This window comes from Pseudophryne corroboree, unplaced genomic scaffold (genome assembly GCF_028390025.1).
Source record: "Pseudophryne corroboree isolate aPseCor3 unplaced genomic scaffold, aPseCor3.hap2 scaffold_316, whole genome shotgun sequence".
NCBI classification, from domain to species: Eukaryota; Metazoa; Chordata; class Amphibia; order Anura; family Myobatrachidae; genus Pseudophryne; species Pseudophryne corroboree.
Window position 1 is genome coordinate 470213 of NW_026969839.1, and position 259359 is coordinate 729571.

At 45.3% G+C, this 259359-nt stretch overlaps 148 non-coding genes and 13 pseudogenes across 148 annotated transcripts; 62 read left to right on the forward strand and 99 right to left on the reverse strand.

The window, feature by feature from the left end:
- Positions 1–21587: 21587 nt before the first annotated feature.
- Positions 21588–21766, reverse strand: LOC135017554 (U1 spliceosomal RNA; annotated as a pseudogene).
- A 9283-nt stretch (positions 21767–31049) lies between these two features.
- On the forward strand, positions 31050–31123 carry TRNAN-AUU (transfer RNA asparagine (anticodon AUU)). The gene has a single exon. It is a non-coding gene; the product is annotated as a tRNA-Asn (tRNA).
- Positions 31124–36486: 5363 nt separating this feature from the next.
- Positions 36487–36602, reverse strand: LOC135017591 (U5 spliceosomal RNA). The gene has a single exon (XR_010215388.1). It is a non-coding gene; the product is annotated as a U5 spliceosomal RNA (small nuclear RNA).
- A 275-nt stretch (positions 36603–36877) lies between these two features.
- On the reverse strand, positions 36878–36993 carry LOC135017559 (U5 spliceosomal RNA). The gene has a single exon (XR_010215357.1). It is a non-coding gene; the product is annotated as a U5 spliceosomal RNA (small nuclear RNA).
- Positions 36994–37267: 274 nt separating this feature from the next.
- Positions 37268–37383, reverse strand: LOC135017577 (U5 spliceosomal RNA). Its single transcript, XR_010215375.1, has one exon. It is a non-coding gene; the product is annotated as a U5 spliceosomal RNA (small nuclear RNA).
- A 286-nt stretch (positions 37384–37669) lies between these two features.
- Positions 37670–37785, reverse strand: LOC135017565 (U5 spliceosomal RNA). Its single transcript, XR_010215363.1, has one exon. It is a non-coding gene; the product is annotated as a U5 spliceosomal RNA (small nuclear RNA).
- A 270-nt stretch (positions 37786–38055) lies between these two features.
- LOC135017561 (U5 spliceosomal RNA) lies at positions 38056–38171 on the reverse strand. The gene has a single exon (XR_010215359.1). It is a non-coding gene; the product is annotated as a U5 spliceosomal RNA (small nuclear RNA).
- A 144-nt stretch (positions 38172–38315) lies between these two features.
- On the forward strand, positions 38316–38478 carry LOC135017475 (U1 spliceosomal RNA). The gene has a single exon (XR_010215295.1). It is a non-coding gene; the product is annotated as a U1 spliceosomal RNA (small nuclear RNA).
- A 2919-nt stretch (positions 38479–41397) lies between these two features.
- On the forward strand, positions 41398–41560 carry LOC135017516 (U1 spliceosomal RNA). The gene has a single exon (XR_010215328.1). It is a non-coding gene; the product is annotated as a U1 spliceosomal RNA (small nuclear RNA).
- Positions 41561–42231: 671 nt separating this feature from the next.
- Positions 42232–42395, forward strand: LOC135017553 (U1 spliceosomal RNA). The gene has a single exon (XR_010215353.1). It is a non-coding gene; the product is annotated as a U1 spliceosomal RNA (small nuclear RNA).
- A 152-nt stretch (positions 42396–42547) lies between these two features.
- On the forward strand, positions 42548–42710 carry LOC135017509 (U1 spliceosomal RNA). The gene has a single exon (XR_010215322.1). It is a non-coding gene; the product is annotated as a U1 spliceosomal RNA (small nuclear RNA).
- A 671-nt stretch (positions 42711–43381) lies between these two features.
- On the forward strand, positions 43382–43545 carry LOC135017357 (U1 spliceosomal RNA). The gene has a single exon (XR_010215185.1). It is a non-coding gene; the product is annotated as a U1 spliceosomal RNA (small nuclear RNA).
- A 152-nt stretch (positions 43546–43697) lies between these two features.
- Positions 43698–43860, forward strand: LOC135017512 (U1 spliceosomal RNA). The gene has a single exon (XR_010215324.1). It is a non-coding gene; the product is annotated as a U1 spliceosomal RNA (small nuclear RNA).
- Positions 43861–44530: 670 nt separating this feature from the next.
- Positions 44531–44694, forward strand: LOC135017358 (U1 spliceosomal RNA). Its single transcript, XR_010215186.1, has one exon. It is a non-coding gene; the product is annotated as a U1 spliceosomal RNA (small nuclear RNA).
- A 152-nt stretch (positions 44695–44846) lies between these two features.
- On the forward strand, positions 44847–45009 carry LOC135017480 (U1 spliceosomal RNA). The gene has a single exon (XR_010215300.1). It is a non-coding gene; the product is annotated as a U1 spliceosomal RNA (small nuclear RNA).
- Positions 45010–45623: 614 nt separating this feature from the next.
- Positions 45624–45787, forward strand: LOC135017564 (U1 spliceosomal RNA). Its single transcript, XR_010215362.1, has one exon. It is a non-coding gene; the product is annotated as a U1 spliceosomal RNA (small nuclear RNA).
- A 152-nt stretch (positions 45788–45939) lies between these two features.
- On the forward strand, positions 45940–46102 carry LOC135017510 (U1 spliceosomal RNA). The gene has a single exon (XR_010215323.1). It is a non-coding gene; the product is annotated as a U1 spliceosomal RNA (small nuclear RNA).
- A 671-nt stretch (positions 46103–46773) lies between these two features.
- On the forward strand, positions 46774–46937 carry LOC135017360 (U1 spliceosomal RNA). Its single transcript, XR_010215188.1, has one exon. It is a non-coding gene; the product is annotated as a U1 spliceosomal RNA (small nuclear RNA).
- A 152-nt stretch (positions 46938–47089) lies between these two features.
- LOC135017477 (U1 spliceosomal RNA) lies at positions 47090–47252 on the forward strand. The gene has a single exon (XR_010215297.1). It is a non-coding gene; the product is annotated as a U1 spliceosomal RNA (small nuclear RNA).
- A 670-nt stretch (positions 47253–47922) lies between these two features.
- On the forward strand, positions 47923–48086 carry LOC135017361 (U1 spliceosomal RNA). The gene has a single exon (XR_010215189.1). It is a non-coding gene; the product is annotated as a U1 spliceosomal RNA (small nuclear RNA).
- Positions 48087–48238: 152 nt separating this feature from the next.
- On the forward strand, positions 48239–48401 carry LOC135017481 (U1 spliceosomal RNA). The gene has a single exon (XR_010215301.1). It is a non-coding gene; the product is annotated as a U1 spliceosomal RNA (small nuclear RNA).
- A 614-nt stretch (positions 48402–49015) lies between these two features.
- LOC135017518 (U1 spliceosomal RNA) lies at positions 49016–49179 on the forward strand. The gene has a single exon (XR_010215329.1). It is a non-coding gene; the product is annotated as a U1 spliceosomal RNA (small nuclear RNA).
- A 152-nt stretch (positions 49180–49331) lies between these two features.
- Positions 49332–49473, forward strand: LOC135017496 (U1 spliceosomal RNA; annotated as a pseudogene).
- Positions 49474–50164: 691 nt separating this feature from the next.
- Positions 50165–50328, forward strand: LOC135017314 (U1 spliceosomal RNA). The gene has a single exon (XR_010215143.1). It is a non-coding gene; the product is annotated as a U1 spliceosomal RNA (small nuclear RNA).
- A 2719-nt stretch (positions 50329–53047) lies between these two features.
- Positions 53048–53211, forward strand: LOC135017405 (U1 spliceosomal RNA). Its single transcript, XR_010215230.1, has one exon. It is a non-coding gene; the product is annotated as a U1 spliceosomal RNA (small nuclear RNA).
- Positions 53212–53363: 152 nt separating this feature from the next.
- On the forward strand, positions 53364–53505 carry LOC135017439 (U1 spliceosomal RNA; annotated as a pseudogene).
- Positions 53506–54200: 695 nt separating this feature from the next.
- Positions 54201–54364, forward strand: LOC135017608 (U1 spliceosomal RNA). Its single transcript, XR_010215405.1, has one exon. It is a non-coding gene; the product is annotated as a U1 spliceosomal RNA (small nuclear RNA).
- Positions 54365–54516: 152 nt separating this feature from the next.
- Positions 54517–54679, forward strand: LOC135017400 (U1 spliceosomal RNA). The gene has a single exon (XR_010215225.1). It is a non-coding gene; the product is annotated as a U1 spliceosomal RNA (small nuclear RNA).
- A 674-nt stretch (positions 54680–55353) lies between these two features.
- On the forward strand, positions 55354–55517 carry LOC135017368 (U1 spliceosomal RNA). The gene has a single exon (XR_010215196.1). It is a non-coding gene; the product is annotated as a U1 spliceosomal RNA (small nuclear RNA).
- Positions 55518–55669: 152 nt separating this feature from the next.
- On the forward strand, positions 55670–55821 carry LOC135017543 (U1 spliceosomal RNA; annotated as a pseudogene).
- A 685-nt stretch (positions 55822–56506) lies between these two features.
- Positions 56507–56670, forward strand: LOC135017287 (U1 spliceosomal RNA). The gene has a single exon (XR_010215117.1). It is a non-coding gene; the product is annotated as a U1 spliceosomal RNA (small nuclear RNA).
- A 152-nt stretch (positions 56671–56822) lies between these two features.
- On the forward strand, positions 56823–56985 carry LOC135017417 (U1 spliceosomal RNA). The gene has a single exon (XR_010215242.1). It is a non-coding gene; the product is annotated as a U1 spliceosomal RNA (small nuclear RNA).
- A 674-nt stretch (positions 56986–57659) lies between these two features.
- On the forward strand, positions 57660–57823 carry LOC135017364 (U1 spliceosomal RNA). Its single transcript, XR_010215192.1, has one exon. It is a non-coding gene; the product is annotated as a U1 spliceosomal RNA (small nuclear RNA).
- Positions 57824–57975: 152 nt separating this feature from the next.
- LOC135017401 (U1 spliceosomal RNA) lies at positions 57976–58138 on the forward strand. Its single transcript, XR_010215226.1, has one exon. It is a non-coding gene; the product is annotated as a U1 spliceosomal RNA (small nuclear RNA).
- An 828-nt stretch (positions 58139–58966) lies between these two features.
- On the reverse strand, positions 58967–59129 carry LOC135017463 (U1 spliceosomal RNA). The gene has a single exon (XR_010215284.1). It is a non-coding gene; the product is annotated as a U1 spliceosomal RNA (small nuclear RNA).
- Positions 59130–59281: 152 nt separating this feature from the next.
- On the reverse strand, positions 59282–59445 carry LOC135017340 (U1 spliceosomal RNA). The gene has a single exon (XR_010215168.1). It is a non-coding gene; the product is annotated as a U1 spliceosomal RNA (small nuclear RNA).
- A 674-nt stretch (positions 59446–60119) lies between these two features.
- LOC135017444 (U1 spliceosomal RNA) lies at positions 60120–60282 on the reverse strand. Its single transcript, XR_010215267.1, has one exon. It is a non-coding gene; the product is annotated as a U1 spliceosomal RNA (small nuclear RNA).
- Positions 60283–60435: 153 nt separating this feature from the next.
- Positions 60436–60599, reverse strand: LOC135017352 (U1 spliceosomal RNA). The gene has a single exon (XR_010215180.1). It is a non-coding gene; the product is annotated as a U1 spliceosomal RNA (small nuclear RNA).
- A 695-nt stretch (positions 60600–61294) lies between these two features.
- LOC135017494 (U1 spliceosomal RNA) lies at positions 61295–61436 on the reverse strand (annotated as a pseudogene).
- A 152-nt stretch (positions 61437–61588) lies between these two features.
- Positions 61589–61752, reverse strand: LOC135017332 (U1 spliceosomal RNA). The gene has a single exon (XR_010215161.1). It is a non-coding gene; the product is annotated as a U1 spliceosomal RNA (small nuclear RNA).
- A 674-nt stretch (positions 61753–62426) lies between these two features.
- On the reverse strand, positions 62427–62589 carry LOC135017464 (U1 spliceosomal RNA). Its single transcript, XR_010215285.1, has one exon. It is a non-coding gene; the product is annotated as a U1 spliceosomal RNA (small nuclear RNA).
- Positions 62590–62741: 152 nt separating this feature from the next.
- On the reverse strand, positions 62742–62905 carry LOC135017333 (U1 spliceosomal RNA). The gene has a single exon (XR_010215162.1). It is a non-coding gene; the product is annotated as a U1 spliceosomal RNA (small nuclear RNA).
- A 674-nt stretch (positions 62906–63579) lies between these two features.
- On the reverse strand, positions 63580–63742 carry LOC135017513 (U1 spliceosomal RNA). Its single transcript, XR_010215325.1, has one exon. It is a non-coding gene; the product is annotated as a U1 spliceosomal RNA (small nuclear RNA).
- A 152-nt stretch (positions 63743–63894) lies between these two features.
- On the reverse strand, positions 63895–64058 carry LOC135017335 (U1 spliceosomal RNA). Its single transcript, XR_010215163.1, has one exon. It is a non-coding gene; the product is annotated as a U1 spliceosomal RNA (small nuclear RNA).
- Positions 64059–64732: 674 nt separating this feature from the next.
- LOC135017402 (U1 spliceosomal RNA) lies at positions 64733–64895 on the reverse strand. The gene has a single exon (XR_010215227.1). It is a non-coding gene; the product is annotated as a U1 spliceosomal RNA (small nuclear RNA).
- A 674-nt stretch (positions 64896–65569) lies between these two features.
- Positions 65570–65732, reverse strand: LOC135017411 (U1 spliceosomal RNA). The gene has a single exon (XR_010215236.1). It is a non-coding gene; the product is annotated as a U1 spliceosomal RNA (small nuclear RNA).
- A 152-nt stretch (positions 65733–65884) lies between these two features.
- On the reverse strand, positions 65885–66049 carry LOC135017429 (U1 spliceosomal RNA). Its single transcript, XR_010215254.1, has one exon. It is a non-coding gene; the product is annotated as a U1 spliceosomal RNA (small nuclear RNA).
- A 671-nt stretch (positions 66050–66720) lies between these two features.
- On the reverse strand, positions 66721–66883 carry LOC135017490 (U1 spliceosomal RNA). Its single transcript, XR_010215310.1, has one exon. It is a non-coding gene; the product is annotated as a U1 spliceosomal RNA (small nuclear RNA).
- Positions 66884–67035: 152 nt separating this feature from the next.
- Positions 67036–67199, reverse strand: LOC135017598 (U1 spliceosomal RNA). Its single transcript, XR_010215395.1, has one exon. It is a non-coding gene; the product is annotated as a U1 spliceosomal RNA (small nuclear RNA).
- A 972-nt stretch (positions 67200–68171) lies between these two features.
- Positions 68172–68335, reverse strand: LOC135017603 (U1 spliceosomal RNA). Its single transcript, XR_010215400.1, has one exon. It is a non-coding gene; the product is annotated as a U1 spliceosomal RNA (small nuclear RNA).
- A 674-nt stretch (positions 68336–69009) lies between these two features.
- LOC135017534 (U1 spliceosomal RNA) lies at positions 69010–69172 on the reverse strand. The gene has a single exon (XR_010215342.1). It is a non-coding gene; the product is annotated as a U1 spliceosomal RNA (small nuclear RNA).
- A 152-nt stretch (positions 69173–69324) lies between these two features.
- Positions 69325–69488, reverse strand: LOC135017317 (U1 spliceosomal RNA). The gene has a single exon (XR_010215146.1). It is a non-coding gene; the product is annotated as a U1 spliceosomal RNA (small nuclear RNA).
- A 692-nt stretch (positions 69489–70180) lies between these two features.
- LOC135017383 (U1 spliceosomal RNA) lies at positions 70181–70322 on the reverse strand (annotated as a pseudogene).
- A 152-nt stretch (positions 70323–70474) lies between these two features.
- On the reverse strand, positions 70475–70638 carry LOC135017325 (U1 spliceosomal RNA). The gene has a single exon (XR_010215154.1). It is a non-coding gene; the product is annotated as a U1 spliceosomal RNA (small nuclear RNA).
- Positions 70639–96816: 26178 nt separating this feature from the next.
- LOC135017264 (U1 spliceosomal RNA) lies at positions 96817–96980 on the forward strand. The gene has a single exon (XR_010215095.1). It is a non-coding gene; the product is annotated as a U1 spliceosomal RNA (small nuclear RNA).
- A 152-nt stretch (positions 96981–97132) lies between these two features.
- On the forward strand, positions 97133–97295 carry LOC135017492 (U1 spliceosomal RNA). Its single transcript, XR_010215312.1, has one exon. It is a non-coding gene; the product is annotated as a U1 spliceosomal RNA (small nuclear RNA).
- Positions 97296–97969: 674 nt separating this feature from the next.
- LOC135017299 (U1 spliceosomal RNA) lies at positions 97970–98133 on the forward strand. The gene has a single exon (XR_010215129.1). It is a non-coding gene; the product is annotated as a U1 spliceosomal RNA (small nuclear RNA).
- Positions 98134–98283: 150 nt separating this feature from the next.
- On the forward strand, positions 98284–98447 carry LOC135017387 (U1 spliceosomal RNA). The gene has a single exon (XR_010215212.1). It is a non-coding gene; the product is annotated as a U1 spliceosomal RNA (small nuclear RNA).
- Positions 98448–109436: 10989 nt separating this feature from the next.
- Positions 109437–109600, forward strand: LOC135017265 (U1 spliceosomal RNA). The gene has a single exon (XR_010215096.1). It is a non-coding gene; the product is annotated as a U1 spliceosomal RNA (small nuclear RNA).
- Positions 109601–109752: 152 nt separating this feature from the next.
- On the forward strand, positions 109753–109915 carry LOC135017493 (U1 spliceosomal RNA). The gene has a single exon (XR_010215313.1). It is a non-coding gene; the product is annotated as a U1 spliceosomal RNA (small nuclear RNA).
- A 674-nt stretch (positions 109916–110589) lies between these two features.
- LOC135017296 (U1 spliceosomal RNA) lies at positions 110590–110753 on the forward strand. The gene has a single exon (XR_010215126.1). It is a non-coding gene; the product is annotated as a U1 spliceosomal RNA (small nuclear RNA).
- A 151-nt stretch (positions 110754–110904) lies between these two features.
- On the forward strand, positions 110905–111068 carry LOC135017433 (U1 spliceosomal RNA). Its single transcript, XR_010215258.1, has one exon. It is a non-coding gene; the product is annotated as a U1 spliceosomal RNA (small nuclear RNA).
- A 17403-nt stretch (positions 111069–128471) lies between these two features.
- Positions 128472–128635, forward strand: LOC135017298 (U1 spliceosomal RNA). The gene has a single exon (XR_010215128.1). It is a non-coding gene; the product is annotated as a U1 spliceosomal RNA (small nuclear RNA).
- Positions 128636–128787: 152 nt separating this feature from the next.
- LOC135017536 (U1 spliceosomal RNA) lies at positions 128788–128950 on the forward strand. Its single transcript, XR_010215344.1, has one exon. It is a non-coding gene; the product is annotated as a U1 spliceosomal RNA (small nuclear RNA).
- A 674-nt stretch (positions 128951–129624) lies between these two features.
- Positions 129625–129788, forward strand: LOC135017297 (U1 spliceosomal RNA). The gene has a single exon (XR_010215127.1). It is a non-coding gene; the product is annotated as a U1 spliceosomal RNA (small nuclear RNA).
- A 151-nt stretch (positions 129789–129939) lies between these two features.
- LOC135017388 (U1 spliceosomal RNA) lies at positions 129940–130103 on the forward strand. The gene has a single exon (XR_010215213.1). It is a non-coding gene; the product is annotated as a U1 spliceosomal RNA (small nuclear RNA).
- Positions 130104–140923: 10820 nt separating this feature from the next.
- Positions 140924–141086, reverse strand: LOC135017527 (U1 spliceosomal RNA). Its single transcript, XR_010215338.1, has one exon. It is a non-coding gene; the product is annotated as a U1 spliceosomal RNA (small nuclear RNA).
- Positions 141087–141238: 152 nt separating this feature from the next.
- LOC135017353 (U1 spliceosomal RNA) lies at positions 141239–141402 on the reverse strand. Its single transcript, XR_010215181.1, has one exon. It is a non-coding gene; the product is annotated as a U1 spliceosomal RNA (small nuclear RNA).
- A 674-nt stretch (positions 141403–142076) lies between these two features.
- On the reverse strand, positions 142077–142239 carry LOC135017390 (U1 spliceosomal RNA). The gene has a single exon (XR_010215215.1). It is a non-coding gene; the product is annotated as a U1 spliceosomal RNA (small nuclear RNA).
- A 152-nt stretch (positions 142240–142391) lies between these two features.
- LOC135017313 (U1 spliceosomal RNA) lies at positions 142392–142555 on the reverse strand. The gene has a single exon (XR_010215142.1). It is a non-coding gene; the product is annotated as a U1 spliceosomal RNA (small nuclear RNA).
- Positions 142556–143229: 674 nt separating this feature from the next.
- Positions 143230–143392, reverse strand: LOC135017499 (U1 spliceosomal RNA). Its single transcript, XR_010215316.1, has one exon. It is a non-coding gene; the product is annotated as a U1 spliceosomal RNA (small nuclear RNA).
- A 152-nt stretch (positions 143393–143544) lies between these two features.
- On the reverse strand, positions 143545–143708 carry LOC135017315 (U1 spliceosomal RNA). The gene has a single exon (XR_010215144.1). It is a non-coding gene; the product is annotated as a U1 spliceosomal RNA (small nuclear RNA).
- A 674-nt stretch (positions 143709–144382) lies between these two features.
- LOC135017412 (U1 spliceosomal RNA) lies at positions 144383–144545 on the reverse strand. Its single transcript, XR_010215237.1, has one exon. It is a non-coding gene; the product is annotated as a U1 spliceosomal RNA (small nuclear RNA).
- Positions 144546–144694: 149 nt separating this feature from the next.
- LOC135017486 (U1 spliceosomal RNA) lies at positions 144695–144859 on the reverse strand. The gene has a single exon (XR_010215306.1). It is a non-coding gene; the product is annotated as a U1 spliceosomal RNA (small nuclear RNA).
- Positions 144860–145529: 670 nt separating this feature from the next.
- LOC135017371 (U1 spliceosomal RNA) lies at positions 145530–145692 on the reverse strand. The gene has a single exon (XR_010215199.1). It is a non-coding gene; the product is annotated as a U1 spliceosomal RNA (small nuclear RNA).
- A 152-nt stretch (positions 145693–145844) lies between these two features.
- Positions 145845–146008, reverse strand: LOC135017310 (U1 spliceosomal RNA). Its single transcript, XR_010215139.1, has one exon. It is a non-coding gene; the product is annotated as a U1 spliceosomal RNA (small nuclear RNA).
- Positions 146009–146980: 972 nt separating this feature from the next.
- On the reverse strand, positions 146981–147144 carry LOC135017337 (U1 spliceosomal RNA). Its single transcript, XR_010215165.1, has one exon. It is a non-coding gene; the product is annotated as a U1 spliceosomal RNA (small nuclear RNA).
- Positions 147145–147818: 674 nt separating this feature from the next.
- LOC135017548 (U1 spliceosomal RNA) lies at positions 147819–147981 on the reverse strand. Its single transcript, XR_010215350.1, has one exon. It is a non-coding gene; the product is annotated as a U1 spliceosomal RNA (small nuclear RNA).
- A 152-nt stretch (positions 147982–148133) lies between these two features.
- LOC135017277 (U1 spliceosomal RNA) lies at positions 148134–148297 on the reverse strand. The gene has a single exon (XR_010215107.1). It is a non-coding gene; the product is annotated as a U1 spliceosomal RNA (small nuclear RNA).
- Positions 148298–148967: 670 nt separating this feature from the next.
- On the reverse strand, positions 148968–149130 carry LOC135017375 (U1 spliceosomal RNA). The gene has a single exon (XR_010215204.1). It is a non-coding gene; the product is annotated as a U1 spliceosomal RNA (small nuclear RNA).
- A 152-nt stretch (positions 149131–149282) lies between these two features.
- LOC135017348 (U1 spliceosomal RNA) lies at positions 149283–149446 on the reverse strand. The gene has a single exon (XR_010215176.1). It is a non-coding gene; the product is annotated as a U1 spliceosomal RNA (small nuclear RNA).
- A 674-nt stretch (positions 149447–150120) lies between these two features.
- On the reverse strand, positions 150121–150283 carry LOC135017522 (U1 spliceosomal RNA). Its single transcript, XR_010215333.1, has one exon. It is a non-coding gene; the product is annotated as a U1 spliceosomal RNA (small nuclear RNA).
- Positions 150284–150435: 152 nt separating this feature from the next.
- On the reverse strand, positions 150436–150599 carry LOC135017278 (U1 spliceosomal RNA). Its single transcript, XR_010215108.1, has one exon. It is a non-coding gene; the product is annotated as a U1 spliceosomal RNA (small nuclear RNA).
- A 144-nt stretch (positions 150600–150743) lies between these two features.
- LOC135017581 (U5 spliceosomal RNA) lies at positions 150744–150859 on the forward strand. Its single transcript, XR_010215378.1, has one exon. It is a non-coding gene; the product is annotated as a U5 spliceosomal RNA (small nuclear RNA).
- A 270-nt stretch (positions 150860–151129) lies between these two features.
- LOC135017593 (U5 spliceosomal RNA) lies at positions 151130–151246 on the forward strand. The gene has a single exon (XR_010215390.1). It is a non-coding gene; the product is annotated as a U5 spliceosomal RNA (small nuclear RNA).
- Positions 151247–151532: 286 nt separating this feature from the next.
- Positions 151533–151645, forward strand: LOC135017596 (U5 spliceosomal RNA). Its single transcript, XR_010215393.1, has one exon. It is a non-coding gene; the product is annotated as a U5 spliceosomal RNA (small nuclear RNA).
- A 4811-nt stretch (positions 151646–156456) lies between these two features.
- LOC135017438 (U1 spliceosomal RNA) lies at positions 156457–156619 on the reverse strand. Its single transcript, XR_010215263.1, has one exon. It is a non-coding gene; the product is annotated as a U1 spliceosomal RNA (small nuclear RNA).
- A 144-nt stretch (positions 156620–156763) lies between these two features.
- LOC135017579 (U5 spliceosomal RNA) lies at positions 156764–156879 on the forward strand. The gene has a single exon (XR_010215377.1). It is a non-coding gene; the product is annotated as a U5 spliceosomal RNA (small nuclear RNA).
- Positions 156880–157149: 270 nt separating this feature from the next.
- Positions 157150–157265, forward strand: LOC135017586 (U5 spliceosomal RNA). The gene has a single exon (XR_010215383.1). It is a non-coding gene; the product is annotated as a U5 spliceosomal RNA (small nuclear RNA).
- A 286-nt stretch (positions 157266–157551) lies between these two features.
- On the forward strand, positions 157552–157667 carry LOC135017569 (U5 spliceosomal RNA). The gene has a single exon (XR_010215367.1). It is a non-coding gene; the product is annotated as a U5 spliceosomal RNA (small nuclear RNA).
- Positions 157668–157942: 275 nt separating this feature from the next.
- Positions 157943–158058, forward strand: LOC135017594 (U5 spliceosomal RNA). The gene has a single exon (XR_010215391.1). It is a non-coding gene; the product is annotated as a U5 spliceosomal RNA (small nuclear RNA).
- A 6632-nt stretch (positions 158059–164690) lies between these two features.
- Positions 164691–164854, reverse strand: LOC135017376 (U1 spliceosomal RNA). The gene has a single exon (XR_010215205.1). It is a non-coding gene; the product is annotated as a U1 spliceosomal RNA (small nuclear RNA).
- A 671-nt stretch (positions 164855–165525) lies between these two features.
- LOC135017551 (U1 spliceosomal RNA) lies at positions 165526–165688 on the reverse strand. The gene has a single exon (XR_010215352.1). It is a non-coding gene; the product is annotated as a U1 spliceosomal RNA (small nuclear RNA).
- A 152-nt stretch (positions 165689–165840) lies between these two features.
- On the reverse strand, positions 165841–166004 carry LOC135017322 (U1 spliceosomal RNA). Its single transcript, XR_010215151.1, has one exon. It is a non-coding gene; the product is annotated as a U1 spliceosomal RNA (small nuclear RNA).
- A 668-nt stretch (positions 166005–166672) lies between these two features.
- On the reverse strand, positions 166673–166836 carry LOC135017505 (U1 spliceosomal RNA). Its single transcript, XR_010215319.1, has one exon. It is a non-coding gene; the product is annotated as a U1 spliceosomal RNA (small nuclear RNA).
- A 152-nt stretch (positions 166837–166988) lies between these two features.
- LOC135017615 (U1 spliceosomal RNA) lies at positions 166989–167152 on the reverse strand. The gene has a single exon (XR_010215412.1). It is a non-coding gene; the product is annotated as a U1 spliceosomal RNA (small nuclear RNA).
- Positions 167153–167822: 670 nt separating this feature from the next.
- On the reverse strand, positions 167823–167985 carry LOC135017514 (U1 spliceosomal RNA). The gene has a single exon (XR_010215326.1). It is a non-coding gene; the product is annotated as a U1 spliceosomal RNA (small nuclear RNA).
- Positions 167986–168137: 152 nt separating this feature from the next.
- Positions 168138–168301, reverse strand: LOC135017613 (U1 spliceosomal RNA). The gene has a single exon (XR_010215410.1). It is a non-coding gene; the product is annotated as a U1 spliceosomal RNA (small nuclear RNA).
- Positions 168302–169003: 702 nt separating this feature from the next.
- Positions 169004–169138, reverse strand: LOC135017530 (U1 spliceosomal RNA; annotated as a pseudogene).
- A 152-nt stretch (positions 169139–169290) lies between these two features.
- On the reverse strand, positions 169291–169454 carry LOC135017301 (U1 spliceosomal RNA). The gene has a single exon (XR_010215131.1). It is a non-coding gene; the product is annotated as a U1 spliceosomal RNA (small nuclear RNA).
- Positions 169455–172479: 3025 nt separating this feature from the next.
- On the forward strand, positions 172480–172643 carry LOC135017424 (U1 spliceosomal RNA). The gene has a single exon (XR_010215249.1). It is a non-coding gene; the product is annotated as a U1 spliceosomal RNA (small nuclear RNA).
- A 152-nt stretch (positions 172644–172795) lies between these two features.
- On the forward strand, positions 172796–172958 carry LOC135017525 (U1 spliceosomal RNA). Its single transcript, XR_010215336.1, has one exon. It is a non-coding gene; the product is annotated as a U1 spliceosomal RNA (small nuclear RNA).
- A 3304-nt stretch (positions 172959–176262) lies between these two features.
- LOC135017272 (U1 spliceosomal RNA) lies at positions 176263–176426 on the reverse strand. Its single transcript, XR_010215102.1, has one exon. It is a non-coding gene; the product is annotated as a U1 spliceosomal RNA (small nuclear RNA).
- A 692-nt stretch (positions 176427–177118) lies between these two features.
- LOC135017446 (U1 spliceosomal RNA) lies at positions 177119–177260 on the reverse strand (annotated as a pseudogene).
- A 152-nt stretch (positions 177261–177412) lies between these two features.
- On the reverse strand, positions 177413–177576 carry LOC135017268 (U1 spliceosomal RNA). The gene has a single exon (XR_010215098.1). It is a non-coding gene; the product is annotated as a U1 spliceosomal RNA (small nuclear RNA).
- A 674-nt stretch (positions 177577–178250) lies between these two features.
- LOC135017470 (U1 spliceosomal RNA) lies at positions 178251–178413 on the reverse strand. The gene has a single exon (XR_010215291.1). It is a non-coding gene; the product is annotated as a U1 spliceosomal RNA (small nuclear RNA).
- A 152-nt stretch (positions 178414–178565) lies between these two features.
- On the reverse strand, positions 178566–178729 carry LOC135017346 (U1 spliceosomal RNA). Its single transcript, XR_010215174.1, has one exon. It is a non-coding gene; the product is annotated as a U1 spliceosomal RNA (small nuclear RNA).
- A 659-nt stretch (positions 178730–179388) lies between these two features.
- Positions 179389–179551, reverse strand: LOC135017418 (U1 spliceosomal RNA). The gene has a single exon (XR_010215243.1). It is a non-coding gene; the product is annotated as a U1 spliceosomal RNA (small nuclear RNA).
- Positions 179552–179703: 152 nt separating this feature from the next.
- Positions 179704–179867, reverse strand: LOC135017288 (U1 spliceosomal RNA). Its single transcript, XR_010215118.1, has one exon. It is a non-coding gene; the product is annotated as a U1 spliceosomal RNA (small nuclear RNA).
- Positions 179868–180538: 671 nt separating this feature from the next.
- Positions 180539–180701, reverse strand: LOC135017468 (U1 spliceosomal RNA). The gene has a single exon (XR_010215289.1). It is a non-coding gene; the product is annotated as a U1 spliceosomal RNA (small nuclear RNA).
- Positions 180702–180853: 152 nt separating this feature from the next.
- LOC135017292 (U1 spliceosomal RNA) lies at positions 180854–181017 on the reverse strand. The gene has a single exon (XR_010215122.1). It is a non-coding gene; the product is annotated as a U1 spliceosomal RNA (small nuclear RNA).
- A 659-nt stretch (positions 181018–181676) lies between these two features.
- On the reverse strand, positions 181677–181839 carry LOC135017419 (U1 spliceosomal RNA). Its single transcript, XR_010215244.1, has one exon. It is a non-coding gene; the product is annotated as a U1 spliceosomal RNA (small nuclear RNA).
- Positions 181840–181991: 152 nt separating this feature from the next.
- LOC135017289 (U1 spliceosomal RNA) lies at positions 181992–182155 on the reverse strand. Its single transcript, XR_010215119.1, has one exon. It is a non-coding gene; the product is annotated as a U1 spliceosomal RNA (small nuclear RNA).
- A 671-nt stretch (positions 182156–182826) lies between these two features.
- On the reverse strand, positions 182827–182989 carry LOC135017469 (U1 spliceosomal RNA). Its single transcript, XR_010215290.1, has one exon. It is a non-coding gene; the product is annotated as a U1 spliceosomal RNA (small nuclear RNA).
- A 152-nt stretch (positions 182990–183141) lies between these two features.
- On the reverse strand, positions 183142–183305 carry LOC135017293 (U1 spliceosomal RNA). Its single transcript, XR_010215123.1, has one exon. It is a non-coding gene; the product is annotated as a U1 spliceosomal RNA (small nuclear RNA).
- A 659-nt stretch (positions 183306–183964) lies between these two features.
- On the reverse strand, positions 183965–184127 carry LOC135017420 (U1 spliceosomal RNA). The gene has a single exon (XR_010215245.1). It is a non-coding gene; the product is annotated as a U1 spliceosomal RNA (small nuclear RNA).
- Positions 184128–184279: 152 nt separating this feature from the next.
- LOC135017290 (U1 spliceosomal RNA) lies at positions 184280–184443 on the reverse strand. Its single transcript, XR_010215120.1, has one exon. It is a non-coding gene; the product is annotated as a U1 spliceosomal RNA (small nuclear RNA).
- Positions 184444–185114: 671 nt separating this feature from the next.
- On the reverse strand, positions 185115–185277 carry LOC135017550 (U1 spliceosomal RNA). Its single transcript, XR_010215351.1, has one exon. It is a non-coding gene; the product is annotated as a U1 spliceosomal RNA (small nuclear RNA).
- Positions 185278–185429: 152 nt separating this feature from the next.
- LOC135017266 (U1 spliceosomal RNA) lies at positions 185430–185593 on the reverse strand. The gene has a single exon (XR_010215097.1). It is a non-coding gene; the product is annotated as a U1 spliceosomal RNA (small nuclear RNA).
- A 7566-nt stretch (positions 185594–193159) lies between these two features.
- On the forward strand, positions 193160–193323 carry LOC135017495 (U1 spliceosomal RNA). Its single transcript, XR_010215314.1, has one exon. It is a non-coding gene; the product is annotated as a U1 spliceosomal RNA (small nuclear RNA).
- A 152-nt stretch (positions 193324–193475) lies between these two features.
- On the forward strand, positions 193476–193638 carry LOC135017421 (U1 spliceosomal RNA). The gene has a single exon (XR_010215246.1). It is a non-coding gene; the product is annotated as a U1 spliceosomal RNA (small nuclear RNA).
- Positions 193639–194309: 671 nt separating this feature from the next.
- Positions 194310–194473, forward strand: LOC135017300 (U1 spliceosomal RNA). Its single transcript, XR_010215130.1, has one exon. It is a non-coding gene; the product is annotated as a U1 spliceosomal RNA (small nuclear RNA).
- A 152-nt stretch (positions 194474–194625) lies between these two features.
- Positions 194626–194789, forward strand: LOC135017363 (U1 spliceosomal RNA). The gene has a single exon (XR_010215191.1). It is a non-coding gene; the product is annotated as a U1 spliceosomal RNA (small nuclear RNA).
- Positions 194790–195444: 655 nt separating this feature from the next.
- Positions 195445–195608, forward strand: LOC135017318 (U1 spliceosomal RNA). The gene has a single exon (XR_010215147.1). It is a non-coding gene; the product is annotated as a U1 spliceosomal RNA (small nuclear RNA).
- A 152-nt stretch (positions 195609–195760) lies between these two features.
- LOC135017503 (U1 spliceosomal RNA) lies at positions 195761–195923 on the forward strand. The gene has a single exon (XR_010215317.1). It is a non-coding gene; the product is annotated as a U1 spliceosomal RNA (small nuclear RNA).
- Positions 195924–196596: 673 nt separating this feature from the next.
- Positions 196597–196759, forward strand: LOC135017319 (U1 spliceosomal RNA). The gene has a single exon (XR_010215148.1). It is a non-coding gene; the product is annotated as a U1 spliceosomal RNA (small nuclear RNA).
- Positions 196760–205802: 9043 nt separating this feature from the next.
- LOC135017403 (U1 spliceosomal RNA) lies at positions 205803–205965 on the reverse strand. The gene has a single exon (XR_010215228.1). It is a non-coding gene; the product is annotated as a U1 spliceosomal RNA (small nuclear RNA).
- A 152-nt stretch (positions 205966–206117) lies between these two features.
- Positions 206118–206281, reverse strand: LOC135017609 (U1 spliceosomal RNA). Its single transcript, XR_010215406.1, has one exon. It is a non-coding gene; the product is annotated as a U1 spliceosomal RNA (small nuclear RNA).
- A 696-nt stretch (positions 206282–206977) lies between these two features.
- Positions 206978–207119, reverse strand: LOC135017440 (U1 spliceosomal RNA; annotated as a pseudogene).
- A 152-nt stretch (positions 207120–207271) lies between these two features.
- Positions 207272–207435, reverse strand: LOC135017307 (U1 spliceosomal RNA). The gene has a single exon (XR_010215136.1). It is a non-coding gene; the product is annotated as a U1 spliceosomal RNA (small nuclear RNA).
- Positions 207436–208130: 695 nt separating this feature from the next.
- On the reverse strand, positions 208131–208272 carry LOC135017507 (U1 spliceosomal RNA; annotated as a pseudogene).
- Positions 208273–208424: 152 nt separating this feature from the next.
- On the reverse strand, positions 208425–208588 carry LOC135017304 (U1 spliceosomal RNA). The gene has a single exon (XR_010215133.1). It is a non-coding gene; the product is annotated as a U1 spliceosomal RNA (small nuclear RNA).
- A 674-nt stretch (positions 208589–209262) lies between these two features.
- LOC135017448 (U1 spliceosomal RNA) lies at positions 209263–209425 on the reverse strand. Its single transcript, XR_010215269.1, has one exon. It is a non-coding gene; the product is annotated as a U1 spliceosomal RNA (small nuclear RNA).
- Positions 209426–209576: 151 nt separating this feature from the next.
- Positions 209577–209740, reverse strand: LOC135017283 (U1 spliceosomal RNA). Its single transcript, XR_010215113.1, has one exon. It is a non-coding gene; the product is annotated as a U1 spliceosomal RNA (small nuclear RNA).
- A 674-nt stretch (positions 209741–210414) lies between these two features.
- On the reverse strand, positions 210415–210577 carry LOC135017422 (U1 spliceosomal RNA). The gene has a single exon (XR_010215247.1). It is a non-coding gene; the product is annotated as a U1 spliceosomal RNA (small nuclear RNA).
- A 152-nt stretch (positions 210578–210729) lies between these two features.
- Positions 210730–210893, reverse strand: LOC135017282 (U1 spliceosomal RNA). The gene has a single exon (XR_010215112.1). It is a non-coding gene; the product is annotated as a U1 spliceosomal RNA (small nuclear RNA).
- A 674-nt stretch (positions 210894–211567) lies between these two features.
- LOC135017521 (U1 spliceosomal RNA) lies at positions 211568–211730 on the reverse strand. The gene has a single exon (XR_010215332.1). It is a non-coding gene; the product is annotated as a U1 spliceosomal RNA (small nuclear RNA).
- Positions 211731–211882: 152 nt separating this feature from the next.
- On the reverse strand, positions 211883–212046 carry LOC135017354 (U1 spliceosomal RNA). The gene has a single exon (XR_010215182.1). It is a non-coding gene; the product is annotated as a U1 spliceosomal RNA (small nuclear RNA).
- Positions 212047–212720: 674 nt separating this feature from the next.
- On the reverse strand, positions 212721–212883 carry LOC135017404 (U1 spliceosomal RNA). Its single transcript, XR_010215229.1, has one exon. It is a non-coding gene; the product is annotated as a U1 spliceosomal RNA (small nuclear RNA).
- Positions 212884–213035: 152 nt separating this feature from the next.
- LOC135017341 (U1 spliceosomal RNA) lies at positions 213036–213199 on the reverse strand. The gene has a single exon (XR_010215169.1). It is a non-coding gene; the product is annotated as a U1 spliceosomal RNA (small nuclear RNA).
- Positions 213200–213873: 674 nt separating this feature from the next.
- Positions 213874–214036, reverse strand: LOC135017465 (U1 spliceosomal RNA). Its single transcript, XR_010215286.1, has one exon. It is a non-coding gene; the product is annotated as a U1 spliceosomal RNA (small nuclear RNA).
- A 152-nt stretch (positions 214037–214188) lies between these two features.
- LOC135017305 (U1 spliceosomal RNA) lies at positions 214189–214353 on the reverse strand. Its single transcript, XR_010215134.1, has one exon. It is a non-coding gene; the product is annotated as a U1 spliceosomal RNA (small nuclear RNA).
- Positions 214354–215024: 671 nt separating this feature from the next.
- LOC135017467 (U1 spliceosomal RNA) lies at positions 215025–215188 on the reverse strand. Its single transcript, XR_010215288.1, has one exon. It is a non-coding gene; the product is annotated as a U1 spliceosomal RNA (small nuclear RNA).
- A 152-nt stretch (positions 215189–215340) lies between these two features.
- LOC135017359 (U1 spliceosomal RNA) lies at positions 215341–215504 on the reverse strand. The gene has a single exon (XR_010215187.1). It is a non-coding gene; the product is annotated as a U1 spliceosomal RNA (small nuclear RNA).
- A 694-nt stretch (positions 215505–216198) lies between these two features.
- Positions 216199–216340, reverse strand: LOC135017502 (U1 spliceosomal RNA; annotated as a pseudogene).
- A 152-nt stretch (positions 216341–216492) lies between these two features.
- Positions 216493–216656, reverse strand: LOC135017427 (U1 spliceosomal RNA). Its single transcript, XR_010215252.1, has one exon. It is a non-coding gene; the product is annotated as a U1 spliceosomal RNA (small nuclear RNA).
- Positions 216657–217354: 698 nt separating this feature from the next.
- On the reverse strand, positions 217355–217490 carry LOC135017501 (U1 spliceosomal RNA; annotated as a pseudogene).
- A 152-nt stretch (positions 217491–217642) lies between these two features.
- Positions 217643–217806, reverse strand: LOC135017529 (U1 spliceosomal RNA). Its single transcript, XR_010215339.1, has one exon. It is a non-coding gene; the product is annotated as a U1 spliceosomal RNA (small nuclear RNA).
- A 615-nt stretch (positions 217807–218421) lies between these two features.
- On the reverse strand, positions 218422–218584 carry LOC135017478 (U1 spliceosomal RNA). The gene has a single exon (XR_010215298.1). It is a non-coding gene; the product is annotated as a U1 spliceosomal RNA (small nuclear RNA).
- A 152-nt stretch (positions 218585–218736) lies between these two features.
- LOC135017379 (U1 spliceosomal RNA) lies at positions 218737–218900 on the reverse strand. The gene has a single exon (XR_010215208.1). It is a non-coding gene; the product is annotated as a U1 spliceosomal RNA (small nuclear RNA).
- A 671-nt stretch (positions 218901–219571) lies between these two features.
- LOC135017466 (U1 spliceosomal RNA) lies at positions 219572–219734 on the reverse strand. Its single transcript, XR_010215287.1, has one exon. It is a non-coding gene; the product is annotated as a U1 spliceosomal RNA (small nuclear RNA).
- A 152-nt stretch (positions 219735–219886) lies between these two features.
- LOC135017279 (U1 spliceosomal RNA) lies at positions 219887–220050 on the reverse strand. Its single transcript, XR_010215109.1, has one exon. It is a non-coding gene; the product is annotated as a U1 spliceosomal RNA (small nuclear RNA).
- Positions 220051–220721: 671 nt separating this feature from the next.
- On the reverse strand, positions 220722–220884 carry LOC135017520 (U1 spliceosomal RNA). Its single transcript, XR_010215331.1, has one exon. It is a non-coding gene; the product is annotated as a U1 spliceosomal RNA (small nuclear RNA).
- Positions 220885–221028: 144 nt separating this feature from the next.
- LOC135017567 (U5 spliceosomal RNA) lies at positions 221029–221144 on the forward strand. Its single transcript, XR_010215365.1, has one exon. It is a non-coding gene; the product is annotated as a U5 spliceosomal RNA (small nuclear RNA).
- A 270-nt stretch (positions 221145–221414) lies between these two features.
- On the forward strand, positions 221415–221530 carry LOC135017571 (U5 spliceosomal RNA). The gene has a single exon (XR_010215369.1). It is a non-coding gene; the product is annotated as a U5 spliceosomal RNA (small nuclear RNA).
- Positions 221531–221816: 286 nt separating this feature from the next.
- LOC135017562 (U5 spliceosomal RNA) lies at positions 221817–221932 on the forward strand. The gene has a single exon (XR_010215360.1). It is a non-coding gene; the product is annotated as a U5 spliceosomal RNA (small nuclear RNA).
- A 274-nt stretch (positions 221933–222206) lies between these two features.
- Positions 222207–222322, forward strand: LOC135017572 (U5 spliceosomal RNA). The gene has a single exon (XR_010215370.1). It is a non-coding gene; the product is annotated as a U5 spliceosomal RNA (small nuclear RNA).
- A 261-nt stretch (positions 222323–222583) lies between these two features.
- On the forward strand, positions 222584–222699 carry LOC135017592 (U5 spliceosomal RNA). Its single transcript, XR_010215389.1, has one exon. It is a non-coding gene; the product is annotated as a U5 spliceosomal RNA (small nuclear RNA).
- A 5358-nt stretch (positions 222700–228057) lies between these two features.
- TRNAN-AUU (transfer RNA asparagine (anticodon AUU)) lies at positions 228058–228131 on the reverse strand. The gene has a single exon. It is a non-coding gene; the product is annotated as a tRNA-Asn (tRNA).
- A 24298-nt stretch (positions 228132–252429) lies between these two features.
- Positions 252430–252608, forward strand: LOC135017545 (U1 spliceosomal RNA; annotated as a pseudogene).
- Positions 252609–255859: 3251 nt separating this feature from the next.
- Positions 255860–256022, reverse strand: LOC135017423 (U1 spliceosomal RNA). The gene has a single exon (XR_010215248.1). It is a non-coding gene; the product is annotated as a U1 spliceosomal RNA (small nuclear RNA).
- Between the last annotated feature and the right edge of the window lie 3337 nt (positions 256023–259359).

Consider the following 259359-nt stretch of genomic DNA (forward strand, 5'->3'; position numbering starts at 1 on the left):
TTTGCCAAAGAGAGATATCGGCAAGGAAAAGCTGTATTGTACCTTTGCATTTTTCTCCCAAACGAAAGACACTAGAATGAAAATTTTAAAGCCTCCTGTTAGTGCTTCATCTACACGTTATAGCCCTGAATTTTCCAATGCCTATCTCTTTGCAAAAGAGAGATATCGGCAAGGAAAAGCTGTATTGTACCTTTGCATTTTTCTCCCAAACGAAGGACACTAGAATGAAAATTTAAAAGCCTCCTGTTAGTGCTTCATCTACACGGTATAGCCCTGAATTTTCCAATGCCTAGCTCTTTGCAAAAGAGAGATATTGGCAAGGAAAAGCTGTATTGTACCTTTGCATTTTTCTCCCAAACGAAGGACACTAGAATGAAAATTTTAAAGCCCCCTGTTAGTGCTTCATCTACACGTTATAGCCCTGAATTTTCCAATGCCTAGCTCTTTGCAAAAGAGAGATATCGGCAAGGAAAAGCTGTATTGTACCTTTGCATTTTTCTCCCAAACGAAAGACACTAGAATGAAAATTTTAAAGCCTACTGTTAGTGCTTCATCTACACGTTATAGCTCTGAATTTTCCAATGCCTAGCTCTTTGCAAAAGAGAGATATCGGCAAGGAAAAGCTGTATTGTACCTTTGCATTTTTCTCCCAAACGAAAGACACTAGAATGAAAATTTTAAAGCCTCCTGTTAGTGCTTCATCTACACGTTATAGCCCTGAATTTTCCAATGCCTATCTCTTTGCAAAAGAGAGATATCGGCAAGGAAAAGCTGTATTGTACCTTTGCATTTTTCTCCCAAACGAAGGACACTAGAATGAAAATTTTAAAGCCTCCTATTAGTGCTTCATCTACACGTTATAGCCCTGAATTTTCCAATGCCTATCTCTTTGCAAAAGAGAGATATCGGCAAGGAAATGCTGTATTGTACCTTTGCATTTTTCTCCCAAACGAAAGACACTAGAATGAAAATTTTAAAGCCTCCTGTTAGTGCTTCATCTACACGTTATAGCCCTGCATTTTCCAATGCCTATCTCTTTGCAAAAGAGAGATATCGGCAAGGAAAAGCTGCATTGTACTTTTGCATTTTTCTCCCAAACGAAAGACACTAGAATGAAAATTTTAAAGCCTCCTGTTAGTGCTTCATCTACACGTTATAGCCCTGAATTTTCCAATGCCTATCTCTTTGCAAAAGAGAGATATCGGCAAGGAAAAGCTGTATTGTACCTTTGCCTTTTTCTCCCAAACGAAGGACACTAGAATGAAAATTTTAAAGCCTCCTATTAGTGATTCATCTACACGTTATAGCCCTGAATTTTCCAATGCCTATCTCTTTGCAAAAGAGAGATATCGGCAAGGAAAAGCTGTATTGTACCTTTGCATTTTTCTCCCAAACGAAGGACACTAGAATGAAAATTTTAAAGCCTCCTGTTAGTGCTTAATCTACACGTTATAGCCCTGAATTTTCCAATGCCTATCTCTTTGCAAAAGAGAGATATCGGCAAGGAAATGCTGTATTGTACCTTTGCATTTTTCTCCCAAACGAAAGACACTAGAATGAAAATTTTAAAGCCTCCTGTTAGTGCTTCATCTACACGTTATAGCCCTGCATTTTCCAATGCCTATCTCTTTGCAAAAGAGAGATATCGGCAAGGAAAAGCTGCATTGTACTTTTGCATTTTTCTCCCAAACGAAAGACACTAGAATGAAAATTTTAAAGCCTCCTGTTAGTGCTTCATCTACACGTTATAGCCCTGCATTTTCCAATGCCTATCTCTTTGCAAAAGAGAGATATCGGCAAGGAAAAGCTGCATTGTACTTTTGCATTTTTCTCCCAAACGAAAGACACTAGAATGAAAATTTTAAAGCCTCCTGTTAGTGCTTCATCTACACGTTATAGCCCTGAATTATCCAATGCCTATCTCTTTGCAAAAGAGAGATATCGGCAAGGAAAAGCTGTATTGTACCTTTGCATTTTTCTCCCAAACGAAGGACACTAGAATAAAAATGTTAAAGCCTCCTGTTAGTGCTTCATCTACACGTTATAGCCCTGAATTTTCCAATGCCTATCTCTTTGCAAAAGAGAGATATCGGCAAGGAAATGCTGTATTGTACCTTTGCATTTTTCTCCCAAACGAAAGACACTAGAATGAAAATTTTAAAGCCTCCTGTTAGTGCTTCATCTACACGTTATAGCCCTGCATTTTCCAATGCCTACCTCTTTGCAAAAGAGAGATATCGGCAAGGAAAAGCTGCATTGTACTTTTGCATTTTTCTCCCAAACGAAAGACACTAGAATGAAAATTTTAAAGCCTCCTGTTAGTGCTTCATCTACACGTTATAGCCCTGAATTTTCCAATGCCTATCTCTTTGCAAAAGAGAGATATCGGCAAGGAAAAGCTGTATTGTACCTTTGCATTTTTCTCCCAAACGAAGGACACTAGAATAAAAATGTTAAAGCCTCCTGTTAGTGCTTCATCTACACGTTATAGCCCTGAATTTTCCAATGCCTATCTCTTTGCAAAAGAGAGATATCGGCAAGGAAATGCTGTATTGTACCTTTGCATTTTTCTCCCAAACGAAAGACACTAGAATGAAAATTTTAAAGCCTCCTGTTAGTGCTTCATCTACACGTTATAGCCCTGCATTTTCCAATGCCTACCTCTTTGCAAAAGAGAGATATCGGCAAGGAAAAGCTGCATTGTACTTTTGCATTTTTCTCCCAAACGAAAGACACTAGAATGAAAATTTTAAAGCCTCCTGTTAGTGCTTCATCTACACGTTATAGCCCTGAATTTTCCAATGCCTATCTCTTTGCAAAAGAGAGATATCGGCAAGGAAAAGCTGTATTGTACCTTTGCATTTTTCTCCCAAACGAAGGACACTAGAATGAAAATTTAAAAGCCTCCTGTTAGTGCTTCATCTACACGGTATAGCCCTGAATTTTCCAATGCCTAGCTCTTTGCAAAAGAGAGATATTGGCAAGGAAAAGCTGTATTGTACCTTTGCATTTTTCTCCCAAACGAAGGACACTAGAATGAAAATTTTAAAGCCTCCTGTTAGTGCTTCATCTACACGTTATAGCCCTGAATTTTCCAATGCCTAGCTCTTTGCAAAAGAGAGATATCGGCAAGGAAAAGCTGTATTGTACCTTTGCATTTTTCTCCCAAACGAAAGACACTAGAATGAAAATTTTAAAGCCTCCTGTTAGTGCTTCATCTACACGTTATAGCCCTGCATTTTCCAATGCCTATCTCTTTGCAAAAGAGAGATATTGGCAAGGAAAAGCTGTATTGTACCTTTGCATTTTTCTCCCAAACGAAAGACACTAGAATGAAAATTTTAAAGCCTACTGTTAGTGCTTCATCTACACGTTATAGCTCTGAATTTTCCAATGCCTAGCTCTTTGCAAAAGAGAGATATCGGCAAGGAAAAGCTGTATTGTACCTTTGCATTTTTCTCCCAAACGAAAGACACTAGAATGAAAATTTTAAAGCCTCCTGTTAGTGCTTCATCTACACGTTATAGCCCTGAATTTTCCAATGCCTATCTCTTTGCAAAAGAGAGATATCGGCAAGGAAAAGCTGTATTGTACCTTTGCATTTTTCTACCAAACGAAGGACACTAGAATGAAAATTTTAAAGCCTCCTATTAGTGCTTCATCTACACGTTATAGCCCTGAATTTTCCAATGCCTATCTCTTTGCAAAAGAGAGATATCGGCAAGGAAAAGCTGTATTGTACCTTTGCATTTTTCTCCCAAACGAAAGACACTAGAATGAAAATTTTAAAGCCTCCTGTTAGTGCTTCATCTACATGTTATAGCCCTGCATTTTCAAATGCCTATCTCTTTGCAAAAGAGAGATATCGGCAAGGAAAAGCTGCATTGTACTTTTGCATTTTTCTCCCAAACGAAAGACACTAGAATGAAAATTTTAAAGCCTCCTGTTAGTGCTTCATCTACACGTTATAGCCCTGAATTTCCAATTCCTAGCTCTTTGCAAAAGAGAGATATTGGCAAGGAAAAGCTGTATTGTACCTTTGCATTTTTCTCCCAAACGAAAGACACTAGAATGAAAATTTTAAAGCCTCCTGTTAGTGCTTCATCTACAGGTTATAGCCCTGAATTTTCCAATGCCTATCTCTTTGCAAAAGAGAGATATCGGCAAGGAAAAGCTGTATTGTACCTTTGCATTTTTCTCCCAAACGAAGGACACTAGAATGAAAATTTAAAAGCCTCCTGTTAGTGCTTCATCTACACCGTATAGCCCTGAATTTTCCAATGCCTAGCTCTTTGCAAAAGAGAGATATTGGCAAGGAAAAGCTGTATTGTACCTTTGCATTTTTCTCCCAAACGAAGGACACTAGAATGAAAATTTTAAAGCCTCCTGTTAGTGCTTCATCTACACGTTATAGCCCTGAATTTTCCAATGCCTATCTCTTTGCAAAAGAGAGATATCGGCAAGGAAAAACTGTATTGTACCTTTGCATTTTTCTCCCAAACGAAAGACACTAGAATGAAAATTTTAAAGCCTACTGTTAGTGCTTCATCTACACGTTATAGCCCTGAATTTTCCAATGCCTAGCTCTTTGCAAAAGAGAGATATCGGCAAGGAAAAGCTGTATTGTACCTTTGCATTTTTCTCCCAAACGAAAGACACTAGAATGAAAATTGTAAAGCCTCCTGTTAGTGCTTCATCTACACGTTATAGCCCTGAATTTTCCAATGCCTATCTCTTTGCAAAAGAGAGATATCGGCAAGGAAAAGCTGTATTGTACCTTTGCATTTTTCTCCCAAACGAAGGACACTAGAATGAAAATTTAAAAGCCTCCTGTTAGTGCTTCATCTACACGGTATAGCCCTGAATTTTCCAATGCCTAGCTCTTTGCAAAAGAGAGATATTGGCAAGGAAAAGCTGTATTGTACCTTTGCATTTTTCTCCCAAACGAAGGACACTAGAATGAAAATTTTAAAGCCTCCTGTTAGTGCTTCATCTACACGTTATAGCCCTGAATTTTCCAATGCCTAGCTCTTTGCAAAAGAGAGATATCGGCAAGGAAAAGCTGTATTGTACCTTTGCATTTTTCTCCCAAACGAAAGACACTAGAATGAAAATTTTAAAGCCTCCTGTTAGTGCTTCATCTACACGTTATAGCCCTGCATTTTCCAATGCCTATCTCTTTGCAAAAGAGAGATATTGGCAAGGAAAAGCTGTATTGTACCTTTGCATTTTTCTCCCAAACGAAAGACACTAGAATGAAAATTTTAAAGCCTACTGTTAGTGCTTCATCTACACGTTATAGCTCTGAATTTTCCAATGCCTAGCTCTTTGCAAAAGAGAGATATCGGCAAGGAAAAGCTGTATTGTACCTTTGCATGTTTCTCCCAAACGAAAGACACTAGAATGAAAATTTTAAAGCCTCCTGTTAGTGCTTCATCTACACGTTATAGCCCTGAATTTTCCAATGCCTATCTCTTTGCAAAAGAGAGATATCGGCAAGGAAAATCTGTATTGTACCTTTGCATTTTTCTACCAAACGAAGGACACTAGAATGAAAATTTTAAAGCCTCCTATTAGTGCTTCATCTACACGTTATAGCCCTGAATTTTCCAATGCCTATCTCTTTGCAAAAGAGAGATATCGGCAAGGAAAAGCTGTATTGTACCTTTGCATTTTTCTCCCAAACGAAAGACACTAGAATGAAAATTTTAAAGCCTCCTGTTAGTGCTTCATCTACATGTTATAGCCCTGCATTTTCCAATGCCTATCTCTTTGCAAAAGAGAGATATCGGCAAGGAAAAGCTGTATTGTACCTTTGCATTTTTCTCCCAAACGAAAGACACTAGAATGAAAATTTTAAAGCCTCCTGTTAGTGCTTCATCTACACGTTATAGCCCTGAATTTTCCAATGCCTATCTCTTTGCAAAAGAGAGATATCGGCAAGGAAAAGCTGTATTGTACCTTTGCATTTTTCTCCCAAACGAAGGACACTAGAATGAAAATTTAAAAGCCTCCTGTTAGTGCTTCATCTACACGGTATAGCCCTGAATTTTCCAATGCCTAGCTCTTTGCAAAAGAGAGATATTGGCAAGGAAAAGCTGTATTGTACCTTTGCATTTTTCTCCCAAACGAAGGACACTAGAATGAAAATTTTAAAGCCTCCTGTTAGTGCTTCATCTACACGTTATAGCCCTGAATTTTCCAATGCCTAGCTCTTTGCAAAAGAGAGATATCGGCAAGGAAAAGCTGTATTGTACCTTTGCATTTTTCTCCCAAACGAAAGACACTAGAATAAAAATTTTAAAGCCTCCTGTTAGTGCTTCATCTACACGTTATAGCCCTGCATTTTCCAATGCCTATCTCTTTGCAAAAGAGAGATATTGGCAAGGAAAAGCTGTATTGTACCTTTGCATTTTTCTCCCAAACGAAAGACACTAGAATGAAAATTTTAAAGCCTCCTGTTAGTGCTTCATCTACACGTTATAGCCCTGCATTTTCCAATGCCTATCTCTTTGCAAAAGAGAGATATCGGCAAGGAAAAGCTGCATTGTACTTTTGCATTTTTCTCCCAAACGAAAGACACTAGAATGAAAATTTTAAAGCCTCCTGTTAGTGCTTCATCTACACGTTATAGCTCTGAATTTTCCAATGCCTAGCTCTTTGCAAAAGAGAGATATCGGCAAGGAAAAGCTGTATTGTACCTTTGCATTTTTCTCCCAAACGAAAGACACTAGAATGAAAATTTTAAAGCCTCCTGTTAGTGCTTCATCTACACGTTATAGCCCTGAATTTTCCAATGCCTATCTCTTTGCAAAAGAGAGATATCGGCAAGGAAAAGCTGTATTGTACCTTTGCATTTTTCTACCAAACGAAGGACACTAGAATGAAAATTTTAAAGCCTCCTATTAGTGCTTCATCTACACGTTATAGCCCTGAATTTTCCAATGCCTATCTCTTTGCAAAAGAGAGATATCGGCAAGGAAAAGCTGTATTGTACCTTTGCATTTTTCTCCCAAACGAAAGACACTAGAATGAAAATTTTAAAGCCTCCTGTTAGTGCTTCATCTACACGTTATAGCGCTGCATTTTCCAATGCCTATCTCTTTGCAAAAGAGAGATATCGGCAAGGAAAAGCTGCATTGTACTTTTGCATTTTTCTCCCAAACGAAAGACACTAGAATGAAAATTTTAAAGCCTCCTGTTAGTGCTTCATCTACACGTAATAGCCCTGAATTTTCCAATGCCTAGCTCTTTGCAAAAGAGAGATATCGGCAAGGAAATGCTGTATTGTACCTTTGCATTTTTCTCCCAAACGAAAGACACTAGAATGAACATTTTAAAGCCTCCTGTTAGTGCTTCATCTACACGTTATAGCCCTGCATTTTCCAATGCCTATCTCTTTGCAAAAGAGAGATATCGGCAAGGAAAAGCTGCATTGTACTTTTGCATTTTTCTCCCAAACGAAGGACACTAGAATGAAAATTTTAAAGCCTCCTGTTAGTGCTTAATCTACACGTTATAGCCCTGAATTTTCCAATGCCTATCTCTTTGCAAAAGAGAGATATCGGCAAGGAAATGCTGTATTGTACCTTTGCATTTTTCTCCCAAACGAAAGACACTAGAATGAAAATTTTAAAGCCTCCTGTTAGTGCTTCATCTACACGTTATAGCCCTGCATTTTCCAATGCCTATCTCTTTGCAAAAGAGAGATATCGGCAAGGAAAAGGTGCATTGTACTTTTGCATTTTTCTCCCAAACGAAAGACACTAGAATGAAAATTTTAAAGCCTCCTGTTAGTGCTTCATCTACACGTTATAGCCCTGCATTTTCCAATGCCTATCTCTTTGCAAAAGAGAGATATCGGCAAGGAAAAGCTGCATTGTACTTTTGCATTTTTCTCCCAAACGAAAGACACTAGAATGAACATTTTAAAGCCTCCTGTTAGTGCTTCATCTACACGTTATAGCCCTGAATTTTCCAATGCCTATCTCTTTGCAAAAGAGAGCTATCGGCAAGGAAAAGCTGTATTGTACCTTTGCACTTTTCTCCCAAACGAAGGACACTAGAATAAAAATTGAAAAGCCTCCTGTTAGTGCTTCATCTACACGTTATAGCAATGAATTTTCCAATGCCTATCTCTTTGCAAAAGAGAGATATCGGCAAGGAAAAGCTGTATTGTACCTTTGCATTTTTCTCCCAAACGAAGGACAATAGAATGAAAATTTTAAAGCCTCCTGTTAATGCTTCATCTACACGTTATAGCCCTGAATTTTCCAATGCCTATCTCTTTGCAAAAGAGAGATATCGGCAAGGAAAAGCTGTATTGTACCTTTGCCTTTTTCTCCCAAACGAAGGACACTAGAATGAAAATTTTAAAGCCTCCTATTAGTGCTTCATCTACACGTTATAGCCCTGAATTTTCCAATGCCTATCTCTTTGCAAAAGAGAGATATCGGCAAGGAAAAGCTGTATTGTACCTTTGCATTTTTCTCCCAAACGAAGGACACTAGAATGAAAATTTTAAAGCCTCCTGTTAGTGCTTAATCTACACGTTATAGCCCTGAATTTTCCAATGCCTATCTCTTTGCAAAAGAGAGATATCGGCAAGGAAATGCTGTATTGTACCTTTGCATTTTTCTCCCAAACGAAAGACACTAGAATGAAAATTTTAAAGCCTCCTGTTAGTGCTTCATCTACACGTTATAGCCCTGCATTTTCCAATGCCTATCTCTTTGCAAAAGAGAGATATCGGCAAGGAAAAGCTGCATTGTACTTTTGCATTTTTCTCCCAAACGAAAGACACTAGAATGAAAATTTTAAAGCCTCCTGTTAGTGCTTCATCTACACGTTATAGCCCTGCATTTTCCAATGCCTATCTCTTTGCAAAAGAGAGATATCGGCAAGGAAAAGCTGCATTGTACTTTTGCATTTTTCTCCCAAACGAAAGACACTAGAATGAAAATTTTAAAGCCTCCTGTTAGTGCTTCATCTACACGTTATAGCCCTGAATTTTCCAATGCCTATCTCTTTGCAAAAGAGAGATATCGGCAAGGAAAAGCTGTATTGTACCTTTGTTTTTTTCTCCCAAACGAAGGACACTAGAATGAAAATTGTAAAGCCTCCTGTTAGTGCTTCATCTACACGTTATAGCCCTGAATTTTCCAATGCCTATCTCTTTGTTATCATGCTGTTAACTGGGTTCAGATCACAAGTTGTACGGTGTGATTGGTGTGGCTGGTATGAGTCTTACCCGGGATTCAAAATCCTTCCTTATTGTGTACGCTCGTCCGGGCACAGTATCCTAACTGAGGCTTGGAGGAGGGTCATAGGGGGAGGAGCCAGTGCACACCAGCTAGTCCTAAAGCTTTTACTTTGTGCCCAGTCTCCTGCGGAGCCGCTATTCCCCATGGTCCTTTCGGAGTCCCCAGCATCCACTACGGACTATGAGAAATAGAATTATCGGTAAGTAAATTCTTATTTTCTGGACTGTGTCCAGGATCATCCTTAGGAATAGAAGACGTGTCTTCGGGATCAGCTGCGATTTTGGAATATTAAGAATCCAACCGTGCTGCCGCAACACTACCTGAGATAGTGCTACCCCGACTACCAACTGTTCCCTGGATCTTGCCCTTATCCGGAGATCGTCCAAGTAAGGGATAATTAAAACTCCCTTCCTTCGAAGGAGTATCATCATTTCGGCCATTACTTTGGTAAAGACCCGGGGTGCCGTGGACAAACTAAACGGCAGCGTCTGAAACTGATAGTGACAGTTCTGTACCACAAACCTGAGGTACCCTTGGTGAGAAGGGTAATTTGGGACATGGAGATAAGCATCCTTGATGTCCAGAGACACCATATAATCCCCTTCTTCCCGGTTTGCCATCACCGCTCTGAGTGACTCCATCTTGAATTTGAACCTTTGTATGTAAGTGTTCAAGGATTTCAGATTTAAATTAGGTCTCACCGAGCCGTCCGGCTTCGGTACCACAAACAGCGTGGAATAATACCCCTTTCCCTGTTGTAGGAGGGGTACCTTGATTATCACCTGCTGGGAATACAGCTTGTGAATGGCTTCCCATACCGCCTCCCTGTCGGAGGGAGACGTCGGTAAAGCAGACTTTAGGAAAACGGCGAAGGGGAGACGTCTCGAATTCCAATTTGTACCCCTGAGATACCACCTGAAGGATCCAGGGGTCCACCTGTGAGTGAGCCCACTGCACGCTGAAATTTATGAGACGGGCCCACACCGTTTCTGTTCCTGGGAACTGGCTGTTTGCTGCAGCCTTTTTCCTCTCCCTCTGCCTCGGGGCAGAAATGAGGAGCCTTTTGCCCGCTTGCCCTTATGGGGCCCAAAGGACTGCGCCTGATAATACGGCGTCTTCTTATGTTGAGAGGCTACCTGGGGTAAAAATGTGGATTTCCCAGCTGTTGCCGTGGCCACCAGGTCTGTTAGACCTACCCCAAATAACTCCTCCCTTTTATAAGGCGATACTTCCATATGCCTTTTGGAATCAGCATCACCTGACCACTGTCTTGTCCATAACCCTCTTCTGGCAGAAATGGACAGCGCACTTACTCTTGATGCCAGTCGGCAAATATCCCTCTGTGCATCACGCATATATAGAAAGCATCTTTTAAATGCTCTATAGTCAGTAATATACTGTCCCTATCTAGGGTATCAATATTGTCAGTCAGGGAATCCGACCAAGCCACCCCAGCACTGCACATCCAGGCTGAGGCGATTGCTGGTCGCAGTATCACACCCGTGTGAGTGTATATACATTTTAGGATATTTTACTGCTTTCTGTCAGCAGGTTCCTTAAGGGCGGCCGTATCCGGGGACGGTAGTGCCACCTGTTTAGACAAGCGTGTGAGCGCTTTATTCACCCTAGGGGGTGTTTCCCAATGTGCCCTATCCTCTGGCGGGAAGGGGTATGATGCTAATAACTTTTTAGGAATTAACAGTTTTTATCGGGGGAAACCCACGCATCATCACACACTTCATTTAATTCCTCAGATGCAGGAAAAACTACAGGCAGTTTTTTCTCACCCAACATAATACCCTTTTTAGTGGTACTGGTATTATCAGAAATGTGTAAAAACATTTTCCATAGCCTCAATCATGTAACGTGTGGCCCTACTGGAAGTCACATTCGTCTCTTAATCGTCGACACTGGAATCAGTATCCGTGTCGGCGTCTGTATCTGCCATCTGCGGTAACGGGCGTTTTAGAGCCCCTGATGGCTTTTGAGACACCTGGACAGGCACAGGCTGAGTAGCCGGCTGTCTCATGTCATCAATCTTTTGTAAAGAGCTGACACTGTCACGTAATTCCTTCCATAAGCTCAGCCACTCAGGTGTCGACTCCCTAGGGGGTGACAACTCCATTACAGGCAATTGCTCCGCCTCCACACCATTTTCCTCCTCATACATGTCGACACAATCGTACCGACACACAGCACACACACAGTGAATGCTCTGATAGAGGACAGGACCCCACTAGCCCTTTGGGGAGACAGAGGGAGAGTATGCCAGCACACACCAGAGCGCTAATAATATATATACAGGGATAACCTTATATAAGTGTTTTTCCCCTTATAGCTGCTGTATTGTTATACTACGCCTAATTAGTGCCCCCCTCTCTTTTTTAACCCCTTTCTGTAGTGTAGTAACTGCAGGGGAGAGCCAGGGAGCTTCCCTCCAACGGAGCTGTGAGAGAAAATGGCGCCAGTGTGCTGAGGAGATAGGCTCCGCCCCCTTCTCGGCGGCCTTTTCTCCCGTTTTTCTGTGGAATCTGGCAGGGGTTAAAATTCATCCATATAGCCCTGGGGGCTATATGTGATGTATTTTCGCCAGCCAAGGTGTTTCTATTGCTGCTCAGGGCGCCCCCCCCTAGCGCCCTGCACCCTCAGTGACCGAAGTGTGAAGTGTGTTGAGGAGCAATGGCGCACAGCTGCAGTGCTGTGCGCTACCTTGGTGAAGACAGGATGTCTTCTGCCGCCGATTTTCCGGACCTCTTCTTGCTTCTGGCTCTGTAAGGGGGCCGGCGGCGCGGCTCTGGGACCGAGCTCCGAGGCTGGGCCTGTGTTCGGTCCCTCTGGAGCTAATGGTGTCCAGTAGCCTAAGAAGCCCAATCCACTCTGCACACAGGTGAGTTCGCTTCTTCTCCCCTTAGTCCCTCGATGCAGTGAGCCTGTTGCCAGCAGGTCTCACTGAAAATAAAAAACCTAAAACTAAACTTTCACTAAGAAGCTCAGGAGAGCCCCTAGTGTGCACCCTTCTCGGCCGGGCACAAAAATCTAACTGAGGCTTGGAGGATTGTCATAGGGGGAGGAGCCAGTGCACACCAGGTAGTCCTAAAGCTTTACTTTTGTGCCCAGTCTCCAGCGGAGCCGCTAATCCCCATGGTCCTTACGGAGTTCCCAGCATCCACTAGGACGTCAGAGAAACACTGATAGAGTACATTATATTTATGAATTAATTGCTTCCAGATTCTGCAGCAGCATCATCAGCACCACCAGTGTTACTCACAGTCACTTCACACTGACTGCTGCACAACACATCACTTAATTTCCGGGCCGCCCGCCACCTGGTGAAGAGACATGGGAGATGAAGGACCAGCAGTGCCACGTTGAGCGGAAGTATTGTGAATTAGTTACCCACACACTCCTTGTGACACCTGCTCCCCGTCTGCCCTCCCACCCGCCGCCTGCCGTCCGGAACCCGCACTGACAAGTAAGTCTCAGCAGAATGTGTCTGCCAGCAGCTCCCAGTCCCTCCTAGAGGAACACTGCCAGTGGTGTGGCGGCCGCGGCACACTAGGACTGAGAGACCGCAGCAGGAGGAAAGCACAGGTGGGCGGGAGGAGAGCATGGGCGGACATCACCATGTCACATTGCAAGGTGACGCCAGTCCCCCCAGTGAGGCCGCCAACGAATGCACTCAGCATAGTATTAGCAGCAGGCAGAGGGGGGTGGGAGGTACGGAAATGAGCTGCAGGCTAGGCTCCACCGATCACACACTCAGCGATCACTGTGCTACAGCAAGCGTGGCGTGCAGCGGTGCTGGACATGAGGGAGTGCCTGTGCGCACCTGGCACCCCCTGTACGCACGCCTATGCGCTACCACCACCCATATGCCACACTACATCACTATGCTACAGCCCTCCCATATGCTGCACTTCATAATTACACTATACCCCCCATACAACATACTACATCACCACACTACACTACTCACAATAAAATTAAAACATCCCAGTTCCTCATTCTTAATGAGCTCACGTGAGTTCTCTCCCCAACGGAGCTCCAGACCAAGTAACAATGAAGACACCAGCAGCGTGTAGGGGGCAGGCCTGGTCCACTTGTCAGGAGAGAGCAGTCACAGGAGGGTAAGAAGGGGGCGGGGCCTAGTCCTACAGACGGGAGAGAGCACAGACAGGAGAGAGCAAGGTACAGGGGTAGAAGGGGACGGAGCCTATTCTTACAGGCTTTCAAAATTCGACTTTAAAATTCGACATTTGACAAATTCGACTTTTCTGCAATGGTACAAATGCGGCAATTCGACAAAAGTATATTCAATTGAAGTTTGTAAATTCGACAACAGTGCTTTTAAACAGTAAATTCGTCATTTTCAATCCGCCACACTTTGCTGGCGGAATCTAATAAAAAAAAATTAAAAACATGTTTTTTTTTTTGCAGTTTTTTTTTTTTGGTAATAGCATATCTATTTATATTAGAAGGGATTAGGTACTTGGTTTGTCTTTTTTGGAGGCACAAGTATTATTTATATATTTTTTAAAATATTATTTATTTTTTAAATGGAATGTGAAAAACCCGAAAAAAAAATTGCGTGGGTCCCCCCTCCAAAGCATAACCAGCCTCGGGCTCTTCGAGCCGGTCCTGGTTCTAAAAATCTGGGGGGAAAACGGACAGGGGATCCCCCGTATTTTTAAAACCAGCACCGGGCTCTGCGCCTGGTGCTGGTGCAAAAAATACGGGGAACAAAAAGAGTAGGGGTCCCCCGTATTTTTTACACCAGCATCGGGCTCCACTAGCTGGACAGATAATGCCACAGCCGGGGGTCACTTTTATACAGTGCCCTGCGGCCGTGGCATTAAATATCCAACTAGTCACCCCTGGCCGGGGTACCCTTGGGGAGTGGGGACCCCCAGCCACCCAAGGGCCAGGGGTGAAGCCCGAGGCTGTCCCCCCCATCCAAGGGCTGCGGATGGGAGGCTGATAGCCTTGAGAAAATTTAAATAATATTGTTTTTTCTAGTAGTACTACAAGTCCCAGCAAGCCTCCCCCGCAAGCTGGTACTTGGAGAACCACAAGTACCAGCATGCAGGAGAAAAACGGGCCCGCTGGTACCTGTAGTTCTACTGGGGAAAAAATACCCAAATAAAAACAGGACACAGACACCGTAAAAATATAACTTTATTTCCCACCTGCCGACACACCCATACTTACCTATGTTGACATGAAGCAGTCGGTCCTCTTCTCCAAGTAGAATCCACGGGTACCTGAAAATAAAAGATAATTATACTCTCCTGATCCAGGTTCCAGATTAAATCCACGTACTTGGCAAAACAACAAACCGAACACCCGGACCAGACGGACTGAAAGGGGTCCCATGTTTACACATGGGATCCCTTTCCACGAATGCAGACATCCGAATCTCGCGAGAATCCGACAGCGGGATGATGACGTTCGTGCGCGCTCGGGCTAGCCGAGCAAGGCGGGAAGGTTCGAACCTGCCTCGGACCCGTGTAAAATGGGTGAAGTTCGGGGGGTTCGGATTCCGACGAACCGAACCCACTCATCACTAGTATGTACGTGAGTGTCAGGTGCCGTGCGCGTACATACGTGTCAGTGCCGTGCGTGTACGTACGTGTGTGTCAAGTGTCGTGCGTGTACGTGTGTGTGTGTGTGTGTGTCAGGTGGCGCGTACCTACATGTGTGTATGTCAGGTGCTGTGCATGTGTGTACGTACAGGCGTGTGTCAGGTGCCGCGCGTGTGTGTGTGTGCCAGGAGCCGCGCGTGTACATGCGTGTGGGTGTCAGGAGCCGTGCGTATACGTACATACGTGTAGGTGTCAGGTGCCGTGCGTATACGTACATACGTGTGTGTGTCAGGAGCCGCGCGTGTTCGTACATGTGTGTGTGTGTCAGGAGCCACGCGTGTGTGTGTGTGTGTCAGGAGCCGCGCGTGTTCGTACATGTGTGTCAGGTGCCGCACGTGTATGTGTGTGTGTGTGTGTTAAATTCCGCGTGTGTACGTACGTATGTGTGTGCCTGGAGCCGCGCGTGTACATACATGTGTGTGTGTGTCAGGTGCTGTACGTGTATGTGTGTGTCTCAGGTGCTGCACGTGTATATGTGTGTATCTCAGGTGCTGCATTTGTATGCGTCAGCTGCCACGTGGGTGTCAGGTGTTGAGCGTGTATGTGTTTGTGTCGCATCTGTATGTGTGTGACTGTCAGGTGCTGCACGTGTATGTGTGTGTCAGGTGCTGCATGTATATATGTGTGTGTTAGGTGCTGTTCATGTATGTGGGAGTGGCAGGTGCTACATGTGTATATATGTGTGAGTGGCAGGTGCTGCGTGTGTATACGAGTGTGTGTGAGGTGCTGCGAGTGTATGTGTGTGTTAGGTGCTCTGAGTGTATATGATTGTGTGTCAGGTGCTGTGCGTGTGTGCGTTAAATGCCACATGTATGTATGTATGTGTGTCAGGTGCTGCGTGTGTGTGTGGGTGTGTCAGGTGCTGCATGTCTGTGTGTGTGAGTGTGTCAGGTGCTGCATGTGTGTGTGTGTGTCTGTCAGGTGCTGCATGTGTGTGTCAGGTGCTGCATGTCTGCGTGTGTGTCAGGCGCTGCATGTCTGTGTCAGGTGCTGCGTGTGTGTGTGTCAGGTGCTGTGTGTATGTGTGTGTCAGGTGCTGCGTATGTGTGTGTGTGTCAGGTGCTGCATGTCTGTGTCAGGTGCTGCGTGTCTGCGTGTGTGTGTCAGGTGCTGCGTGTCTGCGTGTGTGTGTCAGGTGCTGCGTGTCTGCGTGTGTGTGTCAGGTGCTGCGTGTGTGTGTGTGTGTGTGTCAGGTGCTGCGTGTCTGCGTGTGTGTGTCAGGCGCTGCATGTCTGTGTGTCAGGTGCTGCGTGTGTGTGTGTCAGGTGCTGTGTGTGTGTGTCAGGTGCTGCGTGCCGTGTGCGTGTGTCAGGTGCGTGAGTGTGCGTGTGTCAGGTGCGTGAGTGTGTGTGTGTCAGGTGCGTGAGTGTGTGTGTGTCAGGTGCGTGAGTGTGTGTGTCAGGTGCGTGAGTGTGTGTGTGTCAGGCGCTGCGTGTCTGTGTGTGTCAGGCGCTGCGTGTCTGTGTGTGTAAGGCGCTGCGTGTGAGTGTGTGCGTGTGTGTCAGGTCCGTGTGAGTGTCAGGTGCTGCGTCTGTGTGTGTGTGTCAGGTGCTGCGTGTGTGCGTGTGTGTCAGGCGCTGCGTGTGCGTGTGTCAGGCGCTGCAGGGAGGGCGGGGGGGACGGACAGCAGGGAGGGCGGGGGGGGGGGGACACACAGCAGGGAGGGCGGGGGGAGAACGGACACACAGCAGAGAGGAGGAGGGGGGGTGGCCGGACACAGCGGGAGGAGGGGGGGTGGCCGGACACAGCGGGAGGAGGGGGGTGGCCGGACACAGCGGGAGGAGGGGGGGTGGCCGGACACAGCGGGAGGAGGGGGGGTGGCCGGACACAGCGGGAGGGGGGGGTGGCCGGACACAGCGGGAGGGGGGGGTGGACGGACACAGCGGGAGGGGGGGGGGCGGACACAGCGGGAGGAGGGGAGGGTGGCCGGACACAGCGGGAGGAGGGGAGGGTGACCGGACACAGCGGGAGGAGGGGAGGGTGGCCGGACACACAGCAGGGAGGGCGCGGGGGGTAACACACTGCAGGGAGGAGGGGGGGGGACACACAGCAGGGAGGGCAAGGGGGGGGGGCGACGGACACACAGCAGGGGGGGGGAGGGAGACGGACACACAGCAGGGAGGGCGAGAGGGGGAGGGGGGGGTGACTGGTGACCATAGAGACCTTGATAAATACCGCATACTGCAGGGAGGGAGGGCCGGACACAGCGGGAGGAGGAGGAGGGAGGAGTGGCCGGACACAGCTGCCCGAGGCGCCTCCTACTGCCAGCCGCACCACAGACGCGGGGAGGAGACGCAGGCAGCCACCAGGGAAGGTCCGGCGGGCGGCCGGGCACACAGCGGGCGAGCGGGCGGGCGAGCGAGCGGGCGGGCGGGTGGGAGGGGAGGGTGGCCGGGCGGGCGGGAGGGGAGGGTGGCCGGACACGCGGGGGAGAAGTGGAAGCTGGGCACACAGCGGTGGGCTGCCTGACAGAACTCACCCAGTGCTACGATCTCCTCCCGCTTCATGGACCTCAATGAACTCACACGCCGGGAACCGCTGGCTGTCCTCCTGCAGCTCCACGTGACTCCTTCCCGCTCTGTCTCCTCGTGCCCAACTGCCAGAGCTACTCTCTGTACACCCCCTGCTGGCGGTCACTGCGCAGGCGCAACAAATTGAAATGCCCTATCTCTATAATGGGGCATATTTCTCTTAATTAAAAAAACCCTATAACTTTCTGAAAAACCACAACCCCAAAAGGCACTACACTGGGGCATACTCTATCTAGTAAAACAAACCCCAAGTCTTAATTCGTCCTCTATCCTGAGTTATGCCTTCCCAAAAAAATCTTCATTCACTCTATGGGAAAACGTTGTCAAAAAGCCACAGAGGGAGTGGCAGAAAAAAACTGACAGTTGGAACTTTAGCTTACTCCCAATTCCTCATTTTTTATTATTTTGCCCTGAAATTTGTCCTGCAGCAGCGGGTGACGATTCTACGCGTCCATGCCAAATTTCAGCTCAGTACGTCCAATCAGTTTTGAGGTGTAGCCCCTCAAACACCATGCCCCCATCTCAGAAGTTCCCTATGGGAGAATTCCGTTTGTTCGATTCAGCCTTAATATAAGGGCACGACCGTGCCCTTATAATTGACAGTATTGTTTTCTTTCAAAAATCCACTTAATTTTCTTTACCCGATTATTAAAATGGTAATTGACAAAAACAAACTACATTGTCACCAGAAGAGCAATACAAAATGTACAAGTGATATATTAAAATCATCTTTCCAGCTTGAATTTCAATGATGCATTGGGGCAACGATTTTGTGAGAAACATCTTCACCCTTAAATAAAGAATTTTCTTAATTCCTTACCTGTGTGCTAATTAGATATCACCTTGTTTTCACATTAAACAGACTTCCACATGAGAAAACAGCAAAGATGCAGTGGCGTTAATGTTTCCTGGTGTCAACCTGTATTATTTCCGTAGATACTGAAATGAGGATGCATCTTGCTGCCTTTCCAATGAAGCAAGTTTAATTTAGTAATAGGTGAAAAACCATCCCTACAAAGATGTTAATCAGATACTTGGCTTTGTGGACACTTTTCAGAGAACAAATTTGTTATCATAAAAATAAAGCCAGAAAATGAAGAGCTGTTTAATCACTCAATTGGATTTTTCTGCCAGCATTTTTCTTTTTCTCTGCAACCCACTGCTAAATTGTGCTTCCTAGCTGTTTTTTTATAAAATCACTTAATCAAATCTAACTCTGATTACATCAGAGAAGGCCAGGTACCCTACACCATAAGAGGGGGTTTGCAATTTTGACTTGTCTACTTAAATATCACCAAAATCTGATCACAAGGTCAATTACGTCCCTGGGTGGGATTAAACCACCAACCTTTTGATTAATAGCTGAACACACTAACCGATTGCGCCACAGAGACACTTTGCAAAAAGTACATACTGACAAAGACTAATAAGCATTCATCTAGAACGTTTCCTAGAAAAACTTTAAAAAGTCAATAATCTGGAGAGTTTTTGTAAGATGTTTCTTCCAGCAACCAATGAAGAAACACATTGGTACTTTCGCATGATGAGTGAGTGCTTCAGGATCTCTTGCACTTACATGTGTAGCAGAGTACTGCACTGGAAGCATGCTGGGCCCATAACCCAGAGGTAGGCAGATTGAAACTATCCTTTGCTATATGCATTTTTTTTTGTTCATTAAAGTAATCCAAAACTGGGATTGATATTTTAGCTTTTAGTTTTACTTAAAGTACAATAACTTTTACCATTTTAATTTGTTTTAATAGTATATTGACAGTATTGTTTTCTTTCAAAAATCCAATTAATTTTCTTTACCCGATTATTAAAATGGTAATTGACAAAAACAAACTACATTGTCACCAGAAGAGCAATACAAAATGTACAAGTGATATATTAAAATCATCTTTCCAGCTTGAATTTCAATGACGCATTGGGGCAACGATTTTGTGAGAAACATCTTCACCCTTAAATAAAGATTTTCTTAATTCCTTACCTGTGTGCTAATTAGATATCACCTTGTTTTCACATTAAACAGACTTCCATATGAGAAAACAGCAAAGATGCAGTGGCTTGGATTTTTGAAAGAAAACAATACTGTCAATATACTATTAAAACAAATTAAAATGGTAAAAGTTATTGTACTTTAAGTAAAAATAAAAGCTAAAATATCAATCCCAGTTTTGGATTACTTTAATGAACAAAAAAATAATGCATATAGCAAAGGATAGTTTCAATCTGCCTACCTCTGGGTTATGGGCCCAGCATGCTTCCATTGCAGTACTCTGCTGCACATGTAAGTGCAAGAGATCCTGAAGCACTCACTCATCATGCGAAAGTACCAATGTGTTTCTTCATTGGTTGCTGGAAGAAACATCTTACAAAAACTCTCCAGATTATTGACTTTTTAAAGTTTTTCTAGGAAACGTTCTAGATGAATGCTTATTAGTCTTTGTCAGTATGTACTTTTTGCAAAGTGTCTCTGTGGCGCAATTGGTTAGTGTGTTCAGCTATTTATCAAAAGGTTGGTGGTTCAATCCCACCCAGGGATGTAATTGACCTTGTGATCAGATTTTGGTGATATTTAAGTAGACAAGTCAAAATTGCAAACCCCCTCTTATGGTGTAGGGTACCTGGCCTTCTCTGATGTAATCAGAGTTAGATCTGATTAAGTGATTTTATAAAAAAAAACAGCTAGGAAGCACAATTTAGCAGTGGGTTGCAGAGAAAAAGAAAAATGCTGGCAGAAAAATCCAATTGAGTGATTAAACAGCTCTTCATTTTCTTGCTTTATTTTTATGATAACAAATTTGTTCTCAGAAAAGTGTCCACAAAGCCAAGTATCTGATTAACATCTTTGTAGGGATGGTTTTTCACCTATTACTAAATTAAACTTGCTTCATTGGAAAGGCAGCAAGATGCATCCTCATTTCAATATCTACGGAAATAATACAGGTTGACACCAGGAAACATTAACGCCACTGCATCTTTGCTGTTTTCTCATGTGGAAGTCTGTTTAATGTGAAAACAAGGTGATATCTAATTAGCACACAGGTAAGGAATTAAGAAAATCTTTATTTAAGGGTGAAGATGTTTCTCACAAAATCGTTGCCCCAATGCATCATTGAAATTCAAGCTGGAAAGATGATTTTAATATATCACTTGTACATTTTGTATTGCTCTTCTGGTGACAATGTAGTTTGTTTTTGTCAATTACCATTTTAATAATCGGGTAAAGAAAATTAATTGGATTTTTGAAAGAAAACAATACTGTCAATATACTATTAAAACAAATTAAAATGGTAAAAGTTATTGTACTTTAAGTAAAAATAAAAGAGCAAAAATATCAATCCCAGTTTTGGATTACTTTAATTAACAAAAAAAAATGCATATAGCAGAGGATAGTTTCAATCTGCCTACCTCTGGGTTATGGACCCAGCATGCTTCCATTACAGTACTCTGCTGCACATGTAAGTGCAAGAGATCCTGAAGCACTCACTCATCATGGGAAAGTACCAATGTGTTTCTTCATTGGTTGATGGAAGAAACATCTTACAAAAACTCTCCACATTATTGACTTTTTAAAATGTTTCTAGGAATCGTTCTAGATGAATGCTTATTAGCCTTTGTCAGTATGGACTTTTGCAAAGTGTTGCTGTGGCGCAATCAGTTAGTGTGTAAGGCTATTAACCAAAAGGTTGGTGGTTCTATCCCACCCAGGGACTTAATTGACCTTGTTATCAGATTTTGGTGATCTTTAAGTAGACAAGTCAAAATTTCAAACCCCCTGTTATGGTGTAGGGTACCTGGCCTTCTCTGATGTAATCAGAGTTAGATTTGATTCAGTGAATTTATAAAAACAGCTAGGAAGCACAATTTAGCAGTGGGTTGCAGAGAAAAAGAAATATGCTGGCAGAAAAATCCAATTGAGTGATTAAACAGCTCTTCATTTTCTGGCTTTATTTTATGCTAACAAATTTGTGCTCTGAAAAGTGTCCACAAAGCCAAGTATCTGATTAACACCTTTGTAGGGATGGTTTTTCACCTATTATTAAATTAAACTTGCTTCATTGGAAAGGCAGCAAGTGATGTCATCCAAGCAGTGGGTCAAAGTTGGCTTCAAACCTCGTCTGCTTATGAAAAGAGAAAAGGGGTATGCAGGGCATGGCGGCCTTTTGCGGTGCTTGGATGACCCCTAGTTCGCATTAAATAATGCAGTCGAGTTTCCCACATTTGGGGAAATCACAGGGGTCAGCATACCAAGAATGCAATGAATGAAACGCTCCCTGGGAGAACAGTCTTCATGACCATGGTATCTCCTATGCAAAATAAGTATGATTTGGGATAGGGCTGGGGAGGGCCTCTGCTCAGGCACATCTCTGTCAAGTAAAGGAGATTCAACTGAGGCAGCACAAGGGAACTCTCATCTGGGGACAACAACTGCAGGGAGAACACATATTCTCAGATGAACATGGGAGGGCAGAAGGCTGCCTAATACTGAAGCACCCCCAAACAACAAACCAAATGCAACAACTAGTGCAAGCATTCCTGGGGGAAGGCCTGCAGCAGATGGATTTGCATATGGCGATGTCATCCAAGCAGTGGGTCAAAGTTGGCTTCAACCCTCGTCTGCATATGAAAAGAGAAAAGGGGCGTGCAGGGCATGGCGGCCTTTTGCGGCACTTGGATGACCCCTAGTTCACATTTCTTGCAGCAGCTGGGCACTGTAACAGCTCCAGAGCTGCTCTGTAAGGCAAGTAAAAGGGTGTGGGCCCTGCAGCACTACCTGTAGTTCGCATTGTGCGAGACCCCTAGTTCGCATTAAACACCCCCACCCTCCTTCGGTGTGGGGCTCATGTTGGCCATGCCCCAGCCCCTGAAGCATTCACGCTGATTTCTTGCAGCAGCTGGGCACTGTAACAGCTCAAGAGCTGCTCTGTAAGGCAAGTAAAAGGGTGTGGGCCCTGCAGCACTACCTGTAGTTTGCATTGTGCTTTGGAAGGCACAAAGTAAGCAGAGGGGAGGAGAAGTCAGGATAGTGCACAAGGGTATAGACGGGAGGGGCTCAAGAAAAAAGAAGTGGAAACAGACAGCAAACTAGGCTTCCAATGCACAATGCAAACTACAGGTAGTGCTGCAGGGCCCACACCCTTTTACTTGCCTTACAGAGCAGCTCTGGAGCTGTTTAATCACTCAATTGGATTTTTCTGCCAGCATAATTTTTCTCTTACGTCCTAGAGGATGCTGGGGACTCCGTAAGGACCATGGGGGATAGACGGGCTCCGCAGGAGACATGGGCACTTTAAGAAAGACTTTAGATCTGGGTGTGCACTGGCTCCTCCCTCTATGCCCCTCCTCCAGACCTCAGTTTACTACTGTGCCCAGAGGAGACTGGGTGCTTTTCAGGGAGCTCTCCTGAGTTTCCTGACAGAAAGTATATTTGTTAGATTTTTTTATTTTCAGGGAGCCTGCTGGCAACAGACTCTCTGCATCGAGGGGCGGAGGGGAGAGATGCACACCTACTTCTGTGAGTTGATAGGCTCTGCTTCTTAGGCTACTGTACAGCATTAGCTCCAGAGGGATCGGTACGCAGGTCTCACCCTCGCCGTCCGTCCCAGCGCCGCGCCGCCGTCCCCCTCGCAGAGCCGGAAGATAGAAGCCGGGTGAGTATGAGAAGAAAAGAAGACTTCAGAGGCGGCGGAAGACTTCATGATCTTCACTGAGGTAACGCACAGCAGTAAAGCTGTGCTCCATTGCTCCCATACACCTCTCACACGGCAGTCAGTGTAAGGGTGAAGGGCGCAGGGGGGACGCCCTGGGCAGCAATATAGACCTCTCTTTGGCAAATTAAATATATATGCAGCTAGGCACTGTATATATATATATAAGAGCCCCCGCCATTTTTTTACTATATTTGAGCGGGACAGAAGCCCGTCGCTGAGGGGGTGGGGCTTCTCCCTCAGCACTCACCAGCGCCATTTTCTCCACGGCACCGCTGAGGGGAAGCTCCACGGACTCTCCCCTGCTTATACCACGGTAGAAAGAGGGTCTTAAAGAAGAGGGGGGCACATAATTAGGCGCATATATATATGGAAATACAGCGCTACTGGGTAAACATAAAATTATTGTGTTTTTTTCCTGGGTCATATAGCGCTGGGGTGTGTGCTGGCATACTCTCTCTCTCTGTCTCTCCAAAGGGCCTTGTTGGGGAACTGTCCTCAGATAAGAGGATTCCCTGAGTGTATGGTGTGTCGGTACACGTGTGTCGACATGTCTGAGGTAGAAGGCTCTCCTAGAGAGGAGCAGGAGCAAATTAATGTGGTGTCTCCATCGACAACGCCGACACCTGACTGGATGGATATGTGGAATGTTTTAAGTGCTAATGTAAACTTATTACACAAGAGATTAGACAAAGCTGAAGCTAGGGAACAGTCAGGGAGTCAACCCCTGCCTGTCCCTATGTCGCAGGGACCTTCGGGTCTCAAAAGCGCCCACTATCCCAAATAGTTGACACAGATACCGACACGGATTCTGACTCCAGTGTCGACTACTATGATGCAAAGTTACAGCCAAAATTGGCTAAATGTATTCGATATATGATTATTGCACTAAAAGATGTTTTGCACATCACAGAGTCCCCTGTCCCTGACACGAGGGTACACATGTATAAGGGAAAGAAACCTGAGATAACCTTTCCCCCCTCACATGAGTTGAACGAATTATGTGAAAAAGCTTGGGAATCTCCAGACAAAAAGCTGCAGATTCCCAAAAGGATTCTTATGGCGTATCCTTTCCCGCCAATGGACAGGATACGGTGGGAATCCTCCCCTAGGGTGGATAAAGCATTGACACGCTTATCCAAAAAGGTAGCGCTGCCATCCCAGGATACGGCTACCATCAGGGACCCTGCTGACCGCAAGCAGGAGGTTACCCTAAAGTCCATTTACACACATTCTGGTACCTTACTCAGACCGGCAATTGCGTCGGCCGGGGTTGTAGCGCGGTGGCAGCATGGACAGATACCTTATCAGCAGAGATTGAGACCCTAGATAAGGATGCTATGTTATTGACCATAGGGCATATAAAAGATGCTGTCCTATATATGAGAGATGCTCAAAGTGACATTAGTCTACTGGGTTCTAGAATAAACGCTATGTCGATTTCTGCTAGATGAGTCCTATGGACCCGGCAATGGACAGGTGATGCCGACTCAAAAAGGCATATGGAGGTTTTACCTTACAGGGGTGAGGAATTGTTTGGGGAAGGTCTCTCGGACCTAGTCTCCACAGCTACAGCTGGTAAATCAAATTTTTTGCCTTATATTCCCTCACAGCCTAAGAAAGCACCACATTATCAAATGCAGTCCTTTCGATCACAGAGAAACAAGAAAGTACGAGGTGCGTCGTTTCTTGCCAGAGGTAAGGGCAGAGGGAAGAAGCTGCACAACACAGCTAGTTCCCAGGAACAGAAGTCCTCCCCGGCCTCTACAAAATCCACTGCATGACGCTGGGGCTCCGCTAAAGGAGTCCGCCCAGTTGGGGGCACGTCTTCGAGTTTTCAGCCACATCTGGGTTCATTCGCAGGTGGATCCCTAGGCAATAGAAATTGTTTCTCAGGGTTACAAGCTGCAATTCGAAGAGGTGCCTCCTCGCCGGTTTTTCAAATCGGCCCTACCATCTTCTCCCCAGGAAAGGGAGATAGTGTTAAATGCAATTCACAAATTGTATCTTCAACAGGTGGTGGTCAAGGTTCCCCTGCTTCAACAAGGAAAGGGAAATTATTCGACCCTGTTTGTAGTCCCAAAACCGGACGGTTTGGTCAGACCCATATTAAATTTAAAATCCCTGAACCTATACTTGAAAAGGTTCAAGTTCAAGATGGAATCGCTAAGAGCGGTCATCGCCAGCCTAGAAGGGGGGGATTTTATGATATCTCTGGACATAAAGGATGCATACCTTCATGTACTCATTTATCCACCTCATCAGGCGTACCTAAGATTTGCGGTACAGTATTGTCATTACCAATTTCAGACGTTGCCGTTTGGTCTCTCCAGAATTTTCTCCAAGAATTTTCACCAAGGTAATGACGGAAATTATGGTGCTCCTGCGAAAGCAAGGTGTCACAATTATCCCGTACTTGAACGATCTCCTCATAAAAGCGAGATCAAGAGAGCAGTTGCTGAACAGCGTATAACTTTCACTGAAGGTGTTACAGCAACACGGCTGGATTCTCAATATCCCGAAGTCGCAGTTGGTTCCTACGACTCGTCTGACTTTGCTTGGGCATTATTCTGGATACGGACCAGAAAAGGGTTTATCTTCCGATAGAAAAGGCCCAGGAACTCATGACTCTGGTCAGGAACCTATTGAAACCAAAACAGGTGTCAGTGCATCACTGCACTCGAGTCCTGGGAATGATGGTGGCATCATACGAGGCCATTCCCTTCGGCAGGTTCTATGCGAGGATCTTGCAATGGGACCTACTGGACAAGTGGTCCGGGTCACATCTACAGATTCATCAGTTGATCACCCTGTCCCCCAGGGCCAGGGTATCTCTCCTGTGGTGGCTGCAGAGTGCTCACCTTCTAGAGGGCCGCAGGTTCGGCATTCAGGACTGGATCCTGGTGACCACGAACGCGAGCCTCCGAGGTTGGGGAGCAGCCACACAGGGAAGAAATTTCCAAGGTCTTTGGTCAAGTCAGGAGACTTGTCTTCACATCAACATCCTGGAGCTAAGGGCCATATACAACGCCCTATGTCAAGCGGAGACCTTACTTCGCGACCAACCAGTTCTGATCCAGTCAGACAACGTCACCGCAGTAGTTCATGTAAACCGCCAAGGCGGCACAAGGAGCAGAGTGGCGATGGCGGAAGCCACCAGAATTCTTCGCTGGACGGAGAATCATGTAAGCGCACTGTCAGCAGTGTTCATTCCGGGAGTGGACAACTGGGAAGCAGACTTCCTCAGCAGACACAACCTACATCCAGGAGAGTGGGGACTCCATCAGGAAGTCTTCGCACAGATTGCAAGTCGGTGGGGACTGTTCCAGATAGACATGATGGCGTCCCGCCTCAACAAAAAGCTACAGAGGTATTGCACCAGGTCAAGAGACCCTCAGGCAGTAGCTGTAGACGCCCTAGTGACACCGTGGGTGTTCCGGTCGGTCTATGTATTTCCTCCTCTACCTCTCATACCCAAGGTGTTGATAATAGTAAGAAAAAGAGGAGTAAGAACAATTCTCATTGTTTCAGATTGGCCGCGAAGGACCTGGTATCCAGATCTGCAGGAAATGCTCACAGAAGATCCGTGGCCACTTCCTCTAAGACAGGACCTGTTGCAACAGGGGCCCTGTCTGTTCCAAGACTTACCGCGGCTGCGTTTGACGGCATGGCGGTTGAACGCCGGATCCTAGCGGAAAAGGGTATTCCAGATGAGGTCATTCCTACGCTAATAAAGGCTAGGAAGGACGTGACATCTAAACATTATCACTGTATATGGCGAAAATATGTTTCTTGGTGTGAGGCCAGGAATGCTCATACGGAAGAATTCCACCTGGGCCACTTCCTTCACTTCCTACAAACTGGAGTGAATTTGGGCCTAAAATTAGGCTCTATTAAGGTTCAGATTTTGGCCTTATCCATTTTCTTTCAAAAGGAATTGGCCTCTCTTCCTGAAGTAAGTACAAACTTTTGTGAAGGGAGTACTGCATATTCAGCCTCCTTTTGTACCTCCGGTGGTCCCTTGGGACCTTAACGTGGTGTTAAGGTTATGGTTTGAACCACTTAAAATGGTGGAGTTTAAATATCTCACTTGGAAGGTGGTCATGTTATTAGCCTTGGCTTCCGCTAGGCGAGTGTCGGAATTAGCAGCTTTATCACATAAAATCCCCTATCTGGTTTTCCATATGGATAGAGCGGAATTGCAGACCCGTCCTCAATTCCTGCTAATAGTGGACTCATCCTTTCATATGAACCAACCTATCGTGATGCCTGTGGCTACGCGTGACTTGGAGGATTCCGAGTCCCTTGATGTGGTCAGGGCTTTGAAAATTTACGTGGCCAGAACGGCTAGAGTCAGAAAAACAGAAGCACTGTTTGTCCTGTATGCAGCCAACAAGATTGGCACCCCTGCTTCAAAGCAGACTATTGCTCTCTGGATCTGTAACACGATTCAGCAGGCGCATTCTATGGCGGGATTGCCGTTGCCTAATTCAGTCAAGGCCCATTCCACTAGGAAGGTGGGCTCTTCTTGGGCAGCTGCCCGAGGGGTCTCGGCACTACAGCTGTGCCGAGCTGCTACTTGGTCGGGTTCAAACACCTTTGCAAAGTTCTATAAGTTTGATACCCTGGCTGAGGAGGACCTCCTGTTTGCTCAATCGGTGCTGCAGAGTCATCCGCAGGAGCCCGTTTGGGAGCTTTGGTATAATCCCCATGGTCCTTACGGAGTCCCCAGCATCCTCTAGGACGTAAGAGAAAACAAGATTTTAAACCTACCGGTAAATCTTTTTCTCGTAGTCCGTAGAGGATGCTGGGTGCCCGTCCCAAGTGCGGACTACTTCTGCAAGACTTGTATATAGTTATTGCTTACATAAGGGTTATATGTTAGTTTTCATCGGTCTTGGACTGATGCTATGTTGTTTTCATACTGTTAACTGGGTAGTATATCACAAGTTATACGGTGTGATTGGTGTGGCTGGTATGAATCTTGACCTTGGATTAACAAAAATCCTTTCCTCGTACTGTCCGTCTCCTCTGGGCACAGTTTCTCTAACTGAGGTATGGAGGAGGGGCATAGAGGGAGGAGCCAGTGCACACCCAGATCTAAAGTCTTTCTTAAAGTGCCCATGTCTGCTGCGGAGCCCGTCTATCCCCCATGGTCCTTACGGAGTCCCCATCATCCTCTACGGACTACGAGAAAAAAATTTTACCGGTAGGTTTAAAATGTTATTTTTTTCTCTGCAACCCACTGCTAAATTGTGCTTCCTAGCTGTTTTTTATAAAATCACTTAATTAAATCTAACTCTGATTATGTCAGAGAAGGCCAGGTACCCTACACCATAAGAGGGGGTTTGAAATTTTGACTTGTCTACTTAAAGATCACCAAAATCTGATCACAAGGTCAATTACATCCCTGGGTGGGATTGAACCACCAACCTTTTGGTTAATAGCCCATGTAAGTGAAAGAGATCCTGAAGCACTCACTCATCATGGGAAAGTACCAATGTGTTTCTTACAAAAATTCTCCAGATTATTGACTTTTTAAAGTTTTTCTAGGAAACGGTCTAGATGAATGCTTATTAGCCTTTGTCAGTATCTACTTTTGCAAGGTGTCTATGTGGCGCAATCGGTTAGCATGTTTGGCTTTTAACCAAAAGGTTGGTGGTTCAATCCCACCCAGGGATGTATTTGACCTTGTAATCAGATTTTGGTGATCTTTAAGTAGACAAGTCAAAATTTCAAACCCCCTCTTATGGTGTAGGGTACCTGGCCTTCTCTGATGTAATCAGAGTTAGATTTGATTAAGTGATTTTATAAAAAAACAGCTAGGAAGCACAATTTAGCAGTGGGTTGCAGAGAAAAAAAATTATGCTGGCAGAAAAGTCCAATTGAGTGACGAAACAGCTCTTCATTTTCTGATTTTATGTTTATGCTAACAAATTTGCTCTATGAAAAGTGTCCACAAAGCCAAGTCTCTGATTAACACCTTTGTAGGAATGGTTTTTCACCTATTACTGAATTAAACTTGCTTCATTGGAAAGGCAGCAAGATGCATCCTCATTTCAATGTCTACTGAAATAATACAGGTTGACACCAGGAAACATAAACGTCACTGCATCCTTGCTGCTTCCTCATGGGGAAGTCTGTTTAATGTGAAAACAAGGTGATATCTAATCAGCACACAGGTAAGGAATTAAGAAAATCTTTCTTTATGGGTGAAGATGTTTCTCACAAAATTGTTGCACCAAAGCATCATTGAATTTCAAGCTGGAAAGATGATTTTAATATATCACTTGTACATTTTGTACTGCTCTTCTGGTGACAATGTAGTTTGTTTTTGTCAATTACCATTTTAATAATAGGGTAAAGAAAATTAAGTGGATTTTTGAAAGAAAACAATACTGTCAATATACTATTAAAACAAATTAAAATGGTAAAAGTTATTGTACTTTAAGTAAAAATAAAAGAGCCAAAATATCAATCCCAGTTTTGGATTACTTTAATTAACAAAAAACAATGCATATAGCAGAGGATAGTTTCAATCTGCCTACCTCTGGGTTATGGGCCCAGCATGCTTCCGTTGCAGTACTTTGCTGCTCATGTAAGTGCAAGAGATCCTGAAGCACTCACTCATCATGGGAAAGTACCAATGTGTTTCTTACAAAAACTCTCCAGATTATTGACTTTTTAAAGTTTTTCTGGGAAACGTTCTAGATGAATGCTTATTAGCCTTTGTCAGTATATACTTTTACGAGGTGTCTCTGTGGTGCAATCGGTTAGCATGTTTGGCTATTAACCAAAAGGTTGGTGGTTCAATCCCACCCATGGATGTAATTGACCTTGTGATTAGATTTTGGTAATCTTTAAGTAGACAAGTCAAAATGTCAAACTCCCTCTTATGGTGTAGGGTACCTGGCCTTCTCTGATGTAATCAGAGTTAGATTTGATTAAGTGATTTTATAAAAAACAGCTAGGAAGCACAATTTAGCAGTGGGTTGCAGAGAAAAAAAATTATGCTGGCAGAAAAGTCCAATTGAGTGATTAAACAGCTCTTCATTTTCTGATTTTATGTTTATGCTAACAAATTTGCTCTCTGAAAAGTGTCCACAAAGCCAAGTCTCTGATTAACACCTTTGTAGGAATGGTTTTTCACCTATTACTGAATTAAACTTGCTTCATTGGAAAGGCAGCAAGATGCATCCTCATTTCAATGTCTACTGAAATAATACAGGTTGACACCAGGAAACATAAACGTCACTGCATCCTTGCTTCTTCCTCATGGGGAAGTCTGTTTAATGTGAAAACAAGGTGATATCTAATCAGCACACAGGTAAGGAATTAAGAAAATCTTTCTTTATGGGTGAAGATGTTTCTCAAAAAATTGTTGCACCAAAGCATCATTGAAATTCAAGCTGGAAAGATGATTTTAATATATCACTTGTACATTTTGTACTGCTCTTCTGGTGACAATGTAGTTTGTTTTTGTCAATTACCATTTTAATAATAGGGTAAAGAAAATTAAGTGGATTTTTGAAAGAAAACAATACTGTCAATATACTATTAAAACAAATTAAAATGGTAAAAGTTATTGTACTTTAAGTAAAAATAAAAGAGCCAAAATATCAATCCCAGTTTTGGATTACTTTAATTAACAAAAAACAATGCATATAGCAGAAGATAGTTTCAATCTGCCTACCTCTGGGTTATGGGCCCAGCATGCTTCCGTTGCAGTACTCTGCTGCTTATGTAAGTGCAAGAGATCCTGAAGCACTCACTCATCATGGGAAAGTAGCAATGTGTTTCTTACAAAAACTCTCCAGATTATTGACTTTTTAAAGTTTTTCTAGGAAACGTTCTAGATTGATGCTTATTAGCCTTTGTCAGAATAAACTTTTACGAGGTGTCTCTGTGGTGCAATCGGTTAGCATGTTTGGCTATTAACCAAAAGGTTGGTGGTTCAATCCCATCCAGGGATGTAATTGACCTTGTGATCAGATTTTGGTGATCTTTAAGTAGACAAGTCAAAATTTCAAACCCCCTCTTATGATGTAGGGTACCTGGCCTTCTCTGATGTAATCAGAGTTAGATTTGATTAAGTGATTTTATAAAAAACAGCTAGGAAGCACAATTTAGCAGTGGGTTGCAGAGAAAAAAAAATTATGCTGGCAGAAAAGTCCAATTGAGTGATTAAACAGCTCTTCATTTTCTGACTTTATTTTTATGCTAACAAATTTGCTCTCTGAAAAGTGTCCACAAAGCCAAGTCTCTGATTAACACCTTTGTAGGAATGTTTTTTCACCTATTACTGAATTAAACTTGCTACATTGGAAAGGCAGCAAGATGCATCCTCATTTCAATGTCTACTGAAATAATACAGGTTGACACCAGGAAACATAAACGTTACTGCATCCTTGCTGCTTTCTCATGTGGAAGTCTGTTTAATGTGAAAACAAGGTAATATCTAATCAGCACACAGGTAAGGAATTAAGAAAATCTTTCTTTATGGGTGAAGATGTTTCTCACAAAATTGTTGTCCCAATGCATCATTGAAATTCAAGATGGAAGATGATTTTAATATATCACTTGTACATTTTGCATTGCTCTTCTGGTGACAATGTAGTTTGTTTTTGTCAATTACCATTTCAGTAATAGGGTAAAGAAAATTAAGTGCATTTTTTAAAGAAAACAATGCTGTCAATATACTATTAAAACAAATTAAAATGATAAAAGTTATTGTACTTTAAGTAAAAATAAAAGAGCCAAAATATCAATCCCAGTTTTTGATTACTTTAATTATAAAAAAAAAATGCACATAGCAGAGGATAGTTTCGATCAATCGACCTCTGGGTTATGGGCCTAGCATCCTTCCATTACACTACTCTGCTGCTCATGGAAGTCCGAGAGATCCTGAAGACTAAATTGATTAAAGGCCTAAAAGTACTGGACTATAAGGAAAGACTTACTAGGCTGAATATGTATACACTAGAAAAGAGGTGCCTAAGAGGAGATATTATTAATATCTTCAAATATGTAAAGATACATAACAAAGAGTTATCAGAGGAATTATTTATTAAAAGAACACGTGGTCACTCGCTGCGACTGGAGGAAAGTTCAGAACGCAATGGAGGAAAGGGTTCTTAACTGTTAGGGCAATCAGGATGTGGAATTCCCTGCCAGGGAAGGTGGTAATGGCGGACTCTGTAATTGGATTTAAAAAAGGAATGGATACATTTCTGAATGAAAAAGCTATCCAAGGTTATAATACTTAAAATATCAACAAGGTTAATCCGGGGGTAACATGAGTTATAGTAGCTAACTAGTCATAAAACATTATTCAGCAAGTATGTAGAATCATCACAACTTAAAACAGGTTGAACACGATGGGCAATTTGCCTCTATTCAACCTCAAAAACTATGTTACTATATGTTACTATATTACTGTAGTATACAGAACACCACAATGCAATGAGCAGTGATAGTGAGCACTGATGAGGATACTAGAACTGACACTGAGCAGCAAGATGCAGCACTGGACTATTAGTAATGTACTGTAGTATGCTGAGCACCACAATGCAGCACAAGACAATGAGCAGTGATACTGAGCACTGATGAGGATACTACTGAGAACTGACACTGAGCAGGAGAGACACACTACTAGTATTACTGAGCAGCAATAAGTAACCACTGATACTGAGCACTGATATTGAGATTTCCACTGAGAGAACATAGCCACGTCCTCTCCGCTCTCTCTTCAATGCACGAGTAAAAATGGCGGCAACGTGCAGCTCTATATATAATATCCGAATCTCGCGAGAATCCGACAGCGGGATGATGACATTTTCCCTTGTTCAGGTTTTCCGAGTCTGGCGGGAACAACCGAGCCTGCCTCAAACCAGTGTAAACAACGTGGAGTTCGTGGGGAATTCGGTTCTCGGAGAACCGAACCCGCTCCTCTCTACCTTATACCCATCAATTTTTTTTATTTTCAATCTAAGCCCCTGCAGTTTTCTGTAAGCATCTGCTTCGCTATCATGATCAACAAGTCACAAGGGCAAACACTCAGGGCTTGAGGCATAGATCTTTGGACCAGCTGCTACAAGCATGGCAGAGGTGTCACTATCACTGGTGACACCCAGAGAGGTGGCGAGGGAGATTGTAATGCAGTGCGTGCAAATAAGCAGCGCAATGGTAAAAAGGAGGCATGATTTCATAGGTAGGGGCGTGGCCTGGTGGCCTGAATCTACATTTTGTTGCTCCGGGTGTCCCGGGGGTTGGGGGCTGCACCCGGGGACTAGTGTGTAAGCGGTGCTGGCTCCTGCACAGTGACAGGGCATGGCCACCCAGTATGACACCTCCCTTCTTGACCATGCTGTAATTGCAGTCGCACTGCAGTTCAGCGTGATCATAAACAATGGTGTAGCCTCCTGCTGGTGCAGACTGTATGTGCGCGCAGGAAGCCGCCACCATTTTTGTGATCACAGCGGCTGAATGTGATGTCATACAGCCGCTGTGACCACGCCCCCTGTGTCTCCTCCATTGCAGACCCCATTTTGAAGCCTTGCCCCCGCACTGCTCCATCCCTGACTTGGAAATGGAGTGTTGCTGACCCCACTCTCCCCCCCTGCCCCGATTGACAGGCAGAGGCGATCGCATGCAGGCACATGCATATGCTCTTAGCAATTTTTGCAGTTGGATCGCTTATTGTGATTGCAATCCAACCTGAATCAGGCCCTATTACCAATCACAATGCGCTGCGGGCAGTACAAAATTGGGTTAATATAGGAGAAAAACCCCCAGACCTGTGCTCCTTAACTGTACCTGGTGGCTAGTGGAGCGGCTGCCCAGTAATCAGTGTCCACCCCAGTGCGCACACGGCCCACCCCCTACGGCCACGCTCCCCTTTATCAGCGGCCTCGTGATCCGGAAGGGCGGTGTGTGTGTGTGACTGACCTTAGGAAGAAACCGGAGCCTCCGCTGCAGTGACCCAGCAACCAGGGCACGGGAGTATACAGCGCCGCTGGGAGTGATGAAGCTGCAGTAAAGATGTCTATTAGACCTAGCCTGCTGCAGCCCTTGTAGATTATCATAAAACAAGTTCTTCTTTTCTTGTCAAAATTAATAGCTAAGAATAGGCTGCCTGAGGCAGGCCCCTGTTAAGTGGCCTGCTACTGAAGGCACCAACTACAAACTGAACTCCCTGTTCATGGAAGCGGGGTTATAGAGGAGGATGCGCTGAGCATCTTGGGAACAGTCAAAAGCTTTGAGCCGGTTGGTGCCTCAGATCAAGATCCTACTCTACACCCCAATGTGAATCCTTGTGGAGTCCAGTGTACCCCACAGAAGAAATTAATGTGTCACACCCATTGGCAGCAACCTAAGAATAGCTGCTGACGGGCACAATTGAGAAAGGAAGGGGGGGGGGCATTTGAATCCAGCACATAGATGCAATTCAAATATGTAATTTGTACCTTCCTATTTTAAAATATAATGGATGAACCTCACCCTGTGAGAACAATCTTCATGATCAAGAGATCTAATATGTAAAATAAGTATGAGTTGGGATAGGGCTGGGGAGGGTGGCAGCTCGGGCAGCCCCTCCCCCGTCAAGTTAAGGAGATTCAACTGAGGAAGCACAAGGGAACTCTCGTCTGGGGACAACAACTGCAGGGAGACCACATCTTTTCAGATGAACATGGGAGGGCGGAAGGCTGCCTAATACTTAAGCACCATCAAATATCAAACCATATCCAACAACTAGTACAAGCATTCCTGGGGGAAGGTCTGCAGCAGACGGATTTGCATACGGTGATGTCATCCAAGCAGTGGGCCAAAGTTGGCTGGAACCCTCATCTGCATATAAAAAGAGAAAAGGGGCATGCAGGGCATGGCGGCCTTTTGCAGTGCTTGGATGACCCCTAGTTCGCATTAAACACCCCCACCCTCCTTTGGTGTGGGGCTCATGTTGGCCATGCCCCATCCCCTGAAGCATTCATGCTGATTTCTTGCAACAGCTGGGCACTGTAACAGCTCCAGAGCTGCTCTGTAAGGCAAGTAAAAGGGTGTGGGCCCTGCAGCACCACCTGTAGTTCGCATTGTGCGTTGGAAGGCACAAAGTAAGCAGACGGGAGGAGAAGTCAGGATAGTACACAAGGGCATCCTTTTTTCTTAGTCCATAGAGGATGCTGGGGTCACATTAAGAACCATGGGGTATAGACGGGATCCGCAAGAGACATGGGCACTTTAAGACTTTCAAAGGGTGTGAACTGGCTCCTCCCTCTTTGCCCCTCCTCCAGAATCCAGTTATAGGAACTGTGCCCAGGGAGACGGACATTTCGAGGAAAGGATTTATTGTTAAACTAAGGTGAGCATCTTACCAGCTCACACCTTAAGCATGCCGCAGAACGTGGCATTCAACAGAACACAAGCCAACGGCATGAACAATTGCAGCAAAAAGCTGACCAGAACCGTAACACAACATGTGTATAACCACAAGTAATAACTGCAGACACAGTATGGACTGGGACGGGTGCCCAGCATCCTCTACGTACTAAGAGAAAAGGATTTACCGGTAGGTATTAAAATCCTATTTTCTCATACGACCTAGAGGATGCTGGGGTCACATTAAGAACCATGGGGTTATACCAAAGCTCTTGAACGGGTGGGAGAGTGCGTACGACTCTGCAGCACCGAATGACCCAACTTGAGGTTATCATCAGCCAAGGTATCAAACTTGTAAAACTCAGCAAAAGTGTTTACTAAATAGCTGCTCTGCAAAGTTGCAATGCCGAGACTCCCCGACCAGCTGCCCAGGATGAACCCACCTTTCTAGTAGAATGGGTCTTCACCTAATTCAGTAACGGCAATCCTGCCGTGGAATGAGCATGCTGAATCTTACCACAGATCCAGCGCATAATGGTCTGCATGGAAGCAGGACACCCAATCCTGTTGGGAGCATACAGGACAAACAGAGCCTCTGTTTTCCTAATCTGAACCGTTCTGGTGACATAAATTTTCAAAGTTCTGACCACAGCCAGAGACTTTGACTCAACGAAGGTGTCAGTGGCCAAAGACACCATGTGGAAAGATGAACCACCTTTGGCAGAAATTGTTGACGTGTCCTCAATTCTGCTCTATCTTCATGAAAGATCAAATAAAGGCTCTTGTGATACTGCATGGTTTGTACTGTTTTCCATGTGCTCCCAGATCTTTCAAGCAAGTAGCATGGTCAAGAAAGTTCTGTTTGAAAAGAAACAAACATTTACTGTCATTGTTATGCAAATAAACTTACATTAAAGCTAACAAGAAAGCACACTCGTTCTGTCTTTAAACTGATAAAAGAAACCCCAATAATATGGGGCATGCAAAAATTGAGATAAAACTCAGTTTTGCTCCTCTCCACGGAAATCTTTAATAAAAGGCGAAATATTTGTTAGTTCTGAAGAGAAACCAGAGCATGACCAAGATTCCACCTGTCGCCTGAGTGCCATGCCAGCAGTTCTCATTCAGCTCAAAGTGAGCACCCAATTTGAATGAAAGAAAGCAGATTTCTCACCAGGCTTCCCCTTGCTATAAACATGGTTTGTACTCTTTTCCATGTGCTCCCAGATCTTTCAAACAATTAGTGTGGTCAAGAAAGTTCTGTTTGAAAAGAAACAAACATTTACTGTCATTTCTATGCAAATGAGCTTACATTAAAGCACACTCGTTCTATCTTTAAACCGATAAAATAAAACCCCAATAAGATGGGGCATGCAAAAATTGAGATAAAACTCAGTTTTGCTCCTCTCCACGGAAATCTTTAGTAAAAGGCGAAAGATTTGTTCGTTCTGAAGAGAAACCAGAGCATGACCAAGATTCTACCTGTCGCCTGAGTGCCATGCCAGCAGTCCTCATTCAGCTCAAAGTGAGCACCCAATTTGAAAGAAAGAAAGCAGATTTCTCACCAGGCTTCCCCTTGCTATAAACATGGTTTGTACTCTTTTCCATGTGCTCCCAGATCTTTCAAGCAATTAGTATAGTCAAGAAAGTTTTGTTTGAAAAGAAACAAACATTTACTGTCATTTCTATGCAAATGAGCTTACATTAAAGCACACTCGTTCTATCTTTAAACTGATAAAAGAAACCCCAATAAGACGGGGCATGCAAAAATTGAGATAAAACTCAGTTTTGCTCCTCTCCACGGAAATCTTTAATAAAAGGCGAAAGATTTGTTCGTTCTGAAGAGAAACCAGAGCATGACTAAGATTCCACCTGTCGCCTGAGTGCCATGCCAGCAGTCCTCATTCAGCTCAAAATGAGCACCCAATTTGAAAGAAAGAAAGCAGATTTCTCACCAGACTTCCCCTTGCTATAAGCATGGTTTGTACTCTTTTCCATGTGCTCCCAGATCTTTCAAGCAATTAGTATGGTCAAGAAAGTTCTGCTTGAAAAGAAACAGACATTTATTGTCATTGTTATGCAAATAAACTTACATTAAAGCTAACAAGAAAGCACACTCGTTCTGTCTTTAATCTGATAAAAGAAACCCCAATAATATGGGGCATGCAAAAATTGAGATAAAGCTCAGTTTTGCTCCTCTCCACAGAAATCTTTAGTAAAAGGCGAAAGATTTGTTCGTTCTGAAGAGAAACCAGAGCATGACCAAGATTCCACCTGTCGCCTGAGTGCCGTGCCAGCAGTCCTCATTCAGATCAAAGTGAGCGCCCAATTTGAAAGAAAGCAGATTTCTCACCTGTCTTCTCCTTGCTATAAGCATGGTTTGTACTGTATTCCATGTGCTCCCAGATCTTTCAATCAAGTAGCATGGTCAAGAAAGTTCTGTTTGAAAAGAAACAAACATTTACTGTCATTTCTATGCAAATGAGCTTACATTAAAGCACACTCATTCTATCTTTAAACCGATAAAAGAAACCCCAAAAAGATGGGGCATGCAAAAATTGAGATAAAACTCGGTTTTGCTCCTCTCCACGGAAATCTTTAGTAAAAGGCGAAAGATTTGTTCGTTCTGAAGAGAAACCAGAGCATGACCAAGATTTTTATCTGAAAATATGTGTTCTCCCTGCAGTTGTTGTCCCCAGATGAGAGTTCCTTTGTGCTGACTCAGTTGAATCTCCTTTACTTGACAGGGGGATGCTCGAGCAGCGACCCTCCCCAGCTCTAGCCCAACTCCTACTTACCTGCCAGGTGAGATACTATGATCATGAAGGTGCTTCTCCCAGGGCAAGGCTCACCCATTGCACTCTGGGTGTGCTGCTTCTGCGATTTCCCCAAATGTGGGAAACTTGACTGCATAATTTGTGTTTCCCCTGGTCGGCTCTCGTATAATTCAGATCTCTTTGTCTCAGGTCTCTCTCCAGCCTAGTTTGCTGTCTGTTTCCACTTCTCTTTTCTTGAGCCGCTCCCTTCTATGCCCTTGCGCACTATCCTGACTTCTCCCGTCTGCTTACTTCGTGCCTTCCAACGCACAATGCAAACTACAGGTAGTGCTGCAGGGCCCACACCCTTTTACTTGCCTTACAGAGCGTCTCTGGAGCAGTTACAGTGCCCAGCTGCTGCAAGAAATCAGCTTGAATGCTTCAGGGGCTGGGGCATAGCCAACATGAGCCCCACACCGAAGGAGGGTGGAGGTGTGTAATGCGAACTAGGGGTCATCCAAGCGCCGCAAAAGGCCGCCATGCCCTGCACGCCCCTTGTCTCTTTTCATATGCAGACGAGGGTTGAAGCCAACTTTGACCCACTGTTTGGATGACATCACCATATGCAAATCCATCTGCTGCAGGCCTTCCCCCAGGAATGCTTGCACTAGTTGTTGCATTTGGTTTGTTGTTTGGGGGTGCTTCAGTATTAGGCAGCCTTCTGCCCTCCCATGTTCATCTGAAAATATGTGTTCTCCCTGCAGTTGTTGTCCCCAGATGAGAGTTCCCTTGTGCTGCCTCAGTTGAATCTCCTTTACTTGACAGAGATGTGCCTGAGCAGCGGCCCTCCCCAGCCCTATCCCAAATCATACTTATTTTGCATAGGCGATACCATGGTCATGAAGATTGTTCTCCCAGTGTGAGGTTCATTCATTGCATTCTGGGTATGCTGACCCCTGTGAGTTTTTCCTATGAATAAGCAAATGCGAAACGATCGTTAGGGATCGGACACGTTCACTATGTGTTCTTTTATTGTAGTTTAGCCACTGTACAACTATTGTTTGCCTAGCTTGTTTAAATATTGCCTCTAGAATTAGTGCTGCTACAGCGGGTCCCCCCGTGTGCTGATTGCACGGGAGACGGCCGCTGTATAGTGTACTTAGCCACACGGCTAAAATTAGTGCTGCTGCAGCGGGTCCCCCTGTGTGCTGATTGCACGGGAGACGGCCGCTGTATACTGTACTTAGCCACACGGCTAAAATTAGTGCTGCTGCAGCGGGTCCCCCTGTGTGCTGATTGCACGGGAGACGGCCGCTGTATACAGTACTTAGCCACATGGCTAAAATTAGTGCTGCTGCAGCGGGTCCCCCTGTGTGCTGATTGCACGGGAGACGGCCGCTGTATAGTGTACCTAGCCACACGGCTAAAATTAGTGCTGCTGCAGCGGGTCCCCCTATGTGCTGATTGCACGGGAGACGACCGCTACATAGTATACCTGGCCACGTGGCTAGAATCAGTGCTGCTGCTGCGGGTTCCCCTGTGTGCTGATTACACGGGAGACGGCCGCTACACAGTATACTTAGCCACACGGGTGGTCTCATACGGGAGAGCCGCGGCTAGCGGCTTCCTGCAGACATACCGTGTGGGAAGGAATTGAGGGCATTGCTACACTGGGACTTTCTATTAAGGTCTCAGTGTGCTGACCCTAATACTTAATACAAAAACAGCCAAATATTAAGGGGACACTATATTGTCACTTGCTCCCGCTGATATACACTGCGGGAAGGAACTGACGTCTTCACTGCACTGGAAAAAAGTTTATAAAATCCCACTGTGCCGGCCCGACAACACTTTATGTAGTAGTGGCAGACTATAGAGGGGACACATATTAATCCCAGCTATAGTGTGGATGAATTAACAGGCACTATCTATTATTAGAAACATATGCACTGCATACAATATTGAATAACTAACTGCCCTATTATAAAAGTGGTAAATGGGATATAAGGAAATGTCATAATATATAGGGGTGATTGCCTTATGAGCACTTTGGCTGTGATATTAAAGACACAATTGCTTGAACATTAAGGACAAGTATTTGGTAAAAATTGTTCAACAAACTACACATGTGCATAACAGATGTTGAGTAAAATCATAAAAAAACAGTGACTGTATGGTAAATGCATAATAAACATATGTGCAAGTGATGTCGATATAGGACCCACTCCCATATAGTAAAGACTATTATCAAAGATACACATGTGTAGAGAATAATTTCCAGCCCCATCTGTCTGAGAATTTTCTGTCAGACAGCTATAAGGGCATTTCAAGGAGAAAATAACACACAAAGTATCATATAATCATTTAGGACAGAGGCACAGGGATATTATCCCGCTAGCAGCAAAGCAATCAATACACTATTCAGAGGAGGCAACTAGATATTGTGGCCCACCATTTAATTATCGCAAAATATAGTCAGTGATGCGCACACTGTCAATACGAAGTCAAAATTACATAAGTGGTGGTATTATTAAGTCACATGTAGGAGTTGTTTACTCCTGGATACAAATGTATCATTGCAAGACATCTGGCAACTATAGTTGTTACTAACACTCAAACACTGTTTAAAACATTGGAGACAGTGAAGAAATACATCATTACAGTGGCGAAGCTTTTTAATTCACTTTATTAAATTTATTCACATAAATTCATTCACGTTAATCACAATTCACATGCACTATATTTCGCTAATGTCTTAAGTAATAATAATAAAAGTTATATTTTAAAATTAGTGGTCATCTATCGTAACAGATATTTGACTTTAAGTAAGTATATTTGTCCGCGTGTGCCCAATACAGGGACTTTTCTTCTTGTGAATCTCTAGACCCCTGTGATTTCCCCAAATGTGGGAAACTCGACTGCATTATTTGTGGTAGTGGGGGACTGTGTTTGTGCTTTCCTCTGGTCAGCTCGGGTAAAAATCAGATTTCTTTATCTCAGATCTTCCTCTAGCCTTGTTCTTCTTTCGAGAGTTCCCTTGTGCTGCCTCAGTTGGATCTCTTTCACTTGACAGGGGGGTACCCGAGCAGCGACCCTCCCCAGCTCTAGCCCAACTCCTACTTACCTGCCAGGTGAGATACTATGATCATGTAGGTGCTTCTCCCAGGGCAAGGCTCACCCATTGCACTCTGGTTGTGCTGCCCCTGCGATTTCCCCAAATGTGGGAAACTTGACTGCATAATTTGTGTTTCCCTTGGTCGGCTCTCGTATAATTCAGATCTCTTTGTCGCAGGTCTCTCTCCAGCCTAGTTTGCTGTCTGTTTCCACTTCTCTTTTCTTGAGCCGCTCCCTTCTATGCCCTTGCGCACTATCCTGACTTCTCCCGTCTGCTTACTTCGTGCCTTCCAACGCACAATGCAAACTACAGGTAGTGCTGCAGGGCCCACACCCTTTTACTTGCCGTACAGAGCAGCTCTGGAGCAGTTACAGTGCCCAGCTGCTGCAAGAAATCAGCTTGAATGCTTCAGGGGCTGGGGCATAGCCAACATGAGCCCCACACCGAAGGAGGGTGGAGGTGTGTAATGCGAACTAGGGGTCAGCCAAGCGCCGCAAAAGGCCGCCATGCCCTGCACGCCCCTTTTCTCTTTTCATATGCAGACGAGGGTTGAAGCCAACTTTGACCCACTGCTTGGATGGCATCACCATATGCAAATCCATCTGCTGCAGGCCTTCCCCCAGGAATGTTTGCACTAGTTGTTGCATTTGGTTTGTTGTTTGGGGGTGCTTCAGTATTAGGCAGCCTTCTGCCCTCCCATGTTCATCTGAAAATATGTGTTCTCCCTGCAGTTGTTGTCCCCAGATGAGAGTTCCCTTGTGCTGCCTCAGTTGAATCTCCTTTACTTGACAGAGATGCGCCTGAGCAGCGGCCCTCCCCAGCCCTATCCCAAATCATACTTATTTTGCATAGGAGAGACCATGGTCTTGAAGATTGTTCTCCCAGGGTGAGGTTCATTCATTGCATTCTGGGTATGCTGACCCCTGTGATTTCCCCAAATGTGGGAAACTCAACTGCATTATTTGTGGTAGTGGGGGACTGTGTTTGTGCTTTCCTCTGGTCAGCTCTGGTAAAAGTCAGATTTATTTGTTTCAGATCTTCCTCTAGCCTTGTTCTTCTTTCGAGAGTTCCCTTGTGCTGCCTCAGTTGGATCTCCTTCACTTGACAGGGGTGTGCCCGAGCAGCGACCCTCCCCAGCTCTAGCCCAACTTCTACTTACCTGCCAGGTGAGATACTATAATCATGAAGGTGCTTCTCCCAGGGCAAGGCTCACCCATTGCACTCTGGATGTGCTGCCCCTGCGATTTCCCCAAATGTGGGAAACTTGACTGCATAATTTGTGTTTCCCCTGGTCGGCTCTCGTATAATTCAGATCTCTTTGTCTCAGGTCTCTCTCCAGCCTAGTTTGCTGTCTGTTTCCACTTCTCTTTTCTTAAGCCGCTCCATTCTATGGCCTTGCGCACTATCCTTACTTCTCCCGTCTGCTTACTTTGTGCCTTCCAATACACAATGCAAACTACAGGTAGTGCTGCAGGGCCCACACCCTTTTACTTGCCGTACAGAGCAGCTCTGGAGCTGTTACAGTGCCCAGCTACTGCAAGAAATCAGCTTGAATGCTTCAGGGGCTGGGGCATAGCCAACATGAGCCCCACACCGAAGGAGAATGGAGGTGTTTAATGCGAACTAGGGGTCATCCAAGCGCCGCAAAAGGCCGCCATGCCCTGCACGCCCCTTTTCTCTTTTCATATGCAGACGAGGGTTGAAGCCAACTTTGACCCACTGCTTGGATGACATCACCATATGCAAATCCATCTGCTGCAGGCCTTCCCCCAGGAATGCTTGCACTAGTTGTTGCATTTGGTTTGTTGTTTGGGGGTGCTTCAGTATTAGGCAGCCTTCTGCCCTCCCATGTTCATCTGAAAATATGTGTTCTCCCTGCAGTTGTTGTCCCCAGATGAGAGTTCCCTTATGCTGCCTCAGTTGAATCTCCTTTACTTGACAGAGATGTGCCTGAGCAGCGGCCCTCCCCAGCCCTATCCCAAATCATACTTATTTTGCATAGGAGATACCATGGTCATGAAGATTATTCTCCCAGTGTGAGGTTCATTCATTGCATTCTGGGTATGCTGACCCCTGTGATTTCCCCAAATGTGGGAAACTCGACAGCATTATTTGTGGTAGTGGGGGACTGTGTTTGTGTTTTCCTCTGGTCAGCTCTGGTAAAAGTCAGATTTCTTTGTCTCAGATCTTCCTCTAGCCTTGTTCTTCTTTCGAGAATTCCCTTGTGCTGCCTCAGTTGGATCTCCTTCACTTGACAGGGGGGTACCCGAGCAGCGACCCTCCCCAGCTCTAGCCCAACTCCTACTTACCTGCCAGGTGAGATACTATGATCACGTAGGTGCTTCTCCCAGGGCAAGGCTCACCCATTGCACTCTGGTTGTGCTGCTCCTGCGATTTCCCCAAATGTGGGAAACTTGACTGCATAATTTGTGTTTCCCCTGGTCGGCTCTCGTATAATTCAGATCTCTTTGTCTCAGGTCTCTCTCCAGCCTAGTTTGCTGTCTGTTTCCACTTCTCTTTTCTTAAGCCGCTCCATTCTATGGCCTTGCGCACTATCCTTACTTCTCCCGTCTGCTTACTTTGTGCCTTCCAATGCACAATGCAAACTACAGGTAGTGCTGCAGGGCCCACACCCTTTTACTTGCCGTACAGAGCAGCTCTGGAGCTGTTACAGTGCCCAGCTACTGCAAGAAATCAGCTTGAATGCTTCAGGGGCTGGGGCATAGCCAACATGAGCCCCACACCGAAGGAGGGTGGAGGTGTTTAATGCGAACTAGGGGTCATCCAAGCGCCGCAAAAGGCCGCCATGCCCTGCACGCCCCTTTTCTCTTTTCATATGCAGACGAGGGTTGAAGCCAACTTTGACCCACTGCTTGGATGACATCACCATATGCAAATCCATCTGCTGCAGGCCTTCCCCCAGGAATGCTTGCACTAGTTGTTGCATTTGGTTTGTTGTTTGGGGGTGCTTCAGTATTAGGCAGCCTTCTGCCCTCCCATGTTCATCTGAAAATATGTGTTCTCCCTGCAGTTGTTGTCCCCAGTGAGAGTTCCCTTATGCTGCCTCAGTTGAATCTCCTTTAATTGACAGAGATGTGCCTGAGCAGCGGCCCTCCCCAGCCCTATCCCAAATCATACTTATTTTGCATAGGAGATACCATGGTCATGAAGATTATTCTCCCAGTGTGAGGTTCATTCATTGCATTCTGGGTATGCTGACCCCTGTGATTTCCCCAAATGTGGGAAACTCGACAGCATTATTTGTGGTAGTGGGGGACTGTGTTTGTGTTTTCCTCTGGTCAGCTCTGGTAAAAGTCAGATTTCTTTGTCTCAGATCTTCCTCTAGCCTTGTTCTTCTTTCGAGAATTCCCTTGTGCTGCCTCAGTTGGATCTCCTTCACTTGACAGGGGGGTACCCGAGCAGCGACCCTCCCCAGTTCTAGCCCAACTCCTACTTACCTGCCAGGTGAGATACTATGATCACGTAGGTGCTTCTCCCAGGGCAAGGCTCACCCATTGCACTCTGGGTGTGCTGCTCCTGCGATTTCCCCAAATGTGGGAAACTTGACTGCATAATTTGTGTTTCCCCTGGTCGGCTCTCGTATACTTCAGATCTCTTTGTCTCAGGTCTCTCTCCAGCCTAGTTTGCTGTCTGTTTCCACTTCTCTTTTCTTAAGTGCCTTCCAATGCACAATGCAAACTACAGGTAGTGCTGCAGGGCCCACACCCTTTTACTTGCCGTACATAGCAGCTCTGGAGCTGTTACAGTGCCAAGCTGCTGCAAGAAATCAGCTTGAATGCTTCAGGGGCTGGGGCATAGCCAACATGAGCCCCACACCGAAGGAGGGTGGGGGTGTTTAATGCGAACTAAGGGTCATCCAACGCCGCAAAAGGCCGCCATGCCCTGCATACCCCTTTTCTCTTTTCATATGCAGATGAGGGTTGAAGCCAACTTTGACCCACTGCTTGGATGGCATCACCATATGCAAATCCATCTGCTGCAGGCCTTCCCCCAGGAATGTTTGCACTAGTTGTTGCATTTGGTTTGTTGTTTGGGGGTGCTTCAGTATTAGGCAGCCTTCTGCCCTCCCATGTTCATCTGAAAATATGTGTTCTCCCTGCAGTTGTTGTCCCCAGATGAGAGTTCCCTTGTGCTGCCTCAGTTGAATCTCCTTTACTTGACAGAGATGCGCCTGAGCAGCGGCCCTCCCCAGCCCTATCCCAAATCATACTTATTTTGCATAGGAGAGACCATGGTCTTGAAGATTGTTCTCCCAGGGTGAGGTTCATTCATTGCATTCTGGGTATGCTGACCCCTGTGATTTCCCCAAATGTGGGAAACTCAACTGCATTATTTGTGGTAGTGGGGGACTGTGTTTGTGCTTTCCTCTGGTCAGCTCTGGTAAAAGTCAGATTTATTTGTTTCAGATCTTCCTCTAGCCTTGTTCTTCTTTCGAGAGTTCCCTTGTGCTGCCTCAGTTGGATCTCCTTCACTTGACAGGGGTGTGCCCGAGCAGCGACCCTCCCCAGCTCTAGCCCAACTTCTACTTACCTGCCAGGTGAGATACTATAATCATGAAGGTGCTTCTCCCAGGGCAAGGCTCACCCATTGCACTCTGGATGTGCTGCCCCTGCGATTTCCCCAAATGTGGGAAACTTGACTGCATAATTTGTGTTTCCCCTGGTCGGCTCTCGTATAATTCAGATCTCTTTGTCTCAGGTCTCTCTCCAGCCTAGTTTGCTGTCTGTTTCCACTTCTCTTTTCTTAAGCCGTTCCATTCTATGGCCTTGCGCACTATCCTTACTTCTCCCGTCTGCTTACTTTGTGCCTTCCAATACACAATGCAAACTACAGGTAGTGCTGCAGGGCCCACACCCTTTTACTTGCCGTACAGAGCAGCTCTGGAGCTGTTACAGTGCCCAGCTACTGCAAGAAATCAGCTTGAATGCTTCAGGGGCTGGGGCATAGCCAACATGAGCCCCACACCGAAGGAGAATGGAGGTGTTTAATGCGAACTAGGGGTCATCCAAGCGCCGCAAAAGGCCGCCATGCCCTGCACGCCCCTTTTCTCTTTTCATATGCAGACGAGGGTTGAAGCCAACTTTGACCCACTGCTTGGATGACATCACCATATGCAAATCCATCTGCTGCAGGCCTTCCCCCAGGAATGCTTGCACTAGTTGTTGCATTTGGTTTGTTGTTTGGGGGTGCTTCAGTATTAGGCAGCCTTCTGCCCTCCCATGTTCATCTGAAAATATGTGTTCTCCCTGCAGTTGTTGTCCCCAGATGAGAGTTCCCTTATGCTGCCTCAGTTGAATCTCCTTTACTTGACAGAGATGTGCCTGAGCAGCGGCCCTCCCCAGCCCTATCCCAAATCATACTTATTTTGCATAGGAGATACCATGGTCATGAAGATTATTCTCCCAGTGTGAGGTTCATTCATTGCATTCTGGGTATGCTGACCCCTGTGATTTCCCCAAATGTGGGAAACTCGACAGCATTATTTGTGGTAGTGGGGGACTGTGTTTGTGTTTTCCTCTGGTCAGCTCTGGTAAAAGTCAGATTTCTTTGTCTCAGATCTTCCTCTAGCCTTGTTCTTCTTTCGAGAATTCCCTTGTGCTGCCTCAGTTGGATCTCCTTCACTTGACAGGGGGGTACCCGAGCAGCGACCCTCCCCAGCTCTAGCCCAACTCCTACTTACCTGCCAGGTGAGATACTATGATCACGTAGGTGCTTCTCCCAGGGCAAGGCTCACCCATTGCACTCTGGGTGTGCTGCTCCTGCGATTTCCCCAAATGTGGGAAACTTGACTGCATAATTTGTGTTTCCCCTGGTCGGCTCTCGTATAATTCAGATCTCTTTGTCTCAGGTCTCTCTCCAGCCTAGTTTGCTGTCTGTTTCCACTTCTCTTTTCTTAAGCCGCTCCATTCTATGGCCTTGCGCACTATCCTTACTTCTCCCGTCTGCTTACTTTGTGCCTTCCAATGCACAATGCAAACTACAGGTAGTGCTGCAGGGCCCACACCCTTTTACTTGCCGTACAGAGCAGCTCTGGAGCTGTTACAGTGCCCAGCTACTGCAAGAAATCAGCTTGAATGCTTCAGGGGCTGGGGCATAGCCAACATGAGCCCCACACCGAAGGAGGGTGGAGGTGTTTAATGCGAACTAGGGGTCATCCAAGCGCCGCAAAAGGCCGCCATGCCCTGCACGCCCCTTTTCTCTTTTCATATGCAGACGAGGGTTGAAGCCAACTTTGACCCACTGCTTGGATGACATCACCATATGCAAATCCATCTGCTGCAGGCCTTCCCCCAGGAATGCTTGCACTAGTTGTTGCATTTGGTTTGTTGTTTGGGGGTGCTTCAGTATTAGGCAGCCTTCTGCCCTCCCATGTTCATCTGAAAATATGTGTTCTCCCTGCAGTTGTTGTCCCCAGTGAGAGTTCCCTTATGCTGCCTCAGTTGAATCTCCTTTAATTGACAGAGATGTGCCTGAGCAGCGGCCCTCCCCAGCCCTATCCCAAATCATACTTATTTTGCATAGGAGATACCATGGTCATGAAGATTATTCTCCCAGTGTGAGGTTCATTCATTGCATTCTGGGTATGCTGACCCCTGTGATTTCCCCAAATGTGGGAAACTCGACAGCATTATTTGTGGTAGTGGGGGACTGTGTTTGTGTTTTCCTCTGGTCAGCTCTGGTAAAAGTCAGATTTCTTTGTCTCAGATCTTCCTCTAGCCTTGTTCTTCTTTCGAGAATTCCCTTGTGCTGCCTCAGTTGGATCTCCTTCACTTGACAGGGGGGTACCCGAGCAGCGACCCTCCCCAGTTCTAGCCCAACTCCTACTTACCTGCCAGGTGAGATACTATGATCACGTAGGTGCTTCTCCCAGGGCAAGGCTCACCCATTGCACTCTGGGTGTGCTGCTCCTGCGATTTCCCCAAATGTGGGAAACTTGACTGCATAATTTGTGTTTCCCCTGGTCGGCTCTCGTATACTTCAGATCTCTTTGTCTCAGGTCTCTCTCCAGCCTAGTTTGCTGTCTGTTTCTACTTCTCTTTTCTTAAGTGCCTTCCAATGCACAATGCAAACTACAGGTAGTGCTGCAGGGCCCACACCCTTTTACTTGCCGTACAGAGCAGCTCTGGAGCTGTTACAGTGCCCAGCTGCTGCAAGAAATCAGCTTGAATGCTTCAGGGGCTGGGGCATAGCCAACATGAGCCCCACACCGAAGGAGGGTGGGGGTGTTTAATGCGAACTAAGGGTCATCCAACGCCGCAAAAGGCCGCCATGCCCTGCATACCCCTTTTCTCTTTTCATATGCAGATGAGGGTTCCAGCCAACTTTGGCCCACTGCTTGGATGACATCACCGTATGCAAATCCGTCTTCTGCAGAACTTCCCCCAGGAATGCTTGTACTAGTTGTTGCATTTGGTTTGTTGTTTGGGGGTGCTTCAGTATTAGGCAGCCTTCTGCCCTCCCATGTTCATCTGAAAATATGTGTTCTCCCTGCAGTTGTTGTCCTCAGATGGGAGTTCCCTTGTGCTGCCTCAGTTGAATCTCCTTTACTTGACAGAGATGTGCCTGAGCAGCGGCCCTCCCCAGCCCTATCCCAAATCATACTTATTTTGCATAGGAGATACCATGGTCATGAAGATTGTTCTCCGAGGGTGAGGTTCATTCATTGCATTTTGGGTATGCTGACCCCTGTGATTTCCCCAAATGTGGGAAACTCGACTGCATTATTTGTGGTAGTGGGGGACTGTGTTTGTGCTTTCCTCTGGTCAGCTCTGGTAAAAGTCAGATTTCTTTGTCTCAGATTTTCCTCTAGCCTTGTTCTTCTTTCGAGAGTTCCCTTGTGCTGCCTCAGTTGGATCTCCTTCACTTGACAGGGGGGTACCCGAGCAGCAACCCTCCCCAGCTCTAGCCCAACTCCTACTTACCTGCCAGGTGAGATACTATGATCATGAAGGTGCTTCTCCCAGGGCAAGGCTCACCCATTGCACTCTGGGTGTGCTGCTCCTGCGATTTCCCCAAATGTGGGACACTTGACTGCATAATTTGTGTTTCCCCTGGTCGGCTCTTATATAATTTAGATCTCTTTGTCTCAGGTCCCTCTCCAGCCTAGTTTGCTGCCTGTTTCCACTTCTCTTTTCTTGAGCCGCTCCCTTCTATGCCCTTGTGCACTATCCTGACTTCCCCGTCTGCTTACTTTGTGCCTTCCAACGCACAATGCAAAATACAGGTAGTGCTGCAGGGCCCACACCCTTTTACTTGCTTTACAGAGCAGCTCTGGAGCTGTTACAGTGCCCAGCTGCTGCAAGAAATCAGCTTGAATGCTTCAGGGGCTTGGGCATAGCCAACATGAGCCCCACACCGAAGGAGGGTGGAGGTGTTTAATGCGAACTAGGGGTCATCCAAGCGCCGCAAAAGGCCGCCATGCCCTGCACACCCCTTTTTTATTTTCATATGCAGACGAGGGTTGAAGCCAACTTTGACCCACTGCTTGGATGACATCACCATATGCAAATCCATCTGCTGCAGGCCTTCCCCCAGGAATGCTTGCACTAGTAGTTGCATTTGGTTTGTTTTTTGGGGGTGCTTCAGTATTAGGCAGCCTTCTGCCCTCCCATGTTCATCTGAAAATATGTGTTCTCCCTGCAGTTGTTGTCCCCAGATGAGAGTTCCCTTGTGCTGCCTCAGTTGAATCTCCTTTACTTGACAGAGATGTGCCTGAGCAGCGGCCCTCCCCAGCCCTATCCCAAATCATACTTATTTTGCATAGGAGATACCATGGTCATGAAGATTGTTCTCCCAGGGTGAGGTTCATTCATTGCATTCTGGGTATGCTGACCCCTGTGATTTCCCCAAATGTGGGAAACTCGACTGCATTATTTGTGGTAGTGGGGGACTGTGTTTGTGCTTTCCTCTGGTCAGCTCTGGTAAAAGTCAGATTTCTTTGTCTCAGATCTTCCTCTAGCCTTGTTCTTCTTTCGAGAGTTCCCTTGTGCTGCCTCAGTTGGATCTCCTTCACTTGACAGGGGGTGCACGAGCAGCAATCCTCCACAGCTCTAGCCCAACTCCTACTTACCTGCCAGGTGAGATACTATGATCTTCACTGTTAGGGCAATCAGGATGTGGAATTCCCTGCCAGGGAAGGTGGTAATGGCGGACTCTGTAATTGGATTTAAAAAAGGAATGGATACATTTCTGAATGAAAAAGCTATCCAAGGTTATAATACTTAAAATATCAACATGGTTAATCCGGGGGTAACATGAGTTATAGTAGCTAACTAGTCATAAAACATTATTCAGCAAGTATGTAGAATCATCACAACTTAAAACAGGTTGAACACGATGGGCAATTTGCCTCTATTCAACCTCAAAAACTATGTTACTATATGTTACTATATTACTATGTTACTGTAGTATACAGAACACCACAATGTAATGAGCAGTGATAGTGAGCACTGATGAGGATACTAAAACTGACACTGAGCAGCAAGATGCAGCACTGGACTATTAGTAATGTACTGTAGTATGCTGAGCACCACAATGCAGCACAAGACAATGAGCAGTGATACTGAGCACTGATGAGGATACTACTGAGAACTGACACTGAGCAGGAGAGACACACTACTAGTATTACTGAGCAGCAATAAGTAACCACTGATACTGAGCACTGATATGGAGATTTCCACTGAGAGAACATAGCCACGTCCTCTCCGCTCTCTCTTCAATGCACGAGTAAAAATGGCGGCAACGCGCAGCTCTTTATATGGAATCCGAATCTCGCGAGAATCCGACAGCGGGATGATGACATTTTCCCTTGTTCAGGTTTTCCGAGTCAGGCGGGAACAACCGAGCCTGCCTCGGACCAGTGTAAACCACGTGGAGTTTGTCGGGAATTCGGTTCTCTGAGAACCGAACCCGCTCCTCTATATATACTATATTACTATGTTACTGTAGTATACAGAACACCACAATGCAATGAGCAGTGATAGTGAGCACTGATGAGGATACTAGAACTGACACTGAGCAGCAAGATGCAGCACTGGACTATTAGTAATGTACTGTAGTATGCTGAGCACCACAATGCAGCACAAGACAATGAGCAGTGATACTGAGCACTGATGAGGATACTACTGAGAACTGACACTGAGCAGGAGAGACACACTACTAGTATTACTGAGCAGCAATAAGTAACCACTGATACTGAGCACTGATATGGAGATTTCCACTGAGAGAACATAGCCACGTCCTCTCCGCTCTCTCTTCAATGCACGAGTAAAAATGGCAGCAACGCGCAGCTCTTTATATGGAATCCGAATCTCGCGAGAATCCGACAGCGGGATGATGACATTTTCCCTTGTTCAGGTTTTCCGAGTCAGGCGGGAACAACCGAGCCTGCCTCGGACCAGTGTTAACCACGTGGAGTTCGTGGGGAATTCGGTTCTCGGAGAACCGAACCCGCTCCTCTCTACCTTATACCCATCAATTTTTTTATTTTCAGTCTAAGCCCCTGCAGTTTTCTGTAAGCATCTGCTTCGCTATGATGATCAACAAGTCACAAGGGCAAACACTCAGGGCTTGAGGCGTAGATCTTAGGACCAGCTGCTACAAGCATGGCAGAGGTGTCACTATCACTGGTGAGACCCAGAGAGGTGGCGAGGGAGATTGTAATGCAGTGCGCGCAGATAAACAGCGCAATGGTAAAAAGGAGGCATGGTTTCATAGGTAGGGGCGTGGCCTGGTGGCCTGAATCTACATTTTGTTGCTCCGGGAGTCCCGGGGGTTGGGGGCTGCACCCGGGGACTAGTGTGTGAGCGGTGCTGGCTCCTGCACAGTGACAGGGCATGGCCACCCAGCATGACGCCTCCCTTCTTGACCATGCTGTAATTGCAGTCGCACTGCAGTTCAGCGTGATCATAAAAAATGGTGTAGGCTCCTGCTGGTGCAGACTGTAGAGAAAAGCTGCTGTGACCACGCCCCCTGTGTCTCCTCCGTTGCAGACCCCATTTTGAAGCCTTGCCCCCGGACTAAGAGAAAAGAATGCCCTTGCGCACTATCCTGACTTCTCCTCCCGTCTGCTTAATTTGTGCCTTCCAACGCACAATGCGAACAACAGGTGGTGCTGCAGGGCCCACACTCTTTTACTTGCCTTACAGAACAGCTCTGGAGCTGTTACAGTGCCCAGCTGCTGCAAGAAATCAGCTTGAATGCTTCAGGGGATGGGGCATGGCCAACATGAGCCCCACACCAAAGGAGGGTGGGGGTGTTTAATGCGAACTAGGGGTCATCCAAGCACTGCAAAAGGCCGCCATGCCCTGCATGCCCCTTTACTCTTTTCATATGCAGATGAGGGTTCCAGTCAACTTTGACCCACTGCTTGGATAACATCACCATATGCAAATCCGTCTGCTGCAGACCTTCCCCCAAGAGTGCTTGTACTAGTTGTTGCATATGGTTTGATATTTGATGGTGCTTCAGTATTAGGCAGCCTTCCGCCCTCCCATGTTCATCTGAAAAGATGTGGTCTCCCTGCAGTTGTTGTCCCCAGATGAGAGTTCCCTTGTGCTGCCTCAGTTGAATCTCCTTTACTTGACAGAGATGTGCCTGAGCAGCGGCCCTCACCAGCCCTATCCCAAATCATACTTATTTTGCATAGGAGATACCATGGTCATGAAGATTGTTCTCCCAGGGTGAGGTTCATTCATTGCATTCTGGGTATGCTGACCCCTGTGATTTTCCCAAATGTGGGAAACTCGACTGCATTATTTGTGGTAGTGGGGGACTGTGTTTGTGCTTTCCTCTGGTCAGCTCTGGTAAAAGTCAGATTTCTTTGTCTCAGATCTTCCTCTAGCCTTGTTCTTCTTTCGAGAGTTCCCTGGTGCTGCCTCAGTTGGATCTCCTTCACTTCACAGGGGGGAACCCGAGCAGCGACCCTCCCCAGCTCTAGCCCAACTCCTACTTACCTGCCAGGTGAGATACTATGATCATGAAGGTGCTTCTCCCAGGGCAAGGCTCACCCATTGCACTCTGGGTGTGCTGCCCCTGCGATTTCCCCAAATGTGGGAAACTTGACTGCATAATTTGTGTTTCCCCTGGTCGGCTCTCATATAATTCAGATCTCTTTGTCTCAGGTCTCTCTCCAGCCTAGTTTGCTGTCTGTTTCCACTTCTCTTTTCTTCAGCCGCTCCCTTCTATACCCTTGTGCACTATCCTGACTTCTCCCCCAGTCTGCTTACTTTGTGCCTTCCAATGCACAATGCAAACTACAGGAAGTGCTGCAGGGCCCACACCCTTTTACTTGCCTTACAGAGCAGCTCTGGAGCTGTTACAGTGCCCAGCTGCTGCAAGAAATCAGCTTGAATGCTTCAGGGGATGGGGCATGGCCAACATGAGCCCCACACCAAAGGAGGGTGGAGGTGTTTAATGCGAACTAGGGGTCATCCAAGCACCGCAAAAGGCCGCCATGCCCTGCACGCCCATTTTCTCTTTTCATATGCAGATGAGGGTTGAAGCCAACTTTGACCCACTGCTTGGATGACATCACCGTATGCAAATCCGTCTTCTGCAGAACTTCCCCCAGGAATGCTTGCACTAGTTGTTGCATTTGGTTTGTTGTTTGGGGGTGCTTCAGTATTAGGCAGCCTTCTGCCCTCCCATGTTCATCTGAAAATATGTGTTCTCCCTGCAGTTGTTGTCCCCAGATGAGAGTTCCCTTGTGCTGCCTCAGTTGAATCTCCATTACTTGACAGAGATGTGCATGAGCAGCGGCCCTCCCCAGCCCTATTCCAAATCATACTTATTTTGCATAGGAGATACCATGGTCATGAAGATTGTTCTCCCAGGGTGAGGTTCATTCATTGCATTTTGGGTATGCTGACCCCTGTGATTTCCCCAAATGTGGGAAACTTGACTGCATTATTTGTGGTAGTGGGGGACTGTGTTTGTGCTTTCCTCTGGTCAGCTCTGGTAAAAGTCAGATTTCTTTGTCTCAGATCTTCCTCTAGCCTTGTTCTTCTTTCGAGAGTTCCCTTGTGCTGCCTCAGTTGGATCTCCTTCACTTTACAGGGGGGTACCCGAGCAGCGACCCTCCCCAGCTCTAGCCCAACTCCTACTTACCTGCCAGGTGAGATACTATGATCATGAAGGTGCTTCTCCCAGGGCAAGGCTCACCCATTGCACTCTGGGTGTGCTGCCCCTGCGATTTCCCCAAATGTGGGAAACTTGACTGCATAATTTGTGTTTCCCCTGGTCGGCTCTCGTATAATTCAGATCTCTTTGTCTCAGGTCTCTCTCCAGCCTAGTTTGCTGTCTGTTTCCACTTCTCTTTTCTTCAGCCGCTCCCTTCTATACCCTTGTGCACTATCCTGACTTCTCCTCCCGTCTGCTTACTTTGTGCCTTCCAATGCACAATGCGAACTACAGGTAGTGCTGCAGGGCCCACACCCTTTTACTTGCCTTACAGAGCAGCTCTGGAGCTGTTACAGTGCCCAGCTGCTGCAAGAAATCAGCTTGAATGCTTCAGGGGCTGGGGCATAGCCAACATGAGCCCCACACCAAAGGAGGGTGGAGGTGTTTAATGCAAACTAGGGGTCAGCCAAGCGCCGCAAAAGGCCACCATGCCCTGCACGCCCCTTTTCTCTTTTCATATGCAGACGAGGATTGAAGCCAACTTTGACCCACTGCTTGGATGACATCACCATATGCAAATCCATCTGCGGCAGGCCTTCCCCCAGGAATGCTTGCACTAGTTGTTGCATTTGGTTTGTTGTTTGGGGGTGCTTCAGTATTAGGCAGCCTTCTGCCCTCCCATGTTCATCTGAAAATATGTGTTCTCCCTGCAGTTGTTGTCCCCAGATGAGAGTTCCCTTGTGCTGCCTCAGTTGAATCTCCTTTACTTGACAGAGATGTGCATGAGCAGCGGCCCTCCCCAGCCCTATTCCAAATCATACTTATTTTGCATAGGAGATACCATGGTCATGAAGATTTTTCTCCCAGGGTGAGGTTCATTCATTGCATTTTGGGTATGCTGACCCCTGTGATTTCCCCAAATGTCGGAAACTTGACTGCATTATTTGTGGTAGTGGGAGACTGTGTTTGTGCTTTCCTCTGGTCAGCTCTGGTAAAAGTCAGATTTCTTTGTCTCAGATTTTCCTTTAGCCTTGTTCTTCTTTCGAGAGTTCCCTTGTGCTGCCTCAGTTGGATCTCCTTCACTTTACAGGGGGGTACCCGAGCAGCGACCCTCCCCAGCTCTAGCCCAACTCCTACTTACCTGCCAGGTGAGATACTATGATCATGAAGGTGCTTCTCCCAGGGCAAGGCTCACCCATTGTACTCTGGGTGTGATGCTCCTGCGATTTCCCCAAATGTGGGAATCTTGACTGCATAATTTGTGTTTCCCCTGGTCGGCTCACGTATAATTCAGATCTCTTTGTCTCAGGTCTCTCTCCAGCCTAGTTTGCTGTCTGTTTCCACTTCTCTTTTCTTCAGCCGCTCCCTTCTATACCCTTGTGCACTATCCTGACTTCTCCTCCCATCTGCTTACTTTGTGCCTTCCAATGCACAATGCAAACTACAGGTAGTGCTGCAGGGCCCACACCCTTTTACTTGCCTTACAGAGCAGCTCTGGAGCTGTTACAGTGCCCAGCTGCTGCAAGAAATCAGCTTGAATGCTTCAGGGGCTGGGGCATAGCCAACATGAGCCCCACACCGAAGGAGGGTGGAGGTGTTTAATGCGAACTAGGGGTCATCCAAGCACCGCAAAAGGCCGCCATGCCCTGCACGCCCCTTTTCTCTTTTCATATGCAGATGAGGGTTGAAGCCAACTTTGACCCACTGCTTGGATGACATCACCGTATGCAAATCCATCTTCTGCAGAACTTCCCCCAGGAATGCTTGCACTAGTTGTTGCATTTGGTTTGTTGTTTGGGGGTGCTTCAGTATTAGGCAGCCTTCTGCCCTCCCATGTTCATCTGAAAATATGTGTTCTCCCTGCAGTTGTTGTCCCCAGATGAGAGTTCCCTTGTGCTGCCTCAGTTGAATCTCCTTTACTTGACAGAGATGTGCATGAGCAGCGGCCCTTCCCAGCCCTATTCCAAATCATACTTATTTTGCATAGGAGATACCATGGTCATGAAGATTGTTCTCCCAGGGTGAGGTTCATTCATTGCATTTTGGGTATGCTGACCTCTGTGATTTCCCCAAATGTGGGAAACTTGACTGCATTATTTGTGGTAGTGGGGGACTGTGTTTGTGCTTTCCTCTGGTCAGCTCTGGTAAAAGTCAGATTTCTTTGTCTCAGATTTTCCTCTAGCCTTGTTCTTCTTTCGAGAGTTCCCTTGTGCTGCCTCAGTTGGATCTCCTTCACTTTACAGGGGGGTACCCGAGCAGCGACCCTCCCCAGCTCTAGCCCAACTCCTACTTACCTGCCAGGTGAGATACTATGATCATGAAGGTGCTTCTCCCAGGGCAAGGCTCACCCATTGCACTCTGGGTGTGCTGCTCCTGCGATTTCCCCAAATGTGGGAAACTTGACTGCATAATTTGTGTTTCCCCTGGTCGGCTCTCGTATAATTCAGATCTCTTTGTCTCAGGTCTCTCTCCAGCCTAGTTTGCTGTCTGTTTCCACTTCTCTTTTCTTGAGCCGCTCCCTTCTATGCCCTTGCGCACTATCCTGACTTCTCCTCCTGTCTGCTTACTTTGTGCCTTCCAACGCACAATGCGAACTACAGGTAGTGCTGCAGGGCCCACACCCTTTTACTTGCCTTACAGAGCAGCTCTGGAGCTGTTACAGTGCCCAGCTGCTGCAAGAATTCAGCTTGAATGCTTCAGGGGCTGGGGCATAGCCAACATGAGCCCCACACCAAAGGAGGGTGGAGGTGTTTAATGCAAACTAGGGGTCAGCCAAGCGCCGCAAAAGGCCACCATGCCCTGCACGCCCCTTTTCTCTTTTCATATGCAGACGAGGGTTGAAGCCAACTTTGACCAACTGCTTGGATGACATCACCATATGCAAATCCATCTGCGGCAGGCCTTCCCCCAGGAATGCTTGCACTAGTTGTTGCATTTGGTTTGTTGTTTGGGGGTGCTTCAGTATTAGGCAGCCTTCTGCCCTCCCATGTTCATCTGAAAATATATGTTCTCCCTGCAGTTGTTGTCCCAAGATGAGAGTTCCCTTGTGCTGCCTCAGTTGAATCTCCTTTACTTGACAGAGATGTGCATGAGCAGCGGCCCTCCCCAGCCCTCTTCCAAATCATACTTATTTTGCATAGGAGATACCATTGTCATGAAGATTTTTCTCCAAGGGTGAGGTTCATTCATTGCATTTTGGGTATGCTGACCCCTGTGATTTCCCCAAATGTGGGAAACTCGACTGCATTATTTGTGGTAGTGGGAGGCTGTGTTTGTGATTTCTTCTGGTCAGCTCTGGTAAAAGTCAGATTTCTTTGTTTCAGATTTTCCTTTAGCCTTGTTCTTCTTTCGAGAGTTCCCTTGTGCTGCCTCAGTTGGATCTCCTTCACTTAACAGGGGGGTGCCCGAGCAGCGACCCTCCCTAGCTCTAGCCCAACTCCTACTTACCTGCCAGGTGAGATACTATGATCATGAAGGTGCTTCTCCCAGGGCAAGGCTCACCCATTGCACTCTGGGTGTGCTGCCCCTGCGATTTCCCCAAATGTGGGAAACTTGACTGCATAATTTGTGTTTCCCCTGGTCGGCTCTCGTATAATTCAGATCTCTTTGTCTCAGATCTCTCTCCAGCCTAGTTTGCTGTCTGTTTCCACTTCTCTTTTCTTCAGCCGCTCCCTTCTATACCCTTGTGCACTATCCTGACTTCTCCTCCCGTCTGCTTACTTTGTGCCTTCCAATGCACAATGCAAACTACAGGTAGTGCTGCAGGGCCCACACCCTTTTACTTGCCTTACAGAGCGTCTCTGGAGCTGTTACAGTGCCCAGCTGCTGCAAGAAATCTGCTTGAATGCTTCAGGGGATGGGACATGGCCAACATGAGCCCCACACCAAAGGAGGGTGGAGCAGAAGGCTGCCTAATACTGAAGCACCCCCAAACAACAAACCAAATGCAACAACTAGTGCAAGCATTCCTGGGGGAAGGCCTGCCGCAGATGGATTTGCATATGGTGATGTCATCCAAGCAGTGGGTCAAAGGTGGCTTCAACCCTCGTCTGCATATAAAAACAGAAAAGGGGCGTGCAGGGCATGGTGGCCTTTTGCGGCGCTTGACTGACCCCTAGTTTGCATTAAACACCTCCACCCTCCTTCGGTGTGGGGCTCATGTTGGCTATGCCCCAGCCCCTGAAGCATTCAAGCTGATTTCTTGCAGCAGCTGGCCACTGTAACAGCTCCAGAGCTGCTCTGTAAGGCAAGTAAAAGGGTGTGGGCCCTGCAGCACTACCTGTAGTTTGCATTGTGCATTGGAAGGCACAAAGTAAGCAGACGGGAGGAGAAGTCAGGATAGTGCACAAGGGTATAGAAGGGAGCGGCTGAAAAAAAGAGAAGTGGAAACAGACAGCAAACTAGGCTGGAGAGAGACCTGAGACAAAGAGATCTGAATTATACGAGAGCCGACCAGGGGAAACACAAATTATGCAGTCAAGTTTCCCACATTTGGGGAAATCGCAGGAGCAGCACACCCAGAGTACAATGGGTGAGCCTTGCCCTGGGAGAAGCACCTTCATGATCATAGTATCTCACCTGGCAGGTAAGTAGGAGTTGGGCTAGAGCTGGGGAGGGTCGCTGCTCGGGTACCCCCCTGTAAAGTGAAGGAGATCCAACTGAGGCAGCACAAGGGAACTCTCGAAAGAAGAACAAGGCTAAAGGAAAATCTGAGACAAAGAAATCTGACTTTTACCAGAGCTGACCAGAAGAAATCACAAACACAGCCTCCCACTACCACAAATAATGCAGTCAAGTTTCCCACATTTGGGGAAATCACAGGGGTCAGCATACCCAAAATGCAATGAATAAACCTCACCCTGGGAGAAAAATCTTCATGACCATGGTATCTCCTATGCAAAATAAGTATGATTTGGAATAGGGCTGGGGAGGGCCGCTGCTCATGCACATATCTGTCAAGTAAAGGAGATTTAACTGAGGCAACACAAGGGAACTCTCATCTGGGGACAACAACTGCAGGGAGAACATATATTTTCAGATGAACATGGGAGGGCAGAAGGCTGCCTAATACTGATGCACCCCCAAACAACAAACCAAATGCAACAACTAGTGCAAGCATTCCTGGGGGAAGGCCTGCCGCAGATGGATTTGCATATGGTGATGTCATCCAAGCAGTGGGTCAAAGTTGGCTTCAACCCTCGTCTGCATATGAAAAGAGAAAAGGGGCGTGCAGGGCATGGCGGCCTTTTGCGGTGCTTGGATGACCCCTAGTTCGCATTAAACACCTCCACCCTCTTTTGGTGTGGGGCTCATGTTGGCCATGCCCCATCCCCTGAAGCATTCAAGCAGATTTCTTGCAGCAGCTGGGCACTGTAACAGCTCCAGAGCTGCTCTGTAAGGCAAGTAAAAGGGTGTGGGCCCTGCAGCACTACCTGTAGTTTGCATTGTGCATTGGAAGGCACAAAGTAAGCAGACGGGAGGAGAAGTCAGGATAGTGCACAAGGTTATAGAAGGGAGCGGCTGAAGAAAAGAGAAGTGGAAACAGACAGCAAACTAGGCTGGAGAGAGACCTGAGACAAAGAGATCTGAATTATACGAGAGCCGACCAGGGGAAACACAAATTATGCAGTCAAGTTTCCCACATTTGGGGAAATCGCAGGGGCAGCACACCCAGAGTGCAATGGGTGAGCCTTGCCCTGGGAGAAGCACCATCATGATCATAGTATCTCACCTGGCAGGTAAGTAGGAGTTGGGCTAGAGCTGGGGAGGGTCTCTGCTCGGGCACCCCCCCTGTCAAGTGAAGGAGATCCAACTGAGGCAGCACAAGGGAACTCTCGAAAGAAGAACAAGGCTAGAGGAAGATCTGAAACAAAGAAATCTGACTTTTACCAGAGCTGACCAGAGGAAAACACAAACACAGTCCCCCACTACCACAAATAAAGCAGTCGAATTTCCCACATTTGGGGAAATCACAGGGGTCAGCATACCCAGAATGCAATGAATGAACCTCACCCTGGGAGAATAATCTTCATGACCATGGTATGTCCTATGCAAAATAAGTATGATTTGGGATAGAGCTGGGGTGGGCCGCTGCTCAGGCACATCTCTGTCAAGTTAAGGAGATTCAACTGAGGCAGCACAAGGGAACTCTCATCTGGGGACAACAACTGCAGGGAGAACACATATTTTCAGATGAACATGGGAGGGCAGAAGGCTGCCTAATACTGAAGCACCCCCAAACAACAAACCAAATGCAACAACTAGTGCAAGCATTCCTGGGGGAAGTTCTGCAGAAGACGGATTTGCATACGGTGATGTCATCCAAGCAGTGGGTCAAAGTTGGCTTCAACCCTCATCTGCATATGAAAAGAGAAAAGGGGCGTGCAGGGCATGGCGGCTTTTTGCGGTGCTTGGATGACCCCTAGTTCGCATTAAACACCTCCACCTTCCTTTGGTGTGGGGCTCATGTTGGCCATGCCCCATCCCCTGAAGCATTCAAGCTGATTTCTTGCAGCAGCTGGGCACTGTAACAGCTCCAGAGCTGCTCTGTAAGGCAAGTAAAAGGGTGTGGGCCCTGCAGCACTACCTGTAGTTTGCATTGTGCATTGGAAGGCACAAAGTAAGCAGACGGGAGGAGAAGTCAGGATAGTGCACAAGGGTATAGAAGGGAGCGGCTGAAGAAAAGAGAAGTGGAAACAGACAGCAAACTAGGCTGGAGAGAGACCTGAGACAAAGAGATCTGAATTATATGAGAGCCGACCAGGGGAAACACAAATTATGCAGTCAAGTTTCCCACATTTGGGGAAATCGCAGGAGCAGCACACCCAGAGTACAATGGGTGAGCCTTGCCCTGGGAGAAGCACCTTCATGATCATAGTATCTCACCTGGCAGGTAAGTAGGAGTTGGGCTAGAGCTGGGGAGGGTCGCTGCTCGGGTACCCCCCTGTAAAGTGAAGGAGATCCAACTGAGGCAGCACAAGGGAACTCTCGAAAGAAGAACAAGGCTAAAGGAAAATCTGAGACAAAGAAATCTGACTTTTACCAGAGCTGACCAGAGGAAAGCACAAACACAGTCTCCCACTACCACAAATAATGCAGTCAAGTTTCCCACATTTGGGGAAATCACAGGGGTCAGCATACCCAAAATGCAATGAATGAACCTCACCCTGGGAGAAAAATCTTCATGACCATGGTATCTCCTATGCAAAATAAGTATGATTTGGAATAGGGCTGGGGAGGGCCGCTGCTCATGCACATCTCTGTCAAGTAAAGGAGATTCAACTGAGGCAGCACAAGGGAACTCTCATCTTGGGACAACAACTGCAGGGAGAACACATATTTTCAGATGAACATGGGAGGGCAGAAGGCTGCCTAATACTGAAGCACCCCCAAACAACAAACCAAATGCAACAACTAGTGCAAGCATTCCTGGGGGAAGTTCTGCAGAAGACGGATTTGCATACGGTGATGTCATCCAAGCAGTGGGTCAAAGTTGGCTTCAACCCTCATCTGCATATGAAAAGAGAAAAGGGGCGTGCAGGGCATGGCGGCCTTTTGCGGTGCTTGGATGACCCCTAGTTCGCATTAAACACCTCCACCCTCCTTTGGTGTGGGGCTCATGTTGGCCATGCCCCATCCCCTGAAGCATTCAAGCTGATTTCTTGCAGCAGCTGGGCACTGTAACAGCTCCAGAGCTGCTCTGTAAGGCAAGTAAAAGGGTGTGGGCCCTGCAGCACTACCTGTAGTTTGCATTGTGCATTGGAAGGCACAAAGTAAGCAGACGGGAGGAGAAGTCAGGATAGTGCACAAGGGTATAGAAGGGAGCGGCTGAAGAAAAGAGAAGTGGAAACAGACAGCAAACTAGGCTGGAGAGAGACCTGAGACAACGAGATCTGAATTATACGAGAGCCGACCAGGGGAAACACAAATTATGCAGTCAAGTTTCCCACATTTGGGGAAATCGCAGGAGCAGCACACCCAGAGTACAATGGGTGAGCCTTGCCCTGGGAGAAGCACCTTCATGATCATAGTATCTCACCTGGCAGGTAAGTAGGAGTTGGGCTAGAGCTGGGGAGGGTCGCTGCTCGGGTACCCCCCTGTAAAGTGAAGGAGATCCAACTGAGGCAGCACAAGGGAACTCTCGAAAGAAGAACAAGGCTAAAGGAAAATCTGAGACAAAGAAATCTGACTTTTACCAGAGCTGACCAGAGGAAAGCACAAACACAGTCTCCCACTACCACAAATAATGCAGTCAAGTTTCCCACATTTGGGGAAATCACAGGGGTCAGCATACCCAAAATGCAATGAATGAACCTCACCCTGGGAGAAAAATCTTCATGACCATGGTATCTCCTATGCAAAATAAGTATGATTTGGAATAGGGCTGGGGAGGGCCGCTGCTCATGCACATCTCTGTCAAGTAAAGGAGATTCAACTGAGGCAGCACAAGGGAACTCTCATCTTGGGACAACAACTGCAGGGAGAACACATATTTTCAGATGAACATGGGAGGGCAGAAGGCTGCCTAATACTGAAGCACCTCCAAACAACAAACCAAATGCAACAACTAGTGCAAGCATTCCTGGGGGAAGGCCTGCCGCAGATGGATTTGCATATGGTGATGTCATCCAAGCAGTGGGTCAAAGTTGGCTTCAACCCTCGTCTGCATATGAAAATAGAAAAGGGGCGTGCAGGGCATGGTGGCCTTTTGCGGCGCTTGTCTGACCCCTAGTTTGCATTAAACACCTCCACCCTCCTTCGGTGTGGGGCTCATGTTGGCTATGCCCCAGCCCCTGAAGCATTCAAGCTGATTTCTTGCAGCAGCTGGGCACTGTAACAGCTCCAGAGCTGCTCTGTAAGGCAAGTAAAAGGGTGTGGGCCCTGCAGCACTACCTGTAGTTTGCATTGTGCATTGGAAGGCACAAAGTAAGCAGACGGGAGGAGAAGTCAGGATAGTGCACAAGGGTATAGAAGGGAGCGGCTGAAGAAAAGAGAAGTGGAAACAGACAGCAAACTAGGCTGGAGAGAGACCTGAGACAAAGAGATCTGAATTATACGAGAGCCGACCAGGGGAAACACAAATTATGCAGTCAAGTTTCCCACATTTGGGGAAATCGCAGGAGCAGCACACCCAGAGTACAATGGGTTAGCCTTGCCCTGGGAGAAGCACCTTCATGATCATAGTATCTCACCTGGCAGGTAAGTAGGAGTTGGGCTAGAGCTGGGGAGGGTCGCTGCTCGGGTACCCCCCTGTAAAGTGAAGGAGATCCAACTGAGGCAGCACAAGGGAACTCTCGAAAGAAGAACAAGGCTAAAGGAAAATCTGAGACAAAGAAATCTGACTTTTACCAGAGCTGACCAGAGGAAAGCACAAACACAGTCTCCCACTACCACAAATAATGCAGTCAAGTTTCCCACATTTGGGGAAATCACAGGGGTCAGCATACCCAAAATGCAATGAATGAACCTCACCCTGGGAGAAAAATCTTCATGACCATGGTATCTCCTATGCAAAATAAGTATGATTTGGAATAGGGCTGGGGAGGGCCGCTGCTCATGCACATCTCTGTCAAGTAAAGGAGATTCAACTGAGGCAGCACAAGGGAACTCTCATCTTGGGACAACAACTGCAGGGAGAACACATATTTTCAGATGAACATGGGAGGGCAAAAGGCTGCCTAATACTGAAGCACCCCCAAACAACAAACCAAATGCAACAACTAGTGCAAGCATTCCTGGGGGAAGTTCTGCAGAAGACGGATTTGCATACGGTGATGTCATCCAAGCAGTGGGTCAAAGTTGGCTTCAACCCTCATCTGCATATGAAAAGAGAAAAGGGGCGTGCAGGGCATGGCGGCCTTTTGCGGTGCTTGGATGACCCCTAGTTCGCATTAAACACCTCCACCCTCCTTTGGTGTGGGGCTCATGTTGGCCATGCCCCATCCCCTGAAGCATTCAAGCTGATTTCTTGCAGCAGCTGGGCACTGTAACAGCTCCAGAGCTGCTCTGTAAGGCAAGTAAAAGGGTGTGGGCCCTGCAGCACTACCTGTAGTTTGCATTGTGCATTGGAAGGCACAAAGTAAGCAGACGGGAGGAGAAGTCAGGATAGTGCACAAGGGTATAGAAGGGAGCGGCTGAAGAAAAGAGAAGTGGAAACAGACAGCAAACTAGGCTGGAGAGAGACCTGAGACAAAGAGATCTGAATTATACGAGAGCCGACCAGGGGAAACACAAATTATGCAGTCAAGTTTCCCACATTTGGGGAAATCGCAGGGGCAGCACACCCAGAGTGCAATGGGTGAGCCTTGCCCTGGGAGAAGCACCTTCATGATCATAGTATCTCACCTGGCAGGTAAGTAGGAGTTGGGCTAGAGCTGGGGAAAGTCGCTGTTCGGGCACCCCCCTGTCAAGTGAAAGAGATCCAACTGAGGCAGCACAAGGAAACTCTCATCTGGGGACAACAACTGCAGGGAGAACACATATTTTCAGATGAACATGGGAGGGCAGAAGGCTGCCTAATACTGAAGCACCCCCAAACAACAAACCAAATGCAACAACTAGTACAAGCATTCCTGGGGGAAGTTCTGCAGAAGACGGAATTGCATACGGTGATGTCATCCAAGCAGTGGGCCAAAGTTGGCTGGAACCCTCATCTGCATATGAAAAGAGAAAAGGGGTATGCAGGGCATGGCGGCCTTTTGCGGCGCTTGGATGACCCTTAGTTCGCATTAAACACCTCCACCCTCCTTCGGTGTGGGGCTCATGTTGGCCATGCCCCATCCCCTGAAGCATTCAAGCTGATTTCTTGCAGCAGCTTGGCACTGTAACAGCTCCAGAGCTGTTCAGTAAGGCAAGTAAAAGGGTGTGGGCCCTGCAGCACTACCTGTAGTTTGCATTGCGCATTGGAAGGCACAAAGTAAGCAGACAGGAGGAGAAGTCAGGATAGTGCACAAGGGTATAAAAGGGAGCGGCTCAAGAAAAGAGAAGTTGAAACAGACAGCAAACTAGGCTGGAGAGAGACCTGAGACAAAGAGATCTGAATTATACGAGACCTGACCAGGGGAAACACAAATTATGCAGTCAAGTTTCCCACATTTGGGGAAATCGCAGGGGCAGCACACCCAGAGTGCAATGGGTGAGCCTTGCCCTGGGAGAAGCACCTTCATGATCATAGTATCTCACCTGGCAGGTAAGTAGGAGTTGGGCTAGAGCTGGGGAGGGTCGCTGCTCGGGCACCCCCCTGTCAAGTGAAGGAGATCCAACTGAGGCAGCACAAGGAAACTCTCGAAAGAAGAACAAGGCTAGAGGAAGATCTGAAACAAAGAAATTTGACTTTTACCAGAGCTGACCAGAGGAAAACACAAACACAGTCCCCCACTACCAACAAATAAAGCAGTCGCGTTTCCCACATTTGGGGAAATCACAGGGGTCAGCATACCCAGAATGCAATGAATGAACCTCACCCTGGGAGAGTAATCTTCATGACCATGGTATCTCCTATGCAAAATAAGTATGATTTGGGATAGGGCTGGGGAGGGCCGCTGCTCATGCACATCTCTGTCAAGTAAAGGAGATTCAACTGAGGCAGCACAAGGGAACTCTCATCTGGGGACAACAACTGCAGGGAGAACACATATTTTCAGATGAACATGGGAGGGCAGAAGGCTGCCTAATACTGAAGCACCCCCAAACAACAAACCAAATGCAACAACTAGTGCAAGCATTCCTGGGGGAAGTTCTGCAGAAGACGGATTTGAATACGGTGATGTCATCCAAGCAGTGGGTCAAAGTTGGCTTCAACCCTCATCTGCATATGAAAAGAGAAAAGGGGCGTGCAGGGCATGGCGGCCTTTTGCGGTGCTTGGATGACCCCTAGTTCGCATTAAACACCCCCACCCTCCTTTGGTGTGGGGCTCATGTTGGCCATGCCCCATCCCCTGAAGCATTCAAGCTGATTTATTGCAGCAGCTGGGCACTGTAACAGCTCCAGAGCTGCTCTGAACGGCAAGTAAAAGGGTGTGGGCCCTGCAGCACTACCTGTAGTTTGCATTGTGCATTGGAAGGCACAAAGTTAGCAGACGGGAGAAGTCAGGATAGTGCGCAAGGGCATAGAAGGGAGCGGCTCAAGAAAAGAGAAGTTGAAACAGACAGCAAACTAGGCTGGAGAGAGACCTGAGACAAAGAGATCTGAATTATACGAGAGCCGACCAGGGGAAACACAAATTATGCAGTCAAGTTTCCCACATTTGGGGAAATCGCAGGAGCAGCACACCCAGAGTGCAATGGGTGAGCCTTGCCCTGGGAGAAGCACCTTCCTGATTATAGTATCTCACCTGGCAGGTAAGTAGGAGTTGGGCTAGAGCTTGGGAGGGTCGCTGCTCGGGCACCCCCCTGTCAAGTGAAGGAGATCCAACTGAGGCAGCACAAGGAAACTCTCGAAAGAAGAACAAGGCTAGAGGAAGATCTGAGACAAAGAAATCTGACTTTTACCAGAGCTGACCAGAGGAAAGCACAAACACAGTCCCCCACTACCACAAATAATGCAGTCGAGTTTCCCAAATTTGGGAAAATCACAGGGGTCAGCATACCCAGAATGCAATGAATGAACCTCACCCTGGGAGAACAATCTTCATGACCATGGTATCTCCTATGCAAAATAAGTATGATTTGGGATAGGGCTGGGGAGGGCCGCTGCTCAGGCACATCTCTGTCAAGTAAAGGAGATTCAACTGAGGCAGCACAAGGGAACTCTCATCTGGGGACAACAACTGCAGGGAGAACACATATTTTCAGATGAACATGGGAGGGCAGAAGGCAGCCTAATACTGAAGCACCCCCAAACAACAAACCAAATGCAACAACTAGTGCAAGCATTCCTGGGGGAAGGCCTGCAGCAGATGGATTTGCATACGGTGATGTCATCCAAGCAGTGGGTCAAAGTTGGCTTCAACCCTCGTCTGCATATGAAAAGAGAAAAGGGGCGTGCAGGGCATGGCGGCCTTTTGCGGCGCTTGGATGACCCCTAGTTCGCATTAAACACCTCCACCCTCCTTCGGTGTGGGGCTCATGTTGGCTATGCCCCAGCCCCTGAAGCATTCAAGCTGATTTCTTGCAGCAGCTGGGCACTGTAACAGCTCCAGAGCTGCTCTGTACGGCAAGTAAAAGGGTGTGGGCCCTGCAGCACTACCTGTAGTTTGCATTGTGCATTGGAAGGCACAAAGTAAGCAGACAGGAGGAGAAGTCAGGATAGTGCACAAGGGTATTAAAGGGAGGGGCTCATGAAAAAAGAAGTGGAAACAGACAGCAAACTAGGCTGGAGAGAGACCTGAGACAAAGAGATCTGAATTATACGAGAGCCGACCAGGGGAAACACAAATTATGCAGTCAAGCTTCCCACATTTGGGGAAATCAGAGTGCAATGGGTGAGCCTTGCCCTGGGAGAAGCACCTTCATGATCATAGTATCTCACCTGGCAGGTAAGTAGGAGTTGGGCTAGAGCTGGGGAGGGTCGCTGCTCGGGCACCCCCCTGTCAAGTGAAAGAGATCCAACTGAGGCAGCACAAGGGAACTCTCGAAAGAAGAACAAGGCTAGAGGAAGATCTGAGACAAATAAATCTGACTTTTACCAGAGCTGACCAGAGGAAAGCACAAACACAGTCCCCCACTACCACAAATAATGCAGTCGAGTTTCCCACATTTGGGGAAATCACAGGGGTCAGCATACCCAGAATACAATGAATGAACCTCACCCTGGGAGAACAATCTTCATGACCATGGTATCTCCTATGCAAAATAAGTATGATTTGGGATAGGGCTGGGGAGGGCCGCTGCTCAGGCACATCTCTGTCAAGTAAAGGAGATTCAACTGAGGCAGCACAAGGGAACTCTCATCTGGGGACAACAACTGCAGGGAGAACACATATTTTCAGATGAACATGGGAGGGCAGAAGGCTGCCTAATACTGAAGCACCCCCAAACAACAAACCAAATGCAACAACTAGTGCAAGCATTCCTGGGGGAAGGCCTGCAGCAGATGGATTTGCATACGGTGATGTCATCCAAGCAGTGGGTCAAAGTTGGCTTCAACCCTCGTCTGCATATGAAAAGAGAAAAGGGGCGTGCAGGGCATGGCGGCCTTTTGCGGCGCTTGGATGACCCCTAGTTCACATTAAACACCTCCACCCTCCTTCGGTGTGGGGCTCATGTTGGTTATGCCCCAGCCCCTGAAGCATTCAAGCTGATTTCTTGCAGCAGCTGAGCACTGTAACAGCTCCAGAGCTGCTCTGTACGGCAAGTAAAAGGGTGTGGGCCCTGCAGCACTACCTGTAGTTTGCATTGTGCATTGGAAGGCACAAAGTAAGCAGACAGGAGGAGAAGTCAGGATAGTGCACAAGGGTATAAAAGGGAGGGGCTCATGAAAAAAGAAGTGGAAACAGACAGCAAACTAGGCTGGAGAGAGACCTGAGACAAAGAGATCTGAATTATACGAGAGCTGACCAGGGGAAACACAAATTATGCAGTCAAGCTTCCCACATTTGGGGAAATCGCAGGGGCACCACACCCAGAGTGCAATGGGTGAGCCTTGCCCTGGGAGAAGCACCTTCATGATCAAAGTATCTCACCTGGCAGGTAAGTAGGAGTTGGGCTAGAGCTGGGGAGGGTCGCTGCTCTGGCACCCCCCTGTCAAGTGAAAGAGATCCAACTGAGGCAGCACAAGGGAACTCTCGAAAGAAGAACAAGGCTAGAGGAAGATCTGAGACAAATAAATCTGACTTTTACCAGAGCTGTCCAGAGGAAAGCACAAACACAGTCCCCCACTACCACAAATAATGCAGTCGTGTTTCCCACATTTGGGGAAATCACAGGGGTCAGCATACCCAGAATGCAATGAATGAACCTCACCCTGGGAGAACAATCTTCATGACCATGGTATCGCCTATGCAAAATAAGTATGATTTGGGATAGGGCTGGGGAGGGCCGCTGCTCAGGCACATCTCTGTCAAGTAAAGGAGATTCAACTGAGGCAGCACAAGGGAACTCTCATCTGGGGACAACAACTGCAGGGAGAACACATATTTCCAGATAAACATGGGAGGGCAGAAGGCTGCCTAATACTGAAGCACCCCCAAACAACAAACCAAATGCAACAACTAGTACAAGCATTCCTGGGGGAAGGCCAGCAGCAGATGGATTTGCATATGGTGATGTCATCCAAGCAGTGGGTCAAAGTTGGCTTCAACCCTCGTCTGCATATGAAAAGAGAAAAGGGGCGTGCAGGGCATGGCGGACTTTTGCGGCGCTTGGATGACCCCTAGTTCGCATTAAACACCTCCACCCTCCTTCGGTGTGGGGCTCATGTTGGCTATGCCCCAGCCCCTGAAGCATTCAAGCTGATTTCTTGCAGCAGCTGGGCACTGTAACAGCTCCAGAGCTGCTCTGAACGGCAAGTAAAAGGGTGTGGGCCCTGCAGCACTACCTGTAGTTTGCATTGTGCATTGGAAGGCACAAAGTAAGCAGACGGGAGAAGTCAGGATAGTGCGCAAGGGCATAGAAGGGAGCGGCTCAAGAAAAGAGAAGTTGAAACAGACAGCAAACTAGGCTGGAGAGAGACCTGAGACAAAGAGATCTGAATTATATGAGAGCCGACCAGGGGAAACACAAATTATGCAGTCAAGTTTCCCACATTTGGGGAAATCGCAGGAGCAGCACACCCAGAGTGCAATGGGTGAGCCTTGCCCTGGGAGAAGCACCTACATGATCATAGTATCTCACCTGCCAGGTAAGTAGAAGTTGGGCTAGAGCTGGGGAGGGTCGCTGCTCGGGTACCCCCCTGTCAAGTGAAGGAGATCCAACTGAGGCAGCACAAGGGAACTCTCGAAAGAAGAACAAGGCTAGAGGAAGATCTGAGACAAATAAATCTGACTTTTACCAGAGCTGACCAGAGGAAAGCACAAACACAGTCCCCCACTACCACAAATAATGCAGTCGAGTTTCCCACATTTGGGGAAATCACAGGGGTCAGCATACCCAGAATGCAATGAATGAACCTCACCCTGGGAGAACAATCTTCATGACCATGGTATCTCCTATGCAAAATAAGTATGATTTGGGATAGGGCTGGGGAGGGCCGCTGCTCAGGCACATCTCTGTCAAGTAAAGGAGATTCAACTGAGGCAGCACAAGGGAACTCTCATCTGGGGACAACAACTGCAGGGAGAACACAAATTTTCAGATGAACATGGGAGGGCAGAAGGCTGCCTAATAATGAAGCACCCCCAAACAACAAACCAAATGCAACAACTAGTGCAAGCATTCCTGGGGGAAGGCCTGCAGCAGATGGATTTGCATACGGTGATGTCATCCAAGCAGTGGGTCAAAGTTGGCTTCAACCCTCGTCTGCATATGAAAAGAGAAAAGGGGCGTGCTGGGCATGGCGGCCTTTTGCGGCGCTTGGATGACCCCTAGTTCGCATTAAACACCTCCACCCTCCTTCGGTGTGGGGCTCATGTTGGCTATGCCCCAGCCCCTGAAGCATTCAAGCTGATTTCTTGCAGCAGCTGGGCACTGTAACAGCTCCAGAGCTGCTCTGTACGGCAAGTAAAAGGGTGTGGGCCCTGCAGCACTACCTGTAGTTTGCATTGTGCATTGGAAGGCACAAAGTAAGCAGGCAAGGTCCAGAGAACAGTTAGAGGTCGGAGTAGCACTATCTCAAGTAGTACTACGACAGCACGGATGGATTCTAAATATTCCAAAATCGCAGCTGATTCCGACGACACGTCTGCTGTTCCTAGGGATGATTCTGGACACAGTACAGAAAAAGGTGTTTCTCCCGGAGGAGAAAGCCAAGGAGTTATCCGACATAGTCAGGAACCTCCTAAGACCAGGCCAAGTGTCAGTACATCAATGCACAATGGTCCTGGGAAAGATGGTGGCTTCTTACGAAGCGATTCCATTCGGCAGATTCCACGCAAGAACTTTTCAGTGGGATCTGCTGGACAAATGGTCCGGATCGCATCTTCAAATGCATCAGCGGATAACCCTGTCTCCAAGGACAAGGGTGTCTCTCCTGTGGTGGTTACAGAGTGCTCATCTCCTAGAGGGCCGCAGATTCGGCATTCAGGATTGGGTCCTGGTGACCACGGATGCCAGCCTGAGAGGCTGGGGAGCAGTCACACAGGGAAGAAATTTCCAGGGCTTGTGGTCAAGCATGGAAACGTCACTTCACATAAATATCCTGGAACTAAGGGCCATTTACAATGCCCTAAGTCAGGCAAGACCTCTGCTTCAGGGTCAGCCGGTGTTGATCCAGTCGGACAACATCACGGCAGTCGCCCACGTAAACAGACAGGGCGGCACAAGAAGCAGGAGGGCAATGATGGAAGTGGCAAGGATTCTTCGCTGGGCGGAGAATCATGTGATAGCACTGTCAGCAGTGTTCATTCCGGGAGTGGACAACTGGGAAGCAGACTTCCTCAGCAGACACGATCTTCACCCGGGGGAGTGGGGACTTCACCCAGAAGTCTTCCACATGATTGTGAACCGTTGGGAAAAACCAAAGGGTGGACATGATGGCGTCCCGCCTCAACAAAAAACTGGACAGATATTGCGCCAGGTCAAGGGACCCTCAGGCAATAGCTGTGGACTCTCTGGTAACACCGTGGGTGTACCAGTCAGTGTATGTGTTCCCTCCTCTTCCTCTCATACCAAAAGTACTGAGAATCATAAGAAGGAGAGGAGTAAAGACTATACTCGTGGCTCCGGATTGGCCAAGAAGGACTTGGTACCCGGGAATTCAAGAGATGCTCACGGAAGACCCGTGGCCTCTACCTCTAAGAAAGGACCTGCTCCAGCAGGGACCATGTCTGTTCCAAGACTTACCGCGGCTGCGTTTGACGGCATGGCGGTTGAACGCCGGATCCTGAAGGAAAAAGGCATTCCGGATGAAGTCATCCCTACCCTGATCAAAGCCAGGAAGGATGTAACCATACAACATTATCACCGTATTTGGCGTAAATATGTTGCGTGGTGCGAGGCCAGGAAGGCCCCTACAGAGGAATTTCAACTGGGTCGTTTCCTGCATTTCCTGCAAACAGGACTGTCTATGGGCCTCAAATTAGGGTCCATTAAGGTTCAAATTTCGGCCCTGTCAATATTCTTCCAAAAAGAACTGGCTTCTGTTCCTGAAGTTCAGACGTTTGTCAAGGGAGTACTGCATATACAGCCTCCTTTTGTGCCTCCAGTGGCACCTTGGGATCTCAATGTAGTTTTGGGATTCCTAAAATCACATTGGTTTGAACCACTCACCACTGTGGACTTAAAATATCTCACATGGAAAGTGGTAATGCTGTTAGCCCTGGCTTCAGCCAGGCGTGTCTCAGAATTGACCAAAACAAAAAACTGCAACAAACGAGTGCCTAATCATCAAAATAAAAAGTGAAAACCAATACGTGTTTCATAGAATTAAATAATCACAATTTTATGTTCCTGATAGTCTGCGCTTGCCGGAATACTATGTGTAGTATTGTGGTGATAGCATAGAAAAAGAACAAACGGCTGCGCTGAATATCAGGAACGAAACATGATGTACAGAGAGCCAACGTAAAAAATAACAATGTTTATTAATAAAACATATAAAAAGATTAATTGTCAAATAACCGGTGAAAAATATATACAAATATATATAAGAACAGTCACTAGACGTGAACTAGTGGTATATTGTAATGACTCAGCTTATTGGGGTGAAAAGTTCCGTGATTCACTTGTTAGATAGTTGATAAATACCAGGTGTGTTGGTAGGATCCTAATGAATAAAAAAGTCCCTCAGTTGAAATTGATATTCAATACCTTTCCAAAATGGGCTGGTAAGAGCCGAGCGTCCTCGGCTTCAATGTCCTGCAATGCCCATATACGCTGTGCAGCGGAAAGGAATGGATCGTCTCTCTCACAACCCGGTCGTGGCGGCGTGTGCGCTGAAGCCGCTGATGTCGGATGCTGTAGAAGGAGGGTGCAGCGGGGACCAAGGAACACCTGGAAGATTTCACCTGAGCTGAGTGTGGATAGGGGCGGGTCCTGACGCGTTTCGTCACGTTCACGTGACTTTCTCAAAGGTAGAATGTTCTTATATATATTTATATATATTTTTCACCGGTTATTTGACAATTAATCTTTTTATATGTTTTATTAATAAACATTGTTATTTTTTACGTTGGCTCTCTGTACATCGTGTCTCAGAATTGGCGGCTTTATCCTATAAAAGCCCTTACCTAATTTTTCATATGTGGTGCCTGCGGCTACTAGGGACTTGGAGGATTCCAAGTTGCTGGACGTAGTCAGGGCCCTGAAAATATATGTTTCCAGGACGGCTGGAGTCAGAAAATCTGATTCGCTGTTTATCCTGTATGCACCCAGCAAGCTGGGTGCTCCTGCTTCTAAGCAGACGATTGCTCGTTGGATTTGTAGTACAATTCAGCTTGCACATTCTGTGGCAGGCCTGCCACAGCCAAAATCTGTAAAAGCCCATTCCACACGGAAAGTGGGCTCATCTTGGGCGGCTGCCCGAGGGGTCTCGGCTTTACAACTTTGCCGAGCAGCTACTTGGTCAGGGGAAAACATGTTTGCTAAATTCTACAAATTTGATACCCTGGCTGAGGAGGACCTGGAGTTCTCTCATTCGGTGCTGCAGAGTCATCCGCACTCTCCCACCCGGTTGGGAGCTTTGGTATAATCCCCATGGTCCTTTCGGAGTCCCCAGCATCCACTAGGACGTTAGAGAAAATAAGAATTTACTTACCGATAATTCTATTTCTCATAGTCTGTAGTGGATGCTGGGCGCCCATCCCAAGTGCGGATTGTCTGCATTACTTGTACATAGTTATTGTTACAAAAATCGGGTTATTGTTGTTGTGAGCCATCTTTTCAGAGGCTCCTTCTGTTATCATGCTGTTAACTGGGTTCAGATCACAAGTTGTACGGTGTGATTGGTGTGGCTGGTATGAGTCTTACCCGGGATTCAAAATCCTTCCTTATTGTGTACGCTCGTCCGGGCACAGTATCCTAACTGAGGCTTGGAGGAGGGTCATAGGGGGAGGAGCCAGTGCACACCAGCTAGTCCTAAAGCTTTTACTTTGTGCCCAGTCTCCTGCGGAGCCGCTATTCCCCATGGTCCTTTCGGAGTCCCCAGCATCCACTACGGACTATGAGAAATAGAATTATCGGTAAGTAAATTCTTATTTTCTGGACTGTGTCCAGGATCATCCTTAGGAATAGAAGACGTGTCGTCGGAATCAGCTGCGATTTTGGAATATTAAGAATCCAACCGTGCTGCCGCAACACTACCTGAGATAGTGCTACCCCGACTACCAACTGTTCCCTGGATCTTGCCCTTATCCGGAGATCGTCCAAGTAAGGGATAATTAAAACTCCCTTCCTTCGAAGGAGTATCATCATTTCGGCCATTACTTTGGTAAAGACCCGGGGTGCCGTGGACAAACCAAACGGCAGCGTCTGAAACTGATAGTGACAGTTCTGTACCACAAACCTGAGGTACCCTTGGTGAGAAGGGTAATTTGGGACATGGAGATAAGCATCCTTGATGTCCAGAGACACCATATAATCCCCTTCTTCCCGGTTTGCCATCACCGCTCTGAGTGACTCCATCTTGAATTTGAACCTTTGTATGTAAGTGTTCAAGGATTTCAGATTTAAATTAGGTCTCACCGAGCCGTCCGGCTTCGGTACCACAAACAGCGTGGAATAATACCCCTTTCCCTGTTGTAGGAGGGGTACCTTGATTATCACCTGCTGGGAATACAGCTTGTGAATGGCTTCCCATACCGCCTCCCTGTCGGAGGGAGACGTCGGTAAAGCAGACTTTAGGAAAACGGCGAAGGGGAGACGTCTCAAATTCCAATTTGTACCCCTGAGATACCACCTGAAGGATCCAGGGGTCCACCTGTGAGTGAGCCCACTGCACGCTGAAATTTATGAGATGGGCCCCCACCGTTTCTGTTCCTGGGAACTGGCTGTTTGCTGCAGCCTTTTTCCTCTCCCTCTGCCACGGGGCAGAAATGAGGAGCCTTTTGCCCGCTTGCCCTTATGGGGCCCAAAGGACTGCGCCTGATAATACGGCGTCTTCTTATGTTGAGAGGCTACCTGGGGTAAAAATGTGGATTTCCCAGCCGTTGCCGTGGCCACCAGGTCTGTTAGACCTACCCCAAATAACTCCTCCCTTTTATAAGGCGATACTTCCGTATGCCTTTTGGAATCAGCATCACCTGACCACTGTCTTGTCCATAACCCTCTTCTGGCAGAAATGGACAGCGCACTTACTCTTGATGCCAGTCGGCAAATATCCCTCTGTGCATCACGCATATATAGAAAGCATCTTTTAAATGCTCTATAGTCAGTAATATACTGTCCCTATCTAGGGTATCAATATTGTCAGTCAGGGAATCCGACCAAGCCACCCCAGCACTGCACATCCAGGCTGAGGCGATTGCTGGTCGCAGTATCACACCCGTGTGAGTGTATATACATTTTAGGATATTTTACTGCTTTCTGTCAGCAGGTTCCTTAAGGGCGGCCGTATCCGGGGACGGTAGTGCCACCTGTTTAGACAAGCGTGTGAGCGCTTTATTCACCCTAGGGGGTGTTTCCCAATGTGCCCTATCCTCTGGCGGGAAGGGGTATGATGCTAATAACTTTTTAGGAATTAACAGTTTTTATCGGGGGAAACCCACGCATCATCACACACTTCATTTAATTCCTCAGATGCAGGAAAAACTACAGGCAGTTTTTTCTCACCCAACATAATAGCCTTTTTAGTGGTACTGGTATTATCAGAAATGTGTAAAAACATTTTCCATAGCCTCAATCATGTAACGTGTGGCCCTACTGGAAGTCACATTCGTCTCTTAATAGTCGACACTGGAATCAGTATCCGTGTCGGCGTCTGTATCTGCCATCTGCGGTAACGGGCGTTTTAGAGCCCCTGATGGCTTTTGAGACACCTGGACAGGCACAGGCTGAGTAGCCGGCTGTCTCATGTCATCAATCTTTTGTAAAGAGCTGACACTGTTACGTAATTCCTTCCATAAGCTCAGCCACTCAGGTGTCGACTCCCTAGGGGGTGACAACTCCATTACAGGCAATTGCTCCGCCTCCACACCATTTTCCTCCTCATACATGTCGACACAATCGTACCGACACACAGCACACACACAGGGAATGCTCTGATAGAGGACAGGACCCCACTAGCCCTTTGGGGAGACAGAGGGAGAGTATGCCAGCACACACCAGAGCGCTATATATATATATATATACAGGGATAACCTTATATAAGTGTTTTTCCCCTTATAGCTGCTGTATTGTTATACTACGCCTAATTAGTGCCCCCCTCTCTTTTTTAACCCCTTTCTGTAGTGTAGTAACTGCAGGGGAGAGCCAGGGAGTTTCCCTCCAACGGCGCTGTGAGAGAAAATGGCGCCAGTGTGCTGAGGAGATAGGCTCCGCCCCCTTCTCGGCGGCCTTTTCTCCCGTTTTTCTGTGGAATCTGCCAGGGGTTAAAATTCATCCATATAGCCCTGGGGGCTATTTGTGATGTATTTTCGCCAGCCAAGGTGTTTCTATTGCTGCTCAGGGCGCCCCCCCCTAGCGCCCTGCACCCTCAGTGACCGAAGTGTGAAGTGTGCTGAGGAGCAATGGCGCACAGCTGCAGTGCTGTGCGCTACCTTGGTGAAGACAGGATGTCTTCTGCCGCCGATTTTCCGGACCTCTTCTTGCTTCTGGCTCTGTAAGGGGGCCGGCGGCGCGGCTCTGGGACCGAGCTCCGAGGCTGGGCCTGTGTTCGGTCCCTCTGGAGCTAATGGTGTCCAGTAGCCTAAGAAGCCCAATCCACTCTGCACGCAGGTGAGTTCGCTTCTTCTCCCCTTAGTCCCTCGATGCAGTGAGCCTGTTGCCAGCAGGTCTCACTGAAAATAAAAAACCTAAAACAAAACTTTCACTAAGAAGCTCAGGAGAGCCCCTAGTGTGCACCCTTCTCGGCCGGGCACAAAAATCTAACTGAGGCTTGGAGGATTGTCATAGGGGGAGGAGCCAGTGCACACCAGGTAGTCCTAAAGCTTTACTTTTGTGCCCAGTATCCTGCGGAGCCGCTAATCCCCATGGTCCTTACGGAGTTCCCAGCATCCACTAGGACGTCAGAGAAACACTGATAGAGTACATTATATTTATGAATTAATTGCTTCCAGATTCTGCAGCAGCATCATCAGCACCACCAGTGTTACTCACAGTCACTTCACACTGACTGCTGCACAACACATCACTTAATTTCCGGGCCGCCCGCCACCTGGTGAAGAGACATGGGAGATGAAGGACCAGCAGTGCCACGTTGAGCGGAAGTATTGTTAATTAGTTACCCACACACTCCTTGTGACACCTGCTCCCCGTCTGCCCTCCCACCCGCCGCCTGCCGTCCGGAACCCGCACTGACAAGTAAGTCTCAGCAGAATGTGTCTGCCAGCAGCTCCCAGTCCCTCCTAGAGGAACACTGCCAGTGGTGTGGCGGCCGCGGCACACTAGGACTGAGAGACCGCAGCAGGAGGAAAGCACAGGTGGGCGGGAGGAGAGCATGGGCGGACATCACCACGTCACATTGCAAGGTGACGCCAGTCCCCCCAGTGAGGCCGCCGATGAATGCACTCAGCATAGTATTAGCAGCAGGCAGAGGGGGGTCGGGTGCAGCGGTGGTGGGAGGTACGGAAATGAGCTGCAGGCTAGGCTCCACCGATCACACACTCAGCGATCACTGTGCTACTCAAGCGTGGCGTGCAGCGGTGCTGGACATTAGGGAGTGCCTGTGCGCACCAGGCACCCCCTGTACGCACGCCTATGCGCTACCACCCCCCATATGCCACACTACATCACTATGCTACAGCCCTCCCATATGCTGCACTTCATAATTACACTATACCCCCCATACAACATACTACATCACCACACTACACTACTCACAATAAAATTAAAACATCCCAGTTCCTCATTCTTAATGAGCTCACGTGCGTTCTCTCCCCAACGGAGCTCCAGACCAAGTAACAATGAAGACACCAGCAGCGTGTAGGGGGCAGGCCTGGTCCACTTGTCAGGAGAGAGCAGTCACAGGAGGGTAAGAAGGGGGCGGGGCCTAGTCCTACAGACGGGAGAGAGCACAGACAGGAGAGAGCAAGGTACAGGGGTAGAAGGGGACGGAGCCTATTCTTACAGGCTTTCAAAATTCGACTTTAAAATTCGACATTTGACAAATTCGACTTTTCTGCAATGGTACAAATGCGGCAATTCGACAAAAGTATATTCAATTGAAGTTTGTAAATTCGACAACAGTGCTTTTAAACAGTAAATTCATCATTTTCAATCCGCCACACTTTGCTGGCGGAATCTAATAAAAAAATTTTAAAAACATGTTTGTTTTTTTTGGTAATAGCATATCTATTTATATTAGAAGGGATTAGGTACTTGGTTTGTCTTTTTTGGAGGCACAAGTATTATTTATATATTTTTTAAAATATTATTTATTTTTTAAATGGAATGTGAAAAACCCGAAAAAAAAATTGCGTGGGTCCCCCCTCCAAAGCATAACCAGCCTCGGGCTCTTCGAGCCGGTCCTGGTTCTAAAAATCCGGGGGAAAAACGGACAGGGGATCCCCCGTATTTTTAAAACCAGCACCGGGCTCTGCGCCTGGTGCTGGTGCAAAAAATACGGGGGACAAAAAGAGTAGGGGTCCCCCGTATTTTTTACACCAGCATCGGGCTCCACTAGCTGGACAGATAATGCCACAGCCGGGGGTCACTTTTATACAGTGCCCTGCGGCCGTGGCATTAAATATCCAACTAGTCACCCCTGGCCGGGGTACCCTGGGGGAGTGGGGACCCCTTCAATCAAGGGGTCCCCCCCCCCAGCCACCTAAGGGCCAGGGGTGAAGCCCGAGGCTGTCCCCCCCATCCAAGGGCAGCGGATGGGAGGCTGATAGCCTTGAGAAAATTTAAAGAATATTGTTTTTTCTAGTAGTACTACAAGTCCCAGCAAGCCTCCCCCGCAAGCTGGTACTTGGAGAACCACAAGTACCAGCATGCAGGAGAAAAACGGGCCCGCTGGTACCTGTAGTTCTACTGGGGGAAAAATACCCAAATAAAAACAGGACACAGACACCGTGAAAGTATAACTTTATTTCCCACCTGCCGACACACACATACTTACCTATGTTGACATGAAGCAGTCGGTCCTCTTCTCCAAGTAGAATCCACGGGTACCTGAAAATAAAAGATAATTATACTCACCTGATCCAGGTTCCAGATTAAATCCACGTACTTGGCAAAACAACAAACCGAACACCCGGACCAGACGGACTGAAAGGGGTCCCATGTTTACACATGGGATCCCTTTCCACGAATGCAGACATCCGAATCTCGTGAGAATCCGACAGCGGGATGATGACGTTCGTGCGCGCTCGGGCTAGCCGAGCAAGGCGGGAAGGTTCGAACCTGCCTCGGACCCGTGTAAAATGGGTGAAGTTCGGGGGGTTCGGATTCCGACGAACCGAACCCACTCATCACTAGTATGTACGTGAGTGTCAGGTGCCGTGCGCGTACATACGTGTCAGTGCCGTGCGTGTACGTACGTGTGTGTCAAGTGTCGTGCGTGTACGTGTGTGTGTGTGTGTGTGTGTCAGGTGGCGCGTACCTACATGTGTGTATGTCAGGTGCTGTGCATGTGTGTACGTACAGGCGTGTGTCAGGTGCCGCGCGTGTACGTACGTGTGTGTGTGTGTGTGTGCCAGGAGCCGCGCGTGTACATGCGTGTGGGTGTCAGGAGCCGTGTGTATACGTACATACGTGTAGGTGTCAGGTGCCGTGCGTATACGTATATACGTGTGTGTGTCAGGAGCCGAGCGTGTTCGTACATGTGTGTGTGTGTGTGTGTGTGTCAGGAGCCACGCGTGTGTGTGTGTCAGGAGCCACGCGTGTTCGTACATGTGTGTCAGGTGCCGCACGTGTAAGTGTGTGTGTGTTTTAAATTCCGCGTGTGTACGTACGTATGTGTGTGCCTGGAGCCGCGCGTGTACATACATGTGTGTGTGTGTCAGGTGCTGTACGTGTATGTGTGTGTCTCAGGTGCTGCACGTGTATATGTGTGTATCTCAGGTGCTGCATTTGTATGTGTCAGCTGCCACGTGGGTGTCAGGTGTTGAGCGTGTATGTGTTTGTGTCGCATCTGTATGTGTGTGACTGTCAGGTGCTGCACGTGTATGTGTGTGTCAGGTGCTGCATGTATATATGTGTGTGTTAGGTGCTGTTCATGTATGTGGGAGTGGCAGGTGCTACATGTGTATATATGTGTGAGTGGCAGGTGCTGCGTGTGTATACGAGTGTGTGTGAGGTGCTGCGAGTGTATGTGTGTGTTAGGTGCTCTGAGTGTATATGATTGTGTGTCAGGTGCTGTGCGTGTGTGCGTTAAATGCCACATGTATGTATGTGTGTCAGGTGCTGCGTGTGTGTGTGGGTGTGTCAGGTGCTGCATGTCTGTGTGTGTGGGTGTGTCAGGTGCTGCATGTGTGTGTGTGTGTGTGTGTGTGTGTCTGTCAGGTGCTGCATGTGTGTGTCAGGTGCTGCATGTCTGCGTGTGTGTGTCAGGCGCTGCATGTCTGTGTCAGGTGCTGCGTGTGTGTGTGTCAGGTGCTGTGTGTGTGTGTCAGGTGCTGCGTATGTGTGTGTGTGTCAGGTGCTGCGTGTCTGTGTCAGGTGCTGCGTGTCTGCATGTGTGTGTCAGGTGCTGCGTGTCTGCGTGTGTGTGTCAGGTGCTGCATGTCTGCGTGTGTGTGTCAGGTGCTGCGTGTGTGTGTGTCAGGTGCTGCGTGTCTGCGTGTGTGTGTCAGGTGCTGCGTGTCTGCGTGTGTGTGTCAGGCGCTGCATGTCTGTGTGTCAGGTGCTGCGTGTGTGTGTGTCAGGTGCTGTGTGTGTGTGTCAGGTGCTGCGTGCCGTGTGCGTGTGTCAGGTGCGTGAGTGTGCGTGTGTCAGGTGCGTGAGTGTGTGTGTGTCAGGTGCGTGAGTGTGTGTGTGTGTGTCAGGTGCGTGAGTGTGTGTGTCAGGTGCGTGAGTGTGTGTGTGTCAGGCGCTGCGTGTCTGTGTGTGTCAGGCGCTGCGTGTCTGTGTGTGTCAGGCGCTGCGTGTGAGTGTGTGCGTGTGTGTCAGGTCCGTGTGAGTGTCAGGTGCTGCGTCTGTGTGTGTGTGTCAGGTGCTGCGTGTGTGCGTGTGTGTCAGGCGCTGCGTGTGCGTGTGTCAGGCGCTGCAGGGAGGGCGGGGGGGGACGGACACACAGCAGGGAGGGCGGGGGGAGAACGGACACACAGCAGAGAGGAGGAGGGGGGGTGGACGGACACAGCGGGAGGAGGGGGGGTGGCCGGACACAGCGGGAGGAGGGGGGGTGGCCGGACACAGCGGGAGGAGGGGGGGGTGGCCGGACACAGCGGGAGGGGGGGTGGCCGGACACAGCGGGAGGGGGGGGTGGACGGACACAGCGGGAGGGGGGGTGGCCGGACACAGCGGGAGGGGGTGGTGGCCGGACACAGCGGAAGGAGGGGAGGGTGGCCGGACACAGCGGGAGGAGGGGAGGGTGGCCGGACACAGCGGGAGGGGGGGGGGTGGCCAGACACAGCGGGAGTGGGGGGGGGTGGCCGGTCACAGCGGGAGGGGGGGTGGCCGGACACAGCGGGAGGTAGGGGGTGGACGGACACAGCGAGAGGGGGGGGGGTGGCCGGACACAGCGGGAGGGGGGGTGGCCGGACACAGCGGGAGGAGGGGAGGGTGGCCGGACACAGCGGGAGGAGGGGAGGGTGGCCGGACACACAGCAGGGAGGGCGCGGGGGGGAACACACTGCAGGGAGGAGGGGGGGGACACACAGCAGGGAGGGCAAGGGGGGGGGCGACGGACACACAGCAGGGGGGGGAGACGGACACACAGCAGGGAGGGCGAGAGGGGGAAGGGGGGGTGACTGGTGACCATAGAGACCTTGATAAATACCGCATACTGCAGGGAGGGAGGGCCGGACACAGCGGGAGGAGGAGGAGGGAGGAGTGGCCGGACACAGCTGCCCGAGACGCCTCCTACTGCCAGCCGCACCACAGACGCGGGGAGGAGACGTAGGCAGCCACCAGGGAAGGTCCGGCGGGCGGCCGGGCACACAGCGGGCAAGCGGGCGGGCGAGCGGGCGAGCGGGCGGGCGGGCGGGCGGGAGGGGAGGGTGGCCGGGCGGGCGAGAGGGGAGGGTGGCCGGACACGCGGGGGAGAAGTGGAAGCTGGGTACACAGCGGTGGGCTGCCTGACAGAACTCACCCAGTGCTACGCAGCTCCGGCGATCTCCTCCCGCTTCATGGACCTCAATGAACTCACACGCCGGGAACCGCTGGCTCTCCTCCTGCAGCTCCACGTGACTCCTTCCCGCTCTGTCTCCTCGTGCCCAACTGCCAGAGCTACTCTCTGTACACCCCCTGCTGGCGGTCACTGCGCAGGCGCAATAAATTGAAATGCCCTATCTCTATAATGGGGCATATTTCTCTTAATTAAAAAAACCCTATAACTTTCTGAAAAACCACAACCCCAAAAGGCACTACACTGGGGCATACTCTATCTAGTAAAACAAACCCCAAGTCTTAATTCGTCCTCTATCCTGAGTTATGCCTTCCCAAAAAAATCTTCATTCACTCTATAGGAAAACGTTGTCAAAAAGCCACAGAGGGAGTGGCAGAAAAAAACTGACAGTTGGAACTTTAGCTTACTCCCAATTCCTCATTTTTTATTATTTTGCCCTGAAATTTGGCCTGCAGCAGCGGGTGACGATTCTACGCGTCCATGCCAAATTTCAGCTCAGTACGTCCTATCAGTTTTGAGGTGTAGCCCCTCAAAAACCATGCCCCCATCTCAGAAGTTCCCTATGGGAGAATTCCGTTTGTTCGATTCAGCCTTAATATAAGGGCACGACCGTGCCCTTATAATTGACAGTATTGTTTTCTTTCAAAAATCCACTTAATTTTCTTTACCCGATTATTAAAATGGTAATTGACAAAAAACAAACTACATTGTCACCAGAAGAGCAATACAAAATGTACAAGTGATATATTAAAATCATCTTTCCAGCTTGAATTTCAATGATGCATTGGGGCAACGATTTTGTGAGAAACATCTTCACCCTTAAATAAAGATTTTCTTAATTCCTTACCTGTGTGCTAATTAGATATCACCTTGTTTTCACATTAAACAGACTTCCACATGAGAAAACAGCAAAGATGCAGTGGCGTTAATGTTTCCTGGTGTCAACCTGTATTATTTCCGTAGACATTGAAATGAGGATGCATCTTGCTGCCTTTCCAATGAAGCAAGTTTAATTTAGTAATAGGTGAAAAACCATCCCTACAAAGATGTTAATCAGATACTTGGCTTTGTGGACACTTTTCAGAGAACAAATTTGTTATCATAAAAATAAAGCCAGAAAATGAAGAGCTGTTTAATCACTCAATTGGATTTTTCTGCCAGCATATTTCTTTTTCTCTGCAACCCACTGCTAAATTGTGCTTCCTAGCTGTTTTTATAAAATCACTGAATCAAATCTAACTCTGATTACATCAGAGAAGGCCAGGTACCCTACACCATAACAGGGGTTTTCGAAATTTTGACTTGTCTACTTAAAGATCAAAAAAATCTGATAACAAGGTCAATTACGTCCCTGGGTGGGATTGAACCACCAACCTTTTGGTTAATAGCCGTACACACTAAGTGATTGCGCCACAGCGACACTTTGCAAAAGTACATACTGACAAAGGCTAATAAGCATTCATCTAGAACGTTTCCTATAAAAACTTTAAATAGTCAATAATCTGGAGAGTTTTTGTAAGATGTTTCTTCCATCAACCAATGAAGAAACACATTGGTACTTTCCCATGATGAGTGAGTGCTTCAGGATCTCTTGCACTTACATGTGCAGCAGAGTACTGTAATGGAAGCATGCTGGGTCCATAACCCAGAGGTAGGCAGATTGAAACTATCCTCTGCTATATGCATTTTTTTTTGTTAATTAAAGTAATCCAAAACTGGGATTGATATTTTTGCTCTTTTATTTTTACTTAAAGTACAATAACTTTTACCATTTTAATTTGTTTTAATAGTATATTGACAGTATTGTTTTCTTTCAAAAATCCAATTAATTTTCTTTACCCGATTATTAAAATGGTAATTGACAAAAACAAACTACATTGTCACCAGAAGAGCAATACAAAATGTACAAGTGATATATTAAAATCATCTTTCCAGCTTAAATTTCAATGATGCATTGGGGCAACGATTTTGTGAGAAACATCTTCACCCTTAAATAAAGATTTTCTTAATTCCTTACCTGTGTGCTAATTAGATATCACCTTGTTTTCACATTAAACAGACTTCCACATGAGAAAACAGCAAAGATGCAGTGGCGTTAATGTTTCCTGGTGTCAACCTGTATTATTTCCGTAGATATTGAAATGAGGATGCATCTTGCTGCCTTTCCAATGAAGCAAGTTTAATTTAGTAATAGGTGAAAAACCATCCCTACAAAGATGTTAATCAGATACTTGGCTTTGTGGACACTTTTCAGAGAACAAATTTGTTATCATAAAAATAAAGCCAGAAAATGAAGAGCTGTTTAATCACTCAATTGGATTTTTCTGCCAGCATTTTTCTTTTTCTCTGCAACCCACTGCTAAATTGTGCTTCCTAGCTGTTTTTTTTATAAAATCACTTAATCAAATCTAACTACATCAGAGAAGGCCAGGTACCCTACACCATAAGAGGGGGTTTGCAATTTTGACTTGTCTACTTAAATATCACCAAAATCTGATCACAAGGTCAATTACGTCCCTGGGTGGGATTGAACCACCAACCTTTTGATTAATAGCTGAACACACTAACCGATTGCGCCACAGAGACACGTTGCAAAAAGTACATACTGACAAAGACTAATAAGCATTCATCTAGAACGTTTCCTAGAAAAACTTTAAAAAGTCAATAATCTGGAGAGTTTTTGTAAGATGTTTCTTCCAGCAACCAATGAAGAAACACATTGGTACTTTCGCATGATGAGTGAGTGCTTCAGGATCTCTTGCACTTACATGTGCAGCAGAGTACTGCAATGGAAGCATGCTGGGCCTATAACCCAGAGGTAGGCAGATTGAAACTATCCTTTGCTATATGCATTTTTTTTGTTCATTAAAGTAATCCAAAACTGGGATTGATATTTTAGCTTTTATTTTTACTTAAAGTACAATAACTTTTACCATTTTAATTTGTTTTAATAGTATATTGACAGTATTGTTTTCTTTCAAAAATCAACTTAATTTTCTTTACCCTATTATTAAAATGGTAATTGACAAAAACAAACTACATTGTCACCAGAAGAGCAATACAAAATGTACAAGTGATATATTAAAATCATCTTTCCAGCTTGAATTTCAATGATGCATTGGGGCAACGATTTTGTGAGAAACATCTTCACCCTTAAATAAAGATTTTCTTAATTCCTTACCTGTGTGCTAATTAGATATCACCTTGTTTTCACATTAAACAGACTTCCACATGAGAAAGCAGCAAGGATGCAGTAGCGTTAATGTTTCCTGGTGTCAACCTGTATTATTTCAGTAGATATTGAAATGAGGATGCATCTTGCTGCCTTTCCAATGAAGCAAGTTTAATTTAGTAATAGGTGAAAAACCATCCCTACAAATATGTTAATCAGATACTTGGCTTTGTGGACTCTTTTCAGAGAACAAATTAGTTAGCATAAAAATAAAGCCAGAAAATGAAGAGCTGTTTAATCACTCAATTGGATTTTTCTGCCAGCATATTTCTTTTTCTCTGCAACCCACTGCTAAATTGTGCTTCCTAGCTGTTTTTATAAAATCACTGAATCAAATCTAACTCTGATTACATCAGAGAAGGCCAGGTACCCTACACCATAACAGGGGGTTTGAAATTTTGACTTGTCTACTTAAAGATCACCAAAATCTGATAACAAGGTCAATTAAGTCCCTGGGTGGGATTGAACCACCAACCTTTTGGTTAATAGCCTTACACACTAACTGATTGCGCCACCGCGACACTTTGCAAAAGTATATACTGACAAAGGCTAATAAGCATTCATCTAGAACGATTCCTAGAAACATTTTAAAAAGTCAATAATGTGGAGAGTTTTTGTAAGATGTTTCTTCCATCAACCAATGAAGAAACACATTGGTACTTTCCCATGATGAGTGAGTGCTTCAGGATCTCTTGCACTTACATGTGCAGCAGAGTACTGTAATGGAAGCATGCTGGGTCCATAACCCAGAGGTAGGCAGATTGAAACTATCCTCTGCTATATGCATTTTTTTTGTTAATTAAAGTAATCCAAAACTGGGATTGATATTTTTGCTCTTTTATTTTTACTTAAAGTACAATAACTTTTACCATTTTAATTTGTTTTAATAGTATATTGACAGTATTGTTTTCTTTCAAAAATCCAATTAATTTTCTTTACCCGATTATTAAAATGGTAATTGACAAAAACAAACTACATTGTCACCAGAAGAGCAATACAAAATGTACAAGTGATATATTAAAATCATCTTTCCAGCTTGAATTTCAATGATGCATTGGGGCAACGATTTTGTGAGAAACATCTTCACCCTTAAATAAAGATTTTCTTAATTCCTTACCTGTGTGCTAATTAGATATCACCTTGTTTTCACATTAAACAGACTTCCACATGAGAAAACAGCAAAGATGCAGTGGCGTTAATGTTTCCTGGTGTCAACCTGTATTATTTCCGTAGATATTGAAATGAGGATGCATCTTGCTGCCTTTCCAATGAAGCAAGTTTAATTTAGTAATAGGTGAAAAACCATCCCTACAAAGATGTTAATCAGATACTTGGCTTTGTGGACACTTTTCAGAGTACAAATTTGTTATCATAAAAATAAAGCCAGAAAATGAAGAGCTGTTTAATCACTCAATTGGATTTTTCTGCCAGCATTTTTCTTTTTCTCTGCAACCCACTGCTAAATTGTGCTTCCTAGCTGATTTTTTATAAAATCACTTAATCAAATCTAACTCTGATTACATCAGAGAAGGCCAGGTACCCTACACCATAAGAGGGGGTTTGCAATTTTGACTTGTCTACTTAAATATCACCAAAATCTGATCACAAGGTCAATTACGTCCCTGGGTGGGATTGAACCACCAACGTTTTGATTAATAGCTGAACACACTAACCGATTGCGCCACAGAGACACTTTGCAAAAAGTCCATACTGACAAAGACTAATAAGCATTCATCTAGAACGTTTCCTAAAAAACTTTAAAAAGTCAATAATCTGGAGAGTTTTTGTAAGATGTTTCTTCCAGCAACCAATGAAGAAACACATTGGTACTTTTGCATGATGAGTGAGTGCTTCAGGATCTCTTGCACTTACATGTGCAGCAGAGTACTGCAATGGAAGCATGCTGGGCCCATAACCCAGAGGTAGGCAGATTGAAACTATCCTTTGCTATATGCATTTTTTTTTTGTTCATTAAAGTAATCCAAAACTGGGATTGATATTTTAGCTTTTATTTTTACTTAAAGTACAATAACTTTTACCATTTTAATTTGTTTTAATAGTATATTGACAGTATTGTTTTCTTTCAAAAATCCACTTAATTTTCTTTACCCTATTATTAAAATGGTAATTGACAAAAACAAACTACATTGTCACCAGAAGAGCAATACAAAATGTACAAGTGATATATTAAAATCATCTTTCCAGCTTGAATTTCAATGATGCATTGGGGCAACGATTTTGTGAGAAACATCTTCACCCTTAAATAAAGATTTTCTTAATTCCTTACCTGTGTGCTAATTAGATATCACCTTGTTTTCACATTAAACAGACTTCCACATGAGAAAACAGCAAAGATGCAGTGGCGTTAATGTTTCCTGGTGTCAACCTGTATTATTTCCGTAGATATTGAAATGAGGATGCATCTTGCTGCCTTTCCAATGAAGCAAGTTTAATTTAGTAATAGGTGAAAAAACATCCCTACAAAGATGTTAATCAGATACTTGGCTTTGTGGACACTTTTCAGAGAACAAATTTGTTATCATAAAAATAAAGCCAGAAAATGAAGAGCTGTTTAATCACTCAATTGGATTTTTCTGCCAGCATTTTTCTTTTTCTCTGCAACCCACTGCTAAATTGTGCTTCCTAGCTGTTTTTTTTATAAAATCACTTAATCAAATCTGATTACATCAGAGAAGGCCAGGTACCCTACACCATAAGAGGGGGTTTGCAATTTTGACTTGTCTACTTAAATATCACCAAAATCTGATTACAAGGTCAATTACGTCCCTGGGTGGGATTGAACCACCAACCTTTTGATTAATAGCTGAACACACTATCCGATTGCGCCACAGAGACACTTTGCGAAAAGTCCATACTGACAAAGATTAATAAGCATTCATCTAGAACGTTTCCTAGAAAAACTTTAAAAAGTCAATAATCTGGAGAGTTTTTGTAAGATGTTTCTTCCAGCAACCAATGAAGAAACACATTGGTACTTTCGCATGATGAGTGAGTGCTTCAGGATCTCTTGCACTTACATGTGCAGCAGAGTACTGCAATGGAAGCATGCTGGGCCCATAACCCAGAGGTAGGCAGATTGAAACTATCCTTTGCTATATGCATTTTTTTTTTGTTCATTAAAGTAATCCAAAACTGGGGTTGATATTTTAGCTTTTATTTTTACTTAAAGTACAATAACTTTTACCATTTTAATTTGTTTTAGTGCAAATGGCATATCAGCAGTCAGCACTAACTGGTGACATGCCATTTGTACAAGTAAGCCATGTGTGACTAATATATAAACATACTTTATTAAATAACACCTCAAACTATCATACCCAGGATTCAAACCTATAACCTGTTGAATTCTAATCAAACACCCTACCCATGGAGCTACTTGATCCTGCATCTTTTCTAACCTCCAAAAACAGATTCAGTTGCATTTTCCAGCGTGTTTTGTTTGCGCCTTTGCAAATGTCTTACATCGACAAACTTATTTAGTACTATTTTGCAAATAGGGTTACATTGTCGCAACATTGTGTTCCCTAATTGCTTGATTTTTTAAATGCAACAATGCAGACACCTGATAATTGCTCTGTGGAGTCTTATTTTGTGTTTTGTGTTTAGTCTTTAGATCTGAATTTGAATGTACTTGTGAACTAACTTAATTTCCTACTTCTAAATTCATTCCTAAATTCACTACTTACATGAATCCTGTAGTTGGGCATTTTGGGACTTCGATTGTGGGCATTGTTTTGTGTCCAGACCAGCAGCAGGTGGTGTGCATTTGCTGGAAAGGCATCGAAGACCTCCGATATGCTGCATCTCCTGATGTGTGTCTCCCTCAAGTGGCTGTCAGCAAATGCCTGCTAGACACCCCATTCCAAGCTGATTGTGACATCATGGAACATGCATCATAGAACAGGCATGCTAAAACATGGGTCTTCAACCTGCGACCCTCCAGCTGCTGTGGAACTACACATCCCAGCATGCCCTGCCTCAGTTTTAGCATACCTTAATAGCAAAACTGTGGCAGGGCATGCTGGGATGTGTAGTTTCACAGCAGCTGGAGGGCCACAGGATGAAGACCCATGTGCTAGAGCCAAGCCGCAGGTACATTGAATGCTAGCAAGCTGAATATTTAAATCCTTTTTGTTCCGCAGCATTCCAATGCGGAAGATTCCATGGAACCAGAGATCCTTCCATTGAGAAGGACATGCTGCCTGGATGACTACACTGTGCAAATTAAATCACGGAGCCAGTTGGCTTGTGGGTGGCTCTGGTGACTGGGTGGTTGGGTGGGTGGTGTGTCGGAAGTGGAGCGCATGCAAATGATTGTGTATCATCCAGCTAGTGAGAGAGAAAACTCATGCAGGAGTGTGCCTGCTTGTCAGTGGGTTATGCACCTTGCCAGACGTTAAATCTACATAGAGCAGCTGGAGGGGACAAGAGCAGGTTTGCAAAATATAGATAGAAGAGCATATATGCTGGCGCATTCTCCATGATTGTGTCAGCTTATGTTTTGGTGCACTGCACTTTCCTCCACTAAGTTTTAGCCATTTTTGTTAAGCTCAAGTGTAGTTGCTTCTCGGCCTTTTGGCTGTGATCTTGTATCGTGGTTGAAGGGTCTGCTGGAGGGAGGGATTGTTTTCTTCATTGGCGAAAGACCAAAGATATTCCAGGATGGAAGGCTTGGGAACACTATCTGTTTTTCAGTTGTGGAAGAGCACAGAGGTCGGATTGGACTACATTCTATAGTAAAGGATATCTTTCTATTTATTGACCCTCCCCTTATATGTGTCTGTGTTACAATAAAGCTTCGGTTTTGTGAATCCCTCACCCTCTTACACTCCACACCCATAGCCTTATTAACTGTTGTATTATTGTATAGTTTAAATGTATAGTGCAGTTCATGATTTATAGTGTAGACTGGCCTGTGCTGTAGTTCTTGAACTGTACTATACCGTCAGCATTTGTATTGTGTTTTGGCTGTGCTGCAACACTGTATTTATGTGTGCAATGTTTATGTATGTTTTTTTTTATGTCAATAAAGACTGCTTTTTCAAGCCAATATCTGAAAACAATCAATGTTTATCTTTGATGGCAATAAAAGTGGTATGATATTTGATGCTTTTGAAATCCAATATCTGATATGTCCCCTATCTGGGAACCATATATTAAATGGCTTTTCAGAAAAGGGAGATGGAGAAGAGCTTTCAGTACTTGTAGGACCGATGCACATAAAGAAGCAAAAAAACATACATAAACATTACACACATAAGTACCGCGTTGCGGCACAGCCAAAACACAATAGAAATGCTGATGGTATAGTACAGTTCAAGAACTACAGCACAGGCCAGCCTACACTATAAATCATGAACTGCACTATACATTTAAACTGTACAATAATACAACAGTTAATAAGGCTATGGGTGTGGAGTGTAAGAGGGTGAGGGAATCACAAGCCCGAAGCTTTATTGAAAGACTGACACATATAAGGGGAGGATTAATAAATAGAAAGACATCCTTTACTATAGAATGTAGTCCAATCCGGTCTTTCAACTCTTCCACAATTGAAAAACGGATAGTGTTCCCAAGCCTTCCATCCTGGAATATCTTTGGTCTTTCGCCAATGAAGAAAGCAATCCCTCCCTCCAGCAGACCCTTCAACCACAATACAAGATCACAGCCAAAAGGCCGAGAAGCAACTACACTTGAGCTTAACAAAAATGGCTAAAACTTAGTGGAGGAAAGTGCAGTGCACCAAAACATAAGCTGACACAATCATGGAGAAAGCGCCAGCATATATGCTCTTCTATCTATATTTTGCAAACATGCTCTTGTCCCCTCCAGCTGCTCTATGTAGATTTAACGTCTGGCAAGGAGCATAACCCACTGACAAGCAGGCACACTCCTGCATGAGTTTTCACTCTCACTAGCTGGATGATACACAATCATTTGCATGTGCTCCACCTCCGACACACCACCCACCCAACCACCCAGTCACCAGAGCCACCCACAAACCAACTGGCTCCGTGATTTAATTTGCACAGTGTAGTCATCCAGGCAGCATGTCCTTCTCAATGGAAGGATCTCTGGTTCCATGGAATCTTCCGCATTGGAATGCTGCGGAACAAAAAGGATTTAAATATTCAGCTTGCTAGCATTCAATGTACCTGCGGCTTGGCTCTAGCACATGGGTCTTCATCCTGTGGCCCTCCAGCTGCTGTGAAACTACACATCCCAGCATGCCCTGCCACAGTTTTGCTATAAGGTATGCTAAAACTGAGGCAGGGCATGCTGGGATGTGTAGTTCCACAGCAGCTGGAGGGTCGCAGGTTGAAGACCCATGTTTTAGCATGCCTGTTCTATGATGCATGTTCCGTGATGTCACAATCAGCTTGGAATGGGGTGTCTAGCAGGCATTTGCTGACAGCCACTTAAGGGAGACACACATCAGGAGATGCAGCATATCGGAGGTCTTCGATGCCTTTCCAGCAAATGCACACCACCTGCTGCTGGTCTGGACACAAAACAATGCCCACAATCGAAGTCCCAAAATGCCCAACTACAGGATTCATGTAAGTAGTGAATTTAGGAATGAATTTAGAAGTAGGAAATTAAGTTAGTTCACAAGTACATTCAAATTCAGATCTAAAGTCTAGGTAGGCCTCACGTCCTGGCAGCCGCCAGCATTTAAAAATGCCTTGATTAGAGGTACGGAATTAAATGTAGATAAGAAGTAGACACAAAATAAGACTCCGCAGAGCAGTTATCAGGTGTTTTTATCAATTGTTGCATTTAAAAAATCAAGCAATTAGGGAACACAATGTTGCAACAATGTAACCCTATTTGCAAAATAGTACTAAATAAGTTTGTCGATGTAAGACATTTGCAAAGGCGCATCCAAAACACGCTGGAAAATGCTACTGAATCTGTTTTTGGAGGCTAGAATAGGAAATGTGCATCGGTCCTACAAGTACTGAAAGCTCTTCTCCCATCTCCCTTTTCTGAAAAGCCATTTAATATATGGTTCCCAGATAGGGGACATATCAGATATTGCCTTTCAAAAGCAGCAAATATCATACCACTTCTATTGCCATCAAAGATAAACATTGATTGTTTTCAGATATTGGATTGAAAAAGCAGTCTTTATTGACATAAAGAAGCAAAAAAACATACATAAACATTACACACATAAGTACTGTGTTGCAGCACAGCCAAAACACAATACAAATGCTGTCGGTATAGTACAGTTCAAGAACTACAGCACAGGTCAGCCTACACTATAAATCATGAACTGCACTATACATTTAAACAATACAATAGTTAATAAGGCTATGGGTGTGGAGTGTAAGAGGGTGACGGAATCACAAGCCCAAAGCTTTATTGAAAGACAGACACATATAAAGGGAGGATTAATAAATACAAAGATACCCTTTACTATAGAATGTAGTCCAATCCGGTCTTTCAACTCTTCCACAACTGAAAAACGGATAGTGTTCCCAAGCCTTCCATCCTGGAATATCTTCAGTCTCTCGCCAATGAAGAAAACAATCCCTCCAGCAGACTCTTCAACCACAATACAATATCACAGCCAAAAGAGCGAGAAGCAACTACACTTGCGTTTAAACAAAATGGCTAAAACTTAGTGAAAGTGCAGTGCACCAAAACATAAGCTGACACAATCATGGAGAATGCGCCAGCATATATGCTCTTCTGTCTATATTTTCCAAACCTGCTCTTGTCCCCTCCAGTTGCTCCATGTAGATTTGACGTCTGGCAAGGTGCATAACTCACTGACAAGCAGGCACACTCCTGCATGAGTTTTCTCTCTCACTAGCTGGATGATACACATTCATTTGCATGTGCTCCACCTCCGACACACCGCCCACCCAACCACCCAGTCACCAGAGCCACCCACAAGCCAACTGGCTCCGTGATTTAATTTGCACAGTGCAGTCATCCAGGCAGCATGTCCTTCTCAATGGAATAATCTCTGGTTCCATGGAATCTTCCGCATTGGAATGCTGCGGAACAAAAAGGATTTAAACATTCAGCTTGCTAGCATTCAATGTACCTGCGGTTTGGTTCTAGCACATGGGTCTTCATCCTGTTGCCCTCCAGCTGCTGTGAAACTACACATCCCAGCATGCCCTGCTACAGTTTTGCTTTTAAGGTATGCTAAAACTGAGGCAGGGCATGCTGGGATATGTAGTTCCACAGCAGCTGGAGGGTCGCAGGTTGAAGACCCATGTTCTAGCATGCCTGTTCTATGATGCATGTTCCGTGATGTCACAATCAGCTTGGAATGGGGTGTCTAGCATGCATTTGCTGACAGCCACTTGAGGCAGACACACATCAGGAGATGCAGCATATCGGAGGTCTTCGATGCCTTTCCAGCAAATGCACACCACCAGCTGCTGGTCTGGACACAAAACAATGCCCACAATTGAAGGCTCAAAATGCCCAACTACAGGATTAATGTAAGTAGTGAATTTAGGAATGAATTTAGAAGTAGGAAATTAAGTTAGTTCACAAGTACATTCAAATTCAGATCTAAAGACTAGGTAGGCCTCACGTCCTGGCAGCACCCAGCATTTAAAAATGCCTTGATTATAGGTAGGGAATTAAATGTAGATAAGAAGTAGACACAAAAGAAGACTCCACAGAGCAATTATCAGGTGTCTTTATCAATTTTTGCATTTAAAAAATCAAGCAATTAGGGAACACAATGTTGCGACAATGTAACCCTATTTGCAAAATAGTACTAAATAAGTTTGTCGATGTAAGACATTTGCAAAGGCGCAAACAAAACACGCTGGAAAATGCAACTGAATCTGTTTTTGGAGGTTAGAATAGATGCAGGATCAAGTAGCTCAATGGGTAGGGTGTTTGATTAGAATTTAACAGGTTATAGGTTTGAATCCTGGGTATGATAGTTTGAGGTGTTATTTAATAAAGTATGTTTATATATTAGTCACACATGGCTTACTTGTACAAATGGCATGTCACCAGTTAGTGCTGACTGCTGATATGCCATTTACACAAACATGCCATGTGTGACTGTATATGCATTTAAGGAGGGCACCCCTGCAAAACCACAAACCATTGATTGTCAAGTATACTAGATATATCTTCATATCTCATGTGCTTTCTCTGAGACCAATCTTGTTATGCCCCTTCCCCACAAGGCATGCGCCTTTTGTCCATATTGCAAAAATGGGGGGGAGGGCATATAATTCTCTGTCACAGGGCACCAAAAAGTCTAGTTATGGCTCTGGTATGCATTATGTAATCTGGCAGACCATCTCTCCAACACTGGCTGGTTGGAATAGAAATCCGGTTATCTATGTGAGCAAATGACCATCAACGATTTACTCTCAAACACTAAAAAATGGACAAAAATGGTCCCCTAAACAAATTGGTTAAATTTTGGGTTTAACCAATTTGTGTAATGACCATTTTTGACCACTTTTCTAGTGTTTGGGAGCAAATGGTTAATTGACATTTGCTCCTATACATTACCAGATTTTCATTCCATCCATCCAGACTGGATAGATAGCCTGACAGATAATTGTGTAGTGTACGCCCAGGATAACTGTTAGTCATGCTTTATTTTATGGCGGCACATAAATGGGTGGACAGATCCAGGGCAAGCACTGCCCACTCATGCATAGTTGTCAACTGATGTGAAGTTCCAGGGGGCAATCTCAGTTATAAAGAGAAGTATCTGGAAATTGTCCCTAGTTAAAAAAAAAAAAAATTGATCAACTCCATTTATTTAGTATGATATCCCAGGTGATAGGATGCCGGCAGTCAGAACAACATACTTTATTAAATAACACATCTCAAACTACCATACCCAGGATTCAAACCTATAACCTGTTGAATTCTAATCAAACACCCTACCTATTGAGCTATTTGATCCTGCATAAAAATTGTGAACATTATATGAAGCTATTGGTACTTTGCAAAAAAAAAGAATCAGCATTACAACGCAGCAGATCCATGCAGTTTGCAGCCACACACTACATGTATCTGCTCAGCCACAATGCTGATTATTTCTTCACAAAGTACAAGGTGAGCTCCAAACAGAATTCTCTAGCTTAGAATTATACCTTTCTTTGCCAAACCTAGAAGTCGGGCCCCCCACCCTGGGATCCCCCAGAGGGAGGCCTGCACCGTCATGTGGCAGGCTTGTCCGTTTTGGAAGCAGGCTGATGGGCAGCCCAGGATTGCTTCAGTCTGGGCTTGGCAGGTCTGGAAACATGAGCTTGCTTTGGGTATGCCTGACCTTGGGTACGCTTTACCTGGAGGATGAAAGGGCCAAGAAAAGTACTTTTAGCCTTCTGCGTGGTAGGAGTCATACTAGGTAGGCAAGCTGTTTTAGCAGTAGCCAGATCAGCTACAATCTTATTGAGGTCTTCTCCAAAAGGAGATTCAACTGAGGCAGCACAAGGGAACTCTCATCTGGGGACAACAACTGCAGGGAGAACACATATTTTCAGATGAACATGGTAGGGCAGAAGGCTGCCTAATACTGAAGCACCCCCAAACAACAAATCAAATGCAACTTACTTGACAGAGATGTGCCTGAGCAACGGCCCTCCCCAGCCCTATCCCAAATCATACTTATTTTGCATAGGAGATACCATGGTCATGAAGATTGTTCTCCCAGGGTTAGGTTCATTCATTGCATTCTGGGTATGCTGACCCCTGTGATTTCCCCAAATGTGGGAAACTCGACTGCATTATTTGTGGTAGTGGGGGACTGTGTTTGTGCTTTCCTCTGGTCAGCTCTGGTAAAATTCAGATTTCTTTGTCTCAGATCTTCCTCTAGCCTTGTTCTTCTTTCGAGAGTTCCCTTGTGCTGCCTCAGTTGGATCTCCTTCACTTGACAGGGGGGTGCCCGAGCAGCGACCCTCCCCAGCTCTAGCCCAACTCCTACTTACCTGCCAGGTGAGATACTATGATCATGAAGTTGCTTCTCCCAGGGCAAGGCTCACCCATTGCACTCTGGGTGTGCTGCCCCTGCGATTTCCCCAAATGTGGGAAACTTGACTGCATAATTTGAGTTTTCCCTGGTCGGCTCTCATGTAATTCAGATCTCTTTGTCTCAGGTCTCTCTCCAGCCTAGTTTGCTGTCTGGTTCCACTTCTTTTTTCTTGAGCCCCTCCCTTCTATACCCTTGTGCACTATCCTGACTTCTCCTCCCGTCTGCTTACTTTGTGCCTCCCAATGCACAATGCAAACTGCGGGTAGTGCTGCAGGGCCCACACCCTTTTACTTGCTTTACAGAGCAGCTCTGGAGCTGTTACAGTGCCCAGCTGCTGCAAGAAATCAGCTTGAATGCTTCAGGGGCTGGTGAATGGCCAACATGAGCCCCACACCGAAGGAGGGTGGGGGTGCTTAATGCGAACTTGGGGTCATCCAAGCACCACAAAAGGCCTCCATGCCCTGCACGCTCCTTTTCTCTTTTCATATGCAGACGAGGGTTGAAGCCAACTTTGACCCACTGCTTGGATGACATCACCATATTCAAATCCATCTGCTGCAGGCCATCCCCCAGGAATGCTTGCACTAGTTGTTGCATTTGGTTTGTTGTTTGGGGGTGCTTCAGTATTAGGCAGCCTTCTGCCACCCCATGTTCATCTGAAAATATGTGTTCTCCCTGCAGTTGTTGTCCCCAGATGAGAGTTCCCTTGTGCTGCCTCAGTTGAATCTCCTTTACTTGACAGAGATGTGCCTGAGCAGCGGCCCTCCCCTGCCCTATCCCAAATCATACTTATTTTGCATAGGAGATACTATTGTCATGAAGATTGTTTTCCCAGGGTGAGGTTCATTCATTGCATTCTGGGTATGCTGACCCCTGTGATTTCCCCAAATGTGGGAAACTCGACTGCATTATTTGTGGTAGTGGTGGACTGTGTTTGTGCTTTCCTCTGGTCAGCTCTGGTAAAGTCAGATTTCTTTGTCTCAGATCTTCCTCTAGCCTTGTTCTTCTTTTGAGAGTTCCCTTGTGCTGCCTCAGTTGGATCTCCTTCACTTGAAAGGTAGTGCCCGAGCAGCGACCCTCCCCAGCTCTAGCCCAACTCCTACTAACCTGCCAGGTGAGATACTATGATCATGAAGGTGCTTCTCCCAGGGCAAGGCTCACCCATTGCACTCTGGGTGTGCTGCCCCTTGCGATTTCCCCAAATGTGGGAAACTTGACTGCATAATTTGTGTTTCCCCTGGACGGCTCTCGTATAATTCAGATCTCTTTGTCTCAGGTCTCTCTCCAGCCTAGTATGCTGTCTGTTTCCACTTCTCTTTTCTTGAGCCCCTCCCTTCTATAACCTTGTGCACTATCCTGACTTCTCCTCCCGTCTGCTTACTTTGTGCCTTCCAATGCACAATGCAAACTACAGGTAGTGCTGCAGGGCCCACACCCTTTTACTTGCCTTACAGAGCAGCTCTGGAGCTGTTACAGTACCCAGCTGCTGCAAGAAATCAGCTTGAATGCTTCAGGGGCTGGGGCATGGCCAACATGAGCCCCACACCGAAGGAGGGTGGGGGTGTTTAATGCGAACTAGGGGTCATCCAAGCGTCGCAAAAGGCCGCCATGCCCTGCATATCCCTTTTCTCTTTTCATAAGCAGACGAGGGTTGAAGCCAACTTTGACCCACTGCTTGGATGACATCACTTGCTGCCTTTCCAATGAAGCAAGTTTAATTTAGTAATAGGTGAAAAACCATCCCTACAAAGGTGTTAATCAGATACTTGGCTTTGTGGACACTTTTCAGAGAACAAATTAGTTAGCATAAAAATAAAGCCAGAAAATGAAGAGCTGTTTAATCACTCAATTGGATTTTTCTGCAAGCGTATTTCTTTTTCTCTGCAACCCACTGCTAAGTTGTGCTTCCTAGCTGTTCTTTTATAAAATCACTTAATCAAATCTAACTCTGATTACATCAGAGTAGGCCAGGTACCCTACACCATAAGAGGGGGTTTGAAATTTTGACTTGTCTACTTAAAGATCACCAAAATCTGATGACATGGTCAATAACATCCCTGGGTGGGATTGAACCACCAACCCTTTGGTTAATAACCAAACACACTAACCGATTGCACCACCGAGACACTTTGCAAAAGTACATACTGACAAAGGCTAATAAGCATTCATCTAGAACGTTTCCTAGAAAACTTTAAAAAGTCAATAATCTGGAGAGTTTTTGTAAGATGTTTCTTCCATCAACCAATGAAGAAACGCATTGGTACTTTCCCATGATGAGTGAGTGCTTCAGGATCTCTTGCACTTACATGTGCAGCAGAGTACTGCAATGGAAGCATGCTGGGCCCCTTAACCCAGAGGTAGGCAGATTGAAACTATCCTCTGCTATATGAATTTTTTTTTGTTAATTAAAGTAATCCAAAACTGGGATTGATATTTTTGCTCTTTTATTTTTACTTAAAGTACAATAACTTTTACCATTTTAATTTGTTTTAATAGTATATTGACAGTATTGTTTTCTTTCAAAAATCCACTTAATTTTCTTTACCCTATTATTAAAATGGTAATTGACAAAAACAAACTACATTGTCACCAGAAGAGCAATACAAAATGTACAAGTGATATATTAAAATCATCTTTCCAGCTTGAATTTCAATGATGCATTGGGGCAACGATTTTGTGAGAAACATCTTCACCCTTAAATAAAGATTTTCTTAATTCCTTACCTGTGTGCTAATTAGATATCACCTTGTTTTCACATTAAACAGACTTCCACATGAGAAAGCAGCAAGGATGCAGTGGCGTTAATGTTTCCTGGTGTCAACCTGTATTATTTCAGGAGATATTGAAATGAGGATGCATCTTGCTGCCTTTCCAATGAAGCAAGTTTAATTTAGTAATAGGTGAAAAACCATCCCTACAAAGATGTTAATCAGATACTTGGCTTTGTGGACACTTTTCAGAGAACAAATTTGTTAGCATAAAAATAAAGCCAGAAAATGAAGAGCTGTTTAATCACTCAATTGGATTTTTTTGCCAGCATATTTCTTTTTCTCTGCAAACCACTGCTAAATTGTGCTTCCTAGCTGTTTTTATAAAATCACTGAATCAAATCTAACTCTGATTACATCAGAGAAGGCCAGGTACCCTACACCATAACAGGGGTTTTTGAAATTTTGACTTGTCTACTTAAAGATCACCAAAATCTGATAACAAGGTCAATTACATCCCTGGGTGGGATTGAACCACCAACCTTTTGGTTAATAGCCGTACACACTAACTGATTGCGCCACAGCGACACTTTGCAAAAGTATATACTGACAAAGGCTAATAAGCATTCATCTAGAACGTTTCCTTGAAAAACTTTAAATAGTCAATAATCTGGAGAGTTTTTGTAAGATGTTTCTTCCATCAACCAATGAAGAAACACATTGGTACTTTCCCATGATGAGTGAGTGCTTCAGGATCTCTTGCAGTTACATGTGCAGCAGAGTACTGTAATGGAAGCATGCTGGGTCCATAGCACAGAGGTAGGCAGATTGAAACTATCCTCTGCTATATGCGTTTTTTTTTTGTTAATTAAAGTAATCCAAAACTGGGATTGATATTTTTGCTTTTTTATTTTTACTTAAAGTACAATAACTTTTACCATTTTCATTTGTTTTAATAGTATATTGACAGTATTGTTTTCTTTCAAAAATCCACTTAATTTTCTTTACCCGATTATTAAAATGGTAATTGACAAAAACAAACTACATTGTCACCAGAAGAGCAATACAAAATGTACAAGTGATATATTAAAATCATCTTTCCAGCTTGAATTTCAATGATGCATTGGGGCAACGATTTTGTGAGAAACATCTTCACCCTTAAATAAAGATTTTCTTAATTCCTAACCTGTGTGCTAATTAGATATCACCTTGTTTTCACATTAAACAGACTTCCACATGAGAAAGCACAAAGGATGCCAGTGGCGTTAATGTTTCCTGGTGTCAACCTGTATTATTTCAGTAGATATTGAAATGAGGATGCATCTTGCTGCCTTTCCAATGAAGCAAGTTTAATTTAGTAATAGGTTAAAAACCATCCCTACAAAGGTGTTAATCAGAAACTTGGCTTTGTGGACACTTTTCAGAGAACAAATTTGTTAGCATAAAAATAAAGCCAGAAAATGAAGAGCTGTTTAATCACTCAATTGGATTTTTTTGCCAGCATATTTCTTTTTCTCTGCAACCCACTGCTAAATTGTGCTTCCTAGCTGTTTTTATAAAATCACTGAATCAAATCTAACTCTGATTACATCAGAGAAGGCCAGGTACCCTACACCATAAGAGGGGGTTTGAAATTTTGACTTGTCTACATAAAGATCACCAAAATCTGATAACAAGGTCAATTACGTCCCTGGGTGGGATTGAACCACCAACCTTTTGGTTAATAGCCTTACACAGTAACTGATTGCGCCACAGCAACACTTTGTAAAAGTCCATACTGACAAAGGCTAATAAGCATTCATCTAGAACGATTCCTAGAAACATTTTAAAAAGTCAATAATGTGGAGAGTTTTTGTAAGATGTTTCTTCCATCAACCAATGAAGAAACACATTGGTACTTTCCCATGATGAGTGAGTGCTTCAGGATCTCTTGCACTTACATGTGCAGCAGAGTACTGTAATGGAAGCATGCTGGGTCCATAACCCAGAGGTAGGCAGATTGAAACTATCCTTTGCTATATGCATTTTTTTTTTGTTCATTAAAGTAATCCAAAACTGGGATTGATATTTTAGCTTTTATTTTTACTTAAAGTACAATAACTTTTACCATTTTAATTTGTTTTAGTGCAAATGGCATATCAGCAGTCAGCACTAACTGGTGACATGCCATTTGTACAAGTAAGCAATGTGTGACTAATATATAAACATGCTTTATTAAATAACATCTCAAACTATCATACCCAGGATTCAAACCTATAACCTGTTGAATTCTAATCAAACACCCTACCCATGGAGCTACTTGATCCTGCATCTTTTCTAACCTCCAAAAACAGATTCAGTTGCATTTTCCAGCGTGTTTTGTTTGCGCCTTTGCAAATGTCTTACATCGACAAACTTATTTAGTACTATTTTGCAAATAGGGTTACATTGTCGCAACATTGTGTTCCCTAATTGCTTGATTTTTTAAATGCAACAATTGATAAAGACACCTGATAATTGCTCTGTGGAGTCTTATTTTGTGTTTTGTGTTTAGTCTTTAGATCTGAATTTGAATGTACTTGTGAACTAACTTAATTTCCTACTTCTAAATTCATTCCTAAATTCACTACTTACATGAATCCTGTAGTTGGGCATTTTGGGACTTCGATTGTGGGCATTGTTTTGTGTCCAGACCAGCAGCAGGTGGTGTGCATTTGCTGGAAAGGCATCGAAGACCTCCGATATGCTGCATCTCCTGATGTGTGTCTCCCTCAAGTGGCTGTCAGCAAATGCCTGCTAGACACCCCATTCCAAGCTGATTGTGACATCATGGAACATGCATCATAGAACAGGCATGCTAAAACATGGGTCTTCAACCTGCGACCCTCCAGCTGCTGTGGAACTACACATCCCAGCATGCCCTGCCTCAGTTTTAGCATACCTTAATAGCAAAACTGTGGCAGGGCATGCTGGGATGTGTAGTTTCACAGCAGCTGGAGGGCCACAGGATGAAGACCCATGTGCTAGAGCCAAGCCGCAGGTACATTGAATGCTAGCAAGCTGAATATTTAAATCCTTTTTGTTCCGCAGCATTCCAATGCGGAAGATTCCATGGAACCAGAGATCCTTCCATTGAGAAGGACATGCTGCCTGGATGACTACACTGTGCAAATTAAATCACGGAGCCAGTTGGCTTGTGGGTGGTTCTGGTGACTGGGTGGTTGGGTGGGTGGTGTGTCGGAAGTGGAGCGCATGCAAATGATTGTGTATCATCCAGCTAGTGAGAGAGAAAACTCATGCAGGAGTGTGCCTGCTTGTCAGTGGGTTATGCACCTTGCCAGACGTTAAATCTACATAGAGCAGCTGGAGGGGACAAGAGCAGGTTTGCAAAATATAGATTGAAGAGCATATATGCTGGCGCATTCTCCATGATTGTGTCAGCTTATGTTTTGGTGCACTGCACTTTCCTCCACTAAGTTTTAGCCATTTTTGTTAAGCTCAAGTGTAGTTGCTTCTCGGCCTTTTGGCTGTGATCTTGTATCGTGGTTGAAGGGTCTGCTGGAGGGAGGGATTGTTTTCTTCATTGGCGAAAAACCAAAGATATTCCAGGATGGAAGGCTTGGGAACACTATCTGTTTTTCAGTTGTGGAAGAGCACAGAGGTCGGATTGGACTACATTCTATAGTAAAGGATATCTTTCTATTTATTGACCCTCCCCTTATATGTGTCTGTGTTACAATAAAGCTTCGGTTTTGTGAATCCCTCACCCTCTTACACTCCACACCCATAGCCTTATTAACTGTTGTATTATTGTATAGTTTAAATGTATAGTGCAGTTCATGATTTATAGTGTAGACTGGCCTGTGCTGTAGTTCTTGAACTGTACTATACCGTCAGCATTTGTATTGTGTTTTGGCTGTGCTGCAACACTGTATTTATGTGTGCAATGTTTATGTATGTTTTTTTTTATGTCAATAAAGACTGCTTTTTCAAGCCAATATCTGAAAACAATCAATGTTTATCTTTGATGGCAATAAAAGTGGTATGATATTTGATGCTTTTGAAATCCAATATCTGATATGTCCCCTATCTGGGAACCATATATTAAATGGCTTTTCAGAAAAGGGAGATGGGAGAAGAGCTTTCAGTACTTGTAGGACCGATGCACATAAAGAAGCAAAAAAACATACATAAACATTACACACATAAGTACCGCGTTGCGGCACAGCCAAAACACAATAGAAATGCTGATGGTATAGTACAGTTCAAGAACTACAGCACAGGCCAGCCTACACTATAAATCATGAACTGCACTATACATTTAAACTGTACAATAATACAACAGTTAATAAGGCTATGGGTGTGGAGTGTAAGAGGGTGAGGGAATCACAAGCCTGAAGCTTTATTGAAAGACTGACACATATAAAGGGAGGATTAATAAATAGAAAGACATCCTTTACTATAGAATGTAGTCCAATCCGGTCTTTCAACTCTTTCACAATTGAAAAACGGATAGTGTTCCCAAGCCTTCCATCCTGGAATATCTTTGGTCTTTCGCCAATGAAGAAAGCAATCCCTCCCTCCAGCAGACCCTTCAACCACAATACAAGATCACAGCCAAAAGGCCGAGAAGCAACTACACTTGAGCTTAACAAAAATGGCTAAAACTTAGTGGAGGAAAGTGCAGTGCACCAAAACATAAGCTGACACAATCATGGAGAATGCGCCAGCATATATGCTCTTCTATCTATATTTTGCAAACATGCTCTTGTCCCCTCCAGCTGCTCTATGTAGATTTAACGTCTGGCAAGGTGCATAACCCACTGACAAGCAGGCACACTCCTGCATGAGTTTTCACTCTCACTAGCTGGATGATACACAATCATTTGCATGTGCTCCACCTCCGACACACCACCCACCCAACCACCCAGTCACCAGAGCCACCCACAAACCAACTGGCTCCGTGATTTAATTTGCACAGTGTAGTCATCCAGGCAGCATGTCCTTCTCAATGGAAGGATCTCTGGTTCCATGGAATCTTCCGCATTGGAATGCTGCGGAACAAAAAGGATTTAAATATTCAGCTTGCTAGCATTCAATGTACCTGCGGCTTGGCTCTAGCACATGGGTCTTCATCCTGTGGCCCTCCAGCTGCTGTGAAACTACACATCCCAGCACGCCCTGCCACAGTTTTGCTATAAGGTATGCTAAAACTGAGGCAGGGCATGCTGGGATGTGTAATTCTACAGCAGCTGGAGGGTCGCAGGTTGAAGACCCATGTTTTAGCATGCCTGTTCTATGATGCATGTTCCGTGATGTCACAATCAGCTTGGAATGGGGTGTCTAGCTGGCATTTGCTGACAGCCACTTGAGGGAGACACACATCAGGAGATGCAGCATATCGGAGGTCTTCGATGCCTTTCCAGCAAATGCACACCACCTGCTGCTGGTCTGGACACAAAACAATGCCCACAATCGAAGTCCCAAAATGCCCAACTACAGGATTCATGTAAGTAGTGAATTTAGGAATGAATTTAGAAGTAGGAAATTAAGTTAGTTCACAAGTACATTCAAATTCAGATCTAAAGTCTAGGTAGGCCTCACGTCCTGGCAGCCGCCAGCATTTAAAAATGCCTTGATTAGAGGTACGGAATTAAATGTAGATAAGAAGTAGACACAAAATAAGACTCCGCAGAGCAGTTATCAGGTGTTTTTATCAATTGTTGCATTTAAAAAATCAAGCAATTAGGGAACACAATGTTGCAACAATGTAACCCTATTTGCAAAATAGTACTAAATAAGTTTGTCGATGTAAGACATTTGCAAAGGCGCATCCAAAACACGCTGGAAAATGCAACTGAATCTGTTTTTGGAGGCTAGAATAGGAAATGTGCATCGGTCCTACAAGTACTGAAAGCTCTTCTCCCATCTCCCTTTTCTGAAAAGCCATTTAATATATGGTTCCCAGATAGGGGACATATCAGATATTGCCTTTCAAAAGCAGCAAATATCATACCACTTCTATTGCCATCAAAGATAAACATTGATTGTTTTCAGATATTGGATTGAAAAAGCAGTCTTTATTGACATAAAGAAGCAAAAAAACATATATAAACATTACACACATAAGTACTGTGTTGCAGCACAGCCAAATCACAATACAAATGCTGTCGGTATAGTACAGTTCAAGAACTACAGTACAGGTCAGCCTACACTATAAATCATGAACTGCACTATACATTTAAACAATACAATAGTTAATAAGGCTATGGGTGTGGAGTGTAAGAGGGTGACGGAATCACAAGCCCAAAGCTTTATTGAAAGACAGACACATATAAAGGGAGGATTAATAAATACAAAGATACCCTTTACTATAGAATGTAGTCCAATCCGGTCTTTCAACTCTTCCACAACTGAAAAACGGATAGTGTTCCCAAGCCTTCCATCCTGGAATATCTTCAGTCTCTCGCCAATGAAGAAAACAATCCCTCCAGCAGACTCTTCAACCACAATACAATATCACAGCCAAAAGAGCGAGAAGCAACTACACTTGCGTTTAAACAAAATGGCTAAAACTTAGTGGAGGAAAGTGCAGTGCACCAAAACATAAGCTGACACAATCATGGAGAATGCGCCAGCATATATGCTCTTCTGTCTATATTTTCCAAACCTGCTCTTGTCCCCTCCAGTTGCTCCATGTAGATTTGACGTCTGGCAAGGTGCATAACTCACTGACAAGCAGGCACACTCCTGCATGAGTTTTCTCTCTCACTAGCTGGATGATACACATTCATTTGCATGTGCTCCACCTCCGACACACCGCCCACCCAACCACCCAGTCACCAGAGCCACCCACAAGCCAACTGGCTCCGTGATTTAATTTGCACAGTGCAGTCATCCAGGCAGCATGTCCTTCTCAATGGAATAATCTCTGGTTCCATGGAATCTTCCGCATTGGAATGCTGCGGAACAAAAAGGATTTAAACATTCAGCTTGCTAGCATTCAATGTACCTGCGGTTTGGTTCTAGCACATGGGTCTTCATCCTGTGGCCCTCCAGCTGCTGTGAAACTACACATCCCAGCATGCCCTGCCACAGTTTTGCTATTAAGGTATGCTAAAACTGAGGCAGGGCATGCTGGGATATGTAGTTCCACAGCAGCTGGAGGGTCGCAGGTTGAAGACCCATGTTCTAGCATGCCTGTTCTATGATGCATGTTCCGTGATGTCACAATCAGCTTGGAATGGGGTGTCTAGCATGCATATGCTGACAGCCACTTGAGGCAGACACACATCAGGAGATGCAGCATATCGGAGGTCTTCGATGCCTTTCCAGCAAATGCACACCACCAGCTGCTGGTCTGGACACAAAACAATGCCCACAATTGAAGGCTCAAAATGCCCAACTACAGGATTAATGTAAGTAGTGAATTTAGGAATGAATTTAGAAGTAGGAAATTAAGTTAGTTCACAAGTACATTCAAATTCAGATCTAAAGACTAGGTAGGCCTCACGTCCTGGCAGCACTCAGCATTTAAAAATGCCTTGATTATAGGTAGGGAATTAAATGTAGATAAGAAGTAGACACAAAAGAAGACTCCACAGAGCAATTATCAGGTGTCTTTATCAATTTTTGCATTTAAAAAATCAAGCAATTAGGGAACACAATGTTGCGACAATGTAACCCTATTTGCAAAATAGTACTAAATAAGTTTGTCGATGTAAGACATTTGCAAAGGCGCAAACAAAACACGCTGGAAAATGCAACTGAATCTGTTATTGGAGGTTAGAATAGATGCAGGATCAAGTAGCTCAATGGGTAGGGTGTTTGATTAGAATTTAACAGGTTATAGGTTTGAATCCTGGGTATGATAGTTTGAGGTGTTATTTAATAAAGTATGTTTATATATTAGTCACACATGGCTTACTTGTACAAATGGCATGTCACCAGTTAGTGCTGACTGCTGATATGCCATTTACACAAACATGCCATGTGTGACTGTATATGCATTTAAGGAGGGCACCCCTGCAATACCACAAACCATTGAGTGTCAAGTATACTAGATATATCTTCATATCTCATGTGCTTTCTCTGAGACCAATCTTGTTATGCCCCTTCCCCACAAGGCATGCGCCTTTTGTCCATATTGCAAAAATGGGGGGGAGGGCATATAATTCTCTGTCACAGGGCACCAAAAAGTCTAGTTATGGCTCTGGTATGCATTATGTAATCTGGCAGACCATCTCTCCAACACTGGCTGGTTGGAATAGAAATCCGGTTATCTATGTGAGCAAATGACCATCAACGATTTACTCTCAAACACTAAAAAATGGACAAAAATGGTCCCCTAAACAAATTGGTTAAATTTTGGGTTTAACCAATTTGTAATGACCATTTTTGACCACTTTTCTAGTGTTTGGGAGCAAATGGTTAATTGACATTTGCTCCTATACATTACCAGATTTTCATTCCATCCATCCAGACTGGATAGATAGCCTGACAGATAATTGTGTAGTGTACGCCCAGGATAACTGTTAGTCATGCTTTATTTTATGGCGGCACATAAATGGGTGGACAGATCCAGGGCAAGCACTGCCCACTCATGCATAGTTGTCAACTGATGTGAAGTTCCAGGGGGCAATCTCAGTTATAAAGAGAATTATCTGGAAATTGTCCCTAGTTAAAAAAAAAAAAAAAAATTTGATCAACTCCATTTATTTAGTATGATATCCCAGGTGATAGGATGCCGGCAGTCAGAACAACATACTTTATTAAATAACACATCTCAAACTACCATACCCAGGATTCAAACCTATAACCTGTTGAATTCTAATCAAACACCCTACCTATTGAGCTATTTGATCCTGCATAAAAATTGTGAACATTATATGAAGCTATTGGTACTTTGCAAAAAAAAAGAATCAGCATTACAACGCAGCAGATCCATGCAGTTTGCAGCCACACACTACATGTATCTGCTCAGCCACAATGCTGATTATTTCTTCACAAAGTACAAGGTGAGCTCCAAACAGAATTCTCTAGCTTAGAATTATACCTTTCTTTGCCAAACCTAGAAGTCGGGCCCCCCACCCTGGGATCCCCCAGAGGGAGGCCTGCACCGTCATGCGGCAGGCTTGTCCGTTTTGGAAGCAGGCTGATGGGCAGCCCAGGATTGCTTCAGTCTGGGCTTGGCAGGTCTGGAAACATGAGCTTGCTTTGGGTATGCCTGACCTTGGGTACGCTTTACCTGGAGGATGAAAGGGCCAAGAAAAGTACTTTTAGCCTTCTGCGTGGTAGGAGTCATACTAGGTAGGCAAGCTGTTTTAGCAGTAGCCAGATCAGCTACAATCTTATTGAGGTCTTCTCCAAAAGGAGATTCAACTGAGGCAGCACAAGGGAACTCTCATCTGGGTACAACAACTGCAGGGAGAACACATATTTTCAGATGAACATGGTAGGGCAGAAGGCTGCCTAATACTGAAGCACCCCCAAACAACAAATCAAATGCAACTTACTTGACAGAGATGTGCCTGAGCAACGGCCCTCCCCAGCCCTATCCCAAATCATACTTATTTTGCATAGGAGATACCATGGTCATGAAGATTGTTCTCCCAGGGTTAGGTTCATTCATTGCATTCTGGGTATGCTGACCCCTGTGATTTCCCCAAATGTGGGAAACTCGACTGCATTATTTGTGGTAGTGGGGGACTGTGTTTGTGCTTTCCTCTGGTCAGCTCTGGTAAAAGTCAGATTTCTTTGTCTCAGATCTTCCTCTAGCCTTGTTCTTCTTTCGAGAGTTCCCTTGTGCTGCCTCAGTTGGATCTCCTTCACTTGACAGGGGGGTGCCCGAGCAGCGACCCTCCCCAGCTCTAGCCCAACTCCTACTTACCTGCCAGGTGAGATACTATGATCATGAAGTTGCTTCTCCCAGGGCAAGGCTCACCCATTGCACTCTGGGTGTGCTGCCCCTGCGATTTCCCCAAATGTGGGAAACTTGACTGCATAATTTGAGTTTTCCCTGGTCGGCTCTCATGTAATTCAGATCTCTTTGTCTCAGGTCTCTCTCCAGCCTAGTTTGCTGTCTGGTTCCACTTCTTTTTTCTTGAGCCCCTCCCTTCTATACCCTTGTGCACTATCCTGACTTCTCCTCCCGTCTGCTTACTTTGTGCCTCCCAATGCACAATGCAAACTACGGGTAGTGCTGCAGGGCCCACACCCTTTTACTTGCTTTACAGAGCAGCTCTGGAGCTGTTACAGTGCCCAGCTGCAGCAAGAAATCAGCTTGAATGCTTCAGGGGCTAGGGAATGGCCAACATGAGCCCCACACCGAAGGAGGGTGGGGGTGCTTAATGCGAACTAGGGGTCATCCAAGCACCACAAAAGGCCTCCATGCCCTGCACGCTCCTTTTCTCTTTTCATATGCAGACGAGGGTTGAAGCCAACTTTGACCCACAGCTTGGATGACATCACCATATTCAAATCCATCTGCTGCAGGCCATCCCCCAGGAATGCTTGCACTAGTTGTTGCATTTGGTTTGTTGTTTGGGGGTGCTTCAGTATTAGGCAGCCTTCTGCCACCCCATGTTCATCTGAAAATATGTGTTCTCCCTGCAGTTGTTGTCCCCAGATGAGAGTTCCCTTGTGCTGCCTCAGTTGAATCTCCTTTACTTGACAGAGATGTGCCTGAGCAGCGGCCCTCCCCAGCCCTATCCCAAATCATACTTATTTTGCATAGGAGATACTATTGTCATGAAGATTGTTCTCCCAGGGTGAGGTTCATTCATTGCATTCTGGGTATGCTGACCCCTGTGATTTCCCCAAATGTGGGAAACTCGACTGCATTATTTGTGGTAGTGGTGGACTGTGTTTGTGCTTTCCTCTGGTCAGCTCTGGTAAAAGTCAGATTTCTTTGTCTCAGATCTTCCTCTAGCCTTGTTCTTCTTTTGAGAGTTCCCTTGTGCTGCCTCAGTTGGATCTCCTTCACTTGAAAGGTAGTGCCCGAGCAGCGACCCTCCCCAGCTCTAACCCAACTCCTACTAACCTGCCAGGTGAGATACTATGATCATGAAGGTGCTTCTCCCAGGGCAAGGCTCACCCATTGCACTCTGGGAGTGCTGTCCCTTGCGATTTCCCCAAATGTGGGAAACTTGACTGCATAATTTGTGTTTCCCCTGGACGGCTCTCGTATAATTCAGATCTCTTTGTCTCAGGTCTCTCTCCAGCCTAGTATGCTGTCTGTTTCCACTTCTCTTTTCTTGAGCCCCTCCCTTCTATAACCTTGTGAACTATCCCGACTTCTCCTCCCGTCTGCTTACTTTGTGCCTTCCAATGCACAATGCAAACTACAGGTAGTGCTGCAGGGCCCACACCCTTTTACTTGCCTTACAGAGCAGCTCTGGAGCTGTTACAGTACCCAGCTGCTGCAAGAAATCAGCTTGAATGCTTCAGGGGCTGGGGCATGGCCAACATGAGCCCCACACCGAAGGAGGGTGGGGGTGTTTAATGCGAACTAGGGGTCATCCAAGCGTCGCAAAAGGCCGCCATGCCCTGCATATCCCTTTTCTCTTTTCATAAGCAGATGAGGGTTGAAGCCAACTTTGACCCACTGCTTGGATGACATCACTTGCTGCCTTTCCAATGAAGCAAGTTTAATTTAGTAATAGGTGAAAAACCATCCCTACAAAGGTGTTAATCAGATACTTGGCTTTGTGGACACTTTTCAGAGAACAAATTTGTTAGCATAAAAATAAAGCCAGAAAATGAAGAGCTGTTTAATCACTCAATTGGATTTTTCTGCAAGCGTATTTCTTTTTCTCTGCAACCCACTGCTAAGTTGTGCTTCCTAGCTGTTCTTTTATAAAATCACTTAATCAAATCTAACTCTGATTACATCAGAGAAGGCCAGGTACCCTACACCATAAGAGGGGGTTTGAAATTTTGACTTGTCTACTTAAAGATCACCAAAATCTGATAACAAGGTAAATTACGTCCCTGGGTAGGATTGAACCACCAACCTTTTGGTTAATAACCGAACACACTAACTGATTGCGCCACAGAGACACATTGCAAAAGTATATACTGACAAAGGCTAATAAGCATTCATCTAGAACGTTTCCTAGAAAAACTTTAAAAAGTCAATAATCTGGAGAGTTTTTGTAAGATGTTTCTTCCATCAACCAATGAAGAAACACATTGGTACTTTCCCATGATGAATGAGTGCTTCAGGATCTCTTGCACTTACATGTGCAGCAGAGTACTGCAATGGAAGCATGCTGGGCCCATAACCCAGAGGTAGGCAGATTGAAACTATCCTCTGCTATATGCATTTTTTTTTGTTAATTAAAGTAATCCAAAACTGGGATTGATATTTTTGCTCTTTTATTTTTACTTAAAGTACAATAACTTTTATTATTTTAATTTGTTTTAATAGTATATTGACAGTATTGTTTTCTTTCAAAAATCCACTTAATTTTCTTTACCCTATTATTCAAATGGTAATTGACAAAAACAAACTACATTGTCACCAGAAGAGCAATACAAAATGTACAAGTGATATATTAAAATCATCTTTCCAGCTTGAATTTCAATGATGCATTGGGGCAACGATTTTGTGAGAAACCTCTTCACCCTTAAATAAAGATTTTCTTAATTCCTTACCTGTGTGCTAATTAGATATCACCTTGTTTTCACATTAAACAGACTTCCACATGAGAAAGCAGCAAGGATGCAGTGGCGTTAATGTTTCCTGGTGTCAACCTGTATTATTTCAGTAGATATTGAAATGAGGATGCATCTTGCTGCCTTTCCAATGAAGCATGTTTAATTTAGTAATAGGTGAAAAACCATCCCTACAAAGGTGTTAATCAGATACTTGGCTTTGTGGACTCTTTTCAGAGAACAAATTTGTTAGCATAAAAATAAAGCCAGAAAATGAAGAGCTGTTTAATCACTCAATTGGATTTTTCTGCCAGCATATTTCTTTTTCTCTGCAACCCACTGCTAAATTGTGCTTCCTAGCTGTTTTTTTTATAAAATCACTTAATCAAATCTAACTCTGATTACATCAGAGTAGGCCAGGTACCCTACACCATAAGAGAGGGTTTGAAATTTTGACTTGTCTACTTAAATATCACCAAAATCTGATCACAAGGTCAATTACGTCCCTGGGTGGGATTGAACCACCAACTTTTTGGTTAATAGCCGTACACACTAACTGATTGCGCTACAGCGACACTTTGCAAAAGTACATACTGACAAAGGCTAATAAGCATTCATCTAGAACGTTTCCTAGAAAAACTTTAAATAGTCAATAATCTGGAGAGTTTTTGTAAGATGTTTCTTCCATCAACCAATGAAGAAACACATTGGTACTTTCCCATGATGAGTGAGTGCTTCAGGATCTCTTGCACTTACATGTGCAGCAGAGTACTGTAATGGAAGCATGCTGGGTCCATAACCCAGAGGTAGGCAGATTGAAATTATCCTCTGCTATATGCATTTTTTTTTTGTTAATTAAAGTAATCCAAAACTGGGATTGATATTTTTGCTCTTTTTATTTTACTTAAAGTACAATAACTTTTACCTTTTTAATTTGTTTTAATAGTATATAGACAGTATTGTTTTCTTTCAAAAATCCACTTAATTTTCTTTACCCGATTATTAAAATGGTAATTGACAAAAACAAACTACATTGTCACCAGAAGAGCAATACAAAATGTACAAGTGATATATTAAAATCATCTTTCCAGCTTGAATTTCAATGATGCATTGGGGCAACGATTTTGTGAGAAACATCTTACCATTAAATAAAGAATTTCTTAATTCCTTACCTGTGTGCTAATTAGATATCACCTTGTTTTCACATTAAACAGACTTCCACATGAGAAAGCAGCAAGGATGCAGTGGCGTTAATGTTTCCTGGTGTCAACCTGTATTATTTCAGTAGATCTTGAAATGAGGATGCATCTTGCTGCCTTTCCAATGAAGCATTTTTAATTTAGTAATAGGTGAAAAACCATCCCTACAAAGGTGTTAATCAGATACTTGTCTTTGTGGACTCTTTTCAGAGAACAAATTTGTTAGCATAAAAATAAAGTCAGAAAATGAAGAGCTGTTTAATCACTCAATTGGATTTTTCTGCCAGCATATTTCTTTTTCTCTGCAACCCACTGCTAAATTGTGCTTCCTAGCTGTTTTTTTTATAAAATCACTTAATCAAATCTAACTCTGATTACATCAGAGAAGGCCAGGTACCCTACACCATAAGAGGGGGTTTGAAATTTTGACTTGTCTACTTAAAGATCACCAAAATCTGATAACAAGGTAAATTACGTCCCTGGGTAGGATTGAACCACCAACCTTTTGGTTAATAACCGAACACGCTAACTGATTGCGCCACAGAGACACATTGCAAAAGTATATACTGACAAAGGCTAATAAGCATTCATCTAGAACGTTTCCTAGAAAAACTTTAAAAAGTCAATAATCTGGAGAGTTTTTGTAAGATGTTTCTTCCATCAACCAATGAAGAAACACATTGGTACTTTCCCATGATGAATGAGTGCTTCAGGATCTCTTGCACTTACATGTGCAGCAGAGTACTGCAATGGAAGCATGCTGGGCCCATAACCCAGAGGTAGGCAGATTGAAACTATCCTCTGCTATATGCATTTTTTTTTGTTAATTAAAGTAATCCAAAACTGGGATTGATATTTTTGCTCTTTTATTTTTACTTAAAGTACAATAACTTTTATTATTTTAATTTGTTTTAATAGTATATTGACAGTATTGTTTTCTTTCAAAAATCCACTTAATTTTCTTTACCCTATTATTCAAATGGTAATTGACAAAAACAAACTACATTGTCACCAGAAGAGCAATACAAAATGTACAAGTGATATATTAAAATCATCTTTCCAGCTTGAATTTCAATGATGCATTGGGGCAACGATTTTGTGAGAAACCTCTTCACCCTTAAATAAAGATTTTCTTAATTCCTTACCTGTGTGCTAATTAGATATCACCTTGTTTTCACATTAAACAGACTTCCACATGAGAAAGCAGCAAGGATGCAGTGGCGTTAATGTTTCCTGGTGTCAACCTGTATTATTTCAGTAGATATTGAAATGAGGATGCATCTTGCTGCCTTTCCAATGAAGCATGTTTAATTTAGTAATAGGTGAAAAACCATCCCTACAAAGGTGTTAATCAGATACTTGGCTTTGTGGACTCTTTTCAGAGAACAAATTTGTTAGCATAAAAATAAAGCCAGAAAATGAAGAGCTGTTTAATCACTCAATTGGATTTTTCTGCCAGCATATTTCTTTTTCTCTGCAACCCACTGCTAAATTGTGCTTCCTAGCTGTTTTTTTTATAAAATCACTTAATCAAATCTAACTCTGATTACATCAGAGTAGGCCAGGTACCCTACACCATAAGAGAGGGTTTGAAATTTTGACTTGTCTACTTAAATATCACCAAAATCTGATCACAAGGTCAATTACGTCCCTGGGTGGGATTGAACCACCAACTTTTTGGTTAATAGCCGTACACACTAACTGATTGCGCTACAGCGACACTTTGCAAAAGTACATACTGACAAAGGCTAATAAGCATTCATCTAGAACGTTTCCTAGAAAAACTTTAAATAGTCAATAATCTGGAGAGTTTTTGTAAGATGTTTCTTCCATCAACCAATGAAGAAACACATTGGTACTTTCCCATGATGAGTGAGTGCTTCAGGATCTCTTGCACTTACATGTGCAGCAGAGTACTGTAATGGAAGCATGCTGGGTCCATAACCCAGAGGTAGGCAGATTGAAATTATCCTCTGCTATATGCATTTTTTTTGTTAATTAAAGTAATCCAAAACTGGGATTGATATTTTTGCTCTTTTTATTTTACTTAAAGTACAATAACTTTTACCTTTTTAATTTGTTTTAATAGTATATAGACAGTATTGTTTTCTTTCAAAAATCCACTTAATTTTCTTTACCCGATTATTAAAATGGTAATTGACAAAAACAAACTACATTGTCACCAGAAGAGCAATACAAAATGTACAAGTGATATATTAAAATCATCTTTCCAGCTTGAATTTCAATGATGCATTGGGGCAACGATTTTGTGAGAAACATCTTACCATTAAATAAAGAATTTCTTAATTCCTTACCTGTGTGCTAATTAGATATCACCTTGTTTTCACATTAAACAGACTTCCACATGAGAAAGCAGCAAGGATGCAGTGGCGTTAATGTTTCCTGGTGTCAACCTGTATTATTTCAGTAGATCTTGAAATGAGGATGCATCTTGCTGCCTTTCCAATGAAGCATTTTTAATTTAGTAATAGGTGAAAAACCATCCCTACAAAGGTGTTAATCAGATACTTGTCTTTGTGGACTCTTTTCAGAGAACAAATTTGTTAGCATAAAAATAAAGTCAGAAAATGAAGAGCTGTTTAATCACTCAATTGGATTTTTCTGCCAGCATATTTCTTTTTCTCTGCAACCCACTGCTAAATTGTGCTTCCTAGCTGTTTTTTTTATAAAATCACTTAATCAAATCTAACTCTGATTACATCAGAGTAGGCCAGGTACCCTACACCATAAGAGAGGGTTTGAAATTTTGACTTGTCTACTTAAATATCACCAAAATCTGATCACAAGGTCAATTACGTCCCTGGGTGGGATTGAACCACCAACTTTTAGGTTAATAGCCGTACACACTAACTGATTGCGCTACAGCGACACTTTGCAAAAGTACATACTGACAAAGGCTAATAAGCATTCATCTAGAACGTTTCCTAGAAAAACTTTAAATAGTCAATAATCTGGAGAGTTTTTGTAAGATGTTTCTTCCATCAACCAATGAAGAAACACATTGGTACTTTCCCATGATGAGTGAGTGCTTCAGGATCTCTTGCACTTACATGTGCAGCAGAGTACTGTAATGGAAGCATGCTTGGTCCATAACCCAGAGGTAGGCAGATTGAAATTATCCTCTGCTATATGCATTTTTTTTTGTTAATTAAAGTAATCCAAAACTGGGATTGATATTTTTGCTCTTTTTATTTTACTTAAAGTACAATAACTTTTACCTTTTTAATTTGTTTTAATAGTATATAGACAGTATTGTTTTCTTTCAAAAATCCACTTAATTTTCTTTACCCGATTATTAAAATGGTAATTGACAAAAACAAACTACATTGTCACCAGAAGAGCAATACAAAATGTACAAGTGATATATTAAAATCATCTTTCCAGCTTGAATTTCAATGATGCATTGGGGCAACGATTTTGTGAGAAACATCTTACCATTAAATAAAGAATTTCTTAATTCCTTACCTGTGTGCTAATTAGATATCACCTTGTTTTCACATTAAACAGACTTCCACATGAGAAAGCAGCAAGGATGCAGTGGCGTTAATGTTTCCTGGTGTCAACCTGTATTATTTCAGTAGATCTTGAAATGAGGATGCATCTTGCTGCCTTTCCAATGAAGCATTTTTAATTTAGTAATAGGTGAAAAACCATCCCTACAAAGGTGTTAATCAGATACTTGTCTTTGTGGACTCTTTTCAGAGAACAAATTTGTTAGCATAAAAATAAAGTCAGAAAATGAAGAGCTGTTTAATCACTCAATTGGATTTTTCTGCCAGCATATTTCTTTTTCTCTGCAACCCACTGCTAAATTGTGCTTCCTAGCTGTTTTTTTTATAAAATCACTTAATCAAATCTAACTCTGATTACATCAGAGTAGGCCAGGTACCCTACACTATAAGAGAGGGTTTGAAATTTTGACTTGTCTACTTAAATATCACCAAAATCTGATCACAAGGTCAATTACGTCCCTGGGTGGGATTGAACCACCAACTTTTTGGTTAATAGCCGTACACACTAACTGATTGCGCTACAGCGACACTTTGCAAAAGTACATACTGACAAAGGCTAATAAGCATTCATCTAGAACGTTTCCTAGAAAAACTTTAAATAGTCAATAATCTGGAGAGTTTTTGTAAGATGTTTCTTCCATCAACCAATGAAGAAACACATTGGTACTTTCCCATGATGAGTGAGTGCTTCAGGATCTCTTGCACTTACATGTGCAGCAGAGTACTGTAATGGAAGCATGCTGGGTCCATAACCCAGAGGTAGGCAGATTGAAATTATCCTCTGCTATATGCATTTTTTTTTGTTAATTAAAGTAATCCAAAACTGGGATTGATATTTTTGCTCTTTTTATTTTACTTAAAGTACAATAACTTTTACCTTTTTAATTTGTTTTAATAGTATATAGACAGTATTGTTTTCTTTCAAAAATCCACTTAATTTTCTTTACCCGATTATTAAAATGGTAATTGACAAAAACAAACTACATTGTCACCAGAAGAGCAATACAAAATGTACAAGTGATATATTAAAATCATCTTTCCAGCTTGAATTTCAATGATGCATTGGGGCAACGATTTTGTGAGAAACATCTTACCCTTAAATAAAGATTTTCTTAATTCCTTACCTGTGTGCTAATTAGATATCACCTTGTTTTCACATTAAACAGACTTCCACATGAGAAAGCAGCAAGGATGCAGTGGCGTTAATGTTTCCTGGTGTCAACCTGTATTATTTCAGTAGATATTGAAATGAGGATGCATCTTGCTGCCTTTCCAATGAAGCAAGTTTAATTTAGTAATAGGTGAAAAACCATCCCTACAAAGATGTTAATCCGATACTTGGCTTTGTGGACACTTTTCAGAGAACAAATTAGTTAGCATAAAAATAAAGCCAGAAAATGAAGAGCTGTTTAATCACTCAATTGGATTTTTCTGCCAGCATATTTCATTTTCTCTGCAACCCACTGCTAAATTGTGCTTCCTAGCTGTTTTTTGATAAAATCACTTAATCAAATCTAACTCTGATTACATCAGAGTAGGCCAGGTACCCTACACCATAAGAGGGGGTTTGAAATTTTGACTTGTCTACTTAAAGATCACCAAAATCTGATGACAAGGTCAATAACATCCCTGGGTGGGATTGAACCACCAACCCTTTGGTTAATAACCAAACACACTAACCGATTGCACCACAGAGACACTTTGCAAAAGTATATACTGACAAAGGCTAATAAGCATTCATCTAGAACGTTTCCTAGAAAACTTTAAAAAGTCAATAATCTGGAGAGTTTTTGTAAGATGTTTCTTCCATCAACCAATGAAGAAACGCATTGGTACTTTCCCATGATGAGTGAGTGCTTCAGGATCTCTTGCACTTACATGTGCAGCAGAGTACTGCAATTGAAGCATGCTGGGCCCCTTAACCCAGAGGTAGGCAGATTGAAACTATCCTCTGCTATATGCATTTTTTTTTTTGTTAATTAAAGTAATCCAAAACTGGGATTGATATTTTTGCTCTTTTATTTTTACTTAAAGTACAATAACTTTTACCATTTTAATTTGTTTTAATAGTATATTGACAGTATTGTTTTCTTTCAAAAATCCACTTAATTTTCTTTACCCTATTATTAAAATGGTAATTGACAAAAACAAACTACATTGTCACCAGAAGAGCAATACAAAATGTACAAGTGATATATTAAAATCATCTTTCCAGCTTGAATTTCAATGATGCATTGGGGCAACGATTTTGTGAGAAACATCTTCACCCTTAAATAAAGATTTTCTTAATTCCTTACCTGTGTGCTAATTAGATATCACCTTGTTTTCACATTAAACAGACTTCCACATGAGAAAGCAGCAAGGATGCAGTGGCGTTAATGTTTCCTGGTGTCAACCTGTATTATTTCAGTAGATATTGAAATGAGGATGCATCTTGCTGCCTTTCCAATGAAGCAAGTTTAATTTAGTAATAGGTGAAAAACCATCCCTACAAAGATGTTAATCAGATACTTGGCTTTGTGGACACTTTTCAGAGAACAAATTTGTTAGCATAAAAATAAAGCCAGAAAATGAAGAGCTGTTTAATCACTCAATTGGATTTTTTTGCCAGCATATTTCTTTTTCTCTGCAAACCACTGCTAAATTGTGCTTCCTAGCTGTTTTTATAAAATCACTGAATCAAATCTAACTCTGATTACATCAGAGAAGGCCAGGTACCCTACACCATAACAGGGGTTTTTGAAATTTTGACTTGTCTACTTAAAGATCACCAAAATCTGATAACAAGGTCAATTACATCCCTGGGTGGGATTGAACCACCAACCTTTTGGTTAATAGCCGTACACACTAACTGATTGCGCCACAGCGACACTTTGCAAAAGTACATACTGACAAAGGCTAATAAGCATTCATCTAGAACGTTTCCTAGAAAAACTTTAAATAGTCAATAATCTGGAGAGTTTTTGTAAGATGTTTCTTCCATCAACCAATGAAGAAACACATTGGTACTTTCCCATGATGAGTGAGTGCTTCAGGATCTCTTGCAATTACATGTGCAGCAGAGTACTGTAATGGAAGCATGCTGGGTCCATAGCCCAGAGGTAAGCAGATTGAAACTATCCTCTGCTAAATGCATTTTTTTTTGTTAATTCAAGTAATCCAAAACTGGGATTGATATTTTTGCTCTTTTATTTTTACTTAAAGTACAATAACTTTTACCATTTTCATTTGTTTTAGTGCAAATGGCATATCAGCAGTCAGCACTAACTGGTGACATGCCATTTGTACAAGTAAGCCATGTGTGACTAATATATAAACATGCTTTATTAAATAACACCTCAAACTATCATACCCAGGATTCAAACCTATAACCTGTTGAATTTTAATCAAACACCCTACCCATGGAGCTACTTGATCCTACATCTTTTCTAACCTCCAAAAACAGATTCAGTTGCATTTTCCAGCGTGTTTTGTTTGCGCCTTTGCAAATGTCTTACATCGACAAACTTATTTAGTACTATTTTGCAAACAGGGTTACATTGTCGCAACATTGTGTTCCCTAATTGCTTGATTTTTTAAATGCAACAATTGATAAAGACACCTGTTAATTGCTCTGTGGAGTCTTATTTTGTGTTTTGTGTTTAGTCTTTAGATCTGAATTTGAATGTACTTGTGAACTAACTTAATTTCCTACTTCTAAATTCATTCCTAAATTCACTACTTACATGAATCCTGTAGTTGGGCATTTTGGGACTTCGATTGTGGGCATTGTTTTGTGTCCAGACCAGCAGCAGGTGGTGTGCATTTGCTGGAAAGGCATCGAAGACCTCCGATATGCTGCATCTCCTGATGTGTGTCTCCCTCAAGTGGCTGTCAGCAAATGCCTGCTAGACACCCCATTCCAAGCTGATTGTGACATCATGGAACATGCATCATAGAACAGGCATGCTAAAACATGGGTCTTCAACCTGCGACCCTCCAGCTGCTGTGGAACTATACATCCCAGCATGCCCTGCCTCAGTTTTAGCATACCTTAATAGCAAAACTGTGGCAGGGCATGCTGGGATGTGTAGTTTCACAGAAGCTGGAGGGCCACAGGATGAAGACCCATGTGCTAGAGCCAAGCCGCAGGTACATTGAATGCTAGCAAGCTGAATATTTAAATCCTTTTTGTTCCGCAGCATTCCAATGCGGAAGATTCCATGGAACCAGAGATCCTTCCATTGAGAAGGACATGCTGCCTGGATGACTACACTGTGCAAATTAAATCACGGAGCCAGTTGGCTTGTGGGTGGCTCTGGTGACTGGGTGGTTGGGTGGGTGGTGTGTCGGAAGTGGAGCGCATGCAAATGATTGTGTATCATCCAGCTAGTGAGAGAGAAAACTCATGCAGGAGTGTGCCTGCTTGTCAGTGGGTTATGCACCTTGCCAGACGTTAAATCTACATAGAGCAGCTGGAGGGGACAAGAGCAGGTTTGCAAAATATAGATAGAAGAGCATATATGCTGGCGCATTCTCCATGATTGTGTCAGCTTATGTTTTGGTGCACTGCACTTTCCTCCACTAAGTTTTAGCCATTTTTGTTAAGCTCAAGTGTAGTTTCTTCTCGGCCTTTTGGCTGTGATCTTGTATCGTGGTTGAAGGGTCTGCTGGAGGGAGGGATTGTTTTCTTCATTGGCGAAAGACCAAAGATATTCCAGGATGGAAGGCTTGGGAACACTATCTGTTTTTCAGTTGTGGAAGAGCACAGAGGTCGGATTGGACTACATTCTATAGTAAAGGATATCTTTCTATTTATTGAACCTCCCCTTATATGTGTCTGTGTTACAATAAAGCTTCGGTTTTGTGAATCCCTCACCCTCTTACACTCCACACCCATAGCCTTATTAACTGTTGTATTATTGTATAGTTTAAATGTATAGTGCAGTTCATGATTTATAGTGTAGACTGGCCTGTGCTGTAGTTCTTGAACTGTACTATACCGTCAGCATTTGTATTGTGTTTTGGCTGTGCTGCAACACTGTATTTATGTGTGCAATGTTTATGTATGTTTTTTTTTATGTCAATAAAGACTGCTTTTTCAAGCCAATATCTGAAAACAATCAATGTTTATCTTTGATGGCAATAAAAGTGGTATGATATTTGATGCTTTTGAAATCCAATATCTGATATGTCCCCTATCTGGGAACCATATATTAAATGGCTTTTCAGAAAAGGGAGATGGGAGAAGAGCTTTCAGTACTTGTAGGACCGATGCACATAAAGAAGCAAAAAAACATACATAAACATTACACACATAAGTACCGCGTTGCGGCACAGCCAAAACACAATAGAAATGCTGACGGTATAGTACAGTTCAAGAACTACAGCACAGGCCAGCCTACACTATAAATCATGAACTGCACTATACATTTAAACTGTACAATAATACAACAGTTAATAAGGCTATGGGTGTGGAGTGTAAGAGGGTGAGGGAATCACAAGCCCGAAGCTTTATTGAAAGACTGACACATATAAGGGGAGGATTAATACATAGAAAGACATCCTTTACTATAGAATGTAGTTCAATCCGGTCTTTCAACTCTTCCACAATTGAAAAACGGATAGTGTTCCCAAGCCTTCCATCCTGGAATATCTTTGGTCTTTCGCCAATGAAGAAAGCAATCCCTCCCTCCAGCAGACCCTTCAACCACAATACAAGATCACAGCCAAAAGGCCGAGAAGCAACTACACTTGAGCTTAACAAAAATGGCTAAAACTTAGTGGAGGAAAGTGCAGTGCACCAAAACATAAGCTGACACAATCATGGAGAATGCGCCAGCATATATGCTCTTCCATCTATATTTTGCAAACCTGCTCTTGTCCCCTCCAGCTGCTCTATGTAGCTTTAACGTCTGGCAAGGTGCATAACCCACTGACAAGCAGGCACACTCCTGCATGAGTTTTCACTCTCACTAGCTGGATGATACACAATCATTTGCATGTGCTCCACCTCCGACACACCACCCACCCAACCACCCAGTCACCAGAGCCACCCACAAACCAACTGGCTCCGTGATTTAATTTGCACAGTGTAGTCATCCAGGCAGCATGTCCTTCTCAATGGAAGGATCTCTGGTTCCATGGAATCTTCCGCATTGGAATGCTGCGGAACAAAAAGGATTTAAATATTCAGCTTGCTAGCATTCAATGTACCTGCGGCTTGGCTCTAGCACATGGGTCTTCATCCTGTGGCCCTCCAGCTGCTGTGAAACTACACATCCCAGCATGCCCTGCCACAGTTTTGCTATAAGGTATGCTAAAACTAAGGCAGGGCATGCTGGGATGTGTAGTTCCACAGCAGTTGGAGGGTCGCAGGTTGAAGACCCATGTTTTAGCATGCCTGTTCTATGATGCATGTTCCGTGATGTCACAATCAGCTTGGAATGGGGTGTCTAGCAGGCATTTGCTGACAGCGCAACACGAAAAAAGAATGTGTGTGTCTGGCGCTAAGTTTTTCCCAACTGTAGCCTCTTAACATAGAGAACAACCCAAAGTAGGCTGCCTACACAAAATGGACCTGGAAATCCACTAAACATCAAATGTGTACCTAAAAAAAAATATGAGTGAAGGCGCACAATATGATAACCGACTGCTTCTTTGATACAATTTATCTAGTTTATTAAAATTACTGATTAAAAATCAATCTTATATAGACAGTAAGGCAAATTCATTAGCCAATAAATTTCATATTACCATAAAACAATAATTAAAACAATTACTCTATGAGCAAGCAAGTGTAAACTCCACACAGATTGCACTTTGATTCATATAGCTCCTTTAGAAAGCTTGCCACAGTTTTGCTATTAAGGTATGCTAAAACTGAGGCAGGGCATGCTGGGATGTATAGTTCCACAGCAGCTGGAGGGTCGCAGGTTGAAGACCCATGTTTTAGCATGCCTGTTCTATGATGCATGTTCCATGATGTCACAATCAGCTTGGAATGGGGTGTCTAGCTGGCATTTGCTGACAGCCACTTGAGGGAGACACACATCAGGAGATGCAGCATATCGGAGGTCTTCGATGCCTTTCCAGCAAATGCACACCACCTGCTGCTGGTCTGGACACAAAACAATGCCCACAATCGAAGTCCCAAAATGCCCAACTACAGGATTCATGTAAGTAGTGAATTTAGGAATGAATTTAGAAGTAGGAAATTAAGTTAGTTCACAAGTACATTCAAATTCAGATCTAAAGTCTAGGTAGGCCTCACGTCCTGGCAGCCGCCAGCATTTAAAAATGCCTTGATTAGAGGTACGGAATTAAATGTAGATAAGAAGTAGACACAAAATAAGACTCCGCAGAGCAGTTATCAGGTGTTTTTATCAATTGTTGCATTTAAAAAATCAAGCAATTAGGGAACACAATGTTGCAACAATGTAACCCTATTTGCAAAATAGTACTAAATAAGTTTGTCGATGTAAGACATTTGCAAAGGCGCATCCAAAACACGCTGGAAAATGCAACTGAATCTGTTTTTGGAGGCTAGAATAGGAAATGTGCATCGGTCCTACAAGTACTGAAAGCTCTTCTCCCATCTCCCTTTTCTGAAAAGCCATTTAATATATGGTTCCCAGATAGGGGACATATCAGATATTGCCTTTCAAAAGCAGCAAATATCATACCACTTCTATTGCCATCAAAGATAAACATTGATTGTTTTCAGATATTGGATTGAAAAAGCAGTCTTTATTGACATAAAGAAGCCATAAAACATACATAAACATTACACACATAAGTACTGTGTTGCAGCACAGCCAAAACACAATACAAATGCTGTCGGTATAGTACAGTTCAAGAACTACAGCACAGGTCAGCCTACACTATAAATCATGAACTGCACTATACATTTAAACAATACAATAGTTAATAAGGCTATGGGTGTGGAGTGTAAGAGGGTGACGGAATCACAAGCCCAAAGCTTTATTGAAAGACAGACACATATAAAGGGAGGATTAATAAATACAAAGATACCCTTTACTATAGAATGTAGTCCAATCCGGTCTTTCAACTCTTCCACAACTGAAAAACGGATAGTGTTCCCAAGCCTTCCATCCTGGAATATCTTCAGTCTCTCGCCAATGAAGAAAACAATCCCTCCAGCAGACTCTTCAACCACAATACAATATCACAGCCAAAAGAGCGAGAAGCAACTACACTTGCGTTTAAACAAAATGGCTAAAACTTAGTGGAGGAAAGTGCAGTGCACCAAAACATAAGCTGACACAATCATGGAGAATGCGCCAGCATATATGCTCTTCTGTCTATATTTTCCAAACCTGCTCTTGTCCCCTCCAGTTGCTCCATGTAGATTTGACGTCTGGCAAGGTGCATAACTCACTGACAAGCAGGCACACTCCTGCATGAGTTTTCTCTCTCACTAGCTGGATGATACACATTCATTTGCATGTGCTCCACCTCCGACACACCGCCCACCTAACCACCCAGTAACCAGAGCCACCCACAAGCCAACTGGCTCCGTGATTTAATTTGCACAGTGCAGTCATCCAGGCAGCATGTCCTTCTCAATGGAATAATCTCTGGTTCCATGGAATCTTCCACATTGGAATGCTGCGGAACAAAAAGGATTTAAACGTTCAGCTTGCTAGCATTCAATGTACCTGCGGTTTGGTTCTAGCACATGGGTCTTCATCCTGTGGCCCTCCAGCTGCTGTGAAACTACACATCCCAGCATGCCCTGCCACAGTTTTGCTATTAAGGTATGCTAAAACTGAGGCAGGGCATGCTGGGATATGTAGTTCCACAGCAGCTGGAGGGTCGCAGGTTGAAGACCCATGTTCTAGCATGCCTGTTCTATGATGCATGTTCCGTGATGTCACAATCAGCTTGGAATGGGGTGTCTAGCATGCATTTGCTGACTGCCACTTGAGGCAGACACACATCAGGAGATGCAGCATATCGGAGGTCTTCGATGCCTTTCCAGCAAATGCACACCACCAGCTGCTGGTCTGGACACAAAACAATGCCCACAATTGAAGGCTCAAAATGCCCAACTACAGGATTAATGTAAGTAGTGAATTTAGGAATGAGTTTAGAAGTAGGAAATTAAGTTAGTTCACAAGTACATTCAAATTCAGATCTAAAGACTAGGTAGGCCTCACGTCCTGGCAGCACCCAGCATTTAAAAATGCCTTGATTATAGGTAGGGAATTAAATGTAGATAAGAAGTAGACACAAAAGAAGACTCCACAGAGCAATTATCAGGTGTCTTTATCAATTTTTGCATTTAAAAAATCAAGCAATTAGGGAACACAATGTTGCGACAATGTAACCCTATTTGCAAAATAGTACTAAATAAGTTTGTCGATGTAAGACATTTGCAAAGGCGCAAACAAAACACGCTGGAAAATGCAACTGAATCTGTTTTTGGAGGTTAGAATAGATGCAGGATCAAGTAGCTCAATGGGTAGGGTGTTTGATTAGAATTTAACAGGTTATAGGTTTGAATCCTGGGTATGATAGTTTGAGGTGTTATTTAATAAAGTATGTTTATATATTAGTCACACATGGCTTACTTGTACAAATGGCACGTCACCAGTTAGTGCTGACTGCTGATATGCCATTTACACAAACATGCCATGTGTGACTGTATATGCATTTAAGGAGGGCACCCCTGCAATACCACAAACCATTGAGTGTCAAGTATACTAGATATATCTTCATATCTCATGTGCTTTCTCTGAGATCAATCTTGTTATGCCCCTTCCCCACAAGGCATGCGCCTTTTGTCCATATTGCAAAAATGGGGGGGAGGGCATATAATTCTCTGTCACAGGGCACCAAAAAGTCTAGTTATGGCTCTGGTATGCATTATGTAATCTGGCAGACCATCTCTCCAACACTGGCTGGTTGGAATAGAAATCCGGTTATCTATGTGAGCAAATGACCATCAACGATTTACTCTCAAACACTAAAAAATGGACAAAAATGGTCCCCTAAACAAATTGGTTAAATTTTGGGTTTAACCAATTTGTGTAATGACCATTTTTGACCACTTTTCTAGTGTTTGGGAGCAAATGGTTAATTGACATTTGCTCCTATACATTACCAGATTTTCATTCCATCCATCCAGACTGGATAGATAGCCTGACAGATAATTGTGTAGTGTACGCCCAGGATAACTGTTAGTCATGCTTTATTTTATGGCGGCACATAAATGGGTGGACAGATCCAGGGCAAGCACTGCCCACTCATGCATAGTTGTCAACTGATGTGAAGTTCCAGGGGGCAATCTCAGTTATAAAGAGAAGTATCTGGAAATTGTCCCTAGTTAAAAAAAAAAAAATTTGATCAACTCCATTTATTTAGTATGATATCCCAGGTGATAAGATGCCGGCAGTCAGAACAACATACTTTATTAAATAACACATCTCAAACTACCATACCCAGGATTCAAACCTATAACCTGTTGAATTCTAATCAAACACCCTACCTATTGAGCTATTTGATCCTGCATAAAAATTGTGAACATTATATGAAGCTATTGGTACTTTGCAAAAAAAAAGAATCAGCATTACAACGCAGCAGATCCATGCAGTTTGCAGCCACACACTACATGTATCTGCTCAGCCACAATGCTGATTATTTCTTCACAAAGTACAAGGTGAGCTCCAAACAGAATTCTCTAGCTTAGAATTATACCTTTCTTTGCCAAACCTAGAAGTCGGGCCCCCCACCCTGGGATCCCCCAGAGGGAGGCCTGCACCGTCATGCGGCAGGCTTGTCCGTTTTGGAAGCAGGCTGATGGGCAGCCCAGGATTGCTTCAGTCTGGGCTTGGCAGGTCTGGAAACATGAGCTTGCTTTGGGTATGCCTGACCTTGGGTACGCTTTACCTGGAGGATGAAAGGGCCAAGAAAAGTACTTTTAGCCTTCTGCGTGGTAGGAGTCATACTAGGTAGGCAAGCTGTTTTAGCAGTAGCCAGATCAGCTACAATCTTATTGAGGTCTTCTCCAAAAGGAGATTCAACTGAGGCAGCACAAGGGAACTCTCATCTGGGGACAACAACTGCAGGGAGAACACATATTTTCAGATGAACATGGTAGGGCAGAAGGCTGCCTAATACTGAAGCACCCCCAAACAACAAATCAAATGCAACTTACTTGACAGAGATGTGCCTGAGCAAGGGCCCTCCCCAGCCCTAGCCCAAATCATACTTATTTTGCATAGGAGATACCATGGTCATGAAGATTTTTCTCCCAGGGTTAGGTTCATTCATTGCATTCTGGGTATGCTGACCCCTGTGATTTCCCCAAATGTGGGAAACTCGACTGCATTATTTGTGGTAGTGGGGGACTGTGTTTGTGCTTTCCTCTGGTCAGCTCTGGTAAAAGTCAGATTTCTTTGTCTCAGATCTTCCTCTAGCCTTGTTCTTCTTTCGAGAGTTCCCTTGTGCTGCCTCAGTTGGATCTCCTTCACTTGACAGGGGGGTGCCCGAGCAGCGACCCTCCCCAGCTCTAGCCCAACTCCTACTTAGTTGCCAGGTGAGATACTATGATCATGAAGTTGCTTCTCCCAGGGCAAGGCTCACCCATTGCACTCTGGGTGTGCTGCCCCTGCGATTTCCCCAAATGTGGGAAACTTGACTGCATAATTTGAGTTTTCCCTGGTCGGCTCTCATGTAATTCAGATCTCTTTGTCTCAGGTCTCTCTCCAGCCTAGTTTGCTGTCTGGTTCCACTTCTTTTTTCTTGAGCCCCTCCCTTCTATACCCTTGTGCACTATCCTGACTTCTCCTCCCGTCTGCTTACTTTATGCCTCCCAATGCACAATGCAAACTACGGGTAGTGCTGCAGGGCCCACACCCTTTTACTTGCTTTACAGAGCAGCTCTGGAGCTGTTACAGTGCCCAGCTGCTGCAAGAAATCAGCTTGAATGCTTCAGGGGCTGGGGAATGGCCAACATGAGCCCCACACCGAAGGAGGGTGGGTGTGCTTAATGCGAACTAGGGGTCATCCAAGCACCACAAAAGGCCTCCATGCCCTGCACGCTCCTTTTCTCTTTTCATATGCAGACGAGGGTTGAAGCCAACTTTGACCCACTGCTTGGATGACATCACCATATTCAAATCCATCTGCTGCAGGCCATCCCCCAGGAATGCTTGCACTAGTTGTTGCATTTGGTTTGTTGTTTGGGGGTGCTTCAGTATTAGGCAGCCTTCTGCCACCCCATGTTCATCTGAAAATATGTGTTCTCCCTGCAGTTGTTGTCCCCAGATGAGAGTTCCCTTGTGCTGCCTCAGTTGAATCTCCTTTACTTGACAGAGATGTGCCTGAGCAGCGGCCCTCCCCAGCCCTATCCCAAATCATACTTATTTTGCATAGGAGATACTATTGTCATGAAGATTGTTCTCCCAGGGTGAGGTTCATTCATTGCATTCTGGGTATGCTGACCCCTGTGATTTCCCCAAATGTGGGAAACTCGACTGCATTATTTGTGGTAGTGGTGGACTGTGTTTGTGCTTTCCTCTGGTCAGCTCTGGTAAAAGTCAGATTTCTTTGTCTCAGATCTTCCTCTAGCCTTGTTCTTCTTTTGAGAGTTCCCTTGTGCTGCCTCAGTTGGATCTCCTTCACTTGAAAGGTAGTGCCCGAGCAGCGACCCTCCCCAGCTCTAGCCCAACTCCTACTAACCTGCCAGGTGAGATACTATGATCATGAAGGTGCTTCTCCCAGGGCAAGGCTCACCCATTGCACTCTGGGTGTGCTGCCCCTTGCGATTTCCCCAAATGTGGGAAACTTGACTGCATAATTTGTGTTTCCCCTGGACGGCTCTCGTATAATTCAGATCTCTTTGTCTCAGGTCTCTCTCCAGCCTAGTATGCTGTCTGTTTCCACTTCTCTTTTCTTGAGCCCATCCCTTCTATAACCTTGTGCACTATCCTGACTTCTCCTCCCGTCTGCTTACTTTGTGCCTTCCAATGCACAATGCAAACTACAGGTAGTGCTGCAGGGCCCACACCCTTTTACTTGCCTTACAGAGCAGCTCTGGAGCTGTTACAGTACCCAGCTGCTGCAAGAAATCAGCTTGAATGCTTTAGGGGCTGGGGCATGGCCAACATGAGCCCCACACCGAAGGAGGGTGGGGGTGTTTATTGCGAACTAGGGGTCATCCAAGCGTCGCAAAAGGCCGCCATGCCCTGCATATCCCTTTTCTCTTTTCATAAGCAGACGAGGGATGAAGCCAACTTTGACCCACTGCTTGGATGACATCACTTGCTGCCTTTCCAATGAAGCAAGTTTAATTTAGTAATAGGTGAAAAACCATCCCTACAAAGGTGTTAATCAGATACTTGGCTTTGTGGACACTTTTCAGAGAACAAATTTGTTAGCATAAAAATAAAGCCAGAAAATGAAGAGCTGTTTAATCACTCAATTGAATTTTTCTGCAAGCGTATTTCTTTTTCTCTGCAAACCGCTGCTAAATTGTGCTTCCTAGCTGTTTTTATAAAATCACTGAATCAAATCTAACTCTGATTACATCAGAGAAGGCCAGGTACCCTACACCATAACAGGGGTTTTTGAAATTTTGACTTGTCTACTTAAAGATCACCAAAATCTGATAACAAGGTCAATTACATCCCTGGGTGGGATTGAACCACCAACCTTTTGGTTAATAGCCGTACACACTAACTGATTGCGCCACAGCGACACTTTGCAAAAGTACATACTGACAAAGGCTAATAAGCATTCATCTAGAACGTTTCCTAGAAAAACTTTAAATAGTCAATAATCTGGAGAGTTTTTGTAAGATGTTTCTTCCATCAACCAATGAAGAAACACATTGGTACTTTCCCATGATGAGTGAGTACTTCAGGATCTCTTGCAATTACATGTGCAGCAGAGTACTGTAATGGAAGCATGCTGGGTCCATAGCCCAGAGGTAGGCAGATTGAAACTATCCTCTGCTATATGCGTTTTTTTTTGTTAATTAAAGTAATCCAAAACTGGGATTGATATTTTTGCTCTTTTATTTTTACTTAAAGTACAATAACTTTTACCATTTTCATTTGTTTTAATAGTATATTGACAGTATTGTTTTCTTTCAAAAATCCACTTAATTTTCTTTACCCGATTATTAAAATGGTAATTGACAAAAACAAACTACATTGTCACCAGAAGAGCAATACAAAATGTACAAGTGATATATTAAAATCATCTTTCCAGCTTGAATTTCAATGATGCATTGGGGCAACGATTTTGTGAGAAACATCTTCACCCTTAAATAAAGATTTTCTTAATTCCTTACCTGTGTGCTAATTAGATATCACCTTGTTTTCACATTAAACAGACTTCCACATGAGAAAGCAGCAAGGATGCAGTGGCGTTAATGTTTCCTGGTGTCAACCTGTATTATTTCAGTAGATATTCAAATGAGGATGCATCTTGCTGCCTTTCCAATGAAGCAAGTTTAATTTAGTAATAGGTGAAAAACCATCCCTACAAAGGTGTTAATCAGAAACTTGGCTTTGTGGACACTTTTCAGAGAACAAATTTGTTAGCATAAAAATAAAGCCAGAAAATGAAGAGCTGTTTAATCACTCAATTGGATTTTTTTGCCAGCATATTTCTTTTTCTCAGCAACCCACTGCTAAATTGTGCTTCCTAGCTGTTTTTATAAAATCACTGAATCAAATCTAACTCTGATTACATCAGAGAAGGCCAGGTACCCTACACCATAAGAGGGGGTTTGAAATTTTGACTTGTCTACATAAAGATCACCAAAATCTGATAACAAGGTCAATTACATCCCTGGGTGGGATTGAACCACCAACCTTTTGGTTAATAGCCTTACACAGTAACTGATTGCGCCACAGCAACACTTTGCAAAAGTCCATACTGACAAAGGCTAATAAGCATTCATCTAGAACGATTCCTAGAAACATTTTAAAAAGTCAATAATGTGGAGAGTTTTTGTAAGATGTTTCTTCCATCAACCAATGAAGAAACACATTGGTACTTTCCCATGATGAGTGAGTGCTTCAGGATCTCTTGCACTTACATGTGCAGCAGAGTACTGTAATGGAAGCATGCTGGGTCCATAACCCAGAGGTAGGCAGATTGAAACTATCCTCTGCTATATGCATTTTTTTTTTGTTAATTAAAGTAATCCAAAACTGGGATTGATATTTTTGCTCTTTTATTTTTACTTAAAGTACAATAACTTTTACCATTTTAATTTGTTTTAATAGTATATTGACAGTATTGTTTTCTTTCAAAAATCCAATTAATTTTCTTTACCCGATTATTAAAATGGTAATTGACAAAAACAAACTACATTGTCACCAGAAGAGCAATACAAAATGTACAAATGATATATTAAAATCATCTTTCCAGCTTGAATTTAAATGATGCATTGGGGCAACGATTTTGTGAGAAACATCTTCACCCTTAAATAAAGATTTTCTTAATTCCTTACATGTGTGCTAATTAGATATCACCTTGTTTTCACATTAAACAGACTTCCACATGAGAAAGCAGCAAGGATGCAGTGGCGTTAATGTTTCCTGGTGTCAACCTGTATTATTTCAGTAGATATTGAAATGAGGATGCATCTTGTTGCCTTTCCAATGAAGCAAGTTTAATTTAGTAATAGGTGAAAAACCATCCCTACAAAGATGTTAATCAGATACTTGGCTTTGTGGACACTTTTCAGAGAACAAATTTGTTAGCATAAAAATAAAGCCAGAAAATGAAGAGCTATTTAATCACTCAATTGGATTTTTTTGCCAGCATATTTCTTTTTCTCTGCAACCCACTGCTAAATTGTGCTTCCTAGCTGTTTTTATAAAATCACTGAATCAAATCTAACTCTGATTACATCAGAGAAGGCCAGGTATCCTACACCATAACAGGGGTTTTCGAAATTTTGACTTGTCTACATAAAGATCACCAAAATCTGATAACGAGGTCAATTACGTCCCTGGGTGGGATTGAACCACCAACCTTTTGGTTAATAGCCTTACACAGTAACTGATTGCACCACAGCAACACTTTGCAAAAGTCTATACTGACAAAGGCTAATAAGCATTCATCTAGAACGATTCCTAGAAACATTTTAAAAAGTCAATAATGTGGAGAGTTTTTGTAAGATGTTTCTTCCATCAACCAATGAAGAAACACATTGGTACTTTCCCATGATGAGTGAGTGCTTCAGGATCTCTTGCACTTACATGTGCAGCAGAGTACTGTAATGGAAGCATGCTGGGTCCATAACCCAGAGGTAGGCAGATTGAAACTATCCTCTGCTATATGCATTTTTTTTTTGTTAATTAAAGTAATCCAAAACTGGGATTGATATTTTTGCTCTTTTATTTTTACTTAAAGTACAATAACTTTTACCATTTTAATTTGTTTTAATAGTATATTGACAATATTGTTTTCTTTCAAAAATCCACTTAATTTTCTTTACCCGATTATTAAAATGGTAATTGACAAAAACAAACTACATTATCACCAGAAGAGCAATATAAAATGTTCAAGTAATATATTAAAATCATCTTTCCAGCTTGGATTTCAATGATGCATTGGGGCAACGATTTTGTGAGAAACATCTTCACCCTTAAATAAAGATTTTCTTAATTCCTTACCTGTGTGCTAATTAGATATCACCTTGTTTTCACATTAAACAGACTTCCACATGAGAAAACAGCAAAGATGCAGTGGCGTTAATGTTTCATGGTGTCAACCTGTATTATTTCCGTAGATATTGAAATGAGGATGCATCTTGCTGCCTTTCCAATGAAGCAAGTTTAATTTAGTAATAGGTGAAAAACCATCCCTACAAAGATGTTAATCAGATACTTGGCTTTGTGGACACTTTTCAGAGAACAAATTTGTTATCATAAAAATAAAGCCAGAAAATGAAGAGCTGTTTAATCACTCAATTGGATTTTTCTGCCAGCATTTTTCTTTTTCTCTGCAACTCACTGCTAAATTGTGCTTCCTAGCTGTTTTTTTTATAAAATCACTTAATCAAATCTAACTCTGATTACATCAGAGAAGGCCAGGTACCCTACACCATAAGAGGGGGTTTGCAATTTTGACTTGTCTACTTAAATATCACCAAAATCTGATCACAAGGTCAATCACGTCCCTGGGTGGGATTGAACCACCAACCTTTTGATTAATAGCTGAACACACTAACCGATTGCGCCACAGACACACTTTGCAAAAAGTAAATACTGACAAAGACTAATAAGCATTCATCTAGAACGTTTCCTAGAAAAACTTTAAAAAGTCAATAATCTGGAGAGTTTTTGTAAGATGTTTCTTCCAGCAACCAATGAAGAAACACATTGGTACTTTCGCATGATGAGTGAGTGCTTCAGGATCTCTTGCACTTACATGTGCAGCAGAGTACTGTAATGGAAGCATGCTGGGTCCATAACCCAGAGGTAGGCAGATTGAAACTATCCTTTGCTATATGCATTTTTTTTTGTTCATTAAAGTAATCCAAAACTGGGATTGATATTTTAGCTTTTATTTTTACTTAAAGTACAATAACTTTTACCATTTTAATTTGTTTTAATAGTATATTGACAGTATTGTTTTCTTTCAAAAATCCACTTAATTTTCTTTACCCTATTATTAAAATGGTAATTGACAAAAACAAACTACATTGTCACCAGAAGAGCAATACAAAATGTACAAGTGATATATTAAAATCATCTTTCCAGCTTGAATTTCAATGATGCATTGGGGCAACGATTTTGTGAGAAACATCTTCACCCTTAAATAAAGATTTTCTTAATTCCTTACCTGTGTGCTAATTAGATATCACCTTGTTTTCACATTAAACAGACTTCCACATGAGAAAGCAGCAAGGATGCAGTGGCGTTAATGTTTCCTGGTGTCAACCTGTATTATTTCAGTAGATATTGAAATGAGGATGCATCTTGCTGCCTTTCCAATGAAGCAAGTTTAATTTAGTAATAGGTGAAAAACCATCCCTACAAAGATGTTAATCAGATATTTGGCTTTGTGGACACTTTTCAGAGAACAAATTTGTTAGCATAAAAGTAAAGCCAGAAAATGAAGAGCTGTTTAATCACTCAATTGGATTTTTTTGCCAGCATATTTCTTTTTCTCTGCAAACCACTGCTAAATTGTGCTTCCTAGCTGTTTTTATAAAATCACTGAATCAAATCTAACTCTGATTACATCAGAGAAGGCCAGGTACCCTACACCAGGCCTGGCCAACCTGTGGCTCTCCACATGTTGTGAAACTACACATCCCAGCATGCCCTGCTATCGTTTTAGCATTCCCTAATAGCAAAACTGTGGCAAGGCATGATGGGACTTGTAGTTTTACAACAGCTGGAGAGCCACAGGTTGGCCAGGCCTGCCCTACACCATAAGAGGGGTTTTTGAAATTTTGACTTGTCTACTTAAAGATCACCAAAATCTGATAACAAGGTCAATTACGTCCCTGGGTGGGATTGAACCACCAACCTTTTGGTTAATAGCCGTACACACTAACTGATTGCGCCACAGCGACACTTTGCAAAAGTATATACTGACAAAGGCTGATAAGCATTCATCTAGAACGTTTCCAAGAAAAACTTTAAATAGTCAATAATCTGGAGAGTTTTTGTAAGATGTTTCTTCCATCAACCAATGAAGAAACACATTGGTACTTTCCCATGATGAGTGAGTGCTTCAGGATCTCTTGCAATTACATGTGCAGCAGAGTACTGTAATGGAAGCATGCTGGGTCCATAGCCCAGAGGTAGGCAGATTGAAACTATCCTCTGCTATATGCATTTTTTTTGTTAATTAAAGTAATCCAAAACTGGGATTGATATTTTTGCTCTTTTATTTTTACTTAAAGTACAATAACTTTTACCATTTTAATTTGTTTTAATAGTATATTGACAGTATTGTTTTCTTTCAAAAATCCACTTAATTTTCTTTACCCGATTATTAAAATGGTAATTGACAAAAATAAACTGATGAGGATACTACTGCAGTCTTTGTTTCGTCTGTACCCGCTGAAAGAGCAGCAAAAGGTGGAGATCTTGATGGGACAGTTGAAAGGGCTTGCACTTAGAGAGGTTACTTCCTGGCCTACTGAAGAGAAGAAGACTGTGGACCAGATCCTCAACAGGCTTGCTACCACATTTGACACAAGGACAGTGTCAGAACTTAAAATGCACTTCTTTGCTCGAAAGCAACAACCAGGAGAGTCACTACGGGGCTATGCCCTCAGCTTTCAGGAAGCACTCAGAGATGTTCAGCAAGCAGACCCTGAGGAAGTGCATGACAAAGAGAAAATGTAATTGGACCAGTTCACTGAAGGTGCAAGGGGCGAATTTGTAAAAACTCAGCTGCGACTATTGAGATTGCAGAAGCCTGGAAGCACATTCCTGGATTTTAAAGAGGCTGCGATTAAAGTTCTAGGCTCCAGTCTTACTTCAGGGGCTGTTCCACAAGAGTCTATTCCAGAGATGCCACGGTATCAAGAGAATTCTGATGCCCAGGAGTCAAGTTTTAAAGGAGCTACTTACCCACCTACAGTAAAAGGAGTGACAGTGCCATGTTCAAAGACATGCATATTTGACTCTTCTAGTGAGTTACGAAGTCTGCTGGCTGAACTGACACGTGGTGTGACAGAGATGCGCAGAGACCTGCAGATTCTGAAGAGACAGCAGGCACTGCTCCATGAAGAAATGGAATGGTGCCAGGAGAGGAGACCACTGAACAGTTCCCAATGGGACCTACATAGAAACAGGGAGACACTTTTTTCCAACCACTTTGCCTCCCAAAGGCGACCCATTTTTCAAAGCTGTGAAGGAAGCGGACAAATTAAGAGAGAATTTGAGCAGCCAGATCATTTAAACTCCAAATTCATGTGGTTAACCCGTTATGTTAGCCAATGCCCGGTGGTTCAAGTTTGCATCAATGGAGTCTCAATGCCCACTCTCTTAGACACTGGATCACAAGTGACCACAATACAAGCAACACAGTTTGAGCAGCATTGGACTGAGGAACAGATGTTTCCGTCAACTTCCACATTGATAAACCCGATTGCAAGCAATGGGCACTGCATCCCTTGCAAAGGATACTGGGAAGCTGAAATTCAAATCGGACGAACAGTGCTACCACAGCAAGGCATCACCACTGCCCAAGATGATGGATTGCCTCCAGTGATAGTGGGCATGAATGTGTTGCGGAACTGCTGTGAGGAGCTCGTAGCAGCACTCCAAGGAGAGTTTCAAACTGACAAGCTCCAGGAGAAACAAGGCCTTCAACCTGGGATAGCCAAACAAAAGGGAAGAATGATAACAGAATTATCTGTAAGAGAGGAACATGAAAAAAATAAGGCTAGCCAAATAATGATAGAAATGCCCATCTCCAGTGTCCAGATTATCCGAAAGAATGCTTCAATGTTAGGCATGAATAATATAGCATCCAGTTCTAGAAACTGTGAGCAACCTATTCAAGGAACCAGTTTTGACCACCTGCAAGATAAAAGTCAGATGATAAGACACCTCAAAGCCTTACTGAAGATTGGGAAATACCTGACCAAGCGACAAAGGCAAGAATCCTCGCCAGAACTCCTGAAGTTGTTGAGACAGCGAGAAAGGCTGTTTGAAGAGAAAGGACAGTTGGTTCGATGTAGTGTGGATCCTAATACTCATTATAGGATCAGTCAACTTGTAATTCCAAGACAAAGTGCTTGTTATGTGCTTGAAGAATATCACGACAAGTCAGGTCACCCTGGGTGCAAAAGGATGGAAACAAGCATCTGGAAAAAGTTCTTTTGGGTTGAAATGAGGGAAGACATCAAGAGATGGTGCCGAAACTGTCCAACCTGTTCTGTAAGAAGAACCTTGCTGCCTCTTTCTCTCCAGAATCCATTGTCCCAAACCAGCTGTGATACTGAATCCCAAGATGGAATGGAAGAGGCTCATAAAATGTATTTACAGCAGACTAAGGTGGTTTGTCACCGACAAGGAGGCAAGAAGACTAGGGCTTGCAAAACAGAAAACCACCATAGTCAGCTGCAGTTTTGTACAGCATGTCCCAAAGACAGTTTAGAAAGAGTTCAATACTCATCCATGGCAGGGGGGTTGAGGTTTCCTAGACAAACTTTTCAAGACCATATACTGTCCAGATTTCAACCGATTGCTCCAGGAGCATGTGTTAATGTACTATAGCACAAAAGGAATTATACCTATCAGATACTGATGTTAAAAATGTTGATAAATGTTAATGTTTCAGACATAATCTGTGTTCACTAATGAATGTGACTGGATATAGTGAGAAGTTTATATAGGGATAAAACCAAAATGCGTGAGGACACGCATGTTTTGGGGGGGGGGCACGTGTGATATCCCATAACAACAAGGACATTTTTGACAACAGTGTAGTTGCCTGTGCCATTTTAAATAAAGTTTATTTAAAAGAAAATTGAACAGCAGTTTGAGAAGTCAGTTGGAGCCATGGTGAGGAAAGAGCTGGCGACGCCATTACGCAGAGATGAGCAGCTGAGAGAGGGGAGACAAATAAGCTGAAAATTGCATGAGAGAGTAAGCAGTAGTGCAAAATACAGCAGTGGAAGTGCAGCAATTAACAAGTAAGAACGCCATGACACTCTCAGCCAAGAGAGTGCACAGCAAGTGTCAGAGACAGGAGAGTATAAAGCCTTTATACCAATGCTGACTGGCCTACATCTGAGGGGAAACTGCCTCAGAAACATCTATTGACTGGGTGAGATAAATCCATATTTATACTGAAACCTACTCCACTGCAAAGGACATTATCCTATATTTACTATACCTATGCAGCGATTTACATGGGAAGCAGCTCCAGTTTGTTTTAAACAATCATCTTTACTACACAGAGCTACAATATTTTGTTCACAGCTAAAGGAGACAATAGCTGCATATAACTATGTAACAACATAACCGGGCCCCAACGTGCACATAGAGACTCCCTGCAGTGACACCAATGTTATCTGGGACTTAAATATTGTCTGCATAAGTTGATTTCTATTACTAAGCAACATAGTATTAATCTCAGATTTAGTTATATTACCATTTGTGTAATGACTTAAAGTGTATATGGTGTCTGTGTTTAAGTTGCTTGAATCAAATCTTTCCCTTCCCTACTGTAATCAGTTCCTTTTCTGAGTTATGTGGTAAACCATTTATTCTTTCATACAAAGCCCTGCCTGCCTTTCTTTGTGTCTGGGGAAACCTTGCCTCTCTGCCAGGAATAGAGAAGAGCTGCTGCTGAAGGAGGAATAGTCCATCAAGGTATCCCTGACCTGTTCCACATAGTTTACACACTTGTTATACCGGGGTGTTACATTGTGTGTGACTGACCTTAGGAAGAAACCGGAGCCTCAGCTGCAGTGACCCAGCAACCAGGGCACGGGAGTATACAGTGCCGCTGGGAGTGATGAAGCTGCAGTAAAGATGTCTATTAGACCTAGCCTGCTGCAGCCCTTGTAGATTCTCATAAAAAAAGTTCTTCTTTTCTTGTCAAAATTAATAGCTAAGAATAGGCTGCTTGAGGCAGGCCCCTGTTAAGTGGCCTGCTACTGAAGGCAACAACTACAAACTGAGCTCCCTGTTCATGGAAGCGGGGTTATAGAGGAGAATGCGCTGAGCATCTTGGGAACAGTCAAAAGCTTTGAGCCGGTTGGTGCCTCAGATCAAGATCCTACTCTACACCCCAATGTGAATCCTTGTGGAGTCCAGTGTACCCCACAGAAGAAATTAATGTGTCACACCCATTGGCAGCAACCTTAGAATAGCTGCTGATGGGCACAATTGAGAAAGGAAGGGGGGGGGACATTTGAATCCAGCACATAGATGCAATTCAAATATGTAATTTGAACCTTCCTATTTTAAAATATAATGGATGAACCTCACCCTGTGAGAACAATCTTCATGATATAGAGATCTCATATGCAAAATAAGTATGAGTTGGGATAGGGCTGGGGAGGGTGGCTGCTCGGGCAGCCCCTCCCCCGTCAAGTTAAGGAGATTCAACTGAGGAAGCACAAGGGAACTCTCGTCTGGGGACAACAACTGCAGGGAGACCACATCTTTTCAGATGAACATGGGAGGGCGGAAGGCTGCCTAATACTGAAGCACCATCAAATATCAAACCATATGCAATAACTAGTACAAGCATTCCTGGGGGAAGGTCTGCAGGAGACGAATTTGCATACGGTGATGTCATCCAAGCAGTGGGCCAAAGTTGGCTGGAACCCTCATCTGCATATGAAAAGAGAAAAGGGTTATGCAGGGCATGGCGGCATTTTGCGGCGCTTGGATGACCCCTAGTTCGCATTAAACACCTCCACCCTCCTTCGGTGTGGGGCTCATGTTGACTATGCCCCAGCCCCTGAAGCATTCAAGCTGATTTCTTGCAGCAGCTGGGCACTGTAACAGCTCCAGAGCTGCTCTGTAAGGCAAATAAAAGGGTGTGGGCCCTGCAGCACTACCTGTAGTTCGCATTGTGCGTTGGAAGGCACAAAGTAAGCAGACGGGAGAAGTCAGGATAGTGCGCAAGGGCATAGAAGGGAGCGGCTCAAGAAAAGAGAAGTGGAAACAGACAGCAAACTAGGCTGGAGAGAGACCTGAGACAAAGAGATCTGAATTATACGAGAGCCGACCAGGGGAAACACAAATTATGCAGTCAAGTTTCCCACATTTGGGGAAATCGCAGGGGCAGCACAGCCAGAGTGCAATGGGTGAGCCTTGCCCTGGGAGAAGCACCTTCAAGATCATAGTATCTCACCTGGCAGGTAAATAGGAGTTGGGCTAGAGCTGGGGAGGGTCGCTGCTCGGGCACCCCCCTGTCAAGTGAAGGAGATCCAACTGAGGCAGCACAATGGAACTCTCGAAAGAAGAACAAGGCTAGAGGAAGATCTGAGACAAAGAAATCTGACTTTTACCAGAGCTGACCAGCGGAAAACACAAACACAGTCCCCCACTACCACAAATAATGCAGGCGAGTTTCCCACATTTGGGGAAATCACAGGGGTCAGCATACCCAGAATGCAATGAATGAACCTCACCCTGGGTGAACAATCTTCATGACCATGGTGTCTCCTATGCAAAATAAGTATGATTTGGGATAGGGCTGGGGAGGGCCGCTGCTCAGGCACATCTCTGTCAAGTAAAGGAAATTCAACTGAGGCAGCACAAGGGAACTCTCATCTGGGGACAACAACTGCAGGGAGAACACATATTTTCAGATGAACATGGGAGGGCAGAAGGCTGCCTAATACTGAAGCACCCCCAAACAACAAACCAAATGCAACAACTAGTGCAAGCATTCCTGGGGGAAGGCCTGCAGCAGATGGATTTGCATATGGTGATGTTATCCAAGCAGTGGGTCAAAGTTGGCTTCAACCCTCATCTGCATATGAAAAGAGAAAAGGGGCGTGCAGGGCATGGCGGCCTTTTGCGCTGCTTGGATGACCCCTAGATCGCATTAAACACCCCCACCCTCCTTTGGTGTGGGGCTCATGTTGGCCATGCCCCATCCCATGAAGCATTCAAGCTGATTTCTTGCAGCGGCTGGGCACTGTAACAGCTCCAGAGCTGCTCTGTAAGGCAAGTAAAAGGGTGTGGGCCCTGCAGCACTACCTGTAGTTTGCATTGTGCATTGGAAGGCACAAAGTAAGCAGACGGGAGGAGAAGTCAGGATAGTGCACAAGGGTATAGAAGGGAGGGGCTCAAGAAAAGAGAAGTGGAAACAGACAGCAAACTAGGCTGGAGAGAGACCTGAGACAAAGAGATCTGAATTATACGAGAGCCGACCAGGGGAAACACAAATTATGCAGTCAAGTTTCCCACATTTGGGGAAATTGCAGGGGCAGCACACCCAGAGTGCAATGGGTGAGCCTTGCCCTGGGAGAAGCACCTTCATGATCATAGTATCTCACCTGGCAGGTAAGTAGGAGTTGGGCTAGAGCTGGGGAGGGTCGCTGCTCGGGCACCCCCCTGTCAAGTGAAGGAGATCTAACTGAGGCAGCACAAAGGAACTCTCGAAAGAAGAACAAGGCTAGAGGAAGATCTGAGACAAAGAAATCTGACTTTTACCAGAGCTGACCAGAGGAAAGCACAAACACAGTCCACCACTACCACAAATAATGCAGTCGAGTTTCCCACATTTGGGGAAATCACAGGGGTCAGCATACCCAGAGTGCAATGAATGAACCGCACCCTGGGAGAACAATCTTCATAACAATGGTATCTCCTATGCAAAATAAGTATGATTTGGGATATGGCTGGGGAGGGCCGCTGCTCAGGCACATCTCTGTCAAGTAAAGGAGATTCAACTGAGGCAGCACAAGGGAACTCTCATCTGGGGACAACAACTGCAGGGAGAACACATATTTTCAGATGAACATGGGAGGGCAGAAGGCTGCCTAATACTGAAGCACCCCCAAACAACAAACCAAATGCAACAACTAGTGCAAGCATTCCTGGGGGAAGGCCTGCAGCAGATAGATTTGCATATGGTGATGTCATCCAAGCAGTGGGTCAAAGTTGGCTTCAACCCTCGTCTGCATATGAAAAGAGAAAAGGGGCGTGCAGGGCATGGTGGCCTTTTGCGGCACTTGGCTGACCCCTAGTTTGCATTAAACACCTCCACCCTCCTTCGGTGTGGGGCTCATGTTGGCTATGCCCCAGCCCCTGAAGCATTCAAGCTGATTTCTTGCAGCAGCTGGGCACTGTAACAGCTCCAGAGCTGCTCTGTAAGGCAAGTAAAAGGGTGTGGGCCCTGCAGCACTACCTGTAGTTCGCATTGTGCGTTGGAAGGCACAAAGTAAGCAGAAAGGAGGAGAAGTCAGGATAGTGCGCAAGGGCATAGAAGGGAGCGGCTCAAGAAAAGAGAAGTGGAAACAGACAGCAAACTAGGCTGGAGAGAGACCTGAGACAAAGATATCTGAATTATACGAGACCTGACCAGGGGAAACACAAATTATGCAGTCAAGTTTCCCACATTTGGGGAAATCGCAGGAGCAGCACACCCAGAGTGCAATGGGTGAGCCTTGCCCTTGGAGAAGCACCTTCATGATCATAGTATCTCACCTGGCAGGTAAGTAGGAGTTGGGCTAGAGCTGGGGAGGGTCGCTGCTCGGGCACCCCCCTGTCAAGTGAAGGAGATCCAACTGAGGCAGCACAAAGGAACTCTCGAAAGAAGAACAAGGCTAGAGGAAGATCTGAGACAAAGAAATCTGACTTTTACCAGAGCTGACCAGAGGAAAGCACAAACACAGTCCACCACTACCACAAATAATGCAGTCGAGTTTCCCACATTTGGGGAAATCACAGGGGTCAGCATACCCAGAGTGCAATGAATGAACCGCACCCTGGGAGAACAATCTTCATAACAATGGTATCTCCTATGCAAAATAAGTATGATTTGGGATATGGCTGGGGAGGGCCGCTGCTCAGGCACATCTCTGTCAAGTAAAGGAGATTCAACTGAGGCAGCACAAGGGAACTCTCATCTGGGGACAACAACTGCAGGGAGAACACATATTTTCAGATGAACATGGGAGGGCAGAAGGCTGCCTAATACTGAAGCACCCCCAAACAACAAACCAAATGCAACAACTAGTGCAAGCATTCCTGGGGGAAGGCCTGCAGCAGATAGATTTGCATATGGTGATGTCATCCAAGCAGTGGGTCAAAGTTGGCTTCAACCCTCGTCTGCATATGAAAAGAGAAAAGGGGCGTGCAGGGCATGGTGGCCTTTTGCAGCACTTGGCTGACCCCTAGTTTGCATTAAACACCTCCACCCTCCTTCGGTGTGGGGCTCATGTTGGCTATGCCCCAGCCCCTGAAGCATTCAAGCTGATTTCTTGCAGCAGCTGGGCACTGTAACAGCTCCAGAGCTGCTCTGTAAGGCAAGTAAAAGGGTGTGGGCCCTGCAGCACTACCTGTAGTTCGCATTGTGCGTTGGAAGGCACAAAGTAAGCAGAAAGGAGGAGAAGTCAGGATAGTGCGCAAGGGCATAGAAGGGAGCGGCTCAAGAAAAGAGAAGTGGAAACAGACAGCAAACTAGGCTGGAGAGAGACCTGAGACAAAGAGATCTGAATTATACGAGACCTGACCAGGGGAAACACAAATTATGCAGTCAAGTTTCCCACATTTGGGGAAATCGCAGGGGCAGCACACCCAGAGTGCAATGGGTGAGCCTTGCCCTGGGAGAAGCACCTTCATGATCATAGTATCTCACCTGGCAGGTAAGTAGGAGTTGGGCTAGAGCTGGGGAGGGTCGCTGCTCGGGCACCCCCCTGTCAAGTGAAGGAGATCCAACTGAGGCAGCACAAGGAAACTCTCGAAAGAAGAACAAGGCTAGAGGAAGATCTGAAACAAAGAAATCTGACTTTTACCAGAGATCAGAGGAAAACACAAACACAGTCCCCCACTACCAACAAATAAAGCAGTCACGTTTCCCACATTTGGGGAAATCACAGGGGTCAGCATACCCAGAATGCAATGAATGAACCTCACCCTGGGAGAGTAATCTTCATGACCATGGTATCTCCTATGCAAAATAAGTATGATTTGGGATAGGGCTGGGGAGGGCCGCTGCTCATGCACATCTCTGTCAAGTAAAGGAGATTCAACTGAGGCAGCACAAGGGAACTCTCATCTGGGGACAACAACTGCAGGGAGAACACATATTTTCAGATGAACATGGGAGGGCAGAAGGCTGCCTAATACTGAAGCACCCCCAAACAACAAACCAAATGCAACAACTTGTGCAAGCATTCCTGGGGGAAGTTCTGCAGAAGACGGATTTGCATACGGTGATGTCATCCAAGCAGTGGGTCAAAGTTGGCTTCAACCCTCATCTGCATATGAAAAGAGAAAAGGGGCGTGCAGGGCATGGCGGCCTTTTGCGGTGCTTGGATGACCCCTAGTTCGCATTAAACACCCCACCCTCCTTTGGTGTGGGGCTCATGTTGGCCATGCCCCATCCCCTGAAGCATTCAAGCTGATTTATTGCAGCAGCTGGGCACTGTAACAGCTCCAGAGCAGCTCTGAACGGCAAGTAAAAGGGTGTGGGCCCTGCAGCACTACCTGTAGTTTGCATTGTGCATTGGAAGGCACAAAGTAAGCAGACGGGAGAAGTCAGGATAGTGCGCAAGGGCATAGAAGGGAGCGGCTCAAGAAAAGAGAAGTTGAAACAGACAGCAAACTAGGCTGGAGAGAGACCTGAGACAAAGAGATCTGAATTATACGAGAGCCGACCAGTGGAAACACAAATTATGCAGTCAAGTTTCCCACATTTGGGGAAATCGCAGGAGCAGCACACCCAGAGTGCAATGGGTGAGCCTTGCCCTGGGAGAAGCACCTACATGATCATAGTATCTCACCTGCCAGGTAAGTAGAAGTTGGGCTAGAGCTGGGGAGGGTCGCTGCTCGGGTACCCCCCTGTCAAGTGAAGGAGATCCAACTGAGGCAGCACAAGGGAACTCTCGAAAGAAGAACAAGGCTAAAGGAAGATCTGAGACAAAGAAATCTGACTTTTACCAGAGCTGACCAGAGGAAAGCACAAACACAGTCCCCCACTACCACAAATAAAGCAGTCGAGTTTCCCACATTTGGGGAAATCACAGGGGTCAGCATACCCAGAATGCAATGAATGAACCTCACCGTGGGAGAACAATCTTCATGACCATGGTATCTCCTATGCAAAATAAGTATGATTTGGGATAGGGCTGGGGAGGGCCGCTGCTCAGGCACATCTCTGTCAAGTAAAGGAGATTCAACTGAGGCAGCACAAGGGAACTCTCATCTGGGGACAACAACTGCAGGGAGAACACATATTTTCAGATGAACATGGGAGGGCAGAAGGCTGCCTAATACTGAAGCACCCCCAAACAACAAACCAAATGCATCAACTAGTGCAAGCATTCCTGGGGGTAGGCCTGCAGCAGATGGATTTGCATACGGTGATGTCATCCAAGCAGTGGGTCAAAGTTGGCTTCAACCCTCGTCTGCATATGAAAAGAGAAAAGGGGCGTGCAGGGCATGGCGGCCTTTTGCGGCGCTTGGATGACCCCTAGTTCGCATTAAACACCTCCACCCTCCTTCGGTGTGGGGCTCATGTTGGCTATGCCCCAGCCCCTGAAGCATTCAAGCTGATTTCTTGCAGCAGCTGGGCACTGTAACAGCTCCAGAGCTGCTCTGTACGGCAAGTAAAAGGGTGTGGGCCCTGCAGCACTACCTGTAGTTTGCATTGTGCATTGGAAGGCACAAAGTAAGCAGACAGGAGGAGAAGTCAGGATAGTGCACAAGGGTATAAAAGGGAGGGGCTCATGAAAAAAGAAGTGGAAACAGACAGCAAACTAAGCTGGAGAGAGACCTGAGACAAAGAGATCTGAATTATACGAGAGCCGACCAGGGGAAACACAAATTATGCAGTCAAGCTTCCCACATTTGGGGAAATCAGAGTGCAATGGGTGAGCCTTGCCCTGGGAGAAGCACCTTCATGATCATAGTATCTCACCTGGCAGGTAAGTAGGAGTTGGGCTAGAGCTGGGGAGGGTCGCTACTCGGGCACCCCCCTGTCAAGTGAAAGAGATCCAACTGAGGCAGCACAAGGAAACTCTCGAAAGAAGAACAAGGCTAGAGGAAGATCTGAGACAAATAAATCTGACTTTTACCAGAGCTGACCAGAGGAAAGCACAAACACAGTCCCCCACTACCACAAATAATGCAGTCGAGTTTCCCACATTTGGGGAAATCACAGGGGTCAGCATACCCAGAATGCAATGAATGAACCTCACCCTGGGAGAACAATCTTCATGACCATGGTATCTCCTATGCAAAATAAGTATGATTTGGGATAGGGCTGGGGAGGGCCGCTGCTCAGGCACATCTCTGTCAAGTAAAGGAGATTCAACTGAGGCAGCACAAGGGAACTCTCATCTGGGGACAACAACTGCAGGGAGAACACATATTTTCAGATGAACATGGGAGGGCAGAAGGCTGCCTAATACTGAAGCACCCCCAAACAACAAACCAAATGCAACAACTAGTGCAAGCATTCCTGGGGGAAGGCCTGCAGCAGATGGATTTGCATACGGTGATGTCATCCAAGCAGTGGGTCAAAGTTGGCTTCAACCCTCGTCTGCATATGAAAAGAGAAAAGGGGCGTGCAGGGCATGGCGGCCTTTTGCGGTGCTTGGATGACCCCTAGTTCACATTAAACACCTCCACCCTCCTTCGGTGTGGGGCTCATGTTGGCTGTGCCCCAGCCCCTGAAGCATTCAAGCTGATTTCTTGCAGTAGCTGGGCACTGTAACAGCTCCAGAGCTGCTCTGTACGGCAAGTAAAAGGGTGTGGGCCCTACAGCACTACCTGTAGTTTGCATTGTGCATTGGAAGGCACAAAGTAAGCAGACAGGAGGAGAAGTCAGGATAGTGCACAAGGGTATAAAAGGGAGGGGCTCATGAAAAAAGAAGTGGAAACAGACAGCAAACTAGGCTGGAGAGAGACCTGAGACAAAGAGATCTGAATTATACGAGAGCCGACCAGGGGAAACACAAATTATGCAGTCAAGCTTCCCACATTTGGGGAAATCGCAGGGGCACCACACCCAGAGTGCAATGGGTGAGCCTTGCCCTGGGAGAAGATCCTTCATGATCATAGTATCTCACCTGGCAAGTAAGTAGGAGTTGGGCTAGAGCTGGGGAGGGTCGCTGCTCGGGCACCCCCCTGTCAAGTTAAAGAGATCCAACTGAGGCAGCACAAGGGAACTCTCGAAAGAAGAACAAGGCTAGAGGAAGATCTGAGACAAAGAAATCTGACTTTTACCAGAGCTGTCCAGAGGAAAGCACAAACACAGTCCCCCACTACCACAAATAATGCAGTCGAGTTTCCCACATTTGGGGAAATCACAGGGGTCAGCATACCCAGAATGCAATGAATGAACCTCACCCTGGGAGAACAATCTTCATGACCATGGTATCGCCTATGCAAAATAAGTATGATTTGGGATAGGGTTGGGGAGGGCCGCTGCTCAGGCACATCTCTGTCAAGTAAAGGAGATTCAACTGAGGCAGCACAAGGGAACTCTCATCTGGGGACAACAACTGCAGGGAGAACACATATTTTCAGATAAACATGGGAGGGCAGAAGGCTGCCTAATACTGAAGCACCCCCAAACAACAAACCAAATGCAACAACTAGTACAAGCATTCCTGGGGAAGGCCTGCAGCAGATGGATTTGCATATAGTGATGTCATCCAAGCAGTGGGTCAAAGTTGGCTTCAACCCTCGTCTGCATATGAAAAGAGAAAAGGGGCGTGCAGGGCATGGCGGCCTTTTGCGGCGCTTGGATGACCCCTAGTTCGCATTAAACACCTCCACCCTCCTTCGGTGTGGGGCTCATGTTGGCTATGCCCCAGCCCCTGAAGCATTCAAGCTGATTTCTTGCAGCAGCTGGGCACTGTAACAGCTCCAGAGCTGCTCTGAACGGCAAGTAAAAGGGTGTGGGCCCTGCAGCACTACCTGTAGTTTGCATTGTGCATTGGAAGGCACAAAGTAAGCAGACGGGAGAAGTCAGGATAGTGCGCAAGGGCATAGAAGGGAGCGGCTCAAGAAAAGAGAAGTTGAAACAGACAGCAAACTAGGCTGGAGAGAGACCTGAGACAAAGAGATCTGAATTATACGAGAGCCGACCAGGGGAAGCACAAATTATGCAGTCAAGTTTCCCACATTTGGGGAAATCGCAGGAGCAGCACACCCAGAGTGCAATGGGTGAGCCTTGCCCTGGGAGAAGCACCTACATGATCATAGTATCTCACCTGCCAGGTAAGTAGAAGTTGGGCTAGAGCTGGGGAGGGTCGCTGCTCGGGTACCCCCCTGTCAAGTGAAGGAGATTCAACTGAGGCAGCACAAGGGAACTCTCGAAAGAAGAAAAAGGCTAGAGGAAGATCTGAGACAAAGAAATCTGACTTTTACCAGAGCTGACCAGAGGAAAGCACAAACACAGTCCCCCACTACCACAAATAATGCAGTCGAGTTTCCCACATTTGGGGAAATCACAGGGGTCAGCATACCCAGAATGCAATGAATGAACCTCACCCTGGGAGAACAATCTTCATGACCATGGTATCTCCTATGCAAAATAAGTATGATTTGGGATAGGGCTGGGGAGGGCCGCTGCTCAGGCACATCTCTGTCAAGTAAAGGAGATTCAACTGAGGCAGCACAAGGGAACTCTCATCTGGGGACAACAACTGCAGGGAGAACACATATTTTCAGATGAACATGGGAGGGCAGAAGGCTGCCTAATAATGAAGCACCCCCAAACAACAAACCAAATGCAACAACTAGTGCAAGCATTCCTGGGGGAAGGCCTGCAGCAGATGGATTTGCATACGGTGATGTCATCCAAGCAGTGGGTCAAAGTTGTCTTCAACCCTCGTCTGCATATGAAAAGAGAAAAGGGGCGTGCAGGGCATAGCGGCCTTTTGCGGCGCTTGGATGACCCCTAGTTCGCATTAAACACCTCCACCCTCCTTCGGTGTGGGGCTCATGTTGGCTATGCCCCAGCCCCTGAAGCATTCAAGCTGATTTCTTGCAGCAGCTGGGCACTGTAACAGCTCCAGAGCTGCTCTGTACGGCAAGTAAAAGGGTGTGGGCCCTGCAGCACTACCTGTAGTTTGCATTGTGCATTGGAAGGCACAAAATAAGCAGACAAGAGGAGAAGTCAGGATAGTGCACAAGGGTATAAAAGGGAGGGGCTCATGAAAAAAGAAGTGGAAACAGACAGCAAACTAGGCTGGAGAGAGACCTGAGACAAAGAGATCTGAATTATACAAGAGCCGACCAGGGGAAACACAAATTATGCAGTCAAGCTTCCCACATTTGGGGAAATCGCAGGGGCACCACACCCAGAGTGCAATGGGTGAGCCTTGCCCTGGGAGAAGCACCTTCATGATCATAGTATCTCACCTGGCAGGTAAGTAGGAGTTGGGCTAGAGCTGGGGAGGGTCGCTACTCGGGCACCCCCCTGTCAAGTGAAAGAGATCCAACTGAGGCAGCACAAGGGAACTCTCGAAAGAAGAACAAGGCTAGAGGAAGATCTGAGACAAATAAATCTGACTTTTACCAGAGCTGACCAGAGGAAAGCACAAACACAGTCCCCCACTACCACAAATAATGCAGTCGAGTTTCCCACATTTGGGGAAATCACAGGGGTCAGCATACCCAGAATGCAATGAATGAACCTCACCCTGGGAGAACAATCTTCATGACCATGGTATCGCCTATGCAAAATAAGTATGATTTGGGATAGGGCTGGGGAGGGCCGCTGCTCAGGCACATCTCTGTCAAGTAAAGGAGATTCAGCTGAGGCAGCACAAGGGAACTCTCATCTGGGGACAACAACTGCAGGGAGAACACATATTTTCAGATAAAAATCTTGGTCATGCTCTGGTTTCTCTTCAGAACGAACAAATCTTTCGCCTCTTACTAAAGATTTCCGTGTAGAGGAGCAAAACCGAGTTTTATCTCAATTTTTGCATGCCCCATCTTTTTGGGGTTTCTTTTACCGGTTTAAAGATAGAATGAGTGTGCTTTAATGTAAGCTCATTTGCATAGAAATGACAGTAAATGTTTATTTATGTTCAAACAGAACTTTCTTGACCATGCTACTTGCTTTAAAGATCTGGGAGCACATGGAATACAGTACAAACCATGCTTATAGCAAGGAGAAGCCAGGTGAGAAATCTGCTTTCTTTCAAATTGGGCGCTCACTTTGATCTGAATGAGGACTGCTGGCACAGCACTCAGGCGACAGGTGGAATCTTGGTCATGCTCTGGTTTCTCTTCAGAACGAACAAATCTTTCGCCTTTTATTAAAGATTATCCGTGGAGAGGAGCAAAACTGAGTTTTATCTCAATTTTTGCATGCCCCATATTATTGGGGTTTCTTTTATCAGTTTAAAGACAGAACGAGTGTGCTTTCTTGTTAGCTTTAATGTAAGTTTATTTGCATAACAATGACAATAAATGTCTGTTTCTTTTCAAGCAGAACTTTCTTGACCATACTAATTGCTTGAAAGATCTGGGAGCACATGGAAAAGAGTACAAACCATGTTTATAGCAAGGGGAAGCCTGGTGAGAAATCTGCTTTCTTTCTTTCAAATTGGGTGCTCACTTTGAGCTGAATGAGGACTGCTGGCATGGCACTCAGGCGACAGGTGGAATCTTGGTCATGCTCTGGTTTCTCTTCAGAACGAACAAATCTTTCGCCTTTTACTAAAGATTTCCGTGGAGAGGAGCAAAACTGAGTTTTATCTCAATTTTTGCATGCCCCATATCATACCTCCCAACTGTCCCGATTTTCGCGGGACAGTCCCGTTTTTTGGGGACTGTCCCGCTGTCCCACCTGCGGGCCGCAGTGTCCCGCGGTGGGGAGGACAGTTGGGAGGCTCTGTCTGTCGCTGCCCTGCTTAGCAGAGCAGCGGTGAATAGTCGCTGTGCGCACAGCGTCTATTCACTGAAGTCAGAGGGAGAGGTGGCATGCCAGCGGCTCACAGAGCGCTGGGCATGCCCCCTCAGTGCCGAAAACGGGGGCGTGACTCGCGATCGCGGGTCCTCCCGCGAAGCCATGCCCCTTTTTACTTAGGCCACGCCCTTTTTGGGAGTGCGTGCGACTTCGCCGCGCGTGTGTCCCTCTTTGCGAGCCGACAAAGTTGGGAGGTATGCCCATATTATTGGGGTTTCTTTTATCAGTTTAAAGACAGAACGAGTGTGCTTTCTGGTTAGCTTTAATGTAAGTTTATTTGCATAACAATGACAGTAAATGTTTGTTTCTTTTCAAACAGAACTTTCTTGACCATGCTACTTGCTTGAAAGATCTGGGAGCACATGGAAAACAGTACAAACCATGCAGTATCACAAGAGCCTTTATTTGATCTTTCATGAAGATAGAGCAGAATTGAGGACACGTCAACAATTTCTGCCGAAGGTGGTTCATCTTTCCACATGGTACCTTTGGCCACTGACACCTTCGTTGAGTCAAAGTCTCTGGCTGTGGTCAGAACTTTGAAAATTTATGTCACCAGAACGGTTCAGATTAGGAAAACAGAGGCTCTGTTTGTCCTGTATGCTCCCAACAGGATTGGGTGTCCTGCTTCCATGTAGACCATTATGCGCTGGATCTGTGGTAAGATTCAGCATGCTCATTCCATGGCAGGATTGCCGTTACTGAATTAGGTGAAGACCCATTCTACTAGAAAGGTGGGTTCATCCTGGGCAGCTGGTCGGGGAGTCTCGGCATTGCAACTTTGCCGAGCAGCTATTTAGTAAACACTTTTGCTAAGTTTTACAAGTTTGATACCTTGGCCGATGATAACTTCAAGTTGGGTCATTCGGTGCTGCAGAGTCGTACGCACTCTTCCACCCGTTCAAGAGCTTTGGTATAACCCCATGGTTCTTAATGTGACCCCAGCATCCTCTAGGTCGTATGAGAAAATAGGATTTTAATACCTACCGGTAAATCCTTTTCTCTTAGTCTGTAGAGGATGCTGGGCACCCGTCCCAGTCCATACTGTGTCTGCAGTTATTACTTGTGGTTATACACATGTTGTGTTATGGTTCTGGTCAGCTTTTTGCTGCAATTATTCATGCCGTTGGCTTGTGTTCTGTTGAATGCCACGTTCTGCGGCATGCTTAAGGTGTGAGCTGGTAAGATGCTCACCTTAGTTTAACAATAAATCCTTTCCTCGAAATGTCCGTCTCCATGGGCACAGTTCCTATAACTGGAGTCTGGAGGAGGGGCATAGAGGGAGGAGCCAGTTCACACCCTTTGATAGTCTTAAAGTGCCCATGTCTCTTGCGGATCCCGTCTATACCCCATGGTTCCTAATGTGACCCCAGCATCCTCTACGGACTAAGAGAAAAGGATGCCCTTGCGCACTATCCTGACTTCTCCTCCCGTCTGCTTACTTTGTGCCTTCCAACGCACAATGCAAACTACAGGTGGTGCTGCAGGGCCCACACCCTTTTACTTGCCTTACAGAACAGCTCTGGAGCTGTTACAGTGCCCAGCTGCTGCAAGAAATCAGCTTGAATGCTTCAGGGGATGGGGCATGGCCAACATGAGCCCACACCAAAGGAGGGTGGGGGTGTTTAATGAGAACTAGGGGTCATCCAAGCACTGCAAAAGGCCGCCATGCCCTGCACGCCCCTTTTCTCTTTTCATATGCAGATGAGGGTTCCAGCCAACTTTGGCCCACTGCTTGAATAACATCACTGTATGCAAATCCGTCTGCTGCAGACCTTCCCCCAGGAAGGCTTGTACTAGATGTTGCATATGGTTTGATATTTGATGGTGCTTCAGTATTAGGCAGCCTTCCGCCCTCCCATGTTCATCTGAAAAGATGTGGTCTCCCTGCAGTTGTTGTCCCCAGACGAGAGTTCCCTTGTGCTTCCTCAGTTGAATCTCCTTAACTTGACGGGGGAGGGGCTGCCCGAGCAGCCACCCTCCCCAGCCCTATCCCAACTCATACTTATTTTGCATATGAGATCTCTTGATCATGAAGATTGTTCTCACAGGGTGAGGTTCATCCATTATATTTTAAAATAGGAAGGTACAAATTACATATTTGAATTGCATTTATGTGCTGGATTCAAATGTCCCCCCCCCCCTTCCTTTCTCAATTGTGCCCGTCAGCAGCTATTCTAAGGTTGCTGCCAATGGGTGTGACACATTAATTTCTTCTGTGGGGTACACTGGACTCCACAAGGATTCACATTGGGGTGTAGAGTAGGATCTTGATCTGAGGCACCAACCGGCTCAAAGCTTTTGACTGTTCCCAAGATGCTCAGTGCATTCTCCTCTATAACCCCGCTTCCATGAACAGGGAGCTCAGTTTGTAGTTGGTGCCTTCAGTAGCAGGCCACTTAACAGGGGCCTGCCTCAGGCAGCCTATTCTTAGCTATAAATTTTGACAAGAAAAGAAGAACTTGTTTTATGAGAATCTACAAGGGCTGCAGCAGGCTAGGTCTAATAGACATCTTTACTGCAGCTTCATCACTCCCAGCGGCGCTGTATACTCCCGTGCCCTGGTTGCTGGGTCACTGCAGCGGAGGGTCCGGTTTCATCCTAAGGTCAGTCACACACACACCACCCTTCCGGATCACGAGGCCGCTGATGAAGGGGAGCGTGGCCGTAGGGGGTGGACCGTGTGCGCACTGGCGTGGACACTGATTACTGGGCAGCCGCTCCACTAGCCACCAGGTACAGTTAAGGAGCACAGGTCTGGGGGTTTTTCTCCTATATTAACCCAATTTTGTACTGCCCGCAGCGCATTGTGATAGGTAATAGGGCCTGATTCAGGTTGGATTGCAATCACAATAAACGATCCAACTGCAAAAATTGCTAAGAGCATACGCATGTGCCTGCATTTTCTGCGGCACCCCGCAGAGAATGCGATCGCCTCTGCCTGTCAATCGGGGCGGGGGGGGATAGGTGGGTCAGCAACACTCCATTTCCAAGTCAGGGATGGAGCGGTGCGGGGGCAAGGCTTCAAAATGGGGTCTGCAACGGAGTAGACACAGGGGGCGTGGTCACAGCGGCTGTATGACATCACATTCAGCCGCTGTGATCACAAAAATGGTGGCGGCTTCCTGCGCGCACATACAGTCTGCACCAGCAGGAGGCTACACCATTTTTTATGATCACGCTGAACTGCAGTGCGACTGCAATTACAGCATGGTCAAGAAGGGAGGCGTCATGCTGGGTGGCCATGCCCTTTCACTGTGCAGGAGCCAGCACCGCTCACACACTAGTCCCCGGGTGCAGCCCCCAACCCCCGGGACACCCGGAGCAACAAAATGTAGATTCAGGCCACCAGGCCATGCCCCTACCTATGAAACCATGCCTCCTTTTTACCATTGCGCTGCTTATCTGCGCGCACTGCATTACAATCTCCCTCGCCACCTCTCTGGGTGTCACCAGTGATAGTGACACCTCTGCCATGCTTGTAGCAGCTGGTCCTAAGATCTACGCCTCAAGCCCTGAGTGTTTGCCCTTGTGACTTGTTGATCATCATAGCGAAGCAGATGCTTACAGAAAACTGCAGGGGCTTAGATTGAAAATAAAAAAATTGATTGGTTTAACGTAGAGAGGAGCGGGTTCGGTTCTCCGAGAACCGAATTCCCCACGAACTCCACGTTGTTTACACTGGTCCGAGGCAGGCTCGGTTGTTCCCGCCTGACTCGCAAAACCTGAACAAGGGAAAATGTCATCATCCCGCTGTCGGATTCTCGCGAGATTCGGATTCCATATAAAGAGCTGCGCGTTGCCGCCATTTTTACTCGTGCATTGAAGAGAGAGCGGAATGGACGTGGCTATGTTCTCTCAGTGGAAATCTCAATATCAGTGCTCAGTATCAGTGGTTACTTATTGCTGCTCAGTAATACTAGTAGTGTGTCTCTCCTGCTCAGTGTCAGTTCTCAGTAGTATCCTCATCAGTGCTCAGTATCACTGCTCATTGTCTTGTGCTGCATTGTGGTGCTCAGCATACTACAGTACATTACTAATAGTCCAGTGCTGCATCTTGCTGCTCAGTGTCAGTTCTAGTATCCTCATCAGTGCTCACTATCACTGTTCATTGCATTTTGGTTTTCTGTATACTACAGTAACATAGTAATATAGTAACATATAGTAACATAGTTTTTGAGGTTGAATAGAGGCAAATTGCCCATCGTGTTCAACCTATTTTAAGTTGTGATGATTCTACATACTTGCTGAATAATGTTTTATGACTAGTTAGCTACTATAACTCATGTTACCCCCGGATTAACCATGTTGATATTTTAAGTATTATAACCTTAGATAGCTTTTTCATTCAGAAATGTATCCATTCCTTTTTTAAATCCAATTACAGAGTCCGCCATTACCACCTTCCCTGGCAGGGAATTCCACATCCTGATTGCCCTAACAGTGAAGATCATAGTATCTCACCTGGCAGGTATGTAGGAGTTGGGCTAGAGCTGTGGAGGATTGCTGCTCGGGCACCCCCTGTCAAGTGAAGGAGATCCAACTGAGGCAGCACAAGGGAACTCTCGAAAGAAGAACAAGGCTAGAGGAAGATCTGAGACAAAGAAATCTGACTTTTACCAGAGCTGACCAGAGGAAAGCACAAACACAGTCCCCCACTACCACAAATAATGCAGTCGAGTTTCCCACATTGGGGAAATCACAGGGGTCAGCATACCCAGAATGCAATGAATGAACCTCACCCTGGGAGAACAATCTTCATGACCATGGTATCTCCTATGCAAAATAAGTATGATTTGGGATAGGGCTGGGGAGGGCCGCTGCTCAGGCACATCTCTGTCAAGTAAAGGAGATTCAACTGAGGCAGCACAAGGGAACTCTCATCTGGGGACAACAACTGCAGGGAGAACACATATTTTCAGATGAAAATCTTGGTCATGCTCTGGTTTCTCTTCAGAACGAACAAATCTTTCGCCTTTTACTAAAGATTTCCGTGGAGAGGAGCAAAACTGAGTTTTACCTCAATTTTTGCATGCCCCATCTTTTTGGATTTTCTTTTATCGGTTTAAAGATAGAATGAGTGTGCTTTAATGAAAGCTCATTTGCATAGAAATTACAGTAAATGTTTGTTTCTTTTCAAACAGAACTTTCTTGACCATGCTACTTGCTTGAAAGATCTGGGAGCACATGGAATACAGTACAAACCATGCTTATAGCAAGGAGAAGCCAGGTGAGAAATCTGCTTTCTTTCAAATTGGGCGCTCACTTTGATCTGAATGAGGACTGCTGGCATGGCACTCAGGCGACAGGTGGAATCTTGGTCATGCTCTGGTTTCTCTTCAGAATGAACAAATCTTTCGCCATTTATTAAAGATTTCCGTGGAGAGGAGCAAAACTGAGTTTTATCTCAATTTTTGCATGCCCCATATTATTGGGGTTTCTTTTATCAGTTTAAGGACAGAATGAGTGTGCTTTCTTGTTGGCTTTAATGTAAGTTTATTTGTATAACAATGACAGTAAATGTCTGTTTCTTTTCAAACAGAACTTTCTTGACCATGCTACTTGCTTGAAAGATCTGGGAGCACATGGAAAAGAGTACAAACCATGCTTATAGCAAGGGGAAGCCTGGTGAGAAATCTGCTTTCTTTCTTTCAAATTGGGTGCTCACTTTGAGCTGAATGAGGACTGCTGGCATGGCACTCAGGCGACAGGTGGAATCTTGGTCATGCTCTGGTTTCTCTTCAGAACGAACAAATCTTTCGCCTTTTACTAAAGATTTCCGTGGAGAGGAGCAAAACTGAGTTTTATCTCAAATTTTGCATTCCCCATCTTATTGGGGTTTAATTTTATCTGTTTAAAGATAGAACGAGTGTGCTTTAATGTAAGCTCATTTGCATAGAAATGACAGTAAATGTTTGTTTCTTTTCAAACAGAACTTTCTTGACTATACTAATTGCTTGAAAGATCTGGGAACACATGGAAAAGAGTACAAACCATGTTTATAGCTAGGGGAAGCCTGGTGAGAAATCTGCTATCTTTCTTTCAAATTGGGTGCTCACTTTGAGCTCAATGAGAACTGCTGGCATGGCACTCAGGCGACAGGTGGAATCTTGGTCATGCTCTGGTTTCTCTTCAGCACTAACAAATATTTCGCCTTTTATTAAAGATTTCCGTGGAGAGGAGCAAAACTGAGTTTTATCTCAATTTTTGCATGCCCCATATTATTGGGGTTTCTTTTATCAGTTTAAAGACAGAACGAGTGTGCTTTCTTGTTAGCTTTAATGTAAGTTGCCATAGATGCAGTGAAACACACGTGTAGGGCACGGCGTGTCCGCGTGTATTTGACTCATGTGAAATGTTATAAAACAAAAATATATGATTATGATGTTAGCTGTTAGTCTCCACTAATAGGGAATAGAAGCTGAGCTATAAGAAAGGAATACACTAGATATGATGTCACTTAGCAGATACAATGTCTAAAGTGCATACAGATAGCTACTAATAACTCTTGATAAGAAAGTATATCAGTGTGGGTATATTTATATGATGGGATATTGGGACTAGTGAATATATATCACTCCTGCTGTCCAGATTGGCAATAACCAGACAATTATGATAAGAGTAGAGATGTCACATGGGCTGCTATAGATATTAATTTAATGCTGTATGTGTCATTTGTTACAAATGGATACATTTTCTATGAGTCAGCCTAGCAGCTGCATGTTCTAACAGAACACTATCCTCACACAGAATCTGCTAACCTTGAGATAACTAAATGACAGTGTGTAACAGTCTCTTTACTATAAGACTGTTACAAAGTAATATATATATTTGAAGTCAGTCTAGCAGCTGTGTGTTCCAGCAGTTTATAAGACAAAGAAAATCTCCTATTGTGGAATCTAGACACATGGGACTGCTGGCCTGTGTCATACTATTTCTATGTAATACCAGTAACATGTATATAACTGTTACATAATTGTTACAAATGGATAAATCTTTGAGTCAGCCTAGCAGCTGCATGTCCTAACAGGACACCATAAATCCTTTACAGTGTAACAAATTGATTGGTAACACTTAAAGGCTGGAGAGCAGTTATATGCCTTACTAGCATACTCAATATACCACATTATTACACCAGTTACCACGATTATTGACAGCGCATTTGATATATTATATTACCCTCACACTGAGTCTGTTTACCTTTAGATAACTAAGTGACCGAATATGTAACAGTTTCTCTATCATAAGACTGTTACAAAGTGAGATAGATATATTTGGAAGTCAGTCAAACAGCTGTGTGTTTCAGCGGTTTATAAGAAAATTCCTCATTGTGGAATCTGGACCACTAAGGGTTATTATATATATAGCACATGGAATTGCCACATCTCCCTATATGATAATTTCTTTACACTGTAACATAATAAGAATTAACTCTTTAACAGTGTAAATAGAGAGTAATGAATCTCTGACACATGGAATATATTATTTCTTAGATGAATTGGATAAACCATTATGACAGACACTTTGCTTCCTAATAAGAATTGAGGTGGCTATACCTCTAAGGAAAGCATTATTGCCTACGCCTAGATCAGATTAAATAAGATCTGGCTGAATATATGAAGGAAGGTTGCTATTTATATGAGAATTGGAATTGCTATATTCCTTAAGGCAACCCCACCGATTGATATATGTTGTCAATTAAGTATATCTGAACGGCTATATCTGGACCAGATTTAATAAGATCTGGCTGATTATATGAAGGAGGGCTGCTATTTATATTGGAATTGCCATATTCCTTAAGGCAACCGCACCTGTTGGTATATCTCGCCAATTAACTATATCTAAACAGCTAAATTAAAGCTATTCATCATTTTTTTAGTTTGGATATTAATAAATATGATCTTTCCATGATGCATAGAGATTTCCCTATCAAGTGATTCCTTATCCGATATAGAAAGCTATCCCCCTGTGGTATTGAATTTAGGAATATAGTCTTAGGGGACACAGAGAAATAAGTGATCCCCATCTACCTAAGCACCCCACAAATTGGAGGTTAGCTTACCGGTTATACTCAATCACCCCCACAAATTCGCCAATGGGGATGGCTTCCCGGGAGGTAACCCCTATTGAGTGAAGGGAGTTTATAGGATACGACCCAGTGGTACCTGACGACATAGAGACTAACAGCTATTTAATAACATTACGCTAGAAAGTGATTATTAGCAACATATATATCTATATAAACAACCCCGCCAGGGTTGTGCCTTCAAAAATAATCACACACGGACACGCTTTTTAAACCTTTTTTTCACATCTCTTTATTCTTCTTATGCACATGTATGTTAGTTCTGTGATTTTAACCTTTATGTTTCACTGCAGTTTGGGATAATAATATTAATATTTATCCAATTTTAATACATACTTAATAAAGGTTATATTTTATGATTCATTCATTCTGTCCAGTGCGTCAACAGTGCAGATTTCTTCTTGTTTTTTCTCCCAAATTCTATAACAATGACAGTAAATGTTGTTTCTTTTCAAACAGAACTTTCTTGACCATGCTACTTGCTTGAAAGATCTGGGAGCACATGGAAAACAGTACAAACCATGCAGTATCACAAGAGCCTTTATTTGATCTTTCATGAAGATAGAGCAGAATTGAGGACACGTCAACAATTTCTGCCGAAGGTGGTTCATCTTTCCACATGGTGCCTTTGGCCACTGACACCTTCGTTGAGTCAAAGTCTCTGGCTGTGGTCAGAACTTTGAAAATTTATGTCACCAGAACGGTTCAGATTAGGAAAACAGAGGCTCTGTTTGTCCTGTATGCTCCCAACAGGATTGGGTGTCCTGCTTCCATGTAGACCATTATGCGCTGGATCTGTGGTAAGATTCAGCATGCTCATTCCATGGCAGGATTGCCGTTACTGAATTAGGTGAAGACCCATTCTACTAGAAAGGTGGGTTCATCCTGGGCAGCTGGTCGGGGAGTCTCGGCATTGCAACTTTGCCGAGCAGCTATTTAGTAAACACTTTTGCTAAGTTTTACAAGTTTGATACCTTGGCTGATGATAACCTCAAGTTGGGTCATTCGGTGCTGCAGAGTCGTACGCACTCTCCCACCCGTTCAAGAGCTTTGGTATAACCCCATGGTTCTTAATGTGACCCCAGCATCCTCTAGGTCGTATGAGAAAATAGGATTTTAATACCTACCGGTAAATCCTTTTCTCTTAGTCCGTAGAGGATGCTGGGCACCCGTCCCAGTCCATACTGTGTCTGCAGTTATTACTTGTGGTTATACACATGTTATGTTATGGTTCTGGTCAGCTTTTTGCTGCAATTGTTCATGCCGTTGGCTTGTGTTCTGTTGAATGCCACGTTCTGCGGCATGCTTAAGGTGTGAGCTGGTAAGATGCTCACCTTAGTTTAACAATAAATCCTTTCCTCGAAATGTCCGTCTCCCTGGGCACAGTTCCTATAACTGGAGTCTGGAGGAGGGGCATAGAGGGAGGAGCCAGTTCACACCCTTTGAAAGTCTTAAAGTGCCCATGTCTCTTGCGGATCCCGTCTATACCCCATGGTTCTTAATGTGACCCCAGCATCCTCTACGGACTAAGAGAAAAGGATGCCCTTGCGCACTATCCTGACTTCTCCTCCCGTCTGCTTACTTTGTGCCTTCCAATGCACAATGCGAACTACAGGTGGTGCTGCAGGGCCCACACCCTTTTACTTGCCTTACAGAACAGCTCTGGAGCTGTTACAGTGCCCAGCTGCTGCAAGAAATCAGCTTGAATGCTTCAGGGGATGGGGCATGGCCAACATGAGCCCCACACCAAAGGAGGGTGGGGGTGTTTAATGCGAACTAGGGGTCATCCAAGCACCGCAAAAGGCCGCCATGCCCTGCATGCCCCTTTTCTCTTTTCATATGCAGATGAGGGTTCCAGCCAACTTTGGCCCACATCTTGGATGACATCACCGTATGCAAATCCGTCTTCTGCAGACCTTCCCCCAGGAATGCTTGTACTAGTTGTTGCATATGGTTTGATATTTGATGGTGCTTCAATATTAGGCAGCCTTCCACCCTCCCATGTTCATCTGAACAGATGTGGTCTCCCTGCAGTTGTTGTCCCCAGACGAGAGTTCCCTTGTGCGTCCTCAGTTGAATCTCCTTAACTTGACGGGGGAGGGGCTGCCCGAGCAGCCACCCTCCCCAGCCCTATCCCAACTCATACTTATTTTGCATATGAGATCTCTTGATCATGAAGATTGTTCTCACAGGGTGAGGTTCATCCATTATATTTTAAAATAGGAAGGTACAAATTACATATTTGAATTGCATCTATGTGCTGGATTCAAATGTCCCCCCCCCCCCCCCCCCTTCCTTTCTCAATTGTGCCCGTCAGCAGCTATTCTAAGGTTGCTGCCAATGGGTGTGACACATTAATTTCTTCTGTGGGGTACACTGGACTCCACAAGGATTCACATTGGGGTGTAGAGTAGGATCTTGATCTGAGGCACCAACCGGCTCAAAGCTTTTGACTGTTCCCAAGATGCTCAGCGCATCCTCCTCTATAACCCCGCTTCCATGAACAGGGAGCTCAGTTTGTAGTTGGTGCCTTCAGTAGCAGGCCACTTAACAGGGGCCTGCCTCAGGCAGCCTATTCTTAGCTATTAATTTTGACAAGAAAAGAAGAACTTGTTTTATGAGAATCTACAAGGGCTGCAGCAGGCTAGGTCTAATAGACATCTTTACTGCAGCTTCATCACTCCCAGCGGCGCTGTATACTCCCGTGCCCTGGTTGCTGGGTCACTGCAGCGGAGGCTCCAGTTTCTTCCTAAGGTCAGTCACACACACACCGCCCTTCCGGATCACGAGGCCGCTGATGAAGGGGAGCGTGGCCGTAGGGGGTGGACCGTGTGCGCACTGGCGTGGACACTGATTACTGGGCAGCCGCTCCACTAGCCACCAGGTACAGTTAAGGAGCACAGGTCTGGGAGTTTTACTCCTATATTAACCCAATTTTGTACTGCCCGCAGCGCATTGTGATAGGTAATAGGGCCTGATTCAGGTTGGAATGCAATCACAATAAGCGATCCAACTGCAAAAATTGCTAACAGCATACGCATGTGCCTGCATTTTCTGCGGCACCCCGCAGAGAATGCGATCGCCTCTGCCTGTCAATCGGGGCGGGGGGGGAGAGGGGGGTCAGCAACACTCCATTTCCAAGTCAGGGATGGAGCGGTGCGGGGGCAAGGCTTCAAAATGGGGTCTGCAACGGAGGAGACACAGGGGGCGTGGTCACAGCGGCTGTATGACATCACATTCAGCCGCTGTGATCACAAAAATGGTGGCGGCTTCCTGCGCGCACATACAGTCTGCACCAGCAGGAGGCTACACCATTTTTTATGATCACGCTGAACTGCAGTGCGACTGCAATTACAGCATGGTCAAGAATGGAGGCGTCATGCTGGGTGGCCATGCCCTGTCACTGTGCAGGAGCCAGCACCGCACACACACTAGTCCCCGGGTGCAGCCCCCAACCCCCGGGACACCCGGAGCAACAAAATGTAGATTCAGGCCACCAGGCCACGCCCCTACCTATGAAACCATGCCTCCTTTTTACCATTGCGCTGCTTATCTGCGCGCACTGCATTACAATCTCCTTCGCCACCTCTCTGGGTGTCACCAGTGATAGTGACACCTCTGCCATGCTTGTAGCAGCTGGTCCTAAGATCTACACCTCAAGCCCTGAGTGTTTGCCCTTGTGACTTGTTGATCATCATAGCGAAGCAGATGCTTACAGAAAACTGCAGGGGCTTAGATTGAAAATAAAAAAATTGATGGGTATAAGGTAGAGAGGAGCGGGTTCGGTTCTCCGAGAACCGAATTCCCGACGAACTCCACGTGGTTTACACTGGTCCGAGGCAGGCTCGGTTGTTCCCGCCTGACTCGGAAAACCTGAACAAGGGAAAATGTCATCATCCCGCTGTCGGATTCTCTCGAGATTCGGATTCCATAAAAAGAGCTGCGCGTTGCCGCCATTTTTACTCGTGCATTGAAGAGAGAGCGGAGAGGACGTGGCTATGTTCTCTCAGTGGAAATCTCAATATCAGTGCTCAGTATCAGTGGTTACTTATTGCTGCTCAGTAATACTAGTAGTGTGTCTCTCCTGCTCAGTGTCAGTTCTCAGTAGTATCCTCATCAGTGCTCAGTATCACTGCTCATTGTCTTGTGCTGCATTGTGGTGCTCAGCATACTACAGTACATTACTAATAGTCCAGTGCTGCATCTTGCTGCTCAGTGTCAGTTCTAGTATCCTCATCAGTGCTCACTATCACTGCTCATTACATTGTGGTGTTCTGTATACTACAGTAACATAGTAATATAGTAACATATAGTAACATAGTTTTTGAGGTTGAATAGAGGCAAATTGCCCATCGTGTTCAACCTGTTTTAAGTTGTGATGATTCTACATACTTGCTGAATAATGTTTTATGACTAGTTAGCTACTATAACTCATGTTACCCCCGGATTAACCATGTTGATATTTTAAGTATTATAACCTTGGATAGCTTTTTCATTCAGAAATGTATCCATTCCTTTTTTAAATCCAATTACAGAGTCCGCCATTACCACCTTCCCTGGCAGGGAATTCCACATCCTGATTGCCCTAACAGTGAACATCATAGTATCTCACCTGGCAGGTAAGTAGGAGTTGGGCTAGAGCTGTGGAGGATTGCTGCTCGGGCACCCCCTGTCAAGTGAAGGAGATCCAACTGAGGCAGCACAAGGGAACTCTCGAAAGAAGAACAAGGCTAGAGGAAGATCTGAGACAAAGAAATCTGACTTTTACCAGAGCTGACCAGAGGAAAGCACAAACGCAGTCCCCCACTACCACAAATAATGCAGTCGAGTTTCCCACATTTGGGGAAATCACAGGGGTCAGCATACCCAGAGTGCAATGAATGAACCTCACCCTGGGAGAACAATCTTCATGACCATGGTATCTCCTATGCAAAATAAGTATGATTTGGGATAGGGCTGGGGAGGGCCGCTGCTCAGGCACATCTCTGTCAAGTAAAGGAGATTCAACTGAGGCAACACAAGGGAACTCTCATCTGGGGACAACAACTGCAGGGAGAACACATATTTTCAGATGAACATGGGAGGGCAGAAGGCTGCCTAACACTGAAGCACCCCCAAACAACAAACCAAATGCAACTACTAGTGCAAGCATTCCTGGGGGAAGGCCTGCAGCAGATGGATTTGCATATGGTGATGTCATCCAAGCAGTGGGTCAAAGTTGGCTTCAACCCTCGTCTGCATATGAAAATAAAAAAGGGGTGTGCAGGGCATGGCGGCCTTTTGCGGCGCTTGGATGACCCCTAGTTTGCATTAAACACCTCCACCTTCCTTCGGTGTGGGGCTCATGTTGGCTATGCCCCAGCCCCTGAAGCATTCAAGCTGATTTCTTGCAGCAGCTGGGCACTGTAACAGCTCCAGAGCTGCTCTGTAAAGCAAGTAAAAGGGTGTGGGCCCTGCAGCACTACCTGTAGTTTGCATTGTGCGTTGGAAGGCACAAAGTAAGCAGACGGGAGAAGTCAGGATAGTGCACAAGGGCATAGAAGGGAGCGGCTCAAGAAAAGAGAAGTGGAAACAGACAGCAAACTAGGCTGGAGAGAGACCTGAGACAAAGAGATCTGAATTATACGAGAGCCGACCAGAGGAAACACAAATTATGTAATCAAGTGTCCCACATTTGGGGAAATCGTAGGAGCAGCACACCCAGAGTGCATTGGGTGAGCCTTGCCCTGGGAGAAGCACCTTCCTGATCATAGTATCTCACCTGGGAGGTAAGTAGGAGTTGGGCTAGAGCTGGGGAGGGTCGCTGTTCGGGCACCCCCCTGTCAAGTGAAGGAGATCCAACTGAGGCAGCACAAGGAAACTCTTGAAAAAAGAACAAGGCTAGAGGAAGATCTGAGACAAAGAAATCTGACTTTTACCAGAGCTGACCAGAGGAAAGCACAAACACAGTCCCCCACTACCACAAATAATGCAGTCGAGTTTCCCACATTTGGGGAAATGACAGGGGTCAGCATACCCAGAATGCAATGAATGAACCTCACCCTGGGAGAACAATCTTCATGACAATGGTATCTCCTATGCAAAATAAGTATGATTTGGGATAGGGCTGGGGAGGGCCGCTGCTCAGGCACATCTCTGTCAAGTAAAGGAGATTCAACTGAGGCAGCACAAGGGAACTCTCATCTGGGGACAACAACTGCAGGGAGAACACATATTTTCAGATGAACATGGGAGAGCAGAAGGCTGCCTAATACTGAAGCACCCCCAAACAACAAACCAAATGCAACAACTAGTACAAGCATTCCTGGGAAAAGGTCTGCAGAAGACGGATTTGCATGCGGTGATGTCATCCAAGCAGTGGGCCAAAGTTGGCTGGAACCCTCATCTGCATATGAAAAGAGAAAAGGGGTATGCAGGGCATGGCGGCCTTTTGCGGCGCTTGGATGACCCTTAGTTCGCATTAAACACCTCCACCCTCCATCGGTGTGGGGCTCATGTTGGCTATGCCCCAGCCCCTGAAGCATTCAAGCTGATTTCTTGCAGCAGCTGGGCACTGTAACAGCTCCAGAGCTGCTCTGTAAGGCAAGTAAAAGGGTGTTGGCCCTGCAGCACTACCTGTAGTTTGCATTGTGCGTTGGAAGGCACAAAGTAAGCAGACAGTAGAAGTCAGGAGAGTGCACAAGGGCAAGGGCAGGGGCTCAAGAAAAGAGAAGTGGAAACAGACAGCAAACTAGGCTGGAGAGAGACCTGAGACAAAGAGATCTGAATTATACGAGTAGCCGACCAGAGGAAACACAAATTATGTAGTCAAGTGTCCCACATTTGGGGAAATCGTAGGAGCAGCACACCCAGAGTGCAATGGGTGAGCCTTGCCCTGGGAGAAGCACCTTCCTGATCATAGTATCTCACCTGGCAGGTAAGTAGGAGTTGGGCTAGAGCTGGGGAGGGTCGCTGCTCGGGCACCCCCCTGTCAAGTGAAGGAAATCCAACTGAGGCAGCACAAGGAAACTCTCAAAAAAAGAACAAGGCTAGAGGAAGATCTGAGACAAAGAAATCTGACTTTTACCAGAGCTGACCAGAGGAAAGCACAAACACAGTCCCCCACTACCACAAATAATGCAGTCGAGTTTCCCACATTTGGGGAAATCACAGGGGTCAGCATACCCAGAATGCAATGAATGAACCTCACCCTGGAAGAACAATCTTCATGACCATGGTATCTCCTATGCAAAATAAGTATGATTTGGGATAGGGCTGGGGAGGGCCGCTGCTCAGGCACATCTCTGTCAAGTAAAGGAGATTCAACTGAGGCAGCACAAGAGAACTCTCATCTGGGGACAACAACTGCAGGGAGAACACATATTTTCAGATGAACATGGGAGAGCAGAAGGCTGCCTAATACTGAAGCACCCCAAACAACAAACCAAATGCAACAACTAGTACAAGCATTCCTGGGGGAAGGTCTGCAGAAGACGTATTTGCATACGGTGATGTCATCCAAGCAGTGGGCCAAAGTTGGCTGGAACCCTCATCTGCATATGAAAAGAGAAAAGGGGTATGCAGGGCATGGCGGCCTTTTGCGGCGCTTGGATGACCCTTAGTTCGCATTAAACACCTCCACCCTCCGTCGGTGTGGGGCTCATGTTGGCTATGCCCCAGCCCCTGAAGCATTCAAGCTGATTTCTTGCAGCAGCTGGGCACTGTAACAGCTCCAGAGCTGCTCTGAAAGGCAAGTAAAAGGGTGTGGGCCCTGCAGCACTACCTGTAGTTTGCATTGTGCGTTGGAAGGCACAAAGTAAGCAGACAGGAGAAGTCAGGAGAGTGCACAAGGGCATAGAAGGCAGCGGCTCAAGAAAAGAGAAGTGGAAACAGACAGCAAACTAGGCTGGAGAGAGACCTGAGACAAAGAGATCTGAATTATACGAGAGCCGACCAGGGGAAACACAAATTATGCAGTCAAGTTTCCCACATTTGGGGAAATCGCAGGAGCAGCACACCCAGAGTGCAATGGGTGAGCCTTGCCCTGGGAGAAGCACCTTCATGATCATAGTATCTCACCTGGCAGTTATGTAGGAGTTGGGCTAGAGCTGGGGAGGGTCGCTGCTCGGGTACCCCCCTGTCAAGTGAAGGAGATCAAACTGAGGCAGCACAATGGAACTCTCGAAAGAAGAACAAGGCTAGAGGAAGATCTGAGACAAAGAAATCTGACTTTTACCAGAGCTGACCAGAGGAAAACACAAACACAGTCCCCCACTACCACAAATAATGCAGTTGAGTTTCCCACATTTGGGGAAATCACAGGGGTCAGCATACCCAGAATGCAATGAATGAACCTCACCCTGGGAGAACAATCTTTATGACCATGGTATCTCCTATGCAAAATAAGTATGATTTGGGATAGGGCTGGGGAGGGCCGCTGCTCAGGCACATCTCTGTCAAGTAAAGGAGATTCAACTGAGGCAGCACAAGGGAACTCTCATCTGGGGACAACAACTGCCGGGAGAACACATATTTTCAGATGAACATGGGAGGGCAGAAGGCTGCCTAATACTGAAGCACCCCCAAACAACAAACCAAATGCAACAACTAGTACAAGCATTCCTGGGGGAAGGTCTGCAGAAGACGGATTTGCATACAGTGATGTCATCCAAGCAGTGGGCCAAAGTTGGCTGGAACCCTCATCTGCATATGAAAAGAGAAAAGGGGTATGCAGGGCATGGCGGCCTTTTGCGGCGCTTGGATGACCCTTAGTTCGCATTAAACACCCCCACCCTACTTCGGTGTGGGGCTCATGTTGGCCATGCCCCAGCCCCTGAAGCATTCAAGCTGATTTCTTGCAGCAGCTTGGCACTGTAACAGCTCCAGAGCTGCTCTGTAAGGCAAGTAAAAGGGTGTGGGCCCTGCAGCACTACCTGTAGTTTGCATTGTGCATCGGAAGGCACAAAGTAAGCAGACAGGAGGAGAAGTCAGGATAGTGCACAAGGGTATAGAAGGGAGGGGCTCAAGAAAAAAGAAGTGGAAACAGACAGCAAACTAGGCTGGAGAGAGACCTGAGACAAAGAGATCTGAATTATATGAGAGCCGACTAGGGGAAACACAAATTATGCAATCAAGTTTCCCATATTTGGGGAAATCGCAGGGGCAGCACACCCAGAGTGCAATGGGTGAGCCTTGCCCTGGGAGAAGCAACTTCATGATCATAGTATCTCACCTGGCAGGTAAGTAGGAGTTGGGCTAGAGCTGGGGAGGGTCGCTGCTCGGGCACCCCCCTGTCAAGTGAAGGAGATCCAACTGAGGCAGCACAAGGGAACTCTTGAAAGAAGAACAAGGCTAGAGGAAGATCTGAGACAAAGAAATCTGACTTTTACCAGAGCTGACCAGAGGAAAGCACAAACACAGTCCCCCACTACCACAAATAATGCAGTTGAGTTTCCCACATTTGGGGAAATCACAGAGGTCAGCATACCCAGAACGCAATGAATGAACCTAACCCTGGGAGAACAATCTTCATGACCATGGTATCTCCTATGCAAAATAAGTATGATTTGGGATAGGGCTGGGGAGGGCCGCTGCTCAGGCACATCTCTGTCAAGTAAAGGAGATTCAACTGAGGCAGCACAAGGGAACTCTCATCTGGGGACAACAACTGCAGGGAGAACACATATTTTCAGATGAACATGGGAGGGCAGAAGGCTGCCTAATACTGAAGCACCCCCAAACAACAAACCAAATGCAACAACTAGTGCAAGCATTCCTGGGGGAAGGCCTGCCGCAGATGGATTTGCATATGGTGATGTCATCCAAGCAGTGGGTCAAAGTTGGCTTCAACCCTCGTCTGCATATGAAAAGAGAAAAGGGGCATGCAGGGCATGGCGGCCTTTTGCGGCGCTTGGCTGACCCCTAGTTTGCATTAAACACCTCCACCCTCCGTCGGTGTGGGGCTCATGTTGGCTATGCCCCAGCCCCTGAAGCATTCAAGCTGATTTCTTGCTGCAGCTGGGCACTGTAACAGCTCCAGAGCTGCTCTGTAAGGCAAGTAAAAGGGTGTGGGCCCTGCAGCACTACCTGTAGTTTGCATTGTGCGTTGGAAGGCACAAAGTAAGCAGATAGGAGAAGTCTGGAGAGTGCACAAGGGCATAGAAGGCAGCGGCTCAAGAAAAGAGAAGTGGAAACAGACAGCAAACTAGGCTGGAGAGAGACCTGAGACAAAGAGATCTGAATTATACGAGAGCCGACCAGGGGAAACACAAATTATGCAGTCAAGTTTCCCACAGGAGTATATAGGATACGACCCAGTGGTACCTGACGACATAGATACTAACAGCTATTTAATAACATTACGCTAGAAAGTGATTATTTGCAACATATATATCTATATAAACAACCCCGCCAGGGTTGTGCCTTCAAAAATAATCACACACGGACACGCTTTTTAAACCTTTTTTTCACATCTCTTTATTCTTCTTATGCACATGTATGTTAGTTCTGTGATTTTAACCTTTATGTTTCACTGCAGTTTGGGATAATAATATTAATATTTATCCAATTTTAATACATACTTAATAAAGGTTATATTTTATGATTCATTCATTCTGTCCAGTGCGTCAACAGTGCAGATTTCTTCTTGTTTTTTCTCCCAAATTCTATAACAATGACAGTAAATGTTGTTTCTTTTCAAACAGAACTTTCTTGACCATGCTTCTTGCTTGAAAGATCTGGGAGCACATGGAAAACAGTACAAACCATGCAGTATCACAAGAGCCTTTATTTGATATTTCATGAAGATAGAGCAGAATTGAGGACACGTCAACTATTTCTGCCGAAGGTGGTTCATCTTTCCACATGGTGCCTTTGGCCACTGACACCTTCGTTGAGTCAAAGTCTCTGGCTGTGGTCAGAACTTTGAAAATTTATGTCACCAGAACGGTTCAGATTAGGAAAACAGAGGCTCTGTTTGTCCTGTATGCTCCCAACAGGATTGGGTGTCCTGCTTCCATGTAGACAATTATGCGCTGGATCTGTGGTAAGATTCAGCATGCTCATTCCACGGCAGGATTGCCGTTACTGAATTAGGTGAAGACCCATTCTACTAGAAAGGTGGGTTCATCCTGGGCAGCTGGTCGGGGAGTCTCGGCATTGCAACTTTGCCGAGCAGCTATTTAGTAAACACTTTTGCTAAGTTTTACAAGTTTTAGAGTAAAGGAGATTCAACTGAGGCAGCACAAGGGAACTCTCATCTGGGGACAACAACTGCAGTGAGAACACATATTTTCAGATGAACATGGGAGGGCAGAAGGCTGCCTAATACTGAAGCACCCCCAAACAACAAACCAAATGCAACAACTAGTACAAGCATTCCTGGGGGAAGGTCTGCAGAAGACGGATATGCATATAGTGATGTCATCCAAGCAGTGGGCCAAAGTTGGCTGGAACCCTCATCTGCATATGAAAAGAGAAAAGGGGTATGCAGGGCATGGCGGCCTTTTGCGGCGCTTGGATGACCCTTAGTTCGCATTAAACACCCCCACCCTCCTTCGGTGTGGGGCTCATGTTGGCCATGCCCCAGCCCCTGAAGCATTCAAGCTGATTTCTTGCAGCAGCTTGGCACTGTAACAGCTCCAGAGCTGCTCTGTAAGGCAAGTAAAAGGGTGTGGGCCCTGCAGCACTACCTGTAGTTTGCATTGTGCATTGGAAGGCACAAAGTAAGCAGACAGGAGGAGAAGTCAGGATAGTCCACAAGGGTATAGAAGGGAGGGGCTCAAGAAAAAAGAAGTGGAAACAGACAGCAAACTAGGCTGGAGATAGACCTGAGACAAAGAGATCTGAATTATATGAGAGCCGACCAGGGGAAACACAAATTATGCAGTCAAGTTTCCCACATTTGGGGAAATCGCAGGGGCAGCACACCCAGGTGAGATACTATAATCAGGAAGGTGCTTCTATACCCTTGTGCACTATCCTGACTTCTATACCCTTGTGCACTATCCTGACTTCTCCTCCCGTCTGCTTACTTTGTGCCTTCCAATGCACAATGCAAACTACAGGTAGTGCTGCAGGGCCCACACCCTTTTACTTGCCTTACAGAGCAGCTCTGGAGCTGTTACAGTGCCCAGCTGCTGCAAGAAATCAGCTTGAATGCTTCATGGGATGGGGCATGGCCAACATGAGCCCCACACCAAAGGAGGGTGGGGGTGTTTAATGCGATCTAGGGGTCATCCAAGCACCGCAAAAGGCCGCCATGCCCTGCACGCCCCTTTTCTCTTTTCATATGCAGATGAGGGTTGAGGCCAACTTTGACCCACTGCTTGGATAACATCACCATATGCAAATCCATCTGCTGCAGGCCTTCCCCCAGGAATGCTTGCACTAGTTGTTGCATTTGGTTTGTTGTTTGGGGGTGCTTCAGTATTAGGCAGCCTTCTGCCCTCCCATGTTCATCTGAAAATATGTGTTCTCCCTGCAGTTGTTGTCCCCATATGAGAGTTCCCTTGTGCTGCCTCAGTTGAATCTCCTTTACTTGACAGAGATGTGCCTGAGCAGCGGCCCTCCCCAGCCCTATCCCAAATCATACTTATTTTGCATAGGAGACACCATGGTCATGAAAATTGTTCACCCAGGGTGAGGTTCATTCATTGCATTCTGGGTATGCTGACCCCTGTGATTTAACCAAATGTGGGAAACTCGCCTGCATTATTTGTGGTAGTTGGGGACTGTGTTTGTGTTTTCCGCTGGTCAGCTCTGGTAAAAGTCAGATTTCTTTGTCTCAGATCTTCCTCTAGCCTTGTTCTTCTTTCGAGAGTTCCATTGTGCTGCCTCAGTTGGATCTCCTTCACTTGACAGGGGGGTGCCCGAGCAGCGACCCTCCCCAGCTCTAGCCCAACTCCTACTTACCTGCCAGGTGAGATACTATGATCTTGAAGGTGCTTCTCCCAGGGCAAGGCTCAACCATTGCACTCTGGGTGTGCTGCCCCTGCGATTTCCCCAAATATGGGAAACTTGACTGCATAATTTGTGTTTCCCCTGGTCGGCTCTCGTATAATTCAGATCTCTTTGTCTCAGGTCTCTCTCCAGCCTAGTTTGCTGTCTGTTTCCACTTCTCTTTTCTTGAGCCGCTCCCTTCTATGCCCTTGCGCACTATCCTGACTTCTCCCGTCTGCTTACTTTGTGCCTTCCAACGCACAATGCGAACTACAGGTAGTGCTGCAGGGCCCACACCCTTTTATTTGCCTTACAGAGCAGCTCTGGAGCTGTTACAGTGCCCAGCTGCTGCAAGAAATCAGCTTGAATGCTTCAGGGGCTGGGGCATAGCCAACATGAGCCCCACACCGAAGGAGGGTGGAGGTGTTTAATGCGAACTAGGGGTCATCCAAGCGCCGCAAAAGGCCGCCATGCCCTGCATAACCCTTTTCTCTTTTCATATGCAGATGAGGGTTCCAGCCAACTTTGGCCCACTGCTTGGATGACATCACCGTATGCAAATTCGTCTCCTGCAGACCTTCCCCCAGGAATGCTTGTACTAGTTATTGCATATGGTTTGATATTTGATGGTGCTTCAGTATTAGGCAGCCTTCCGCCCTCCCATGTTCATCTGAAAAAATGTGGTCTCCCTGCAGTTGTTGTCCCCAGACGAGAGTTCCCTTGTGCTTCCTCAGTTGAATCTCCTTAACTTGACGGGGGAGGGGCTTGCCCGAGCAGCCACCCTCCCCAGCCCTATCCCAACTCATACTTATTTTGCATATGAGATCTCTATATCATGAAGATTGTTATCACAGGGTGAAGTTCATCCATTATATTTTAAAATAGGAAGGTTCAAATTACATATTTGAATTGCATCTATGTGCTGGATTCAAATGTCCCCCCCCCCTTCCTTTCTCAATTGTGCCCGTCAGCAGCTATTCTAAGGTTGCTGCCAATGGGTGTGACACATTAATTTCTTCTGTGGGGTACACTGGACTCCACAAGGATTCACATTGGGGTGTAGAGTAGGATCTTGATCTGAGGCACCAACCGGCTCAAAGCTTTTGACTGTTCCCAAGATGCTCAGCGCATTCTCCTCTATAACCCCGCTTCCATGAACAGGGAGCTCAGTTTGTAGTTGGTGCCTTCAGTAGCAGGCCACTTAACAGGGGCCTGCCTCAGGCAGCCTATTCTTAGCTATTAATTTTGACAAGAAAATAAGAACTTTTTTTATGAGAATCTACAAGGGCTGCAGCAGGCTAGGTCTAATAGACATCTTTACTGCAGCTTCATCACTCCCAGCGGCGCTGTATACTCCCGTGCCCTGGTTGCTGGGTCACTGCAGCGGAGGCTCCGGTTTCTTCCTAAGGTCAGTCACACACGCACCGCCCTTCCGGATCACGAGGCCGCTGATGAAGGGGAGCGTGGCCGTAGGGGGTGGACCGTGTGCGCACTGGCGTGGACACTGATTACTGGGCTGCCGCTCCACGAGCCACCAGGTACAGTTAAGGAGCACAGGTCTGGGGTTTTTTCTCCCATATTAAACCAATTTTGTACTGCCCGCAGCGCATTGTGATAGGTAATAGGGCCTGATTCAGGTTGGATTGCAATCACAGTAAGCGATCCAACTGCAAAAATTGCTAAGAGCATACGCATGTGCCTGCATTTTCTGCGGCACCCCGCAGAGAATGCGATCGCCTCTGCCTGTCAATCGGGGCAGGGGGGGAGAGGGGGGTCAGCAACACTCCATTTCCAAGTCAGGGATGGAGCGGTGCGGGGGCAAGGCTTCAAAATGGGGTCTGCAACGGAGGAGACACAGGGGGCGTGGTCACAGCGGCTGTATGACATCACATTCAGCCGCTGTGATCACAAAAATGGTGGCGGCTTCCTGCGCGCACATACAGTCTGCACCAGCAGGAGGCTACACCATTTTTTATGATCACGCTGAACTGCAGTGCGACTGCAATTACAGATTGGTCAAGAAGGGAGGCGTCATGCTGGGTGGCCATGTCCTGTCACTGTGCAGGAGCCAGCACCGCTCACACACTAGTCCCCGGGTGCAGCCCCCAACCCCCGGGACACCCGGAGCAACAAAATGTAGATTCAGGCCACCAGGCCACGCCCCTACCTATGAAACCATGCCTCCTTTTTACCATTGCGCTGCTTATCTGCGCGCACTGCATTACAATCTCCTTCGCCACCTCTCTGGGTGTCACCAGTGATAGTGACACCTCTGCCATGCTTGTAGCAGCTGGTCCTAAGATCTACGCCTCAAGCCCTGAGTGTTTGCCCTTGTGACTTGTTGATCATCATAGCGAAGCAGATGCTTACAGAAAACTGCAGGGGCTTAGATTGAAAATAAAAAAATATATGGGTATAAGGTAGAGAGGAGCGGGTTCGGTTCTCCGAGAACCGAATTCCCCACGAACTCCACGTGGTTTACACTGGTCCGAGGCAGGCTCGGTTGTTCCCGCCTGACTCGGAAAACCTGAACAAGGGAAAATGTCATCATCCCGCTGTCGGATTCTCGCGAGATTCGGATTTCATATAAAGAGCTGCGCGTTGCCGCCATTTTTACTCGTGCATTGAAGAGGGAGCGGAGAGGACGTGGCTATGTTCTCTCAGTGGAAATCTCAATATCAGTGCTCAGTATCAGTGGTTACTTATTGCTGCTCAGTAATACTATTAGTGTGTCTCTCCTGCTCAGTGTCAGTTCTCAGTAGTATCCTCATCAGTGCTCAGTATCACTGCTCATTGTCTTGTGCTGCATTGTGGTGCTCAGCATACTACAGTACATTACTAATAGTCCAGTGCTGCATCTTGCTGCTCAGTGTCAGTTCTAGTATCCTCATCAGTGCTCACTATCACTGCTCATTACATTGTGGTGTTCTGTATACTACAGTAACATAGTAATATAGTAACATATAGTAATATAGTTTTTGAGGTTGAAAAGAGGCAAATTGCCCATCGTGTTCAACCTGTTTTAAGTTGTGATGATTCTACATACTTGCTGAATAATGTTTTATGACTAGTTAACTACTACAACTCATGTTACCCCCGGATTAACCATGTTGATATTTTAAGTATTATAACCTTGGATAGCTTTTTCATTCAGAAATGTATCCATTCCTTTTTTAAATCCAATTACAGAGTCCGCCATTACCACCTTCCCTGGCAGGGAATTCCACATCCTGATTGCCCTAACAGTGAAGATCATAGTATCTCACCTGGCAGGTAAGTAGGAGTTGGGCTAGAGCTGTGGAGGATTGCTGCTTGGGCACCCCCTGTCAAGTGAAGGAGATCCAACTGAGGCAGCACAAGGGAACTCTCGAAAGAAGAACAAGGCTAGAGGAAGATCTGAGACAAAGAAATCTGACTTTTACCAGAGCTGACCAGAGGAAAGCACAAACACAGTCCCCCACTACCACAAATAATGCAGTCGAGTTTCCCACATTTGGGGAAATCACAGGGGTCAGCATACCCAGAATGCAATGAATGAACCTCACCCTGGGAGAACAATCTTCATGACCAAGGTATCTCCTATGCAAAATAAGTATGATTTGGGATAGGGCTGGGGAGGGCCGCTGCTCAGGCACATCTCTGTCAAGTAAAGGAGATTCAACTGAGGCAGCACAAGGGAACTCTCATCTGGGGACAACAACTGCAGGGAGAACACATATTTTCAGATGAACATGGGAGGGCAGAAGGCTGCCTAAAACTGAAGCACCCCCAAACAACGAACCAAATGCAACTACTAGTGCAAGCATTCCTGGGGGAAGGCCTGCAGCAGATGGATTTGCATATGGTGATGTCATCCAAGCAGTGGGTCAAAGTTGGCTTCAACCCTCGTCTGCATATGAAAAGAAAAAAGGGGTGTGCAGGGCATGGCGGCCTTTTGCGGCGCTTGGATGACCCCTAGTTCGCATTAAACACCTCCACCCTCCTTCGGTGTGGGGCTCATGTTGGCTATGCCCCAGCCCCTGAAGCATTCAAGCTGATTTCTTGCAGCAGCTGGGCACTGTAACAGCTCCAGAGCTGCTCTGTAAAGCAAGTAAAAGGGTGTGGGCCCTGCAGAACTACCTGTAGTTTGCATTGTGCGTTGGAAGGCACAAAGTAAGCAGATGGGAGAAGTCAGGATAGTGCACAAGGGTATAGAAGGGAGGGGCTCAAGAAAAAAGAAGTGGAAACAGACAGCAAACTAGGCTGGAGAGAGACCTGAGACAAAGAGATCTGAATTATATGAGAGCCGACCAGGGGAAACACAAATTATGCAGTCAAGTTTCCCACATTTGGGGAAATCGCAGGGGCAGCACACCCAGAGTGCAATGGGTGAGCCTTGCCCTGGGAGAAGCATCTTCATGATCATAGTATCTCACCTGGCAGGTAAGTAGGAGTTGGGCTAGAGCTGGGGAGGGTCGCTGCTCGGGCACCCCCCTGTCAAGTGAAGGAGATCCAACTGAGGCAGCACAAGGGAACTCTCGAAAGAAGAACAAGGCTAGAGGAAGATCTGAGACAAAGAAATCTGACATTTACCAGAGCTGACCAGAGGAAAGCACAAACACAGTCCCCCACTACCACAAATAATGCAGTTGAGTTTCCCACATTTGGGGAAATCACAGGGGTCAGCATACCCAGAATGCAAAGAATGAACCTAACCCTGGGAGAACAATCTTCATGACCATGGTATCTCCTATGCAAAATAAGTATGATTTGGGATAGGGCTGGGGAGGGCCGCTGCTCAGGCACATCTCTGTCAAGTAAAGGAGATTCAACTGAGGCAGCACAAGGGAACTCTCATCTGGGGACAACAACTGCAGGGAGAACACATATTTTCAGATGAACATGGGAGGGCAGAAGGCTGCCTAATACTGAAGCACCCCCAAACAACAAACCAAATGCAACAACTAGTGCAAGCATTCCTGGGGGAAGGCCTGCAGCAGATGGATTTGAATATGGTGATGTCATCCAAGCAGTGGGTCAAAGTTGGCTTCAACCCTCGTCTGCATATGAAAAGAATAAAGGGGTGTGCAGGGCATGGCGGCCTTTTGCGGCGCTTGGATGACCCCTAGTTCGCATTAAACACCTCCACCCTCCTTCGGTGTGGGGCTCATGTTGGCTATGCCCCAGCCCCTGAAGCATTCAAGCTGATTTCTTGCAGCAGCTTGGCACTGTAACAGCTCCAGAGCTGCTCTGTAAGGCAAGTAAAAGGGTGTGGGCCCTGCAGCACTACCTGTAGTTTGCATTGTGCATTGGAAGGCACAAAGTAAGCAGACAGGAGGAGAAGTCAGGATAGTGCACAAGGGTATAAAAGGGAGGGGCTCAAGAAAAAAGAAGTGGAAACAGACAGCAAACTAGGCTGTAGAGAGACCTGAGACAAAGAGATCTGAATTATACGAGAGCCGACCAGGGGAAACACAAATTCTGCAGTCAAGTTTCCCACATTTGGGGAAATCGCAGGGGCAGCACACCCAGAGTGCAATGGGTGAGCCTTGCCCTGGGAGAAGCACCTTCATGATCATAGTATCTCACCTGGCAGGTAAGTAGGAGTTGGGCTAGAGCTGGGGAGGGTCGCTGCTCGGGCACCCCCCTGTCAAGTGAAGGAGATCCAACTGAGGCAGCACAAGGGAACTCTCGAAAGAAGAACAAGGCTAGAGGAAGATCTGAGACAAAGAAATCTGACTTTTACCAGAGCTGACCAGAGGAAAACACAAACACAGTCCCCCACTACAACAAATAATGCAGTCGAGTTTCCCACATTTGGGGAAATCACAGGGGTCAGCATACCCAGAATGCAATGAATGAACCTCACCCTGCGAGAACAATCTTCATGACCATGGTATCTCCTATGCAAAATAAGTATGATTTGGGATAGGGCTGGGGAGGGCCGCTGCTCAGGCACATCTCTGTCAAGTAAAGGAGATTCAACTGAGGCAGCACAAGGGAACTCTCATCTGGGGACAACAACTGCAGGGAGAACACATATTTTCAGATGAACATGGGAGGGCAGAAGGCTGCCTAATACTGAAGCACCCCCAAACAACAAACCAAATGCAACAACTAGTGCAAGCATTCCTGGGGGAAGGCCTGCAGCAGATGGATTTGCATATGGTGATGTCATCCAAGCAGTGGGTCAAAGTTGGCTTCAACCCTCGTCTGCATATGAAAAGAGAAAAGGGGCGTGCAGGGCATGGCGGCCTTTTGCGGCGCTTGGATGACCCCTAGTTCGCATTAAACACCTCCACCCTCCTTCGGTGTGGGGCTCATGTTGGCTATGCCACAGCCCCTGAAGCATACAAGCTGATTTCTTGCAGCAGCTGGGCACTGTAACAGCTCCAGAGCTGCTCTGTACGGCAAGTAAAAGGGTGTGGGCCCTGCAGCACTACCTGTAGTTTGGAAGGCACAAAGTAAGCAGACGGGAGAAGTCAGGATAGTGCGCAAGGGCATAGAAGGGAGCAGCTCAAGAAAAGAGAAGTGGAAACAGACAGCAAACTAGGCTGGAGAGAGACCTGAGACAAAGAGATCTGAATTATACGAGAGCCGACCAGGGGAAACACAAATTATGCAGTCAAGTTTCCCACATTTGGGGAAATCGCAGGAGCAGCACACCCAGAGTGCAATGGGTGAGCCTTGCCCTGGGAGAAGCACCTTCATGATCATAGTATCTCACCTGGCAGGTAAGTAGGATTTGGGCTAGAGCTGGGGAGGGTCGCTGCTCGGGTACCCCCCTGTCAAGTGAAGGAGATCCAACTGAGGCAGCACAAGGGAACTCTCGAAAGAAGAACAAGGCTAGAGGAAGATCTGAGACAAAGAAATCTGACTTTTACCAGAGCTGACCAGAGGAAAGCACAAACACAGTCCCCCACTACCACAAATAATGCAGTCGAGTTTCCCACATTTGGGGAAATCACAGGGGTCAGCATACCCAGAATGCAATGAATGAACCTCACCCTGGGAAAACAATCTTCATGACCATGGTATCGCCTATGCAAAATAAGTATGATTTGGGATAGGGCTGGGGAGGGCCGCTGCTCAGGCACATCTCTGTCAAGTAAAGGAGATTCAACTGAGGCAGCACAAGGGAACTCTCATCTGGGGACAACAACTGCAGGGAGAACACATATTTTCAGATGAACATGGGAGGGCAGAAGGCTGCCTAATACTGAAGCACCCCCAAACAACAAACCAAATGCAACAACTAGTGCAAGCATTCCTGGGGGAAGGCCTGCAGCAGATGGATTTGCATATGGTGATGTCATCCAAGCAGTGGGTCAAAGTTGGCTTCAACCCTCGTCTGCATGTGAAAAGAGAAAAGGGGCGTGCAGGGCATGGCGGCCTTTTGCGGCGCTTGGATGACCCCTAGTTCGCATTAAACACCTCCACCCTCCTTCGGTGTGGGGCTCATGTTGGCTATGCCTCAGCCCCTGAAGCATTCAAGCTGATTTCTTGCAGTAGCTGGGCTCTGTAACAGCTCCAGAGCTGCTCTGTACGGCAAGTAAAAGGGTGTGGGCCCTGCAGCACTACCTGTAGTTTGCATTGTGCATTGGAAGGCACAAAGTAAGCAGACGGGAGAAGTAAGGATAGTGCGCAAGGGCATAGAAGGGAGCGGCTCAAGAAAAGAGAAGTGGAAACAGACAGCAAACTAGGCTGGAGAGAGACCTGAGACAAAGAGATCTGAATTACATGAGAGCCGACCAGGGAACACTCAAATTATGCAGTCAAGTTTCCCACATTTGGGGAAATCGCAGGGGCAGCACACCCAGAGTGCAATGGGTGAGCCTTGCCCTGGGAGAAGCACCTTCATGATCATAGTATCTCACCTGGCAGGTAAGTAGGAGTTGGGCTAGAGCTGGGGAGGGTCGCTGCTCGGGCACCCCCCTGTCAAGTGAAGGAGATCCAACTGAGGCAGCACAAGGGAACTCTCGAAAGAAGAACAAGGCTAGAGGAAGATCTGAGACAAAGAAATCTGACTTTTACCAGAGCTGACCAGAGGAAAACACAAACACAGTCCCCCACTACAACAAATAATGCAGTCGAGTTTCCCACATTTGGGGAAATCACAGGGGTCAGCATACCCAGAATGCAATGAATGAACCTCACCCTGGGAGAACAATCTTCATGACCATGGTATCTCCTATGCAAAATAAGTATGATTTGGGATAGGGCTGGGGAGGGCCGCTGCTCAGGCACATCTCTGTCAAGTAAAGGAGATTCAACTGAGGCAGCACAAGGGAACTCTCATCTGGGGACAACAACTGCAGGGAGAACACATATTTTCAGATGAACATGGGAGGGCAGAAGGCTGCCTAATACTGAAGCACCCCCAAACAACAAACCAAATGCAACAACTAGTGCAAGCATTCCTGGGGGAAGGCCTGCAGCAGATGGATTTGCATATGGTGATGTCATCCAAGCAGTGGGTCAAAGTTGGCTTCAACCCTCGTCTGCATATGAAAAGAGAAAAGGGGCGTGCAGGGCATGGCGGCCTTTTGCGGCGCTTGGATGACCCCTAGTTCGCATTAAACACCTCCACCCTCCTTCGGTGTGGGGCTCATGTTGGCTATGCCACAGCCCCTGAAGCATACAAGCTGATTTCTTGCAGCAGCTGGGCACTGTAACAGCTCCAGAGCTGCTCTGTACGGCAAGTAAAAGGGTGTGGGCCCTGCAGCACTACCTGTAGTTTGGAAGGCACAAAGTAAGCAGACGGGAGAAGTCAGGATAGTGCGCAAGGGCATAGAAGGGAGCAGCTCAAGAAAAGAGAAGTGGAAACAGACAGCAAACTAGGCTGGAGAGAGACCTGAGACAAAGAGATCTGAATTATACGAGAGCCGACCAGGGGAAACACAAATTATGCAGTCAAGTTTCCCACATTTGGGGAAATCGCAGGAGCAGCACACCCAGAGTGCAATGGGTGAGCCTTGCCCTGGGAGAAGCACCTTCATGATCATAGTATCTCACCTGGCAGGTAAGTAGGATTTGGGCTAGAGCTGGGGAGGGTCGCTGCTCGGGTACCCCCCTGTCAAGTGAAGGAGATCCAACTGAGGCAGCACAAGGGAACTCTCGAAAGAAGAACAAGGCTAGAGGAAGATCTGAGACAAAGAAATCTGACTTTTACCAGAGCTGACCAGAGGAAAGCACAAACACAGTCCCCCACTACCACAAATAATGCAGTCGAGTTTCCCACATTTGGGGAAATCACAGGGGTCAGCATACCCAGAATGCAATGAATGAACCTCACCCTGGGAAAACAATCTTCATGACCATGGTATCGCCTATGCAAAATAAGTATGATTTGGGATAGGGCTGGGGAGGGCCGCTGCTCAGGCACATCTCTGTCAAGTAAAGGAGATTCAACTGAGGCAGCACAAGGGAACTCTCATCTGGGGACAACAACTGCAGGGAGAACACATATTTTCAGATGAACATGGGAGGGCAGAAGGCTGCCTAATACTGAAGCACCCCCAAACAACAAACCAAATGCAACAACTAGTGCAAGCATTCCTGGGGGAAGGCCTGCAGCAGATGGATTTGCATATGGTGATGTCATCCAAGCAGTGGGTCAAAGTTGGCTTCAACCCTCGTCTGCATGTGAAAAGAGAAAAGGGGCGTGCAGGGCATGGCGGCCTTTTGCGGCGCTTGGATGACCCCTAGTTCGCATTAAACACCTCCACCCTCCTTCGGTGTGGGGCTCATGTTGGCTATGCCTCAGCCCCTGAAGCATTCAAGCTGATTTCTTGCAGTAGCTGGGCTCTGTAACAGCTCCAGAGCTGCTCTGTACGGCAAGTAAAAGGGTGTGGGCCCTGCAGCACTACCTGTAGTTTGCATTGTGCATTGGAAGGCACAAAGTAAGCAGACGGGAGAAGTAAGGATAGTGCGCAAGGGCATAGAAGGGAGCGGCTCAAGAAAAGAGAAGTGGAAACAGACAGCAAACTAGGCTGGAGAGAGACCTGAGACAAAGAGATCTGAATTACATGAGAGCCGACCAGGGAACACTCAAATTATGCAGTCAAGTTTCCCACATTTGGGGAAATCGCAGGGGCAGCACACCCAGAGTGCAATGGGTGAGCCTTGCCCTGGGAGAAGCACCTTCATGATCATAGTATCTCACCTGGCAGGTAAGTAGGAGTTGGGCTAGAGCTGGGGAGGGTCGCTGCTCGGGCACCCCCCTGTCAAGTGAAGGAGATCCAACTGAGGCAGCACAAGGGAACTCTCGAAAGAAGAACAAGGCTAGAGGAAGATCTGAGACAAAGAAATCTGACTTTTACCAGAGCTGACCAGAGGAAAACACAAACACAGTCCCCCACTACAACAAATAATGCAGTCGAGTTTCCCACATTTGGGGAAATCACAGGGGTCAGCATACCCAGAATGCAATGAATGAACCTCACCCTGGGAGAACAATCTTCATGACCATGGTATCTCCTATGCAAAATAAGTATGATTTGGGATAGGGCTGGGGAGGGCCGCTGCTCAGGCACATCTCTGTCAAGTAAAGGAGATTCAACTGAGGCAGCACAAGGGAACTCTCATCTGGGGACAACAACTGCAGGGAGAACACATATTTTCAGATGAACATGGGAGGGCAGAAGGCTGCCTAATACTGAAGCACCCCCAAACAACAAACCAAATGCAACAACTAGTGCAAGCATTCCTGGGGGAAGGCCTGCAGCAGATGGATTTGCATATGGTGATGTCATCCAAGCAGTGGGTCAAAGTTGGCTTCAACCCTCGTCTGCATATGAAAAGAGAAAAGGGGCGTGCAGGGCATGGCGGCCTTTTGCGGCGCTTGGATGACCCCTAGTTCGCATTAAACACCTCCACCCTCCTTCGGTGTGGGGCTCATGTTGGCTATGCCACAGCCCCTGAAGCATACAAGCTGATTTCTTGCAGCAGCTGGGCACTGTAACAGCTCCAGAGCTGCTCTGTACGGCAAGTAAAAGGGTGTGGGCCCTGCAGCACTACCTGTAGTTTGGAAGGCACAAAGTAAGCAGACGGGAGAAGTCAGGATAGTGCGCAAGGGCATAGAAGGGAGCAGCTCAAGAAAAGAGAAGTGGAAACAGACAGCAAACTAGGCTGGAGAGAGACCTGAGACAAAGAGATCTGAATTATACGAGAGCCGACCAGGGGAAACACAAATTATGCAGTCAAGTTTCCCACATTTGGGGAAATCGCAGGAGCAGCACACCCAGAGTGCAATGGGTGAGCCTTGCCCTGGGAGAAGCACCTTCATGATCATAGTATCTCACCTGGCAGGTAAGTAGGATTTGGGCTAGAGCTGGGGAGGGTCGCTGCTCGGGTACCCCCCTGTCAAGTGAAGGAGATCCAACTGAGGCAGCACAAGGGAACTCTCGAAAGAAGAACAAGGCTAGAGGAAGATCTGAGACAAAGAAATCTGACTTTTACCAGAGCTGACCAGAGGAAAGCACAAACACAGTCCCCCACTACCACAAATAATGCAGTCGAGTTTCCCACATTTGGGGAAATCACAGGGGTCAGCATACCCAGAATGCAATGAATGAACCTCACCCTGGGAAAACAATCTTCATGACCATGGTATCGCCTATGCAAAATAAGTATGATTTGGGATAGGGCTGGGGAGGGCCGCTGCTCAGGCACATCTCTGTCAAGTAAAGGAGATTCAACTGAGGCAGCACAAGGGAACTCTCATCTGGGGACAACAACTGCAGGGAGAACACATATTTTCAGATGAACATGGGAGGGCAGAAGGCTGCCTAAAACTGAAGCACCCCCAAACAACAAACCAAATGCAACAACTAGTGCAAGCATTCCTGGGGGAAGGCCTGCAGCAGATGGATTTGCATATGGTGATGTCATCCAAGCAGTTGGTCAAAGTTGGCTTCAACCCTCGTCTGCATGTGAAAAGAGAAAAGGGGCGTGCAGGGCATGGCGGCCTTTTGCGGCGCTTGGATGACCCCTAGTTCGCATTAAACACCTCCACCCTCCTTCGGTGTGGGGCTCATGTTGGCTATGCCTCAGCCCCTGAAGCATTCAAGCTGATTTCTTGCAGTAGCTGGGCTCTGTAACAGCTCCAGAGCTGCTCTGTACGGCAAGTAAAAGGGTGTGGGCCCTGCAGCACTACCTGTAGTTTGCATTGTGCATTGGAAGGCACAAAGTAAGCAGACGGGAGAAGTAAGGATAGTGCGCAAGGGCATAGAAGGGAGCGGCTCAAGAAAAGAGAAGTGGAAACAGACAGCAAACTAGGCTGGAGAGAGACCTGAGACAAAGAGATCTGAATTACATGAGAGCCGACCAGGGAACACTCAAATTATGCAGTCAAGTTTCCCACATTTGGGGAAATCGCAGGGGCAGCACACCCAGAGTGCAATGGGTGAGCCTTGCCCTGGGAGAAGCAACTTCATGATCATAGTATCTCACCTGGCTTTTAAGTAGGAGTTGGGCTAGAGCTTGGGAGGGTCGCTGCTCGGGCACCCCCCTGTCAAGTGAAGGAGATCCAACTGAGGCAGCACAAGGGAACTCTCGAAAGAAGAACAAGGCTAGAGGAAGATCTGAGACAAAGAAATATGACTTTTACCAGAGCTGACCAGAGGAAAGCACAAACACAGTCCCCCACTACCACAAATAATGCAGTCGAGTTTCCCACATTTGGGGAAATCACAGGGGTCAGCATACCCAGAATGCAATGAATGAACCTAACCCTGGGAGAACAATCTTCATGACCATGGTATCTCCTATGCAAAATAAGTATGATTTGGGATAGGGCTGGGGAGGGCCGTTGCTCAGGCACATCTCTGTCAAGTAAGTTGCATTTGATTTGTTGTTTGGGGGTGCTTCAGTATTAGGCAGCCTTCTGCCCTACCATGTTCATCTGAAAATATGTGTTCTCCCTGCAGTTGTTGTCCCCAGATGAGAGTTCCCTTGTGCTGCCTCAGTTGAATCTCCTTTTGGAGAAGACCTCAATAAGATTGTAGCTGATCTGGCTACTGCTAAAACAGCTTGCCTACCTAGTATGACTCCTACCACGCAGAAGGCTAAAAGTACTTTTCTTGGCCCTTTCATCTTCCAGGTAAAGCGTACCCAAGGTCAGGCATACCCAAAGCAAGCTCATGTTTCCAGACCTGCCAAGCCCAGACTGAAGCAATCCTGGGCTGCCCATCAGCCTGCTTCCAAAACGGACAAGCCTGCCGCATGACGGTGCAGGCCTCCCTCTGGGGGATCCCAGGGTGGGGGGCCCGACTTCTAGGTTTGGCAAAGAAAGGTATAATTCTAAGCTAGAGAATTCTGTTTGGAGCTCACCTTGCACTTTGTGAAGAAATAATCAGCATTGTGGCTGAGCAGATACATGTAGTGTGTGGCTGCAAACTGCATGGATCTGCTGCGTTGTAATGCTGATTCTTTTTTTTTTGCAAAGTACCAATAGCTTCATATAATGTTCACAATTTTTATGCAGGATCAAATAGCTCAATAGGTAGGGTGTTTGATTAGAATTCAACAGGTTATAGGTTTGAATCGTGGGTATGGTAGTTTGAGATGTGTTATTTAATAAAGTATGTTGTTCTGACTGCTGGCATCCTATCACCTGGGATATCATACTAAATAAATGGAGGTGATCAAATTTTTTTTTTTAACTAGGGACAATTTCCAGATACTTCTCTTTATAACTGAGATTGCCCCCTGGAACTTCACATCAGTTGACAACTATGCATGAGTGGGCAGTGCTTGCCCTGGATCTGCCCACCCATTTATGTGCCGTCATAAAATAAAGCATGACTGACAGTTATCCTGGGCGTACACTACACAATTATCTGTCAGGCTATCTATCCAGTCTGGATGGATGGAATGAAAATCTGGTAATGTATTGGAGCAAATGTCAATTAGCCATTTGCTCCCAAACACTAGAAAAGTGGTCAAAAATGGTCATTACACAAATTGGTTAAACCCAAAATTTAACCAATTTGTTTAGGGGACCATTTTTGTCCATTTTTTAGTGTTTGAGAGTAAATCGTTGATGGTCATTTGCTCACATAGATAACCGGATTTCTATCCCAACCAGCCAGTGTTGGAGAGATGGTCTGCCAGATTACATAATGCATACCAGAGCCATAACTAGACTTTTTGGATCCCTGTGACAGAGAATTATATGCCCCCCCCCCCCCTCCCTCCCTCCCTCCCTCCCTCCCCCCCTCCCCATTTTTTCAATATGGACAAAAGGTGCATGCCTTGTGGGGAAGGGGCATAACAAGATTGGTCTCAGAGAAAGCACATGAGATATGAAGATATATCTAGTATACTTGACACTCAATGGTTTGTGGTATTGCCGGGGTGCCCTCCTTAAATGCATATACAGTCACACATGGCATGTTTGTGTAAATGGCATATCAGCAGTCAGCACTAACTGGTGACATGCCATTTGTACAAGTAAGCCATGTGTGACTAATATATACAAACATACACCTCAAACTATCATACCCAGGATTCAAACCTATAACCTGTTGAATTCTAATCAAACACCCTGCCCATTGAGCTACTTGATCCTGCATTTATTCTAACCTCCAAAAACAGATTCAGTTGCATTTTCCAGCGTGTATTGTTTGCGCCTTTGCAAATGTCTTACATCGACAAACTTATTTAGTACTATTTTGCAAATAGGGTTACATTGTCGCAACATTGTGTTCCCTAATTGCTTGAATTTTTAAATGCAAAAATTGATAAAGACACCTGATAATTGCTCTGTGGAGTCTTATTTTGTGTCTACTTCTTATCTACATTTAATTCCCTACCTCTAATCAAGGCATTTTTAAATGCTGGGCGCTGCCAGGACGTGAGGCCTACCTAGTCTTTAGATCTGAATTTGAATGTACTTGTGAACTAACTTAATTTCCTACTTCTAAATTCATTCCTAAATTCACTACTTACATTAATCCTGTAGTTGGGCATTTTGAGCCTTCAATTGTGGGCATTGTTTTGTGTCCAGACCAGCAGCTGGTGGTGTGCATTTGCTGGAAAGGCATCGAAGACCTCCGATATGCTGCATCTCCTGATGTGTGTCTGCCTCAAGTGGCTGTCAGCAAATGCATGCTAGACACCCCATTCCAAGCTGATTGTGACATCACGGAACATGCATCATAGAACAGGCATGCTAGAACATGGGTCTTCAACCTGCGACCCTCCAGCTGCTGTGGAACTACATATCCCAGCATGCCCTGCCTCAGTTTTAGCATACCTTAATAGCAAAACTGTGGCAGGGCATGCTGGGATGTGTAGTTTCACAGCAGCTGGAGGGCCACAGGATGAAGACCCATGTGCTAGAACCAAACCGCAGGTACATTGAATGCTAGCAAGCTGAATGTTTAAATCCTTTTTGTTCCGCAGCATTCCAATGCGGAAGATTCCATGGAACCAGAGATTATTCCATTGAGAAGGACATGCTGCCTGGATGACTGCACTGTGCAAATTAAATCACGGAGCTAGTTGGCTTGTGGGTGGCTCTGGTGACTGGGTGGTTGGGTGGGCGGTATGTCGGAGGTGGAGCACATGCAAATGAATGTGTATCATCCAGCTAGTGAGAGAGAAAACTAATGCAGGAGTGTGCCTGTTTGTCAGTGAGTTATGCACCTTGCCAGACGTCAAATCTACATGGAGCAACTGGAGGGGACAAGAGCAGGTTTGGAAAATATAGACAGAAGAGCATATATGCTGGCGCATTCTCCATGATTGTGTCAGCTTATGTTTTGGTGCACTGCACTTTCCTCCACTAAGTTTTAGCCATTTTGTTTAAACGCAAGTGTAGTTGCTTCTCGCTCTTTTGGCTGTGATATTGTATCGTGGTTGAAGAGTCTGCTGGAGGGATTGTTTTCTTCATTGGCGAGAGACTGAAGATATTCCAGGATGGAAGGCTTGGGAACACTATCTGTTTTTCAGTTGTGGAAGAGTTGAAAGACCGGATTGGACTACATTCTATAGTAAAGGGTATTTTTGTATTTATTAATCCTCCCTTTATATGTGTCTGTCTTTCAATAAAGCTTTGGGCTTGTGATTCCGTCACCCTCTTACACTCCACACCCATAGCCTTATTAACTATTGTATTGTTTAAATGTATAGTGCAGTTCATGATTTATAGTGTAGGCTGGCCTGTGCTGTAGTTCTTGAACTGTACTATACCGACAGCATTTGTATTGTGTTTTGGCTGTGCTGCAACACAGTACTTATGTGTGTAATGTTTATGTATGTTTTTTTTGCTTCTTTATGTCAATAAAGACTGCTTTTTCAATCCAATATCTGAAAACAATCAATGTTTATCTTTGATGGCAATAGAAGTGGTATGATATTTGCTGCTTTTGAAAGGCAATATCTGATATGTCCCCTATCTGGGAACCATATATTAAATGGCTTTTCAGAAAAGGGAGATGGGAGAAGAGCTTTCAGTACTTGTAGGACCGATGCACATTTCCTATTCAAGCCTCCAAAAACAGATTCAGTTGCATTTTCCAGCGTGTTTTGGATGCGCCTTTGCAAATGTCTTACATCGACAAACTTATTTAGTACTATTTTGCAAATAGGGTTACATTGTTGCAACATTGTGTTCCCTAATTGCTTGATTTTTTAAATGCAACAATTGATAAAAACACCTGATAACTGCTCTGCGGAGTCTTATTTTGTGTCTACTTCTTATCTACATTTAATTCCGTACCTCTAATCAAGGCATTTTTAAATGCTGGCGGCTGCCAGGACGTGAGGCCTACCTAGACTTTAGATCTGAATTTGAATGTACTTGTGAACTAACTTAATTTCCTACTTCTAAATTCATTCCTAAATTCACTACTTACATGAATCCTGTAGTTGGGCATTTTGGGACTTCGATTGTGGGCATTGTTTTGTGTCCAGACCAGCAGCAGGTGGTGTGCATTTGCTGGAAAGGCATCGAAGACCTCCGATATGCTGCATCTCCTGATGTGTGTCTCCCTCAAGTGGCTGTCAGCAAATGCCTGCTAGACACCCCATTCCAAGCTGATTGTGACATCACCGAACATGCATCATAGAACAGGCATGCTAAAACATGGGTCTTCAACCTGCGACCCTCCAGCTGCTGTGGAACTACACATCCCAGCATGCCCTGCCTCAGTTTTAGCATACCTTAATAGCAAAACTGTGGCTGGGCATGCTGGGATGTGTAGTTTCACAGCAGCTGGAGGGCCACAGGATGAAGACCCATGTGCTAGAGCCAAGCCACAGGTACATTGAATGCTAGCAAGCTGAATGTTTAAATCCTTTTTGTTCCGCAGCATTCCAATGCGGAAGATTCCATGGAACCAGAGATCCTTCCATTGAGAAGGACATGCTGCCTGGATGACTACACTGTGCAAATTAAATCACGGAGCCAGTTGGTTTGTGGGTGGCTCTGGTGACTGGGTGGTTGGGTGGGTGGTGTGTCGGAGGTGGAGCACATGCAAATGATTGTGTATCATCCAGCTAGTGAGAGAGAAAACTCATGCAGGAGTGTGCCTGCTTGTCAGTGGGTTATGCACCTTGCCAGACGTTAAATCTACATAGAGCAGCTGGAGGGGACAAGAGCAGGTTTGCAAAATATAGATAGAAGAGCATATATGCTGGCGCATTCTCCATGATTGTGTCAGCTTATGTTTTGGTGCACTGCACTTTCCTCCACTAAGTTTTAGCCATTTTTGTTAAGCTCAAGTGTAGTTGCTTCTCGGCCTTTTGGCTGTGATCTTGTATTGTGGTTGAAGGGTCTGCTGGAGGGAGGGATTGCTTTCTTCATTGGCGAAAGACCAAAGATATTCCAGGATGGAAGGCTTGGGAACACTATCCGTTTTTCAATTGTGGAAGAGTTGAAAGACCGGATTGGACTACATTCTGTAGTAAAGGATGTCTTTCTATTTATTAATCCTCCCCTTATATGTGTCAGTCTTTCAATAAAGCTTCGGGCTTGTGATTCCCTCACCCTCTTACACTCCACACCCATAGCCTTATTAACTGTTGTATTATTGTACAGTTTAAATGTATAGTGCAGTTCATGATTTATAGTGTAGGCTGGCCTGTGCTGTAGTTCTTGAACTGTACTATACCGTCAGCATTTCTATTGTGTTTTGGCTGTGCCGCAACGCGGTACTTATGTGTGTAATGTTTATGTATGTTTTTTTGCTTCTTTATGTGCATCGGTCCTACAAGTACTGAAAGCTCTTCTCCCATCTCCCTTTTCTGAAAAGCCATTTAATATATGGTTCCCAGATAGGGGACATATCAGATATTGGATTTCAAAAGCATCAAATATCATACCACTTTTATTGCCATCAAAGATAAACATTGATTGTTTTCAGATATTGGCTTGAAAAAGCAGTCTTTATTGGCATAAAAAAAAACATACATAAACATTACACACATAAATACAGTGTTGCAGCACAGCCAAAACACAATACAAATGCTGACGGTATAGTACAGTTCAAGAACTACAGCACAGGCCAGCCTACACTATAAATCATGAACTGCACTATACATTTAAACTATACAATAATACAACAGTTAATAAGGCTATGGGTGTGGAGTGTAAGAGGGTGAGGGATTCACAAAACCGAAGCTTTATTGTAACACAGACACATATAAGGGGAGGGTCAATAAATAGAAAGATATCCTTTACTATAGAATGTAGTCCAATCCGACCTCTGTGCTCTTCCACAACTGAAAAACAGATAGTGTTCCCAAGCCTTCCATCCTGGAATATCTTTGGTCTTTCGCCAATGAAGAAAACAATCCCTCCCTCCAGCAGACCCTTCAACCACGATACAAGATCACAGCCAAAAGGCCGAGAAGCAACTACACTTGAGCTTAACAAAAATGGCTAAAACTTAGTGGAGGAAAGTGCAGTGCACCAAAACATAAGCTGACACAATCATGGAGAATGCGCCAGCATATATGCTCTTCTATCTATATTTTGCAAACCTGCTCTTGTCCCCTCCAGCTGCTCTATGTAGATTTAACGTCTGGCAAGGTGCATAACCCACTGACAAGCAGGCACACTCCTGCATGAGTTTTCTCTCTCACTAGCTGGATGATACACAATCATTTGCATGTGCTCCACCTCCGACACACCACCCACCCAACCACCCAGCTCTAGCTGGCTTGGCTCTAGCACATGGGTCTTCATCCTGTGGCCCTCCAGCTGCTGTGAAACTACACATCCCAGCATGCCCTGCCACAGTTTTGCTATTAAGGTATGCTAAAACTGAGGCAGGGCATGCTGGGATGTGTAGTTCCACAGCAGCTGGAGGGTCGCAGGTTGAAGACCCATGTTTTAGCATGCCTGTTCTATGATGCATGTCTAGCAGGCATTTGCTGACAGCCACTTGAGGGAGACACACATCAGGAGATGCAGCATATCGGAGGTCTTCGATGCCTTTCCAGCAAATGCACACCACCTGCTGCTGGTCTGGACACAAAACAATGCCCACAATCGAAGTCCCAAAATGCCCAACTACAGGATTCATGTAAGTAGTGAATTTAGGAATGAATTTAGAAGTAGGAAATTAAGTTAGTTCACAAGTACATTCAAATTCAGATCTAAAGACTAAACACAAAACACAAAATAAGACTCCACAGAGCAATTATCAGGTGTCTTTATCAATTGTTGCATTTAAAAAATCAAGCAATTAGGGAACACAATGTTGCGACAATCTAACCCTATTTGCAAAATAGTACTAAATAAGTTTGTCGATGTAAGACATTTGCAAAGGCGCAAACAAAACACGCTGGAAGATGCAACTGAATCTGTTTTTGGAGGTTAGAATAGATGCAGGATCAAGTAGCTCAATGGGTAGGGTGTTTGATTAGAATTCAACAGGTTATAGGTTTGAATCCTGGGTATGATAGTTTGAGGTGTTATTTAATAAAGCATGTTTATATATTAGTCACACATGGCTTACTTGTACAAATGGCATGTCACCAGTTAGTGCTGACTGCTGATATGCCATTTGCACAAACATGCCATGTGTGACTGTATATGCATTTAAGGAGTGCACCCCGGCAATACCACAAACCATTGAGTGCCAAGTATACTAGATATATCTTCATATCTCATGTGCTTTCTCTGAGACCAATCTTGTTATGCCCCTTCCCCAGAAGGCATGCACCTTTTGTCCATATTGCAAAAATGGGGAGGGGGGGGGCATATAATTATCTGTCACAGGGCACCAAAAAGTCTAGTTATGGCTCTGGTATGCATTATGTAATCTGGCAGACCATCTCTCCTTTACTTGACAGAGATGTGCCTGAGCAGCGGCCCTCCCCAGCCCTATCCCAAATCATACTTATTTTGCATAGGAGATACCATGGTCATGAAGATTGTTCTCCCAGGGTGAGGTTCATTCATTGTATTCTGGGTATGCTGACCCCTGTGATTTCCCCAAATGTGGGAAACTCGACTGCATTATTTGTGGTAGTGGAGGACTGTGTTTGTGCTTTCCTCTGGTCAGCTCTGGTAAAAGTCAGATTTCTTTGTCTCAGATCTTCCTCTAGCCTTGTTCTTCTTTCGAGAATTCCCTTGTGCTGCCTCAGTTGGATCTCCTTCACTTGACAGGGGGGTACCCGAGCAGCGACCCTCCCCAGCTCTAGCCCAACTCCTACTTACCTGCCAGGTGAGATACTATGATCATGAAGGTGCTTCTCCCAGGGCAAGGCTCACCCATTGCACTCTGGGTGTGCTGCTCCTGCGATTTCCCCAAATGTGGGAAACTTGACTGCATAATTTGTGTTTCCCCTGGTCGGCTCTCGTATAATTCAGATCTCTTTGTCTCAGGTCTCTCTCCAGCCTAGTTTGCTGTCTGTTTCCACTTCTCTTTTCTTGAGCCGCTCCCTTCTATGCCCTTGCGCACTATCCTTACTTCTCCCGTCTGCTTACTTTGTGCCTTCCAAAGCACAATGCAAACTACAGGTAGTGCTGCAGGGCCCACACCCTTTTACTTGCCGTACAGAGCAGCTCTAGAGCTGTTACAGTGCCCAGCTGCTGCAAGAAATCAGCTTGTATGCTTCAGGGGCTGGGGCATAGCCAACATGAGCCCCACACCGAAGGAGGGTGGAGGTGTTTAATGCGAACTAGGGGTCATCCAAGCGCCGCAAAAGGCCGCCATGCCCTGCACGCCCCTTTTCTCTTTTCATATGCAGACGAGGGTTGAAGCCAACTTTGACCCACTGCTTGGATGACATCACCATATGCAAATCCATCTGCTGCAGGCCTTCCCCCAGGAATGCTTGCACTAGTTGTTGCATTTGGTTTGTTGTTTGGGGGTGCTTCAGTATTAGGCAGCCTTCTGCCCTCCCATGTTCATCTGAAAATATGTGTTCTCCCTGCAGTTGTTGTCCCCAGATGAGAGTTCCCTTGTGCTGCCTCAGTTGAATCTCCTTTACTTGACAGAGATGTGCCTGAGCAGCGGCCCTCCCCAGCCCTATCCCAAATCATACTTATTTTGCATAGGAGATACCATGGTCATGAAGATTGTTCTCCAAGGGTGAGGTTCATTCATTGCATTCTGGGTATGCTGACCCCTGTGATTTCCCCAAATGTGGGAAACTCGACTGCATTATTTGTTGTAGTGGGGGACTGTGTTTGTGTTTTCCTCTGGTCAGCTCTGGTAAAAGTCACATTTCTTTGTCTCAGATCTTCCTCTAGCCTTGTTCTTCTTTCGAGAGTTCCCTTGTGCTGCCTCAGTTGGATCTCCTTCACTTGACAGGGGGGTGCCCGAGCAGCGACCCTCCCAAGCTCTAGCCCAACTCCTACTTACCTGCCAGGTGAGATACTATGATCATGAAGGTGCTTCTCCCAGGGCAAGGCTCACCCATTGCACTCTGGGTGTGCTGCCCCCTGCGATTTCCCCAAATGTGGGAAACTTGACTGCAGAATTTGTGTTTCCCCTGGTCGGCTCTCGTGTAATTCAGATCTCTTTGTCTCAGGTCTCTCTCCAGCCTAGTTTGCTGTCTGTTTCCACTTCTTTTTTCTTGAGCCCCTCCCTTTTATACCCTTGTGCACTATCCTGACTTCTCCTCCTGTCTGCTTACTTTGTGCCTTCCAATGCACAATGCAAACTACACACCCTTTTACTTGCCTTACAGAGCAGCTCTGGAGCTGTTACAGTGCCAAGCTGCTGTAAGAAATCAGCTTGAATGCTTCAGGGGCTAGGGCATTGTCAACATGAGCCCCACACCAAAGGAGGGTGGAGGTGTTTAATGCGAACTAGGGGTCATCCAAGCGCCGCAAAAGGCCGCCATGCCCTGCACGCCCCTTTTCTCTTTTCATATGCAGATGAGGGTTGAAGCCAACTTTGACCCACTGCTTGGATGACATCACCATATGCAAATCCATCTGCTGCAGGCCTTCCCCCCGGAATGCTTGCACTAGTTGTTGCATTTGGTTTGTTGTTTGGGGGTGCTTCAGTATTAGGCAGCCTTCTGCCCTCCCATGTTCATCTGAAAATATGTGTTCTCCCTGCAGTTGTTGTCCCCAGATGAGAGTTCCCTTGTGCTGCCTCAGTTGAATCTCCATTACTTGACAGAGATGTGCCTGAGCAGCGGCCCTCCCCAGCCCTATCCCAAATCATACTTATTTTGCATAGGCGATACCATGGTCATGAAGATTGTTCTCCCAGGGTGAGGTTCATTCATTGCATTCTGGGTATGCTGACCCCTGTGATTTCCCCAAATGTGGGAAACTCGACTGCATTATTTGTTGTAGTGGGGGACTGTGTTTGTGTTTTCCTCTGGTCAGCTCTGGTAAAAGTCAGATTTCTTTGTCTCAGATCTTCCTCTAGCCTTGTTCTTCTTTCGAGAGTTCCCTTGTGCTGCCTCAGTTGGATCTCCTTCACTTGACAGGGGGGTGCCCGAGCAGCGACCCTCCCCAGCTCTAGCCCAACTCCTACTTACCTGCCAGGTGAGATACTATGATCATGAAGGTGCTTCTCCCAGGGCAAGGCTCACCCATTGTACTCTGGGTGTGCTGCCCCTGCGATTTCCCCAAATGTGGGAAACTTGACTGCAGAATTTGTGTTTCCCCTGGTCAGCTCTCGTATAATTCAGATCTCTTTGTCTCAGGTCTCTCTCCAGCCTAGTTTGCTGTCTGTTTCCACTTCTTTTTTCTTGAGCCCCTCCCTTTTATACCCTTGTGCACTATCCTGACTTCTCCTCCTGTCTGCTTACTTTGTGCCTTCCAATGCACAATGCAAACTACAGGTAGTGCTGCAGGGCCCACACCCTTTTACTTGCCTTACAGAGCAGCTCTGGAGCTGTTACAGTGCCAAGCTGCTGTAAGAAATAAGCTTGAATGCTTCAGAGGCTGGGGCATTGTCAACATGAGCCCCACACCAAAGGAGGGTGGAGGTGTTTAATGCGAACTAGGGGTCATCCAAGCGCCGCAAAAGGCCGCCATGCCCTGCACGCCCCTTTTCTCTTTTCATATGCAGATGAGGGTTCCAGCCAACTTTGGCCCACTGCTTGGATGACATCACCATATGCAAATCCGTCTTCTGCAGAACTTCCCCAGGAATGCTTGTACTAGTTGTTGCATTTGGTTTGTTGTTTGGGGGTGCTTCAGTATTAGGCAGCCTTCTGCCCTCCCATGTTCATCTGAAAATATGTGTTCTCCCTGCAGTTGTTGTCCCCAGATGAGAGTTCCCTTGTGCTGCCTCAGTTGAATCTCCTATACTTGACAGAGATGTGCCTGAGCAGCGGCCCTCCCCAGCCCTATCCCAAATCATACTTATTTTGCATAGGCGATACCATGGTCATGAAGATTGTTCTCCCAGGGTGAGGTTCATTCATTGCATTCTGGGTATGCTGACCCCTGTGATTTCCAAAATGTGGGAAACTCGACTGCATTATTTGTGGTAGTGGGGGACTGTGTTTGTGCTTTCCTCTGGTCAGCTCTGGTAAAAGTCAGATTTCTTTGTCTCAGATCTTCCTCTAGCCTTGTTCTTCTTTCGAGAGTTCCCTTGTGCTGCCTCAGTTGGATCTCCTTCACTTCACAGGGGGTGCCCGAGCAGCAATCCTCCACAGCTCTGGCCCAACTCCTACTTACCTGCCAGGTGAGATACTATGATCTTCACTGTTAGGGCAATCAGGATGTGGAATTCCCTGCCAGGGAAGGTGGTAATGGCGGACTCTGTAATTGGATTTAAAAAAGGAATGGATACATTTCTGAATGAAAAAGCTATCCAAGTTTATAATACTTAAAATATCAACATGGTTAATCCGGGGGTAACATGAGTTGTAGTAGCTAACTAGTCATAATACATTATTAAGCAAGTATGTAGAATCATCACAACTTAAAACAGGTTGAACACGATGGGCAATTTGCCTCTATTCAACCTCAAAAACTATGTTACTATATGTTACTATATTACTATGTTACTGTAGTATACAGAACACCACAATGCAATGAGCAGTGATAGTGAGCACTGATGAGGATACTAGAACTGACACTGAGCAGCAAGATGCAGCACTGGACTATTAGTAATGTACTGTAGTATGCTGAGCACAACAATGCAGCACAAGACAATGAGCAGTGATACTGAGCACTGATGAGGATACTACTGAGAACTGACACTGAGCAGGAGAGACACACTACTAGTATTACTGAGCAGCAATAAGTATCCACTGATACTGAGCACTGATATTGAGATTTCCACTGAGAGAACATAGCCACGTCCTCTCCGCTCTCTCTTCAATGCACGAGTAAAAATGGCGGCAACGCGCAGCTCTTTATATGGAATCCGAATCTCGCGAGAATCCGACAGCGGGATGATGACATTTTCCCTTGTTCATAGAATTTGGGAGTCATTTTGATCCCAAAGTATTATTAACCTCAATAACCATAATTTCCACTCATTTTCAGTCTATTCTTAACACCTTACACCTCACAATATTATTTTTAGTCCTAAAATTTGCACCGAGGTCGCTGGATGACTAAGCTCAGCGACCCAAGTGGCCGACACAAACACCTGGCCCATCTAGGAGTGGCACTGCAGTGTCACGCAGGATAGCCCTTCCAAAAAACACTCCCCAAACAGCACATGACGCAAAGAAAAAAAGAGGCGCAATGAGGTAGCTGTGTGACTAAGCTCAGCGACCCAAGTGGCCGACACAAACACCTGGCCCATCTAGGAGTGGCACTGCAGTGTCACGCAGGATGGCCCTTCCAAAAAACACTCCCCAAACAGCACATGACGCAAAGAAAAAAAGAGGCGCAATGAGGTAGCTGTGTGACTAAGCTCAGCGACCCAAGTGGCCGACACAAACACCTGGCCCATCTAGGAGTGGCACTGCAGTGTCACGCAGGATGGCCCTTCCAAAAACACTCCCCAAACAGCACATGACGCAAAGAAAAAAAGAGGCGCAATGAGGTAGCTGTGTGACTAAGCTCAGCGACCCAAGTGGCCGACACAAACACCTGGCCCATCTAGGAGTGGCACTGCAGTGTCACGCAGGATGGCCCTTCCAAAAAACACTCCCCAAACAGCACATGACGCAAAGAAAAAAAGAGGCGCAATGAGGTAGCTGTGTGACTAAGCTCAGCGACCCAAGTGGCCGACACAAACACCTGGCCCATCTAGGAGTGTCACTGCAGTGTCACGCAGGATGGCCCTTCCAAAAAACACTCCCCAAACAGCACATGACGCAAAGAAAAAAAGAGGCGCAATGAGGTAGCTGTGTGACTAAGCTCAGCGACCCAAGTGGCCGACACAAACACCTGGCCCATCTAGGAGTGGCACTGCAGTGTCACGCAGGATGGCCCTTCCAAAAAACACTCCCCAAACAGCACATGACGCAAAGAAAAATGAAAGAAAAAAGAGGTGCAAGATGGAATTGTCCTTGGGCCCTCCCACCCACCCTTATGTTGTATAAACAGGACATGCACACTTTAACCAACCCATCATTTCAGTGACAGGGTCTGCCACACGACTGTGACTGAAATGACGGGTTGGTTTGGACCCCCACCAAAAAAGAAGCAATTAATCTCTCCTTGCACAAACTGGCTCTACAGAGGCAAGATGTCCACCTCATCATCATCCTCCGATTCATCACCGTGTACATCCCCCTCCTCACAGATTATCAATTCGTCCCCACTGGAATCTACCATCTCAGCTCCCTGTGTACTTTGTGGAGGCAATTGCTGCTGGTCAATGTCTCCACGGAGCAATTGATTATAATTCATTTTAATGAACATCATCTTCTCCACATTTTCTGGAAGTAACCTCGTACGCCGATTGCTGACAAGGTGAGCGGCGGCACTAAACACTCTTTCGGAGTACTACTTGTGGGAGGGCAACTTAGGTAGAATAAAGCCAGTTTGTGCAAGGGCCTCCAAATTGCCTCTTTTTCCTGCCAGTATACGTACGGACTGTCTGACGTGCCTACTTGGATGCGGTCACTCATATAATCCTCGACCATTCTTTCAATGGTGAGAGAATCATATGCAGTGACAGTAGACGTCATGTCCGTAATCGTTGGCAGGTCCTTCAGTCCGGACCAGATGTCAGCATCAGCAGTCGCTCCAGACTGCCCTGCATCACCGCCAGCGGGTGGACTCGGAATTCTGAGCCTTTTCCTCGCACCCCCAATTGCGGGAGAATGTGAACGAGGAGCTGTTGACCGATCAAGTTCCACTTGACTTGATAATTTTCTCACCAGCAGGTCTTTGAACCCCTGCAGACTTGTGTCTGCCGGAAAGAGAGATACAACGTAGGTTTTAAATCTAGGATCGAGCACGGTGGCCAAAATGTAGTGCTCTGATTTCAACAGATTGACCACCCGTGAATCCTGGTTAAGCGAATGAAGGGCTCCATCCACAAGTCCCACATGCCTAGCGGAATCGCTCTGTCTTAGCTCCTCCTTCAATGTCTCCAGCTTCTTCTGCAAAAGCCTGATGACGGGAATGACCTGACTCAGGCTGGCAGTGTCTGAACTGACTTCACGTGTGGCAAGTTCAAAAGGTTGCAGAACCTTGCACAACGTTGAAATCATTCTCCACTGCGCTTGAGACAGGTGCATTCCACCTCCTATATCGTGGTTAGATGTATAGGCTTGAATGGCCTTTTGCTGCTCCTCCATCCTCTGAAGCATATAGAGGGTTGAATTCCACCTCGTTACCACTTCTTGCTTCAGATGATGGCAGGGCAGGTTCAGGCGTTTTTGGTGTTGCTCCAGTCTTCTGTACGTGGTGCCTGTACGCCGAAAGTGTCCCGCAATTCTTCTGGCCACCGACAGCATCTCTTGCACACCCCTGTCGTTTTTTAAATAATTCTGCACCACCAAATTCAAGGTATGTGCAAAACATGGGACGTGCTGGAATTTGCCCAGATATAATGCACGCACAATATTGCTGGCGCTGTCCGATGCCACAAATCCACAGGAGAGTCCAATTGGGGTAAGCCATTTTGCGATGATCTTCCTCAGTTGCCGTAAGAGGTTTTCAGCTGTGTGCGTATTCTGGAAAGCGGTGATACAAAGCGTAGCCTGCCTAGGAAAGAGTTGGCGTTTGCGAGATGCTGCTACTGGTGCCGCCGCTGCTGTTCTTGCGGCGGGAGTCAATACATCTACCCAGTGGGCTGTCACAGTCATATAGTCCTGAGTCTGCCCTGCCCCACTTGTCCACATGTCCGTGGTTAAGTGGACATTGGGTACAACTGCATTTTTTAGGACACTGGTGAGTCTTTTTCTGAGGTCTGTGTACATTTTCGGTATCGCCTGCCTAGAGAAATGGAACCTAGATGGTATTTGGTACCGGGGACACAGTACCTCAATCAAGTCTATAGTTGGCTCTGAAGTAATGATGGATACCGGAACCACGTTTCTCACCGCCCAGGATGCCAAGGCCTCAGTTATCCGCTTTGCAGCAGGATGACTGCTGTGATATTTCATCTTCCTTGCAAAGGACTGTTGGACAGTCAATCGCTTGGTGGAAGTAGTAAAAGTGGTCTTACGACTTCCCCTCTGGGATGACCATCGACTCCCAGCAGCAACAACAGCAGCGCCAGCAGCAGTAGGCGTTACACTCAAGGATGCATCGGAGGAATCCCAGGCAGGAGAGAACTCGTCAGAATTGCCAGTGACATGGCCTGCAGGACTATTGGCATTCCTGGGGAAGGAGGAAATTGACACTGAGGGAGTTGGTGGGGTGGTTTGCGTGAGCTTGGTTACAAGAGGAAGGGATGTACTGGTCAGTGGACTGCTTCCGCTGTCGCCTAAAGTTTTTGAACTTGTCACTGACTTATGATGAATGCGCTGCAGGTGACGTATAAGGGAGGATGTTCCGAGGTGGTTAACGTCCTTACCCCTACTTATTACAGCTTGACAAAGGCAACACACGGCTTGACACCTGTTGTTCGCATTTCTGTTGAAATACTTCCACACCGAAGAGCATTTTTTTTTGGTATTTTCACCAGGCATGTCAATGGCCATATTCCTCCCACGGACAACAGGTGTCTCCCCGGGTGCCTGACTTAAACAAACCACCTCACCTCCCCAGCGCCAGCAACACCCATATCCTCCTCATCCTGGTGTACTTCAACACTGACATCTTCAATCTGACTATCAGGAACTGGACTGCGGGTGCTCCTTCCAGCACTTGCAGGGGGTGTGCAAATGGTGGAAGGTGCATGCTCTTCACGTCCAGTGTTGGGAAGGTCAGGCATCGCAACTGACACAATTGGACTCTCCTTGTGGATTTGTGATTTTGAAGAACGCACAGTTCTTTGCTGTGCTTTTGCCAGCTTAAGTCTTTTCATTTTTCTAGCGAGAGGCTGAGTGCTTCCATCCTCATGTGAAGCTGAACCACTAGCCATGAACATAGGCCAGGGCCTCAGCCGTTCCTTGCCACTCCGTGTGGTAAATGGCATATTGGCAAGTTTACGCTTCTCCTCCGACGATTTTTATTTAGATTTTTGAGTCCTTTTTTTACTGATCTTTTGTGTTTTGAATTTTACATGCTCTGTACTATGACATTGGGCATCGGCCTCGGCAGACGACGTTGATGGAATTTCATCGTCTCGGCCATGACTAGTGGCAGCAGCTTCAGCACGAGGTGGAAGTGGATCTTGATCTTTCCCTATTTTTGGAACCTCAACATTTTTGTTCTCCATATTTTAATAGGCACAACTAAAAGGCACCTCAGGTAAACAATGGAGATGGATGGATACTAGTATACTTATGGATGACGAGTGACTGACGACACAGAGGTAGCTACAGCCGTGGACTACCGTACTGCGTCTGCTAGTATAGAGATGATAATTAATGATATAAAAAAAATATATATATAACTACTGTAGGTATATATTATATAATGACGGACCTGGTGGACACTGTCAGCAGACTGCTAAACTACTAGTATGAAGAAGATAGAAAAAAAACTTCACCACAGGTAGGTATACAATTATGGACGAGTGACGACACAGAGGTAGGTACAGCCGTGGACTACCGTACTGCGTCTGCTAGTATAGATAATATACTAAATATATTACTACTGTAGGTATATAATATAATGACGGACCTGGTGGACACTGTCAGCAGACTCCTAAACTACTAGTATGAAGAAGATAGAAAAAAAACCCCACCACAGGTAGGTAGGTATACAATTATGGACGAGCACTGACGACACAGAGATAGCCACAGCCGTGGCCTACCGTACTGCGTCTGCTAGCATAGATAATATACTAAATATATTACTACTGTAGGTATATAATATAATGACGGACCTGGTGGACACTGTCAGCAGACTGCTAAACTACTAGTATGAAGAAGATAGAAAAAAAAAACCCACCACAGGTAGGTATACAATTATGGACGAGTGACGACACAGAGGTAGGTACAGCCGTGGACTACCGTACTGCGTCTGCTAGTATAGATAATATACTAAATATATTACTACTGTAGGTATATAATATAATGACGGACCTGGTGGACACTGTCAGCAGACTCCTAAACTACTAGTATGAAGAAGATAGAAAAAAAAACCCCACCACAGGTAGGTATACAATTATGGACGAGCACTGACGACACAGAGATAGCCACAGCCGTGGACTACCGTACTGCGTCTGCTAGTATAGATAATATAATAAATATATTACTACTGTAGGTATATAATATAATGATGGACCTGGTGGACACTGTCAGCAGACTCCTAAACTACTAGTATGAAGAAGATAGAAAAAAAAAAACCACCACAGGTAGGTAGGTATACAATTATGGACGAGCACTGACGACACAGAGATAGCCACAGCCGTGGACTACCGTACTGCGTCTGCTAATATAGAGATGATAAAGATGATAGAGATGAAAAAAAAATATAACACTACTGCAGGTAAATATTTATATAATATAATGTATGACGGACCTGCTGGACACTGTCAGCAGAATGCGTTTATAGAATAAAAAAAAAAAACACCACAGGAGTGTTTAACTTTTTCAGGCAGACAATATACTGGTGGTCACACTGGCAGCAAAAGTGTGCACTGTACTCCTGCTATAACTGCTCCCCAGTCTCCCCCACAATTAAGCTGTGTGAGCAGTGAGTACTCAGCACAGTCAGATATACATAGATGATATATCATGCAGCACACTGAGGCTGAGCACATATATGGTATGTGTATCGTTTTTTTTCAGGCAGAGAACGGATTATAAATAATAAAACTGGTGGTCACTATCAGCAAAACTCTGCACTACTGAGTACTCCTGACAAGTTCAACTGCTCCCCAAATTAGTAGTAAATCAAATGTCACTCGTCTCTATCTTCTAATCTAAACGGAGAGGACGCCAGCCACGTCCTCTCCCTATCAATCTCAATGCACGTGTGAAAATGGCGGCGACGCGCGGCTCCTTATATAGAATCCGAGTCTCGTGAGAATCCGACAGCGGGATGATGACGTTCGGGCGCGCTCGGGTTAACCGAGCAAGGCGGGAGGATCCGAGTCTGCTCGGACCCGTGCAAAAAAGGGTGAAGTTCGGGCGGGTTCGGATTCCGAGGAACCGAACCCGCTCATCTCTAATGGCCACCCAGCATGACGCCTCCCTTCTTGACCATGCTGTAATTGCAGTCGCACTGCAGTTCAGCGTGATCATAAAAAATGGTGTAGCCTCCTGCTGGTGCAGACTGTATGTGCGCGCAGGAAGCCGCCACCATTTTTGTGATCACAGCGGCTGAATGTGATGTCATACAGCCGCTGTGACCACGCCCCCTGTGTCTCCTCCATTGCAGACCCCATTTTGAAGCCTTGCCCCCGCACCGCTCCATCCCTGACTTGGAAATGGAGTGTTGCTGACCCCCCTCTCCCCCCCTGCCCCGATTGACAGGCAGAGGCGATCGCATTCTCTGCGGGGTGCCGCAGAAAATGCAGGCACATGCGTATGCTCTTAGCAATTTTTGCAGTTGGATCGCTTATTGTGATTGCAATCCAACCTGAATCAGGCCCTATTACCTATCACAATGCGCTGCGGGCAGTACAAAATTGGTTTAATATAGGAGAAAAACCCCCAGACCTGTGCTCCTTAACTGTACCTGGTGGCTAGTGGAGCGGCTGCCCAGTAATCAGTGTCCACGCCAGTGCGCACACGGTCCACCCCCTACGGCCACGCTCCCCTTCATCAGCGGCCTCGTGATCCGGAAGGGCGGTGTGTGTGTGACTGACCTTAGGAAGAAACCGGAGCCTCCGCTGCAGTGACCCAGCAACCAGGGCACGGGAGTATACAGCGCCGCTGGGAGTGATTAAGCTGCAGTAAAGATGTCTATTAGACCTAGCCTGCTGCAGCCCTTGTAGATTCTCATAAAACAAGTTCTTCTTTTCTTGTCAAAATTAATAGCTAAGAATAGGCTGCCTGAGGCAGGCCCCTGTTAAGTGGCCTGCTACTGAAGGCACCAACTACAAACTGAGCTCCCTGTTCATGGAAGCGGGGTTATAGAGGAGAATGCACTGAGCTTCTTGGGAACAGTCAAAAGCTTTGAGCCGGTTGGTGCCTCAGATCAAGATCCTACTCTACACCCCAATGTGAATCCTTGTGGAGTCCAGTGTACCCCACAGAAGAAATTAATGTGTCACACCCATTGGCAGCAACCTTAGAATAGCTGCTGACGGGCACAATTGAGAAAGGAAGGGGGGGACACATTTGAATCCAACACATAGATGCAATTCAAATATGTAATTTGTACCTTCCTATTTTAAAATATAATGGATGAACCTCACCCTGTGAGAACAATCTTCATGATCAAGAGATCTCATTTGCAAAATAAGTATGAGTTGGGATAGGGCTGGGGAGGGTGGCTGCTCGGGCAGCCCCTCCCCCGTCAAGTTAAGGAGATTCAACTGAGGAAGCACAAGGGAACTCTCGTCTGGGGACAACAACTGCAGGGAGACCACATCTTTTCAGATGAACATGGGAGGGCGGAAGGCTGCCTAATACTGAAGCACCATCAAATATCAAACCATATGCAACAACTAGTACAAGCATTCCTGGGGGAAGGTCTGCAGAAGACGGATTTGCATACGGTGATGTCATCCAAGCAGTGGGCCAAAGTTGGCTGGAACCCTCATCTGCATATGAAAAGAGAAAAGGGGCATGCAGGGCATGGCGGCCTTTTGCGGTGCTTGGATGACCCTTAGTTCGCATTAAACACCCCCACCCTCCTTTTGTGTGGGGCTCATGTTGGCTCTGCCCCAGCCCCTGAAGCATTCAAGCTGATTTCTTGCAGCAGCTGGGCACTGTAACAGCTCCAGAGCTGCTCTGTAAGGCAACTAAAAGGGTGTGGGCCCTGCAGCACTACCTGTAGTTCGCATTGTGCGTTTGAAGGCACAAAGTAAGCAGACAGGAGGATAAGTCAGGATAGTGCGCAAGGGCATAGAAGGGAGCGGCTCAAGAAAAGAGAAGTGGAAACAGACAGCAAACTAGGCTGGAGAGAGACCTGAGACAAAGAGATCTGAATTATACGAGAGCCGACCAGGGGAAACACAAATTATGCAGTCAAGTTTCCCACATTTGGGGAAATCGCAGGGGCAGCACACCCAGAGTGCAATGGGTGAGCCTTGCCCTGGGAGAAGCACCTTCATGATCATAGTATCTCACCTGGCAGGTAAGTAGGAGTTGGGCTAGAGCTGGGGAGGGTCGCTGCTCGGGTACCCCCCTGTAAAGTGAAGGAGATCCAACTGAGGCAGCACAAGGGAACTCTCGAAAGAAGAACAAGGCTAGAGGAAAATCTGAGACAAAGAAATCTGACTTTTACCAGAGCTGACCAGAGGAAAGCACAAACACAGTCCCCCACTACCACAAATAATGCAGTCAAGTTTCCCACATTTGGGGAAATCACAGGGGTCAGCATACCCAAAATGCAATGAATGAACCTCACCCTGGGAGAACAATCTTCATGACCATGGTATCTCCTATGCAAAATAAGTATGATTTGGAATAGGGCTGGGGAGGGCCGCTGCTCATGCACATCTCTGTCAAGTAAAGGAGATTCGACTGAGGCAGCACAAGGGAACTCTCATCTGGGGACAACAACTGCAGGGAGAACACATATTTTCAGATGAACATGGGAGGGCAGAAGGCTTGCATAATACTGAAGCACCCCCAAACAACAAACCAAATGCAACAACTAGTGCAAGCATTCCTGGGGGAAGTTCTGCAGAAGACGGATTTGCATACTTTGATGTCATCCAAGCAGTGGGTCAAAGTTGGCTTCAACCCTCATCTGCATATGAAAAGAGAAAAGGGGCGTGCAGGGCATGGCGGCCTTTTGCGGTGCTTGGATGACCCCTAGTTCGCATTAAACACCTCCACCCTCCTTTGGTGTGGGGCTCATGTTGGCCATGCCCCATCCCCTGAAGCATTCAAGCTGATTTCTTGCAGCAGCTGGGCACTGTAACAGCTCCAGAGCTGCTCTGTAAGGCAAGTAAAAGGGTGTGGGCCCTGCAGCACTACCTGTAGTTTGCATTGTACATTGGAAGGCACAAAGTAAGCAGACGGGAGCAGAAGTCAGGATAGTGCACAAGGGTATAGAAGGGAGGGGCTCAAGAAAAAAGAAGTGGAAACAGACCGCAAACTAGGCTGGAGAGAGACCTGAGACAAAGAGATCTGAATTATATGAGAGCCGACCAGGGGAAACACAAATTATGCAGTCAAGTTTCCCACATTTGGGGAAATCGCAGGGGCAGCACACCCAGAGTGCAATGGGTGAGCCTTGCCCTGGGAGAAGCACCTTCATGATCATAGTATCTCACCTGGCAGGTAAGTAGGAGTTGGGCTAGAGCTGGGGAGGGTCGCTGCTCGGGCACCCCCCTGTCAAGTGAAGGAGATCCAACTGAGGCAGCACAAGGGAACTCTTGAAAGAAGAACAAGGCTAGAGGAAGATCTGAAACAAAGAAATCTGACTTTTACCAGAGCTGACCAGAGGAAAACACAAACACAGTCCCCCACTACCACAAATAAAGCAGTCGAGTTTCCCACATTTGGGGAAATCACAGGGGTCAGCATACCCAGAATGCAATGAATGAACCTCACCCTGGGAGAATAATCTTCATGACCATGGTATCTCCTATGCAAAATAAGTATGATTTGGGATAGGGCTGGGGAGGGCCGCTGCTCAGGCACATCTCTGTCAAGTTAAGGAGATTCAAATGAGGCAGCACAAGGGAACTCTCATCTGGGGACAACAACTGCAGGGAGAACATATATTTTCAGATGAACATGGGAGGGCAGAAGGCTGCCTAATACTGAAGCACCCCCAAACAACAAACCAAATGCAACAACTAGTGCAAGCAATCCTGGGGGAAGGCCTGCCGCAGATGGATTTGCATATGGTGATGTCATCCAAGCAGTGGGTCAAAGTTGGCTTCAACCCTCGTCTGCATATGAAAACAGAAAAGGGGCGTGCAGGGCATGGTGGCCTTTTGCGGCGCTTGTCTGACCCCTAGTTTGCATTAAACACCTCCACCCTCCTTCGGTGTGGGGCTCATGTTGGCTATGCCCCAGCCCCTGAAGCATTCAAGCTGATTTCTTGCAGCAGCTGGGCACTGTAACAGCTCCAGAGCTGCTCTGTAAGGCAAGTAAAAGGGTGTGGGCCCTGCAGCACTACCTGTAGTTTGCATTGTGCATTGGAAGGCACAAAGTAAGCAGACGGGAGGAGAAGTCAGGATAGTGCACAAGGGTATAGATGGGAGGGGCTCAAGAAAAAAGAAGTGGAAACAGACAGCAAACTAGGCTGGAGAGAGACCTGAGACAAAGAGATCTAAATTATACGAGAGCCGACCAGGGGAAACACAAATTATGCAGTCAAGTTTCCCACATTTCGGGAAATCGCAGGGGCAGCACACCCAGAGTGCAATGGGTGGGCCTTGCCCTGGGAGAAGCACCTTCATGATCATAGTATCTCACCTGGCAGGTAAGTAGGAGTTGGGCTAGAGCTGGGGAGGGTCGCTGCTCGGGCACCCCCCTGTCAAGTGAAGGAGATCCAACTGAGGCAGCACAAGGGAACTCTCGAAAGAAGAACAAGGCTAGAGGAAGATCTGAAACAAAGAAATCTGACTTTTACCAGAGCTGACCAGAGGAAAACACAAACACAGTCCCCCACTACCACAAATAAAGCAGTCGAGTTTCCCACATTTGGGGAAATCACAGAGGTCAGCATACCCAGAATGCAATGAATGAACCTCACCCTGGGAGAACAATCTTCATGACCATGGTATCTCCTATGCAAAATAAGTATGATTTGGAATAGGGCTGGGGAGGGCCGCTGCTCATGCACATCTCTGTCAAGTAAAGGAGATTCAACTGAGGCAGCACAAGGGAACTCTCATCTGGGGACAACAACTGCAGGGAGAACACATATTTTCAGATGAACATTGGAGGGCAGAAGGCTGCCTAATACTGAAGCACCCCCAAACAACAAACCAAATGCAACAACTAGTACAAGCATTCCTGGGGGAAGTTCTGCAGAAGACGGATTTGCATATGGTGATGTCATCCAAGCAGTGGGTCAAAGTTGGCTTCAACCCTCATCTGCATATGAAAAGAGAAAAGGGGCGTGCAGGGCATGGCGGCCTTTTGCGGTGCTTGGATGACCCCTTTTTCGCATTAAACACCCCCACCCTCCTTTGGTGTGGGGCTCATGTTGGCCATGCCCCATCCCCTGAAGCATTCAAGATGATTTCTTGCAGCAGCTGGGCACTGTAACAGCTCCAGAGCTGCTCTGTAAGGCAAGTAAAAGGGTGTGGGCCCTGCTGCACTACCTGTAGTTTGCATTGTGCATTGGAAGGCACAAAGTAAGCAGACGGGAGGAGAAGTCAGGATAGTGCGCAAGGGCATAGAAGGGAGCGGCTCAAGAAAAGAGAAGTGGAACCAGACAGCAAACTAGGCTGAAGAGAGACCTGAGACAAAGAGATCTGAATTATACGAGAGCCGACCAGGGGAAACACAAATTATGCAGTCAAGTTTCCCACATTTAGGGAAAACGCAGGAGCAGCACACCCAGAGTGCAATGGGTGAGCCTTGCCCTGGGAGAAGCACCTACATGATCATAGTATCTCACCTGCCAGGTAAGTAGAAGTTGGGCTAGAGCTGGGGAGGGTCGCTGCTCGGGTACCCCCCTGTCAAGTGAAGGAGATCCAACTGAGGCAGCACAAGGGACTCTCGAAAGAAGAACAAGGCTAGAGGAAGATCTGAGACAAAGAAATCTGACTTTTACCAGAGCTGACCAGAGGAAAGCACAAACACAGTCCGCTACTACCACAAATAATGCAGTCGAGTTTCCCACATTTGGGGAAATCACAGGGGTCAGCATACCCTGAATGCAATGAATGAACCTCACCCTGGGAGAACAATCTTCATGACCATGGTATCTCCTATGCAAAATAAGTATGATTTGGGATAGGGCTGGGGAGGGCCGCTGCTCAGGCACATCTCTGTCAAGTAAAGGAGATTCAACTGAGGCAGCACAAGGGAACTCTCATCTGGGGACAACAACTGCAGGGAGAACACATATTTTCAGAAGAACATGGGAGGGCAGAAGGCTGCCTAATACTGAAGCACCCCCAAACAACAAACCAAATGCAACAACTAGTGCAAGCATTCCTGGGGGAAGGCCTGCAGCAGATGGATTTGCATATGGTGATGTCATCCAAGCAGTGGGTCAAAGTTGGCTTCAACCCTCGTCTGCATATGAAAAGAGAAAAGGGGCGTGCAGGGCATGGCGGCCTTTTGCGGCGCTTGGATGACCCCTAGTTCGCATTAAACACCTCCACCCTCCTTCGGTGTGGGGCTCATGTTGGCTATGCCCCAGCCCCTGAAGCATTCAAGCTGATTTCTTGCAGCATCTGGGCACTGTAACAGCTCCAGAGCTGCTCTGTAAGGCAAGTAAAAGGGTGTGGGCCCTGCAGCACTACCTGTAGTTCGCATTGTGCTTTGGAAGGCACAAAGTAAGCAGAGAGGAGGAGAAGTCAGGATAGTGCGCAAGGGCATAGAAGAGAGCGGCTCAAGAAAAGAGAAGTGGAAACAGACAGCAAACTAGGCTGGAGAGAGACCTGAGACAAAGAGATCTGAATTATACGAGAGCCGACCAGGGGAAACACAAATTATGCAGTCAAGTTTCCCACATTTGGGGAAATCGCAGGAGCAGCACACCCAGAGTGCAATGGGTGAGCCTTGCCCTGGGAGAAGCACCTTCATGATCATAGTATCTCACCTGGCAGGTAAGTAGGATTTGGGCTAGAGCTGGGGAGGGTCGCTGCTCGGGTACCCCCCTGTCAAGTGAAGGAGATCCAACTGAGGCAGCACAAGGGAACTCTCGAAAGAAGAACAAGGCTAGAGTAAAATATGAGACAAAGAAATCTGACTTTTACCAGAGCTGACCAGAGGAAAGCACAAACACAGTCCCCCACTACCACAAATAATGCAGTCAAGTTTCCCACATTTGGGGAAATCACAGGGGTCAGCATACCCAAAATGCAATGAATGAACCTCACCCTGAGAGAACAATCTTCATGACCATGGTATCTCCTATGCAAAATAAGTATGATTTGGAATAGGGCTGGGGAGGGCCGCTGCTCATGCACATCTCTGTCAAGTAAAGGAGATTCAACTGAGGCAGCACAAGGGAACTCTCATCTGGGGACAACAACTGCAGGGAGAACACATATTTTTAGATGAACATGGGAGGGCAGAAGGCTGCCTAATACTGAAGCACCCCCAAACAACAAACCAAATGCAACAACTAGTGCAAGCATTCCTGGGGGAAGTTCTGCAGAAGACGGATTTGCATACGGTGATGTCATCCAAGCAGTTGGTCAAAGTTGGCTTCAACCCTCATCTGCATATGAAAAGAGAAAAGGGGCGTGCAGGGCATGGCGGCCTTTTGCGGTGCTTGGATGACCCCTAGTTTGCATTAAACACCTCCACCCTCCTTTGGTGTGGGGCTCATGTTGGCCATGCCCCATCCCCTGAAGCATTCAAGCAGATTTCTTGCAGCAGCTGGGCACTGTAACAGCTCCAGAGCTGCTCTGTAAGGCAAGTAAAAGGGTGTGGGCCCTGCAGTACTACCTGTAGTTTGCATTGTGCATTGGAAGGCACAAAGTAAGCAGACGGGAGGAGAAGTCAGGATAGTGCACAAGGGTATAGAAGGGAGCGGCTGAAGAAAAGAGAAGTGGAAACAGACAGCAAACTAGGCTGTAGAGAGATCTGAGACAAAGAGATCTGAATTATACGAGAGCCGACCAGGGGAAACACAAATTATGCAGTCAAGTTTCCCACATTTGGGGAAATCGCAGGGGCAGCACACCGAGAGTGCAATGGGTGAGCCTTGCCCTGGGAGAAGCACCTTCATGATCATAGTATCTCACCTGGCAGGTAAGTAGGAGTTGGGCTAGAGCTGGGGAGGGTCGCTGCTCGGGCACCCCCCTGTTAAGTGAAGGAGATCCAACTGAGGCAGCACAAGGGAACTCTCGAAAGAAGAACAAGGCTAAAGGAAAATCTGAGACAAAGAAATCTGACTTTTACCAGAGCTGACCAGAAGAAATCACAAACACAGCCTCCCACTACCACAAATAATGCAGTCAAGTTTCCCACATTTGGGGAAATCACAGGGGTCAGCATACCCAAAATGCAATGAATGAACCTCACCCTGGGAGAAAAATCTTCATGACCATGGTATCTCCTATGCAAAATAAGTATGATTTGGAATAGGGCTGGGGAGGGCCGCTGCTCATGCACATCTCTATCAAGTAAAGGAGATTCAACTGAGGCAGCACAAGGGAACTCTCATCTGGGGACAACAACTGCAGGGAGAACACATATTTTCAGATGAACATGGGAGGGCAGAAGGCTGCCTAATACTGAAGCACCCCCAAACAACAAACCAAATGCAACAACTAGTGCAAGCATTCCTGGGGGAAGGCCTGCCGCAGATGGATTTGCATATGGTGATGTCATCCAAGCAGTGGGTCAAAGTTGGCTTCAACCCTCGTCTGCATATGAAAAGAGAAAAGGGGCGTGCAGGGCATGGTGGCCTTTTGCGGCGCTTGGCTGACCCCTAGTTTGCATTAAACACCTCCACCCTCCTTTGGTGTGGGGCTCATGTTGGCTATGCCCCAGCCCCTGAAGCATTCAAGCTGATTTCTTGCAGCAGCTGGGCACTGTAACAGCTCCAGAGCTGCTCTGTAAGGCAAGTAAAAGGGTGTGGGCCCTGCAGCACTACCTGTGGTTCGCATTGTGCGTTGGAAGGCACAAAGTAAGCAGACAGGAGGAGAAGTCAGGATAGTGCGCAAGGGCATAGAAGGGAGCGGCTCAAGAAAAGAGAAGTGGAAACAGACAGCAAACTAGGCTGGAGAGAGACCTGAGACAAAGAGATCTGAATTATACGAGAGCCGACCAGGGGAAACACAAATTATGCAGTCAAGTTTCCCACATTTGGGGAAATCGCAGGGGCAGCACACCCAGAGTGCAATGGGTGAGCCTTGCCCTGGGAGAAGCACCTTCATGATCATAGTATCTCACCTGGCAGGTAAGTAGGAGTTGGGCTAGAGCTGGGGAGGGTCTCTGCTCGGGCACCCCCCTGTCAAGTGAAGGAGATCCAACTGAGGCAGCACAAGGGAACTCTCGAAAGAAGAACAAGGCTAGAGGAAGATCTGAAACAAAGAAATCTGACTTTTACCAGAGCTGACCAGAGGAAAACACAAACACAGTCCCCCACTACCACAAATAAAGCAGTCAAGTTTCCCACATTTGGGGAAATCACAGGGGTCAGCATACCCAGAATGCAATGAATGAACCTCACCCTGGGAGAATAATCTTCATGACCATGGTATCTCCTATGCAAAATAAGTATGATTTGGGATAGAGCTGGGGAGGGCCGCTGCTCAGGCACATCTCTGTCAAGTTAAGGAGATTCAACTGAGGCAGCACAAGGGAACTCTCATCTGGGGACAACAACTGCAGGGAGAACACATATTTTCAGATGAACATGGGAGGGCAGAAGGCTGCCTAATACTGAAGCACCCCCAAACAACAAACCAAATGCAACAACTAGTGCAAGCATTCCTGGGGGAAGGCCTGCCGCAGATGGATTTGCATATGGTGATGTCATCCAAGCAGTGGGTCAAAGTTGGCTTCAACCCTCGTCTGCATATGAAAACAGAAAAGGGGCGTGCAGGGCATGGTGGCCTTTTGCGGCGCTTGTCTGACCCCTAGTTTGCATTAAACACCTCCACCCTCCTTCGGTGTGGGGCTCATGTTGGCTATGCCCCAGCCCCTGAAGCATTCAAGCTGATTTCTTGCAGCAGCTGGGCACTGTAACAGCTCCAGAGCTGCTCTGTAAGGCAAGTAAAAGGGTGTGGGCCCTGCAGCACTACCTGTAGTTTGCATTGTGCATTGGAAGGCACAAAGTAAGCAGACGGGAGGAGAAGTCAGGATAGTGCACAAGGGTATAGAAGGGAGCGGCTGAAGAAAAGAGAAGTGGAAACAGACAGCAAACTAGGCTGGAGAGAGACCTGAGACAAAGAGATCTGAATTATACGAGAGCCGACCAGGGGAAACACAAATTATGCAGTCAAGTTTCCCACATTTGGGGAAATCGCAGGAGCAGCACACCCAGAGTACAATGGGTGAGCCTTGCCCTGGGAGAAGCACCTTCATGATCATAGTATCTCACCTGGCAGGTAAGTAGGAGTTGGGCTAGAGCTGGGGAGGGTCGCTGTTCAGGCACCCCCCTGCCAAGTGAAGGAGATCCAACTGAGGCAGCACAAGGAAACTCTCGAAAAAAGAACAAGGCTAGAGGAAGATCTGAGACAAAGAAATCTGACTTTTACCAGAGCTGACCAGAGGAAAGCACAAACACAGTCCCCCACTACCACAAATAATGCAGTCGAGTTTCCCACATTTGGTGGAAATCACAGGGGTCAGCATACCCAGAATGCAATGAATGAACCTCACCCTGGGAGAACAATCTTCATGATAATGGTATCTCCTATGCAAAATAAGTATGATTTGGGATAGGGCTGGGGAGGGCCGCTGCTCAGGCACATCTCTGTCAAGTAAAGGAGATTCAACTGAGGCAGCACAAGGGAACTCTCATCTGGGGACAACAACTGCAGGGAGAACACATATTTTCAGATGAAAATGGGAGAGCAGAAGGCTGCCTAATACTGAAGCACACCCAAACAACAAAACAAATGCAACAACTAGTACAAGCATTCCTGGGAAAAGGTCTGCAGAAGACGGATTTGCATACGGTGATGTCATCCAAGCAGTGGGCCAAAGTTGGCTGGAACCCTCATCTGCATATGAAAAGAGAAAAGGGTTATGCAGGGCATGGCGGCCTTTTGCGGTGCTTGGATGACCCTTAGTTCGCATTAAACACCTCCACCCTCCGTCGGTGTGGGGCTCATGTTGGCTATGCCCCAGCCCCTGAAGCATTCAAGCTGATTTCTTGCAGCAGCTGGGCACTGTAACAGCTCCAGAGCTGCTCTGTAAGGCAAGTAAAAGGGTGTTGGCCCTGCAGCACTACCTGTAGTTTGCATTGTGCGTTGGAAGGCACAAAGTAAGCAGACAGGAGAAGTCAGGAGAGTGCACAAGGGCATAGAAGGCAGGGGCTCAAGAAAAGAGAAGTGGAAACAGACAGCAAACTAGGCTAAAGAGAGACCTGAGACAAAGAGATCTGAATTATACGAGTAGCCGACCAGAGGAAACACAAATTATGCAATCAAGTGTCCCACATTTGGGGAAATCGTAGGAGCAGCACACCCAGAGTGCAATGGGTGAGCCTTGCCCTGGGAGAAGCACCTTCCTGATCATAGTATCTCACCTGGCAGGTAAGTAGGAGTTGGGCTTGAGCTGGGGAGGGTCGCTGCTCGGGCACCCCCCTGTCAAGTGAAGGAGATCCAACTGAGGCAGCACAAGGAAACTCTCAAAAAAAGAACAAGGCTAGAGGAAGATCTGAGACAAAGAAATCTGACTTTTACCAGAGCTGACCAGAGGAAAGCACAAACACAGTCCCCCACTACCACAAATAATGCAGTCGAGTTTCCCACATTTGGGGAAATCACAGGGGTCAGCATACCCAGAATGCAATGAATGAACCTCACCCTGGGAGAACAATCTTCATGACCATGGTATCTCCTATGCAAAATAAGTATGATTTGGGATAGGGCTGGGGAGGGCCGCTGCTCAGGCACATCTCTGTCAAGTAAAGGAGATTCAACTGAGGCAGCACAAGGGAACTCTCATCTGGGGACAACAACTGCAGGGAGAACACATATTTTCAGATAACCATGGGAGAGCAGAAGGCTGCCTAATACTGAAGCACCCCAAACAACAAACCAAATGCAACAACTAGTACAAGCATTCCTGGGGGAAGGTCTGCAGAAGACGGATTTGCATACGGTGATGTCATCCAAGCAGTGGGCCAAAGTTGGCTGGAACCCTCATCTGCATATGAAAAGAGAAAAGGGGTATGCAGGGCATGGTGGCCTTTTGCGGCGCTTGGATGACCCTTAGTTCGCATTAAACACCTCCACCCTCCGTCGGTGTGGGGCTCATGTTGGCTATGCCCCAGCCCCTGAAGCATTCAAGCTGATTTCTTGCAGCAGCTGGGCACTGTAACAGCTCCAGAGCTGCTCTGAAAGGCATGTAAAAGGGTGTGGGCCCTGCAGCACTACCTGTAGTTTGCATTGTGCGTTGGAAGGCACAAAGTAAGCAGACAGGAGGAGAAGTCATTAGAGTCCACAAGGGTATAGAAGGGAGGGGCTCAAGAAAAAAGAAGTGGAAACAGACAGCAAACTAGGCTGGAGAGAGACCTGAGACAAAGAGATCTGAATTATATGAGAGCCGACCAGGGGAAACACAAATTATGCAGTCAAGTTTCCCACATTTGGGGAAATCGCAGGGGCAGCACACCCAGAGTGCAATGGGTGAGCCTTGCCCTGGGAGAAGCACCTACATGATCATAGTATCTCACCTGGCAGGTAAGTAGGAGTTGGGCTTGAGCTGGGGAGGGTCGCTGCTCGGGCACCCCCCTGTCAAGTGAAGGAGATCCAACTGAGGCAGCACAAGGGAACTCTCGAAAGAAGAACAAGGCTAGAGGAAGATCTGAGACAAAGAAATCTGACTTTTACCAGAGCTGACCAGAGGAAAGCACAAACACAGTCCCCCACTACCACAAATAATGCAGTTGAGTTTCCCACATTTGGGGAAATCACAGGGGTCAGCATACCCAGAATGCAATGAATGAACCTAACCCTGGGAGAACAATCTTCATGACCATGGTATCTCCTATGCAAAATAAGTATGATTTGGGATAGGGCTGGGGAGGGCCGCTGCTCAGGCACATCTCTGTCAAGTAAAGGAGATTCAACTGAGGCAGCACAAGGGAACTCTCATCTGGGGACAACAACTGCAGGGAGAACACATATTTTCAGATGAACATGGGAGGGCAGAAGGCTGCCTAATACTGAAGAACCCCCAAACAACAAACCAAATGCAACAACTAGTAAAAGCATTCCTGGGAGAAGGTCTGCAGAAGACGGATTTGCATACGGTGATGTCATCCAAGCAGTGGGCCAAAGTTGGCTGGAACCCTCATCTGCATATGAAAAGAGAAAAGGGTTATGCAGGGCATGGCGGCCTCTTGCGGTGCTTGGATGACCCCTAGTTCGCATTAAACACCTCCATTCTCCTTCGGTGTGGGGCTCATGTTGGCTATGCCCCAGCCCCTGAAGTATTCAAGCTGATTTCTTGCAGCAGCTGGGCACTGTAACAGCTCCAGAGCTGCTCTGTAAGGCAAGTAAAAGGGTGTGGGCCCTGCAGCACTACCTGTAGTTCGCATTGTGCGTTGGAAGGCACAAAGTAAGCAGACAGGAGAAGTCAGGAGAGTGCACAAGGGCATAGAAGGCAGGGGCTCAAGAAAAGAGAAGTGGAAACAGACAGCAAACTAGGCTGGAGAGAGACCTGAGACAAAGAGTTCTGAATTATACGAGAGATGACCAAGGGAAACACAAATTATGCAGTCAAGTTTCCCACATTTGGGGAAATCGCAGGGGCAGCACAACCAGAGTGCAATGGGTGAGCCTTACCCTGGGAGAAGCACCTTCATGATCATAGTATCTCACCTGGCAGGTAAGTAGGAGTTGGGATAGAGCTGGGGAGGGTCGCTGCTCGGGCACCCCCCTCTCAAGTGAAAGAGATCCAACTGAGGCAGCACAAGGGAACTCTCGAAAGAAGAACAAGGCTAGAGGAAGATCTGATATAAAGAAATCTGATTTTTACCAGAGCTGACCAGAGGAAAGCACAAACACAGTCCCCCACTACCACAAATAATGCAGTCGAGTTTCCCACATTTGGGGAAATCACAGGGGTCAGCATACCCAAAATGCAATGAATGAACCTCACCCTCGGAGAACAATCTTCATGACCATGGTATCTCCTATGCAAAATAAGTATGATTTGGGATAGGGCTGGGGAGGGCCGCTGCTCAGGCACATCTCTGTCAAGTAAAGGAGATTCAACTGAGGCAGCACAAGGGAACTCCCATCTGGGGACAACAACTGCAGGGAGAACACATATTTTCAGATGAACATGGGAGGGCAGAAGGCTGCCTAATACTGAAGCACCCCCAAACAACAAACCAAATGCAACAACTAGTACAAGCATTCCTGGGGGAAGTTCTGCAGAAGACGGATTTGCATACGGTGATGTCATCCAAGCAGTGGGCCAAAGTTGGCTGGAACCCTCATCTGCATATGAAAAGAGAAAAGGGGTATGCAGGGCATGGCGGCCTTTTGCGGCGCTTGGATGACCCTTAGTTCGCATTAAACATCCCCACCCTCCTTCGGTGTGGGGCTCATGTTTGCTATGCCCCAGCCCCTGAAGCATTCAAGCTGATTTCTTGCAGCAGCTGGGCACTGTAACAGCTCCAGAGCTGCTCTGTACGGCAAGTAAAAGGGTGTGGGCCCTGCAGCACTACCTGTAGTTTGCATTGTGCATTGGAAGGCACTTAAGAAAAGAGAAGTGGAAACAGACAGCAAACTAGGCTGGAGAGAGACCTGAGACAAAGAGATCTGAATTATACGAGAGCCGACCAGGGGAAACACAAATTATGCAGTCAAGTTTCCCACATTTGGGGAAATCGCAGGAGCAGCACACCCAGAGTGCAATGGGTGAGCCTTGCCCTGGGAGAAGCACCTACGTGATCATAGTATCTCACCTGGCAGGTAAGTAGGAGTTGGGCTAGAGCTGGGGAGGGTCGCTGCTCGGGTACCCCCCTGTCAAGTGAAGGAGATCCAACTGAGGCAGCACAAGGGAATTCTCGAAAGAAGAACAAGGCTAGAGGAAGATCTGAAACAAAGAAATCTGACTTTTACCAGAGCTGACCAGAGGAAAACACAAACACAGTCCCCCACTACCACAAATAATGCTGTCGAGTTTCCCACATTTGGGGAAATCACAGGGGTCAGCATACCCAGAATGCAATAAATGAACCTCACACTGGGAGAATAATCTTCATGACCATGGTCTCTCCTATGCAAAATAAGTATGATTTGGGATAGGGCTGGGGAGGGCCGCTGCTCAGGCACATCTCTTTCAAGTAAAGGAGATTCAACTGAGGCAGCACAAGGGAACTCTCATCTGGGGACAACAACTGCAGGGAGAACACATATTTTCAGATGAACATGGGAGGGCAGAAGGCTGCCTAATACTGAAGCACCCCCAAACAACAAACCAAATGCAACAACTAGTGCAAGCATTCCTGGGGGAAGGCCTGCAGCAGATGGATTTGCATATGGTGATGCCATCCAAGCAGTGGGTCAAAGTTGGCTTCAACCCTCGTCTGCATATGAAAAGAGAAAAGGGGCGTGCAGGGCATGGCGGCCTTTTGCGGCGCTTGGATGACCCCTAGTTCGCATTACACACCTCCACCCTCCTTCGGTGTGGGGCTCATGTTGGCTATGCCCCAGCCCCTGAAGCATTCAAGCTGATTTCTTGCAGCAGCTGGGCACTGTAACTGCTCCAGAGCTGCTCTGTAAGGCAAGTAAAAGGGTGTGGGCCCTGCAGCACTACCTGTAGTTTGCATTGTGCGTTGGAAGGCACGAAGTAAGCAGACGGGAGAAGTCAGGATAGTGCGCAAGGGCATAGAAGGGAGCGGCTCAAGAAAAGAGAAGTGGAAACAGACAGCAAACTAGGCTGGAGAGAGACCTGAGACAAAGAGATCTGAATTATACGAGAGATGACCAAGGGAAACACAAATTATGCAGTCAAGTTTCCCACATTTGGGGAAATCGCAGGGACAGCACAACCAGAGTGCAATGGGTGAGCCTTGCCCTGGGAGAAGCACCTTCATGATCATAGTATCTCACCTGGCAGGTAAGTAGGAGTTGGGCTAGAGCTGGGGAGGGTCGCTGCTCGGGCACCCCCCTCTCAAGTGAAAGAGATCCAACTGAGGCAGCACAAGGGAACTCTCGAAAGAAGAACAAGGCTAGAGGAAGATCTGATATAAAGAAATCTGATTTTTACCAGAGCTGACCAGAGGAAAGCACAAACACAGTCCCCCACTACCACAAATAATGCAGTCGAGTTTCCCACATTTGGGGAAATCACAGGGGTCAGCATACCCAGAATGCAATGAATGAACCTCACCCTGGGAGAACAATCTTCATGACCATGGTATCGCCTATGCAAAATAAGTATGATTTGGGATAGGGCTGGGGAGGGCCGCTGCTCAGGCACATCTCTGTCAAGTAAAGGAGATTCAACTGAGGCAGCACAAGGGAACTCTCATCTGGGGACAACAACTGCAGGGAGAACACATATTTTCAGATGAACATGGGAGGGCAGAAGGCTGCCTAATACTGAAGCACCCCCAAACAACAAACCAAATGCAACAACTAGTGCAAGCATTCCTGGGGGAAGGCCTGCAGTAGATGGATTTGCATATGGTGATGTCATCCAAACAGTGGGTCAAAGTTGGCTTCAACCCTCGTCTGCATATGAAAAGAGACAAGGGGCGTGCAGGGCATGGCGGCCTTTTGCGGCGCTTGGATGACCCCTAGTTCGCATTACACACCTCCACCCTCCTTCGGTGTGGGGCTCATGTTGGCTATGCCCCAGCCCCTGAAGCATTCAAGCTGATTTCTTGCAGCAGCTGGGCACTGTAACTGCTCCAGAGACGCTCTGTAAGGCAAGTAAAAGGGTGTGGGCCCTGCAGCACTACCTGTAGTTTGCATTGTGCGTTGGAAGGCACGAAGTAAGCAGACGGGAGAAGTCAGGATAGTGCGCAAGGGCATAGAAGGGAGCGGCTCAAGAAAAGAGAAGTGGAAACAGACAGCAAACTAGGCTGGAGAGAGACCTGAGACAAAGAGATCTGAATTATACGAGAGCCGACCAGGGGAAACACAAATTATGCAGTCAAGTTTCCCACATTTGGGGAAAACGCAGAAGCAGCACACCCAGAGTGCAATGGGTGAGCCTTGCCCTGGGAGAAGCACCTTCATGATCATAGTATCTCACCTGGCAGGTAAGTAGGAGTTGGGCTAGAGCTGGGGAGGGTCGCTGCTCGAGCATCCCCCTGTCAAGTAAAGGAGATTCAACTGAGGCAGCACAAGGGAACTCTCATCTGGGGACAACAACTGCAGGGAGAACACATATTTTCAGATAAAAATCTTGGTCATGCTCTGGTTTCTCTTCAGAACGAACAAATCTTTCGCCTTTTACTAAAGATTTCCGTGGAGAGGAGCAAAACCGAGTTTTATCTCAATTTTTGCATGCCTCATCTTTTTGGGGTTTCTTTTATCGGTTTAAAGATAGAATGAGTGTGCTTTAATGTAAGCTCATTTGCATAGAAATGACAGTAAATGATTGTTTCTTTTCAAACAGAACTTTCTTGACCATGCTACTTGCTTGAAAGATCTGGGAGCACATGGAATACAGTACAAACCATGCTTATAGCAAGGAGAAGACAGGTGAGAAATCTGCTTTCTTTCAAATTGGGCGCTCACTTTGATCTGAATGAGGACTGCTGGCACGGCACTCAGGCGACAGGTGGAATCTTGGTCATGCTCTGGTTTCTCTGCAGAACGAACAAATCTTTCGCCTTTTACTAAAGATTTCCGTGGAGAGGAGCAAAACTGAGTTTTATCTCAATTTTTGCATGCCCCATATTATTGGGGTTTCTTTTATCGGATTAAAGACAGAACGAGTGTGCTTTCTTGTTAGCTTTAATGTAAGTTTATTTGCATAACAATGACAATAAATGTTTGTTTCTTTTCAAGCAGAACTTTCTTGACCATACTAATTGCTTGAAAGATCTGGGAGCACATGGAAAAGAGTACAAACCATGCTTATAGCAAGGGGAAGCCTGGAGAGAAATCTGCTTTCTTTCTTTCAAATTGGGTGCTCACTTTGAGCTGAATGAGGACTGCTGGCATGGCACTCAGGCAACAGGTGGAATCTTGGTCATGCTCTGGTTTCTCTTCAGAACGAACAAATCTTTCGCCTTTTACTAAAGATTTCCGTGGAGAGGAGCAAAACTGAGTTTTATCTCAATTTTTGCATGCCCCGTCTTATTGGGGTTTCTTTTATCAGTTTAAAGATAGAACGAGTGTGCTTTAATGTAAGCTCATTTGCATAGAAATGACAGTAAATGTTTGTTTCTTTTCAAACAGAACTTTCTTGACTATACTAATTGCTTGAAAGATCTGGGAGCACATGGAAAAGAGTACAAACCATGTTTATAGCAAGGGGAAGCCTGGTGAGAAATCTGCTTTCTTTCTTTCAAATTGGGTGCTCACTTTGAGCTGAATGAGGACTGCTGGCATGGCACTCAGGCGACAGGTAGAATCTTGGTCATGCTGTGGTTTCTCTTCAGAACGAACAAATCTTTCGCCTTTTACTAAAGATTTCCGTGGAGAGGAGCAAAACTGAGTTTTATCTCAATTTTTGCATGCCCCATCTTATTGGGGTTTTATTTTATCGGTTTAAAGATAGAACGAGTGTTCTTTAATGTAAGCTCATTTGCATAGAAATGACAGTAAATGTTTGTTTCTTTTCAAACAGAACTAATTGTTTGAAAGATCTGGGAGCACATGGAAAAGAGTACAAACCATGTTTATAGCAAGGGGAAGCCTGGTGAGAAATCTGCTTTCTTTCATTCAAATTGGGTGCTCACTTTGAGCTGAATGAGAACTGCTGGCATGGCACTCAGGCGACAGGTGGAATCTTGGTCATGCTCTGGTTTCTCTTCAGAACTAACAAATATTTCGCCTTTTATTAAAGATTTCCGTGGAGAGGAGCAAAACTGAGTTTTATCTCAATTTTTGCATGCCCCATATTATTGGGGTTTCTTTTATCAGTTTAAAGACAGAACGAGTGGGCTTTCTTGTTAGCTTTAATGTAAGTTTATTTGCATAACAATGACAGTAAATGTTTGTTTCTTTTCAAACAGAACTTTCTTGACCATGCTACTTGCTTGAAAGATCTGGGAGCACATGGAAAACAGTACAAACCATGCAGTATCACAAGAGCCTTTATTTGATCTTTCATGAAGATAGAGCAGAATTGAGGACACGTCAACAATTTCTGCCAAAGGTGGTTCATCTTTCCACATGGTGCCTTTGGCCACTGACACCTTCGTTGAGTCAAAGTCTCTGGCTGTGGTCAGAACTTTGAAAATTTATGTCACCAGAACGGTTCAGATTAGGAAAACAGAGGCTCTGTTTGTCTTGTATGCTCCCAACAGGATTGGGTGTCCTGCTTCCATGCAGACCATTATGCGCTGAATCTGTGGTAAGATTCAGCATGCTCATTCCACGGCAGGATTGCCGTTACTGAATTAGGTGAAGACCCATTCTACTAGAAAGGTGGGTTCATCCTGGGCAGCTGGTCGGGGAGTCTCAGCATTGCAACTTTGCCGAGCAGCTATTTAGTAAACACTTTTGCTAAGTTTGACAAGTTTGATACCTTGGCTGATGATAACCTCAAGTTGGGTCATTCGGTGCTGCAGAGTCGTACGCACTCTCCCACCCGTTCAAGAGCTTTGGTATAACCCCATGGTTCTTAATGTGACCCCAGCATCCTCTAGGTCGTATGAGAAAATAGGATTTTAATACCTACCGGTAAATCCTTTTCTCTTAGTACGTAGAGGATGCTGGGCACCCGTCCCAGTCCATACTGTGTCTGCAGTTATTACTTGTGGTTATACACATGTTGTGTTACGGTTCTGGTCAGCTTTTTGCTGCAATTGTTCATGCCGTTGGCTTGTGTTCTGTTGAATGCCACGTTCTGTGGCATGCTTAAGGTGTGAGCTGGTAAGATGCTCACCTTAGTTTAACAATAAATCCTTTCCTCGAAATGTCCGTCTCCCTGGGCACAGTTCCTATAACTGGAGTCTGGAGGAGGGGCATAGAGGGAGGAGCCAGTTCACACCCTTTGAAAGTCTTAAAGTGCCCATGTCTCTTGCGGATCCCGTCTATACCCCATGGTTCTTAATGTGACCCCAGCATCCTTTACGGACTAAGAGAAAAGGATGCCCTTGTGTACTATCCTGACTTCTCCTCCCGTCTGCTTACTTTGTGCCTTCCAACGCACAATGCGAACTACAGGTGGTGCTGCAGGGCCCACACCCTTTTACTTGCCTTACAGAGCAGCTCTGGAGCTGTTACAGTGCCCAGCTGCTGCAAGAAATCAGCATGAATGCTTCAGGGGATGGGGCATGGCCAACATGAGCCCCACACCAAAGGAGGGTGGGGGTGTTTAATGCGAACTAGGGGTCATCCAAGCACTGCAAAAGGCCGCCATGCCCTGCATGCCCCTTTTCTCTTTTTATATGCAGATGAGGGTTCCAGCCAACTTTGGCCCACTGCTTGGATGACATCACCGTATGCAAATCCGTCTGCTGCAGACCTTCCCCCAGGAATGCTTGTACTAGTTGTTGGATATGGTTTGATATTTGATGGTGCTTCAGTATTAGGCAGCCTTCCGCCCTCCCATGTTCATCTGAAAAGATGTGGTCTCCCTGCAGTTGTTGTCCCCAGACGAGAGTTCCCTTGTGCTTCCTCAGTTGAATCTCCTTAACTTGACGGGGGAGGTGCTGCCCGAGCAGCCCTCCCCAGCCCTATCCCAACTCATACTTATTTTACATATTAGATCTCTTGATCATGAAGATTGTTCTCACAGGGTGAGGTTCATCCATTATATTTTAAAATAGGAAGGTACAAATTACATATTTGAATTGCATCTATTTGCTGGATTCAAATGCCCCCCCCCCCTTCCTTTCTCAATTGTGCCCGTCAGCAGCTATTCTAAGGTTGCTGCCAATGGGTGTGACACATTAATTTCTTCTGTGGGGTACACTGGACTCCACAAGGATTCACATTGGGGTGTAGAGTAGGATCTTGATCTGAGGCACCAACCGGCTCAAAGCTTTTGACTGTTCCCAAGATGCTCAGCGCATCCTCCTCTATAACCCCGCTTCCATGAACAGGGAGCTCAGTTTGTAGTTGGTGCCTTCAGTAGCAGGCCACTTAACAGGGGCCTGCCTCAGGCAGCCTATTCTTAGCTATTAATTTTGACAAGAAAAGAAGAACTTGTTTTATGAGAATCTACAAGGGCTGCAGCAGGCTAGGTCTAATAGACATCTTTACTGCAGCTTCATCACTCCCAGCGGCGCTGTATACTCCCGTGCCCTGGTTGCTGGGTCACTGCAGCGGAGGCTCCGGTTTCTTCCTAAGGTCAGTCACACACACACCGCCCTTCCGGATCACGAGGCCGCTGATTAAGGGGAGCGTGGCCGTAGGGGGTGGGCCGTGTGCGCACTGGGGTGGACACTGATTACTGGGCAGCCGCTCCACTAGCCACCAGGTACAGTTAAGGAGCACAGGTCTGGGGGTTTTTCTCCTATATTAACCCAATTTTGTACTGCCCGCAGCGCATTGTGATAGGTAATAGGGCCTGATTCAGGTTGGATTGCAATCACAATAAGCGATCCAACTGCAAAAATTGCTAAGAGCATACGCATGTGCCTGCATGCGATCGCCTCTGCCTGTCAATCGGGGCAGGGGGGGAGAGTGGGGTCAGCAACACTCCATTTCCAAGTCAGGGATGGAGCAGTGCGGGGGCAAGGCTTCAAAATGGGGTCTGCAATGGAGGAGACACAGGGGGCGTGGTCACAGCGGCTGTATGACATCACATTCAGCCGCTGTGATCACAAAAATGGTGGCGGCTTCCTGCGCGCACATACAGTCTGCACCAGCAGGAGGCTACACCATTGTTTATGATCACGCTGAACTGCAGTGCGACTGCAATTACAGCATGGTAAAAAAGGGAGGTGTCATACTGGGTGGCCATGCCCTGTCACTGTGCAGGAGCCAGCACCGCTTACACACTAGTCCCCGGGTGCAGCCCCCAACCCCCGGGACACCCGGAGCAACAAAATGTAGATTCAGGCCACCAGGCCACGCCCCTACCTATGAAATCATGCCTCCTTTTTACCATTGCGCTGCTTATTTGCACGCACTGCATTACAATCTCCCTCGCCACCTCTCTGGGTGTCACCAGTGATAGTGACACCTCTGCCATGCTTGTAGCAGCTGGTCCAAAGATCTATGCCTCAAGCCCTGAGTGTTTGCCCTTGTGACTTGTTGATCATCATAGCGAAGCAGATGCTTACAGAAAACTGCAGGGGCTTAGATTGAAAATAAAAAAAATTGATGGGTATAAGGTAGAGAGGAGCGGGTTCGGTTCTCCGAGAACCGAATTCCCCACGAACTCCACGTGGTTTACACTGGTCTGAGGCAGGCTCGGTTGTTCCCGCCTGACTCGGAAAACCTGAACAAGGGAAAATGTCATCATCCCGCTGTCGGATTCTCGCGAGATTCGGATATTATATATAGAGCTGCGCGTTGCCGCCATTTTTACTCGTGCATTGAAGAGAGAGCGGAGAGGACGTGGCTATGTTCTCTCAGTGGAAATCTCAATATCAGTGCTCAGTATCAGTGGTTACTTATTGCTGCTCAGTAATACTAGTAGTGTGTCTCTCCTGCTCAGTGTCAGTTCTCAGTAGTATCCTCATCAGTGCTCAGTATCACTGCTCATTGTCTTGTGCTGCATTGTGGTGCTCAGCATACTACAGTACATTACTAATAGTCCAGTGCTGCATCTTGCTGCTCAGTGTCAGTTCTAGTATCCTCATCAGTGCTCACTATCACTGCTCATTGCATTGTGGTGTTCTGTATACTACAGTAATATAGTAACATATAGTAACATAGTTTTTGAGGTTGAATAGAGGCAAATTGCCCATCGTGTTCAACCTGTTTTAAGTTGTGATGATTCTACATACTTGCTGAATAATGTTTTATGACTAGTTAGCTACTATAACTCATGTTACCCCCGGATTAACCATGTTGATATTTTAAGTATTATAACCTTGGATAGCTTTTTCATTCAGAAATGTATCCATTCCTTTTTTAAATCCAATTACAGAGTCCGCCATTACCACCTTCCCTGGCAGGGAATTCCACATCCTGATTGCCCTAACAGTGAAGAACCCTTTCCTCCATTGCATTCTGAACTTTCCTCCAGTCGCAGCGAGTGACCACGTGTTCTTTTAATAAATAATTCCTCTGATAACTCTTTGTTATGTATCTTTACATATTTGAAGATATTAATAATATCTCCTCTTAGGCACCTCTTTTCTAGTGTATACATATTCAGCCTAGTAAGTCTTTCCTTATAGTCCAGTACTTTTAGGCCTTTAATCAATTTAGTCTTCAGGATCTCTCGGACTTCCATGAGCAGCAGAGTAGTGCAATGGAAGGATGCTGGGCCCATAACCCAGAGGTCGATTAATCGAAACTATCCTCTGCTATGTGCATTTTTTTTTTATAATTAAAGTAATCAAAAACTGGGATTGATATTTTGGCTCTTTTATTTTTACTTAAAGTACAATAACTTTTATCATTTTAATTTGTTTTAATAGTATATTATCAGCATTGTTTTCTTTAAAAAATCCACTTAATATTCTTTACCCTATTCCTGAAATGGTAATTGACAAAAACAAACTACATTGTCACCAGAAGAGCAATGCAAAATGTACAAGTGATATATTAAAATCATCTTCCATCTTGAATTTCAATGATGCATTGGGACAACAATTTTGTGAGAAACATCTTCACCCATAAAGAAAGATTTTCTTAATTCCTTATCTGTGTGCTGATTAGATATTACCTTGTTTTCACATTAAACAGACTTCCACATGAGAAAGCAGCAAGGATGCAGTAACGTTTATGTTTCCTGGTGTCAACCTGTATTATTTCAGTAGACATGAAATGAGGATGCATCTTGCTGCCTTTCCAATGTAGCAAGTTTAATTCAGTAATAGGTGAAAAAACATTCCTACAAAGGTGTTAATAAGAGACTTGGCTTTGTGGACACTTTTCAGAGAGCAAATTTGTTAGCATAAAAATAAAGTCAGAAAATGAAGAGCTGTTTAATCACTCAATTGGACTTTTCTGCCAGCATAATTTTTTTTTCTCTGCAACCCACTGCTAAATTGTGCTTCCTAGCTGTTTTTTATAAAATAACTTAATCAAATCTAACTCTGATTACATCAGAGAAGGCCAGGTACCCTACACCATAAGAGGGGGTTTGAAATTTTGACTTGTCTACTTAAAGATCACCAAAATCTGATCACAAGGTCAATTACATCCCTGGGTGGGATTGAACCACCAATCTTTTGGTTAATAGCCAAACATGCTAACCGATTGCACCACAGAGACACCTCGTAAAAGTATATACTGACAAAGGCTAATAAGCATTCATCTAGAACGTTTCCTAGAAAAACTTTAAAAAGTCAATAATCTGGAGAGTTTTTGTTAGAAACACATTGGTACTTTCCCATGATGAGTGAGTGCTTCAGGATCTCTTGCACTTACATGAGCAGCAGAGTACTGCAACGGAAGCATGCTGGGCCCATAACCCAGAGGTAGGCAGATTGAAACTATCCTCTGCTATATGCATTGTTTTTTGTTAATTAAAGTAATCCAAAACTGGGATTGATATTTTGGCTCTTTTATTTTTACTTAAAGTACAATAACTTTTACCATTTTAATTTGTTTTAATAGTATATTGACAGTATTGTTTTCTTTAAAAAATCCACTTAATTTTCTTTACCCTATTATTAAAATGGTAATGGACAAAAACAAACTACATTGTCACCAGAAGAGCAGTACAAAATGTACAAGTGATATATTAAAATCATCTTTCCAGCTTGAATTTCAATGATGCTTTGGTGCAACAATTTTGTGAGAAACATCTTCACCCATAAAGAAAGATTTTCTTAATTCCTTACCTGTGTGCTGATTAGATATCACCTTGTTTTCACATTAAACAGACTTCCCCATGAGGAAGCAGCAAGGATGCAGTGACGTTTATGTTTCCTGGTGTCAACCTGTATTATTTCAGTAGACATTGAAATGAGGATGCATCTTGCTGCCTTTCCAATGAAGCAAGTTTAATTCAGTAATAGGTGAAAAACCATCCCTACAAAGGTGTTAATCAGAGACTTGGCTTTGTGGACACTTTTCAGAGAGCAAATTTGTTAGCATAAACATAAAATCAGAAAATGAAGAGCTGTTTCGTCACTAAATTGGACTTTTCTGCCAGCATAATTTTTTTTCTCTGCAACCCACTGCTAAATTGTGCTTCCTAGCTGTTTTTTTATAAAATCACTTAATCAAATCTAACTCTGATTACATCAGAGAAGGCCAGGTACCCTACACCATAAGAGGGGGTTTGAATTTTTGACTTGTCTATTTAAAGATCACCAAAATCTGATTACAAGGTCAATTACATCCCTGGGTGGGATTGAACCACCAACCTTTTGGTTAATAGCCAAACATGCTAACCGATTGCGCCACATAGACACCTTGCAAAAGTAGATACTGACAAAGGCTAATAAGCATTTATCTAGAACGTTTCCTAGAAAAACTTTAAAAAGTCAATAATCTGGAGAATTTTTGTAAGAAACACATTGGTACTTTCCCATGATGAGTGAGTGCTTCAGGATCTCTTTCACTTACATGGGCTATTAACCAAAAGGTTGGTGGTTCAATCCCACCCAGGGATGTAATTGACCTTGTGATCAGATTTTGGTGATCTTTAAGTAGACAAGTCAAAATTTCAAACCCCCTCTTATGGTGTAGGGTACCTGGCCTTCTCTGACGTAATCAGAGTTAGATTTAATTAAGTGATTTTATAAAAAACAGCTAGGAAGCACAATTTAGCAGTGGGTTGCAGAGAAAAAAATAACATTTTAAACCTACCGGTAAATTTTTTTTCTCGTAGTCCGTAGAGGATGATGGGGACTCCGTAAGGACCATGGGGGATAGACGGGCTCCGCAGCAGACATGGGCACTTTAAGAAAGACTTTAGATCTGGGTGTGCACTGGCTCCTCCCTCTATGCCCCTCCTCCATACCTCAGTTAGAGAAACTGTGCCCAGAGGAGACGGACAGTACGAGGAAATGATTTTTGTTAATCCAAGGTCAAGATTCATACCAGCCACACCAATCACACCGTATAACTTGTGATATACAACCCAGTTAACAGTATGAAAACAACATAGCATCAGTCCAAGACCGATGAAAACTAACATATAACCCTTATGTAAGCAATAACTATATACAAGTCTTGCAGAAGTAGTCCGCACTTGGGACGGGCACCCAGCATCCTCTACGGACTACGAGAAAAAGATTTACCGGTAGGTTTAAAATCTTATTTTCTCTTACGTCCTAGAGGATGCTGGGGACTCCGTAAGGACCATGGGGATTATACCAAAGCTCCCAAACGGGCTCCTGCGGATGACTCTGCAGCACCGATTGAGCAAACAGGAGGTCCTCCTCAGCCAGGGTATCAAACTTATAGAACTTTGCAAAGGTGTTTGAACCCGACCAAGTAGCAGCTCGGCACAGCTGTAGTGCCGAGACCCCTCGGGCAGCTGCCCAAGAAGAGCCCACCTTCCTAGTGGAATGGGCCTTGACTGAATTAGGCAACGGCAATCCCGCCATAGAATGCGCCTGCTGAATCGTGTTACAGATCCAGAGAGCAATAGTCTGATTTGAAGCAGGGGTGCCAATCTTGTTGGCTGCATACAGGACAAACAGTGCTTCTGTTTTTCTGACTCTAGCCGTTCTGGCCACGTAAATTTTCAAAGCCCTGACCACATCAAGGGACTCGGAATCCTCCAAGTCACGCGTAGCCACAGGCACCACAATAGGTTGGTTCATATGAAAGGATGAGTCCACTTTTAGCAGGAATTGAGGACGGGTCTGCAATTCCGCTCTATCCATATGGAAAACCAGATAGGGGATTTTATGTGATAAAGCTGCTAATTCCGACACTCACCTAGCGGAAGCCAAGGCTAATAACATGACCACCTTCCAAGTGAGATATTTAAACTCCACCATTTTAAGTGGTTCAAACCATAACCTTAACACCACGTTAAGGTCCCAAGGGACCACCGGAGGTACAAAAGGAGGCTGAATATGCAGTACTCCCTTCACAAAAGTTTGTACTTACTTCAGGAAGAGAGGCCAATTCCTTTTGAAAGAAAATGGATAAGGCCAAAATCTGAACCTTAATAGAGCCTTATTTTAGGCCCAAATTCACTCCAGTTTGTAGGAAGTGAAGGAAGTGGCCCAGGTGGAATTCTTACGTATGAGCATTCCTGGCCTCACACAAAGAAACATATTTTCGCCATATACAGTGATAATGTTTAGATGTCACGTCCTTCCTAGCCTTTATTAGCGTAGGAATGACCTCATCTGGAATACCCTTTTCCGCTAGGATCCGGCGTTCAACCGCCATGCCGTCAAACGCAGCCGCGGTAAGTCTTGGAACAGACAGGGCCCCTGTTGCAACAGGTCCTGTCTTAGAGGAAGTGGCCACGGATCTTCTGTGAGCATTTCCTGCAGATCTGGATACCAGGTCCTTCGCGGCCAATCTGGAACAATGAGAATTGTTCTTACTCCTCTTTTTCTTACTATTATCAACACCTTGGGTATGAGAGGTAGAGGAGGAAATACATAGACCGACCGGAACACCCACGGTGTCACTAGGGCGTCTACAGCTACTGCCCGAGGGTCTCTTTACCTGGTGCAATACCTCTGTAGCTTTTTGTTGAGGCGGGACGCCATCATGTCTATCTGGAACAGTCCCCACCGACTTGCAATCTGTGCGAAGACTTCCTGATGGAGTCCCCACTCTCCTGGATGTAGGTCGTGTCTGCTGAGGAAGTCTGCATCCCAGTTGTCCACTCCCGGAATGAACACTGCTGACAGTGCGCTTTGATAAAGCTAAATATTTATCTTATTTAAAACCCTTTGTGAGGTCTAAGAACACTGTACGCTATTTGCGTATGGAGTACCGTAAGGGTACGCTCGTTGCGTAACAATCGCTTAGCCGTGGTCGAGACGCTCAAGCGTCACGTTCGCTCACGGCCAAGAGATCACAGGCAGGCACGCTATTGGCTGCTGACTAACGTAATGGTTCGCTATAGCGTAACGGACGCTGTATCGGGAGCGGGCTGCTCGAGCGATACAGACGCTCACGAGAATACGCTGTTGGTATCGGGCACACTTATAGGTGAGCGACTACCGTAATGCTACGCTATCAGCGTAGCGGACGCTCGAGACCACGAGGAGATCACGAGCGGCGCCGACGCTCACAATGTTAAACCTTTATGTCTAAACCACAAACAATGTAATTTGCTGTAAAACCTTAGTGTAGAGATAGGGTGTAAATGCAACACTGTATAACCTTATTAACTCAAAAGCTGTTCGAGCGTCACCGACGCTCTGAGAATACTTAACACTATAAGAAATACACAAATACCGTGCTTAGGGTCCAACGCCTAATATATATATTATGAATGTTATACTTGCAAAAGAATTAATACAATACAAGTCATACACTACAATATAACATAGACTAACTAACCAGGTAACTACACAGTAAATACAATACAAGTACGTTTAAGAGAAAATGAGAGAAAGAGAAGAGAGAGAGAGAAAGATATGGCCCATAATAACAAGAAAAGACAATATGATTACGGAGAAAACTTACGCACAAAGGAAACGATCGCATGCGCCTCTGGACATCCAGCTCCCGATTTTCAGCAATGATAACCGATGAAGAGTGAGTGCTGGATGTGATCGGCCTGTCTATTTATGCCCCACACACAATACAATTCAATGGTCCCTACAATCTCATTGTTCATTGGACACAGGAATTCGTCTTCGCATTATAACAAAAGGTCATAGGTTGATTCATACAGGTGGGCTGTGACTATTTCCAACAGCTCAGGTGGGAGGGAAACTGGGTTTCCCGCCGCATGGATAAGTAAGTGCAAATACAGTAAATGTTCATAAACTTCTTATGTCCATAACTATTCGCACGAGCGATTGATCCGCTTCAAACCAACACCGGAATATTGCTAATTAAATACTCTTCCGATGGATACTAAACACCACTGTATTACTCCTGTCTGACCCTTCGTATCAAACAATGAGGGATCTCTCTGTCCAGGAACATACTACATTAACTAAACTTTCAGAATCTATCAAAGGGACCATAATCTACAAAATGCATTATATGGTGAAAATATGTAACGAAAGAGTCGCCCGCTAGACGCACACAATCTCTACCGTAAATGTGCATACCGTGCGCCTGCGGGTGCCCGCAACAGCGAGTATGCGCACGCACGGGAGAGCGCACGCATGCGCAGCAGGGACACATATGAGGTGCAAATATGGCAGTGTGCATCGTGATATTTTTCTGACTTTGACAGTCCACCCTTTGGCAGTCAACAATAACTGCCACTTCCTAAAACATTTCAAAAAGAGAAAAATATATGTCAGGGGTTAATACATTTACATGGTTGGGTAGGGGAGGAGAGGAGAAGGTAGGAAAAGGGTATGACCTAGTGAGATAGCAGAAGCATGTGTGTATGAATCCATGTTTGGGGGGTCATGTATCATCGTGCCGTACGTGTTTTAAATCAAGCTTCGAGGTATTGCGAAGTATACATTTGAATTCCTTCTTATCCCGTGGTACGGGTCTGTGGATGGGCTGTCAAACTTTACCGAGCTTTTTTCGGATTTTGGTTGTAACAAAAATGGGGAGCACATTTTAGTTGATGATACATGAATGGGGGAATATGTGATTGCTGATATCTGTGCCTGTATTCCCTATACTATGTGTGTAATTACCTGAAGGTTGTAGAGATGAAGAAAATACATAATTACGGTAAATGCAGTGGTATTCTATGTCAGGTTAATGAACATTCGTCGATTGAGGTCTTGTTTGGTGTCTGTTGAATGCAGTCTTCTTTGTGCTTTTGCCCATAAGGTGCGAGCAAAAAGCTTTGTCAATGTCCATAGATTTACAAAAGTGTTGGGCTAGCGTAATTTTAAAATTTCTAGGGAAACTGGGGATCTATGGCATAGTTCATCAAAAATCTGTGTATAAGGTTGTCAAAACTTCTTCTTTAATCCATCTGTTGTCTGTATATCGGCTCATCAAATTCCTCGTCCAAGTGGGTCTTTTTACCTCAGAGGAAAACGGAAAAACAGGTGAAAGAAACGGACCGTAGAAATCGCATTACAATTCCCTCACTCCTTAAACTCATCACCCTGGTACTTCGTTTGCACTTCGTTAAAGCCTGACCGCATCTAAATATCAAGCCAATCGTTATGATAACACCTAAGATACATAGGAGAAACTTCCCTACATCCGTTATAACTCCTTGAGCCCATTCTCCTAAACCGGAGAACCAATTTCGCGGGTTCAACCATGACACCCAACTAGTCAGCTCATTACTCACAGCAGCAAGGGTGAGATTGTGTCTCCTGCGAAATTCCCACTTCAATTGGAGAATATCGTCCATCTTTTGGTCTATGACCTCGACCGGGTCCTCGGTACTATTCGTTATATATGTGCAGCATTTCACGCCGTACTGCGTTGCCAGTGTGACACAATATTCACCTGTTACTGCTGTGAGATAATTGAGAATCATTCTATGCTGAACTAGTTCTGTTTTATAAGCTTGAAGTTCTCTTCCAGTATACCTAAACGTGTCATCATACATTTCTGTGATATTGTCTAACAAATTTGCGAGCGCAGATATGTATTTATAATTCAACACTCCTCTGGCGGTGCGAGTGAGGTCTAACGCAAGTAGAAACTGAATCCCGGTGGATTCATGGATCATGTCAGAGGCCGGGTGCTCTGTTCTTTCTATCAGGTGCCGTTTAACTACGTGCTCGTAATGGGTGTGAGTATAAGGAGTTTGGGCAACACGGTGTATGTCTTTCATTTTGGCATGTGATACAGTCATTACCTCAGGCAATACTTTTCCAATATAACACAATCCTTCAGAGTTTGGGGCAAGCCACTTATACGCCTTCCTCCCGCATATGAAATATGCATCATCGGGGAGAACATATGGGACGGAGTAGGACATAACCATATTACACATTTTCCATGTGAAATCTCCTAACCCTAATTCTCCCATCTGTCTAGTACACGTATCAGCTTGTACGATATGTGCACAGTATCCTGGTGATACCTCTCCAACTCTCGTAATCCTACTTCCTAGGGTATACCTATACCGGAAAGATTTTCCTCTACTGGCTATGTGGCGTATAAGCTCTGTATCTGTCGGCATTCTATCTGCTCTATATGAAAAGGTCATGGTTTGGTTACTCCATGACACTTCCCAATTTCCCGGCTTTCGGGGATTGGAAATGTTAAAACATATGAGGGATCTATCCACATGATATTGGTGGAGCTTCAAACTAGGAGGACTGGAGATATTAAACCTCCTGTCCACCGGTCTCCCACCACTTAGCTCAAGTACCTCCCCTATCGTTAAAGGAAATGGTACTAGTCCTGATTTGCTATGACCTTGAGGTACTTGAGAGCATACCCAACAATCTGTTTGATTTAACACGCTACCCACTAAGGAGTGATAGTCACTCAAGGGATGCCGGTCCATGTGGATATTAAAACTGGATTGGCATTTCTTAATGCACCCATCCTCGACTACGTTGTCACAGAGCCTACAGATACAGTTTTCTTCAGCTAACAATCCTTCACAATTCCTTCTATTGTCGATGCTATCGGATCGTTTTCTGATACTCGCCTTTGCTTGTTGATTATGTTGTTCTCGGAAAACTACGCCTCCATCTCTGTCATCAGAACCCATTCCAGAACCTCTCTCGACCTCCATGGTACTCTCGCCGGAACAGACTGCTCTGGTCAACATCATGGTCAACAGGAAAATCCGGATCACAGTCTCTTGGGGCAAGTCCATCTTATAGGAGGAAACGAAGAAGAATGAGAAGGGGGGGAAAATAATTTGAGGGAGAGGGGATGGGAAGTTGGAGAAAAACAATAAAAGGGAACAGGGAATCGACAACTGCTTTTGATCTTGTGATTTTCAATGCTCAGGTGCCGCCTCAGTCCTCCTGGAACAGACACTCCAGTGATACAACGTCCTCTACCGTCTGTTCCTTATCACGGGACCTCTCTGGATCAGCAACCTTCTTACAATGGGACGAATGAACCCAAGTCTCTCTCTCGGCAACTTTCAATGCTGTAGTGCTAGTCAATAAGACTTGGTATGGTCCTTCCCATCTGTCAATAAGGCAACCTGAGCGTAGAAAATTTCGTATCATTACATACTCCCCAGGTTCAATGTCATGACAATTACTATCTGGTAAATCAGGAATCACCAACTTCAAATTATTATTTTGATTCCTTAGCTGTTTACTCATATTAACCAGGTACTTTACAGTCACTTCATTGTTACACTTCAAATCATCCTGAGGGTTAATCATAACATGCGGTTGTCGACCAAACAAGATTTCAAAAGGGGACAGATTAAGAGGGGACCTGGGAGTGGTTCTGATGCTGTACAGTACAATGGGTAAAGCTTCTTGCCATGTCAATCCTGTTTCTGCCATAACTTTGCTCAAATTATTTTTAATAGTGCTATTCACTCTTTCCACCTTCGCACTCGCCTGTGGACGGTATGGAGTGTGCAGCTTGCTATCAATTCCCATCAACTTACACATTCCTTGAAAGACATCACCTGTAAAATGGGTACCCCTATCACTTTCGATAATTCTAGGGATACCATATCTACATACAAATTCCTGCACAATTTTCTTAGCAGTAAACATAGCGGTATTTGTGGCCGCCGGGAATGCTTCAACCCAATTTGAGAACACATCTATACAAACAAGTACATATTTCAAATTTCGACAAGGGGGTAATTGAATGAAGTCAATCTGTATTGCCTGGAAAGGACCGCCTGCAGGTGGGATATGAGATGGTTCTGTTGGTATTGCCTTTCCGATATTCTTTCTCAAACAGGTAAGGCATGACATTGCTCTCTTACTTGCATGAGATGAAAATCCTGGGGCGCACCAATATGCTCTTACCAACTTGCACTTTCCTTCCTTGCCCAGATGAGTCAGCCCGTGAGCTGCCTCAGCTAAACATGGAAGATATGCTCTGGGGGCCACCGGTTTACCTTGTCCATCCGTCCAGAGTCCTGAGGACTCCTGGCCATATCCCTTCGCCTTCCAGACTGCCTTTTCCTGTGTGGAACACAAATTTTGCATTTCACACAACTTCTGTGTGTTGATGGTATTAAATACCATCAGTTGTGTGGTGTCTGTCTGTCTGGGGGTACCAGCTGCTAACTTAGCTGCTTCGTCTGCTCGGCTGTTACCAAGTGATACTGGGTCCTGGCTATATGTGTGTGCTTTACACTTGATAACAGCCACTCTGTCGGGTTCCTGTATCGCTGTTAGAAGCCTTTTGATGTGAGCTGCATGCGCTACCGGTGTACCAGCTGCCGTCATGAAATTTCTGAGGCGCCATAGGGCTCCGAAATCATGGACTACCCCGAATGCGTATCTAGAGTCGGTGTAGATATTGGCTGATTTGCCCTTAGCCAATTCACATGCTCTGGTTAGGGCGACCAGTTCAGCAACCTGGGCTGAGTGAGGTGGGCCTAGCGGTTCCGCTTCTATGGTGCCTTGGTCATCTACGACTGCGTATCCAGTACACAAGTCTCCCGAGTCTGACTGTCTGTGACAACTACCGTCCGTGTAGAAAGTTAGATCTACATTTTTCAGCGGGTTGTCACTGATGTCAGGCCTTGCGGTAAAATTTTGGGTCAAATATTCCATACAATCATGTGTGTCCTCCTGTGTGTTAAATTCTCCTTCCCCACCACTCTCATCCTCCACCCTTTGTGCCTGTCCAGGCACACCTGGGAGATATGTTGCAGGATTTAATGCACTGCATCTCCTTATGGTGATGTTTACGGGGGCCATTAGTGCCAATTCCCATCTTGTAAACCGCGCTGATGAGACGTGCCTGGTTTGGGCAGAATTTAGCAAGGCTGACACTGCATGTGGTGTATGAATTGTGAGGTTGTGACCTAGCACTACATCTTCGCTTTTCGTTACTAGCAATGCTATCGCAGCGACGCTTCGCAAGCATGTGGGGAGGGATCGCGCTACCGTGTCTAGCTGAGCGCTGTAGTATGCTACTGGCCTGCTGGCATCACCGTGCTTTTGGGTTAAGACGCCTGCCGTGCAACCAGCACTTTCTGTTCCGTACAGCTCAAAGGGTTTCCCATAGTCTGGCATACCTAATGCTGGTGCCTGCGTTAGGCACTGTTTAAGTCTCTCAAATGCCATCTCGGACTCGTCTGTATGCGAAATCCGATCAGGTTTGTTTGAGGAGACCATCTCCTGCAGAGGTAACGCTAGAATGGAAAACCCTGGGATCCAGTTACGGCAATACCCACACATTCCTAAAAATGTTCTGATCTGTTGCTGGGTTTTTGGCAGAGTCATGTCTCTAATTGCTTGAATTCTATCAGTGGTCAGGTGTCTCAGTCCTTGTGTTAGACAGTGTCCCAAATATTTTACCTTAGTTTGGCATAATTGCAACTTGTCTTTGGAAACCTTGTGTCCTGTGTCTGAAAGATGAAACAGGAGCTGTTTCGTATCCTTCAGGGATGCTTCCAATGAATCAGAACACAGTAGTAGATCATCCACGTACTGTATTAATACTGATCCACTCTCTGGTTGGAAAGACTGTAAACAATCATGCAAAGCCTGGGAAAATATACTTGGACTGTCTATGAAACCTTGTGGTAATCGAGTCCATGTGTATTGGACTCCTCTGTATGTGAATGCAAACAAATATTGGCTGTCAGGGTGCAGAGGTACCGAAAAGAAAGCGGAGCAGAGGTCAATAACAGTGAAAAATTTCGCAGTGGGAGGGATTTGCATAAGGATGACAGCTGGATTTGGCACTACGGGGAACTGACTCTCAACTATTTTGTTGATCCCCCTTAGATCCTGCACTAGCCGGTAACCCCTCCCCCCACTCTTTTTCACAGGGAAGATGGGACTATTGGCAGTGCTGGACGTTCTTACCAGAATACCCTGTTGTAGCAAGCGCTCTATTACGGGATACACTCCTAACTCCACCTCTGGCTTCAGAGGGTACTGTGGGATTTTTGGAGCTATCCTACCATCTTTTACTTGTACAACTACTGGAGCTACGTTTGCCATTAATCCAGTGTCCTGTCCATCTTTAGTCCAAAGTGACTCTGGTATCTGGGATGTCATTTCTTCTACTTGGGATGGAGTCCTATTTGTCATAATGGTATGTGACATTAATTTTGATGGGGAGTCTAACATGTCTCGCACTTCCTGAGCGTGATTCTCAGGTATGTCCAAGAATACACCTTCAGGAGTACAATAAATGACGCACCCCATTTTACACAATAAGTCTCTTCCCAGGAGATTAGTCGGTGCCGATGCAGCCAGCAAAAAGGAATGCTTGGTATGTAAAGGCCCTACTGTAATCTCGGCTGGTTTGCTAACAGGGTAATGCTGGACTACTCCCGTTACCCCTATGGCTGGAATTGTCTTACCAGTGGTTCTCATGCCCACTGTCGAATTTATCACTGATTTGGCCGCCCCTGTGTCTACAAGAAAGTTTAATGATTTACCAGCTACATTGATTGCAATTTAAGGTTCACTCCCAAGGCTTGCAATCAATTTTACTGGCTGCAGATTACAGGTATGGCCACACCCCTATTGGGTATGGTGACCTCCCTGAATCCCGCTGGCAGCAACTACTTGTGAAGGGGTTAAATGGGAACTGCCAGGAGTTTGCCAGTCTCTGTTCGGGGGGTATCTTTTTGTTTCTCCTGCATGTGGCTCATAACTCCGTCTCTGCGGACCTTGCTCCCAATGTCGTGTGTCGTGTCGTTGTCTAGGGGGTTGGTAAGATCTTTGCGAATTTTTCGCTCTACAGTCTCGTGCTATGTGTCCCTGTTTATGACAAAAATAACATGTTACCACATTTGACTTACCCACAGGGTTTGGTGATATAAACACAGGCTGTTTTGTGGTCAGGGCCTGTATACTTACTGACATTAACTTATCACCTTGCGACTCCCTGTGTCTGGTGATATTCCGGTCGTGATCAATAGCAGCCTCTCTCAAAGTAGCCACTGACAGACCTCGCCAACATGGTTGCGTGGTCTGTACCCTTGTCTTTAATGCTTCTTTTAAACCATCCATTAGCACAGATACTGCTACTTCTTGATGGTTTGCATTGGTCCTAATGTCCTCTATGCCAGTGTACTTTGCCATTTCTAATAATGCCCGGTGAAAATAATCAGCAGCTGTTTCTGTCTCTTTTTGTTTAATGGAAAAAATTCTATTCCATTTGGCTACAGCTGGGAAATACTCCTTTAACTGTAAATTTATTCTTTTTACGTTATCTTTGTTGTACACATCTGTAAGAGGTACATCCAGATCCAATCCACAGTCAGCTAAAAATTGAGCTGAGTCGACATTGGAGGGTAAACATGCCCTCAGCAATATCTGCCAGTCTTTGTTATTGGGCTCTAAAGTGTTTCCTAGGTCTCTGATGTATTTTTGGCTAGCAACTAAGTCTTTTCTGGGGTCAGGGAATTCAGACACTATGGTCCTTAATTCCATTCTGGAAAATGGGCTATACATGGCAATGTTCCTGATAGGAGTGACTCCTGATGTGTCAGTTTTCCCATTTGGAACAGCTATTACCCTAACAGGATTAAGTCTACTAACATCATTCTGTGTAGATTCTACAGCCTGTGGTGAAATGGTTTCAGCATAGTGTAAGGTGCCGTACTTACCCGTTGATACGACCTCACCTGTCCCTCCGCTAGGGGGCTTTGTTACTAATCTTATGGGCTGGGCCGTGCCTACTGTCGTTTCTGATATAGTGGCTGCTAGAGAGAGCGCCGATATTGTTGCCGATTCGTCCTCTTGATCACACTCCTGGGGAAAGTTCAAAACAGGGTACAACTTGCACGGGTTAATACTTGCATTGGTTAACTTATTAACATTATCCTTAACATTTATACAGTTGCTAAGTGCCTGTTTGTTACCCCCTGATGCGTCATTCTCCGCAACCAATTTCTCTCCTGATATGTATGGTGGCGGCGGGGCCATGGCTATCAGTTTCCTGATAGGGCCAGATCCCGCCGCCAGAGCCAATCCTCTCTGTATTTCACCCTCCTGTTGCCATAGCTGCAAATAATCATAATGTTGGATTCGTCTCTTTGTTGATTTAATGAGACATATCCTCCTCCTTAAATTCATTAACACTTCTGGGCTGAAGCTACCTACTCTTGGGAATTTCTCCCCGTCATGTACTGTCATTCTCTCCCATTCATCACATAAAATTTCTGTATGTAAACCATATTTTTCACACATTACATACCTTGCCGACCCGACTTGTCGGTTTACTGAATCAACCCGAACCGAGGTTGATCGCCCCCTTCCTGAACAGCTGGCCCCCATAATTTGCAGGTGTTGCTTGCTCTACCTCTGACCTTTATCTCAGGGTCTTCAGCGAACCCTTACAAAAAACCAAAATATTAAAAGATAGGTTGACGGTGAAGTTTACCGAGCACCTCACTCACTCGTCCACGCCGACCAATACGCCCACACACTGATATAGTGCTGGCGTACTCGACCCAGGGCCCCTATGAACCTCTATTTACTGGAACATGCGAGAGATATCCGAAGAACACTTACTCTTTCCAGTAACTATTGGTTGTTGGACAATTCCTGAGTGACCAGCGAACTTCCCTTCAGAAAATAAAAAATTACACAAATCACGTCAGAATATACAAATAGTTTTATGACCGGGTTTGTACACAAATGGTACTGGTCAGACTAACTTAATGCACACAATTACGTGCGGTACAATCGTTCAGCACATAAGCAACTAATCTTATGTACGGAGCGACCAGTGGAATCGACATTCAGCAGCTGCGAATTCCTTCAGCCTGAGCTTTTTATGGCCTATATGGGTGTCGCACCAACCCTTCTTGGTGTTGTGCCTTGTCTCTATAGCGGACTTCCTTGTCTGCTGTACTTGGACCTCCTGGTCTGTTATGCGACCTCCTGGTCTGACCTCCTGGTCTGTTACAGTATGACCTCCTGGTCTGCTACACTCTAATGCTCAAATTTTATGTTTAACCAGAGATGCCTCCCTAGCCACCACGTATGTCACTTACACGTATGTACTTCACGAGAACTCGATGATTTCTGTGGTTCAATCCCCAAAATTGTAAAAACAAACACTCACTCACCACATACACACTTTTGTTTCTATTTCTATTTCTGCGCAGAAATTTTTCTTTAGACCAGATGTGTTGTAAATTTGGAGAAGGATCTGTTAATTTAAATTTCGGATTTAAAATAGATTTGCGCTATTTATCGCCTGTTGCGCTATTTATCGCTTGTTGCGCTATTTATCGCCTGTTGCGCTATTTATCGCTTATTGCGCTATTTATCGCTTATTGTGCTATTTAAAAATCAACACTATCGTGTGATTTGAGTTACGTGGGCGTACCCAGACACTCCGTTGCGTAATTTACGCTGCGTGCGTCGGCCTTTGCGTACGCGAGTCTCAGCCTTTTGTTAGAGACACGTGTATACAAAACCAATGTCCACCGTAACACAACTAACACGTTTTATCAATGTAGATGATCCTCGATCGTCTACCGTGCAACACACCAATCTCTCCTTTTACCTTTAGGTAGAGCTGCGTGTGTGCTTTACACTTTATCCCTTAACGCATTACTTTTACACTTTAACTATGAAATAGCGACAAATCTCTCTTAGCACGTTTTATCAATTATAAAATGGCAAACAGGAGAGTGATATATGAAAATACATGAATGAAAAAGAAATGCAGATATGCGTGTGTGCGTACGCAAGATAGAAATAAACAGTTTTAAAAGACACTAGTGTGTTGTTCTTACCTCCGGTTCCCGGATTCCTTCAGCACCCTTTACTAAGCGAAACAGACGCTTATCCCGTCAGCACTGCGAAGAATATGATCTCCCGCCCTTTGCTGATGGATAATGTCTGCTGAAATTACCTAGCAGAGATATGTGAAGGACAGGACGAGCCGCCAATTGATAAAAAAAAAACAAGAGTGGTAAGACTTGCGCCCTGTAGCTGCTTTGTACCACTTCCCTAGGATCACCACTCACTAATTTACATATAATACAAAAAATATGGAGTGGTCCACAAGCGCTACAATATATCAAGATTCCTCATGAATTTCTTTAGTATTTAGGTGAAGACTTCTTCCAACAGGTTCGCACCTTTGGACTAACCTCCTCCAAAGGGGAACGTGCCTCAAAAGGTATCTTTTACGTCACCTCTGAATTCACATGCGATCACTCTCTCCCTACGTATAGACGCTCACCTTAATAAAGAGCCCTATGTGTCTTGAAAGGTTTCTTTATTCTGATCTTCTCATAAAGCTTTATATTCATACAGCAAAGGATTTATCCTCCCCCTTCAATATGACGCTCACCTTATAGTTGGGCCCTATGTTCATTGAAAGGTTTCTTTTCAACGTATCCTTCCTTGGACCCCTCTTAAGTACAGGTGCCGTCCTCCCTCAGAATCAAGGATCCTCAGATACTCATAGGGTGAGATGTATAAAGTCCATCCAAAAAGTGGTATTATGTAAAAACAGATTTTTATTTTACATCAACTCCATTAACCATATGGTAACAAACAGAAAAAATAGAAAAAATATAAAACCCCACAAAAGAAAAAAGCAGTCTGGGTTTTTCCTTCAATATTCCCCTAGGGAACAGCTCTGGGAAATATTCCCCAATAATTAAAAAACAAAAACAACAGGGGAATCCTTAGAATCCCTCTAAAAAAGACTCCTTAAGAGTAAGATAAAAGTTAGGTGTAGGAGAACCTTACCACCCAAAGTAAAAAACTGGTGCCAACGCGTTTCGGATAAGTCAATCCTTCCTCAGGGCATATTGTAGGACTCACCCAGTCGGCCTTTTATACCCCACTGAGCAATTCCTTTCACCTTCTCAACCAATAGGGAAACAACAGTCATTTATCCCACATAAAATGCATAGTATATGTTCTTCAATTAGTATACATCATTCATATAATAAATATGTTTATAAATATATATCCAAATCATCAGTGAAATCGAAATTTATAACAAAAAAGATCACTTATATTTTAATTGGAAAAAAGGAAAGTCCATCATGGATTCCGGAACACAAACTTTCTTCATGGTTTCCAATGAAAAACACTAATTCTGAATAGGATTACAGAGTCCGTGATTTCAATATAGTCCTCAAGAACTTCCGTCCGGACACTTCCGGTGACCCCGGTGTGCACATAATTCTTTTCCCTCTGTAATCCGGGTCCCGCGGCATGTGTATCACGTTCCCCGGTGTCAGTAATCTCCAGTCCTTTCTCGCGGACCTAGCGTTGACGTACTTCCGGGAAATGGAACGCAAACAGGAAATGGACGCAGAGCACTGGAACGCATCGGCTTTCCTCCGTTCTAATTGTGTATATCGAGTTCTTTTTTCATTATGGTTTGAACTGTATAGTGCACATAACTTGTAACACAAAAAATTGTGTGTACCTCCTTGAATGTTCATGCGGGGCACAATATGTAGGGAGAACAACCCGCATGCTCAAAATAAGAATGGCGGAACATGTCCGCAATATTAAAAAGGGGCTAGAGTCGCATAATGTTTCTTTACATTTTCACAAAAAACATGACTGTAACATCAATCATTTAGTGAATTTTTGTGGAATTAAGGCTGTCACCCCCAATTGGAGAACCAATGATGGGGAGGCTCAATTGGCGAGGATGGAAATGAGGACCATATATGAGCTGGGAACCATGGTTCCCAAAGGGTTAAACGTTGATTTTGAAATAAAATGGTTCTTGTAGGATATTGGATAATATGGGTATAGTTAACTATACTTAGCTCAGATGTTTATCTTTGAAAATCAAGCTATATGTGTATATTTATCCTAATGGATTCTTTTTTTCTCACCATTACTTCCCCCTTTATGGAGTTTATATCTGGTGTGCACTATACAGTTCAAACCATAATGAAAAAAGAACTCGATATACACAATTAGAACGGAGGAAAGCCGATGCGTTCCAGTGCTCTGCGTCCATTTCCTGTTTGCGTTCCATTTCCCGGAAGTACGTCAACGCTAGGTCCGCGAGAAAGGACTGGAGATTACTGACACCGGGGAACGTGATACACATGCCGCGGGACCCGGATTACAGAGGGAAAAGAATTATGTGCACACCGGGGTCACCGGAAGTGTCCGGACGGAAGTTCTTGAGGACTATATTGAAATCACGGACTCTGTAATCCTATTCAGAATTAGTGTTTTTCATTGGAAACCATGAAGAAAGTTTGTGTTCCGGAATCCATGATGGACTTTCCTTTTTTCCAATTAAAATATAAGTGATCTTTTTTGTTATAAATTTCGATTTCACTGATGATTTGGATATATATTTATAAACATATTTATTATATGAATGATGTATACTAATTGAAGAACATATACTATGCATTTTATGTGGGATAAATGACTGTTGTTTCCCTATTGGTTGAGAAGGTGAAAGGAATTGCTCAGTGGGGTATAAAAGGCCGACTGGGTGAGTCCTACAATATGCCCTGAGGAAGGATTGACTTATCCGAAACGCGTTGGCACCAGTTTTTTACTTTGGGTGGTAAGGTTCTCCTACACCTAACTTTTATCTTACTCTTAAGGAGTCTTTTTTAGAGGGATTCTAAGGATTCCCCTGTTGTTTTTGTTTTTTAATTATTGGGGAATATTTCCCAGAGCTGTTCCCTAGGGGAATATTGAAGGAAAAACCCAGACTGCTTTTTTCTTTTGTGGGGTTTTATATTTTTTCTATTTTTTCTGTTTGTTACCATATGGTTAATGGAGTTGATGTAAAATAAAAATCTGTTTTTACATAATACCACTTTTTGGATGGACTTTATACATCTCACCCTATGAGTATCTGAGGATCCTTGATTCTGAGGGAGGACGGCACCTGTACTTAAGAGGGGTCCAAGGAAGGATACGTTGAAAAGAAACCTTTCAATGAACATAGGGCCCAACTATAAGGTGAGCGTCATATTGAAGGGGGAGGATAAATCCTTTGCTGTATGAATATAAAGCTTTATGAGAAGATCAGAATAAAGAAACCTTTCAAGACACATAGGGCTCTTTATTAAGGTGAGCGTCTATACGTAGGGAGAGAGTGATCGCATGTGAATTCAGAGGTGACGTAAAAGATACCTTTTGAGGCACGTTCCCCTTTGGAGGAGGTTAGTCCAAAGGTGCGAACCTGTTGGAAGAAGTCTTCACCTGAATACTAAAGAAATTCATGAGGAATCTTGATATATTGTAGCGCTTGTGGACCACTCCATATTTTTTGTATTATACGCCAATTGATAAAGCTAAATATTTATCTTATTTAAAACCCTTTGTGAGGTCTAAGAACACTGTACGCTATTTGCGTATGGAGTACCGTAAGGGTACGCTCGTTGCGTAACAATCGCTTAGCCGTGGTCGAGACGCTCAAGCGTCACGTTCGCTCACGGCCAAGAGATCACAGGCAGGCACGCTATTGGCTGCTGACTAACGTAATGGTTCGCTATAGCGTAACGGACGCTGTATCGGGAGCGGGCTGCTCGAGCGATACAGACGCTCACGAGAATACGCTGTTGGTATCGGGCACACTTATAGGTGAGCGACTACCGTAATGCTACGCTATCAGCGTAGCGGATGCTCGAGACCACGAGGAGATCACGAGCGGCGCCGACGCTCACAATGTTAAACCTTTATGTCTAAACCACAAACAATGTAATTTGCTGTAAAACCTTAGTGTAGAGATAGGGTGTAAATGCAACACTGTATAACCTTATTAACTCAAAAGCTGTTCGAGCGTCACCGACGCTCTGAGAATACTTAACACTATAAGAAATACACAAATACCGTGCTTAGGGTCCAACGCCTAATATATATATTATGAATGTTATACTTGCAAAAGAATTAATACAATACAAGTCATACACTACAATATAACATAGACTAACTAACCAGGTAACTACACAGTAAATACAATACAAGTACGTTTAAGAGAAAATGAGAGAAAGAGAAGAGAGAGAGAGAAAGATATGGCCCATAATAACAAGAAAAGACAATATGATTACGGAGAAAACTTACGCACAAAGGAAACGATCGCATGCGCCTCTGGACATCCAGCTCCCGATTTTCAGCAATGATAACCGATGAAGAGTGAGTGCTGGATGTGATCGGCCTGTCTATTTATGCCCCACACACAATACAATTCAATGGTCCCTACAATCTCATTGTTCATTGGACACAGGAATTCGTCTTCGCATTATAACAAAAGGTCATAGGTTGATTCATACAGGTGGGCTGTGACTATTTCCAACAGCTCAGGTGGGAGGGAAACTGGGTTTCCCGCCGCATGGATAAGTAAGTGCAAATACAGTAAATGTTCATAAACTTCTTATGTCCATAACTATTCGCACGAGCGATTGATCCGCTTCAAACCAACACCGGAATATTGCTAATTAAATACTCTTCCGATGGATACTAAACACCACTGTATTACTCCTGTCTGACCCTTCGTATCAAACAATGAGGGATCTCTCTGTCCAGGAACATACTACATTAACTAAACTTTCAGAATCTATCAAAGGGACCATAATCTACAAAATGCATTATATGGTGAAAATATGTAACGAAAGAGTCGCCCGCTAGACGCACACAATCTCTACCGTAAATGCGCATACCGTGCGCCTGCGGGTGCCCGCAACAGCGAGTATGCGCACGCACGGGAGAGCGCACGCATGCGCAGCAGGGACACATATGAGGTGCAAATATGGCAGTGTGCATCGTGATATTTTTCTGACTTTGACAGCTTACATGATTCTCCGCCCAGCGAAGAATTCTGGTGGCTTCCGCCATCGCCACTCTGCTCCTTGTGCCGCCTTGGCGGTTTACATGAACTACTGCGGTGACGTTGTCTGACTGGATCAGAACTGGTTGGTCGCGAAGTAAGGTCTCCGCTTGACATAGGGCGTTGTATATGGCCCTTTGCTCCAGGATGTTGATGTGAAGACAAGTCTCCTGACTTGACCAAAGACCTTGGAAATTTCTTCCCTGTGTGGCTGCTCCCCAACCTCGGAGGCTCGCGTTCGTGGTCACCAGGATCCAGTCCTGAATGCCGAACCTGCGGCCCTCTGGAAGGTGAGCACTCTGCAGCCACCACAGGAGAGATACCCTGGCCCTGGGGGACAGGGTGATCAACTGATGAATCTGTAGATGTGACCCGGACCACTTGTCCAGTAGGTCCCATTGCAAGATCCTCGCATGGAACCTGCCGAAGGGAATGGCCTCGTATGATGCCACCATCATTCCCAGGACTCGAGTGCAGTGATGCACTGACACCTGTTTTGGTTTCAATAGGTTCCTGACCAGAGTCATGAGTTCCTGGGCCTTTTCTATCGGAAGATAAACCCTTTTCTGGTCCGTATCCAGAATAATGCCCAAGCAAAGTCAGACGAGTCGTAGGAACCAACTGCGACTTCGGGATATTGAGAATCCAGCCGTGTTGCTGTAACACCTTCAGTGAAAGTTATACGCTGTTCAGCAACTGCTCTCTTGATCTCGCTTTTATGAGGAGATCGTTCAAGTACGGGATAATTGTGACACCTTGCTTTCGCAGGAGCACCATAATTTCCGTCATTACCTTGGTGAAAATTCTCGGAGAAAATTCTGGAGAGACCAAACGGCAACGTCTGAAATTGGTAATGACAATACTGTACCGCAAATCTTAGGTACGCCTGATGAGGTGGATAAATGAGTACATGAAGGTATGCATCCTTTATGTCCAGAGATATCATAAAATCCCCCCCTTCTAGGCTGGCGATGACCGCTCTTAGCGATTCCATCTTGAACTTGAACCTTTTCAAGTATAGGTTCAGGGATTTTAAATTTAATATGGGTCTGACCAAACCGTCCGGTTTTGGGACTACAAACAGGGTCGAATAATTTCCCTTTCCTTGTTGAAGCAGGGGAACCTTGACCACCACCTGTTGAAGATACAATTTGTGAATTGCATTTAACACTATCTCCCTTTCCTGGGGAGAAGATGGTAGGGCCGATTTGAAAAACCGGCGAGGAGGCACCTCTTCGAATTTAAGCTTGTAACCCTGAGAAACAATTTCTATTGCCTAGGGATCCACCTGCGAATGAACCCAGATGTGGCTGAAAACTCGAAGACGTGCCCCCAACTGGGCGGACTCCTTTAGCGGAGCCCCAGCGTCATGCGGTGGATTTTGTAGAGGCCGGGGAGGACTTCTGTTCCTGGGAACTAGCTGTGTTGTGCAGCTTCTTCCCTCTGCCCTTACCTCTGGCAAGAAAGGACACACCTCGTACTTTCTTGTTTCTCTGTGATCGAAAGGACTGCATTTGATAATGTGGTGCTTTCTTAGGCTGTGAGGGAATATAAGGCAAAAAATTTGATTTACCAGCTGTAGCTGTGGAGACTAGGTCCGAGAGACCTTCCCCAAACAATTCCTCACCCCTGTAAGGTAAAACCTCCATATGCCTTTTTGAGTCGGCATCACCTGTCCATTGCCGGGTCCATAGGACTCGTCTATCAGAAATCGACATAGCGTTTATTCTAGAACCCAGTAGACTAATGTCACTTTGAGCATCTCTCATATATAGGACAGCATCTTTTATATGCCCTATGGTCAATAACATAGCATCCTTATCTAGGGTCTCAATCTCTGCTGATAAGGTATCTGTCCATGCTGCCACCGCGCTACAACCCCGGCCGACGCAATTGCCGGTCTGAGTAAGGTACCAGAATGTGTGTAAATGGACTTTAGGGTAACCTCCTGCTTGCGGTCAGCATGGTCCCTGATGGTAGCCGTATCCTGGGATGGCAGCGCTACCTTTTTGGATAAGCGTGTCAATGCTTTATCCACCCTAGGGGAGGATTCCCACCGTATCCTGTCCATTGGCGGGAAAGGATACGCCATAAGAATCCTTTTGGGAATCTGCAGCTTTTTGTCTGGAGATTCTCAAGCTTTTTCACATAATTCGTTCAACTCATGTGAGGGGGGAAAGGTTATCTCAGGTTTCTTTCCCTTATACATGTGTACCCTCGTGTCAGGGACAGGGGACTCTGTGATGTGCAAAACATCTTTTATTGCAATAATCATATATCGAATACATTTAGCCAATTTTGGCTGTAACTTTGCATCATCGTAGTCGACACTGGAGTCAGAATCCGTGTCGGTATCTGTGTCAACTATTTGGGATAGTGGGCGCTTTTGAGACCCCGAAGGTCCCTGCGACATAGGGACAGGCATGGGTTGACTCCCTGACTGTTCCCTAGCTTCAGCTTTGTCTAATCTCTTGTGTAATAAGTTTACATTAGCACTTAAAACATTTCACATATCCATTCAGTCAGGTGTCGGCGTTGTCGATGGAGACACCACATTAATTTGCTCCTGCTCCTCTCTAGGAGAGCCTTCTACCTCAGACATGTCGACACACGTGTACCGACACACCATACACTCAGGGAATCCTCTTATCTGAGGACAGTTCCCCAACAAGGCCCTTTGGAGAGACAGAGAGAGAGAGTATGCCAGCACACACCCCAGCGCTATATGACCCAGGAAAAAAACACAATAATTTTATGTTTACCCAGTAGCGCTGTATTTCCATATATATATGCGCCTAATTATGTGCCCCCCTCTTCTTTAAGACCCTCTTTCTACCGTGGTATAAGCAGGGGAGAGTCCGTGGAGCTTCCCCTCAGCGGTGCTGTGGAGAAAATGGTGCTGGTGAGTGCTGAGGGAGAAGCCCCACCCCCTCAGCGACGGGCTTCTGTCCCGCTCAAATATAGTAAAAAAATGGCGGGGGCTCTTATATATATATATACAGTGCCTAGCTGCATATATATTTATTTTGCCAAAGAGAGGTCTATATTGCTGCCCAGGGCGTCCCCCCTGAGCCCTTCACCCTTACACTGACTGCCGTGTGTGAGGTGTATGGGAGCAATTGAGCACAGCTTTACTGCTGTGCGTTACCTCAGTGAAGATCATGAAGTCTTCCGCCGCCTCTGAAGTCTTCTTTTCTTCTCATACTCACCCGGCTTCTATCTTCCGGCTCTGCGAGGGGGACGGCGGCGCGGCTCTGGGACGGACGGCGAGGGTGAGACCTGCGTACCGATCCCTCTGGAGCTAATGCTGTACAGTAGCCTAAGAAGCAGAGCCTATCAACTCACAGAAGTAGGTGTGCATCTCTCCCCTCCGCCCCTCGATGCAGGGAGTCTGTTGCCAGCAGGCTCCCTGAAAATAAAAAAATCTAACAAATATACTTTCTGTCAGGAAACTCAGGAGAGCTCCCTGAAAAGCACCCAGTCTCCTCTGGGCACAGTAGTAAACTGAGGTCTGGAGGAGGGGCATAGAGGGAGGAGCCAGTGCACACCCAGATCTAAAGTCTTTCTTTAAGTGCCCATGTCTCCTGCGGAGCCCGTCTATCCCCCATGGTCCTTACGGAGTCCCCAGCATCCTCTGGGACGTAAGAGAAAAATTATGCTGGCAGAAAAATCCAATTGAGTGATTAAACAGCTCCAGAGCTGCTCTGTAAGGCAAGTAAAAGGGTGTGGGCCCTGCAGCACTACCTGTAGTTTGCATTGTGCATTGGAAGCCTAGTTTGCTGTCTGTTTCCACTTCTTTTTTCTTGAGCCCCTCCCGTCTATACCCTTGTGCACTATCCTGACTTCTCCTCCTGTCTGCTTACTTTGTGCCTTCCAATGCACAATGCAAACTACAGGTAGTGCTGCAGGGCCCACACCCTTTTACTTGCCTTACAGAGCAGCTCTTGAGCTGTTACAGTGCCCAGCTGCTGCAAGAAATCAGCGTGAATGCTTCAGGGGCTGGGGCATGGCCAACATGAGCCCCACACCGAAGGAGGGTGGGGGTGTTTAATGCGAACTAGGGGTCTCGCACAATGCGAACTACAGGTAGTGCTGCAGGGCCCACACCCTTTTACTTGCCTTACAGAGCAGCTCTGGAGCTGTTACAGTGCCCAGCTGCTGCAAGAAATCAGCTTGAATGCTTCAGGGGCTGGGGCATAGCCAACATGAGCCCCACACCGACGGAGGGTGGAGGTGTTTAATGCGAACTAGGGGTCATCCAAGTGCCGCAAAAGGCCGCCATGCCCTGCACGCCCCTTTTCTCTTTTCATATGCAGACGAGGGTTGAAGCCAACTTTGACCCACTGCTTGGATGACATCGCCATATGCAAATCCATCTGCTGCAGGCCTTCCCCCAGGAATGCTTGCACTAGTTGTTGCATTTGGTTTGTTGTTTGGGGGTGCTTCAGTATTAGGCAGCCTTCTGCCCTCCCATGTTCATCTGAAAATATGTGTTCTCCCTGCAGTTGTTGTCCCCAGATGAGAGTTCCCTTGTGCTGCCTCAGTTGAATCTCCTTTACTTGACAGAGATGTGCCTGAGCAGCGGCCCTCCCCAGCCCTATCCCAAATCATACTTATTTTGCATAGGAGATACCATGGTCATGAAGACTGTTCTCCCAGGGTGCGGTTCATTCATTGCATTCTGGGTATGCTGACCCCTGTGATTTCCCCAAATGTGGGAAACTCGACTGCATTATTTAATGCGAACTAGGGGTCATCCAAGCACCGCAAAAGGCCGCCATGCCCTGCATACCCCTTTTCTCTTTTCATAAGCAGACGAGGTTTGAAGCCAACTTTGACCCACTGCTTGGATGACATCACTTGCTGCCTTTCCAATGAAGCAAGTTTAATTTAATAATAGGTGAAAAACCATCCCTACAAAGGTGTTAATCAGATACTTGGCTTTGTGGACACTTTTCAGAGCACAAATTTGTTAGCATAAAAATAAAGCCAGAAAATGAAGAGCTGTTTAATCACTCAATTGGATTTTTCTGCCAGCATATTTCTTTTTCTCTGCAACCCACTGCTAAATTGTGCTTCGTGGCTGTTTTTTTTATAAAATCACTTAATCAAATCTAACTCTGATTACATCAGAGAAGGCCAGGTACCCTACACCATAAGAGGTGGTTTGAAATTTTTACTTGTCTACTTAAAGATCACCAAAATCTGATAACGAGGTCAATTACGTCCCTAGGTGGGATTGAACCACCAACCTTTTGGTTAACAACTGAACACGCTAACTGTTTGCGCCTCAGAGACACTTTGCGAAAGTACATACTGACAAAGGTTAATAAGCATTCATCTAGAACGTTTCCTAGAAAAACTTTAAAAAGTCAATAATCTGGAGAGTTTTTGTAAGATGTTCCTTCCATCAACCAATGAAGAAACACATTGGTACTTTCCCATGATGAGTGAGTGCTTCAGGATCTCTTGCACTTACATGTGCAGCAAAGGACTACAATGGAAGCATGCTGGGCCTATAACCCAGAGGTAGGCAGATTGCAACTGTCCTCTGCTATATGCATTTTTTTTGTTAATTAAAGTAATCCAAAACTGGGATTGATATTTTGGCTCTTTTATTTTTACTTAAAGTACAATAACTTTTACCGTTTTAATTTGTTTTAATAGTATATTGACAGTATTGTTTTCTTTCAAAAATCCACTTAATTTTCTTTACCCTATTATTAAAATGGTAATTGACAAAAACAAACTACATTGTCACCAGAAGAGCAATACAAAATGTACAAGTGATATATTAAAATCATCTTTTCAGCTTGAATTTCAATGATGCATTGAGGTAACGATTTTGTGAGAAACATCTTCACCCTTAAATAAAGATTTTCTTAATTCCCTACCTGTGTGCTAATTAGATATCACCTTGTTTTCACATTAAACAGACTTCCACATGAGAAAGCAGCAAGGATGCAGTGGCGTTAATGTTTCCTGGTGTCAACCTGTATTATTTCAGTAGACATTGAAATGAGGATGCATCTTGCTGCCTTTCCAATGAAGCAAGTTTAATTTAGTAATAGGTTAAAAACCATGCCTACAAAGGTGTTAATCAGAGACTTGGCTTTGTGGACACTTTTCAGAGAACAAATTTGTTAGCATAAAAATAAAGCCAGAAAATGAAGAGCTGTTTAATCACTCAATTGGATTTTTCTGCCAGCATTTTTCTTTTTCTCTGCAACCCACTGCTAAATTGTGCTTCCTAGCTGTTTTTTTATAAAATCACTTAATCAAATCTAACTCTGATTACATCAGAGAAGGCCAGGTACCCTACACCATAAGAGGGGGTTTGAAATTTTGACTTGTCTACTTAAAGATCACCAAAATCTGATAACAAGGTCAATTACGTCCCTGGGTGGGATTGAACCACCAACCTTTTGGTTAATAGCCTTATACACTAACTGATTGCGCCACAGCGACACTTTTCAAAAGTACATACTGACAAAGGCTAATAAGCATTCATCTAGAACGTTTCCTAGAAACATTTTAAAAAGTCAATAATGTGGAGAGTTTTTGTAAGATGTTTCTTCCATCAACCAATGAAGAAACACATTGGTACTTTCCTATAATGAGTGAGTGCTTCAGGATCTCTTGCACTTACATGTGCAGCAGAGTACTGTAATGGAAGCATGCTGGGTCCATAACCCAGAGGTAGGCAGATTGAAACTATCCTCTGCTATATGCATTGTTTTTGTTAATTAAAGTAATCCAAAACTGGGATTGATATTTTTGCTCTTTTATTTTTACTTAAAGTACAATAACTTTTACCATTTTAATTTGTTTTAATAGTATATTGACAGTATTGTTTTCTTTCAAAAATCCAATTAATTTTCTTTACCCGATTATTAAAATGGTAATTGACAAAAACAATCTACATTGTCACCAGAAGAGCAGTACAAAATGTACAAGTGATATATTAAAATCATCTTTCCAGCTTGAATTTCAATGATGCCTTGGTGCAACAATTTTGTGAGAAACATCTTCACCCATAAAGAAAGATTTTCTTAATTCCTTACCTGTGTGCTGATTAGATATCACCTTGTTTTCACATTAAACAGACTTCCCCATGAGGAAGCAGCAAGGATGCAGTGACGTTTATGTTTCCTGGTGTCAACCTGTATTATTTCAGTAGACATTGAAATGAGGATGCATCTTGCTGCCTTTCCAATGAAGCAAGTTTAATTCAGTAATAGGTGAAAAACCATTCCTACAAAGGTGTTAATCAGAGACTTGGCTTTGTGGACACTTTTCAGAGAGCAAATTTGTTAGCATAAACATAAAATCAGAAAATGAAGAGCTGTTTAATCACTCAATTGGACTTTTCTGCCAGCATAATTTTTTTTCTCTGCAACCCACTGCTAAATTGTGCTTCCTAGCTGTTTTTTATAAAATCACTTAATCAAATCTAATTCTGATTACATCAGAGAAGGCCGGGTACCCTACACCATAAGAGGGGGTTTGAAATTTTGACTTGTCTACTTAAAGATCACCAAAATCTGATAACAAGGTCTATTACGTCCCTGGGTGGGATTGAATCACCAACCTTTAGGTTAATAGCCATACACACTAACTGATTGCGCCACAGCGACACTTTGCAAAAGTACATACTGACAAAGGCTAATAAGCATTCATCTAGAACGTTTCCTAGAAAAACTTTAAAAAGTCAATAATCTGGAGAATTTTTGTAAGAAACACATTGGTACATTCCCATGATGAGTGAGTGCTTCAGGATCTCTTGCACTTACATAGGCTATTAACCAAAAGGTTCCCACCCAGTGATGTAATTGACCTTGTGATCAGATTTTGGTGATCTTTAAGTAGACAAGTCAAAATTTCAAACCCCCTCTTATGGTGTAGGGTACCTAGCCTTCTCTGACGTAATCAGAGTTAGATTTAATTAAGGTGCGCAAGGGCATAGAAGGGAGCGGTTTAAGAAAAGAGAAGTGGAAACAGACAGCAAACTAGGCTGGAGAGAGACCTGAGACAAAGAGATCTGAATTATACGAGAGCCGACCAGGGGAAACACAAATTATGCAGTCAAGTTTCCCACATTTGGGGAAATCGCAGGAGCAGCACACCCAGAGTGCAATGGGTGAGCCTTTCCCTGGGAGAAGCACCTTCATGATCATAGTATCTCACCTGGCAGGTAAGTAGGAGTTGGGCTAGTGCTGGGGAGGGTCGCTGCTCGGGTACCCCCCTGTCAAGTGAAGGAGATCCAACTGAGGCAGCACAAGGGAACTCTCGAAAGAAGAACAAGGCTAGAGGAAGATCTGAGACAAAGAAATCTGACTTTTACCAGAGCTGACCAGAGGAAAGCACAAACACAGTCCCCCACTACCACCAGGAAACATTAACGCCACTGCATCCTTGCTGCTTTCTCATGTGGAAGTCTATTTAATGTGAAAACAAGGTGATATCTAATTAGCACACAAAAAAGAAAATTAAGTGAATTTTTGAAAGAAAACAATACTGTCAATATACTATTAAAACAAATTAAAATGGTAAAAGTTATTGTACTTTAAGTAAAAATAAAAGAGCAAAAATATCAATCCCAGTTTTGGATTACTTTAATTAACAAAAAAAATGCATATAGCAGAGGATAGTTTCAATCTTTCTACCTCTGGGTTATGGGCCCAGCATGCTTCCATTGCAGTACTCTGCTGCACATGTAAGTGCAAGAGATCCTGAAGCACTCACTCATCATGGGAAAGTACCAATGTGTTTCTTCATTGGTTGATGGCAGAAACATCTTACAAAAACACTCCAGATTATTGACTTTTTAAAGTTTTTCTAGGAAACGTTCTAGATGATTGTTTATTAGCCTTTGTCAGTATGTAATTTTGCAAAGTGTCGCTGTGGCGCAATCAGTTAGTGTGTATGGCTATTAACCAAAAGGTTGGTGGTTCAATCCCACCCAGGGATGTAATTGACTTTGTTATCAGATTTTGGTGATCTTTAAGTAGACAAGTCAAAATTTCAAACCCCCTGTTATGGTGTTAGGTATTTAGACTTCTCTGATGTAATCAGAGTTAGATTTGATTCAGTGATTTTATAAAAACAGCTAGGAAGCACAATTTAGCAGTGGGTTGCAGAGAAAAAGAAATATGCTGGCAAAAAAATCCAATTGAGTGATTAAACAGCTCTTGGATGGTTTTTCACCTATTACTAAATTAAACTTGCTTCATTGGAAAGGCAGCAAGATGCATCCTCATTTCAATATCTACTGAAATAATACAGGTTGACACCAGGAAACATTAACGCCACTGCATCCTTGCTGCTTTCTCATGTGGAAGTCTGTTTAATGTGAAAACAAGGTGATATCTAATTAGCACACAGGTAAGGAATTAAGAAAATCTTTATTAAAGGGTGAAGATGTTTCTCACAAAATCGTTGCCCCAATGCATCATTGAAATTCAAGCTGGAAAGATGATTTTAATATATCACTTGTACATTTTGTATTGCTCTTCTGGTGACAATGTAGTTTGTTTTTGTCAATTACCATTTTAATAATCGGGTAAAGAAAATTAATTGGATTTTTGAAAGAAAACAATACTGTCAATATACTATTAAAACAAATTAAAATGGTAAAAGTTATTGTACTTTAAGTAAAAATAAAAGAGCAAAAATATCAATCCCAGTTTTGGATTACTTTAATTAACAAAAAAAAATGCATATAGCAGAGGATAGTTTCAATCTGCCTACCTCTGGGTTATGGACCCAGCATGCTTCCATTACAGTACTCTGCTGCACATGTAAGTGCAAGAGGTCCTGAAGCACTCACTTATCATGGGAAAGTTCCAATGTTTTTCTTCATTGGTTGATGGAAGAAACATCTTACAAAAACTCTCCACATTATTGACTTTTTAAAATGTTTCTAGGAAACGTTCTAGATGAATGCTTATTAGCCTTTGTCAGTATGTACTTTTGCAAAGTGTCGCTGTGGCGCAATCAGTCTGTGTGTATGGTTATTAACCAAAAGGTTGGTGGTTCAATCCCACCCAGGGACTTAATTGACCTTGTTATCAGATTTTGGTGATCTTTAAGTAGACAAGTCAAAATTTCAAACCCCCTGTTATGGTGTAGGGTACCTGGCCTTCTCTGATGTAATCAGAGTTAGATTTGATTTAGTGATTTTATAAAAACAGCTAGGAAGCACAATTTAGCAGTGAGTTGCAGAGAAAAAGAAATATGCTGGCAAAAAAATCCAATTGAGTGATTAAACAGCTCTTCATTTTCTGGCTTTATTTTTATGCTAACAAATTTGTTCTCTGAAAAGTGTCCACAAAGCCAAGTCTCTGATTAACATCTTTGTAGGGATGGTTTTTCACCTATTACTAAATTAAACTTGCTTCATTGGAAAGGCAGCAAGATGCATCCTCATTTCAATGTCTACTGAAATAATACAGGTTGACACCAGGAAACATTAACGCCACTGCATCCTTGCTGCTTTCGCATGTGGAAGTCTGTTTAATGTGAAAACAAGGTGATATCTAATTAGCACACAGGTAAGGAATTAAGAAAATCTTTATTTAAGGGTGAAGGTGTTTCTCACAAAATCGTTGCCCCAATGCATCATTGAAATTCAAGCTGGAAAGATGATTTTAATATATCACTTGTACATTTTGTATTGCTCTTCTGGTGACAATGTAGTTTGTTTTTGTCAATTACCATTATAATAATAGGGTAAAGAAAATTAAGTGGATTTTTGAAAGAAAACAATACTGTCAATATACTATTAAAACAAATTAAAATGGTAAAAGTTATTGTACTTTAAGTAAAAATAAAAGAGCAAAAATATCAATCCCAGTTTTGGATTACTTTAATTAACAATAAAAAATGCATATAGCAGAGGATAGTTTCAATCTGCCTACCTCTGGGTTATGGGCCCAGCATGTTTCCAATGCAGTACTCTGCTGCACATGTAAGTGCAAGAGATCCTGAAGCACTCACTCATCATGGGAAAGTACCAATGTGTTTCTTCGTTGGTTGATGGAAGAAACATCTTACAAAAACTCTCCAGATTATTGACTTTTTAAAGTTTTTCTAGGAAACGTTCTAGATTAATGCTTATTAGCCTTTGTCAGTATGTAAGTTTGCAAAGTGTCTCTGTGGCGCAATCGGTTAGTGTGTTTTGTTAGTAATCAAAGGGTTGGTGGTTCAATCCCACCCAGGGATGTAATTGACCTTGTTCTCAGATTTTGGTGATCTTTAAGTAGACAAGTCAAAATTTCAAACCCCCTCTTATGGTGTAGGGTACCTGGCCTTCTCTGATGTAATCAGAGTTAGATTTGATTAAGTGATTTTATAAAAAAACAGCTAGGAAGCACAATTTAGCAGTGGGTTGCAGAGAAAAAGAAATATGCTGGCAGAAAAATCCAATTGAGTGATTAAACAGCTCTTCATTTTCTGGCTTTATTTTTATGCTAACTAATTTGTTCTCTGAAAAGTGTCCACAAAGCCAAGTGTCTGATTAACATCTTTGTAGGGATAG